The following is a 285,031-nucleotide window of genomic DNA, read 5'->3' on the forward strand; positions in this document are numbered from 1 at the left end:
TCTAATCAGTTTGGTCAGTTCCATTAAATGTGTAATAAAACATTTGATTTCCGGGTGGATCACCTAAATAATTGGTGGGTCTGTTTGTCAATCATTCTGACGAGCTGCTTTCGTAAGGCGGTTCTACGTGCTTGCGCCCAATCAGCTTCTCCCTTTTGCGCATGCGCATTCAGAGTGTTTATGTAGCCGGTGAGCTTCTGAGCTAGTACTGACCGATGGCGAGTCTGACATAAAGAAACTGTAACTGTTTCGGAAAAAAAAACTTTATTTATGAGTGAGGCAGATTGCAGAAACTGTAAACAGAGCTGAGCACGCCGGAGAAGAGGAGATCGCGAAGCAGGAGAGCCGGGCGGACGGTCTGGCGCATGCGCGTTGTTCAAAAAGTGAGTAACAGACGTGGGGCTTCGTCTTTTCGAGAAAATTGTGTATTAGACCTTTAATGTAGAGCTGAACATCAAGTATCTCCAGGCCATGTTTCACATGGAGCAGGTCTGCACCGTACTCTTCTTCAGTAATATATTACTTGAGAGTCAATGGTTGCACAACACTGGCCAGTGCAAGCAGTATTTTACTTTCCCAACACTGATCTGCATTATATTCAAAACAATAATATGATCCATCCTGTGATCAGTCCGACCTGCCCCCTCTGGACTGCTGCTTGAAGCTGGACCTTGTTCCTGAGGGCCTAAAAGCAAGGTTTTACAGTAATATAGCATCTCATCACACTATCATTTATTGGTAGTGCGCACTTTTAGCAGGTAACAGCCTGAGTGAGCCTGTCAGCCTGAGCTCAGGGCAACAATACCCTCTCTTCATGGATACTGGGGATGTCCCAATCAGGTTTTTTTTGCCACCGAGTCCAAGTCCTATCATTTTGAGTATCTGCCGATTCCGAGTCCCGATCCAATTCTTTTCTAATATAGTAAAATATGTACATTATCTATAAAAAAAACTAAAAAACTTATGAAAACTTCTCCTTTTATATTTTCTTTACGTCAATTCAAAACAACACTTAGAACAGTGCATTTCTGTGACTAAAAATAACAATCAGAAAATAAATAAATTTTCTCTGTAATTACATCTTTCCGTAGGACGGAAAACCTAAATACATCTCATTTAACCCATTGAAGCCGGGCACGCATTACCGCTTCAGTGTGCAGCAGTGGCCAGAAACGTTCAATACAAAGATACAAGGCAGTGCAGCAACACGATCTGTACCCGGAAACAGGATCAGTTATGCATTTAATTGCCCAAGAAACAGCTGATTAGCGCAAGGAAGAAGAAAAAAAGACTCGGCGTCAATGGTAGAACTGTGCAACAGCACTTCCGGGTTTAATGATAGAATCGTGCAACAACGCCACTACCGTAAATGCGTTCCGGCTTCCCGGCAGACAGACAACTCTAAATATGCACTGCCAAATAGTTTTGCGACAATAATACCCCCAAATAAAAAGCACTACAAGAGCGGTAAATCATAAATAATACTTTCACTGAATACTCAGCACACTGAGAACAAAAGATTCAGCAGAATTGACCACTTTTGAGGTTCTTACCTGACTCTGTGCCGTTTTTCGTTTCAGTCAATCTTGCCGATTGCGGGGGAGACTGAGAGGTGGACGATCCACCAAATGAAGCTTTTTGCTTCGTGTCACTTGTGTTTTCTCCTGAAACACAAATCATCATTTATCATCGGTACCAGAAAGGAGAGATCTCAGATTAAAAAAGTCACAGAAAGTGTTTTATTGTCCAAAGTGTTTGGACAGTCAACTGACTCATGTCACAAGGTTATTCGAAAGACCTTCTAAGTGTCTGAGATATCAATAAGCAGCATGTGTCCATTTATAATAGTATATATTCCTGATAATAACTCATCATCTGCATAAAGCACAGCGGCTCCAGGAATCAGTTTCCTGCATTCCAACTTATATAGCAGCACGGGCAACACCAAAGAGCTGTCAAAACATGTCAGACTGTGGATCTGCACATGGATGGAATGGGATACAGAACCATCAGCTGACGGCTTGGTAAAAAGGCGACTATTGGCAAAATTAGTCAAAAGTGGAAGACAGGGTGGCGCTTTTGACCAAGACATGGGATAAGATGTGCTTTCACGGGGCTCCTGCAGAGCTTTTGTTAAAACTACCCATAAACTATTTTTTATTAAAGAAAATAACGAGAACCCACCTCCCAAGGGTATAAGAAAAGCTACAGCACGAAAAACAAGTCTCTCCAGTCCGGATGGCAGTGAATCTCCGTAAATATAAGTACTCCGGGCCAACTGGAACCAGGCCGGAAGCCTCGGAGCAGAGTGGTAAGGCTAACCGAGCTACTTCTTCAACTCCTGAACGCACAACATCCGAGGCCAGAAACATGGACAACGACGCATTAAAAGTGGACATTATCTCCTCCCTGAGAGCGGACATCTCATTAGCGATAAAAGAAGAGTTAAAAGGGGCCCTGGCTGAAACTTTTGCGGTCATAAGAAGTGAGCCACAGGCGCTACGGGTGGATATTGCTAACAATGCTAATAATACCCGTGCGGAGATTGAGTCTATCAAACATTGCATTAAAGATGTGGAGGAGGGAGTTTCAACGTGGTCAGATGAAACGACAGCACTGCAAGCTACAGTGACTACTCTGACAAAACAGGTGGAACAACTACAAGACAAATGCAATGATATGGAAGGTCGGATGAGGAGAGGAAATATCCGGATTGTTGGAGTGCCTGAGCTTCCCGGGTTGTGTTCACCTGTGGAGGTATCCAAACTTCTTAAAGAATCACTGCAGCTGGATAAGGAGGTGAAAGTGGAGCGATCTCATAGCAGCATCGGGCCGAGAAAACCAGGAGACAGACCCAGAGTCATAATTGCAAAGCTCCACTACGAGGGGGACAGTGCAGAGATCCTGAGGAGAGCCAGAGAACATGCTCCACTTTCTTACAATGGGAACCGCATCGCCATCTTCCCCGATTACATCAGTAGTGTCGCCAGGGCCAGAGCAGCATTCACAGAGGTCAGGAAGATGCTACGGGGGAGGCAGGGCGTCCGCTACAGACTGATCTACTCGGCCAAATTTCGGATTTCATATGACGGAGAAGAGAAGGAGTTCCTGAGTGCACCTGAAGCGATGGACTATGTAAAGAAAAAATTTCCAGAGGAGATCTCGGTGGACTGTGGAATCACCCCACCGGAGTTGGAGAGAAGGGAGGCTGAGTGTTGAGTAATATTTTAAGATTCAAGTATGTAAGTGACAATACTGTAATGGGTTCTTCAATATTTTCTACAGATGTCATCATGGCTCTGCGGGAGCCAGTGTGGAGATACATCACATCTGCTCTTGTCTTTTTTTTTGAAGCATAAGTGTGTTCACTACTTATGCTATCAGAGACTAGGTCACGTAGAGACTTGGACTTTTCGGTGTGGAGAACGCCCGTTCTGAATGTTCATGGTTGCCCGGGAGTTATGTTAGGGCTTTTTATGTTCACTACATCATATGCCACAAATGTTATTTTGAGTATCCCCCACCCTTCCTTTTTTTTTTTTTTTTTTTCCTTCCCCCACCAACTCTTTCGGATTCAGCGAGATTCAATGTATACACCTAACATTAACTAATGGGATCAATAAAGGTTCTAAGTTATAATGTGAAAGGTCTTAACAATCCCATGAAGAAGAAAAGGATAATGAGACAGTTACAACAGGTCAAATGTGAAATAGCATTCTTGCAAGAAACACATTTGTCGGATTTAGAACATGATAAGCTACAGAAATCATGGGCTGATAAAGTCTACTATTCCTCTCACCCATCTGGAAAGAAAAAAGGAGTCGCAATTTTAATACACAGACATGTAAATTTCATTAAGACTGCAATTCATAAAGACACAGAGGGAAGATTTATTTTATTAAATGGTGAAATTGACGGCATAAAGGTCTCGCTTATGAATATATATGCCCCTAATGAGGATGAGCCTGGATTTATCAGAACAGTGTTTAATACGATGGTGCAAAATAGTGTAGGAATATTGCTTATGGGGGGGGGGGGGACTTTAACTGTATTATGTCTCAATATATTGACAGAAAACTACAATCCAACACCCCGCTGTCCCGGATGAGCAAAATGCTGAAATTCCAAATTACTGAACTGGGCTTAATAGATGTATGGTGGAGTAGATACCCAAATAGCAGGGACTTTACCTTTTATTCTCATAGGCATGCTTCGTATTCCAGGATAGACTAATTTTTTACCCCCAAAACTGAAGCACACAGAATAACGGATATAAAAATTTTATCAATGACATTTTCAGATCACTCACCTATTGAGTTGTTATGGGATATAGGGAATAAACCAACCTCTAAACAATGGCGATTGAATGCCTCGCTCTTAGATGACAAAGAATTTGTCTCGTTTATTATAACAGAATTAGAATTTTACTTAAAGACAAATGATACTGCAGAGATTTCACCACTTATACTGTGGGATTGTGCAAAGGCTTATCTTAGAGGGAGAATTATTGCCTACACAGCAAACAGAAAGAAAAAGAGGGAAACAAGACAAATGGAATTGGAACAAGCTATTCGGAATTTGGAATCACAGCATAAACAAAACCAAAATCCAAAAAGAAGCTGGAAGAGAATATAATAGCCTAATCAATGATAAAATTGAATATAATCTGAGATTTCTTAGACACAAATATTACGAATACGGGGATAGGGCAAGTAGACTTTTAGCAATAAGGCTAAGAAAACAGCGTGCCTCTAATACTGTCCTGAAAATAATACCTGATCATTCCAGATGAATACGAACTAAACCTGATGAAATAGCAGAGGCATTCGCTGAATTTTATAAAACTTTATACAAAAATTCCGATACCTGTATAAACGATACAGCCTTATCTACCTTTTTGAAAAATATAAAGCTGACTGAATTAACGGATTCAATGAGAAAGGAATTAGATGAACCAATTAGGCAACAGGAGATAATGGAAGCAATCAAACAGTTGAAGAATAATAAAAGTCCTGGCCCAGATGGCTACATCAATGAGTTCTATAAAAAACTAAAAGAAATTATTTCACCACTCCTTTTAAGGGCATATCATTACTCATTGGATTCTGGGGATATGGCACCATCTTGGAGAGAAGCTACTATAGTTGTACTGCATAAGGAAGGCAAAGACCCAGTAAAATGTCAATCTTACCGACCAGTCTCCCTACTGAACACAGACCTGCGTATACTTACAACCATACTCTCTAAAAGAGTAAACAAAATCATTAAACACGTAGTACACCCTGATCAAACAGGCTTCATAGCAAGGAGGTTCTATGGGGATAATCTCAGAAGGGCACTTAATATAATGAGTTATGTGAATCATAATAAGGAAAAGGCCATGCTATTATCACTGGATGCATATAAAGCGTTTGACCGTATCTCTTGGCAATATTTATTTCAGACATTGGAGCGGTTTAAGTTTGGCCCCGGGTTTATAAAGTGGTTGAGAATATTATATTCAGATCCACCTGCACACATAAGAGTTAATGGATTCAGATCACAAAACTTTATGCTGGAACGGGGGTGCCGTCAGGGATGCTCCCTATCACCATTATTGTTTGTGTTAAGTATTGAACCTCTTGCCCAGCTAATTAGAGACGATGGATTAGTTAAAGGTATTAAAATAGATACAGAGGAACATAAATTATCATTATACGCGGATGATGTGTTGATTTTTTTAGCAGAACCAGAAACAACAATTCCACACTGAAAAGATTGAATTCACGGTATTGCTTCATGCCAGGATACAAAGTTGATATTGAAAAAACTGAAGCTATGGACCTTAACGGCCAAATATCAGAACATGTTAAAAATAAAAGTGGATTTAAATGGAGGGGGAGTATGTTGTATCTAGGCATAAATCTACCATGTTCTCTAGAACAACTATATGACGCTAACTACCCTAAAATTATTAAAAGTATAAGTGAGGATCTGGATCGCTGGATAACACTACCACTGAACATGCTTGGTCGTGTTGAATCAGTACGAATGAACATTCTACCTAAATTGCTCTACCTGTTCAAAATGCTGCCAGTAGAGGTTCCCAAATCAACATTTAATAGATTGAATAAATTGATATCAAAATTCATATGGCAGGGGAAACGCCCTAGAATTCGATTTAGAATTATACAGTTACCCAAATCCCGGGGGGGTTTAGGACTCCCAAATTTACAACAATACTATTGGGCCGCTCAGGTAAGACCAGTGATCTCGTGGATGACAGATCAGGCTCATACCAGATGGACTAATATCGAAAAATGCTTGTGTTCAGCTCCAATAAAGACTGTTCCTTTTTCAGATATTCCTTTCAAGGACATCCAGATGGGTGAGTGGACAAAAATAAAATTAAAAATCTGGAGAAGCATACAGACTGTCTTTAATCTACCTAAGAAACTCTCTATCTTGTCGGAGATAGGAAACTTGAGGGATTTTACACCATCTCAAATTGATATTTGCACCAATTGTTTACTAAAGGGGGACCTTAAATCCTTTGAACAGCTCAAACACGATTTTAAACTTCCACAAACTGACTTTTATAGATACCTGCAACTGAGACATTTTCTGAGGACACATCAAGAATATGAGAGGGTTAGGAATCCCTCCGAGTTTGAGGTGTATCTCCAGGACTTGCAATCAAAGGGTAATATTAAACGTATGCTCTCTAAAGTATACACAATATTTTCGTCAATGGATCCAAATAATACCCTGCATGTTAAAGACAAATGGGAGACTGAATTTGGGACCAATATTTCGACTGAAACTTGGACACAGGGTTGTGAGGAAGCACATTTAGCAGAGGTGGGAGATTGAAGCCTGATCAAGTCATCTCCATGCCATGTTTTTGCTCTGACCATGCATCACACCAGGTGAATCTAATCAACCCTGCTCCTCAGCTTGTCTGTGGTACATGGTCAGAGGAAAAACATGGCATGGAGATGACTTGATCAGGCTTCAATCTCCCACCTCTGACATTTAGTAACAAGTTCTAATATTTGGAGAGAATTTAGGTGGAAAATTATAACAAGGTATTTTCGAACCCCGCAAATAACTGTTAAATGGAATCAAAGAGGGTCAGACAAATGTTGGAGGCTTTGTGGTCAGCACATAGGTAACCATACTCATATATTGTGGTCATGCCCAAAATTGGAGGATTATTGGAAGGAGATATTCGATGCTCTAAAGGAAATTTTTCATTGTGAAATAGCAAAGGAACCCATAGTGGTCCTTATTGGTGGAATACCGGAGGGGATCACAGGTCGAGATAATGCATATTTGTTACGAATCTTACTGGCTGCAGCAATGAAGTGTATTACATTTAGATGGTTGAAAACGGAATCCCCATCATATAATGATTGGATCCGAAAAGTATGGGAGATCTATGAAATGGAAAAAATTACATATGCTGTTAGATTGCAAAAAGAAATTTTTTTGAAGAGATGGAAGCCTGTGATACCTCTGATATTGCAATGATGTAGGATGAGCATCCCGAAGTCTTGACTTCTTGATACGCAAATGTGTGGGTCATTGAAGCTACATCTGATTGTTGGATCCTCTTTTATTTGTATTTATTGATGTGTTTATTTGTTTATTTATTTATTTATTTATTTTGATTGCTGTGAGGATGATATGCTTATCTATTTATTTTTCAGACTTTTTTTTTTTAATTTACTTTCCTACTTTTATTAAAAAAAGGGAAAAAAAAGAAAAATATATTTCAATGAAGGGATTGTTGAGAGTGAATATAATGATTGTGGCAAGTTGTTGATGTATGTACGTTGAATGTTCAAAATAAAAAATAAGTTAAAAAAAAAAAAAAGTGGAAGACAGAAAATGTCCAGCGACTGTCCTCGGTAGGGAGCTCCATGCAAGATGTCGCCTCATGGAGTGAGGAGGACGATGAGAAAAGAGAGAAAGCAGCCTGAAACTAAACGACAGGAGCTTGATCAAGATCTGAAGGAAATCAGGACCTCCGTCACAAAGAAATCAGTTGGTGACACACTGCGCTGTAATGGACTGAAATCCTGCAGAGCCTGTGAGCTTCTCATGAAAGACTGGTGAACAGGTCCGCCTTCAGGTTGACACTGAACCTCTAAATAACTCAGAGAAGGTTTGGGAGAAAGTGCTGTGATCCAACAGAATTTGATTTATTTGACATTAACTTGACCCGCCGTGTTTGGAGGAAGAAAAAGTACCACTATGATCCCAAGAACACCAGACTCACAGTCAAGCATGGAGGTGGAAACATCATGTTTTGGGGCTGTTTTTCTGCAAAGGGTTCAGGGCAACTTCATCACATTGAGGGGTCAATGAACGAAACCAAGTCTGGGATGAAAACCTGGACTCAGGAACAGGGCTGGAGTGGCTTTAATTTCCAGCCCTGGAGTTTCATACCTCAGACCGGCCCACTTTAGATCCATACTTATTGAACTCATGTAATTATATTGTTACATGTGAAACTTAACATAACAATGTTCTGTAAAGCCTTGTCATGCAGTCTATTTTTCTTCAACATTTCCAATTCATTGCATGTGAGGGTTGCTTCATCAAGGAAATTTATTTCAACACAAGTGCACCAACATATTATGATACACATCCTTTTTGTAATAATTTCAGAATCTATATTTCAAATGAATGTGATCAGATATCCAAACCTTAAAATTAAATAAAAACTTTAAATATTGGATTGAAAATTTAAAAAAAGTACTTTTTTACAACACTATCATCTGTTTTTCACAGAAGAATCGACACATATTGTTAGAAGGCTCAGCATCGCCTCACGATTTATACAAACTGCAGAATATTAATATGGACTCCCTGAGTGTGGTCAGGATTCCTTCCTGCACCAAAATGTCATGTTTGCTCAAAGATTCTGACCATCGCGTCACCTGATGGCTGCAGAAGGCGTGCACCATAAGCATGACGCAGTCAGCCTGAGTGAGCCTGTCAGCCTGAGCTCAGGGCACCAAGAACCTCTCTTTACAGATACTCATCTGTTTGATGGTAGAAGGATACTGTAAATATTGACATATTACCATTATGCTTATTCACTGTTTTTACTTTTACCGACCAATGTAACATCTTGAAGCCCTCTGAGGCAACTGTTGTTGTGATACTGGGCTATACAAAAATAAATTGATTGATTGATTGATTGATTGATTGATTGAAGGATAGCAAAAGCCACGTGTTAAAAAAAACTGCCAATTGTGAAACTGCTGGACTCTTAACTGATGAGTTGTCTGTATTTTCAAAAGTTGAAGCTAAATATGAATATTTTTCAACTTGAATATCTTTGTGCCCATTGACAACTCTTACTACACCTACAGAAATTTAAATGCAGAGCAGCAGAATTTTAACACATTTGAAAGCCTAATAACAGACAGACAACTTTTAAAGATTGACAAATTCTTTTACACATTGACAACTCTCACATTGGACAGACAGATTAAGATACAGACAGACAACTCTAAATATGCACTGCCAAACAGATTTGTAACAATAATACCCCCATAAAAAAATCATTACAAGAGAGATAAATCATAAATAATACTGTTACAGAATACTCAGTACACTGAGAAAAAAAGATTCAGCAGAATTTACCACTTGTGATGTTCTTACCTGATTCTGTGTCCTCATTCTTTTCGTGGTCAGGGTCACTTCTTTTTTCTCCTGAAACACGAATTATCATCTATCATCGGTACCAGAAAGGAGAGATCTCAGCTTAAAAAAGTCACAGAATAATAATAATAATGCATTGGTTTTCTAGCACTTTACATTGCATTATTCATTCTCTCCATACTGGGTGGTGGTAAGCTACTATTGTAGCCACAGCTGCCCTGGGGCAGACTGACGGAAGCGATGCTGCCAGTCTGTGCCATCGGCCCCTCCGACCATTCACTCTCACATCTTTCATACTTACGCAGGTGGGTGAAGTGTCTTCCCCAAGGACACAACGACAGTTTTACACCTGCGGGAGCAGGGATCAAACCGCCAACCTTCTGGTTATAAGACGACCTGCTCTACCAACTGAGCTGCTGTCGCTCCAAGCCCAACTTTGTCGCTCATACCTCAGACTGGCCCACTTTAGATCCATACTTACACTCTCAAAAGCACTGGGTAGTTTTCCACCCAAATTGGGTAGTTTCCTAACCCAACACTGGTTACATATTGGACCTGACAAATGCTGGGTTATTTTAACCCAACAAGTTGGGCTACTTCATTTCACCCAAAAATTGTTTGTAATGTAGAGCAGCGTTGAGCAGCGACTTGTCGGAAAGAAGACGAGGCGAGGATTGCTCTATTGCTCAACCAAGCTTTTATTGTGACAACAACTAAAGCAAGGGAACATTTCACACACCACACTGAAAGAAACATAATGGTGGCCCGTAGGCCCCATGTCGCTCCCCCAGCAACCCCCCTGACTCTCGGTCCGACACATGTGAAAATAAAAGTAAATGAAAGCACGGCCACGACACGACAACAATAAACACAACACAACCACAATAAAAGGAAACACAAATAAACCACACGGAACACATAAAATGGCCCGGAACGGCCCAAACAGTCCCGCCTCCCACAATCCCTTGCGGCGGAACTCTCAGTTCTGGGGCAGCGGCCCTCTAGCGACCCCTAGCGACCCCCGCGGTCGCTACAATAAGTACATAAGTAAAACTAAAGTTAACTGATTCAGTTACTTACAAAGCAAAAGTATCCACTATTAAAAGTAGTTTATGAGTAAGAGGTAAATGTTATTTCACAAATTCTCAAATGACAGGGCTAAATGAAGACTATGGACGAGGTCTAAATTGGGACTTAACTAAATCCATGGAAGCAGACTTGGAAAGGTCACTCAACCATCACATGACAATTCTGGCTCAAGGTGGTCATAACAAAGTAATTTTACTTTTACTGTACTTTTTTGAGCTAGATTTTACTTCAGCTAGATTTTTACTGCGCCAGTGTTGGGAAGTGAAGGGGCAAAGGAAAGAAGAAGAAAAAATACAGTGAATATAAATCTGACAGTAGTAGACTGCTGCGGGGTTACTGGACTGACATCCTGTGCTTTGGCATGGGGAGAAGCTCACAGCAGGACCTGTTGCTTGTTAGGGACAGTAACTGTAAAATGATCTGAGTTTTGCTGTCAGTCTCCAAACAGTAAAGAGAAAAAGTCGCTAGGTTTGTTGCTAGTCGTGTGTGACAAAAAAAGTCATTAGGATGCTTTGGAAGTCGTTGGATTTAGTGTGAAACTAAACAACACTGCGCATGCGCGAAGTTCAAATGTTACTTTGTTTGTTGGGTAGGCTGAGTTAACCCAACAAATTTCATAGGAAATTAAACCCAACACTTAATAACCCCAGTCCCAACGCAGCAACCTGAGAGTTGGGCTATCTAATAACCCATTTAAAGTAAAAATAGCCCAATTAAATCACCCAACTAGCAGTACCCAAGATTTAGGGGGATACAGTCAGGTCGGCACCAATCCAAGTCGGCCCTGGCCAACTCGGCACCGACCCCGGGATACAGTCAAGTCGGCATCAAAGCCAAGTCAGCCTGGCGGGGGGGGGGCTCTCAAGTGGCCGAGTTGGTCGCTGCCGACTTGACTGTAAGCTGCTTACCAACTCGGCCAAAAGCCTCTTTTTTTTTTGATCACGATGCGGCTGCGGCGCGTCGATTTTCAGTTTTTTGACGATGCACTTGGATGTAGGTTTTTTTGTTGTTTGTTTTTTGCCGCGGCGAGAGCGCAGATTTGCATTTGCACCAACCTAGTTGATGTAAACAACAGTGAAATATAATAAAATATTTAATAAAAATTTAAATAAAAAAAATTCGAGGAGTCTGTGCCTTCAGAGTGGGCAGAGTGGACGTATAATGAAACTTTTCGGTAACGCTTCCTTTTACAGTACGGTAATTACCATGTATTAACGTGGTAATTGCAAGGTAAGTACCATGTAATAAGGAGAAGTTACTGTAAAATTACCATGTAATTACAGGGTAACTATGTTGCTAATTACCTAGTACTTTTAGAGTAATTACCAAGCCAATTCCAGGCAAATACCAAGTAACTACCTGGTAGTAAGTATTAATTACTGGGTAATTATAATGTATATAGCAACTATGTCGTAATTGCCAAGTACTTACTAAGTAATTGCTAAGTAATTACCATGTAATCATTGGGAAATGTAGACTTTTTACTAGGTATTACTAGGTACTGCTAGGTGTTTTCGCTATGCATTTCCCGAGTAGTCAAGTGTTTTTTACTACTTACCTGGTAACTTCCCAGTAACTACAACATTTACCTGGTAATTACGGTTGAACTGTAGACTACTGCAAAAGGAAGTGAGGCCTGTTTCCACACTATTACCTGGTAACTACTTATTCGTTACCCAGGAACTGCAAAAATACCTACCTGGAAATTACATAGTTATTAAAGTGGATTTGTACTGTAAAAGGAAGTGAGGTCTGTTTCCATGTTATTACATGGTAATTGCTTATTTGTTACCTAGTAAATAGAAAAATATTTACCTGGAAATTACATAGTTATTAAAGTGGATTTGTACTGTAAAAGGAAGTGAGGTCTGTTTCCATGTTATTACATGGTAATTACTCATTTATTACCCAGTAAATAGAAAAATATTTACCTGGAAATTACATAGTTATTAAAGTGGATTTGTACTGTAAAAGGAAGTGAGGTCTGTTTCCATGTTATTACCTGGTAATTACTCAGTATTTAGCCTGTTACTCGGAAACTTTCACATACCCCACAAACTTGCACCAAAAATGCAGCAAACCCCATCAGTGTCTGTGATACAGTCTCTGAACAGCACACTGTATCTGTCAGGAGATCAGAGTTTCCATCAAAACCACCATCACCAGCCATCACATTACATTAAGATGAACGCATTATTATTACACTTCCTCACTCCAAACACCTCACTGTGACAGACATGCAAAAACAAGAGAGCTGCCAAAGATAAACATTTTAATCAAGTGGAGTTCAAGTTCTTATAATACAATTTACAAAACAGTGCACATTTTTAGCAGTCAGGCACCTTTTTTTTAAGAAACAGAACAGATTTCTTTTGCAAAAAACAAAATACAAAAAACATTGATAAACAATCACTATAAATCAACATTAATAAGCAAACTGCTCCAGTCTTGTGAATTCACATCATCATGTGTTTTCTGCAGACCCGTCTGGTCTACAGGAACCCTTGATCTCCATCATCTCGAATACCAAGGGCCGCCGTCGCCAGGTGTTGTCACGTTGTCCACGTCCAGACTTGTACCTCCCTCGGCGTGATGGCAACGAGGACAGCACAACCAGGGCCGGCTCTAGGCATAGGCGAACTAGGCGGCCGCCTAGGGCGCCACGTCCTGAGGGGGGCGGCGCGGTCGTACAAGGGGCGCCACGACGCTCTGTGTTCCGTGTGCCCCGCTGTGCAGCGGTCCGACTCACCGCGCTCCTCGTCCTCGGCGCTGCCCGGCACTGATCGGTATTGTTCGGCAGCGCGCATTCCCCCCCCCCCCTCCCCCCGCTCAACAAATGTCGGGACCGCTCGAAAAACACACTCCCAAGGGGCGCTCGTTTCGGGCTCGCCTAGGGCGCCTCTGAAGCCCGGGCCGGCCCTGAGCACAACAGTTCCTTCTTAATGCTCAGGGTTTATTCACTGTAACACCCAAACCCCAAACGTGAGAACTGAAAACATACAAATATACATATTAATAAACAGAAACTTACACAATAAACAAATATACACATTGCACAAAACACAAATATCTTTAAACCTTCAAATATACACATGAAACCGACATTACAACCGAAATATCCACCCAAGCCTGGACATGAGACCACAGCCACCCAGCACCAGCTGCAGAGCTCCACACTACCACCGCTAGAATGATCAATAAAACACCAAGAAAAACGAAAATATACACACCTCACTGGCTGCTTCACATTGTAAAGGAGGTAAGCCGTTTGTTTTTGCTCTTTTCGCGGAGTTTTTTGTTCTTATTTTCTCTCTCCGCGTTTATGTGTGCATCACTTAACGTGGTCCTACCCGGAACGTTCCGCCGTAAACACGCTTTCTCTCATTAGAGTAGGAACCGGAATTTAATTAAATATAAATATCACCATATCACCAAGTGTCTGCAGATGTTCTGCCATAAATAAGCTTTCTCTCAGTCGAGGTAGAACCGAAATTTAATTAAATATAAATATCACCGAGTGGCGGAACTAACCCTCTGCAGACGTTCCGGGTAGGACCACATTAAGTGGTGCACACAAACGTGGAGAGAGAAAAAAAACGCTCCAAAAAGTATGTAAAAAGAGCAAAAACAAACGGCTTACAATGTGATGCAGTCAGCGAGGTGTGTATATTTCCTTTTTCTTGGTGTTTCATTGATCATTCTAGCGGTGGTAGTGTGGTGGCTCTGCAGCTGGTGCTGGGTGGCTGTGGTCTTATGTCCAGGCTTGGGTGGATATTTCGGTTGTAATGTCGGTTTCATGTGTATATTTGAAGGTTTAAAGATATTTGTGTTTTGTGCAATGTGTATATTTGTTTATTGTGTAAGTTTCTGTTAAATTTCTCCAGCCAGTTTTTCCACTTCACTGGAACGTGTTTTACACCTTTGATTGTGCGTCCTTTTAAAATTTCCTTCACTTGATAGGGTTTATTTTTGCCAATGGTTATTTTCTGTAACTCGGCCTCATAAAAGGCTCCGTCGATGACCTCTCCGTCATAATCTTTCAGTTTGTACACGGGGGGGGGGGGGGGCAACGCGGAATGCAATCCGAGACCGTAAAAACTTCATCCATGAAACTTATTTCATATTTTTTGTCAAACAACCCTCTCAACTTGGATATTCTGACCAGATCTCCCTGTTTAAAATTCATTTTCAATTTACTCCTATGTCTAATGGGAAATGTACCATACAGGTTCTGAAAGACCTGAAAGACATTCTGTGAGGATACATGCGCAGGAGCCATTTTGATACTCTTGTGATAAGAGTGATTATAGCTTTTCACTAAATCTTGTAAGACGTCGAGGTAGCGCCGGGTGTTTTTAGCCGTAAAATATCTCCACATTCTGGTTTTTAGCGTACGGTTGAATCGCTCAACCACCAGGTCGCTGGTTGCGGCAAAATGTGTAACGCTGTATTTTTTCATCAAAGCTTCAAATCTTTTGTTGAAAAATTCTTTACCCGCATCCGTTTGTATTTTTTCAGGAATCTGACTCTCTTTAAAAACGGATTCAAAAGCTCTAACTACCTCCACTGCAGTTTTGTTCTTCAATGCTCTTACATAGGCTTCTTTGGAAAAAACATCAATGACCGTCAATAAATAACGAAAACCATCATTGTGTTGAGCCAGAGCTTGTATATCGCAAAGATCGGCTTTGAATTGGTTTAAAGGTCTGGGAACAAAGACCCTGTTTCTTTTAAAATGTGTTCTGGCTGGTTTATGCAGTGTATAAGTGTCTTGCTCCGATAAAAAACTTTTGACGTTGTCCAATTTGATTTTCTTGCCTGTTTCATTCTGTACACCCTGACGGAAACGATCTACTCCTCCAAAGCTACCTGGATGGGCGGGATTGTAGTATACTTTTTTCAACCACTGTTTCTCAGTCATGTTTTCAGAAACACTGAAAGAAAACCAACTGCACCCGCTTCTTTATTCTTTTCTTGTTTTTATTAAAAATTCACACACAAAAGATTATTAATATACAAGATTGGCTGTATGCAAAAAAAACACACAAAAAACACGCACGAAAGATTGGTAGTATACAAAACTAATTAAAGTGTCTTTAAAAAAAGATGCAACATGAAAATTAAGAAGAGTGTACAAAACTAAAAGTTTCTTTAAAATTACAAATAGCATGCGCAACTAAAAGATAATGATGAGTTACAACTACCTTATAAATGATGACATTCAAAACTAAAAAAGATTAGACGATAAAACTAAAAAATACTGAGCGCTTCAGGTCAGCTCCAGGCCTGCTTCAGTCGTCGTTCTCGTTCCAGCATTCTCTCGCAATTCGAAGTTCATCGATTTTCACAACATCCTCCCCAACCAGGTTGTCGTACACTTCCTCCACAGTTTCCACAATCTTTTCTTTGGATCTTATCTCTCTCAGCAAAGTCTCTGCCACAGTTTTGGCTCGCTCGTCGTCGGTGCGAATGTTTCGCATGAGTAACAAACGTTGAATAGCCGGGATCAAACGGTTGGTACACAGTTTTTTCATCAGACTGCGAAAGTGGGTTTGGTAAAAGTTTTCATCAACCAGCTGCAGACAATCATGCTGTTTTTGACTCGGATGTGTGATCTGACATCCGTAACAAATCTCTTCGTGGTACTTGTGAGTCACAGTGTTCAGCAGATGGATGACCACCGTTTTGACGGATTTGATGATGATCGAGGGCATCCACCCGTCCAGCTCATCATCGGATTCCGCAACGGACGCCTCATTCTCAGGAGTGTTTGGAGGCGTTGATGGTGGTTCCGGCTCCATCGAATGGCCAGAGTCAGGGAGTTGGGACTCCGTCTCATCCACTTGAAGATCGCCGTCGTCATCGCTCACCTCGCTGCTGTGATCCTCCTCCTCATCATCATCATCATCTGCCAGGGATCCAGGATCCGGCTCACGGGTCTCAGCAATGGTGTTCAGCGATCGGGAGGGTCCCGGTTCAGAGTCAGGGTCCGGGGACACGGGAGAGTTCAAATTCAACAATTCATCCGTAAACATGTTGATAGGATACTTCAGTCATAGGGTAGCACTCCACAATAGATCGATGAGGACGGGAGGTCTGATTCTACGGACACTTCCGATGTTCTCCATATCTTCTGGATGCAGAATGAGTAATCGCAATCTTTATAATGTGTACTATGGTGGGAGGCGCCAGGGGGAGGGGTTAAGGAAAAAACTGGGAGTGGCGGGGGCATGGTTAACTAAAAGTGGGAGGATCAGGGGTGTGGTTAACTAAAAGTGGGAGAATCGCAGGCGTGGTCTAAGGGAAAAGAGTTTTTTTCACTGCTATGAGGTCTTTCCAGTGGCAGCAGCTGTGAAAGAGTGATCCAATTTTATTCTCTGGTCCTCCAAACCTTTCCATCCATGCAACCAGCAGGACATTTAGCAATATCTGGAATACACCACAGCTGGTATTAAAGGCCTCCAAAACCGAATCCTCCGAGCCTTTTTTCCCGTTGCTGCCCCAAATGCCGGCGCAAAAGCACATAGAGCCTATAACACCCGCACACAACGCTGGAAAGCACTTTTTTAGAATAAAAAGAAGAAGAAGAAGGAGACTCCGTTTGTGTACCCTCTTCCACAGACTCACACTTCGGAGACCTGGTCGGTGCATCCTCCTCTTCCACCACCTCGCGCTTCACAACATCTTCAATAGCGTTAGCTCGGACGTATCGAACCAACATGTGATACAGCACACCCCAGTCATTGGAGCTCAGCATCGCTAGGGAGGGTACAGGTCCCTGCTTTTCACCCTCAATCCGCTGATATAGGCAAAGCTCCCTCGTAGCATACTTGAACGTATAGCCCCATGTACCAATCCGTCCGTACGGTTCAAGCGGCCATTCTTGCTCCAGTGATTCCGATGGATGGAGCTGGGTCCTAAGCAGATGCATCACATGCTTCTTTGGCGCGTTCGGGATCGTCGGCATGTTTTCGTACACCGCAATCGGTGTGTCGCAGATGATCGGTAGGTGAATCACTCTCTCCTGAGCCATTTTTTTTTCTCCAAAAAATCAGTAGTAGTAGCAGTGGTAGTAGTAGTAGTAGAAGTAGTAGTGCATTTTGTGACGGGTATAAATAGAGCCCTTTCTATAGGGAGGGTGAGAAGAGGGGCCTCAGGACTGCTGGAGGGAGGTTGAATGGACATCACGGGGGGAGGCGGGACTTAATTTTCCCCCCCACTTTCCCATGGGGTGGGGCAGGGTGGGGGAGGGGGTGGGGGCTAGGGGAGGAGGGTGGTCGCGGGGGGGGGGCATGGGCTGGGGGGGGGTCAGGGGGAGGGCAAGTTCATTCAGAGGTCAACCTGTCTGTTTGATTAAAGGGAGTGTGTCTTCTCTCTAGCCTGTTCTGAGGAGGACTCTTCAGAGTGACTTTTTACAATGCTGAAACTCCGAAAGAAGGATGAATTTGGGGCAAACAAACTGAAATACTATGTTTTTGGCCTTCAGAGATCTATATGACATGACTGAAAAATAGCATCATATGTCCCTTTTAATGACAGCTGCTGTCAGCCCAAAGACTGCACTGCGTGCCCAAAAATGGTCAGTTGTGGACTTCCTTTTGGATTTAGGTTATTGGTGTCAATGGGTGATTTTTAGATCTTGATGAGACGAATACGTGAGTAATTGGTTTAATCTCTCTACGACATTCCTACGGGCTGTAGCGACCATTTTTTCAAAAATGTGACTTTTATTTTGAAGGGTTGATAAAATCCACACTGTGTGACTTTTGACAAAGTTTGAAAGAACTTCTGTAGAGAAACTTCTCCTCTATCATGCCACATTAAGCTGAAGTCTCTATGACAAACGGTCTCAGGTGGTATAATGTTTAAATGAGGAGTGATTTTTACTTTGAAAGGGAAATAAATCAAATCAAATCAATCAAATTTTATTTGTATAGCCCTTTACACACAAAAAAGTGACCAAAGTGCTTTACAGTGAAATAAAAGCAATAAATTTATAACTAAAACAAATAAAATGGATGGTACAAATTAAAATTTTGTCCATGATCAATTAAAAGGAGCTATGAAAATAAAAAAAAAGATAATAAACAATTAAAACAAAGTGCCACTGTGCTACTGAGAGTTAAATGCCAGCCTGAATAGATGAGTTTTAAGCCTGGATTTAAAAAGGCCCAGGTCAATGATGGTTCGCATGTCGGGGGGCAGTTTGTTCCAGAGTCTGGGCCCAGCAACAGAAAACGCCCGATCTCCCCAATGTTTATATCGGACTTCCTGTTGGATTTAGGTTATTAGTGTCAATGAGAGATTTTTAGATCTCGATTAGACGAAGGCGTGAGCAATTAGTTTCATCTCTCTACGACATTCCTACAGGCCGTAGCGACCATTTCTTCAAAAATGTGACTTTTATTTTGAAGGGCTGATAAAATCCACACCATGTGACTTTTGAAAAAGTTGTGTAAATCGTTTGTATAGAAATTTCTCCTCTATCAGGCCGCACTACTCTTACGTCTCTACAACAAACAGTCTCGGACGAGATAATTTTTAAATGAGGAGTGATTTTTACTTTGCAAGGGAAATAGTGGACTTCCTGTTGGATTTAGGTATAGGTGTTTCTCTGGGTGAATTTTATATCTTGATGAGACAAACGCATCAGCGCCGATCTGGTCTCTCTACGACATTCCTAATGGTTGCTGTGGCTATTTTACTGTTTCTAGGTGGCGGTAGAGAGCAGATGGGGTTATAGGGTTAATTTTTCCACTTTATAAAATTTGATGATTGTATGGATGTGCCTGCTAATTTTGGTGAGATGTCGTGCATGTTTAGCAGGTCAAATTTGGCGTCGAATACAGCAACTTTTGGCTATTACGTTGATCGGGAAATACCGGACTTCCTGTTGAATGTTGGGTATTGTTGACGAATTGTTAATTTTAGATCTCGAGCACATGAACACATGAGCGGTACTTTGATCTGTCTATGACATTCACACGGGTTGTAGCTGAGATTTTAGTGTTTCGAGGTTGCGTTCGTTTCTAGGTGGCACTAGAGAGCAAATGGGGTAAAAAAAACTTTGATTTTATCAAATGTTTCGCCTATCCGGACGTGTGTGCCAAATTTGGTGAGTTTTCATGCATGTTTAGGGGATGAAATTTGGCATCGAAGTGGCGTTGGAATAATAATAATAAGAAGAAGAAAAAACGAACAAAAAACAATAGAGTCCTTGCCCTCGGGCAAGGTGGCCTCAGTTTTGAGGCCACCTTGCCCTCGGGCTCGGTCCCTAAAAAGTTGAAATTTGAATTGTATCAGGTTGTACATTCTCAAAATGACCACGAGAGGTCAGCAAAGACTATCAATATGCACATTTCATTCTGACCTCGTATCTACCTCAGAAAAGACTCAAACAAAACTAACAGAATTACAAGTACAGATTGTCGTTTATATTGTATTAATTTATAATTCCTCCAAATTTTATCACACCATAATCTGAAGAGATTTGTTGGTGATGCTGGTTCAGATGTTTCAACAAATATCATATGCGTCAATTTATTGTTGCAATAAATGAGTCGCCCTTATCATTGCATACAGTTTAAACAGATAATCAGATCACACTCTTTTGTTTCACTCATATTCAGCTCTTAGCTAATCTGCTCAGATTAACTTGAGTGCACGCCACTTTGAGATGTGCCACAGAATCACACTTCACTGGTTTTTGCAACAGCCTTTTCAAACATTCTCTGAGCATCATCAGCAACCAGGTCGAGCAAAAAATTCAGAATTCTGCAAGTGGAAACACCAGAGAGGATCATTGATACTGGAGTCCCAATAAAAACAAAGAATCTGGATATTTCCTCTGCAACTGTTAATGTTCCTTCCAGTGCAAGTTGGCTCAACAGCTTCTTGATGAGCTCTGGGGTGATTGTTGTTCCTCCCAGTTTTGAAGTCATGACAGAAAGAAAATCAGAGTATGGCACACCTGAGGAGTCAGAAAGCCTCTTCATTGACTTCTTATCAAGCCCGAACCCGTTCACGTATTGCGTGACAATGCCTTCGACCAAGACCAGATCTACAGCAGAGGAAAGTCCCGGGACCGGTACAGCTGCCACACGTGAAGACAACAAAGCGTGATACTTGATTTGTGCTTGGTAAGCATCCTTCTTCTTCTTGATGATCTCCTTGCTGATATTGGGCAGAGCGTAGAGAAAAGCGTTCCTCTTGGGTGCAGGAAGCTCTCTCTCTAATGTCTCCTCCAGCAAATGAAAATCAAACAGGTGGAGCTCAAAGCTGGAGACCAGGAAGACCTGTGGAGCCTCAATGCCTTGATCATGAAGACCTGTGTCAAAGAAACAGAAAATCATCTTGTTGGAAAGACTTGAACAGCAACAACAGTGAGACTCTAACCCAGTGATTCTTAAACTTTTTCTGATGGTCCCCCCTTTGCTCGAAAAGAAAATGTTTGCCCTTTGCAGGTGGAGACATTGGTATTAAAACTACTGACTGGTACAAAGTGACAAAACTACTGTTTTAATGTGTAACCCTGCTGAAATGTTAGTATATATTTAAAATGCATAGTTCGTGGTTGATTTAAAAACATAATAGTTTACCAAGCAGGGGCCAGTCTGGCCCAACCCCTCCCAGAACCCAGAGATGGGCCACAGTGGTCCAGTGCTTTTGAATACACCAGTCGTCGTCCTCCAGCCAGCCACCTTTCATTTGTAAATGCAGCCGCTACGCAATGCATCATGCAGGAATGTGGCCCAAACAGAGGGAGAAGTGTAGCGCACACACCAATGTTCAGCTGATGCTTCTAAAACTCTCTTCATGTGATAGTTTGTATCAGTTTGACACAAATGACCATTTTCAGAAGAGAAAACTTTGTTGTGGATGTAAAGTATCAGTTTGCACGAGAATTGGGGAGTTTGCACATTTTATTAGTGTCTGTATTTCATAGTTAGAAAAATAAGAGATATTTCTTACAGTGCATTTATGGGTCCTGTGTATGAAAACAATATTTGTTATAACATAGTATGTACAGTGCCTTGAAAAAGTCTTCACCTCCTTTGAATTCTTTGCCCTTTTTCTTAAATTTCCTACTTTAAACAAAGTTATAAAATTGGCATATTTTGTGAGGAACCAACATCAAATGGGACACAATTGTGCAGTGAAATGAAATTTGTACAACATTTAAACTTTTTTTTTAAGAAATAAAAACCTGAAAAGTGGGATGTGCAATATTATTCACCCCCTTTTCTCATAGTGGCTTCAGAAGTTGTCTGATTGTTTCCTTAATGATCAAATGTTGAGCTAATGACTAAACAGAGTCTGAGTGCAATCCAATCTTAGAACAGATGTGACAAACGCAAAACTACGCTCTTCTCTGTGCCACAAAAATCAGTCCTTCTGTTGATTGGAGGTTTGAGGTGGCCTTTTCATAAGGCTACCTCCTGCACTGAAGCGCCTTCCTCCCCCTCACACTCTGGCCCCCAAACCCCCACCACAAAAAAAAAAAAAAAATCCATTGTTTGGAGAAAGAATCTTCCTTCCTGGCTCTTCCCCCCTAATAGGTATGCATGAGCCAACAACCTGGCAGGTATCGGCTGCGTTTACAAAGGAAAAGCAGGCCAGTGAGTGGCCACTGAGCTGTGCACTGAAAATCAGGGGAAAAGGGGAAGAGTTTCATAGATAGGAGAGAAGAACCTGGTATTACAAAAAAAATCATTGAGTTTGGAAAGAATCTTCCTTCTTGGCCGATTTGCCAATTTTATATATTTATGTTTGAAAAATGAAATTTAACAAAAGGTAAAACAATTCAAGGAGGAAATATACTTTTGCAAGCCGCAGTATGTGCTTGTAGAAAATATAACACTGAATAAGCATCTAATGTAAAACTGAAGTAAGAGGTTGACACAGTTTATGTTTTTAATTTCTTCCTGTGATTTATTGATGATGCACAGAATTCAGTCTGCTTGGCTGATCCGGGCAGCTCCTGACGAATCTTATTCATTGTGCCAAGGATGGTGTTCTTCCATTGGAAGAGTTGTTTGGCGAGTGCCAGAGACGTGAAGAAATGTATCTGTTTTTACCGTTCTGCCTTTGTCCAGAAACGGCTCCATCTGCTTCATCACCACATCTTCTCCCACTCTCACCCCCTTGGCATGGCTGGGGTCTTTCCCAACACGGGGTCATGTTGCACACATATTTAGTCTTCAGGTCACATGCCACCCAGAACTTTATCCCAACCTTGGCTGGTTTTGTTGCAATGTATTGCAAGAAACAGCAGTGAGACTTTGTTGGGAACAGCTGTTTGTCTGTGGTGATGTCCTGCCTGGATTGTAGGACCAAATGCAGTTTGCAACAAAGAAACTCCAAACATTGGAGATTGTGGGAAACCTGTCAGTCTCAACTGGGTCCCAGTCAAACCTTGGGAGTTACATCACAATTTGTGATGGGTAAAAAAGTTCATTGTGTTTGGAAAGAATCTTCTCTGCCACACTCAGGAGGAAATCTCAAAGTAGTCCCTGGCTCTTTTCAAGCCTCCTCCTCCCCCTCAGAGGTATGCATGAACCAACAAGCTGGAAGGTATCGACTGCATTTACGAATGAAAGGTGGCTGGCTGTAGGAGAACGACTTGTGTATTCAAAAGCACTGGACCATCTTGGCCACTCTGGGTTTCCGAGGTAGGCCAGAAAATCCTGGTATTCCTAGTGTTAAGAGGCTGTTAAAAATCAGATGTTTTTATTATGCTTTAAAAATGGTTAAATTCATTTTAAATTGTGTTTGTAAAAGGGAATGTTTTATTGCATTATGTGAAAACAAAAAGGAGAAAGTATTATTTTAAAGTAAAATTGATTGTTTAAAAACCAGGTTGTTTTGGTCCTGTGAGCTGACGTGGAGGTGAGGTGCTGCGCACACAGGAAGAGAGGGGAGACGCATGCTCGAGGAAAGTGAATGAAAACAACTCATTTCTGTGGAGTGATTGGACCATTAAAGGATAAGTTCGCTTTAAACAGTTTTCACACTGTTTATAGAACGAAGTTGAACAATATACTCACCCAGAAGGGTTTTCTGATCCGATAAGTGGTTCGGGAGAAATTTAGATCGAAAGTCGAGCTGCAGACATCCGTATACTGTTAGCCAATGGGGCATGTATGGCGCTGGCTCCCAAAACGGCTTTAATCGTCCAAAAACTCATTAGTTTCACCAATGTTTTCTCATGGTCCACTCACGCCACACCACTCCTCCTCACGCCATTGGCTAACAGTATACGGATGTCTGCAGCTCGACTCTGGATCTAAATTTCTCCTAAACCACTTATCTTCTGGGTGAGTATATTGTTGTACTTCCTTCTATAAACAACGTGAAAACTGCTTAAACCAAACTTATCCTTTAAGTTTTAGGTTCCAACATTCTCAAGCCACAATTCAGGCCTTCAACTTTTTTTTTTTTAAAAGGGGGTGCCGACTTCATTTTGATAGTTTAAGGCTGTGAAACTGAGACACCGATTGTGTGAAACATTTGATGAAGAAAAACATTGGCTATTGGCCTGTTGTTCACATTTGTGCCAACTTTCTCACTGAAAGGGTACTGATATTTACTTTATTCAGTTTTTTTGTTCACCACTAATTGAAGTGTGAATTTGCTATTTTGATAAAAAGATTGCTGTTGTGTTTTGCAGAAAAGGTGCCATTTGCCCAAATAATTACAAGAAACCTAATAACTGTTTTGATCCCGGTTTTAAGTTAAAGGTGTTTTAGTGAACTAATTACTTAATCCTGAATATCGCACAGATATGCGAGAGTATAACTGAAATGAGCCTAGGGCCCGTTCTCAACAAGTAGGAAGGGCTAGAACTGTAAGGAAGCTTTCACATAAACTGTGTTTAGTTCAGTTTAGTTGGTTTTCAGTCCTAATGCAGTGCTGCTGTGTTGATGTTAAAAGCACAACTCAACTGTGGACTGAATGAAGTAAACCTCTCCAGGAATGACCTGAAGAGGTGAACTTGAAGCTCCTAAAGTCGACCTCGGGTGTGAGCTGAATTCAGTGTGAACATCGTTGTCTGCCACCAGTTTGAGCTGAGAAAGCTCCTGTGTTCTGTTGAGATAACTTTTTTAAAAACACTGAAAAATTAGTAGTTACTGGATGTAACTCCAGTTCTACGAGTAAGTGCGTGCCCGCCTACGGGCTTCGCTAGTGGCACACCTCCAATCTCTGTCCAATCCACTGAGACTATACAAAGCTCGACGCACCAATCCCCCGGACGCGATGGCGCAGCGCCACGCCCCACACCGAGGGTACATAACCTCGGATGGCGCTAAGTAAACCCTTCTTCTGACGTAGCAAAAACAAGGGAAGCAGACAGCTGGGCCAGCAGGTAGGCGGGCACGCACTTACTCGTAGAACTGGAGTTACATCCAGTAACTACTAATTCTACTTCGTAAGTGCTTAGCCCGCCTACGGGCTTCGCTAGTGGTACTCACCAAGGCGAAGGCCGTAGGTCGATGAATGTACTCCCAGCTGGCCTGCTGACGGGATTGGTGCGTAAGACGGAAGTAAACAAACCGTACGTCCAGAACGGCCGTAGAACTCCCGAAGGATGAGGCGGGCACCTCGCGACGTAGTGCGGCCCACGACGTACAAAGCATCGCCACAGCGACACACACACACGCCGGCCGGGAAACCACAGCGGCAGGCGGTGAAGGGGGGGACCCCTGGCCCGCGTTCCACGCTCGGGGAGCGGCAGCAAACCCAAAAACAGCAAGCGGCAGAACTCCTGCCCCTGCAACACCGTAAACAACATCCGCAGACCGCAGCAGAGCCGAGCGGCAGGCGGGGAACCCCTGGTCCGCGAGCCCACCCGGGACGCGGCAGCCAGGCCAGAAGGACCGAAACGGTTAGACGACCGAACTCCTGTTCTCGCCGAAAACCGACATGGCCACAGAGTCAGTGCACATATCCAACAGATACGAACGCACGAAGGTGGACGCAGAGGCCCAGGAGGCAGCCTGGCAGATGTCACTCACCGTGACCCCTCTGCACAGGGCCGCAGAGGCAGCCACACGTCGTGTGGAATGGGCACGAATCACTGCTGGTGGCGAGAGATTCTGTGCCTCGTAGGCAGCTGCAATAGCGTCCCCCACCCAGTGGGCGAGACGCTGAGAGGTCAGCGGGGAACCATGCCCCCGGGCTCCAAACCTCACAAACAGCTGGTCCGTGGTGCGAAAGCCAGCTGTGTGCTGGACATAAAGACGCAGAGCCCTGACCGGGCACAGTGACCGCAGCCGTGGGTCGTCCCCAGACGAACCAGGCATGGAGTCAAACGTCCTGATCCGGATCACTCGCGACCGTAAGTCCGAAGTGATCACCTTGGGATGAAAGGCCGGGTTAGGCCAGAGGTGCACGAGTCCCCCATCCTGGCTGAACACCATGCAGGATGGGTGGACTGACAATGCGCAGAGATCCCCAACTCTCTTGGCGGATGCTAGCGCCAACAAGATGGCGGCCTTAAAGGAGAGAAAGCGGTCCTCCGCCTGCTCCAAAGGCTCGAAAGGAGGTCCCTTAAGGCCCTCCAACACCACATGGAGGTCCCATGGAGAGACCACATGCCTGGGGGGCGGTCGCAACCGACACGCCCCGCGCAGAAACCGCTTCACAAGCGGGTGGCTGCGTGCAGAAAAGCGGCCGAAACCGCCGTGGCCCGCTGTGATGGCCGATGCAAACACCGCCAGGGTGGATGCAGCGCGACCGCTGTCCAGCAGGGCCTGGAGGAACTCCAAAACTCCACCAATGGTGCAGGAGACCGGGTCCAAGCCCCTCTCCGAGCACCACGACGTGAAGAGCTTCCACCGAGACCTGTAGGCCTTGACAGTAGAGGGGGCCCTGGCACTCTGGATTGTGCAACCTCACCCTGCGCAGCAGCGGGGTCAAGAGGTGGACTGGAGGGCACGCGTACAGGATGCCCGACGGCCAGCTCCTGTGTGCGAAGGCGTCTACCCCTAGAGGGGGGGCATCTGACAACCTGAGCGAGAACCAGAGTGGGCACTGTGCGTTCTCTGCACTGGCGAAAAGGTCTGCCACTGGGCATCCGAACCTGCGCCAGAGTCGGGCTGCGACCCACGGGGACAGGCCCCACTCGTCGTGGAGTGGGCCTCCCCGGGACATTCTGTCTGCACCGATGTTGAGGACTCCGGGCACGTGACGCGCTCTGAGAGACGCGAGGTGCCGGTCCGCCCACCGGAGGATCTCCGCCGCTATGCGATGACGAGGGGGAGACCGGGTCCCCCCCTGCCTGTTCAGGTACGCAACCACCGTAGTGTTGTCCGTCCTGATGAGCACATGGCTGTCCTTCAGCCTGGCTTGGAAATGGAGCAGGACCCTCTGCACCGCCGTCATTTCCAGCACATTGATGTGAGTGGGAGTCAAATCCCAAGCACCGCCCACCGCGTGGTGGTCTAGGGTGCCTCCCCATCCCGCGAGAGACGCATCGGTGAACACTTCGACTTGATGCGACACGCAGCCCAGGGGAACTCCTTGCATTAGGAGAGCAGGATCCATCCAATAAAGGAGATCCTGGCGTGCTTGGGGTGGGATCGGGAACCGTTTGCATCCGTCCCACTTCCCCACGCAGCGGAGGCGTGCAAACCACCGTTGCAGCCTGCGCATGTGTAGAAGGCCCAGCCGGACCACTGGGTGGGCCGCGGCCATTAAACCCAGGACGGTCCTGATCAGACGAACCCCGACCAGGGGTGTGGTCACTGCAGACCTCAGGGTCGAGAGAAGGGAGGTCCGTCTCTCCTCGGAGAGGCGGGCAGTCATAGAGAGCGAGTCCAGCTCCAACCCCAGATAAGCCATGCTCTGAGCTGGGGTGAGCGCGCTCTTGTGTCGGTTCACCATGAACCCCAGGAGCTCGATGTGGTGCAGGACCTGGGTCGTGTGCAGCACAGCCTCCTGATGAGAGGATGCCAGTATGAGCCAGTCGTCGATGTAAGTGAGGATCCTCAGACCATGACGACGGAGGGGCTCCAACGCTGCTTCGACACACTTGGTAAAGGTGCGAGTGGCGAGAGAGTAGCCGAAGGGGAGCCGGTTGTATTGAAAATACCTGGTCCCCACGGCAAAGCGGAGGAAGGCTCTGTGCCTTCTGAGAATGGGGATGTGGAAGTAGGCGTCCGTCAGGTCGATCGAAGTCATCCAGTCCCCAGGTCGAATGCTCTCCAGGAGGTGTTTGACCGTCAGCATGCGGAACCTCCTGGTGGCTATGTGAGTGTTGAGGAACCTCAGGTCCAGAATGGGTCTTACACCCCCGCTTTTCTTGGGGACCAAGAAGTAGGGGGAATAAAAACCCGAGTGCGCTTCTGTCGCGCTCAGCTCCGTGACCGCACCCCGGCGGAGGAGAGAGGCTACTTCTGCCTCGAGAGCGGCCATCCCCGCAGGGCATGCGAGCCGCGTACGAAGGATGCCGTTGAAGAGAGGCGGACGACAGGCGAACTGCAGGGCATAACCGTTTCTCAGTGTCCTGGACAGCCAGGGAGAAAGTGGTCCCAACATAACAGAGCAGAGGCAGCGCGATCCCGGAGTTTTCCGGGTCGCTGTCCTCGGTGCTGATGTCGGAGCCTTCCGGATCGCTGGCCGTGATGCTGAAGCCGGAGCCGGGACGCTCAATAGCGGGAGCCCGGGACGGCAGAGCTCCGCTGCTCCGAGGCTCCGCTGTGACAACACACGGGGAAGCCGAGGGAGCGCTGCCGGGAGCAACACCAATAAGGCCGGGATCGGGGCGCTTTACGGCGGACACCCGGGCCGGCGTGAGTCCGCCGCTCGGCGGAGAAACTCCGCTGGGAGCGGCATGAGTGGCGCCGGGGCTGGGGCACTGCATGTCGGCAGCCCAGGGCGTAACGGCACCGCCGCTCTGACGCCTCGTCATGCTAACACGAGCGGAGGTCGGCGGACAAACGCTGCTGAGAGCACTATGGGTGTGGCCGGGGCCGGGATACCCCACGGCGGGGATCCGGGCCGGGCCGGAGCCGTCGCTCTGACGCTTCGAAATGCTCACTCGAGCCGAAGCCGGTGGAGAGTGCAGCCTGAAGCGTTTGCGGGGCGCTGAAAAGACATCAGCAGCGCACCGCTTGCGTGACGCAGACAGCGGGAAAGCTAGCGGCTCCAGCGCGCTGCTATGCCCCGCGTCCGCAGCCGCATTGCGGCCAGAGCGCGAAGAAAGCGCCGGTGAAGAGGCGGTTCCGTGCGCATTCCGCTCACCATCCTCAGCCGCCTTATCGCGGAGCGGGAGGAGGGAGGGAGAAGGGCCCAGCCGGGTTTTGCACTTTTGGATCATGCTAACACGGGGGAGAGGAGGGACTGCTGCTCTTTGGAAGATGTAACGGGCCTGACGGCCTTTATTTGCATGTTTGCTGGCAGGTGCGGGTCGAGCGGACGGGGCGCTCCGTGTCTCGGGAGCGCGGGACCGTCTGGGCTGATCGGCGCCCCGGGAGGATCAGCGGAAAGGTCCGGTCTGTCCAGGTGCCGAGGTGCTCCAAGGAGCGGGACGCCGCTGGTCCGCGGGACGCCGCTGGTCCGCGGCGGCGGGGCTGGAGGTGCGGGGCGAGCTGCTGCGAGCCTCGTGCTGCTGCCTCCAGGCGCTCGATGATCACCTGTATATCGGGCCCAAAAAGAGAAGAGGTGGACAGGGGGAGTCCCAGGACGCCCCGCTGGTCCCGCTCAGATAAAGAAGACAGACCAAGCCACAGGTGCCTCATGGCGAGTTGTGCGTTGGCCATGACGTGGCCTCCACTGACGGCGATGGCTCTGCACATGCGCATCAGGACTTCGGCCGTATTTTGGACTTCCACGATGTCTTCGGGGGAAAGCTGGGACTTCTCGTGGCAGATCTTGTCCACAGAGCCCAGGAGGAAGGTCATGTTATTGGCTAGGGCGAACGTCAGGTTGCCGCTAGCGTAGCCACGATCCAGGAAGCTCGCCATGCGCCTGTCCCTTTCCGACGGCAGCACGGGCTTTCCGCCGGGCCAGGCGGAGGATCGGGGGAGGAGGCACAGCCGAACGGAGTGCTCAATGGCAGGCACTCCGGAGACCGGCGGCCAGCCCTCCACACAAGAATACTCTCGGTAGCCCTTCACCGTACCCTTAGCGGCAAGTGGCGTACCCCAGTCCCGCTGCACGTGAGCTTGAAACGACGGCACGGCGGGACATAGGACCGCAGTCCGGGACCGAGCCCGTGACCGGGTTGCCAGCCCGAGTGCAAAATCACGCTGCTCCGGCTCCGGAGGCTGCGGCGGCAGCGCGAGGCCGGTGCGCTCGGTGGCTGAAGTGAAGAGCCCCGCGAGGTGCTCCACAGGCTCACGGGGGAGACGGGATGCGGTGGAGGCGGAGTCGAACCGAGTCGAACTCCGTGACAGAGACACGCTGCTGCTGCTGCTGCTGCTGACGCTGCCGCGGATCTCGGCCCAGTCGTAGGCGGCGGCGGCGGTCTCCTCGGCGTCGTCCTCACTGGCAGGAGCCGGGGAGGTTGCGCCCATAAAGGCTGCTCGCCGCTGGCTCTCTTCGAGCGGCAGCGCGAGGCAGGCCGGGCAGGAGGTCCGCTGGCGGTGATGCTGCCAGCCAAGGCAGAGGAAGCAGAGCTCGTGACAGTCCTGCACGATGAGCGGAATGCCGCAAGAGCGGCAGAAGAACGGCCCGATGCCCGATGGCGACTGGTCCCGGGCCGGCGAATCCATCCTAGTCGAATCTTGATCCGGAGAATAGAGGCTTCTAAGTCTCATGGAGATGCTGAGAAAGAAGAAGGGTTTGCTTAGCGCCATCCGAGGTTATGTACCCTCGGTGTGGGGCGTGGCGCTGCGCCATCGCGTCCGGGGGATTGGTGCGTCGAGCTTTGTATAGTCTCAGTGGATTGGACAGAGATTGGAGGTGTGCCACTAGCGAAGCCCGTAGGCGGGCTAAGCACTTACGAAGTAGAACTGATTTGTTGCTTTGTTTAGTAAATGCCTAAAAGAAAAAGGGTTTCAGTATGGAGTCAGTCTGCACAGAAAGAAAAAGTGAGGGCTGGGAGTGAATGTAATCATGTTACCGTTAAGCTTTCTGTCCTTCTTCTGCTACATTTATCAGTGCCTGTTACAGTGGCAGCACCAGATATTTAGTGGGTGGAGGGGCTCCATGGAGAAGCTTCTCAATGTGCTGCAGCAGTTAAAGCTAGGGTCGACGATCTTGGAAGAGTAGCATGTGGCACGAATGTAGCATCTCCCCAAGGCTCCGCCCAGCTCCCATCCATTGGAGGAGCTCCCGTTGATTTTTCACGGGAGCCGCGAGCGCTGAGAGCGCGTTGGCAGCGCGCGCGCGCACTGAACCAGGGCCAGTGCACGCCATTGAAATGTACGCGCAGGGGGCTGGTAGAACGGCGAAGGGATTTGATTGGTTCCTGAAGAGCGGTCCGCGCCTTTCGATTGGTCGGAGTTTTTACACTCCTGTGGCTGCTACAATTGTCAGACTTTTTCCGCACCTTTTTCCGTACACATAATGAATTGACTTCTCCCAGGGGGCAAGGAGCATTTCACTCAGTATGACAAAAAGTGCTTTTGGACAACATCGTCTACCCTGGCTTTAAGGGGAGTTTCTAGTCTTGTTGTTGATATCATCTCTCTGGCATTTCCCCTTTCAGCCTCATGAGCTACTGCACATGCCCAGGACAGCAGATCAAATAGAGTCAGTGAAAACTTTCACAACTCCACAATGTACGCTGTATGTCTGTGCTTCGACAGTAAAGTTTTAATATGTCTGGTTATTTTATTGAATTCATAGTCTAACTAGTGTTACATTTCAGATGAATTAATTCCTTTCGGGAATTAAGGTGTGCCTCAATGTAAAGTTGAAATGTTGCTTCTCTAGTCCAATCCTCATCTGTTTGATTTAGTCACATTAAGTAAAGAAGCTGCAAAACATCTTCTTTGCTCTTTGATCTGTTTCACGAGTAGACAAAACTTCTCTGTTTTAAATTAAATGGCAGTTCAAAACAACAAGGAAAAAAAATCCTCAGTGTTGAACATGATAAATACTTAAAGCGAATTATAAAGTGTATTTACCTTTAATGCAGTTTTCTCTGATATCGTCGAGAGTCTTCTGTCTGTTGAAATTTTTCTTTCCTCTTTCCTCGTTGCTTATATCACTGTCAATCTTTGAACGAAGAAAGTAGAATTTTTTCCCCATCCTCTTGATCTCCAGAGCGAGTTTCACATAATTTTCTTTGAAGCGACAGGCTGCAATGATGATGAAGAAGTCAAACCTCTCAAATCCAACCTGCTCTAAGTACTTATCAGCTGGGAAGTTGGGGATTCCAACACCAGGGAGATCCCATAGTCTGACATTGGGGTGGTTCCGATGAGGATACGATTTGACCACTGCTGTGGTTTCTGCAACTCCAGTCGGGGCGGCTTCTTCATCGCTGTCCTTTATGCCTCTGAAAGCATTAATGAAGGTGGATTTTCCAGAGCCAGATTCTCCAGTGATGGCGATGTTTAGTGGAAGGTTCTTCTGCTTCTCCAAATACTCCTTTATCTTTGCAACTCCTTCAGCAGCACTTTTTTCCATTTCTCCTTGAATTTGTGTGACTGCATCACTTGTAAAGACATCCCATTGATCTTCCATGTCCATCTTGGGAACTGAGAAAAATAGGAGCAGTCATCATTTTCTTGTCATACATAGATTTCAAGGTACAAACAATCCTTGAAGTACAATACAATTTAAGACAATGCAATATACTTTATTGTCCCACTCGGTAAATTTTTCTTGGGTTCGGTCACTGTGCCATAAATGCTGAAAGTCACAGTGACAACGAACAAGTATATTCCATCACATTACACAGAACACATACATACACCACATGGTAAAATGTGTAAAACCACTATAAAAAGTGTTGCCAAATCTCTGGCCTCAAGCAGCATTGTTTACGAATTTGATGGAGGTTGGAACAAATGAATTGTTAAAACTCGATATCGTCTGCCCGAGGGTTGGAGCTCGTTTTCAGAGTAAAGGATAGGTGATGGTTTGGTCACTCTCCTCTGGGCTTGCCTCACAACACTTTGTTCATAAATCAACTTGGTAGTCGATTGGTAGGATTGTTAGTCAGTTTTTCCCATCACCATCATGGCCATGTGCACTGAATGAGCCAATCTGTTTTTCACCTTTCAGTATGGTGGCCATCCCATCCCATATCAGACCGAGCTCTCTAGTGCTGCCTGACAAAATCAGAATTTGATGCTTTTGTCCAAACAATGCAGCCCGAGTCTGCACAAAAAGTACAATCTTTGCTGTAAACGGGAACATACACTCTTCACATGGACGTTCCAACGAGAGGAGCAGTGTAAGTGAACTCCAGGATACTTACATGAACTGACCTGCTCAATGGGTGAGTCAAGTATGACAACAGGACTTTAGTCCCCACTGATCTTGGGTCTGAGAATATCTCGTTAGTTTTTTTTTTACTTTAAAGATGATATGATGGAACATCACACAATTCAACAACAACTATTTCACAAAAAAAGACATGTTTGGATCTTTGTGCAATCGGATGAGAATGGTGGAATCATCAGAAAGTTCAAAACCAATGTTCCCAGGGAGACTGTTTGTGTATTAATTTGCGTAAAAAGGACGGGGATCTGACACACTCTGCAAGGCACCCGTGCTAATGTGAAAATGCCTGTTCTTTCAAAACGGCCTGTGAGCTGGCTGCGCCTCCCATCCCTCTTCAAGGAGGAGAAAGACCAGGTGGAACTAATCACCTGGTTCATGTCCCCGGCCGGTGACGTGCCGAAAAGTAACTGCCTGCTGAAGAAATGACTGCCCCCGACGGGAACGCACATCGAAGTGTTTCTGCATGTCTCCACTGCTCGCATACACTGTGCGAATGTTTCATAAAGTATTCTTTCTGAATATTTCTAAGAGTATTTTTTACAAATTACACACGCAGTCACTTTAATGCAAGCAGCTCCTGAAAAGTGACTGCGCCTGTAACTGAGGGATGTCTGTTGTCGGGTTGTGTGTGTAATTTTTAAAAAGATACTCTTAGAAATATTCATAAACAATACTTCATGAAACATCCGCACAGCGTATGCGAGCAGTGGAGACATACAGAAACACGTCGATGTGCGTTCTCCTCGGGGGCAGTCACGTTTCGGCACGACACCAGCTTCAAACGCAAACTTTAAGTTTGATGTATGTTTGTTTGTTTTTTTCTCTCCATGGAAGCGCGAAGTTTGCATTGATTATTAAATGTATGCAAGAATGAATAATTATTTAAAATGTTGATAAACGTTCAGTCACAATTTTACTGAAAAGAACAAGTGCTGTTTTTCAAAAACACTTGATTTATTGCTGCATTTTTTTAACCTCTGTTTAAACAGTGTTAAATAAGTTAAATATTTGAAATCTACCTTTGTTAAGAATACTTGGTTCTTTATTGCCAAATCATAATTAATTTTATTTTGAATGCAACTTTTATGAAAGTTTTAAAACATGTTGTAGGAGTAATTTGGGTTGTGTTTTGTGTTTTCCTTGTAAAAGTTTTTCACCTAAAGAATCCTGGTGTTATCTACTAAAGAACCCAAGAACCCTGATAAAGAACCTAAATGCTGAAGAAACCTGGCACAACCTCCTCAAGAAACTTGGTAAAATCTGTTAGAGAACCTAAGGAAGCTGAAAGAAAACTAAAAGAAAACTAAAGAAACCGAAAAAAACTTTAAGATTCAAAGAATTGCTAAATAAAGTAAAGAAACACAAAGAAATCACGGAGAACTAAAGACACCTAAAGAACTGGAGAACAACAAAGCCAAAGAATATTATAGAATTCTAAGGAAACTTAAAAGGCTCAAGAAATCTAAACTGAACTGCTACTGAAACCTGATGTGATGCCAATATAAGATTGAAAGAAAACTTGGACTGGTTCTTTGAGTGAAATCCTGTGGAACATCCCGTCCGGAATGGCACAAAAATTCAGAACCCAGTCATATGAAATAAGTAGTACTGGTATTTTGATTCTGCAGGTAGGATTTGGGTTATTGAGGGTTAATGAGACTAGTCAATATAATAAATCACCCCAAATCCATCTAAATCCTACCAGCCCTCAGTCCTGCTTCTGGGCTACAACAGATGTCAGCTGACATGAAAACAGTCCTTTACAGGAAACACACACAAATTCAGGAAACTCACACAATTACAGGAAACACAACGGCAGACAGAAATGATCACTGGAAACATGTACACACGTACACACACGTACACACACACACACACACACACACACACACACACACACACACACACACACACACACACTCATAGAGATAAAGAAACTAGGATTATTGTATATTACCATTTCTTTGACTATATGTGCTTTTAGATTATTTTTCCTTTGTATTTTAGATTTATTTTCTGCCATTTGACATTGTGTTGTATAGAGTCTGGTGGACGGTGACCACATTTCAGTGCCATACCAGTATCTTCATGTTACAAGTCAAAAAACTTGATTTCACACATTCACCTCACCTCACCTCACACCGTTCAACCTCATAGGGTTTTCTTTAAGAAATCTGTTAGATTAGTTCGAAATGAGACAGGATGTAACTCATTCAGAATTCCTCCACAGACCGACAGACAGAGAAGCTGGAGCAGAAACACTGTCCTGGCTGTTTCTACAGTTCGATGGAGACCCAGAGGACAGTCTGTCAGTCAGTTATGGGATTTCAAAAGAAAATAGTTGGTGAACAGTTTGAAAAGTGGTCAGTTGACCATGTTCAAGTTCTCAAGGCGCTGAGAGGAGATGGATAGAACAAGTGGTGCCAAGAAGCTCTGGGCAGAAATCCAGAGAAGAATATAGTACTACTAACAAGAAACAAAAAAAAAGAAACCTCCTCTTCCTTTTGTGTAAATTATCCAGGGCTCGCAAAAAGCAGTATTTGTTTTTTATGTTGTTCTGTTCTTTACAGTAATATCTGATGAAAATTGTATATTTTCTGCAAATTTCAAAGAAAATTAAAACCGCAAGCGGCATTGGGTGGGACCGAGCCCCCACAATGGTCGGCGACTGAGGCCATCCTCGTACCTTGCCGACCAAAGTCCAGGTCATCGGGAACCTTGCTACTTCATAAACATCCATTTTCATCATGATTTGACCTCAAAGGGACATATTATGCTTTTTTCAATTTGTGAAGAGTTTCTTACAGTAGTATGTGTAGCCGTAGCCCCATTATGACGTTCAAATCTGAAAAGTGTTTCCTCCCTGTGTTGCTGCACCACATTTTGGAACAGGACTATTTAGATTAAAGGTGCATATACAGGATATATACATTTTTTTTTGTTTGTTTTTAAAAATGGTTAGTAATTTAGTGAGAAAAAATACCAGTGAATAACAAACTCTGAAGGTAAATGAAGACCTTGAGACGAGTAGAAGGGACACACAGAGCATCTCCAAAGTCTTCACTGTTCACAGTCTAATGCTGGCGGACACTGTGCGATTTTAGAAATCTGACTGTCGGAGAAATGCTCCCACTGCACGATTGGGTTCGTCACTCGTACTCTATCTGACCCGACGACATGTGCACTCATACTGTACGACTGCTGTCGGTCAAGATTATTGACAACCACGGCGTCAGTCGGCGTGTGACGACACGACGTGCTCGAGTGTAAACAACGAAAAACCAAGGTTCCGTAATCCTATGACCACCACAGCGTGCATGACAACAAGACGGCGAGCAGGCAGCAAGTTGTTGCAGTTGTGTGCGCTGTCGTCTGTGCTGAAACTGAAAAAAAAAAGAAAAGGATTTGGGTACGTGAATGGCTGAGGAGACGTGGTCGTTATGGGATGTCCATCCTTCATCAGGAGCTTGAGGTAACGTTAATGTAAACTATATATTGTTTTACTGTAGCTAGAGTTGCCAACCGTTCCTTGAAAAACGGAATCGTTCCGTATTTGGATGTAAAAGTGTGCGTTCCGTATTGAGCTGAAAAGGAACGCACTTTGTTCCATATTTTTGTGAGAGTCAAAACGTGAGCAATGAAACATGCGCTTTTTTTGAAAACTTACGGTAAATTGTTCACCGGCTCTCTGACGTTCTGTGACCAATGAGCTGACAGAGATGGCTCGACAACACAGAATCACTCTTATCTCATTGGTCAAAAAAAGACTGCTCCTCGGAGGCTACCATTGGCCAGTAGTCAGTCTCGTCAGAGAGCGCGTGGGAAGAAGTAAATCAAAACATTAAAGCAGCGCAGCATGGCTTCCATAGACATGTAAGTTTGTGCCGTTTCCATATCGGATATATCATGTTTAGTTCAGTGATTTGTGTCTGCTGCTGCAGACTGGTGTGTTTTCAGTTTAGAAACGAAACCTTGTTGGTTTTTTTGTTCAGAAGGTTTTTCAGTTTTGATTTTGCACTTTTTTAGTTGAAAATAAAAAAAGAACATGTTAAAATACAGAAGAGACAGCAGCTGTTTGTTATTTTGCACATTTAGCAATAAATATAGAATAGAATAGGAATAGAAGACTTTATTAATCTCACAGTGGAGAAATTTACAGGTGTATCGGCTCATAGAACCCACAGCGGGGTGCAAAAGTAATGAATGGTGCAATAATTAACAAGTTATAGTGCAAATCATACTAGGATGGACAATAGAAGCTAAAGACAATGAAGATTTAACTGTATGTACTACCTGAATCTTAAAAATGTAACAGGATATATATATATATATATATATATATATATATATATATATATATATATATATATATATATATATTCTGTGTGGAGTTTTCATGTTCTCCCCGTGTGTGCATGGGTTCCCTCCGGGTACTCCGGCTTCCTCCCACGGTCCAAAAACATGCATGGTAGGTTATTTGATCACCCTAAATTGCTAAATTGCCCCTAGGTATGAATGTGTGAGTGAATGGTTGTTTGTCTATATATGTCAGCCCTGCGACAGACTGGCGAACTGTCCAGGGTGTACCCCGCCTTCGCCCACAGCAGCTGGGATCGTCTCCAGCCACCCGCGACCCCGAAAGGGATAAAGCGGCAGAAAATGAATGAATATATATATATATATATATATATATATATATATATATATATATATATATATATATATATATATATATATATATATATGTGTATGTATGTATGTATGTATGTATATATATATATATATATATATATATATATATATATATATGTATATATATTATATACAATATATATAATATATACAATACAATACATGATGCAGTATGATATAATACGTATAATATGTTTTAGCAGAGTGAATGGATGATAAAGTGTCGCTGAATTTCTGAAAAGGCGGGTGCAGGATATTATAATGTCCAGGATTAGGTTATATTCTGCACAGTAGAATTGTACAGTCTGACAGCGGTGGGGATGAGAGATCTGTGGTAGCTCCTTCCTGCTCTGAGGGTCTCAGTCGCCACTGAAGGAGCTGCTGAGCTCCTCTACCGTCCGGTGCAGTGGCTGAGAGCTGCTGTCCATGATGATGATACTTGAATGATAACTGTCTCACTGTAGCCTCAAATACAAACAGATCAAGCTGATCATGAGTTATTGCAGTCTTGCTACTGTAGGTGTAATGCAGTAGCCTAATGTGTTTTATAGTCTGTAACAGGTATAACTGTGGCAAAATGCTGTTATATATGCGTTTTTCACCCCCCAAAAACCTTGTTTTTTTCAGCTGCCCGCGAGAGGCGTTCCTTATTTCAATCTCTGGGAGTTGGCAACCCTTACTGTAGCTATGATAGTTTCACGTTAGCATTAGCAATTAGCACTAGCGTTGAGCCGCACTGAGTCAGCCAATGTTGCTTTAAACACTATACTGCCTCGGCGAATTCCTCATCTGTAGCCGATAAACGTTATGATGAATATAGTTAGCTCCACCGGCGTCTTCTGCGCAGGTGCGAACGTAGAATCGTGACGTAACACCACTCACACTGTACGAGCTACAGCGAAAATTTCTGACATGCCAGAAGTTTGATCGGGAGGTCGCAGCATTATCGTTAGAACGTAGCAGCAATTAATCCTTCCTTGTGAGTGTTCTCACACTGTACGGCTCACGACCTCCCGAACGGAAGTCCCGACGCTACGATGTTTCCACGATGAAGCAGTGTGGTCTGCGACGGCAAAATCGTGGTGAAATCCCCTCGAAATCGCACAGTGTCCGCCTGGCATTACTCCAAAATGGATCATTTTACTTCTTCAAAATTCTGCATGCAAAACCCCATAATGACAACATGAAAGACGCTTTCTGAAAATATTGATGCATTTCGAACATATCACTGCTCACTCCTACGGTTCCAGTATAGAAAGTGGTATTATTGGAAATAATGCTGGCTTCATAGGCGTCAGTTTAGGGAGGGACAGGGGGGACGTGTCCCCCCCACTTTTTTCCAGGGGTATTTTTTCTCCACCTCATACAAATCCTTCACGTGTAGCCTTTGTAACCCCGGTTATTTTCAGTAGTAATTAACATTCCGATGCTCCTGAACGCACCATCTGCTGATCGCAGAGACACACACAGGCATTCATGCAAAACAACGTGCGGCTGCTCCCCCAAATTCAAAGCGCTAAGCAGCGGAGCATCAGGTCTTGTTCCTAGCAAGCTCTTTCTTCTGCAGCTCCTGTGGTGAGTTTGAAAACTTGGTTGTTCGTTTAACCCTGTGATTATCCCATGTTATAAACATGTGCAAGAGGCGGTAGTCTGTTTTGAAATGTGAATATGCCCTGAAGAACTTCACTGTCAACATGCTAACACCAACATTTTGAGGCTGTTTGACCTCATTCTAGTAGAACCTTGGCTTAACTTCATCATTAATATACTTATCATCCCTGGGGAACACCACATGTTGTTTTGATTAAGAGGAAATGTGATTTTTATTGAAAGATGTAAATAGGGATGAATTTAAAATTTTATATTTGAACTGTAATGACGAAGAATGCATCAAAGATGCTTTGATTCATTAACTAAGTAGACACAATTTATTTTAAGATTAGGTTTAAATGTCACACTTTAGTGCAGACTTTTTTTTATATATATATATTTAGAGATGACTGCCCCTTGGTTCACAGATCACTGGTCATTTAACACTGAACATAAAAAACTGAGCTAAACATACTCAGACACTGTCTTTTGTGTCCTACAGGTCCAGATTTGTAGGCTACAAGGTAACATCTTCATTTATAAAAGTGCCCAAAAACATTGTCCTGCCATTCTGAAGTGCTAATGAAGACATGACATCTGTCCTCCTTGTCCTCCTCCCAGCGGGTCTCTGTGGACATGGCAGACAGTCACGCTGCTGAGCCTCTCCTGGGACATCGTGGAGCAGAGCCTCGTTTTCAGACGCCGCAGAGCCTGAGGCGTCTCTCTGCTTCTCTAGACGACACTGGACCACCAGCTAGAGCCAGCACCAGAGTCTCCACTGGGACCACTAGCACCAGGGTCTCCGGATTATTTCTGTTGAACTCTGCTCCTGGACAAATAAAATAATGGAAAACCCTCCTGAGACTGATGGTTCTCTGTGTCTAACACACCTTGGATGTGCAGTAATGTTTGTTCTTGTGTCAATGGTGCAGTTAATAGTTTAATATATTTCTTTAATGGTGGCAGAGCATCTTTAACAGAGCAGAGACATGTCAGTGTGTGTATTTGGTACATTAGCTTGATCAGTCTCAAGTTATTTGAGGGAGTCTGATGGTGATTCTTTAACAGACTGCCTCCTCTGATGTCGGTTGCTTTTCTTTTTGACATGTTGATTTGTGATTAGGTCTTTCCTCAGATTTTATTAATGAGAAAAGGAAACAGAATGACTGGTCTTACACAGGTTGTACAGGAGGCAGTGAACGCAGCACAGCAGAATTAAAACTTCCATGAAACACCAGAGAGCAGGAGAGGAAGAGGCCATGTCAGAGTTTTGCTCCAATAATTAAAGCTAATAATGATAATAAATGTTTCCAGCCTCCCAACAGCAAAGGTAAGACAATAAGGCTTCATGTTGTTCTTCCTCTGCTGATTCACCAGGTTTTTGTGGCAACGTTGACAAAGAGTCATCAAACTGGTCATTGTGGTGTTTCTGTTGTGGGCTGCCTGACTGTGTTTTTGTCATTTTTCCATTTACTCCTTGAGGAATGGATGGTTAGGCTTGAAGTCAAGATTCTTCCAGTCAGATATTATATGTTCTGGTAACAGCCTGTGTTCTAATGTAACTCCAGCTATCCTCCAGTGACCTGAGGTTTATTCTTTTATTCTGGAAATGCTTTAACCTTATTCCTATTTGTGATGAATAGAGTTCAGTGGTTGTTTCTGAGCTGTAAATCCAGCTGACATGTAGCTGATGTATCTGACATGGAGCTGATTTCAACATGAAGTTCAACATTGTTGGGTTTGTAATTCATATCAAAGTTTCAGGCCAGAGGATTTTATTCAAAACATGACAATTGCCTACAATATGAAATAATTCTCAGCATCTTAAGGCAGCCACACCAAAAGTAAAATCAGTTATAGTCATCATCTCAAGCACCTCTCTAAAGCAGTGGTGACTGGTCATTAGGGGCAGGTGGAGCACAGCGCCACCAGGAGTCAACATAAAGGACTGCACGCAAGCTGTGAAATATTCTTTAAGATTATCTGAAATATCTGAGCTGCTTCAAAGAGACCGAGCAATTTTTTTGACAAGTGGGGCTCAGACTGCAGCGTCATCTCCAAACTGAGAGCTGATTGGCTGCCGCCGATGTAGACGGGTCCTGATTAGTGACTGACAGGGAGCGTGACAGTTCGGCACCGCTAAGGCTAAAGCTAAAGCTAGCAGTCGGAAATCAAAATGAATGAAAGTCACTGAAAAGTTTATCCAAAAGAAGAACCGCTGTGCGCCTTTCTTTTAAAGTGAGTCCTCAGCTTTGGTGAGTGAAAGCATATATTGTCAGTCTTTTCAGATGTGCCTGCACACGCACGCACGCTCACACACACACACATGCACACACAGCTGTAAAGTCACTTTTTGCCAGTAGTTGTCCCCCCCACTTTTCAAAACAAACTGACGCCCTTGGCTGGCTTTTCTCTCACTGTTCTGACAGCTCAGCTGTTCCTTCCTACTGATAGAATCAACCCCTCCATCACCACTGGCTCCTGCTCTGCTTCTGACACTAAATCACATAATGCTCTAAATTCTCAGCACAAATCTCCCCTTTTATAGAGCCTTGTAGCCGCATTATGTAATAACGCCGCATTATGTAATAATGTAATAAATTTTCACATCATTATGTAATAACGCCGCATTTTGTAATAACTTGCCGCATTTTGTAGTAAAATTCTTGAACGCAATATGTAATAAAGTTTGCCGCATTTTGTAATAAGTTGTTACATATTGCACCAGTTATTACAAAATGCGGGTGTTAAAATTTTTTTTGAAGAAAATGTAATAACTAAATGTAATAACTCCCCACTAATAGGGAACGACAACTGGGATTAGACCGTCGTGAGACAGGTCAATTTTACCCTGCTGATGATGCACTCTAAAAACTAATTCAGGTGACCTTTACTCATTACTCAAATAAACATGTTGTTGTGAAATCAAAAATCAAGTTCTGAGTTGCTGTTAGACTATTTACTTGCAAACGTTATTTTATTGAGCTTGGATGACACACAAATCATGCCTTTTGTTTCAATATGCTATCGTTGACTTGTCAGAGTGTAAAATTTTCAATCAGTCATGAAACGATTAGATTTTAAGTTCTGCTAATGTAAAATACATTTTGATGACGTGTCAATGGCGCAGTTTCCCTCCGCGTGCGGCCAGAGGGTGAGCACATGGTGGGCCCAGCCGAAGCTCATTGAAGCGCTGCAGTGAATGGTAAGTCATTTTATGCTTAATTATGCCAATTTTCATTTGCTCAGGATTGAGTTGATGAAACCGAATACTGAAATCTGGAAGTGGTGACTTTGAAATCTGAGCAGTGTTGGTAGTGCAGTCTGTGTGCAGAGGCAGAGTTAGCTAGCTGATGCCAGTCATTGACTAAGGCTTAAATGCAGGAGTAATGGTTTACTTTCCGTAGGTGATTAACAAAATCTAAATCATAGTCTTACTAGGGTTATTAATCACCCATTGAAAAACCGAATTGTCCCGTATTGGACGGTAAGGAATGGTCTTTGCGCTGTTTCACCATATTGGAGCAGCGCCGTCATTAACAGCAGGCAGCGCACACTTCAAAGTTATCGCGTTCATTTCCGCATTTCATTAACCGGGTAAACATGCCAGTACCCCATTTCCTCTCCGTTCAGAGTTTCTAAAGCCTTAGCTTGACAGCATAGAGCCGCACGCATGCGTTCTGTCGTTTCAGATTCCGTGCATCATGTCCCTGCACGCTGGGCTTACTGCATGCAGTGCGTGTCCTGTCCACTGTCCAGACAGCGTGTCCGGAGCTGTGCGCCGTTTTTGAACGGGCGACCACGAGTTTTTTTTGTTTGTTTTTTTTGTTTTTTTTCGCGCACGCAGAACCTTTACCCCCTCATTCCACATTTTCCGCATTCTGCTCCGCCCCGCACTCTGCAGCAAACAAGTTACTATTGCAATCAGTCGGTTGCAAAGAATCATATATCATTTGTACATGTAAATAAATTAATATTGACGTTAAAACAGCTAATGTGAGAATTAATTAAAAAAAAGGACTGTACATTTATGTTTGAGTTGAAGTGATAAGTACTCAGGCTATAAGAAAACTGGCATTTTGCATTGTATTAGAAAGAATAGTAATTAAGTAATTAAGTTCATTTAAATGTTTTGTAAGGTTTCTTATATGCATGTTTAAAACTGTGCTTTTACTTAATTTACTTATCCTTTATTTCCCTACTTAGGTCTTCAGCCACCTTCCTGTGGGCCTTGCGAGGACCAAAAAAACTGGCTTTGTCTTCACCTGGTATCCAGGTGTTGTGGATTTGGTCATTCTTCTGAAGTGAGTGTGAAGAAGTGTATAACTGTTTTTTTTAAACCATTATTTTTCCACTGCTGATTGATTCAATGATTCATGTTTGGTTCTCATCCTGGTGTGCCCTGTAGATATGTGAAGAGTTCAAGAAGATAACAACAATCAGCTGTGAATCGACCTTTCTGGCCAAGCTGGACCAGTGCACCCCAAAATTGATGGCCTTGACCCAATCAAGAGGAGGAGCTGCAGGCATGAATAAAAGACACATTAAGGACATGCTCCTTGAGGTATAATCAACTTTGTTACAAATAGACCTTTATTTTAGATATGTGTCTGCTCCCTGTTTCATGTTGTCATGATTTTGGGTGGGGCTTGCATCTTATTTTGTTTTTTTATCTATTCTATGAACCAGGACAACATGGTTGAAAAGTGGAGAGAAATTGCCATTCGCTGCCTCATAGTCGATCTTGGAGAGAAGGAAGAGGACCTTTTCAAACAGTACTGCGTAAGTACTTGATGACACTTGTTTTGAATCTTGGTTGAGTTGCTTGTGTAGCGGGTCCTGGTGGGTGTTCACTATCAGATATAGAGGTAATCCTTTGAAAGGAATGACCTGGAAACAGTGAAAATGTTAGAGAAATCAGCGACACAGGACAACAGTTGCTCATTCTCCATCCATCCGGATTATGAGCTCGCCTTCACCTGGGCATCACTAAACCTAAAAGATTAAAAGATCTAAACAGAAGCTGAAACATTAAAAAACAAAAAGGAATAAGTTAAAACCTGATTCTAACACCTTATTGCTTCTGCAAGGATGTGGAGGAGCTGGACGAAGACCTCTCCATGCATGTGATGAAGATTGCCATCATTGGTAATGGACATGCAACCATCGTCATTGAGGGAAACAAGATCCTGCAGGGGATTGATGTCGCCAGATCCTGTGCCTTGCTTATGGGAATAATCTATGCTCTTAATCTTCATCAAGACCAATCTTCAGAGCAGAGTTCATCAACCTTGCTTGAGTGAGATGCTTACATCACAAACACTCACACCTGCTTGTTTTTTATTTCTGCCTGTGTTCTGTGACGGTGTTAGTGTTTGCACTTGTAAGGATTTATTGCCACTAAGGATTTATTGATGTTAACTTTAATAAATGTTTCTTATAAATGTGATTATTTCTGTCTGATTTTTTCTTCATTTTGAGCAGCAGGAAAGAAATCCTTAGCTGCTGGCCAGTTGCCATGTTTTGACATCCCCTTCATGTTTGTAGATACGCCTAATACAACCGTTCAGAAGGTGTTTGTCATCTTCTTGCTGTCAGAGCTATTTTCCCTCACGCTTGCAGAGATCAACTGAATTAAGTTCAATGTACTAAGAAATGTGTTTTACTATGGCCAAAAAGCTTCTTCAACTAACTTAAAAGATTCTATTGGATCAACTTAAACACTTGCATCCATGTTGACAATTATTAAATTCAGTGTACAAGAAATATGTTTCATTGTGGCCTAAAAGCTTCTTCACCTTACTTAAAACATTCTATTGGTTCAACTTAAATAATTGCATCCATGTTTGTAATTATTAAGTTCAGTGTACTAAGAAATGTGTTTTAGTGCGCACTGAAAGGTAATTCAACGTACTCAAAAAATTGCTTTGAATTAATGTAATTCTGCCAGCAATTGGTTCAACTTAAAAATTCTAGTGGAAAACGTTAACACAACTTTTTGTGTTGGCACAGGGCTTTATTTATTAGAGTGTGTGTTGTTGCAGTAGTAATTCTGCTGACTAAAAACAGTCAAAACAATCTTTAAAATAACAATGAGATATTTCTAATCTGTTATTAAAATAAAAAAGAGGGCTATCCACAAATGCCTATTAACAAAAAGATTAGCAATATATCCAGTATCCAAGACATTTACGGTACTTAAGACTTGAAAAAAGACATTCCCAGTAGCAACAGTTGAAATACTTTTTCCTCCAACATAAATTTCTCTTAAAACAACCACCACTTAGTAAGATTAAAGATGACCAGTCAGAAAATGATTGATGCATTTAATGCAGTTTTTGTCTCTGAACTTTCAAACACATTCTCTATGATTACAGTGATATCTATCTATACAGTGACACTTATATGTAAATAAGTTTTGACTATTGAAACATCTTACTAGTTTGTAAAAGTAATTGTTAGTTATGAGTCATGCTGGAATGCTTAAAATCAATGATGTTCTGACGTTATCTGGTTTATTTTTTAAATTAAGACATACATTTTGGTGGTTTATTACATAATGCACCAAGTTATTACATTTTCTTCAAAAGAAATTTTAACACCCGCATTTTGTAATAACTGGTGCAATATGTAACAACTTATTACAAAATGCGGCAAACTTTATTACATATTGCGTTCAAGAATTTTATTACAAAATGCGGCAAGTTATTACAAAATGCGGCGTTATTACATAATGATGTGAAAATGTATTACATTATTACATAATGCGGCGTTATTACATAATGCGGCGCTACAAGCCTTCTAATCAGTTTGGTCAGTTCCATTAATGTAGAGCTGAACCATTAAGTATCCCCAGAGCATGTTTCACATGGAGCAGGTCTGCACCGTACTCTTCATCAGTAATATATTACTTGAAAGTCAATGGTTGCTCAATACTGAAACTCGAGGGAAAGAAAAATGTCATGAGGCACGTTTACATGGACCAGGTATAAGCTGATTATATGTGGAGCGGATTGTAAAATGTGTCATGTAAACGACCGAGTGGATCCGCTTCACTCGGAGCGGATTGTATTTTGGAGCCGATCGTAAGAGGTGGTCTATACCGATTGACAATCCGCTCCGTGTCCCTTATAAACGTGCCTGACAGCGGAGCGGATTAAACGGGGGGAGTATTTGTCCCGCGCATGAGTTCCCTCATACGTGGTGACGTGTGACGTGCCAGTAAACGGGAAGCATTGGAGAGGCGAGATGGAACCTAATCACGCAAGAGCAAGAGCTCCATAGCAGAATACAAGCGATCGCTGGCTGGTGTTATGGATTAACTGGTTCCCGTGTTAACGAATGACGGCGGAGGTCTGTGTAAACTCAGGCTCATTGCAGCAGTTGTTAAAGTAAGAATCACAAAAGACTTCAAACGTATACACTCACTGTAACTGTAGATAACCGGCGTTCACCAGAACGACCACAAGTTTCAGTCATGTATTGTTCGCAAGTTAACACGGGCACCAGTTAATTCGAAACATCGGCATGCGGCACAGAGTTCACACCGAGACGTGCCGCTCGGCGCAACGGTGTTGCAGCCAGGGGAGCAGCCGCTCCTTCAGATCATGGAGATTTTGGGACATTATTTGAGCAGATATCAGCAGTTAAAAAAACTCTGCTCGGCGCTGAGGCTGCTGCTGCGGAGCTAAAGACCTGAAAGTTCCTCATGAGACTTTGTGTGCATGTCACAGGACGCTGTATAATCCGCTTCACCCAGGGTCCTTGTAAACGAGGATTCATCGTGGATCCCTTTGTATGCCGTAACGTGAACACACTCACGTTGAATACGATTGTTGACAATCGGATTGAAAAAACACCCATGTAAACTGGGCCATGTATGCTCAAAGATTCTGACCATAGCGCCACCTGATGGCTGCAGAAGGCGTGCACCATGAGCATGACAAAGTCAGCCTGAGTGAGCCAGTTAACCTGAGCTGAGGGCACCAAGGAACCTCTCTTGACAGATACTAATCTGTTTGATGGTATCAGTGCAGAAAAAGCCACGTGTTAAGCGATACTTCAACATGTTGGCAAATTGGCCCATTTAGGGCAATTCCCTAGTCATTTAGAACAGCATACTTACTTTTTTTGTGAGGGCGAGCTGTTGTTTATTCAGCAGTGGGTCTGAGGAGAGCTTCACGGCGGACATAATGGAAGTGGATGGTACAGTTGCTTCCCTCGTCAAACTCATCAAATACACAATCCAACAACCCCAAAACACTTGGGTGGACACGTTATAATCCGCACATTATGTCCGCCGTGAAGCTCTCCTCAGACCCACCGCTGAATAAACAACAGCTCGCCCTCACAAAAAAAGTAAGTATGCTGTTCTAAATGACTAGGGAATTGCCCTAAATGGGCCAATTTGCCAAAATGTTAAAGTATCGCTTTAAAAGAAAAAACAGCCAATTGTGAAACTGCTGGACTCCTAACTGGTGAGTTGTCTGTATTTTCATGAATTGAAGCTGAATATGAACATTTTTCAACTTTGAATAGATCTCAGAACAGATCTCAATTTACAGTAAAAAGTCACAGAAATTGTTTTACACTTCTCGTCTGAGAAATGTTCTTTGAATGTAGATATTTTATCAGGTGAACTGAAACAAATATCTGATATTGATGACAAAATCAAACATCCACTGGTTAAAAAGTAATTTAGAGTACGTTGTCCTCTTCAGCATTTTTCTAACAGCAGTTCTTCTACCTTATAATTGAGAACAATGTACTCTTTCCACCTCTGTCTTTCACTGATTGACACAGTATTTTTCTGTTTTGCCTGGGATACAGTCAGGTTGGCACCAATCCAAGTCGGCCCTGGCCAACTTGGCATCGCCACCGGGATACAGTCAAGTCGGCATCAAGCCAAGTCGGCCTTGCGGGGTGGGCTCTCAAGTGGCCGAGTTGGTCGGTGCCGACTTGACTGTAAGCTGCTTACCAACTCGGCCAAAATCCTCTTTTTTTTAAATCACGATGCCGGCTGCAGCGCGACGATTTGCACAGTTTTTTGGCGATCTGTTTGAACTGAGTAGCTTAGCTACGAGCTGCGCAGCAACCTTAAAACTTAAAATACCAAGTCTTTACCAAGATTGCCAACCCCCCAACACACACACACACACACACACACACACACACACACACACACACACACACAAGCAAGAGCCGAGCAAATAAAAAACAAAGTTTGTTATGAGCACACACTTCGTCAAATTTCATTCTATTTCTGACCCTCAGACAGAAAAGGCAGGATAAATTCAATCAAGCCGAATTGTGCCTCATTAACCCAGATTGTGTGTTGAAGGGAAATTTACTTTATTTCGTGTGTTTTCAGTGCCTGAAGACTGCCCAGCGGGCCGAAAGGTCGTGCCGGCAAAAGACACGATTTAAGTTTCACCTTCGTTTTTGTCGTATATGCGCTCCTCATTTCAGTTTGTGCCTTAAACCAGCCTTTTCCTCATGATTTTTCTGATAATTCGGCTGAGTTCACTACAGAAAATAATGAGGAATTGACCGTGTTTCACCACAGAAAGCACCACAGCTTTGTGTGTTTTTTTGCCGCTCAGCTGCAGCAAATGTGTGTGTGTGTGTCTGTGTGTGTTTGGGGGGGGGGGGGGGGGGGGGGGGGGGGGGCGTTAACGCCTGATGAAAATATTTGTCGGCGTTAAGGAAGCAGTGCGTTAACGTGTCCAGCCCTACTTAGAACTGGAAGCTTCTTATAACTGCTTAGCTGAAATAACTCTCCATGACGGTCCACTCCACTCTGAGCTTCACTGTTCCCCTGTTCCCTTACCTATGATGTCACAAACTTATAACAGGACTATTTAGATTAAAGCAACACTAAGGAACTTTCAGTTTTCGTTGATTTTGGCAGCGCCAGTGGACAAAAGCGGTAGTGTTTTGCCTGAATGAATACTACCGTACATTTCCCATGAGGACTAGCGCATGGCGTTGTCTGAGATATTCATAGTAATGTGTTCATTTATAAGTTAGGAAAACACCACAATTTCCCAGTCAGAAATTAATAAAGTGATGCTTTTTTTGAACCTCTGATTCCTGGACTGAGGAAGTGTGTCTGTCTGTCTGTTGTCTCTGAACTGTGTGCTGCTTTTTCTTTCTGTTGTGTTCAGGACTCGGGGAGGCTGTGTGCTTAATAATACCGTCTGACTGGTTTTTCTCCTCCAAGCTTGACTCTCCAGCAGGGTTTTGTGGAAGTTCTTCACTGACTTGATCCAAGTTGTTCTCTTTGTTCTGTTCATCGATGCCACCCTCTTGAGATGTGACTGAAAAGTTCAATTTTGATGGAGGCAAAGCTTTAGCAAGACCAGGAGGTTTAGCAGGAGTGGAATTCTCATGCTCATCTGAAAGTGGGAAAAATATATGTATATCAGCATAAAAACTGCTTGTAACTGTCAACCGGTATATAGACGCTGTGAGTCTTTCCAAATCAAGTCCAACTGACTGAATTCTCCACAGCTGGACTCCAGTGAAGCTGGAGAAACTTCTCAAGGATGATCAGTGGAGACTGGAGGCACCTGAGCTCAAAGCTGTGAAAACTTTAGTACCTGTGATTTCCTAATTTTTGTTGCTTATCTAATACATTTGGAAAGAAAACTTCTTAATCTTGTCATCACATGTGTAAAATTTTGAGGAAAAAAGAATCAGATTCATTCTGAATTAAGGCTGTGATGTAAGAAAATGTAGAAAAAGACGAACACTGTGGATAGTTTTCAGACTCACTGCAGTCTGAGGAAAACAAGCAGAATCTACGAGCCTTTAGGATAGAAGATACACAATATTGGATTTTATACTGTTATAGATAGATTAGATTAGATAGATAAACAGATAGACAGCTACACACACATACACACTGTACATATGACACACACTGATTTATCTTTATTACCTGGTAATGTATAAAATTAAATAATTATTACCCATCATCTGTTGAAAATTTTGTGTTGTTTTCTTCACATCAACTGCAAGAAGACACAAAACAGTAAACAGAAGCTTCACAAATGATTATATTTAGTGAATCTTTGTTTTTTCAAAAGCTGGTTGTCCTGAATTTATATTACAGTCAATGAAAACAATCATTACAAAAAGAGGTACATCTTAAATAATATCTTCACAGAATGCTCAGTACACTGAGAAAAAAGATTCAGTTCTTACCATTTGCAAAGTTCCTACCTGACTCTGTGTCGTCGTTCTCTTCAGCAAAGCTTGCTGGTTGTGGAGGAGACTGAGAGGTGGGCTGTGTATTCATTAAAGGATTTTGTTCAGGGTCACTTCTGTTTCGCTCTGAAACACAAATCATCATCTGTGATCAGTATCAGAAAGGAGATCTCAACTTAAACAAGTCACAGAAATGGTTTTACTCTCTAAAGTGTTGGGATAGTCAACTGACTCATCTCATGAGTTTATTGACAGACCTTCGCCTTTAATAATTGTCTGAAATGTTTAAAAGTTACATGGAAAACACCAAGTGTTCAAACCCTTTGTGGGAACTGTTTTTGAAACAAGTTTGATGTGGCTGTCTGTCACAAAATCAGAAATGTTATTAAGTTTGTTTTTATTGACACCTCTGAGATCAATCCATAAATTGTCATCCTCTCCAATTTAAAACATCTTTGTAGCTGAATATGAACTTTTGACAACCTATGAACATAATAATTGTTGTCAAAGCACAGTTTAGTCATCATGGCGAAACTAAATCACTAAATAAAAATAAACTTTGACTATGTCTATCAGTCAGCTGTCTTCAGTTCCTGGACAATATCATATTTAAACCTGCTTCTCTGAGAGACATGTTTTACCTGGTTTACGTTGTCTTCCTTTCCAGAACAGCAGCAAAACCACCAGAGGAACAGCAATGACAGCAATGACAGCAATGACACACCCGACAATGATCCCAGTTAAATTTGTCTCTGCACAGAAACACAAAAATCAAAGTCATACACATCTCCATGCATTAAACCAACATTGGAGAAAAACTGTTGGAAAAAGAGACATTAATTTCATTATGATTACTGATTATACAGCAGAGATAAACTTTCTCTTTCCTTTCATCCACCACATTCAAAAAGATTTTTAATCCAGCTGTCAGTGTCACTGTGTGTTGCTGTAACTAATCTCTGCAAAAATCTCTGCAACTTGCTGTCTGGAAATATACTTTCTGGAATGATAAAACTACATAAGGAGTGAGAATAAGGAGTGGTTTTCAGAGTGAAGTCTTACCAGAGTAGCAGCTCCTTGCAGAGAAAGTCGTCGTCTCTCTGGACATCGGGTTGCTCACAGTACAACTGTACTCTTCCTCATCATTCTCATCCCCCAGAGGGATTGTTAAATTTGGGCCGGGCTGCATGCTGCCACGCCAGCTCCATTCAAACTTCATTAAGGACTCAGAACGGCTGGATTCTGCAGAGCATTTCAGTGAGGCCCGGTTTCCAGATTCATCAGAGCTGGTGTCTTCTATCTCACAGGATATGGAAGGTCTGGATACTTTACCTGTACAGGTGCAAGATTATATTAATTCAAAAAAAAAAAAAAACAGGAATAAGAAAGATGGTACATGCACTTCTCTGAGTTTTTCCTGTTGTCTGAGACACGTTTTGCTGCATTCACACACAAATATAACAGCCACCATGCAAAGGAGCTTAAGATTTAAGACATATGAACAAATCCAACAATCCACTTCACCACCAAGCCAAAAGCACTTTAAATGTTATAACAAGCAGCAACATTTACACATAAATGCTACAAGTTGTGTTTAAATTTTGTGGGTGGAGGAAACTAGTAAATCAGCAGGAAACAGAACTTTTAAAAGACATTAAAATTCTCCATCCAATGAAAATAAAAAAGAAATTCAATAAAATATACTATATCATTGAATGCAGTTTGCAAAAGATTCAATATTTCTAAATCTTGTTTCTAATTTAGAAACATATATATTCTTTTTAAATTTCAGGCCACTTTATTTTAGCAACATTTACATTACAAGTTTCATTGCCATGTAAGTGTTTCGGTAATAAATGCTCTATTGTTTCATCGAACAGGGCAGACACTCAATTCTGAAAACAAAGATTAAGCTATTCAATTAGATCTGGAGTTCTTATCAAACGTCCACTGTATACCTCACTGTAAAACAATAAATCACAACAGCTGTGAATTCCACTGAGAAGTCAGCTGTCTTATTCTTCTTTACTGTTTGTAGATTATTGTCGGCATCTACACACATGGACAAAATTGTTGGTACGCTTTGAAAGAAAAATTCACAGTGGTCAGAGAACTGACTTGAATCTGATGAAAGTAATAATAAAAAAATCTCCATCCAATGAAAATAAATAAGAAATTCAATGAAATACATTATATTATTGAATGTAGTTTGCAGAAGATGCAACATTTGTATTTTTTGTATTTGTATTTATTCATTCATTTCAAGCAATTAGTATACAATAATGCACAAGTAAAGGAAACAAATTCACAAAAGCAACAAACAATGTAACAAGTAACAAAATAAATGAATGTCGGTAACTGTGCAGTTTTCTGTGCAGTGTGAACAGTTATCGGATGATGAGAAGCCCATTTTTTTGCATTTTTTGTCCAGTCAGATGTGTTCTATGAATGATTTTGTATTGGATGAGTTGCAGGTTGGCATTTTTTGTCATGAAGAAAATGTTCTTGCAGATTTGGGGCCAGAAGTCGGCATCAGGAGCAATTGTGAGATCTGTTTGCCATTTTTCTGAAGGTATAGATGATATTGTATCGGTCTGTGAAATTAACTTGGATATTTTCGATGAGTTTTTTTGAAGAGGAGATATTAATGAGGGTAGAAGCTGAAGGGGGGAGGTCGAGGTTTATGTTTCTGTTTTTCATTGCTGATTGGATGGATGATGAACCTGTAGGTATTGTAAAAACTGTTGGCTCCTGATGCTGAACTTCTGGACCAGAAGCGGGAATGGGACCAGGGTGTTATTGTTGAAGATGTGTTTGAGGTGAGTGATCCCTTTATCTGCCCAGGAGCTTAAGTGTAACAGTTGTTTATTGCTGGTGAAGTCCGGGTTGTGCCAGATGGGGGTGAAGAGTGACGGTGCCAGAGTGGAGTCAGTGATGCTGTGAAATTTCCACCAGGCTGTCAGAGCCGATGATATTGTGGGGTTTTTGAAACAGGGGTGTTTTTTGATAGACTGAGTGAGAAATGGTAAATCTGCTAAATGTATTTCATTACTAACTGTCTTTTCTATGTCTAACCAAGTGTTGTCTGACTGAGTGGGATGGGTCCATTTGTGGGTATACTGAAGTTGATTTAATTGTGAATAGTGGTGAAAATTTGGTGCATTGAATCCGCCTAATGTTTTTGTTTTGTGAAGTGTGGTCAGTTTTATTATTGGGGGTTTATTTTTCCAATAGAATTTATTGATGGATGAATCAAGAGAGTTAAACCAGATGAGAGGTGGGCGAGTGGGGATCATTGAAAGGAGATACCATATTGGCCCGAATATAAGACGACTCCGATTATAACACGACCCCTATTTTTCAAAGACCATTTTTTAAAAAAAGAAAAAATGCTGAAGAAAATAAGTTCACTCATTAAACAACTTTTTATTATACAATTATTGTAAACTCAAAAACTCACAACTGAGATAACATTTCACGAGATATAAAATGAAAAAAATATTACTACAGTATTGAATAAAAAATATATTCTCTTTCTCAAAATAAACAACAAATAAGAAGCCTCAAGGGGTCAAAACTGCATAAATGATGTAGATAACTTTCCAGTGCCTTTAGCTGAATCAGGCTCTAGTGGTGGGCATTCCAGGTTTCCGTTTTTCAGTGACGTATTCTCTCACCCTTCTATCAATAGGTGCGTTCGACATGAGAAAGCCAGAGGCAGACCTTTAAGACTTTTGAGCCGCCCCGCCCAGATTTGGCCCGGCGTCACTGGCACGTAGGACCTACGTAGGGCATCGAAAACTCGCGAGACCCAAACGAGATCGGTCACAGAGGTAGCCGCGTGAGCTGCTGGAGAGCAACTCACCGTGGCTACCTGTCCCACCTCTCTGTTTCATTCAGGCAGGGGATTGGACCCCAGCCCACTCGTCATCAGTTTGATGACAACACGCTTTATTTGCATAAATAAACACCCAGTCCCGGCTCCAGCGCAGTGTAGAGGGGGGAGGGGGGGGCGGCTACAAACGGGGGGGGGGGGGGGGGGGGCGGCTACAAACGGGGGCGGGGGGCGCAAAGGTGGCGAAAAAGTAACGGAGCAACACAAACACAGAATCCACAGATCAGAGGCCTGTTGTACCACGTCCAACAACGCATGATCATCAACCACATTGCTAAAAAGCACAAATAGTAATAAAACAAATGATAAAATAACCAGCCCTCACCTTTAGCAGAGCTGGAGTATCCTCTTTTTTTTTTTTTTTTTTTTGTTGGAATTTTGAATAGCACAACACTTCATATTGATTTGACCAAGCCAGTGGAGTTTGCTGTTGTTTTTAAGCACAAAATAGACTGAAAACTTTATTTATTAATTTTTTGGACTGAGGGGGCGAGGCAGTCTGCCCCCCCCCCTTGACGTCTGGTCGCACTTGCAGCAGCAGGCACGCTTCACATGACTGAAGCCAAAACGTAACTTAAAATTATTCTGTTTTTAAATTGTATTCATTTCAGTTAACTGAATATGAATTAACACAATGTGACACACACAAGAAATTATGAATTCTTTTGTTTTTAATAAGAAAAACAAAATTACCCCTCTGACAGCCAGGGGGGTGCAAGGAGGCACAGGAGGGGGGCATTGCCCCCCTAATTGACCCCCTGACGACGGGCCTGTAAACACCCCCCACTGTGGGAGTCATGAGAAACACCAACATGGAGAACATAGGGCTGTCCGAGTTGGAGGCAGACTGATAACTCCGCCCCACGGCTGCGCCGTCTGCTTCGTCTAGCTCCGTCTACCTCTGGCTTTGCCATCATGAACGCACCTAATGTTGTATTCCACCTTTAACACAACTTTTGTTGGCACAGTGCTTTATTTATTAGAGTGCAGGGGATTGGACCCGACCCCACTCGTCATCAGTTTGATGACAACACGCTTTATTTGCATAAATAAACATCCCGTCCTGGCTCCAGCCCAGTGTGTGTGTGTGTGTGTGTGTGTGTGTGTGTGTGTGTGTGTGTGTGGGGGGGGGGCGACGCATAGGTGGCAAAAAAGTAACGGAGCAACATAAAAACAGCATCCACAGATCAGAGGCGCTGTTCTACCATGTCCAACAACGTATGATCATTAACCACATTGCTAAAAACCACAAATGGTAACAAAACAAATGATTAACCAGCTCTCACCTTCAGCAGAGATGCAGTCTCCTCTTTTTTTGAATTTTGAATAGCACAACACTTCATATTGATTTGACCCAGCCAGCCGAGTTCGCTGTTGTTTTTTAAGGACATAATAGACTGAAAACTTTTTTTTTTTTTTTAATGAAATACTATATTTTGACTGAGGGGGCGAGGCAGTCTGCCCCCCCCCCCCTTGATGCCTGGTCTGCACTTGCAGCAGCGCACCGTCACATGACAGAAGTCGAAACGTAACTTAAAATTATTTTGGGTTTTTTTACATTTTATTTATTTCAGTTAACTGAATATGAATTAACACAATGTGACACACGAAAGAAATTATGAATTCTTTTGTTTTTAATAAGAAAAAATAAATTACCCTCTGACAGCCAGGGGGGGCAAGGAGGCACAGGCTGGGGGGCATTGCCCCCCTAATTGACACCCCGGACACCCCCCACTGTGGGAGTCATGAGAAACACGAACATGGAGAACATAGCTTTGTCCGAGTTGGAGGCAGACTTATAACTCCGCCCCATGGCTGCGCCGTCTGCTTCCTCTAGCTCCGTCTACCTCTGGCTTTGCCATCATGAACGCACCTAGTCTCTCTGAAGCGTGGCTCTTGGGACCACGGAAAGCTTTTCTCGTAGCGTTAGCATCTGTAGGCGTTTTTTCTGTGCTCTCCAATAAGAACGAGGCTCTGCTCCACCAGATCTCCTGGCTGCTTGGCAGTAGTTTGATGACTCTGCTGTGTTGATCACCATCAGTTTAAAGTTGGTTTCATAACTTCGCCTCTGTTGTTTGCTCAGTTGTCCAGCGTTCAGCCCCTTTGTTCCAGATGATCCGCCATTTTTCATCAGATCATTTGATCTCATTTCATCGCTCCACTCGCTCTCTGGTCAGTGATACTTTGGCTTTATCTAGCGGCGCGGATGCGTATTGACCATCTACCGTAAGTCCGCGATTATAACACGACCCCACTTTTGAGGATGCAATTTCTGGAAAAAAAACATCGTCTTATATTCAGGCCAATACGGTAGTTAATTTTGGGGAGGATTGTCATCTTTATTGTTGCTATTCTGCCTAATAGTGATAGTGGTATGTTCATCCATCGTTGGAGATCATTGTTTATTGTTTTGAGTAATGGAATGAAATTTAAAGTAATCAAATCAGAACTTTTGAAAGACATTAAAATTCTCCATCCAATGAAAATACAAAAGAAATTAAATGAAATAAATTACATTATTCAATGCAGTTTGCAAAAGATTCAATATTTCTAAATCTTGTTTCTAATTTAGAAATATATATTCTTTTTAAATTTCAGGCCACTTTATTTTAGCAACAGTCACACTACAAGTTTCATTGCCATTTAAGTGTTTCGGTAATAAATACTCAACTGTTTCATATAACAGGGCACCTATTCTGAAAACAAAGATTAAGCTATTTCATTAGATCTGGAGTTCTTATCAAATATCCTCTGTATACCTCACTGTAAAACAATAAATCACAACAGCTGTAAATCCTACTGAGAAGTCAGCTGTCTTATTCTTCTTTGCTGTATGTAGATTATTGTTGGCATCGACACCTGGATAAAATTGTTGGTACCCTTTGAAAGAAAAATTCACAGTGGTCAGAGAAATAACTTGAATCTGACAAAAGTAATAATAAAACAATTCTATGAAATGTAACTAATGAAAGTAAGGAATTGCTTTTCAACCATGCTTCAACAGAATTATTTAAAAAAATAAACTCAAGAAACAGGCCTGGACAAAAATGATGGTACCCCTAGAAAAGACAGAAAATGATGTGACCAAAGAGACATGTCAGTCCAAGGTGTGTCCACTAATTAGAATCACAGGTGTCTCCAATCTGGTAATCAGTCAGTGGCTCATATGTAGGGCAACAGGGAGTCACATGAAGCCTTCCACACTCAACATGGACCAGAGGAAGCAAAGGAAAGAGTTGTCTCAGGAGATTAGAAATTAAATTATGGACAAGCATGTTAAAGGTGAAGGCTCTAAGACCATCTCCAAGCAGTTTGATGTTCCTGTGACTACAGTTGCACTTATTATTCAGAAATTCTGAAAACTGATGACAAATCAAAGCGACTGGTCATACGAATGTAACAAAAGAGCCCAGAAAAACTTCTGAAGAGATTAACGGTGAACTTCAAGCTCAAGGAACATCAGTGTCAGATCACAACATCCGTTGTTGTTTGAACCAAAGTGGACTTCATGGGAGACGACCAAGGAGGACACTAGGGCTGGGCGATTAATCGAAAATGGACCCTCGATCTCGATTTAGGCACTCATGCATCTCATTTTTAATGAGATCGAATTACGGCGATTCTATGATATCTGCCCGTCTCTTCCTCATGCCGCTGATATGTGCTACTCAGTATGGCAACCCGACACCGCACTCATTAACTGCACATGCGCGTGTGGCCAGTGCCACTGAGCAGTGTCGGGGTTAGCATTAGCACCAGGCTAGCGATGAACAACCACGGAGTAGCAGCCGAAAAACAAACGAGCGACAATTTTGAAAGGATGTTGAAAGTGAAGGAAGATGACCCTTCACTCGCACGTGACATCAAAACATCCATCCTGCAGTATCTTCAGGAGAAGTACCACGATCCAAAAACACAGGAGCTGCTCGACATCACTACAAGTCTGCACCCAAGGTACAAACTGGACTATATCAGTAACAAAGACACCAAAGCCACCATCAAGGCCAGACTGAAGGATGAGATAATTAGCATCATCACTATGGTAACTGTGTATCATAAATGGCTTAAAACAGCTGGGAAAAATTCATTTAGTTTATCTGAAGGTTAGTGTAAGATTGATCTACCGTATCGGCCTGAATATAGAACGACTCTGATTAAAAGACAACCCCTATTTTTCAAATATCATTTTGTGAAAATAAAAAATATCTTAAAGACAATAAGGTCACTCATAAAACAACTTTTTATTGTACAATTGTTGTAGGAAAACTCACAACAGAGATAACATTTCATGTGATTTAAGATCAGGAAATATTACTGCAGTATTAAATAAAAAACTAGTTTCTCTTTCTCAAAATCTGAGACGGTGACTCGGTGAATAAGCAAGAAATAAGTAGCCTCAAAGGTTCAATAACTCCATTAATGATGTAAAAAAACTTTATAACCATCAAATTCATCAGATCACAGATCACACACTTCGTTTGCTTTCTGGTCTCTGCTACTTTGGCTCCATCTAGCGGTGCAGATGTGTAACGACAATCTAGTCCACCATTACAGTATGACCACATTTTGGAGAATACAATTCCTGGAAAAAACATCGTCTTATATTCAGGTCATTTATATATATTTCAGTTTTGATTCTACTGTACTTCATGTCAAGCAAGCACTTTGTGTTAAAGAAAGGTTTACATTTATTTATTTTTTTTGTTATAGCAAAGCTGCAAGCTGTTGTTCAGCACTGAGTGTGACTGTGTTACTGTTAGTCTGTTTAGAAAGACTAAAAAAAAAAATTCATGGAAAAATGAAAATCGTGTGAGAATCGTAGATCTAGATTCTTATGGGGAAAAATCGAGATTCACATTTTAGCAAGAATCGCCCAGCCCTGGAGGACACCATTGCTAAAAACAAATAATAAAAAAAGCCAGACTGGAATTTTCCAAACTACATGATGACAAGCCAAAACCCAGCCTGCATGACAAAAAAAACCTTATTGTACACAGGATGTCACAGATCACATGGCCATATGTGTTATTCAAATTTCTGTATGCTACTTAGTAAAGAACACAGTAACAATCATTTCTATTCACTCCTTTCAAGACTTACTTGTCTTTTTTAATCAACACATCAACTCAAATAGAATTTTTTTAAGCTATGAATTGATGATGGGTTCAGTTTCTTTTAAACCATGAGTTATGATTACAAATTTTTACCATGAAATCCATTGTTTGTATTTCAAATCATGAACGAGAATATTTTTCTAGCACAACCTCTAACAAATTAACTTTTTATAGTTATTGCAACTTTTCTGCACACAAAAACATTATAAACCCATATTTTACAAACAAAACAGAAAAGGCAAGAGAATCCGGTCAATTTTCAAAATAAAAAAATTAAATGACGATTAGTTACGGTGTTGCTCATCCGTCTGTCACTGGGTCTAATCACAAGAGAGATGGACACACACACACAAACACAAACAGACATGCACGTGCGCACCCAATCACACACACACACACACACACACACACACACACAGCGACAGAGATTCGCGTGATTCAGTGTTCTGACATTATTTTGCACAAACAACTGGTTTGCACTGGTCCACTGAGGGACCTTCATTAGAAGCCTGAAGGCATCATTGTATGCCACATGCAACTTTTTAAATTTGGCTTTTGTGTAGCTACACCACAAGCATTGTTGTTAATAATATTAATTATTATTATTATTTTCTAACATTATTACAAGCCTAGTAGTGTATGCAATAAATGCTGTGCAAAAATAAAAACACTATTTAACGTAATTTATCTTTTATTACCCATTTATTAGCAAGGCTTTTATTTTGGTAGGGAGTCCATTTGACCCATGACGTCAGGGGTCACGTGCTTCTGTTTTTTCGTTTTGAGATCTGAAACGAAAAAACGAAAAATTGAAATCCAAAAAACAAAATTCGGCCGTAATTGGCTTGTGTTGGTTTTGTTTTTGGTTTTGAATTGAGAAAGAAAAAAACGTTTTTTCGTTTTTGGTTGAAAACGAAAAAAGGAAAATTGAGCCGTTTTTTTTCCTTTTTTCATTTGCTGGTTTGGTCAGAAAAACAGATTATACTTTTGGCCCCTGACCAGTTCGCCTCCTCCTGTGTCTCTCCTCTCTGCTCGTCTGGATCAACTGCGCTGCTACCAGACGGGGTGGGAACTAGCTTTCCATCCAACCAATAGAATTTCAGTATTTCTACATAGCAACCAATGAAATGAATGAAATCTCACAGACATCGTGAACAACCAATTCGTTTCTTTTTTTTTCTTCACAGTGTCTGAGAATAAATGAATAAAAATTAAAAACCACAATACAAACGAAAATAAATTAAAATACATTTATAAAATATACACACAGAATGAAGCTCAGCTCTACTGGGCAACACTGACCAACAGAGATCGTAAGCGTCTGAGAGATGAGTTCTGCAACCTTGAAACCAGACTTTTCACTCATGGTGGCTGTGACAGATCAGCATTGGTATGAAAATAATCACTTGTGAAAATGGCCGACATAACAGCAAATTTTGCTCTGGCTTTCTTCACTGCTGGGCATGATGGGTAATGTGGAGCCATCTGAGAATAGCGAGAGGGGTCCAGCTGCAGACCTCCACTCTCAGGACCCTGAGCTCCACTCTCAGGACCCTTCCCTGCAGACAGCTCACCTCCACTCTCAGGACCGGAAGTTGATGCGAAGCCTTTCAAAATAAAAGCGAGAATATCGGAATCGTGTATTCGTACTTCCCCATGAAAATACGGTTTATTTCTTGTGGTTTTATTTTTATGTTTGTAATGTAAATATGCTTTAAAAGCAAGTAAACTAACAGTCTGGTTGCAGACCTCCACTCTCAGGACCCTTCTCCGCAGACAGCTCACCTCCACTCTTAGGACCGGAAGTTGATAGAAAATCTTTCAAAAAAAAAGAAAAAAAAAAAGCGAGAATATCGGAATCGCGTATTTTTCATTCCCCATGAGATTATGGTTTATTTTTGGTGGCTTTAATTTTATGTATGTAATGTAAGTATGATTTAAAAAAGAATGTGCCAACACAGTCTGGTTGCAGACCTCCAGTCTCAGGACCCTTCCCTGCAAACATCTCACCTCCACTCTCAGGACCGGAAGTTAATAGAAATATGAAAAGGCATGACTATGATCATGAGTACTGTCATGATCCCCTTAAAACAGTATCGTTCTTTGCTGCATTAGTTTACTGCAGATAGTATTTTGATGTAATTGACTATATGGACAGCTGTTAGACTGCATTACATACTTTTTGAAACAATACATCTGTGTAAATGAAAAAAACTCTTCTACACTGAAACCTATTTGAGTTGTCTTTGCTTTAATAGCATTATTGTAAATGTACAGTTTCCTGCAGTGTTGCAGCTTTCAACATTTTAATTCAACTAATTTCATATAAGCATATGTTTATACGTGTATATATATTTTGTATAGCGTTTACAATTCTTATACCTCATAATTCATCTAATAAGTCCTCCATATTGTTTGTGCTGTTCTTACCTTGTGTTGTTGGACCACATGGATTTGCCACTGGAGGATGTGAGGACTGATTAAGTTGTGTATTCAATTCACTGGATTACTGAATATCTAGTTGCATGATCTAGATTGCCTATAATCCCTGTTCAGGAGAAAACAGACACAAAACAAACTTCCAAGTTGTTTTATTTTTCTTTGCGCTCGCAGTATGCTATGTACCCTCCTTTGTCCATGATCTCTTCACAAAAGACACACATATCTCCAATGTTGTATAACAAAAACTTAAAAAGCTCCAGAATCACTTCTCTTTCCTCTTCACCAAAATCCAGGGTGGCGTGAAAGAGGTTTTCCAGCTGTTGCACAGCCTCCTCAGTGCATGATGTGTCGTCCATGCTCAAACCGTCAGGCACCTCCACCCTGGCTGCTGACAGCTGTGGGTTCATCTCCACCCATTCTGCTGCTTTCTTGCAGTGCTCCACAACTCGGGCCACCACGCCGGTCTAAAGAAAATTAGAAGCGTCAAGTTTTTGTCAAGACATGAAAGGTCAACTCACAAAATGTAACAACATGGAAGTGGAGGTCAGGCCCACCTCTTCTTCAGCTGTCTCCATCCCCTGCACAACTGGAGCAGCTGTTTGTTGACAACTTTTCTTCCTCTCTTCAGCCTTAAAAGGCTGTACTGCATTGAATAAAAGCATAGCTCACAAAATCAGTTAATGAATCATGTCCAGGGATGGGAAACCTGACATAACATTGACTAAAAACAACAAATAAATATTGAGACAAAAGGAATGCAGACTGACCTCTGTCATGTCATCCAATTTTCCCTTCATGCGAAAAACTGGTGGCACCTCACCTGCCAGAAGGGATTTCAACTTGAATGTTAAATGAGCAAGCATCTTGCCATGGCTAAAACAGTAGGTAAAACAATTAAAATCACACGTGCTGCCCTGAAATTAGTCAATTCTGGCAATAAGTAAGAGAATGGGAAGACAGCAGGACAGATGACGACATTTCAATGTGCAAATCATCAATCATATCAGTTCAATCAAATTATGACATCCTACCTTCCAAGATCAAAGTGTTCCATGAGCATGACACACCACCATTTTCACAGGGTTCACTTGTTTGCCTACAAAAAAATTCAGACATATTATTCCATATAAATCAAACAATCAATTCGGTTACTTTTCTGAATAAGCAGGTGAACAGTGTGTACAAACACACTGAAAAATATAGTATGCTTACCTTTAAATGAAATGCCACCTTTTTTTATGTGATTCTATGTGGTTCTGCAACTTGAACACTTTCAGGTTTGAACTTGAGGCACAGTGGAGAGTGAAACTGCTTGCAGCAGGTCCTGCAGCGTTCGATTTCTGAGTCCACTCTGATAACTGAAATATGCATCTGTAAGAGAAATTATGTCGTGATCAGTAAAACAAAATTTAATAAAAATATATGGTGACTCAGTTTTCTTGGCTTTCTAGCAGGAAGACTGCATGATTAAGTGAGCACTACCACGTACACAAGACAACTTCGACATGTTATTAATATGCCCCGGACAGAATAATTTCTATCCAAATGCTATTTGCAAACGGCAGTGAAAGCCTTCTGATGTAAAGATAATCACATAGACAAATATAAATAATATACACAGTGCTTTTGTGCTTTCAGAGGCTAATAAAATTACCGTGGTCAGCGCTAGCCACCGTTAGCCTAACTACCATTACGCTACAAATCACGGTAAAGTGGAAACTCTATAAGTTCACGGGGCAATGTACAGTGTGCAACGTCACGTTCTACTGAATAAAGGCAATTTTTGTTTTTGTATAACGAAAAGGTGTCGCTTGATATTTACTCACCTTTCCGGCGTCTCCACACGATGAGAAATACGTGCTTCCGGTGTTCTCTTTTCCATTTTTTTAGTGCTTCGTATCAACTTCCGGTCCTGAGAGTGGAGGTGAGCTGTCTGCAAGGGAGGGTCCTGAGAGTGGAGGTGTGGGTCCTGAGAGTGGAGGTCTGCAGCCAGATTGTCGTGAGAATAGCTGCACTGTCAAAGCGACCGCGGCCATGAAGCTGCGATATTCTGCTGTGATGGAGATCCTCTCTCACCGTTTATAGTGGATAGCATGAGGACGTTGTCAGTTTTTTTTTCCCCTAAATTACATCCTATAGCCAGCAGGACCTGCTTCAGACACTTTCGGACGTTAATTCACCAAAGAGCCGAGGAGGGCTGACTGTTGCTGACTTTTTTTTTTGGGACGATCTTTGGACATAATTACTCACTCCAGTCACAGAATCTCCCTCAAGACAATAAGACAGTAAAACCACATTTAATAGCGTTGTGGAATAGAATGTGATAAAGAGATTATAAGGGGAAGTTTGTTGAATCAGGTCACATGATCACAGCAGGTAAACAGCAGACCTGCAGTTCTCACACCTGAGACACATGCGCTCTACCATGGGACAATTATGCACCAAACATCTCCTTCCTCTGCTTTGCTGAAGATGTCCAGTTATATCTCCCTATGAAGAACTCCTTTGCTACTACAACCCGTTCAGAGAGCTACAGTCAGCTGACCAACTGTGCTTGGTGGGGCCAAAGGCCAGGCAAAAGACCAGGGGAGACAGAGCCTTTGCGGTCGCAGCCCCCAAACTCTAGAACACACTCCCCCCTCACATCAGAGCAGCCGAGACCCTCGAGGTCCTTAAATCCCTCCTCAAGACCCACCTCTTCTCATTTGCTTTTAAATAAGTGTCCAGCCACCAGCCCAACCCCAAGACAATGAAAACAAACAGACTCAAAGAAAAAAGAAATACAAGGTGGGGTGAACATTCACACAAACACTTTTCCAATGGTAAAATATTATTATTTATACTGCTTACTATACATAAAGTCCCACTGTAGAAGATGACATGCTTGCCAAGGTTATTTTCCTATTACTTCATTTGAATCAATTACCAGCAGATGCTAACTCGAAATGCATAAAGACGGCATCCAACCTGCTGACAAGCCATAATTCACAGGTACAGGAAACTACGATCACAATCCAATTCTTTTTAAACAGATTTTATTGCAAAAACTTCACAGTACTCAAAATACCGGACCTGTGACGAATCTGCAGCTAACTCTTCCTCCGCATCCGCTGTGCCAGCATGCTATGGTGATGAAACACTGAAGACCGGAGTCACATCACCTCCTTATCATTGACCTGTGCATATTGTTGTTGTTGTTCCCGGTAAATAAAAGAAAGAACTGTAGAACTTTTACAAACATGTCATTTTTTAAACCTTCCTGATGGTTCCACTTATTTTTGCTTTTATTCTTGAAGGTTCTGTTGAAGTTTAATGCATTTTCCTTGAACTCCTGACTTCTTTTGTTAGACATCTGTTCATGATTAATATCTCTCTTTGCAACACATTGATGTTTTTACTGAAGAGAGAACTGAATGGTGATAATGATGTGTTTAACTATATAATGTATATTAGACTCATGTAAATCCATGCATCATGAAGACCGGAGCAGACGGAGGACAAAAGGCACACAGGGATGACAGGCAGTAAAACAAAGTGAAATAATTGTTTGTAGAAATGTCTGATCAGCTGCTTTTCTTCTGAGATCAGCTCCAAGTAGTTAAACACTAATTGAAAAGCTGTACAGGAGGGCAGGTAGGCTAGAAGTAAGAGTAGCTCTGTATTACACACAGCATTTATGAGACAGAATAGGTACAAGCAGTTTTGCCACATTTTTCTGTGTAGACCATCCTGTGTCGTCATTTTAACCTTTCTCCAATATTTAATGCAGCGACTTGCTATATAAAGTTGTTCCACACCAACTCCTCTCTTCCTCTAATACTTCCTGATCACTGGCCACTATAAACTCTCATCTTATGTTGCTCTTTGATCAATGTTTTAATGTATGAATGAATGAAAACTATCAGATACTGGCGTTGTAGACACACGATGAAGTCATCAAGTCCGCATGTTTCAATTGCACATTAACTTCGATGCGTTCTCGCCTCATTGAAAGTCTGGACTCGAAGTCTGACTAACAGGTGTGTACTCTCCAAGTCCACGAGTGCGCACTCGCAGACTAAGAATTGAGAAACGGCCTATGGCAGCCAATAAGTGAACACAGACACAGAACTTCCTGTCTGTCGCCCTTCAAAATAAAACAAAAATAAAATACATCGAAACCCATTTCATACATAATACGTCATTCCTCATCTCGTTCAGATGGTAAACATTTTTAATCAAGGAACATAAAGTTTCCCCGACATTCGAATATTCAACCGCATGTAGACGTCGACATTGGGTCCTAATTTAGACGTCCAGATCTCCAACGTCATCGAGATGTCGAAATTGGGTAATAATAAGACGTCCAAATACCTCACCTATTTTGGACGTCCAAAATAGGTCTATAATTGGTCTTGGACGGACGGACGCAATATGGACATGATCTGGACGTCCATACGACGTCCAATGTTTAAGGGGGGGCTTCTGGTCAGATCACAGATGTGAATTCTGGGCTGCAACTGTGATGTATTGTTCATTGTTTAACACAGATGTACAAATGGAGACCAAGTCTGAGGTCATTTGATGAAGTCAATTAACATTATTATATAAGATTATTTTACATAGAGCAAAAAGTTTAGTTTGAGACTTGTATAACATAGCCATTAAAGAACTGGCGGGGGGCAACAGGTCACTACTGCCAGCACAGCCCAGATTAATGGCTGTGCAAGAGAGAGAGAGGCCTTTTGTGCTCATAATTGCAAAACAAACCTGTTGTCACTGTTATTTTATTGGATGATTATGTAAATATGACATGACTGTAACCATTTACACATGGTTTGTGTATGTGCGTGTGTGTTTTTCAGAACTGAAACACCCTTCACAGACAGCTACAATTTCTTCTGAGACTCTCATCCGTCAAAGGATTATAGTTGACCAGGAAGTGCTGCGAATGGACAAGCTACGAATAACATCTGTGGACATAGTGAAGAATCAAGAGGGTCTTGATGCTTCAGAATACAGGTAACCCAAATATCATGTCTCTCTCTCACGGTTCTTGTAAACAAAAAAAGTAAATACTGCAAGATTAATTGTTATTGACTTATTCTCATTAAAAAAAGGATATGCATATATGCTTATGCATGTATGTGCTAAACACACATGCATGCACACACATACTCATCTCTCCCCATATGTTTGTGTTTCAGCCAGGATCTACTGAAGAGGCGGCTGACGCTGACTTCCCGCAGCTCACTTTCCACTGCCCTGCCATTTCAAGACTGGATTTGTTGGACAGACGCTCTGTGTTCTGTGTGCCAAGCTGTGCAGCGGTCTGACGCACCGCGCTCCTCGTCCTCGGCGCTGCCCGGCACTGATCGGTATTGTTCGGCATCGCTCCTCAGCGCCCCCCCCCCCCCCCCCGGGACTGCTCGAATAACACGCTCCCAAGGGGCGCTCGTCTCGGGCTCGCCTAGGGCGCCTCTGAAGCCCGGGCCGGCCCTGGGATGTGGAGTTGGCATTGACATGGAGGACTACAAATCCTGCTCCTGACAGTGTTTTGCAGGTAGTTCCACTGTAGTTGCAATACAACTAAATATGAAACTGAAAGATGTTCTTGTATGTCTGCAAGACTGTCTTGTACAGATTTATGCCAGTGCCAAGCATATGAGAATGTTTCGGAAGAAACAGAGGACAGAGCTGTATGGGATGATGGCTTTGATGAAAATGATATTGATGAGTAATATACACACCATGTCACCATGTACAGTTTTCTTTTTTCCTTCTTTTATTCTATATTTGTCTGTGTATTAATCTATATTTTCATATTCAGAGACACTGTTGTACTTGAATAATTGTTTTATACCATGCTTGTGAATGATTGTGACCTTTTGTGCATTTATTTTTTGTCTTATTCCATTTTTGCCATTATTCCGATTTAGGAGGGCGTGGTCGCAATTCGATTAATTTTCTGCCATTTATGGCCATGGTGTGCATTTTTTATTTTATATCTTTCATTACACAGTAGGTTGTGAAATTTCACAACGACAGTAGCTCAGTTGGTAGAGCAGGTTGTCTTATAACCGGAAGGTTGGCGGTTTGATCCCTGCTCCTGCAGGCGTAAAGCTGTCGTTGTGTCCTTGGGCAAGACACTTCACCCACCTTGCCTAGTATGAAAGTTGTGAGAGTGAATGGTTGGTGGTGGTTGGAGGGGCTGATTGGTGCAGACTGGCAGCCTCGCTTCCGTCAGTCTGCCCCAGGGCAGCTGTGGCTACAGTAGTAGCTTTCCACCACCCAGTATGGAGAGAATGAATAATGTAAAGCGTCTTTGAGTGTCCTGAAAAGCAATAAAACCAATGCATTATTATTTCTGACACATAATCTTTTAGCTATATTCACCATATTTCATTGCTGGGTGCAAATCACTTAAGTTGAAGTGTTTCCTTCAAGAAATTAGCTAAATTTCTCACTCTGAATTCACCTATGTGTACACTAAGGCACCAGTACTTGTTAAAAATGTTTGGTAGATGTGTTTATGACATTTGATAAAGATTTTATGTTGCCAGAATTAACACAGTACCTAAAACAAGCAAAAACAGCAGCACCAGATTTTCATTTTTCAGGTATTCTCATAAAGACATTCCTGGCTGGTGACAAAGTTTGGACAAATATTCTGAGTATAACTTTTAACCCAGAGTCGAGAAGGGTATTGTATTTGAAACTAGAAATTGGCACTCAGAGAGCGCAGACCTCCGCCACAGCTCAAATCAGTCACCAACAACCGTAAGAACAGCATATATAATCACACAACATTGTTTTTGGGGGGGGGGGTGATCGGAGCAGAGTGCTGCAGTGTGCGGTGCCTCTCTCTGTCGCCCTGTCGCCCTCTCTCCCTGTGTGTGTGTGTGTTTATCAGAAAAGGAACACCGAAAAGTGACATAATTTGTTATTTTACTTCATTTCAATTCGAAAATTGACTGGATTCTGTAGTATTTTCCGTTCCCGACCTCCTGTGTGGTGCGATCTGCTCTGTCCAGCTTTACAACTGGCGGTGCAAGGCGCGCAGCTCGTGGAGAAAATAGAGAGGAGCAGAGCGGCCACGGTCCACGGCGCGAGCCGCTACGTACGCTGCGGTCCCCCGCGTGTCCTGTATGAACTGTCAGATCGGTTAATAGTTGCGCCGATCTGACAGTCAGTGCGCGGCGCTTCCCACTTCCGCGTCGGAGACGGCGCGTCCTGTGTGAACCAGACGTTTGTCGCTGGATCCAGACGGTGATCCGGATCATCTCCAAAATTTAATCAGTTCTAAGTTAGCCCAAGACCCACCTTTCCACAAAGTTTCATTGCAATCCGTCAATTACTTTTTCCGGGATCCTGCTAACAAACCAACCAACAAACCAACAAACCGACATGATTACATAACCTCCTGGTGGAGGCAAAAATGCATTGAACACGTAGATCAGCGTAGTGGAGCGAAATTCACTTTCTAGGCACTTTTTCCATGGTCCTAATACAGCTTAAACAGGACAATGACCCAAAACACACAGCCAGAAACACCCAAGAATGGCCAAGAGGAAAACACTGGACTATTCTCAAGTGGCCGTCGATGAGCCCTGACCTAAATCCTATCCAACATCTTTGGAAGGAGCTGAAACATGCCGTCTGGAAAAGGTCCCCTTCCAACCTGAGGAACTGGAGCAGTTTGCTCGTGAGGAGTGGCTGAAACACCTGCTGAAAGGTGCAGAAGTCTCACTGACAGTTACAGGAATCGTTTGATTGCAGTGATCGCCTCAAAAGGCTGTGCAACTAAATATTAAGCTGAGGGTACCATCGTTTTTGTCCAGGCCTGACTCATGAGTTGTTTTTTTTTTATTAATTCTGTTGGAGCATGGTTGAAAAGCAAAACCTGACTTTGATTGATTAAATTTCATAGATTTTTTATTTATTACTACTTTTGTCATATTCAAGTTGTTTCTCTGACCACTGTGAATTTTTCTTTCATTAAACTAAGGGTACCAACAATTTTGTCCACGTGTGTATCAGCCTATAAATGAGGGAATGGGCATCTGTGGGGCTTGCTTTAGAAACACATACTGTAATTAAAAGTGTATTTAAAGTGTATTGTTAAAAAAAAGTGAAATAACAAAAAACAAAGGAAAAACACTTGACATCAGCCTATAAATGAGGGAATGGGCATTTGTGAAGTTTGCTTTAGAAACACTGTACCTAAAAGTCTATACTGCAGTAAAGAAAAAAAAAGATAAAGAAAAAAGGAAATAAGAAAACGGGAAAAACACTTACCAATGACCTTCAGTTTGAACGCAAAAGATCTGAATTCTTTGTTCATGAACATCTCCAGTTCATAGTCTCCACTGTCTTCATATCTGAGGTCGGTGATCTCCAGCTCTGCAGTGTGCCAGTCCAGTGTGATCCTATCTTTTAATGGTTCGTACTCAACCTGCTCGATTCCATTGAACTCCACCACTTTGTTCCCATTGTGTTTCCACAGGATGTTATTTGCAGCAGATGCCTTGATTTGTGGATTCAGAATGACCGTCTGACCCAGGAGGGCATATTTCACATTCTCTGCAGCAGCTGAACACAGGAAGAAGAGAAAAAAAACAAATAGCAAGATCAGATTTGGTCATGTCTTCAGTCCAGACCTCAGCAACAGGATTCCACTTTGGTAGAGATACTTGAGCCTAACCTTCGGTAAATCTGAAAGCCCAGATCCTGCTGAGCACTCGACAACAACGAAGTTTGTGGCTGAAATTCCCTTAGATTATTAGATGTCGGTTGTGTTTTCTCAGCCTCTGTAGCTGACTGCCGACATGTTGCTTTGGTTGTTGACAAAAACCTCTTTGGTGTACTACGGTCACGTGACGCACCGTGCAACCACTTCTGGGAGAACGTTATTCCGCTCAGAGAGAAGTTGTCTGTGATAGAGATTGTACGACCATAACCTGAAAACGGCTTCAACTTGTGCCTGTGGACTGCGTTATTTCCAACTGTGAAATCCTTGTGCACGTGTGCTCCACTGTACTGAAACAACGGCGGAAAAGTTGTTCGAAGAAGTGCTGTTTCAGGCATACAAAGGTGGGTGTCGAAGCAAATACTACAGAAAATTGTTTATTTTTGCAATGTTTGGTCCTTTTACCGTCATTCATTAATTTAGCATTTGCTTGCATGTTGTGTTTGTTGCTAGCAGGCGGGCTGCCGTGTTACAAGCTGGGCCCAACAGCATCGGCTAGTCAGTGATAACTTGTCCTTCAGTAATTAAGGGCCTGCTCTCTCTGTAGGAATTGAGGCTAAAAGCTTCTCTTTCGGCTATTTTCCAAACATTTTAGTGTTTAACTTCGAAGACGAGATATATTCAGATGCCAATACTTAACCATAATACACATAATACACCATAGTACATAATACAATAGGCAGCCACATTTGCAGTTTTTTCTTCATTTGTTCTATTGCTTTGTTTGCAGAAGCAATTCGGAAGAATTTTAAGGAGGCTACAGACGACCAAATCCGTTCGGCCATGGGACTCCATTTCAAACTGGCCCCAGCTCAGACTGGTGGAAGGGGGTACAGGAGACCCAGGACATCAGTGGTGTAGTTTTATTTTAAAGGTTTGATTTACAGCAATAAAACAAACAAACAAAAAAAAAAAAATGATGTTGTTGTTGTTGTTGTTGTTGTTATGGTTTTAACTTCGTATTTACAATTTGTTCTATTTTTTTCACTGCAATGTCTATGTAACCCACCTCCAGAAGGGTTAATAAATACAATCCATTAATTTGCAGTCATTATTTAATTATTTCTTTATGTTTATAAGTGTTTTGTTTTTCATTTCGAAAAACCTGAAGTTTATTTTGAAGACCGGAAGTAGTAGGCCGCGCTAGTGAAGTAGCTTAGCCTCACTAATGCACCGACGGAGCACGCATCTTCACTTCCGTGTGAGAGAGAAAAACAGGAAAAAGTATGAAAACTGTACAATTTCGCAGTCAAACTGAGAAATTAAGTAGTTGTTGATACCATGCTCCGAAAATTCCGTTTCAGAAAGAGGAAAAACCGTCGTTGAAGCACTTTCCGGCCGCGTTTCTCCTGAAAAAACCATTGGTAAGCTAGTTGCCAGGTGTTGCAATGTGTGTGTATGTGGAGATGTGAGGTGACCATGCTGTTTCAATTAAGGGTGTTTTGTACTTCTTAAGTTGTTTTTGATTCATGTTTCGCTCCGTTTGTTCAAAACCCACCCCGTCCGCTTTGCTCCGCTGCGTCTCTGTTCCGCCGGCCGGAGAAGCAGAGCAGCGCAGCGCTATTTAGCATCAACCTCCAAAAGCTGAGCAGTCTGGGCCACACTGGCATCTTTCTCTGTACATCCTGGTAGAAAGGATGACTGGGGTCATATAAAATGTTATGATTCTCCACTTCCAAAATCAGCGTCTCTTCATCCAGGTTGTTGTGCTTCAACACGCTGAATTTCGTGCAACAGGATGTTGACATTCGGGCCATTCAGAATAAAATGCATACATGGTCCTGAATAGGCTGTGTATTTTGTAGAAAACACGAAATTTATGGACAATAGCCTGCAAATGGGCCATATATGCAGCTGTGTAAACATTCAGAAACGTTCGACTATAGCTTGATTACAGGCAAAACAGAAGTTTGTCAAATAAAATTTGATAGTGTGTTTTAATTTTTGTTTGCCCGCTTTTTAAAGTGTATATTTTAATCAGTATGGTATGTCTATTCGTGATATATCCGACAATTAATGTGACGAAAAAAAAAACGTCTTTTAACAGTTTAAAGTTTTTAATAAAGACAAAAGGATTTTATTTTGTATAAAACCGGAGGTTGTTGGAGTTCTCTTTCCTGTTTGGTGCATCTGAACTGTGGAAATTTATGCGTACGGAGACCTGACGGACCGGACCGGAGAGAAAAATAGACCTTGGTTCTATTTTGGACTGACGGAGCGCAGCGGAGCAGAGCTGAGCGGAGCAGAACGGAGGCTGTGAAATCAGCTACAGTCATTAAAATAGCAACGTATTTGCTGCGGCGGTCGGACCGGAGCTGAGCGGAGCACAGACGGAGCGGACCGGAGGATGTGGACTTTAGGGGTAAGAGGAGAGTTTTACCGAAGTTTTTTTCTGCTGCATGCTGGAGCTGCATGTGTTGCCTCTGAACAGCTGCAGATGCATCTCTCTCTTCCTCTCTCCTTTTACCTGAAGATGTGTGTACATGAGACATGTAAGTAGTGGCTAATACTTGTTATATATGGTGTTAACAAGTCCTTAGAGTCTAATTGCTCCGTCCACATGTAAATAATACTGTGTTGTAATCGTCTGGTAGCTTAATTGATCGTTTACTTGTCCATCCTGGTTAAGCTAGCTATGTGGAAACCGGCATTTTTCCTGTTACTTTTAAACAAGCCCACGTCACCCCACTACTAAAAAAGCCTCATCTCAACCCAGCCCAGGTTGAAAACTACAGGCCAGTCTCACTTCTACCATTCCTGTCGAAAATACTGGAGCGCTCAGTATGTAACCAAGTCTCTGAACACATGCGGAACAACAACCTACTTGACCCTTTTCAGTCAGGCTTCAGATGCGACCACTCCACCGAGACTGCACTCCTTTCAGTCACAGAATCTCTGCGGCTGGCAAGAGCTGCTGGTCAGTCCTCTGTCCTCCTGCTGCTGGACTTGTCTGCTGCCTTTGACACCGTGAACCATCAAATCCTCCTCTCCTCACTCTCTGACCTTGGCATCTCAGGTTCCGTCCTGTTGTGGTTCAAGTCCTACCTCACAGGCAGATCTTTCAGAGTTTCATGGCGAGGGGAGGTGTCAAGGTCACATGGCCTATCGACAGGGGTCCCTCAGGGGTCGGTGCTTGGCCCCTTACTCTTCTCTCTGTACACCACTTCTCTTGGTGCAGTGATTCGCTCCCATGGCTTCTCCTACCACTGTTATGCTGACGACACTCAGCTCTTCCTCTCTTTTCCACCTGACGACACGACAGTCTCAGCTCGAATATCAGCATGTCTGGCTGATATCTCCACCTGGATGAAGGAACGCCACCTTCAGCTAAATCTGTCTAAGACTGAACTCATGGTCTTTCCAGCTTGTCCATCTGTCCAGCCTCAGATCAGTGTCCAACTTCACTCGAGCCTACTTGTGCCCACAAACTCAGCCAGAAACCTGGGTGTCATGATTGATGACCAGCTGACCTTTAAGGTTCACGTGGCCTCAGTTTCTCGGTCTTGTCGTTATGCCCTCTACAACATCAGACCCTTCCTGACCCAACAGGCCACACAGCTTCTGGTTCAGGCTCTCGTGATATCACGCATTGACTACTGCAACTCTCTTCTGGCGGGTCTCCATGCATGTACAGTCAAACCTCTACAGATGATCCAGAATGCAGCAGCACGTCTGGTCTTCAACCAGCCCAAAAGAGCTCATGTCACTCCTCTGTTCATCTCCCTTCATTGGCTTCCAGTTGCAGCCAGGATCAAATTCAAATCTCTCCTCCTGGCTTACAAAACGCTTACAAGAACGGCTCCGGCCTACCTGGACTCCCTGATCCAGGTCTACTCTCCTTCACGCCCTCTTCGCTCTGCATGTGAGAGACGTCTGGTGCTTCCAGCCCAGCACGGCTCTAAATCTCTTGCCAGACTCTTCTCCTCTGTTGTTCCCAAATGGTGGAACGAACTACCTAACTCGGTGCGTTCCGCCGAGTCTCCTTTTACTTTCAAGAGACAATTGAAGACTCAATTGTTCAGAGAACACCTAGGGTCTTAATCCGACCCCATGTTCGGGGAAGAATAGATCAGGTGTTCTAAAACCCAGCACTTATGTACCACTGACTAAGTTGACACAAACAAAAAAAAAAAAAAAAAAGGGGGGGGGGGGGGGGGGTAGTGGCTCCTCTTCTGCAACTTGATGGCAACTCCCTTGACCAATCGCACTTGCACACTTGAAGCAATTGAAGCATTTACTAATGGTTTCTTTCTTTCTTATGTCTATATTCTTGCTTGTGTTGTACGTCACTTTGGACAAAAGCGTCTGCAAGATGAAATTGTAGAATTGTAGAATTGTAGAATGTGATCTGCTGTGATCTGCTATGCATGCTGTTATTGAGCACTATGGAGACTTCTGTTCTGTATAGTGTGTTGTGTATTTCTTTCAGCTTATTGGATCAGCACATTATTTCCTATGATGATCATTCCTGTATATTCATACTCTAAGTAGTAATTGTATGTTGTACATCTTTATGACGGTTTGTTTATATTGTTATTCATGTAGATTGATATGTGTCTCAGTTCAATCACATACTGTATACTGTTGTATTTACAGAACCACGTTCTTCATCAGTAAAACGTCTATGTCTCCAGAAACTGCCTCCGTGACTCTCTAACCGGAGTCACTCCACCATAGCGTCGCCGGCTCTATTCAGCGCAATCTGGAGAGCACCCAATCTTCTCTTTCATAGGTTATGAGAACTGATGTATTTCAGTGAAAATCTCTTCTGATATTAAGAAAAACACATGAGGAAGCACATGTTATGCCTTCATGTAGAAGTAAGAATTCATTGGTTGAATGAAATCTTTAAAACATTATTCCTTTTGATTTGAATTGATTTAAATACATTTTGACATGATAAACTCTTAATTGTTAAGATTAATTATGGTTTTCAGCATGTAACCCATAGTATTTTGATTCCTGTTTGATAAAGATTATCAGTGTTGTACAACCACCTTGAATTGAACATTTAGGTGATCATTTGAAGAGGTTCTATGCATTGAATTGGATTGTAAACCTGTTTTCTAAATACAGGTCAGGTTCTATTGTGATGCTTGGAAAGAGTGAAGCTTCAGCTTTCATGTCTGACGACGCTGATGAACGATCCAACTGATGGCGAGCTCCCAGTCCACCTTCGGTGCTTCAAGCAGAACTTTTAATTCCGCCACACCACTTAGGCTGAATCCCATTTCACCACTTAGCCCTTCCCCTTAGCCCTCTCCCTATGAAACGGAGTGCTAAGGGGTAGGGGAGAAAGTCAACCCCTCCGAATTGGGGCACCCCTCCGACAATCGCGTACGTCATCAGTAGTCGCCGCTGCCGATGACGTAGGCAGATGCGACAATTTTTTGCCGAAGAAGAATATTTTTCTTACATTTTAAAACTTTATTAATTGAAAAAATACTGACATTTATGAACTTCTTTCGTTGCGGACGCCGCCATCTTGCCGATCTTGGAAGGCTTTCTGAGAAATCTGTTATCCAGTGGCGCCGGTGGCGAGGGGCGCTTGTTTTGTTCGCTTGGACCGTCAGTGGCGGGTGGGGTTAGTTCACTTCCGCATTGGCGGGGTCGCTCGTTTCCCACCCGTGCATTCCAGCGGGCGGTGTTGAAGAAACTAGTTTATTGAAAATAATCGTCTATCTGTTGTGTTTGGAATGCGCCTGGAATGCGCGGGTGTGGAAACGATCACTCCCGTCAATGCGGAAGTGAATTAACCCCGCCCGCCAGGCATGACCTAGGCTGAAAGAACAAGCGCCCCTCACCATCGGCCGATACCCCTCCGTTTGGAGTGTGCCTCTCGAGAATCTCCTTTTGGCCCTCTTTCTTGGCCCTACCCCTCCATCATAATGACAATTGGGACACTCCTACCACTCCATGTGAACGCACAAAACGAGGGGAAGGGCCAAGGGGAAGGGCTGAGGGGTGAAATGGGATTCAGCCTTAATGGATGAAGTGGTAGGATTTGTGTCAGTCCAACTGACCGGCACCAACGAAAGCCTTCCTTGGATATTCTTGAATCTTGAATTTTGACTTTGACTTTTGGATCCAAACCACCGAGGAACACTCCCATTTGGACATTTATTTATTTTATTTTATTTCTTAGTTTATGGGCCCAAGGTTGTAATGTTATTGTGTTTTGTATTGTTAAGATCTTTGTGGAACTAAAGAGTTTCAAATCATTCTGCCTCTGTGTCCAGTGGTTATTGTTTCACTCGGCTCCTACGAACCTAGTATGTGACGTGTACACACCCTGAAGTGGGTTACATTTAAAAAAAAAACAACAACTTTTTTTAAAATATTTTATGTAGATAGTTTGTATTAGAGTTTGCGCTTCTCTTTTCAAGTGGTGTAAAGAAATTAAAAATATTTTTTGGACATTCATATTTTTGAATTTTTAAAACGTATTGGTTTAGATTACAATACTAATGGTTTAAAAAAGGAGATAAGATTTTTAAAAAAATTTTGAATATCGGTTTGTGGTGAATGATTTCAAAAAATGCAATCGCTGCATTTTTATTTGAATATCCTAATATTACGTTCAGTAGACGTTGATAAGACGAGTGGTTTCCGTAAGGGTTTTAAATTTGGTACAAAAGTAAACGTCTAGCAAACGTCGAAATTTATACGTCTGTTAATAGACGTTCATTAGCGGTTTTTTAAACGTCTAAGATCAGAAGAAGCATATAAATTTGGTATATAAATGAACGTCTAATAAACGTCTAAGTTTAGACGTCTAAAATAGACATATATTAATGGTTATTTAAACGTCTCAGATGAGACGAGGCGTACAGACATAGACGGCTAATAGACAGCTAAAAGACGGCTAATGCTTGGACGTCTAAAAGACGTCTAGCTTAGACCGCTAAAAAACATTAAGTTTTAGACCACTGGTAGACCAATTTTAGACTAGACATCCAAGAAACATTAGACATCATTTAGACGTCATTTAGACCGAAAAATGCTCGGTGGGCTTCTAGTATAATCCAAATAAATCTGATCAGTGTTTTAATAGAGCAAATACAAAACATTTAAGCACCTTAATCAGGGATGATCACTGTGTAGCAATATGGTTTTTGATTAACGTTTCATCATCATAAAAGATAGTTCAAAGGTCATTTTTCATCCAGTCACTGCAACTTAATGAAATATTAACTAATGTGTAACAGGCCTGAACCTGCTCTTCATAGAACAACAATAATCCACGAACAAACTCACCTAAATGAAGTAAAGAGACGAAAACAGCCAGGAAATGTCCGTGAACCATTTTCCCAGAAGCAGGTGAATCTTCACAGTCTCTCCAGAGGAAGATAAATTACGACTTACTTTCACTTTCTGTCGCTTTAAACAACAAATAACTCGAACTGCGATCATTAGCTGCCGTCTGAACAAGTCCGGACTGGCAGCAAAACACTTCTGAGAGCAGCTAATGCTGCATAGTGGAGTAAAAACAATGAAAGAAAGAAAGAAACGAGAAGCTGCCAGACCTCCCCATGCAGTCACGTCCTTTCAGTCTGAACAGGTGAGACACCTGAGCTTCCGGTCTGGCACCGCTGAACTTTCAAAATAAGATCAAGAATTGCTTGGAAGTCGTGGACACAATCTGGAAACATAAAAGTTAGAGAACAGGCTCGCGGCTCTTAAAGGAGGAATGGAAGTAACATAAAAGCCAGATGTTAAAGGGTGAACAGAGGTGTTTAATAAATAAAAAGGAGTATGTCACAAACGAAGGGACATGGCAAGTCAAAATCAACACAAAACAAAGAAACACAAGACTACTCCAAAAGGCGATCCTTTACGAAAGACCAAACAACACAAAACCACAAACTGTCATATCATGCAGTACAAACACACAGATCAGTTGATCGCTACAGCCGAGCCAGATGAGTGAGGAGCGACAGTCACTGCAGACACAGCCGCTCCCAGAATCATCCTCCCACCAGGCTTTTCAATGGGAGGCTCCTCCCGTGGTTCCCCGATGGTCAGGTGCTTCAACCACTAATCACCTCCCTGGACAACCTGGAGGGGAGACAGAGAGAGCGACCCCAAACACACATGCACGTGCGCGCACACACCACAACAAACAATAAGGCAGCAGCCTTAACAACAAAGTGTCATTTATTTGTTCAAATCATTTATAATTTTTCTGTCTCAATTAATTCATAGACTCTCAAACATTACCCTGAACTTCAGGGAATAATTATAATAATAATAATAATGATAATAATAATAATAATAATAATAATAATAATAATAATAATAATAATAATAATAACAATAACAATATTTTTTTTATAATGTACTTTACATTTGACTCGAAATCCCAAAGTACTACAGATAAAATGAGGTGAACGGGGAGTCAGTGGAGGGTGTGGAGGATGTGATGTGCTTGTGTTTCCCCACCCTCATCAGGACTCTGGCAGCGCTGTTCTAAACATACAAATCCCTCCAGAACGTGCAGCTCCTCTAAAACTCTGCAGCTCACCTCATTACCCGGACTCCCGCCATTCACCACATCACCCCCATCTGACAACAACTCCACTGGCTTCCAATAAAACAGAGAATTAACTATAAGACACTTCTCATTACATTCAAAGCACTCCATAACCTGGCAACACCTTACATATCTGACCTTCTCCACATCGCCACTCCTGTCCGTTCACTCCGCTCTTCCTCCAGCCTCCAGCTTTCTGTTCCCCCTGCCCGCCTCATCTCCATGGGGCACAGAGCATTCAGTCGCTCTGCTCCCCAGCTCTGGAACGCTCTCCCTCCCGACCTCCGCACCATTGATTTCCTGCCACTGTTTAAAGCCAGACTCAAAACTCACCTGTTCAGACAGTCCTACTTCAATAATGGCTCATAGTCACACTCACCATTCAATGCTGTTGCTTTCGGTTTATGTTGTTAACACTGCTTTTAATTTTTTTGGTGCTTTAATGTTCAGCGTCCTTGGGTGCTGTGAAAGGCGCTTTTACATTGAATAAATTATTATTATTATTACTATCCCGTTGAGGAGTGAGTTACAGTAGTCCAGCCTGGAGGAGACAAAGGCGTGGACAAGCTTCTCTGCAGCAGGGAGGGAAAGTGAAGAACGGAGTTTAGAGATGTTACAGAGGTGGAAGAAGGAAGTTTTGCGGATGTGGTTGACATGACTGTCAAAAGAGAGATGGGGGTCAAATTTGACCCCAAGGTTTGTTACGGAGGGAGAGAGGGGAATGCTATGAAAAGAGAAATGGAGGTAATGGGAGAAGAGTGAAGCTGATGTAGGGTACCAGTTTGAATGGCTTCAGTTTTTGAGAAATTCAGCTGCAGGAAGTTTTCACTCATCCATGCCCCTATCAAAGTGATGAAGAAAGTCAGAAGTCACCTTTATTTATGAGGCATGTGTAAAACAACTCACACTGACCAAAGTGCTCTTCAAAGTAGGAATAAAGGCAAAAGATAGAAATAAATATTCAAACAAAAAGTCATAAGACTTGAACAAAAACTTAATTTAAAGGTATTGAAATAACCAAAATCTACTGTCTTTTCAAAAGCCTGAGTAAATCATATTTTAACATCTGATTGTAAAGAAACAGGTCAGTCAGAAATCCTCAAGTGATCAGGAAGTTTATTCCACAGTTGCAGAGTGAGGAACTAAAAGCTGCTTCCTTCAGATTCTGGGAACTCTGAGTAAAGTCTTCCTGAGGCCCTCAGAGGTCTGGAGGTTTCATAGTATTTCAGAACAGAGGTCATTCAAGGGATTCAAGTGTTTCTGAATCTCATTCGGTCACAAAGCAACTTTAGTTTTTTTGATAGCAAATTTCAGCAACAAGGTAATTAAAGTATTTCAGAGGGATACACATGAATAGCAACAAATGCAGAAAATAACTCATTGTAAGCAATTTAAAAAAAATAACACAAATTGGCTGAAACTTAAAAAAAAAGATTAAAAAGAATAAAAATAGCCTCAGTGTAAGATGCAGTGCAGAGCATATAATCAGTGATTACTCAACTGAAAGGTAGCAGCAAACAGACACATCTTCGGTTTTGTTTTAATGGAATTAGGTCCATTCAGCAGGATTCTTGAAGCTTATCCCAAAGATTTGATGATGAAAAAAATTTAATAAAAATGAAAATGCTTCATCTGCACGTTTGGATCTGAATCTGAGAACAGAAAGAAGGTTCAGGCACTTGCTTGGTTTGTCTTTACAGATGAGTGCAAATGAATCTAAAACAAACTAAACAATGATTTCCATGTTCAGTTAGTTCAATTCAATTAGTTCATATTTGATTCAAACAAGAAATGCAGTTAGTAAAACAGCTTTTTTCTAATAATTTATATCAACAACAGCTAAATCACATATGAACCAACATAAAATGCTCTCATTTTATTTCATTTTTTTTAATTCAGAGCAGTGTTCTGTCCTTTTATGTTAAGTAACAAAACTACCTGGATAAATCTTTCATTTTTGAGATACATTAAAAATTCAACCTTGTCACAGGCTGACAGTAAGTCAGTAGTTATTTATACTGTAGTGCATTTTCCATAGCTTAAGGTACAAAAAACCAAAAAAAAAAAAAACTATATATATATATATATATATATATGCCGCTTGTGGTCACCGGCAAGAATAGACCCCAGTGGCCCGGAATACACTGGCCATTTGGGAAACCTCCCGAACCTCCCGATGGCCACCCTGCCCCTGTCATCTGTCACAGTGTTCTGTTAGTAAAAGCAAAGATAAATTAGCTATTAAGACGCATTAGAAAAGAATGAAAAGAGTAAAAGTTAAATGGTGAAAAGACAGGAGGATCTCCTCTGTTCTCTGGAAGAAAACCCTGTGAGGCTGAGGAGAGCACAGAAGATGAAGGATGATATCTCTATAATGCTTGTTGAGATTTATCTATCATGTATAATAACTTCTTTTTGCTGAGATACTGATATGAGTGTTTCTAAAGATATACAGTATATCACATTAAAAAGGGAAACGAAGCAGTGAACCTCCCTCCTCTCTTCAGGCCACTGAGACACAGGTGATTGTTATCAGAGGCTCTTTATATCAACTTCAGCTATTTATTGCAGTCACTGAGCAAATGTTTAACTCCCTTTGGCTCCCTCTCTTCAACTGTCTTCTTCTTTGTGTTCATCTGTCTTCCACTGTGTTCCTGTCGGATGTTTTCTCTTTTCAATATGTCACATTTTGAGGGACTCCATTCACCAGCCTTGTTTTCTTTTCTCCTTCTTTGTCCTTTTGAAGCGTTCATTGTGAGTCTTTCCTCCTTCGGGACTGCATTGCACTTCAAGTGCACTTTTTACCAGCTGTTGCTATTAGTGACACTTTGGTAATCTTGTCCTTTTCTTCTGATCTGGGGCTCCATGTGAGAAATCAGGGCATTTTGGGAAGTGTCAGTGTCTCAGTTTTCTTGATTTGATTTGATACTCTCCACCAGTTCATTTTGGAAGTTCTCCACTGGCCTGATCCAAGTTGTTGTCTTCCTTGTGGTTATCGATGCCATCCTCACCCGGTATGCTTGAAGGGTCCATTGTCGGTGGAGACGGTGGTTCGGGAGAATAAGGAAGAGTAGAAAAGGTCTCCTCACCTGAAAGTGGGAAAAAAATAAGCATATTAGCATAAAGAATGCTTCTTACCACTGGTTAGCAGAAATAACTCTTCATGCTGGTCCATACTACTCTGAGCTTCACTGTTCCCCCATTCCCTTACCCATGTCACAAACTTATAACATGACGATTTAGATTAAAGGTGCATATTTAGACATATTTTTTCTTTGAAACTCTGAAGGTTTCATGAGAAGAGGTATGATTTCTTATATTTGCAATCAAATTCAAACCCTGTCTTTAAACTCTTCGAATACTGTGAAGACTGTTTGGGAGGAGGAACTGGGTGAAGGCATCTCAGATGAGCACTGGGGTGATATTCCAAAGCGAGTCCATACCTCATCTTTCTGTGCCAGACATGGCTTAATTCAATGCAAAGTGGTTCACCGCACCCATTGGACTAAAGCCAGACTCTCAAAAATTTTTGATACAGTTGATCCATTTTGTGAAAAATGTCACCAGACCCCTGCAAATCATGTCCACATGTTTTGGTCCTGTGTTTCTCTTTATAATTACTGGACGGCAATATTCAAAACTCTGTCAAAAGTAACTGGGATGCTTTTGAAACCTAATGCATTGACCGTCCTGTTTGGAATATCTTCGGTGCCTTTACCCAAATTGCAACTGGACACCATTGCCTTTACTACTTTATTGGCCCGACGTCTCATTCTTCTAAGGTGTAAGTCAACATCACCCCCTTCTCACACAATGTGGGTTAAAGAGATCCTTAATAACTTAAAAATGGAAAAAATTTGGTACACGTTAAAAGGATCCTTACATAAATTTAAAGAAGTGTGGGGCCCTTTTCTTGCTTATACAGGAAGGATTATTTTCCCAGTTGTCCCTGAGTAGGATCCCGCTTTGTCCAGATGTTATCCTCTGCTTATTAATTTCATTTCGCACCACTGCAATACTATTACAGTGTCACTTTATTTATCTACATATTTGTACATCTATTTATTTATTGTCCTCTCTCTCTTTATGGTGTTCTTTGTCTTCCCATCCCTACTCTGCTTTAAAGACTGAGACCATCATTATACATACGAGCATGACCTTGAACCACTGTACGACCACACCAACCACCCTGTTCAATTAATTTTATTTTATTTTTTATGTATTTTTCTCTTTTTCACTATTTTTTATTATTATTAATTTTCTTTTTGTGTCTGTTTTTTGTCTGTTTTTGTTTGTTTTTGTTGTTGTTTTGTTGGGAAAATTGTAACACCGTCAGTTACATATACTGTAAATCTTTGACTTCCTGTATTAAAAAGAATTAACAAAATTGTGAAAAAAACAGAAACTCTGAAGGTTTGAGAAAAAGTGCTGTGGTCCAAACTGAATTTTCAGCTATTTGGAAACAACTTCACCCGCTGTGTTTGCAGGATGAATAAATACCAGTATGATCCCAAGAACACCAGACTCGCAGTCAAGCATGGAGGTGGAAACATCATGTTTTGGGGTTGTTTTTCTGCAAAGGGTTCAGGGCAACTTCACCACATTGAGGGGTCAATGATCAAACCCATGTACGTACTGTAAAATCTGGGATGAAAACCTTTAGTCAGGAAAAACACTGAAGATGATGCGGATTTAGAGAAGGTCTGTATAGAGGAATGGGCCAAAATCCCTCCTGAGCTGTGTGCGAACCTGGAGACCAACTGGAACAAATGTCCTGTTGCTGTTCTTGTAAACAAAGGTTTTTCTTTTAACTGATATTGTCTGTTGCCATAGTCAGTAAACAACCAGACAAATGAGAGTCTATTCATTTGGAGAGGGTGATTTTCAGACGTTCCAACATCCTGATCTTAGTTTGCTCTATCCTCATGTTCAATGGCATCATCTTTTGGTCGGTTATTTTGTTAATTTAATTCATGTTTTTGGTCACAGACGAGCCAATACGTGTAAGTCTGTTAACAGTTAACAGATCTTTGTCCGGCGGTTGTTGCTTCCCTGAAGGAAAAACAGTTTTGACCGTCGAAGAGGTCACAGTGACATGTTTGTGTGAACTTCATTGTTTGAAGCAATAATTGGACATGTGATTTCAACTGCAAAGCAATCATCACGGACTCACTTCATGCAGGCTGCACAGGTTGTCAGACATTGAAATGCAGCAGAAGCAACTCATGGACTTCAAGCATAAGCTGAACCTCTACAGGTCAAAATTCCCTGCAGCATCTCACCTTTCAAACGTTGAGATGGTTCAAATCCCACATCTGTCTGTGTTTTTCAATCTGGCACTATATAAAATTCAAATGCATGCACTACTTAAAGCTCGTGTCCGGAGTTTTGAAAGAATGAGTTTTTCTTATCCAACGTGTCGAAGTTCCGCCCAACCTCTACTTTCTGAGCGACCAAACCACGCTCCTTTAATTGTGCATGCGCATTACCCGTGGGATGAAAATGAGTGCTTCCAAGTCCGCAAGCATCCTACATGTTTAGCTGTTTACGGTGGATGTTCAGCAGACAATGGATATATCCGAGGTAAGCGGGGCGGCTGCTGCGTAGCTAACTCACCTCTGCCTGGGCGAGTGCGTGTGCTCTCTGGCTGTGCGCACACATTGATTGACAGCATGACAAAGCGGAAGCTCGGAATCTATTGGCTGAAGCTGACCGGCGCTTTTTCAGATAACATGGGGGTCTATGAGACGAAGGCGGGGCTCATAAATAATTTTTTGTATTGCTTTATGTTAATATTATATTATAGTGTTGAACCAGACAGGGCTGGTTTTAGCTATGGGCAATGTGGGCGACCGCCCAGGGCGCAATCTGTGTGAAGGTGCACTGGCACCATGTGCACGAGAAAAAAAAAACAAAAAACGAGCGGCTGCAGAGGTTGGCAAGGGGGGTGGTGATGCACAGTGGCACAGGGAGGGAGAGGGGGTTGGGGGGCAGACTGATGCCAACATATACTTCATAATGTAAATGTCATAATTAATACAGACGTACGCGTAACTGACTGGATTATCTGAAAAAAAAATTGAAGGGGGGGGGGGGGGGGGGGGGGGTTTGGACGGTTCTTGCCCAGGGCGCAATTGTAGCCAGAACTGCCTCTGGAACCAGACTAACACATTTAAGCTCTGTTAAAGGGATACTTGGACATTTTGGCAAATTGGCCAATTTAGCACAATTCCTTAGTCATTTTAAACAGTATACTTACTTTTTTGTGATGGCAAGCTATTGTTTATTCAGAGGTGAGTCGGGGAAGGTTTTCAGGGCGGAAACAGTGGATGTGAATGTGCGGATTATAATGTGTCCACCAAAGTGTTTTGGCGTTGTTGGATTTTGTATTTGATGAGTTTGACGAGGGGAAGCAAAAATACCATTCACTTCCATTGTGTCCGTCCCAGGGTGGGAGCTGGGCGGGAGCTGGGTGGAGCTAGGTGGAGCCTTGGGAAGATGCTACATTCGAATACAAGCTAGTTTTCCAAGATTGCCAACCCGAGATTTAAGTTAAACGACAGAATAAATCAATTTGTGCATTAAATTGGAGTTCTCATTTATAGCATTCGTTTCGATGTCTCACAATGGGATGCGTCCCCAGCGTATGCCTCAGAAGCATTTATCTCATTCCGCCAATCCTGATTGGCTGGTGATTGCAACGTCCACAGAGGGTGGAGCCACCTACCCTTAAGTAGCCTGCGTCACTCAAACACCTCTTCTCGCTTCATGTAGCATATCTCTATCCTCAGTGACAGATGGAGCTATTTCTGCTCCATCGCCGAGCGCTAGCTGCCACACTTCGCGGCCCTCCAATCTTTACCATAGCCTGGAGAGTCCACTGCCTGACCACACCATGGAACGGTTGACGCGGTTTAGCACACCATCTAACACCGTCCTGCTGAATTAGCACGCGAACTAATTTTGTGGCGCCTCAGGTTAGCTCCCAGCTAACTACGATGGACGCCCACGCTTCTCACACCAGAGGAGATGGAGACTCTGGGGCCCGGCTTTGCGCCTACGGTGATAAGATATCGAGCCGCGACTCACACCAGGTCTGCTCGTTTTGCCTCGCGCTGCAACACACCCGGCAGGCTATCGAGGCCCCAGGCTTCTGCGAACATTGGGCCCGCTTCACCCTCAAGAGTCTTCGATGATGCCTTGCACGCCAAGCTAGCTTGTCCGGTCAGGACCCCTTCATTCCTGCGGGTGACACGCCTGTCACCAGCGGGGAGAAGGAAGGTGATGACGCGGTTGTTGGCCCATGCGCTATACCGGCAGCTGGGGCTCCCAGCTGGACCGAGCTGCTCCGACTCCACTCGTGGAAGACGTTTTGGAGTTGGATTATGAGGATGACGATGAGACAATCTCGGAGCTGCTCATATCCGAGGAGGAGAGTGAGGATGATGTCCTCATTCCCTCCGCTCAGCTTGCTGCTCAGCTCGCCACGCCAGGCGCTGAGGTTGTCCTCGGGGATGAGGAGGGAAGCGCGCCCACTCCCTCCGCTGTCAGCATGGACATGCAGGCCGTGTGCAAACGCGCTGCATCCCAGCTGAACATTCCCTGGCCTGAAGCAGTAAGACCACCAGGTCACATTATTAAGGGAACAAATTCCTACAAGCTGGGAGGACAGCTAAGCAGCTGCTCCCCGTCTTCCCCGAGCTGCTCGACGAGTTGTCCTCCACGTGGAAGGATCACCCGTTCATCGGCAGAAGTTCCATACGCGGCGCTTCCTCCCTGGATTGCGAGGGCATGGACAAGCTCGGTATTCTCCGTATGCCCCCCATGGAGTAGTTAGTCGCTGCAAATTTGCACCCACGTCCAGTCCGCCATGACGGAGCGGGCTCACAGGGCAGCAGCGCTTGCTGTCAGGACACTCAATGTCTCCTCCATGCTGTGTGAGGACATGGTGAGCAAACCTGACCCAGCGGTGTGGGACGAGATTACCGTGATAACGGACATCTGCCTCCACGTGCAGCGCTGTGCGGTCCAGGCCATGGGTAAATCTCTGGGGATGATGGTGTTACAGGAACCAGATGGCTCAACCTGTCTAACCTATCGGACAGAGAGAAGGAGGCCATGTTGGACATGCCGATCACACCAGACGGCATTTTTGGCTCCGCTCTCACCTCAATTCAGCAGCGTGCGAGGCTGTTGACGCCCCTATGGGACTTGGCGATGGTTTTAAATGGGCTCCATTTGAACCACTGGAGGATGTTAGCTTGAAGCATCTGTCTCTGAAGGCAGTGCTGCTTCTAGCTTTAGCCTCTGCCCAGCATGTCAGTGACATTTATGCACTCTTGGTGCACTCCTCGTGTACTCAGTTTGCCCCTGGGAATGCCAGGGTGTCACTGAAACTCCACCTTGCCTTCGTGCCCAAGATGGTGGGTTCTCTCTATTCTCTCCTATTGTTCTTACAGCATTTTCTCTACCGCCTTTTTCTTCTCCGGAAGAACAGCGTTGCACATGCTGTGTCCAGTCCGTGCCTTGTGGATTTATATGGACAGGACAATGGGGTTTCGGAAAGGTGACCAGCTCTTTGTGTCCTGGGCTCGCCCCTGCAGGGGCAGACCCATCACGAAGCAGCGGTTCTCCCACTGGATTGTGGGAGCGATTGCTCTGGCTTACACGTGTCAAGGTCTTCAGGCCCCTGCGTGCCTGCGGGCTCATTCTACACGTGGCCTGGCTGCATCCTGGGAATTGTATAAAGGGGTTTCAATTCAGGAGATTTGTGCAGCAGCGAGCTGGTCTTCACCTCTCACCTTCGTCCGCTTTGAAAAGCTGGAAATCCCTGCTCTGAGCCTTGCTCATGCAGTACTGACTGCAGGGCCCTCTTGGGGCAGGGAACCTTTCCTGAGAGCTAGTGGTCGATCGAGATAAGCATGTCTGGCAATACAGGAGTTTCCATATTCCATAGTGAGACATCGAAAAGAATGTTATTTTGATACACTCAAAATATGTGATTACATTTATGCAATTAAATTATAATTTTATTTTGTTTATATCAAATCAATGCATCATCAGTGCATTCATTGTAATTAATTTGAGATTTATTGTGATCTGGACTTAGTTTATGTGAAAGATGAAGGGCGGAACCAATGTGCGAAGGTGTTGTTCCAACCAGGTTCCTCTAGGTGCGGCCCCTCCCAAAGAAGAAACGCGAGCGGTTCGTGTCTTCACTTCTGTAAACACATTTTCCTGTTTTCCAGGTCAGTGCACTCTGAAAATCACGCAGAATCAAAACAGAAACGTAAGTCTCTTGTAGCGCGAGTCGGATGTGTTTTGCGCATGTTTTTTTCAAAGTTCATTGATTGAACGAAAGAATGAGACGGAGATGGCCTGCAGCTCAACAACGTGGGCGAATGTATGCACCACGCCATTTTCTAACATGAGGTGTCATGCTTTGACTTTATACTGCTGTGGCTCAGTGCACTTAAAGAAAACTCATTCTCTGTTACCTGTTACATTAAATTAGTATTTGTTATGCTGGGACCCTGATTACTTGACCACTGTGTAAATATGTTGTTTTTGTGCTATTGTAAATATATTGTTGTTGAGATTTATTGCAAAGATACCATGTGTTGAAAGATTTAATGTTATATTTTTGTGGAAAAGTAGTTAACTGATCTGTTAGGTTTGTTTGTGCCTCCTCTGTGCAGTGTATTCAATGTGAAGAGAGTCAAAATCTCAAACACAGAATATGTGTGTGAATTAACTGTGAGATTGCACTACATTTAATACCATTTTCTGGTAGTTATGGAACATGTGTGGATACTGGAAAATAACTGAACAAATACTGTTTGATGCTTGTGATGGGACTGGAAAGTGATTGTGAAAAGATTCATGTTTTTCTGGATGGACTAAACGCTGTGAATTAGTAACAAAAGGTAGGCCTGTGCGGTATACCGGTTTGTACCGAATACAGGTTTTTATTTTTGTTTTGATATGAATTTTTCATATACCGTAATACCGGTGAACAGCCCAAACAACGTCCGGAACGTGCGCGGCAGTAAAGTGTTTCAGCGGGGACCCATTTCACTGCTGCACGCTGCCGGCGAGAGCTCTCAACTTGAAGCACACGCTGTTTACCCAGAGGAACTAATACCAAGGAGAGGAGCCACGTCTGTGGTTTGGAAGTTCTTCGGCTTTAAAAGGTCGGACGTGGATTAAACAACTATCTTTTGCAAATGCTGTCGAGCAGAAGTGGTAGCCGGCAGCGGCAACACTAGCAATTATCTTCATCACCTTAGCCGAAAACACGTTTTAGAGTACCAGGAAAGTCATAAACTAAGATCCACACCCTGCACATCCACAGCTCAATCTGCAAGTAGCAGTCAGACGTCCATTCAAGATGCGTTCGCTAAAGGGACTGCATATGAGAAAAAAAAGCAAGCGGTGGGTCGAGATAATGATCGCAATCACGCAATCTGGACATGAAAAAAAAAAACATGATACAGTCCTTATGACAGTCAAATGGGCTATTTAAAGCCAATCAACTGCAGTAATTATTTTCTTATTAGAAGAAAATGTGTGTAGCAACACTCTTGCATGAAAACAAATACCGTCAAATACCGTGAAACCGGTGTGAATTTAAAAAAAACCGTGATATGAAATTGTTGCCACATCGCTCAGCCCTAACAAAAGGACACTGAAACAGACAAATGTTTTGATTTAGGTTAAGGATTTCATGATTGTGTTTAATAAATCAGAGGAGTTTTGGGAAGAAACGCAAGCGGTTCGTGTCTTCACTTCTGTAAACACATTTTCCTGTTTTCCAGACGAGAGACAAGGGACCACAATCTCTTTGCTACAGAGGTCACAATACTTTGGGACCCGTAACATTATGAATGAGAACTTTAGGTCACTTGAGGTAAACTCGGTTCTCAGAGTAGCATGAGTGAGATGTCTCACCAGACAGCCCTTCTTGCTGGGCGAAGCGAGAACAGGTGCTTACTTTGAGTGACGCTGCGTGGATGATAGGGCATTAAAGACTTTAGTTTTTGTCAAGTCAACTTATTCATCAATAAAGTTGAGTCAACAAGTTGTGATAACATCATCACATTGACAGGAGGAACAACACAGCTGTCCTCCAATGAGCAACTTGCATTAAAATTCACTGCAACGTAATCACTCGGGCGCCGCCCCTGCAATTCAGTACAGAAAAAAAGGCTCAACAAATTCTAATACTAAATGATATATTGACAGTGTATGTGTTTCATGTTTTATAAATGATCTGTAATAAAGGAGTAGATAAACAGTCTGGAGTGCCGGAAAACCTTCTCGAGGATGCGTGGATCAGGGCGCCTGCATGGAGCGCGCACAGCTGAGCCCAAAAAATGTAGTATGGGAGAAACCACCTGTGCATCGGTGGTGCGCCAACGCGAACACGACACAAGCATCAACAGTCCTTCTAACATTATAATCCCAAGAAAACAAAGGCTAACACCATAAGTTTCTTTTAAATTTAACTGCACAACACAAAGTGCAATTAAAGCTTAAAGGCGCAATAAGGAGTTTGCACATTTTATGCCAAACAGCGCCCCCTGCAGGTCTTGGGCGTAATGTAGCTTCGTGAAAAACTCGTGCATGTGGCTCGCGTGCACGGAAGAGGGGAACTCCTTCCTCGCTCTTTATGTAGCGCTCGAGTAAAATTTAAGTTTCTTTTACCTGGTGGAGTCTGTGCTGGAGCTGTGGCAGTGCTAGAAGCCAGTCTTTTTTTACTTTCTGGAAGATCCTGCTCAGTTGTTGCTCACTAAGCATCTGGTGGAGTAATGGCGGACAAAGCGAAACTTAACAAGCCAGAGCACGCATTATGTCATTCCTTTCAAATTCTCCCCAAAAAAATTGTGGTGCCGGACTGGCACTGCAACTTTCAAGTGACAATTTAGCGCTGTTAGAGGTACTTGTAATGAATATGTCAGGGCACATTGTACACATCACTAAAAATGTGTAACATATTTATGGTTGAAAACAAGTATTTTTAAGGTTGTAAAACTCCTTAATGCACCTTGAAAGCAGCGGCAGCAAAGACGCCACCATGTGTGTCCGCATTATATTTGTAAGAAAAAAAAAAAAAAAAAAGAGCACGGTGTTATGATGAAATTAAAAGCAAAATAATCAAAACCCAATGCTGTCAAAACTATAACTGGTCTTGCTTGTATGGTTCACAGAACATTACTTAGACAACAGTTTTCAACGTGAAATAAATGGAAATTAAAAACCAGAACCGCAAATAGGCACCAATCAGAAACCAACTTCAACTTGCAAAAAAAAAAAACAAACAACAAAAAAAAAAACTCAGAAGCCTCTAAAGATAAAGAGTAAAAAAAAAAAATCATTGCTGTAATATTCTTAGATTATGCTCAATTTAGTAATCCTACTCTGGGTTATCTTCCCTCACATTGTTGGGCTTGTGCTTCATGTTTTCATGGAGAAAGATGAGAGCATCGACATGCGCTGGATGAAGGCTGCACGCTGTCGGGTGATCGGGTGAGAGAAACAATCCCCTACGACTTGTCGACTCCTCCAAATTTACGTCGACTAGTGCGACGGGAGTCGAGTCGTCGACGTTTCTGTTGATGCCCAATTGGATGACGCAGGCTACTTAAGGGTAGGTGGCTCCACCCTCTGTGGACGTCGCGATCATCAGCCAATCAGGATTAGCGTACTGAGATGAATGCTTCTGAGGCACACGCTGGGGGCGTATCCCATAGTGAGACATCTCACTCATGCTACTCTGAGAACCGGGGTTACGTTAAGTAACCTAAAGATTTTGTGTGTTGATTACATGTTCACAAAGTATGCAATTAATCACGATTGCTTATGATCACATTTGTGTACAGAGGATTCCTCTTGATGATCTCGTAATGTTGATTGTTTCATGCAATTAAAAACATGTATTAGATTTTATCCTTTCAAAATTTTCTACTGTTTTCTTTACATTAAAGGTAAAAAGTGACAACACCGGAAATAAACTTTACACAGAATTACAATAATTAGAAATAATATTTCGTAAATCTATGGTGTTTCCAAATGCTGTTTGTTGTGAAAAATTATATCACATTCTGTCAAAAAAACCTTACAAGAGAGATAAATCGTAATTTTACTCACAGAATACACAGGACACTGACCAAAAACATTCAGCAGTCTTTACCTCTTGTAAAGTTCTTACCTGGCTCTGTGTTGTCATTCCGCTCAGCAAAGTCTGGAAAGTAGTCAAGAGACCGAGAGTTGAGCCGTCTACCAATCAAAGTTTCTTGCTCACGGTCACTTCTGTTTTCTCCTGAAACACAAATCATCATCTGTCATCGGTACCAGAAAGGAGAGACCTCAACTCCAAAAAGTCTCAGAAAGTGTTTTAATGTCCAAAGTGTTTGGAAAGTCAATTGATTTATCTCAGACGTTTATTGACAGACCTTCTGATTGTCTGAGATCTTAATAGTTATGTGATCATTAATAAGTTAGGAAAACACCAGAATTTCACAGTGTGGGAATAATAAAGTAACGCTGTACCCTATTACAACACCAAGTGTTCAAACCCCTTGTAGATGTGTGAACTGCTTCTAAAACTAGTTTGATGTGAAACTTCAGCTTTTTAAGGATTCTCATTTCTCAGATCAATCGATACATTATCGTCTTCTGTTACTTAAAACACATCTTTGGAGCTGAAGATGAACTTTTCACAACCTCTGAACATAATAATTGTTGTCAAAGCTGTCTTCAACAACTCAGCCAGAGTTTGGGCTTCCATTGATCTGCTGCTGCCCATGTGGCACACAGCTGTTCACATTCAACCAATGACCAATGTTCCTGATTACAACTCATCATCTGCTTAAAGCACAGCTACCCCAGGAATCAGTTTCCTGCATTCCAACTTCTATAGCAGCACGGGCAACACCAAAGAGCTGTCAGAACATGTCAGACTGTGGATCTATCTGCACATTAATGGAATGGGATACAGAACCATCAGCTTGGTAAAAAGGCGACTATTGGCATGAACTATTTAAAAGGTGAACAACAGAAAATGACCATCGACTGTCCTCGGTATGGAGCTCCATGCAAAATGGCGCCTCATGAAGTGAGGAGGAGGACGAGAAAAGATAGCAAGCAGCCTGAAATTACCTGGCAGGAGCTTGATCATGATCTGGAGGCAATCAGGACCTCCGTCACCAAGAAAGCAGTTGGTGACACACTGAGCTGAAATGGAATGAAATCCTACAGTGCCTGTGAGCTTCTCATGAAAGACTCAAGAACAAATCCGCCTTCTGGTTGACACTGGACATCTAAATGACTCAGAGAAGGTTTGGGAGAAAGTGCTGTGGTCCAAACCCAATTTGGGCTATTTGACATTAACTTGACCCGCCGTGTTTGGAGGAAGAATAAATACCAGTATGATTGAGTGATTGAGGGATCGCAGACAGAACATCAATCGCGCCTGATCCACTGATCGAATGCAGGGATACTCCACTTACCATTGCTCGTGGGCCACAAAGAAAAACATCTCTGTTTTTCATGGGCCGCAACCTAAGTTTGTGAATTTATATGACTGAATTATGTAAAAGACATTTAAATAACGTAAGTAATATTCAATAATGAAATTTTAAATGCACTACAATAGAAAGACAACTGCACTAGTCTTTTGTAAAAGTAAAATAAGACTTTGTTGAAAACACATTACACTTAGCCTTATAGATCGACTTGTGGCTGTTTTCTGCATTTCCAATAAAAAGCAAAAGGTGAAATGGCATGACATTTAAAAAAAGTCATATCAAATTAAAAAATGAGGCTTTATTCACAAAATATGAACATACTACGCATATTAGCACTTTTTGTGACAAAACATAAGTTTTTCAAATATTTTTCAAGCAATACTTTAGAGAAATTCACAACATTACAACAAAAAAGCAGGCCTTTATCCACAAAAAAAAGCAAATAAATTAAGATATTCTTTACAAAAAAAAATTTAAAAAAAATGGGCCCACACCTGCAAAAAATAAATGAAGGAAAAATTAAATCTTGTGCATCACAAAAAAGTTCACCGGTGGCAAAAAAAGACAATCATCGTAAAACATATAAACATAGCTCTGTAGGTGACCTATAGGTGACCTGTCGGTGACACGACGCATTGTCGCGATGCGTCAGACGCGTTTTCAGGGCGCCTTGGGGCGCTTACGCGACGCGCCACGATTTTGCGTCCGACGCTGAAGTTGGGAAATCTGAACTTTGACGCGTCGCGATTTTGCAGCAAACCAATCAGAGAGCGTCTTTATGGTGACATAGGTCAGGGAGTGGGGACCGGAGAAAGCGACACTTATCCTGGCGCAAATAGTGAAACTTGCCAAACTCCGAACGTCTGTGGATAATATCGAGCACCCAGGCACGGCGTACTGTCGACCGACGGCGTCGTTGTCTGGCTTTGTGAAGCAAATAAAACCAAGCCACCCTCTCAACAGGGTTGGCCATGATGCTAAGCTAACACAGGAAACACGGCCGGAGGCCCCGCCTTCCCACCACACACGACACGTTCGATGCGTTCGGTGTGAACGCAGCTTCACTCACTTGAAATCAGGACGATGTATCACATTTCTTAGCAAAGTCAAATTCAAGTAGGATTTATAATAAGAAAAACAAAACTTTCGGAAGTGTCTCAGTTACAGAATAGTGGCAGTGTTGTCACAGGTTGAGTGGTGCAGTCCTTGTGTTCGAAATTTGCGACAGCTGTCGTGGTAACGCTGAAGATTTGCTCGTTTAGGAATGGACGGTTTCTGGCAAAGAAGGCACACTGGCTTGTTATTTACCTCCACAAAAGCAAATTCTTCCTCCCATAACGGTTGAAATTTCCTGTGTTCATCACATAACTTTCGTTTAACTTTACCGGCGGCAGCCATGAACTCCACTTCGATCAGTGTTCTTTGAGTCTTTTGTTTTTGGCAGTGAGCAAACAGCCTATTGGCGCATTACCGCCACCAACTGGTACAGCCCCACAATTGCAGCACTTATCTGCCTGTTGTCAGTAGGACAAACATATTGCCCTCTGGTGTCCACATATCAGAAATGTTTTTTCCTCATTAAAAGTAGATTTTTTTTTTTTTTAACTGCTTACAATCAGCCATGGGCCACACCGTTACAGCATGCGGGCGCATGCGGCCCGCGGGATGTGTAGCGCAGATCTAATGAGACAACCTGGACTCAACTGGTGCAATCAATTCAAATTGGGCATCAATCAAAACAGCTGATCCCTTGATTATTTGAGATAACCCGGACCCAGTGGGTGTAAGCATTTACTTAACCCCGGGCTCCTACCATGTGGAACCCGCTCTCAGTTCTGTTCCTTTCTCTCGTTTTAATGTATTTTCATGATATTACTACATGTCATCGATGATTGTTCCTCTTGTTGCCTGTGTTTTCTTTGTTGATATATAAAATGTATGTAAATACAAGAAACTGCCTGTCCTGTCTCCTTCTCTTTCTGCCCTCTCACCCCAACCAGACTAGCAGAAAGCCGCCACCTCTGAGCCTGGTTCTGCAAAGGTTTCTTCCTGTTAAAAGGGAGTTTTTCCTTTCCACAGTTTTTCCTTTCCACAGTTGCTGTCGAGATAAGCATGTCTGGCAATACGGGAGTTTCCATATTCCATAGTGAGACATCGAAACGAATGTTATTGTGATGCACTCAAAATATGTGATTACATTTATGCAATTAAATTATAATTTTATTTTGTTTATATCAAATCACTGCATCATCAGTGCATTCACTGTAATTAATTTGAGATTTATTGTGATCTGGACTCAGTTTATGTGAAAGATGAAGGGTGGAACCAATGTGTGAAGGTGTTGTTCCAACCAGGTTCCTCTAGGTGCGGCCCCTGCCCGCCTCCTCAGAGGAGTTTTGGGAAGAAACGCAAGCGGTTCGTGTCTTCACTTCTGTAAACACATTTTCCTGTTTTCCAGGTCAGTGCACTGTGAAAATCACGCAGAATCAAAACAGAAACGTAAGTCTCTTGTAGCGCGAGTCGGATGTGTTTTGCGCATGTTTTTTTCAAAGTTCATTGATTGAACGAAAGAATGAGACGGAGATGGCCTGCAGCTCAACAACGTGGGCGAATGTATGCACCACGCCATTTTCTAACATGAGGTGTCATGCTTTGACTTTATACTGCTGTGGCTCGGTGCACTTAAAGAAAACTCATTCTCTGTTACCTGTTACATTAAATTAGTATTTGTTATGCTGGGACCCTGATTACTTGACCACTGTGTAAATATGTTGTTTTTGTGCTATTGTAAATATATTGTTGTTGAGATTTATTGCAAAGATACCGTGTGTTGAAAGATTTAATGTTATATTTTTGTGGAAAAGTAGTTAACTGATCTGTTAGGTTTGTTTGTGCCTCCTCTGTGCAGTGTATTCAATGTGAAGAGAGTCAATGTGAATGCTGTGAATTAGTAACAAAAGGTAGGTCTGTGCGGTATACCGGTTTGTACCGAATACAGGTTTTTGTTTTTGTTTTGATATGAATTTTTCATATACCGTAATACCGGTGAACAGCCCAAACAACGTCCGGAACGTGCGCGGCGGTAAAGTGTTTCAGCGGGGACCCATTTCACTGCTGCACGCTGCCGGCGAGAGCTCTCAACGTGAAGCACACGCTGTTTACCCAGAGGAACTAATACCAAAGAGAGGAGCCACGTCTGTGGTTTGGAAGTTTTTCGGCTTTAAAAGGTCGGACGTGGATCAAACAACTATCTTTTGCAAATGCTGTCGAGCAGAAGTGGTAGCCGGCAGCGGCAACACTAGCAATTATCTTCATCACCTTAGCCGAAAACACGTTTTAGAGTACCAGGAAAGTCATAAACTAAGATCCACACCCTGCACATCCACAGCTCAATCTTCAAGTAGCAGTCAGACGTCCATTCAAGATGCGTTCGCTAAAGGGACTGCATATGAGAAAAAAAAGCAAGCGGTGGGTCGAGATCATCAAGCACTGAATCTTAGACTGCAGAAGTTAGAGCCAGCTTTGGTGAGTTTGAATTGCTTATTGTGTTGTTGTTGCTGTGTTTGGGGGTGGTTAGGTGCTTGTGCTGCAGTTTCGGTTTCTGTCTGCCCAATAGAGAGGTCGTTGACGCGGGTCACACCTTCTATTGTGTGGCTCCAGTGACATCAGACAGGGGCGGGATCTCACTGATAGCCTTGCCTATAAAGACAGCGGAATCTGTGACTTCAGTAATCAAGCACTGAATCTTAGACTGCAGAAGTTAGAGCCAGCTTTGGTGAGTTTGAATTGCTTATTGTGTTGTTGTTGCTGTGTTTGGGGGTGGTGAGGTGCTTGTGCTGCAGTTTCGGTTTCTGTCTGCCCAATAGAGAGGTCGTTGACGCGGGTCACACCTTCTATTGTGTGGCTCCAGTGACATCAGACAGGGGTGGGTCAGCCGGGTGCAATCAGTCAAGTTGGACACAGCTGTGACTCAGTCAAGTACTTCACAGCACAGACTGCGCTTTGGCGTCAGCCACAGCGTCAGCCCACATAGTGTGAAGACCACAGAGGGTAAAGACCTGCGAGTATACCTGCGCGAGTCCACCGAGCTAGGACACCGGTGTCACTAAGGTCTGTCGGTCACAGTCTAACGCACAATGTGTTTCCTACGTATCCCAGTCATCGTCGGCAACCGGAAAAGACGCGTAGTCCTCCGCAAACGCAATCCACACAACCTGTCCGCTCTCTCTGGAAGTGGTCCCAGCCCACACTCAGTTACCTTCGGTCTCTGGAACTGTCAGTCCGCAGTTAATAAGACAGAATTCATCAGTTCTCTGATGAAACTCTCAGACATTCAGGTCCTAGCCCTGACTGAGACATGGATCCGCCCAGAAAACTCAGCTACACCAGCTGCACTCTCTGAGTCTGCTGCGCTAAGCCACACCCCTCGCTCTGGCCGAGGAGGCGGTGCTGGCATTCTCATTCCGGACAACTGGTCCTTCTCCTCACTGCGCCCGTCGAACAACAACACAACGTTTGAATATCATGCTTTAACGGTCACTACTCCCATCAAAGCATATATTCTGGTTGTGTACCGCCCACCAGGGGGTAATCTGGATGGCTTTGTCTCTGAAATGGACATGTTACTCTCTGACATCCCTGATGATGGCACACCACTGATTGTCATGGGAGACATGAACATTCACGTTGACAAACCCCAGGCACAGGACTTTTTGGCACTGATGGCTTCCTTAGCTCTTGTACTGGCTCCGTCTCCTCCCACCCACAAAGCTGGCAAAATCCTTGACTTGGTGCTGACTCGTAACTGCTCCATAGCAGAGGTGACAGTTACTCCACTACATCTATCTGACCATTTCTTGGTAAAATTTGCGGCTGCCTTTCCGCCATTGCAGACACCGACACAGATGGTCTCCTTCCGCAGAAACCTGAAGTCCCTCACAGCAGCTCAGCTGTCTGAGGAGGTGAGCTCTGTCCTGCCGGACTACTCTCACTTCTCATCGCTTCCTGTTAATGAGGCTACAGAAACACTCTGTTCCTCTCTGGCGTCCTCTTTGGACAAACTCTGCCCCCGGGTGTCGAAACCAGCCAAGACAAAACAACCAAGTCCATGGCTCTCAGAAGTCCTGAGAGAACAAAGAGCTGGACTCAGGGCAGCAGAAAGAAAGTGGCGTAAAATCCCACGAGCCCGCTGATTTGTCCTCATACAAACAGAAACTTGCTTCCTTTACCTCCCGCTTGCAGTCCGCAAAGAAAGCTTTTTATCAGAACAAGATCTGTGCAGCTTCTGATTCCAGAAAACTGTTTATGGCGTTCAACTCCCTGCTTTCTCCTCCAGCTGCTCAGCCGTCCACTGAGCTGACTCCTGATATGTTTGCCTCCTTTTTCACTGAAAAGGTGGCTGCAATCAGCAACCAGTTCTCTGAGCCTGACCAGCCCAGTCAGCTCAAACCCACGACTGCGCCTTCTCTCTGTTCGTTTGCTCCTCTGACTGAGGATGAGGTCTCCAGACTTCTTCTGAGCTCAAAACCGACAACATGTCCTCTCGATCCAATACCCACCAGCATTCTGCAGACCATCTTGCCCATAATCAAACCTGCAGTCACGCACATTGTCAATTCCTCCCTGGAAACCGGCATTTTTCCTGTTACTTTTAAACAAGCCCGCGTCACCCCACTACTAAAAAAGCCTCATCTCAACCCAGCCCAGGTTGAAAACTACAGGCCAGTCTCACTTCTACCATTCCTGTCGAAAATACTGGAGCGCTCAGTATGTAACCAAGTCTCTGAACACCTGCGGAACAACAACCTACTTGACCCATTTCAGTCAGGCTTCAGATGCGACCACTCCACCGAGACTGCACTCCTTTCAGTCACAGAATCTCTGCGGCTGGCAAGAGCTGCTGGTCAGTCCTCTGTCCTCCTGCTGCTGGACTTGTCTGCTGCCTTTGACACCGTGAACCATCAAATCCTCCTCTCCTCACTCTCTGACCTTGGCATCTCAGGTTCCGTCCTGTTGTGGTTCAAGTCCTACCTCACAGGCAGATCTTTCAGAGTTTCATGGCGAGGGGAGGTGTCAAGGTCACATGGCCTATCGACAGGGGTCCCTCAGGGGTCGGTGCTTGGCCCCTTACTCTTCTCTCTGTACACCACCTCACTTGGTGCAGTGATTCGCTCTCATGGCTTCCCCTACCACTGTTATGCTGACGACACTCAGCTCTTCCTCTCTTTCCCACCTGACAACACCACAGTCTCAGCTCGAATATCAGCATGTCTGGCTGATATCTCCACCTGGATGAAGGAACGCCACCTTCAGCTAAATCTGTCTAAGACTGAACTCATAGTCTTTCCAGCTTGTCCATCTGTCCAGCCTCAGATCAGTGTCCAACTTCACTCGAGCCTACTTGTGCCCACAAACTCAGCCAGAAACCTGGGTGTCATGATTGATGACCAGCTGACCTTTAAGGTTCACGTGGCCTCAGTTTCTCGGTCTTGTCGTTATGCCCTCTACAACATCAGGAAGATCAGACCCTTCCTGACCCAACAGGCCACACAGCTTCTGGTTCAGGCTCTTGTGATATCACGCATTGACTACAGCAACTCTCTTCTGGCGGGTCTCCCTGCGTGCACAGTCAAACCTCTACAGATGATCCAGAATGCAGCAGCACGTCTGGTCTTCAACCAGCCCAAAAGAGCTCATGTCACTCCTCTGTTCATCTCCCTTTATTGGCTTCCAGTTGCAGCCAGGATCAAATTCAAATCTCTCCTCCTGGCTTACAAAACGCTTATAAGAACGGCTACGGCCTACCTGGACTCCCTGATCCAGGTCTACTCTCCTTCACGCCCTCTTCGCTCTGCATGTGAGAGACGTCTGGTGCTTCCAGCCCAGCACGGCTCTAAATCTCTTGCCAGACTCTTCTCCTCTGTTGTTCCCAAATGGTGGAATGAACTACCTAACTCGGTGCGTTCCGCCGAGTCTCTTTTTACTTTCAAAAGACAATTGAAGACTCAATTGTTCAGAGAACACCTAGGGTCTTAATCCGACCCCATGTTCGGGGAAGAATAGATCAGGTGTTCTAAAACCCAGCACTTATGTAACACTGACTAAGTTGACACACACACACACAAAAAAAAAAAAAAAAAAAAAAAAAAAAGGGGGGGGGGTAGTGGCTCCTCTTCTGCAACTTGATGGCAACTCCCTTGACCAATCGCACTTGAAGCAATTGATGCATTTACTAATGGTTTCTTTCTTTCTTATGTCTATATTCTTGCTTGTGTTGTGCGTCGCTTTGGACAAAAGCGTCTGCTAAATGAAATTGTAGAATTGTAGAATTGTAGAGATAACGATCGCAATCACGCAATCTGGACATGAAAAAAAAAACATGATACAGTCCTTATGACAGTCAAATGGGCTATTTAAAGCCAATCAACTGCAGTAATTATTTTCTTATTAGAAGAAAATGTGTGTAGCAACACTCTTGCATGAAAACAAATACTGTCAAATACCGTGAAACCGGTGTGAATTTAAAAAAAACCGTGATATGAAATTGTTGCCATATCGCTCAGCCCTAACAAAAGGACACTGAAACAGACAAATGTTTTGATTTAGGTTAAGGATTTCATGATTGTGTTTAATAAATCAGAGGAGTTTTGGGAAGAAACGCAAGCGGTTCGTGTCTTCACTTCTGTAAACACATTTTCCTGTTTTCCAGACGAGAGACAAGGGACCACAATCTCTTTGCTACAGAGGTCACAATACTTTGGGACCCGTAACATTATGAATGAGAACTTTAGGTCACTTGAGGTAAACTCGGTTCTCAGAGTAGCATGAGTGAGATGTCTCACCAGACAGCCCTTCTTGCTGGGCGAAGCGAGAACAGGTGCTTACTTTGAGTGACGCTGCGTGGATGATAGGGCATTAAAGACTTTAGTTTTTGTCAAGTCAACTTATTCATCAATAAAGTTGAGTCAACAAGTTGTGATAACATCATCACATTGACAGGAGGAACAACACAGCTGTCCTCCAATGAGCAACTTGCATTAAAATTCACTGCAACGTAATCACTCGGGCGCCGCCCCTGCAATTCAGTACAGAAAAAAAGGCTCAACAAATTCTAATACTAAATGATATATTGACAGTGTATGTGTTTCATGTTTTATAAATGATCTGTAATAAAGGAGTAGATAAACAGTCTGGAGTGCCGGAAAACCTTCTCGAGGATGCGTGGATCAGGGCGCCTGCATGGAGCGCGCACAGCTGAGCCCAAAAAATGTAGTATGGGAGAAACCACCTGTGCATCGGTGGTGCGCCAACGCGAACACGACACAAGCATCAACAGTCCTTCTAACATTATAATCCCAAGAAAACAAAGGCTAACACCATAAGTTTCTTTTAAATTTAACTGCACAACACAAAGTGCAATTAAAGCTTAAAGGCGCAATAAGGAGTTTGCACATTTTATGCCAAACAGCGCCCCCTGCAGGCCTTGGGCGTAATGCAGCTTCGTGAAAACCCCTTGCATGTGGCTTGCGTGCACGGAAGAGGGGAACTCCTTCCTCGCTCTTTATGTAGCGCTCGAGTAAAATTTAAGTTTCTTTTACCTGGTGGAGTCTGTGCTGGAGCTGTGGCAGTGCTAGAAGCCAGTCTTTTCTTACTTTCTGGAAGATCCTGCTCAGTTGTTGCTCACTAAGCATCTGGCGGAGTAATGGCTGACAAGACGAAACTTAACAAGCCAGAGCACGCATTACGTCATTCCTTTCAAATTCTCCCCAAAAAAATTGTGGTGCCGGACTGGCACTGCAACTTTCAAGTGACAATTTAGCGCTGTTAGAGATACTTGTAATGAATATGTCAGGGCACATTGTACACATCACTAAAAATGTGTAACATATTTATGGTTGAAAACAAGTATTTTTAAGGTTGTAAAACTCCTTAATGCACCTTGAAAGCAGCGGCAGCAAAGACGCCACCATGTGTGTCCGCATTATTTTTGTAAAAGAAAAAAAAAAAAAAAAAAAAAAGAGCACGGTGTCATGATGAAATTAAAAGCAAAATAATCAAAACCCAATGCTGTCAAAACTATAACTGGTCTTGCTTGTATGGTTCACAGAACATTACTTAGACAACAGTTTTCAACGTGAAATAAATGGAAATTAAAAACCAGAACCGCAAATAGGCACCAATCAGAAACCAACTTCAACTTGCAAAAAAAAAAAAAAACAAACAACAAAAAAAACTCAGAAGCCTCTAAAGATAAAGAGTAAAAAAAAAAAAAAAAAAAAAAATCATTGCTGTAATATTCTTAGATTACGCTCAATTTAGTAATCCTACTCTGGGTTATCTTCCCTCACATTGTTGGGCTTGTGCTTCATGTTTTCATGGAGAAAGATGAGAGCATCGACATGCGCTGGATGACGGCTGCACGCTGTCGGGTGATCGGGTGAGAGAAACAATCCCCTACGACTTGTCGACTCGGTAACGCTTCCTTTTACAGTACGGTAATTACCATGTATTAACGTGGTAATTGCAAGGTAAGTACCATGTAATAAGGAGAAGTTACTGTAAAATTACCATGTAATTACAGGGTAACTATGTTGCTAATTACCTAGTATTTTTAGAGTAATTACCAAGCCAATTCCAGGCAAATACCAAGTAACTACCTGGTAGTAAGTATTAATTACTGGGTAATTATAATGTATATAGCAACTATGTCGGTAATTGCCAAGTACTTACTAAGTAATTGCTAAGTAATTACCATGTAATCATTGGGAAATGTAGACTTTTTACTACGTATTACTAGGTACTGCTAGGTGTGTATGCTATGTATTTCCCTATTAGTCAAGTGTTTTTTACTACTTACCTGGTAACTTCCCAGTAACTACAACATTTACCTGGTAATTACGGTTGAACTGTAGACTACTGCAAAAGGAAGTGAGGCCTGTTTCCACACTATTACCTGGTAACTACTTATTCGTTACCCAGGAACTGCAAAAATACCTACCTCGAAATTACATAGTTATTAAAGTGGATTTGTACTGTAAAAGGAAGTGAGATTCAGTTTCTTGCAAAGGTTATGGAAAAAATTGTTTTTATTCAGTTGCAATCATTTTTAGTGGAGCACAACATCACGGAAACTTTTCAGTCTGGTTTTAAGAGTCTCCACAGTACAGAATCTGCTCTGCTGCGAGTTTTTAATGATATTTTTATGTCTACTGATGCTGGGAATTCTGTTGTACTTGTGCTGCTTGATCTGACTGCTGCATTTGATACTGTGGACCACGAAATTCTTCTCTCTCGGTTGGAGCACTGGGTTGGAATTCGTGGTGCAGCCCTTTCATGGTTCAGGTCATATTTAGCTGATAGGACTTTTTGTGTTGGTTTTGGTGACTATGTCTCTTCCTCTGCACCCCTGTCATATGGGGTTCCCCAGGGATCAATTCTTGGGCCCCTGCTTTTTTCCCTGTATATGCTCCCTCTGGGCACCATCTTAAGGAAATATGACATTGCTTTTCATTGCTATGCTGATGACAGCCAGATCTACTTACCGTTAAATAAGCAGGATCCTAAGGCTATCAAACCTCTTTTAGACTGCATAAATGAAATCAAAGCATGGATGGCATTGAATTTTCTTCACCTCAATCAAAGTAAATGTGAGGTTATTGTTTTTGGTCCCAGTTCACCACACATGTCCTCCTCTATTGACCTTGGTTTTCTGGAGCCATTAGAGAAGCCCATTGTTTCCAACTTGGGGGTCAAAATGGACTCTGAGCTTAAACTGGATCAACAAATCAGTGCCGTTGTTAAGTCTAGCTTTTTCCAGCTAAGACAACTGGCCAAAACTAAACATTTTCTGTCGACCAAACAATTTGAAATGGTGATCCATGCATTCATTACAACCAGACTTGACTACTGTAATTCACTGTACTTTGGTGTGAGTCAGAATGTGCTTAGCCGCTTACAGAGAGTCCAAAACTCTGCGGCTCCACTCCTCACTGGAACACGCAAATATGACAGCATCTAACCTGTATTAGCATCACTCCACTGGCTTCCAGTGGCTTTTCGAGTTGATTTTAAAATCCTCTTATTTACTTTTAAATGTTTGCACGGTATGGCTCCTTCCTATCTCACTGACCTGGTTCACCTATATGTCCCGTCTCGATCTTTAAGATCAGAAGATCAGTTGCAGCTTGTGGTCCCCAAGACAAAACGCAAGCTTCGTGGGGACCGTGCATTTTCTGTCACTGCTCCACGGCTGTGGAACCAGTTGCCTTTGGAGATTAGACAGGCCGAGTCTTTGACTGCTTTTAAATCTCTTTTGAAAACACATCTTTTTTCACTGGCTTTTAATCAATGATGTTCTTATTGTTATGGATTGATCATTTGTTTTGTTTTTTTTGCACTGTCTGCTCTTATATTGTATTTTGTGATTTATATTTGTCTGTGTACAGCACTTTGGCCGGCTGTAAAGTTTTTAAAGTGCTTTATAAATAAAGCTGGTATGGTATGGTATGGTAGGTCTGTTTCCATGTTATTACATGGTAATTGCTTATTTGTTACCTCGTAAATAGAAAAATATTTACCTGGAAATTACATAGTTATTAAAGTGGAATTGTACTGTAAAAGGAAGTGAGATCTGTTTCACATTCACCCAAGCCTGTAGATGAGACCACAGCCACACCAGCACCAGCTGCAGAGCTCCACACTACCACCACGATAATGATCAATAAAACACCAAGAAAAACGAAAATATACACACCTCACTGGCTGCTTCACATTGTAAGCCGTTTGTTTTTGCTCTTTTTACATACTTTTTGGAGCGTTTTTTCTCTCTCCACGTTTGTGTGCACCACTTAATGTGGTCCTACCCGGAACGTCTGCAGAGGGTTAGTTCCGCCACTTGGTGATATTTATATTTAATTAAATTTCGCTGAGGAGCAATGCCGAACAATACCGATCAGTGCCGGGCAGCGCCGAGGATGAGGAGCGCAGTGCGTCGGACCGCTGCACAGCGGGGCACACGGAACACAGAGCGTCGTGGCGCCCCTTGTGCGACCGCGGCGCCCCCCTCGGGACGTGGCGCCCCAGGCGGCCGCCTAGTTCACCTATGCCTAGAGCCGGCCCTGATTACATGTTCACAAATTATGCAATTAATCACGATTGCTTATGATCAGATTAGTGTATAGAGGATTCATCTTTATAATCTTGTGATGTTGATTGTTTCATGCAATTAAAAACATGTATTAGATTTTGTCCTTTCAAAATTTTCTACTGTTTTCTTTACATTAAAGGTAAAAAGTGACAACACCGGAAATAAACTTTACACAGAATTACAATAATTAGAAATAATATTTCGTAAATCTATAGTATGTGTTTCCAAATGCTGTTTGTTGTGAAAAATCATATCACATTCTGTCAAAAAAACCTTACAAGAGAGATAAATCGTAATTTTACTCACAGAATACACAGGACACTGACCAAAAACATTCAGCAGTCTTTACCTCTTGTAAAGTTCTTACCTGGCTCTGTGTTGTCATTCCGCTCAGCAAAGTCTGGAAAGTCGTCAAGAGACCAAGAGTTGAGCCGTCCACCAATTAAAGTTTTTTGCTCACGGTCACTTCTGTTTTCTCCTGAAACACAAATCATCATCTGTCATCGGTACCAGAAAGGAGAGATCTCAACTCCAAAAAGTCTCAGAAAGTGTTTTAATGTCCAAAGTGTTTGGAAAGTCAATTGATTTATCTCAGACGTTTATTGACAGACCTTCTGATTGTCTGAGATCTTAATAGTTATGTGATCATTAATAAGTTAGGAAAACACCAGAATTTCACAGTGTGGGAATAATAAAGTAACGCTGTACCCTATTGCAACACCAAGTGTTCAAACCCCTTGTAGATGTGTGAACTGCTTCTAAAACTAGTTTGATGTGAAACTTCAGCTTTTTAAGGATTCTCATTTCTCAGATCAATCGATACATTATCGTCTTCTGTTACTTAAAACACATCTTTGGAGCTGAAGATGAACTTTTCACAACCTATGAACATAATAATTGTTGTCAAAGCTGTCTTTAACAACTCAGCCAGAGTTTGGGCTTCCATTGATCTGCTGCTGCCCATGTGGCACACAGCTGTTCACATTCAACCAATGACCAATGTTCCTGATTGTAACTCATCATCTGCTTAAAGCACAGCTACCCCAGGAATCAGTTTCCTGCATTCCAACTTCTATAGCAGCACGGGCAACACCAAAGAGCTGTCAGAACATGTCAGACCGTGGATCTATGTGCACATTAATGGAATGGGATACAGAACCATCAGCTAACAGCTTGGTAAAAAGGCGACTATTGGCATGAATTATTTAAAGCTGGACAACAGAAAATGACCATCGACTGTCCTCGGTAGGGAGCTCCATGCAAAATGGCGCCTCATGAATTGAGAAGGACAACGAGAAAAGAGAGAAAGCAGCCTGAAATTACCTGGCAGGAGCTTGATCATGATCTGGAGGCAATCAGGACCTCCGTCACCAAGAAAGCAGTTGGTGAGCTGAAATGGAATGAAATCCTACAGTGCCTGTGAGCTTCTCATGAAAGACTCAAGTACAAACCCGCCTTCTGGTTGACACTGGACATCTAAATGACTCAGAGAAGGTTTGGGAGAAAGTGCTGTGGTCCAAACCCAATTTGAGCTATTTGACATTAACTTGACCCGCCGTGTTTGGAGGATGAATAAATACCAGTGTGATTGAGTGATTGAGGGATCGCAGATAGAACATCAATGGTGGCTGATCCATTGATCTAATGAGACAACCTGGACTCAACTGGTGCAATCAATGCAAATTGGGAATCAACCAAAACAGCCGATCCATTGATTATTTGAGGTAACCCAGACCCAGTGGGTGTAAGCGTTTACTTAACCCAGGGCTCCTACCATGTGGAACCCGCTCTCAGTTCTGTTCCTTTCTCTCGTTTTAATGTATTTTCATGATATTACTGCATGTCATCGATGATTGTTCCTCTTGTTGCCTGTGTTTTCTTTGTTGATATATAAAATGTATGTAAATACAAGGGTTTCTCTTTTAACTGATATTGTCTGTTGCCATAGTCAGTAAACAACCAGACAAATGAGAGTCTGTTCATTTGGAGGGGGTGATTTTCAGACGTTCCAACATCCTGATCTTAGTTTTCTCTATCCTCATGTTCAATGGCATCATCTTTTGGTCGGTTATTTTGTTAATTTATTCATGTTTTGGTCACAGAAGAGCCAATACGTGTAAGTCTGTAAACAGTTAACAGATCTTTGTCCGGCAGTTGTTTCTTCCCTGAAGGAAAAACAGTTTTGACCATCGAAGAGGTCACAGTGACATGTTTGTGTGAACTGAAGTGTTTCATTGTTTGAGCAATAATTGGACATGTGATTTCAACTGCAAAGCGATCATCTCGGCCTCACTTCATGCAGGCTGTACAGGGTGTCAGACATTGAAATGCAGCAGAAGCAACTCATGGACTTCAAGCATAAGCTGAACCTCTACAGGTCAAAATTCCCTGCAGCATCTCAACTTTCAAACGTTGAGATGGTTCAAATCCCACATCTCTCAGAGTTTTTCAATCTGGCACTATGTAAAATTCAAATGCATGCACTACTTAAATTAAAAGACAGAATAAATCATTTTTGTGCATTAAATATGAGATTTTGTGTGTTGATTACATGTTCACAATTTATGTAATTAATCACGCTGACTTTTGATCAGATTCGTGTGTAGAGAATTTATCTTTATTATCTTGTGATGTTGATTGTTTCATGCAATTAAAAACATGTATTAGATTTTGTCCTTTCAAAATGTTCTACTGTTTTCTTTACATTAAAGGTAAAAAGTGACAACACAGGAAATAAACTTTACACAAAATTACAATAATTAGAAATAATATTTAGTAAATCTATAGTATGTGTTTCCAAATGCCCTTTGTTGTGAAATTATTAAGGGTGGGACTCGATTAAAAAAATTAATCTAATTAATTAGGGCCTTTGTAATTAATTAATCTCAATTAATCGCATATCGATATTTGACCCGAGATCAGTGAGAACCTTTCTTTTTCAAATGGATTTTGGTATAGTGAATCAATATAGTGATACATGAGCTTAAGCAACAAAACACTGTTCATTTTTTCAGCAAGGAAGGAGGAATTTAACCAAGACAAATAAACCAATACACACTGATTAGTGCAACTTTTGTTGGGCTGGGCGAGGGTCCTTGAAGTAGTCGGAGTGACGTCCTCTTCAACTCTAGCTGTATGCGAGGCTTGCGTGTTGGTCGCTGCTGCGACATGCTTAGCATTCAGATGATATAGCAGGCTCGATGTGCTGCGATGGTATGCAAATTCTTTGCTGCACAATGTGCATACAGCTTTGGTTTTATCCACGCTGCCATCCGCTGGCTTTTTAAATCTAAATTTTCTGTGCATGAGACCAAGTAGTGCGCTGTCGTCAGGAGCAGTGTTGCCAACTCCCCAGTAAGGAAAGTCACTATTGGCTGTCCTAAAAGTCGCCAGAAGTCGCTAGATGAGGTTCGTTACCTAATTTGCAATTTGCATGTAATTGTAATGGACGCTGTAGGAGAGAGGAATAACATCATGGGAGAAGCAAAATGTGAGTTTAAAAAAAACCCTAAATATGTTTAGAACTGCAAATTAATTTTCTTCTGTTTATTCTTGGTTTGTCAGCAAGTGAGCAGTGGCGTATTTGTGCACACGCGATTCATTTGAAGTGTGGAGGAGTGGTGTGGGTCTCCTCTCTGCTCTGCCTGCAGCAGGGAGCGCTGTGTGAGACTGGCCGCCTGTGAGAGCTTTGGGACGGGGGAGGGGCTCACGCAGCACCCGCAGCTCATTAAGGACAGCAGCTGCAGAACGAGACGTCCTGTCACGTCTCCAGAGCACCAGAAAAAGTCGCCAAATTTGTTGCTAGTCGCTTTTGACAAAAAAAGTCGCCAGGAGGCTTTGGAAAGTCGCCAGATTTAAGGAGAAACTCACCAAGTCGGGAGCTGTTCCGTTGTTGTGTCACAGCGAAATATGTCCGGGTGAAACTCGTCCGGTGACAAACGTTCCGCGACAATTTGCGATAATTTTTTTATCGCGTTAAAATTTCTGTAATTAATTAATCGTAACTAACGCGTTAAAGTCACAGCCTTAGAAATTATATCACATTCTGTCAAAAAAAAAAAAACCTTACAAGAGAGATAAATCGTGATTTTATTCTCACAGACTACACAGGACACTGACCAAAAACATTCAGCAGTCTTTACCTCTTGTAAAGTTCTTACCTGGCTCTGTGTTGTCATTCCGTTCAGCAAAGACAAGTAATTCTTCACGAGACTGAGAGGTGGACGGTCCACCAATTAAAGTTTTTTGCTCACGGTCACTTTTGTTTTCTCCTGAAACACAAATCATCATCGATCATCGGTACCAGAAAGGAGAGATCTCGACTTCAAAAAGTCCCAGAAAGTGTTTTAAAGCCCGTGTCCAGAGTTTCCGTTCGTTTCCAACGGATGTATCATTTTTCAACAGAGCTTAAATGTGTCAGTCTGGTTCGATACTACAATATAATATTAGCATAAAGCAATATAAACATTTATTTATGAGCCCCGCCTTCGTCTCATAGACCCCCATGTTATCCGAAAAAGCGCCGGTCAGCTTCAGCCAATAGACTTCGAGCTTCCGCCTTGTCGCACTGTCAATCAAAGTGTGGAGCAGCCAGAGAGCACACGCACTCGCCCAGGCAGAGGTGAGTTAGCTACGCAGCAGCCGCCGTGCTTACCTCAGATATATCCACTGTCTGCTGAACATCCACCGTAAACAGCTAAACATGTAGGATGCTGTAGGACTCGGAGGCACTCATTTTCACCCGACGGATAATTCGCGCGCACAATTAAAGGGGCGTGACTTGGTCGCTCATGAAAGCAGAGGGAGGGGGAACCTGAGACGTTGGATTAAAAAAAAAAAAACCTCTCTCTTTCAAAACTCCGGACACGAGCTTTAATGTCCAAAGTGTTTGGAAAGTCAATTGATTTATCTCAGATGTTTATTGACAGACCTTCTGATTGTCTGAGATCTTAATAGTTATGTGATCATTAATAAGTTAGGAAAACACCAGAATTTCACAGTGTGGGAATAATAAAGTAACGCTGTACCCTATTGCAACACCAAGTGTTCAAACCCCTTGTAGATGTGTGAACTGCTTCTAAAACTAGTTTGATGTGAAACTTCAGCTTTTTTAGGATTCCCATTTCTCAGATCAACCTATACATTATCATCTTCTGTTACTTAAAGGTATAATACAACATTTTCTCGAAAAGACGAAGCCCCACGTCTGTTACTCACTTTTTGAACAACGCGCATGCTCCAGACCATCCACCCGGCTCTCCTGCTTCTCCCAGAAAACGCGGAAGTGTACGAGCGCGATCTCCTCTTCTCCGGCGTGCACGGCTCTGTACAGTTTCTGCGATCCGCCTCGCTCATAAATAAAGCTTTTTTTTTTCCGAAACAGCTACAGTTTCATTATGTCAGACTCGCCATCGGTAAGTATTAGCTCAGAAGCTCACCGGCTACATAAACACTCTGAATGCGCATGCGCAAAAGGGAGAAGCTGATTGGGCGCAAGCACGGAGAACCGCTTTACGAAAGCAGCTCGTCAGAATGATTGACAAACAGACCCACCAATTATTTAGGTGATCCACCCGGAAAACAAAATGTTGTATTACACCTTTAAAACACATCTTTGGAGCTGAAGATGAACTTTTTACAACCTCAGAACATAATAATTGTTCTCAAAACTGTCTTCAACAACTCAGCCAGAGTTTGGGCTTCCATTGATCTGCTGCTGCCCATGTGGCACACAGCTGTTCACATTCAACCAATGACCAATGTTCCTGATTGTAACTCATCATCTGCTTAAAGCACAGCTGCCCCAGGAATCAGTTTCCTGCATTCCAACTTCTATAGCAGCACGGGCAACACCAAAGAGCTGTCAGAACATGTCAGACTGTGGATCTGCACATGGAAGGAATGGGATACAGAACCATCAGCTAACGGCTTGCTAAAAAGGCGACTATTGGCATGAGCTATTTAAAGGTGGACGACAGAAAAATGACCATCGACTGTCCTCGGTAGGGAGCTCCATGCAAAATGGCGCCTCATGAATTGAGAAGGACAACGAGAAAAGAGAGAAAGCAGCCTGAAATTACCTGGCAGGAGTTCGATCATGATCTGGAGGCAATCAGGTCCTCCGTCACCAAGAAAGCAGTTGGTGACACACTGAGCTGAAATGGAATGAAATCCTACAGTGCCTGTGAGCTTCTCATGAAAGACTCAAGTACAAACCCGCCTTCTGATTGACACTGGACATCTAAATGACTCAGAGAAGGTTTGGGAGAAAGTGTTGTGGTCCAAACCCAATTTGAGCTATTTGACATTAACTTGACCCGCCGTGTTTGGAGGAAGAATAAATACCAGTGTGATTGAGTGATTGAGGGATCGCAGGTAGAACATCAATGGTGGCTGATCCATTGATCTAATGAGACAACCTGGACTCAATGGGTGCAATCAATTCAAATTGGGAATCAACCAAAACAGCTGATCCCTTGATTATTTGAGGTAACCCGGACCCAGTGGGTGTAAGCGTTTACTTAACCCAGGGCTCCTACCATGTGGAACCCGCTCTCAGTTCTGTTCCTTTCTCTCGTTTTAATGTATTTTCATGATATTACTACATGTCATCGATGATTGTTCCTCTTGTTGCCTGTGTTTCCTTTGTTGATATATAAAATGTATGTAAATACAAGAAACTGCCTGTCCTGTCTCCTTCTCTTTCTGCCCCCTCACCCCAACCGGACTAACAGAAAGTCGCCACCTCTGAGCCTGGTTCTGCAAAGGTTTCTTCCTGTTAAAAGGGAGTTTTTCCTTTCCACAGTTGCTTTCCTGAGAGCTAGTGGTCGATCGAGATAAGCATGTCTGGCAATACGGGAGTTTCCATATTCCATAGTGAGACATCGAAACGAATGTTATTGTGATGCACTCAAAATATGTGATTACATTTATGCAATTAAATTCTAATTTTATTTTGTTTATTTCAAATCACTGCATCATCAGTGCATTGGAGGATTTATTTCTATTATCTTGTGATGTTGATTGTTTCATGCAATTAAAAACATGTTATAGATTTTGTCCTTTCAAAATTTTCTACTGTTTTCTTTACATTAAATGTAAGAAAGTGACAACAGAGGAAATAAACTTTCCATAGAATTACAAACATTATAAATAATATTTAATGAATCTATTGTATGTTTTTTCCAATGCTGTTTGTTGTGAAATTATATCACATTCTGTCAAAAAAAAAAAAAAAAAAAATTACAAGAGAGATAAATCGTAACTTTATTCTCACAGAATACACAGGACACTGACCAAAAACATTCAGCAGTCTTTACCTCTTGTAAAGTTCTTACCTGGCTCTGTGTTGTCATTCCGCTCAGCAAAGTCTGGCAATTTGTCAAAAGACCGAGAGGTGGACGGTCCACCAATTAAAGTGTTTTGCTCACGGTCACTTCTGTTTTCTCCTGAAACACAAACCATCATCTGTCATCGGTACCAGAAAGGAGAGATCTCAACTTCAAAAAGTAACAGAAAGTGTTTTATTGTCCAAAATGTTTGGAAAGTCAATTGATTTGTCTCAGACGTTTATTGACAGACCTTCTAATTGTCTGAGATCTTAATAGTTATGTCGCAGTCACAGTGTGATGTGTGAGTGTATGTGTGAGTTCAAGTTTCTTATTGTTTGAAGCAATAAATGGACATGTGTTTTAAACTGTAAGCGATCACCTCGGACTCACTTCATCCAGGCTGTACAGGTTGTCAGACATTGAAATCCAGCAGAAGCAACTCATGGACTTCAAGCATAAGCTGAACCTCTGCAGGTCAAAAGTCCCTGAAGCATCTCACCTTTGACCGTTGAAGCATCTCACCGTTGAGATGGTTCAAATTCCACGTCTGTGTTTTTTGATGTGACACTATAAACAATTCTGATGCATGCACTACTTAAGTTAAAAGACAGAATAAATCATTTTTGTGCATTAAATTGGAGATTTGTGTGTTGATTACATGTTCACAATTTATGCAATTAGTCACGATTAATTATGATCAGATTTGTGTACAGTGGCGGGGCAAGGGTCCTTGGAGGCTCCAAGCAAAAAATTCATTGGGCCCCCATCCCATCCATGCACACCGAAAAAAAAAAAATTTTGCACACAATTTTTGGGACATGTGATATGTATTAGAGCTGGGCAACGATTAAATTCCTTAAAGGTCTAATACAGGATTTTCTCAAAAAGACAAAGCCAAACGTCTGTTACTCACTTTTTGAACAACGCACATGCGCCAGACCATCCGCCCGGCTCTCCTGCTTCTCCCAGGAAACGCGGAAGCATGCGAGCGTGATCTCCTCTTCTTCAAGCGTGCACGGCTCTGTTTACAGTTTCTGCGATCGGCCTCGCTCATACATAAAGCATGTTTTCCGATACAGTTACAGTTTCATTATGTCAGACTCGCCATCGGTAAGTACTAGCTCAGAAGCTCACCGGCTACATAAACACTCTGAATGCGCGTGCGCAAAAGGGAGAAGCTTATTGGGCGCAAGCACGTGGAACCGCCTTACAAAAGCAGCTCGTCAGAATGATTGACAAGCGAACCCACCAATTATTTAGGTGATCCACCCGGAAATCAAAATCCTGTATTATACCTTTAATCACGAGTAATTGCACCCAAAATCCTGGAGTTAATCGCAATTAATCACGATTAAAATGGCTCATTTGAAGTCTGCCAAGGCCATTCAAAATGTGTGTGTGTTACATACATCAGAAATAAGTCCTCAAGAATGAGTTTCTGTTTATTCAATTAGACACGAATAATCAGCAGGCATCTCAGGTAACCAACAGGTAATTTGACACAATTCCGTGTTCATGTGTCATCAACCAAGTCACAACCAAGTCATAAACAGATGAAACATGGAATTTTCTTATGAGTGCACACTTCCTCAAAATTCATAATATTTCCGACTCTCAGACAGAAAAGACAGGATAAATTCAGTCATGCCGAATTGTGCCTCATCCTTGCCTTTATTAAGCCAGATTGTGTGTTGAAGGGAAATGTGCTTTGTTCTGCGTGTTTTCAGCGCCTGAAGAAAGCCCAGCGGGAGAAACGGTGCACCGGCAAAACACGTAATTTAAGTTTGATTTTCATTTTTTTCATATTTGTGCTCCTGATTTCAGTTTGTGCCTTATACCAGCCTTTTCCTCGTGATTTTTCTGATAATTCGGCCGAGTTCAATAGGAATGGACCGTGTTTCACCGTTAAAAGCGCGAGTGTTTGTGTTGACGGTCAGCAGGAGCGCGGTGTGACTCTCACGGCGCAGGACAGGTTCAGCTTGTTCACACCCCCCACAGCAATCAACAATCAGACCCCCTCGCCCAGGCGACCCAGCCGGGGTTGATCAGGCCCCAACTTGTGTCCAGGTAGCGCTACCCTACACGCCACGCCTCTTTCCTCCTGATCCACAGCCACCTCGACGCTACCTCTGCTGCGTCAGTGGCCGACTTGATGGCCCTTCACTTGCTGGCTCCTGTGATGCCTAACATCTTATATGCCTTGCAGAGGGATTGGCCCACAAATCCTTGACATCCCACTTCGATGGGTTCGCACCTTGCCCGCCAGCCGTTGTGTCGACATTGCTCCATTAGTTCGGAGTACTTTGCCAGCTTCCGCTCATGGGCCTCCTCAATTCGGTCCTCCCATGGCACGGTGAGCTCCAGGAGAATCACCTGCTTGGTTGCCACTGAGGTGAGGACGATGTCTGGCCTTAATGTTGTCCTGGCTACTTCTTCTGGGAACCTCAGTTGCCTCCCCAGATCAACGCGCAGCTCCCAGTCACACGCTGTGGCCAACAGGCCCAATGAGGTGTTTTGGGCAGCCCCTGAAAATTTTTCCCCAGGCTTGACAAATGTGATGGTGTTCTTTACTGGGCGAACACTCCTACTGTGACTGATCCCTCCACAGATTGAATCCGCTATGGATTTAAGGACCTGGTCATGCCGCCAGCGATAAAGCCCTTCGCCCAGGGCTTTCGGACAGCAGCTGAGCATATGTTCCAGAGTTCCTCTTCTTTCGCAGAGGGGGCAAGCTGGTGTCTCTGCCTTTCCCCAAGTAAAGAGGTTTGATGGGCTTGGCAAGACATCATAAACTGCTTTGATCAAGAATTTAATCCGATGGGGTTCAGCTGTCCAAAGCTCAGTCAATGTGACGTTTCGCTCCACAGCTTGCTCCCATCTTGTCCAGGCGCCTTGCTGCCGCAGCCCCACCATCTGGCTGGCCCGTTTCTCCTCTACTCCTGCTCGCACCTCCTCCAGGATTAGCGACCTCCTCTCCTTACCCTGAGCCTTCTCGTAGCGAGGTGTTTTGCTACTGCCAAGGCCGGCTCTTCCTTTGGCCACTGTGCCCACCAGCACCCTTTGCCGCAGCCTTGACTCTGCAATGTCCACAGCATCGGCAGCTCTCCACTTTCGTCCTGTGGTAACTTCAGTCCCTGCCTGTGCAACCTTCGGATCGCTGGATTCTTTGTATTGCAGCCACTCCCTGGAGCGCGATACCATAAACTCCTCGCTCAGGCTGCTGATGGGGAGCTTTAGCTTGTTGCTCTGACCATATAGAGCAATGCTGCTCAGACTTCGCGGGAGACCAAGCCACCTACGGAGATACTTTCTCACCCTCATCTCGAAGCCTTCCACTGTTGAAATGGGGACTTCGTAGACCAAGAGGGGCAATAGGATCCTGGGAAGAATCCCATGCTGGTACACCCAGGCCTTAAACTTACCTGGGAGGCCAGACTTGTCCACTGCGACTAGCCAAGTCTCCAGCTCTTGGTTGGTTGTCTGTATGGATGCCGCATCTCTCAGACTACAGTCAAATACCTTTCCCAGGCTCTTCACAGGTTGTTCGGTGAGTGACGGTATCTTTATGGTGCCAAGGGAGAAGCAGAACTTGTCAGTCACCTTCCCTTTCTTCAGCACAAGGGACCTGGACTTAGCTGGTTTGAAGCTCATGCGCGCCCATGAGATCAACTCTTCGAGGCCATCCAGAATCCACCTACAACCAGGGACAGATGTAGCTGTCACCGTCAGGTCATCCGTGAAGGCTCTGATAGGTGGCTGTCGGACTCCAGATTTGGTGAGGGGTCCTCTGCACTGGATTTCTGCCGAATTCACCAGCACATTCATGGCGAGTGCAAAGAGAATGATCAAGATGGTACAACTAGTGATGATCCCTTTCTCGAGCTTATGCCATTCTGAAGTTGATGTTCCCGAGGATACTCTCAGACTAAAGTTGGCATAGTAGTCCAAGATTAGGTCTCTGAACCTCTTTGGGATGTGATGTCAGTTCAGAGACTCTTCAACGAGCTTATGTGGGATGGACCCGTAGGCGTTCTCTAGGTCCAGAAAAATGATTCAGCAGTCTTTACAACTTTCAAAGTTCTTACCTGGCTTGGTGTTGTCATTCTGTTCAGCAAAGCGTGGCGATTGAGGAGGAGATTGAGAGGTGGACGATCTACCAACTAAAGTTTCTTGCTCATGGTCACTTCTGTTTTCTCCTGAAACACAAATCATCATCTGTCATCGGTACCAGAAAGGAGAAATCTCAACTTCAAAAAGTCCCAGAAAGTGTTTTATTGTCCAAAGTGTTTGGAAAGTCAATTGATTTATCTCAGACGTTTATTGACAGACTTTCTAATTGTCTGAGATCTTAATAGTTATGTGATCATTAATTAGTTAGGAAAACACCAGAGTTACACAGTGTGGGATTGATAAAGTAACGCTGTACCCTATTGCAACACCAAATGTTCAAACCCTTTGTAGATGTGTGAACTGCTTCTAAAACTAGTTTGATGTGAAACTTCTGCTTTTTTTTGGAATTCCCATTTCTCAGATCAATCTATACATTATCGTCTTCTGTTATTTAAAACACACCTTTGGAACTGAAGATGAACTTTTTACAACCTATGAACATAATAATTGTTCTCAAAACTGTCTTCAACAACTCAGCCAGAGTTTGAGCTTCCATTGATCTGGTGCTGTCCGTGTGGCACACAGATGTGCACATTCAACCAATGACCAATGTTCCTAGTTGTAACTCATTATCTGCATAAAAGATTTTTTCAATCGATTCAGAGACCACACACTGGAAGGAAGACAACAGAAGACAGATCGCACCCGATCTTCGTCTTCTGGTCATCTAGTGTGTGGTGTCACTCCAGAGCAGAAAACACACCAGAAGATTCTTCAGCTGAGAATCGACTCCTTCACGCTCAGTCTTCCAAATCTCACGTAGTCAGACGTGACTTTGTGCGGTTTCCCTTCATTCCTGTGTTCACATTCATCCCCACTATTAATAAGAAGCAAAGAGCTCATTCCCTCAGTTTATTCATTCATATCGGCATAGTTCTTTCAGTGCCCCTCCCCACCCCCACCCCACAGTACAAAAAAGGGGCACAGGGAAACATAGTTTGACATAATTTTCTTATAATTTACCCCGCATTTAATAATAATACATCTGATTCATGTGCATTTTTTTTTTTTATTTGATTTTATTTTTTTTTACTTTCGATTCCAGAGTGGAGCAGTAGAAATAAGTTATTAGGAGCAGTCTGTGACAAATACATACTTTTTTAAATCATAAAATATCTTAATTTTTTATTTTTTCCCCCAGATTGGATGGTTCAGACCAGCATAAAAACATGTTTAGGAAAAGTTTAATGATACTTCCGAGTCCTCGGAAAGTTTGTTTTTTCTCCCATTCTTCCTTGATGGTTAATAATGAAGATCAATTAAAACATTGGGATTATTGCAGGACTGGCGGAGATGTAGATGAATGTATTAGATCAGAGTTAGGGTCTGAATTGAGGAAATACAGTTCATCCAGGAGCACTCACTTTCTGCACGGCTGAGTTTAGGAGCTCTGGCTTTTCTGTTTCACTGTCGCACAGTGAATATATTTCACAGACACATATTCATGTCTCCGGCGCTGACAGATGAGAGGGGATTTTTTTTAAGCAGCGGCATTAACACCTTGGTGAGGCAGAGCTCTTCAGCCACTCAGGGAGCTTTATTCCGAGGGTGTGGACAGGTCTACTCGGAGCAGATCGGCTCCTCTCGGAGCGCACCACACACTACAGGATTTGCGATCGGAAATAGTAAACATGTTCATTATCTACAATCTGCCCTTCCAACGCCTCCCGAGCGGCTCCGACTGGAAAAAAATCTCTCTAAACACACCGCACACCACAGGAAGATCAGACCCGAAGTCATTTGCATACTCCCGACAATCGGACCTCGTCAGCTTTGATCGGGAGGTGAAGATTGGGGCAAGATTCGGCCCGATCATCCTGTAGTGTGTGCTGGCCTTAAAGCACAGCTGCTCTAGCAACCAGCAAGAGGGTGGAATGGAAATAAGAACCATCAGCTAACGGTTTGGTAAAAAGGCGACTATTGGCATGAATTATTCAAAAGTGGAAGATAGAAAATGTCCATCGACTGTCCTCGGTATGGAGCTCCATGCAAGATGGTGCCTCATGGAGTGAGGATGATGAGAAAAGAGAGAAAGCAGCCTGAAACTACCTGGCAGGAGCTTGATCATGATCTGGAGGCAATCAGGACCTCCGCCACCAAGAAACCAGTTGGTGACACACTGAGCTGAAATGGAATGAAATTCTCCAGTGCCTGTGAGGTTCTCATGAAAGACTCATGCACAGGTCCAGCTTCAGGTTGACACTGAACATCTAAATCAGTGATGGGCAATTTAAACAATGGAGAGGGCCATATTGCTGTTGATGCCCCCGGTGGCTGACCAAGCTCACAAGCAATTGTCGACCGGGGGGTGGGGGGTGGGCAGGTCGGCAGCGTGTCGAGCGCCCCTGAGTTGTGTGTGTGTGTGTGGGGGGGGGGGGCCGTCAGGTCAGCACCAATCCAAGTTGGCCCTGACCAACTCGGCACCGCCCCCGGGATACAGTGAAGTTGGCATCAAGCCAAGTTGGCATCTAGCCAAGTCGGCCTCGTGGGGTGGGGGGGGGGGGGGGGGGGGGGGGGGGGGGGGGGGGGGGGCTCTCAAGTGGCTGACTTAACTGTAAGTTGCTTACCAACTCGGCCAAAAGCCTCTTTTTTTTAATCACGATGCCGCCTGCAGCGTGATGATTTGCACAGTTTTTTTCATGCGCCGCTTCTCCTTACGTAACAGGTGGGAAACTGGAGGACAAACTGTGTGACTGACAGGTTAGAGGTGGATAATGTACCTGGAGCTTCATGTTTGACATTCTGTTTGAACCGAGTAGCTTAGCTATGAGCGCGCAGCGCGAGCAGCTGTCTGGTCATGTGACCAGATCATGTGACCAGGTGGCGTTTGATCAAGCCAGTCACCTGCATTATAATTATAACTGTGTGAATCCTGGAGCTGATGCCGGCTGCGGGGCGATGATTTGCACAGTTATAATTATAATGCAGCCCCCCCACCTTGGCTAGATGCCAACTTGACTGTATCCCGGGGCCGGTGCCGAGTTGGTCAGGGCCGACTTGGATTGGTGTTGACCTGACTGTAATCCGGGGGGGGGGGGGCGCACTGGTGGACATGGAGGGGTACCATCTGGTGGCCAAAGTATGTCATTGCAACTTAATCGGTGCAGCAAAAGACATTTTTTTCTTTTTTAAAAAATTAATTGGGGGGGCTTACGGAGGGAGGGTGCAGGCCGTATGCGGCCTGCAGTCCACCAGTTGCCCATCCCTGATCTAAATGAATCAGATGAGGTTTGGGAGAACGTGCTGTGGTCCAAACCGAATATGAGCTATTTGACATTTACTTGACCCGCCTGTTTGAGGGATGAATAAATACGAGTATGATCCCAAGAACACCAGACTCACAGTCAAGCATGGAGGTGGAAACATCATGTTTTGGGTCTGTTTTTCTGCAAAGGGTTCAGGGCAACTTCACCACATTGAGGAGTCAATGAACGAAACCAAGTCTGGGATGAAAACCTTTAGTCAGGAAAAACACTGAAGATGATGAGGATTTAGAGACTGTAAAGAGGAATGGGCCAAAATCCCTCCTGAGCTGTTTGCAAACCTGGAGACCAACTGGAATAAATGTCCCGTTGCTGTTCTTGGGAACAAGGGTTTCTCTACTAAGAACTAACTCATGCTTTGTCTGGGGATCGAATACTTATTTCACTCAATAAAACTTACATTATATAACTTTTCAGGACACTCAAAGACACTTCACATTGCATTATTCATCTCCATACTGGGTGGCAGTAAGCTACTACTGTAGCCACAGCTGCCCTGGGGCAGACTGACGGAAGCTAGGCTGCCAATCTGCACCATCGGCCCCTCCGACCACCACCAACCATTCATTCTCACAACTTTCAGACTAGGCAAGGTGGGTGAAGTGTCTTGCCCAAGGACACGACAGTTTTACGCCTGCGGGAGCGGGGATCGAACCGCCAACCTTCCGGTTATAAGACGACCCGCTCTACCAACTGAGCTACTGTCGCCCCATATCATGATTTTTTTTTTAAGTGATATTCTGTCTATTGTCATACTCAGTAAATAACCATAAAATAAGAGTCTGTTCATTTGAAGAGGGTAATTCTTTAGTTGAATCTTTTGACTCTTTTTTTTTTGTCTGTGCATGAATCAGACTGATCTGACTTTGCACGATTGCCATGCTCACTGATCTTTTGGTAAGTTACTTCAGTTGATTTAATAAATGTTTCTGGTCTTGAATGAGCCAGTGTGTGAAACTTTGTAAACAAGGAACAGATTTTTGTCTGGCAGTGTTTGTTTCCTGGAGGAAAAATGGTTTTGACCGTCGAAGAAGCCGGTCACAGCGACATGATTTTGTGAATTTACTTTTGTAATTGTTTGGAGCTATAATTGAACATGTGATTCCAACTGCCAGCAATCATCTCGGACTCCCTTCATCCAGGCTGTACAGGTTGTCAGACATTTAAATGCAGCAGAAGCAACTCATGGACTTCAAGCATAAGCTGAACCTCTACAGGTCAAAATTCCCTGCAGCATCTCACCTTTCAAGTGTTGGATGGTTCAATTTCCACATCTCTGTGTTTTTCAATGTGACACTATAAACAATTAAAATGCATGCACTACTTAAGTTAAAAGACAAAAAACTCACAGAAAGACGTCACAAATTTTGCAATTAATCACGATTAATTATGATCAGATGTGTGTACAAAGGATTTGTCTTTATTATCTTGTGATGTTGATTGTTTCGTGCAATTTAAAAAAGAAATATTACCTTTCGTCCTTTCAAAAATTTCTCCTGTTTTCTTTACATTAACTGTAAAAAGTGACACAACAGAGGAAAGAAACTTTACACAGAATTACAAAAATGACAAATATTTAGTCAATCTACAGTATGTTTTTTCAAATGCTGTTTGTTGTGAAATTACATCACATTCTGTTAAAAGAAGCATTACAAGGGAGATAAATCATAAATAATATTCACATAGAATACACAGTGCACTGAGATAAAAGATTCAGCAGACTTTACCACTTGTGAAGTTCTTACCTGGCTCTGTGTCGTCGTTCTGTTCAGCAAAGCCTGCTGATTGCGGAGGAGACTGAGAGGTGGACTGTCTACCAATTGAAGTTTCTTGTTCAGGGTCACTTTTGTTCTCTTCTGAAACACAAATCATCATCTATCATCGGTACCAGAAAGGAGAGATCTCAGTATAAAAAAGTCACAGAAATTGTTTTATTGTCCAAAGTGTTTGGATAGTCAATTGACTCATCTCATCAGTTTATTGACAGACCTTCACCTTTAATAATTGTCTGAGATATTAAGAGTTATGTGTTAATTGATAAGTTAGGAAAACACTCATTCCTGGACTGAGGAAGTGTGTCTGTCTGTCTGTTGGCTCTGAACTGTGCTGCTTTTTCTTTCTATTTGTGTTCAGGACTCGGGGAGGCTGTGTGCTTAATAATACCATCTGACTGGTTTTTCTCCTCCATGCTTGACTCTCCAGCAGGGTGTTGAAGAAGTTCTCCACTGACTTGATCCAAGTTGTTTTCTTTCTTGTGTTTATCGATGCCACCCTCTTGAGATGTGACTGAAAAGTGCAATTTCAATGGAGACAAAGGTTTGGCAAGACCAGGAGGTTTAGCAGGAGTGGAATTCTCATGCTCATCTGAAAGTAGGAAAAATATAACCATATCAGCATAAGAAGTGTGTGTAGCTGTCAACCAGCATACAGACGCTGTGAGTCTTTCCAAATCAAGTCCAACCGACTGAATTCACCACAGCTGGACTCCAGTGAAGCTGGAGAAACTTCTCAAGGATGATCAGTGGAAACTGGAGGCACCTGAACTCAAAGCTGTGAACTTTTGTACATTAGATTTCTGAATTGTTGTTGTTTATCTTGATACATTTGAAAAAGAAACTTCATTTTGTCATTACGTGTGTAAAATTTTGGGAAAAAAAAAAATCAAATCCATTCTGAACGAGAAATTGGCACTCAGAGAGCACAGACCTCCGCCACAGCTCAAATCAGTCACCAACAACCGTAAGAACACTATATATAATCGCACAACATTGTGATGGAGCGGGGGGGTGATCGGAGCAGAGCGCTGCAGCGTGCGGTGCCTCTCTCTGTTGCCCTGTCGCCCTCTCTCCCTGTGTGTGTGTGTGTGTGTTTATCTGAAAAGGAAAACCGAAAAGTGACATAATTTATGTTATTTTACTTCATTTTAATTCGAAAATTGACCAGATTCTGTCATATTTTCCATTCCAGACTTCCTGTGTGGTGCGATCTGCTCTGTCCAGCTTTACAACTGGCAGTGCATGGCGCGCAGCTCGTGGAGAAAATAGAGAGGAGCAGAGTGGCCGCGGTCCACGGCGCGATGCCGCTATGGACTCCGCAGTCCCCCCCGTTTCCTGTATGAACCGTCAGATAGGTTAACAGTTGCGCCGATCTGACAGTCGGTGCGCGGCGCTTCCCACTTCCGCGTCAGAGGCGGCGCATCCTGTGTGAATCAGGCGTTTGTCGCCCCCTGTTGGCGGGCCTGCCTAGCCATGCGAAAGACTCCCTATCTCTCAATGATAAAGAATCGTTTAAAAATTCCTGGATCCAGACAGTGATCCGGATCATCACCAAAATTTAATCAATTCTAAGTTAGCCCAAGACCCACCTTTCCACAAAGTTTTATTGCAATCCGTCAATTACTTTTTCCGGGATCTTGCTAACAAACCAACCAACCAACCAACAAACCAACCAACAAACCAACCAACCGACATGATTACATAACCTCCTGGCAGAGGTAATTAAGGCTGTGACTTAAGAAAATGCAGAAAAAGACGAACACTGTGGATAGTTTTCAGATGCACTGCAGTCTGAGGAAAACAAGCATAACCTATGAGTCTTTAGGAAAAAAGATACACAAATGGGATTTGATACTGTTATGGATAGATTAGAAGAAAAATACACACACATACTGTAAATATGTGTCACACACTGAGTATTTACCTTTATTATCTAGTAATGTCTAAAAATATATAATTACCTGTCATCTCTTGATAACATTTTACTTTTTTCTTTAAACCAACTGCAAGAAGAGACAAAACAGAAAAAAGAAGCTTCACACAGTGCAACAAAAATGAAAACATTAAGTGAATCTGTTTTTTCAAAAGCTGGTTGTCATGAAATTATATCACAGTCAGTGAAAGAAAAAGCATTACAAAACAGAAAAATCATAAATAATATCTTCACAAAATACTCAGTACACTGAGAAAAAAAAAGACTCGGCAGACTTTACCACTTGTAAAGTTCTTACCTGGCTCTGTGTTGTCGTTCTCTTCAGCAAAGCCTGCTGATTGCGTAGGAGACTGAAAGTTGGACTGCGTATTCATTAAAGGATTTTGCTCAGGGTCACTTCTGTTTTGTTCTGAAACACAAATCATCATCTGTCATCGGTACCAGAAAGCAGAGATCTCAACTTAAACAAGTCACAGAAATTGTTTTACTCTCTAAAGTGTTGGGATAGTCAACTGACTCATCTCATAAGTTTGACAGACCTTCACCTTTAATAATTGTCTGAGATATTTAATAGTTATGTGTTAATTTATAATTTAGGAAAACACCAAGTGTTCAAACCCTTTGTAAATGTGGGAACTGTTTCTGAAACAAGTTTGATGTGGCTGTCTGTCACAAAATCAGAAATACTTTTAAGTTTGTTTTTATTCCCAGGTCTGAAATCAATCCATCATGGTGAAACTAAATCACAACAATAAACTCTGACTATGTCTATCAGTCAACTGTCTTCAGTTTCTGGACAATATTTTCTTAAAACCTGCTTCTCTGAGCGACGTGTTTTACCTGGTGTACGTCGTCTTCGTTTCAGGAATAACAGCAGCCCCAAAATCACCAGAAGGACAGTAATGACAGCAACAACACAGCTGACAATGATTCCAGTTAAATTCGTCTCTGCACAGAAACACAAAAATATAAGTCATACACAACTCCATGCATTAAAGGGGAACGGTCGTTTTTACAATCTGGACCTTATTTCACATTCGTCACAACAACATTTACTCACCCGTTTGACTTTCGTGTGATTTGCAGTTGGTTCGGAGATAATTAGATGCTCCCATATCCATATAAGGGCAGCGGGCGGGGCACCGACATGCAGCCGTTACAGACGCTCTTTTCTCTTATGTTTGTTGTGGGGTGGTAGATACATGTAAATTTATTAAGTCAGCATCATTTAGCACTATTGGGAAGTCTGTAAACCTGCTCGATTGAGCAACTCTCCGGGGCGCTGAACCGATGATGTCATCACACTGCGCCGTGGCGCACATTCATTCTGTTTGTTTACATGGAAGTAGCGTCTCTGCTCTGCAGTCAAACCACGACATCTTGATCGGCTTTTTTAGGCAGTCAGAGTTTATTTTCAGCTGGTTCTAACTTTGGTATAATGGTTCGAGTGTGCATATATCCTGGCTGTGAAAGTAAAATGACTAGCTGGACGTCACTGAGCTTACAGGCTCCCACTTCGTGACCGGGATTTATTGAAGCTATATGACAGGTCGAGGTAACATAAAGCTATGCTATTCATTTTTTTCTTTACTACTGTCTAGAGGCTGGGATGTTTACTGTTTAGTTCATTTGAGCAACAACAAAGGATGATACAAGTATATCTGTCAATGACAAGAGTTGTACATAAACAGTAAAATATTCTGTACACTGTTGCTCAAAAGGAGTAGGAACAAGTTCATAACATTCCAGCCAACTCTCAACATTAGTAAAGGAAAAAATGAATAGCGTTAGCGTCTTGTTACCTCGACCTGTTCTCCTCCTGCAGCCGCTGGAATGGCATTCTTTTTGAGGTTCATTCTCTGGATCTTCTGGCCTTCATTTCTTTCCTGAACTGGGAAGAAGTCCTCCGATGTGAAGTGGGCACTACACACCCGATAATCCAAATGTGGTAAAGTTGGAACTTTGATGCTGGGGTCCGTGTTGAGCGCTATTAGCCATAGCTTCAATAAATCCCGGTCACGAAGTGGGAGCCTGTGAGCTCAGTGACGTCCAGCTGGTCATTTTACTTTCACAGCCAGGATATATGCACACTCGAACCATTGTACCAAAGTTAGAACCAGCTGAAAATAAACTCTGACTGACTAAAAAAGCCGATCGAGATGCCGTGGTCTGACTGCAGAGCAGAGACGCTACTTCCATGTAAACAAACAGAATGAATGTGCGCCACGGCGCAGTGTGATGACATCATCGCTTCAGAGTTCCCGGAGAGTTGCTCAATCTAGCCGGTTTACAGACTTCCCAATAGCGCTAAGTGATGCTGACTTAATAAATTTACATGTATCTACCACCCCACAACAAACATAAGAGAAAAGAGCGTCTGTAATGGCTGCATGTCGGTGCCCCGCCCGCTGCCGTTATATGGATACGGGAGTATCTAATTATCTCAGAACCAACTGCAAATCACACGAAAGTCAAACGGGTGAGTAAATGTTGTTGTGACGAATGTGAAATAAGGTCCAGATTGTAAAAACGACCGTTCCCCTTTAAACTAACATTGGAGAAAAATTGTTTGAAAAAGAGACATTTATTTCATTATGATAACTGATCATACAGCAGAGATAAACTTCCCATTTCCTTTTATACACCACATTAAAAAAGATTTTTAATCCAGCTGTCAGTGTCACCGTGTGTCCTCCTGTCACTAATCTCTGTAAAAATCTCTGCAAATTGCTGTCTGAAAATATATTGTCTGGAATGATAAAACTCTACATCCTATCGTATTATAAGGAGTGGTTTCAGAGTGAAGTCTTACCAGAGTAGCAGTTCCTTGCAGAGAAAGTCGTCGTCTCTCTGGACATCGGGTTGCTCACAGTACAATTGTACTCTTCCTCATCATTCTCATCCCCCAGAGGGATTGTTAAATTTGGGCCGGGCTGCATGCTGCCACGCCAGCTCCATTCTAACTTCATTAAGGACTCAGAACGGCTGGATTCTGCAGAGCATTTCAGTGAGGCCCGGTTTCCAGATTCATCAGAGCTGGTGTCTTCTATCTCACAGGATATGGAAGGTTTGGATACTTTACCTGTACAGGTGCAAGATTACAGTGAGGAAAAAAAAACAAGAATGAAAAAGATGGTAAATACCCTTCACAGAGTTTTTCCTGTTGTCTGAGACACGTTTTGCTGCATTCAACAGCCACCATGCAAAGGAGCTTAAGCTTTAAGACATATGAACAAGTCTAACAATCCACTTCACCACCAAGCCTAAAGCACTTTAAATGTTTTAACAAGCAGCAACATTTAAACATAAATGCTACAAGTTGTGTTTAAATTGGGTGGAGGAAACAAGTAAATCAGAACTTTTAAAAGACATTAAAATTCTCCATTCAATGAAAATTAAGATATTCAATGAAATATATCATATCATTTAATGCAGTTTTCAAAAGATTTAATATTTCTAAATCTTGTTTGTAATGTAGAAATGTTTTTTTTCTCCAGACCACTTCATTTTAGTTACATTCACACTACAAGTTTCGTTGCCATGTAAGTGTTTCAGTAATAAATACTGTTTCATCTAATAGAGGAAACACCCCATCCTGAAAACAAGGATTGAGATATTTCATTGGATGTGGAGTTCTTATCAAATATCCACTGTAATACCACATTATAAAGTAATAAACAGCAACAACTGTAAATCCTACAGACAATCAGCTGTCTTATTCTTCTTTGCTGTGTGTACAGACATGGACAAAATTGTTGGAACCCTTCATTTAATGAAAGACAAAAATACAGTGGTCAGAGAAACAACTTGAATCTGGCAAAAGTAGTAATAAATAAAAATTCTATGAAATTTAACCAATGAAAGTCAGGCATTGCTTTTCAGCCATGCTTCAACAGAATTATTTAAAAAAATAAACTCATGAAACAGGGCTGGACAAAAATGATGGTACCCTCAACTTAATATTTAGTTGCACAACCTTTTGAGGCGATCACTGCAATCAAACTATTCCTGTAACTGTCAGTGAGACTTCTGTACCTTTCAGCAGGTATTTTGGCTACTCCTTATGAGCAAACTGCTCCAGTTCCTCAGGTTGGAAGGGTGCCTTTTCCAGACGGCATGTTTCAGCTCCTTCCAAAGATGTTGGATAGGATTTAGGTCAGGGCTCATCGAAGGCCACTTGAGAATAGCCCAGTGTTTTCCTCTTGGCCATACTTGGGTGTTTTTAGCTGTGTGTTTTGGGTCATTGTCCTGTTGCAAGACTCATGACCTGCGACTGAGACCAAGCTTTCTGACACTGGCAGCACATCTCTCTCTAGAATCCCTTGATAGTCTTGAGATTTCATTGTACCCTGCACAGATTCCAGACACCCTGTGCCAGATGCAGCAAAACAGCCCCAGAACAAAACAGAGCCTCCTCCATTGTAAATGTATGTTATTTGATCATATTAGTTCCTTTTGTTTAGAGCTGTTGTTTTACTAGTCGTCCTCTGGAGGGCGCTCACACACAACTGATTGTTCTTCACGTGAGCGGAAGTGGACTGTTGTTTTGGTTTCGGTTTCCTTTTGTACATACGTTTGAGAGCTACAAGCAGCAATGGAGCCCACAGCCACGGACTTTGGTTAAAGAAGAATATTTTGCATCCCTGGGAAAGTGGAGTGAGGTCTGTGTTTGTGTGACACTGCAATTTAATCTGTAGTTTTATTTATGTGGTTCAAATGTATTTTGTTTTTGTTTGTTTATACACTTGTAGTTTTCACGGTGGTTTCAACTGAACCTTGCAGGACATGGCGGTGTACAATGACGGTACTTCATGTACAGTAAAGACCATCTTCCACCCGTTCGAAAATCTCCGTCATCTTTCTTCTGGGGACTGCTACAGTGAAAACTCGACCGTTGAAGACACACGACGGTTCATGTCCAGGCAAGATCCCTCAGCCGAGAGCATGGTCAGAAGAGAATGCACATGTCATCGTCATCTCATCGCCGGAGGACATTTCAAGTTCTGGTTTGACTACATTTAAAAACCAAGTGCAATGCTAAGAGACTGTTTCTAATAGCTTAAGTGGTTTTCATGCAAACTCTTAAAACTGTTTGGGTCAGTTTGTTAATATTACCTGTGTGAGTCTCTACAGCATATTAGCAGTGTTTAAGTTTATGACATATTGTCATGTGTGATTGCTTTACAAGGTTTTGAAAAAAGGTGTAAATGTCTGAGCTGAGCATTGTGTCCTACAAAAGGCAGAAAAAAGGCACATGGTTTATAAAAAGTAAAGCCAGACTTTATACTTAAGGCATCATACAAAATAAGATAACAAAATGTCAATTCCTGCTGAAGAAGTAGAACAAACACAGTAAGCGGAGCAGCCACAGGTTAGATATCCAGCAGCCGTGAAAGAGGCCTAACACAGAGAGGCAAAGAGATGCATGATCAAGAGATAAAGAAACACGAAAGGGCGTTCACTAAATCATATGAGTCTTGGAGAGAATCAGCAAGAGAAATCAGAACAGGGCTGAAACAGGTGCTCACATTTGAAGAGCTTAAAGAAGCTAGCCACAATATTTGGGCTAAATGTGATGTCGTCAAGTTAAACTATGAGCCCCTCTGACGCAACCAGGCTATGACACAGGAAATAAAAGGGGAACGGTCGTTTTTACAATCTGGACCTTATTTCACATTCGTCACAACAACATTTACGCACCCGTTTGACTTTCGTGTGATTTGCAGTTGGTTCTGAGATAATTAGATGCTCCCATATCCATATAACGGCAGCGGGCGGGGCACCGACATGCAGCCGTTACAGACGCTCTTTTCTCTTATGTTTGTTGTGGTGTGGTAGATACATGTAAATTTATTAAGTCAGCATCACTTAGCGCTATTGGGAAGTCTGTAAACCAGCTAGATTGAGAAACTCTCCGGGAACTCTGAAGCGATGATGTCATCACACTGCGCCGTGGCGCACTGTGTTTGTTTACATGGAAGTAGCGTCTCTGCTCTGCAGTCAGACCACGGCATCTCGATCGGCTTTTTTAGGCAGTCAGAGTTTATTTTCAGCTGGTTCTAACTTTGGTACAATGGTTCCAGTGTGCATATATCCTGGCTGTGAAAGTAAAATGACCAGCTGGACGTCACTGAGCTCACAGGCTCCCACTTCGTGACCGGGATTTATTGAAGCTATGGCTAATAGCGCTCAACACGGACCCCAGCATCAAAGTTCCAACTTTACCACATTTGGATTATCGGGTGTGTAGTGCCCACTTCACATCGGAGGACTTCTTCCCAGTTCAGGAAAGAAATGAAGGCCAGAAGATCCAGAGAATGAACCTCAAAAAGAATGCTATTCCAGCGGCTGCAGGAGGAGGACAGGTCGAGGTAACATGAAGCTATGCTATTCATTTTTTTCTTTACTAATGTCTAGAGGCTGGGATGTTTACTGTTTAGTTCATTTGAGCAACAACAAAGGATGATACAAGTATATCTGTCAATGACAAGAGTTGTACATAAACAGTAAAATATTCTGTACACTGTTGCTCAAAAGGAGTAGGAACAAGTTTATAACATTCTAGCCAACTCTAGACATTAGTAAAGGAAAAAATGAATATTATTAGCATCACGTTACCTCGACCTGTTCTCCTCCTGCAGCCGCTGGAATGGCATTCTTTTTGAGATTCATTCTCTGGATCTTATGGCCTTCATTTCATTCCTGAACTGGGAAGAAGTCCTCCGATGTGAAGTGGGCACTACTCGGCCTGCACAATATATCGTTTGAACATCGCCATCGCAATGTGCACATGTGCAATAGTCACATTGCATGATGTGCAATATTTTTTTTTTATTATTATTATTTTTAACTTTTGTTTTGCTTCGTAAAAGCAGCAAGCTGCTCCATGCTCTGCACAGCTGCACTCTCTTCCTCCCTCCTGCTCGGCACTCACCGCCCCCCTCCCTCCTCCACAGCAGAGAGGAGAGGGGAGGGGCCGCTCTCAGGTACACTCTGAACACAGGCGACATGCAGGAGGAAGCGACGAAGGATTTAGTCCTCAGAAGAAGGTCAACATCCAAAATTTGGATGTATTTCGACTGTAAAAAAAGATGATACAGAATAGGGCTGAACGATATATCGTTATCATATCGATATCGGGATATGAACATTCAGGACATCAGTTTCTCAAATTCGACGATATCAAGATTTCCCCTGCTTGCCCTGCATGTCAGCTTGCCCGTGCATAGGTCAGGCCAGCCAACCACAAACCTCGTTTACTGGTTGACAGCTGATGGCAGCCAATGAGAAACATCAGAGGGAGGGGCAGGAGGGAGACGGAGACGCACACTCACATGTGCTACACGCAGCGGAGAAAGCAAAACAACAACATGAGAGCTGAAGAGAGGGCGGCTGCAGAATCTGCACAAACGAATTTGGTGGTAGTGGCAGTGAGTTCTCATGTTTTAAAAAAAAAAAACTGCATTTTTTTTACATCCTTTTGTATTATCAGGGCGCGAAATTCCCTATAAAATGGCGGCGGGGACCAATTGAGATCGAATCTCTGCCGGTTTAGGTGCCATATAAGTAGATCCTTAACGCCTGTTGGCTTTTTTTATCATGAAATTGCGTTGCTTCTCTTTTAATGAATCAATCAGAACCAACACGCTTCGTAACTCTGGGATTCCATTTTTGCATTCTTCTTCTCTGTGCTTCACACTGCACTATGCATCTAACAATCACAATGCGCCCTCTGCTGGATTGAAGGAGGTACTGCTGTATTCAGGCGCTGCTGTGAACTCCAAACAACAAATACTTGAGAACACAATGACAGCAATGGGTATAAACAGTAGTACCTGTAAATATGCAAATCTGCCGAAACAGTTATTGATTTACTGCGATACTACAGTTCTCCACTCCTGAATGAGGCAATCACAGCTGCAGAACAACATCAATGAACATCAGTGAGAGAGGTCCTCCAGGGTCTGATACATACAGAGACAAAACCTGGTCAGATTAAGAACTGAATAGAATCAGAATCTACACTAACATTCACAGCCATCAGCAGGATCTCAGCTAAAATACTTTGTTTCAATTGGGTGCAAGTACATTATATGAAATGTGATTTGTGCTGGTATGGATTCTCGGGTTAATGTGCCACCACCACCAAAGGAACTTGTCAAAGCTGGGATGCTTCAATCAGCAATTAGCAACATGCATACCTGCAACAAAATAAATAAAAATCATTTTATAAATTTGCAACTTAGGGTGGGCCATATAGCATAAGAAGACATACCATCCCAGACACAGAACAGCAAATAGATATAAACAGAACTAAACAAGCACAACAAAATACAACAGTTAATTAAAAAATTATTGTTGGATCCTGTTTTTGATCAGCATTTTACAAAATTGAAAATTAAGGACCTGTTAAAACTTGTGAGGACCTGTTAAAATTTTCTGAGGACCTGCTGAAAAAATTTAGAGGGCCTGTTAAATTTTTGACGAATTTCATGCCCTGTATGTTTTTATTTTTCTGAAAAATGCTTAACTTTCACTGAATCCATTGTAATATATCATATCGATATCGAGATATCTGGCATGGATATCGAGATATGAAATTTTGCCCATATCGTTCAGCCCTAATACAGAACAAAAAAACGTTCTCTGCCGACAGTGCCTCGTCGTGGTTGCCTCAACACGAGGTAATACGTCAAACCTGTTGGACCATTTGAAACGCCATCACAAGCTCCTGTATTTCCAGGACAATTACAGAAGCCTTTGCCGGCATAACACCGTATGATAGGAACTCCAAACAGCATCGACAAATCACGGATGCAATAACTTTTTACCTAGCAAAAGACATGGTGTCATTGAACACAGTGGATTGTTAAAGAGGGATATAAAAAAATGATCCGCACGCTCGACAAGCGGTATGAAACACCACGTATTTCTCTCAAGTGGCCATCTCCCCAAATACAGCTATTCTGGTCATCTGGTGAAAATTCTTCTATTTTTAATATCGCAATATATATTGCAATATATTGCAAGCCCCCAAAAAATCGCAATGTCAGTTTTTTCCAATATCGTGCAGCCCTAGGCACTACACAACCGATAATCCAAATGTGGTAAAGTTGGAACTTTGATGCTGGGGTCCGTGTTGAGCGCTATTAGCCATAGCTTCAATAAATCCCGGTCACGAAGTGGGAGCCTGTGAGCTCAATGACGTCGAGCTTGTCATTTTACTTTCACAGCCAGGATATATGCACACTCAGACCATTGTACCAAAGTTACAACCAGCTGAAAATAAACTCTGACTGCCTAAAAAAGCCGATCGAGATGCCGTGGTCTGACTGCAGAGCAGAGACGCTACTTCCATGTAAACAAACACAGTGTGCCACGGCGCAGTGTGATGACATCATCGCTTCAGAGTTCCTGGAGATTTGCTCAATCTAGCCGGTTTACAGACTTCCCAATAGCGCTAAGTGATGCTGACTTAATAAATTTACATGTATCTACCACACCACAACAAACATAAGAGAAAAGAGCGTCTGTAACGGCTGCATGTCGGTAGGGCTGCACGATATTGGAAAAAACTGACATTGCGATTTTTTGGGGGCTTGCAATATATTGCAATATATATTGCGATATTAAAAATAGAAGAATTTTCACCAGATGACCAGAATAGCTGTATTTGGGGAGATGGCCACTTGAGAGAAATACGTGGTGTTTCATACCGCTTGTCGAGCGTGCGGATCATTTTTTTATATCCCTCTTTAACAATCCACTGTGTTCAATGACACCATGTCTTTTGCTAGGTAAAAAGTTATTGCATCCGTGATTTGTCGATGCTGTTTGGAGTTCCTATCATACGGTGTTATGCCGGCAAAGGCTTCTGTAATTGTCCTGGAAATACAGGAGCTTGTGATGGCGTTTCAAATGGTCCAACAGGTTTGACGTATTACCTCGTGTTGAGGCAACCACGACGAGGCACTGTCGGCAGAGAACGTTTTTTTGTTCTGTATTAGGGCTGAACGATATGGGCAAAATTTCATATCTCGATATCCATGCCAGATATCTCGATATCGATATGATATATTACAATGGATTCAGTGAAAGTTAAGCATTTTTCAGAAAAATAAAAACATACAGGGCATGAAATTCGTCAAAAATTTAACAGGCCCTCTAAATTTTTTCAGCAGGTCCTCAGAAAATTTTAACAGGTCCTCACAAGTTTTAACAGGTCCTTAATTTTCAATTTTGTAAAATGCTGATCAAAAACAGGATCCAACAATAATTTTTTAATTAACTGTTGTATTTTGTTGTGCTTGTTTAGTTCTGTTTATATCTATTTGCTGTTCTGTGTCTGGGATGGTATGTCTTCTTATGCTATATGGCCCACCCTAAGTTGCAAATTTATAAAATGATTTTTATTTATTTTGTTGCAGGTATGCATGTTGCTAATTGCTGATTGAAGCATCCCAGCTTTGACAAGTTCCTTTGGTGGTGGTGGCACATTAACCCGAGAATCCATACCAGCACAAATCACATTTCATATAATGTACTTGCACCCAATTGAAACAAAGTATTTTAGCTGAGATCCTGCTGATGGCTGTGAATGTTAGTGTAGATTCTGATTCTATTCAGTTCTTAATCTGACCAGGTTTTGTCTCTGTATGTATCAGACCCTGGAGGACCTCTCTCACTGATGTTCATTGATGTTGTTCTGCAGCTGTGATTGCCTCATTCAGGAGTGGAGAACTGTAGTATCGCAGTAAATCAATAACTGTTTCGGCAGATTTGCATATTTACAGGTACTACTGTTTATACCCATTGCTGTCATTGTGTTCTCAAGTATTTGTTGTTTGGAGTTCACAGCAGCGCCTGAATACAGCAGTACCTCCTTCAATCCAGCAGAGGGCGCATTGTGATTGTTAGATGCATAGTGCAGTGTGAAGCACAGAGAAGAAGAATGCAAAAATGGAATCCCAGAGTTACGAAGCGTGTTGGTTCTGATTGATTCATTAAAAGAGAAGCAACGCAATTTCATGATAAAAAAAGCCAACAGGCGTTAAGGATCTACTTATATGGCACCTAAACCGGCAGAGATTCGATCTCAATTGGTCCCCGCCGCCATTTTATAGGGAATTTCGCGCCCTGATAATACAAAAGGATGTAAAAAAAATGCAGTTTTTTTTTTTTTTAAAACATGAGAACTCACTGCCACTACCACCAAATTCGTTTGTGCAGATTCTGCAGCCGCCCTCTCTTCAGCTCTCATGTTGTTGTTTTGCTTTCTCCGCTGCGTGTAGCACGTGAGTGTGCGTCTCCGTCTCCCTCCTGCCCCTCCCTCTGATGTTTCTCATTGGCTGCCATCAGCTGTCAACCAGTAAACGAGGTTTGTGGTTGGCTGGCCTGACCTATGCACGGGCAAGCTGACATGCAGGGCAAGCAGGGGAAATCTTGATATCGTCGAATTTGAGAAACTGATGTCCTGAATGTTCATATCCCGATATCGATATGATAACGATATATCGTTCAGCCCTATTCTGTATCATCTTTTTTTACAGTCGAAATACATCCAAATTTTGGATGTTGACCTTCTTCTGAGGACTAAATCCTTCGTCGCTTCCTCCTGCATGTCGCCTGTGTTCAGAGTGTACCTGAGAGCGGCCCCTCCCCTCTCCTCTCTGCTGTGGAGGAGGGAGGGGGGCGGTGAGTGCCGAGCAGGAGGGAGGAAGAGAGTGCAGCTGTGCAGAGCATGGAGCAGCTTGCTGCTTTTACGAAGCAAAACAAAAGTTAAAAATAATAATAATAAAAAAAAAAATATTGCACATCATGCAATGTGACTATTGCACATGTGCACATTGCGATGGCGATGTTCAAACGATATATTGTGCAGGCCGACATGTCGGTGCCCCGCCCGCTGCCGTTATATGGATATGGGAGCATCTAATTATCTCCGAACCAACTGCAAATCACACGAAAGTCAAACGGGTGCGTAAATGTTGTTGTGACGAATGTGAAATAAGGTCCAGATTGTAAAAACGACCGTTCCCCTTTAAGAGAATGGACGCGTGCAATACCATTACAATCGAAATATGTGAGCTCATTCAAAAACAACATGACACTTTGGAGGAACCATTTAATGATCGTCTTGAGAAGGAAAGAGTTAGAATGGTGTTGAGTAAAAATGATTTTGGCTCAGTTTTTGGGAACACCATAAATGAGAAGGTCAGTTCAGTCAATCGTGCAGATGCAGAAGCTCAACTTGCTGTTGTAGTGGAGCAGGCTTGTGTCACAAAAGCAGACCTGCCAACCTGTACGCATTTTGCGTAGCAGGTACGCAATTTGACATCAAAATACGCAGGTACGCTCCACCTCATTAAACTACGCAAAAAGCTGCGAACATCTGTGAGCGCTGTTATAAATGTGGACCGTGGACGTGCTCATGTCTGACAACACGATGCAGCAGCAGGGCTCTGAAGTGTTATGCATTTCGGTGTGTTGTCACGCAGTCACGACACACATTGTATTTGTCACGCTGAAAAAAATACCGGTAAATTAGTCTGGTGCGCCGCAGCTCTGGAACCGGGAGGAAACACATGTGCTACCCTCATAGTGCTGTGACGTTGAATGAACGAGCCGTTCGTTTGAACGGCTCTTTTAAGTGAACGACGAGAGCCGGTTCACAGCTGTCTGAGAGCCGTTCCTTTGTGCAAATATTCCACGCTTCCTTCGCGTGTCTCCAGAGTCCCTCCTGAGTCCAGCTCTCACCGCTGCTTTCGCGTTAACGACCGAGTTTCACTTTTCCGCAGCTCGCTCCAGTCATCTGAACGCAGCAGCTAACTAGCGGAGGAGGAGTGTCGCGAAACCGGAGAGAAGCCGATGTTTTGAAATAACCGATTCCCTATTAGCTGGTGACTGGGTTTCTTTCACATCCCTTGTTGCTGATAGATATTAAAAACCAGACAATAAGCCGTGTTCGACCTTTTATGAGTCTGATTTAAACATCTGCGGCTACTAGCAGCAGCAGCAGGAAGTGCTAAAGGAAGTCAGTCACCAGTTGACAAGGAAACCAGTTAATTTGAAGCACTACATTGACCGCTTTATCGAAGGTTTTACCAATGAAACACACACACACACACACACACACACACACACACACACACACACACACATACACACACACACACACGAAGACACTATAAAATGGTCAGTTGAAGGACACGGAGCAGCATTTTGAAGCTCTTTTCTGGGTACAACGTGCAAGGTAAGCCACAATGTAATGTGTATCAGAAAAACATCTCTTAAATCTGTGTCAATAACCAAATTAAAGAATCACATGGAAACTTATAACTGACAGTGAACCCCCCTCCTCCATCGACAACCGTCCCGGCAAGTGGTACTCAAAAAAATTTCGCTAAGGTTGGCAGGTCTGCAAAAGAAATACTCCTCCAGGAAGCAAAAGTCAGTGAAATGGAGAGTGATTGGAAAATCAAGGAATCTGAAGTACTCGCCGTGTTCAAAAAAGAGGAGCTTGAAACAAAAGCAAAAATAGAGGAGAAAAACAAGTTACAACAACTGAAGGCAGACAGTGAAGTAAAAGTGGTAGCTGCTCGAGTTAAAGCTTACAGTGCCCAAGATGTGTCTGAAAGAATTTCACTGTCATCGCACCATTCAGATGAACCAGTAAATATTAACAATGGTGCTCTGTTCTCCCTGAATCCTCAGGCCCCCTCATTCCAACCTCTTCCACCCCAGCAAGAGCTCAGCATAGCTCAAGCCCTGGCAAGTTCTCTGACACTAAATTGCCTCCCACTACCTGAGCCTGCCATTTTTAGTGGCGATCCACTGAAGTTTATGGACTGGAAAGTGTCATTCATGGCATTAATCGGAAACAAACCACTACCTGTATGCGAGAAAATGTTGTACCTAAAATCTTATCTTGCAGGAGAGGCAAAGAAGGCAGTGGAGGGTTACTTCTATTGAAACACTGAGATGGCATATCAAGGTATTTGGAATGTGTTGGAGGAAAGATGCTGGTGGAAAATAAGTATTTTTAAGGTTGTAAAACTCCTTAATGCACCTTTAATGTTGAGTCAAAACCAGTGCAGTTAAAGTTGAGTACCATGACCTCTGTCAACACTGTTGTAGCGAGTAAACTTGCCTGTAACTTACAAGTACATGGGTTTGATTCTGACCCTCACATCCACATACATCAGTCCTACACTCAAGACTTTATTCCAGTTGACAAGTCCCCTATTCCCACTAAGGAAACTGCACTTCAGTGGCCCCACCTCAAACCACTTGCTAACAAAATGAAGCCACTTCAGGACTGTGATGTGGGATTATTAATCGGTTATGATTGCCCATCAGCCTTAGCTCCCCTAGAAGTAGTTACTGGAAATGTAAATGAGCCATTTGCTCAAAGAACTATACTGGGCTCAGCAAATTCCCATTTAGACAGAGAAGGCAATCAGATTTATGTGCATCGTATCACAGTAATAATAATAATAATAATAATAATGCATTGGTTTTATATAGCGCTTTTCAGGACACTCAAAGACGCTTTACATTGCATTGCATTATTCATTCACACCATACTGGGTGGTGGTAAGCTACTACTGTAGCCACAGCTGCCCTGGGGCAGACTGACGGAAGCGAGGCTGCCAATCTGCGCCATCGGCCCCTCTGACCAACACCAACCATTCACTCTCACAACTTTCATACTCGGCAAGGTGGGTGAAGTGTCTTGCCCAAGGACACAACGACAGTTTTACGCCTGCGGGAGCGGGGATCGAAGTACTCAAAGTCAAAGAGTGTGCTCAAAGTCATGGAGTCAGACTTTAATGAGAGGAACTATGAAGACAAGTGTGTCTCAAGATGATGTCCGCTTCATACAGCTTCTGAGTGACACAATCGTACAAAAGCCAGATGGGCACTACGAAATGCCCCTCCCTTTCAAAGACAATGTCCCACCAGACCTCCCAAACAACAAGAGGCTCGCCACTGTCCGTTTGCAGCACCTCCAAAAAAGGCTAAAGGCTGACAAACAATATCATGAACATTACACATCCTTCATGAGACATTGTTGAGAGTGGTGATGCGGAGTTAGCTCCCCCAGTATCTGACAGCGAAACTGTGTGGTACATCCCACACCATGGGGTGTACCACCCGAAGAAGCCCGCCAAGTTACGAGTTGTCTTCGATTGCTCTGCTAAGTTTCAAGGCATCTCACTGAACGATACACTCCTCACAGGTCCTGACATGACTAACTCATTGGTGGGAGTGCTCTGTTGCTTTAGAAGAGAAGCTGTAGCTGTGATTTGTGACATCCAGAAAATGTTTCATCAGTTCTTTGTCACACCTGAGATGCGTGACTACTTAAGATTCCAATGGTGGGAAAACGGTCAGCTCAACACTGAACCCAAGGAATACAGAATGGCTGTCCACTTGTTTGGTGCTGGCTCCTTGCCCAGTTGTGCGAATTTCGGTCTCAAGTATCTAGCCCAACAACACAGATCTGACTTCCCCAAAGCCGCAGCCTTTATCGAAAATGACTTCTACGTCGATGATGGACTAACAAGTGTCCCTTCTGTCTCCGAAGCCAAAGAGCTTATTACAGAAGCCCAAGAACGGTGTAAAGAAGCTAGGGGTGTCCTCAGATAGTCGACGATTCGATGATTCGTTCGAAGGGGCTATTCGACTGCCAATCACGCAGTCGAAGCATCGAAAAAATATGGTTATTAAACGAGGACCATTCCATTACAGCTGTATGGGGGTGCTGAATGACTGATTTTACATTGAATTTCTTGGGGGTTTTTTTCCAAATAAACATGATATAAAGCCTATTTGATATACATGTTAGCCTATCAAATACACTGTGGAAAAAATAAACTTGTAGTTTTATTCAATATTCTATTTAGTGTTTGTGAATGAACCACCATGGTGAGTGGCACAATCCGATTTTGCGCAGAGCTCCATCACAGAGCAGCATCTCGGTGGTGATTTGGCTTAACTTTAAAAGGCTCACAATGTTTGAAAAAAACAGAACTTCAGACAAGGCAAAGATGATCCAAAAAAAAGTCAAATGCAAGTTGTGTCCTTTCATATCACTTCACAACAACATGGCTTTCCACATTAAACGAGTAAGTAGCCAGATAATTGGGCTAATAAAAGACGGTTCTGTTACTCAATTCTCATTTTTAATTCTGACTTTTATTTCGTTTGATTGTAATATGTTAGGTTATTATTATATTATTATTTTTATTTATCTAAAAGGCTAATTCTATTTAATTTAGTGTTTGTTTTTGCATGGATGTTGCGCTGTGAAACGGACCGACACAGCTCTTTCATTTAATTTGAGCAGAAAATGTAAGAAATTGTTTAGCCAAAAAATGTGAGCTTATCTGCAGAGATTATAGATACAAATAAATTACATGCTATAGCCCGTTTGTTAGAAGTGGGTTTGGTTCTGGTCATTTGAACTAAACTTCATTTATTTGATGTTTAGAGTTACCGACACTTTGTTCTAGTCTGTGTTTCAGTGTGTAAGAAAAAAATAAGTGTTGTTTTATCTGCCTGCGCTGTTTTTTTTTTTTTTTTTAATTTTTATTTTTTATTATTATTAGTGCAATCAGGGCCGGCTGTAGGCATAGGCACCCCAACGCTCTGTGTGCCCTGTGAGCACCGCTCTGCGCTGTGCTGCGCTGCTCTGACCGCCCTGTGTAGGCACGCTCTGCAGCGCCCTCCCCCCGCTCCGCCCGCTCCCCCCACTCCGCCAAACAAGATGATAGATTCGACTATCAGTCGACTATTGGCAGGATCGGACGAATCAGATTCGACTATGGAAATTCTTAGTCAGGGACACCTCTAAAAGAAGCAGGCTTGCGAGTGCACAAGTTCAACTCAAACCACAGTGAAGCTCTGTCCCATCTTGAACCCTCAGAAAGAGCAGATACCCCAGAGTCTCTCAAACTCAAACCACATGTGACAACAGATGGCCATGTGCTTGGTATCCAGTGGTCTATTGAAAATGACACTTTCAGTTTCAATACCAGCACAAAAGAGCAAACCCTCACTCGCCAAAGCATACTATCTGTGATCTCCTCCCTGTTTGACCCATTTGGTTTTGTAGCTCCCTTTGTTCTGAGTGGTAAAGGCATTCTGCAGGAGCTATGTTGCAGAGGCATTGGCTGGGATGATCCTATTCCTGAGAGCTTGCTTTCACGGTGGGAGGAGTGGAAAGACGGTTTGCACATTCTAAAGACAATCACAGTGCCCAGATGTTATCACCCTCCTGATTTTGAAAACATTGTGAGAGTAGAACTACATCACTTTAGCGATGCTAGTAATGTAGGCTATGGTGCTTGTTCCTACCTTAGGTACAAAACCAACAAAGGTCAAGTGCACTGTAGTTTAGTGATTGCTAAAGCTAGGGTCGCACCCACAAAGATCACTAGCATTCCATGTTTGGAACTCTCAGCAGCTGTCACTTCAGCTAAGTTAAGTGTCATGCTCAAGACAGAACTTGAAATGCACATTGATGAAGAGCATTTTTGGACAGATTCCCAAGTGGTCCTTGCATATATTAGCAATGAAGCGCGAAGGTTCCATGTATTTGTCGCAAATCGTGTCCAATTGATCAGACAAACTACCGACACCAAACAGTGGCATTATGTGGATACAGCACAAAACCCTGCTGATCATGCCTCTCGAGGTCTCGGCGTATCAGAGCTGACAACCACTAACTGGTTAGCCGGTCCAAAGTTCCTGTGGGAGCCCAAAATCCCAGTTACAACTAATACCACAGCTGAACTATTAGTTGGAGATTCAGAGGTCAAAGCCGTCAAAGTGCTTAAAACACAGGTGATGACGCAAAACGATCTGTTAGATCGTTTCTCAAGGTTTTCAAGCTGGTCAATGCTTCTGAAAGTACTTGCGAGAATAAAGAGACTTGGATCAAGGCAAACTCAACACGCTGATCACGTTACAGTCAAAGAAAGAAAAGAAGCTGCTGACTCTGTAATAAGTCTGTTGCAGCAGCAAGCCTGCCCTCAAGAGTTAGAAAGATGGGAGAAAACCTTCCGAGTTCAAGCCCCCTGTTTTCACTAGATCCCGTGTTGGATCAGGGACTCATCCGTGTCGAAGGCAGGTTGAAGAAATCTACTCTTGGTCTAGAAGTCAAACATCCCATTGTGCTTCCCAAGGATCATCACATAACGAGATTAAAGCGACACTAAGGAACTTTTCAACCTTAATAAAACATTTTAATATCTTTTGTGATGATACATCAACTTAAAACTAGTTGAATGACCCCTCTGTCACAGGCTGAGGGCGTCAGTATTGCTTTCACTTGGACTGAGCAGCTGTGAGGAGGGTGGTAGGAACCCTGGACACTAAAAAACTACAAATGTGCGGACTGCTTTACGGCATGCGTCATATCATGATATAACATTGTTTAGCCACCATTAGATTCATTACCTCGTCGCTGTCCGTCCTTCACACAGCCACTGGAAACAAATGAAGGCGAGTTCAGTCCGACAGCATGCCATCGGGAGCAGCATTTTACGACACCGCGCGCTAGTCCTCATGGGAACTGTAGTTTTCTTTCAGGCAAAACACTACCGCTTTTGTCCACTGGCGCCGCCAAAATCAACGAAAACCGAAAGTTCCTTAGTGTTGCTTTAATCATCTTGCACTGCCACTCCAAAATCTGTCATCAAGGCAGAAGCCAAACATTGATGGAACTAAGAGCTAATGGATTTTGGGTGATTGGCGGAAGCAATGAAGTGTCAAAGTTAATAACCAAATGTGTCCAATGTCGAAAGCTAAGACGCCCCACTGGACAACAACGGATGGCAGAGCTTCCAAAAGAGAGAGTCAAAATCTCAGAGCCCTTTGTGTACTGTGGAATGGATTGCTTTGGGCCATTTATGACCAAGAAAGGCAGGAAAGAGCACAAAAGATATGGATTACTCTTCACTGGTCTGTCATCTCAAGCAGTCCACATAGAAATGCTGGAAGATTTGTCCACAGACTCATTCATCAACGCCTTGAGATGTTTTATCAGTCTAAGAGGAGCTGTAAGTAGACTTTACTGTGATCAAGGCACAAACTTTGTAGGGGCAAAAAACGAGCTAAGAGAGGCCTCCAACCAATGTGATGCAGGTGCTCTGCAATCGTTCTTAGCTGACAGACAATGTGAGTTTGTGTTCAATGCCCCATCTGCCAGTCATGCTGGAGGCGTTTGGGAGCGCCAGATCCGAACCATCCGCAATGTTCTCAACGCTGCCATCGTCCAGTGTTCAGGCAGATTGGATGATTCTTCTTTCAGGACGCTTTTCTATGAAGCAATGTCGATAATCAATGGGCGACCACTAGGGGTGTGAATCTTTGACCTAAAAAACGGTTCGATTCGATCTCGATTCACAGGCTACGATGCGATTCAGGGGCGATTCATAAAAAATACTCAGCGATTCGAGCAGATTCGATTCGATCCAATCCGATCCGATTCAGTTCGATTCGATTCATTTTGATTCAATACAAATTGACAATTTACTGTAACACTCAGGCACTCTGTAACTAAGAAAGAGAAAAACAGAAATTAAACTTCAAAACACATTTTGCTTATTTTTCTTGTATTCAAAGTAAACAAAACAACAACAACTACAGTAATTTCAACTTCAAACTCTGTACTTAAAATACAATACCAATAAAAAAAAAACAAAGCTATAAAAAAATAGATAAAAAGTACATTCAGAAATTAATAAAAATAAACAAATATATATAAATTGCTTGGGTTTTGTCGAGCTTTCCATCCTTCTTTAAGAAACCAAATGACTTCCAAGCCTTTGATTTGAGCTTCGGCGAACTGTAGGGGCTCTAACTTCGTAGACTGCGCCGAATCCGCCCGCTGTCAGCGGAGCGCAAAGTGCGCCGTCAGTGGGGCGTGTCCAGAAAATTGTCCTAATTTCGTGAACCAGGCGCAGTCACGCCTCCATCCCGCCCACTGGCGCAGGTGGCACAAGAGGGAGGAGAGAAAGTGGGTTTAACCCAGCTGAGAGTAATTTGACCAATCAAATGAACACCTCTCCTTTTTTTCAAATGCACTGCAGCAAAGGACACTGCTTCATTAACATGATGAAATACATTTTATTTCCTGGCCTCAATACTAAACCATAGTGAAGCAACAATGTGTATGAAGGTATTTTAAAATAAATAATCTCTTGAAGAGCTTGGGGAACCAGACAAATGAAATAACAATGCAGACACATTTACAGGCTAATACTTCTTTCAGAGCGCCGATCGGCTCCGCCGAGGTCTTTACATACAGTGCGCGCTTTTACGCACGCCACGATTTATTCACAAAGAAAGACAAGGCAAACTGACAGGTGCATGGCTGTAGCAAATGCATCGTGACAAGATGCAAGATCAATAAAACACACTAAGAGCCTGCCCAAGAGTGTCCGAACCGTGTTTTGATCCGATGGTGTGAAATAATTTGACATCGTGTGGGTTTCCTCCTCAAAATCACAGGTAGAAATGATGATTCACCTGCTTTTTACGCTGTTCAACGCATGCATATACAGCCGTGCGGGATCCACATAGTTTCCACACCTGCAATATGTTCATTTTATTTTTTTAATCAGATCAATCAACTGAATGAAGCCGCTGTCATTGCGTGGAGTGTGTTGGTCAGCTCTAGTGACAAACGGACTGGTTGTCCATATGAAGGATTTTCTTTAAGCCGGTTCAAAATGACCTGAGAGATCTTCCGAGCACAAAATAGAGGCTGTTCATGCATGAATGAGGCGACGCAAAGCGGAGAGTCCCTCATTTTCGACTCATTCATGATGACAGAGTTGGTGTCACAGCTCTGTAGAGACAACGTATCCTGCTCTGGGCCCGGCCGAATTGTACATTGACCCACTTGAAACCATTTTCGCGTGTGGTTTGTTTTTCTTTTGTCTTTTCTTTCTTTCTTTCTCTTTTTTTTGTGTGTTTTTTTTTTGTTGGTTCTTTGCCTGTGGAAGATCGACAGCGGTCGAAACCTAGCGCGAAAATAAGATAAATAAACAAAATATTAAGTCAAGAGGATCAGCAAACCTTTCAATGCCTCATGTCTGCTTTATCAATGCCTCAAATCAGGTTTCAAAATTTATTTAACTTTTTACAGTGCGCATTTGCGCAGCGTCACCTCTCACTGACACTCTGCGCACTTATGTCCCTGATAAACACGCACACACACACCAACACACATAAAAAAGTTGTATTATTAACCGTCAATAATAATCAAAAGCATATTAAAATTAGTAAAATAAGTCTCCCCGGCTGCGCACCAGGACGGACAACTTTCCACACGGTACCGTCCTCTGCTCATTTGATTCTGGGACTACAGGCTTGACAGGACAAAGGTTTTTATTTAGAAAATATGTTCGTTCTAAAATTAATTTTTGGAAACGAAAAATACATGGTTTGCTGTACTTTGATGGATAATATAATATTTTACCTGAATCTGTAATTGGCACCCCTGCAGTCGCTGGGCCAGTGCTCCTGCTGTCAACTACCGTGTTCACTGTTGTGTTAAATTTTAATACATTAGTTGTTTTTTTTTACACCATTTTATGTTATAATTATTTAGTTGTAAACTGACAGTAGCCTACAGTAATTCTCTACACCTGGAGGTGATGCGTGAGCGCTTCATGCGCCACTGCAGGTTCTGCGCTGGACTGTACAGCAGCTGGAAGTCGATCGGGTGTTTTTGGGGCAGCAGGATTAAATTTGTTTCACTGTTTGGCGCGTGCCTGTTCTGACTCTGATTCAGAACGTTCCTCCTCTTCACTCCAGTCAAGATCGCTGATATCCGACACGTCTCCGCCATCCGACTCCCCCTCACTGACCTCCTGCATCATTGCTAAAGCTTCTTCCACCTTATGTCTCTTATTTATGCCTGTTTTTATTGTCTTTCTTTTGGGATTTGCTTGATATTTTTGGCCGTCTGTCTGATTGTCTGCTGTCAGAGCTAGCTCCCTGTTCAGATGCGCGCATGAACCAAAACAAATCAATAGAAAAAAAAAGCCCCGTGAAGTGCCTCTTTTTTTATCAGCAGTCTGTGAGACCACTGTTGGCCTTTGGAGGTATAAATGCTTTGTAATATTATTTGTGTCATTGTTAGGACCTTATTTGCTTCAGAAAAACATACAAGACACATATTTAGGAAAAGTCAAAGAATTAGAGGACAGGGAAATTATTTTTCACAGATTTATTTGAATTCCAAAAACCCAAACGGTCTGTCAGACCATTTTGGATGTTCTCGTGCTAAAGACGATAATAAAAACAATTATGTGCTTCATGAGTGATTCTGTGTATCTTTCATGACACTGACAAGCTGTCAGTGTCATCAGATCCTCCGCTCCCCAGCCTGCTCACACCTTCTGTACTAAACTCTCACTGCGCCCAGCTGATTCTGTCGACCCCTCCCCCTGGTGCGCCGCCATGCCCATCTCGGCGCAAGTGCAGCAGACCGGCCAGAAACCCTCTTCTGCGCCTGTCGAAAACAGGAATGCGCTGCCTCCGCCGGTGATCATCGCCAAGTTGTGCCGTCAAATTAGAGCCTTAGATCTCACCTGCGTTAGCTGACATGTTGCTACCTGCAGCATTTAGCTGTAATGGTTTGGTTGAAAACCCGCACCAACGTCAACACTGGAGTCTCGCGAGAGTTCGCACACTGTAGAGCAGCGGTTGGCAACTTGCGGCCCACGGGCCACAGTAATATCTGGCCCGCAAGGTGATTTTATGAATCTGAGGAAGCTGCTTCACAGAGGCAGTAACGCCGTCGATTAACCTGTCAGTATCCAGCTCCTCTTATACAGCTTTCATTACCTGTGAAACACCTTGAAACCCTCTGATTTAGTGAACGCAGCACGGCACTGTGCTGCGTTCAGGGACACTTCATAAAAGCATCCTGCTGCTAGACGTCTCAGTCAGCTGTTAGATTAGCTGTTAGCCACCGACGAAATTGCTGGCTTTGAACAATTCCTTCATGCTTCAACATCGGTCACAACTTCTGAGATGGTGGACAGAAGATTTAAATGCTGAGAGGAGGGATCTGAGCGGAGTAGCGGCGGCTTGGAGAGAATGAGGGAAACATTGTTCTGGTAGGTTTAATTTCTGGGTTTAGCGTGGCTGTTTACTGTTCTGCTTGTTGTTTTATATTCACTTGTTCAGTGATCATCGTGTTGCTCTCAGGAGGTCAGGAGGCAGCATGTGACAGTCGCTCAGCTGTGAGGCGTTCAGGGTCCAAAGTCACAGACATATTTTAATAGAAAGCAGTAACATGGCGGCAATGTGAGACATAGTTTAGCACTGGAGGCAGCGTTTAGTTATGTATACATACTGGGCACAACATGTACTTGAATGTAAAAAACCGATGCGCGGGCATAAATCCGGGCCATCGGGCCATTCTTAATAGATCTGAACCGATCTCGGCGCCGTGATCCGATCCACTCGGACCTTTTATGTTACAAAAAGCTAACCGATCCAAAATCGGTTATCGTTACACCCCCAGCGACCACTAAGTGTCAATACAATCAATGATCCAAAGTCACTAGAACCACTCACTCCAAACCACCTCATACTCATGAAGTCAAAAGTCGCTTTACCCCCTCCAGGGACATTCGTAAAGGAGGACTTATATGCACGGAAAAGGTGGCGTAGAGTCCAATATCTCACGGAACAGTTCTGGAGCAGGTGGAGAAGAGAATACCTTTGAACATCTCCACAAGACAAAAATGGCATGTACCACGTCGAAACCTGAAAGTCAATGACATAGTCATACTCAAAGAAGAGATGCTTCCTCGAAGCCAGTGGCAACTAGGCAGAGTAACAGAAGCATCAGAAGATGATGATGGTTTAGTCCGCAGAGTTAAAGTTCTGTTAGGAGATCGGAGTGAACCAAAGAAACAAGGCATGCCACATAAAGCACATATAGTTGAGCGGCCAATCCAAAAATTAGTTGTGCTCCTCGAAGCTCACTAAACTCCAAGTCACAGTGCTGTCTGTGTGCTCAAGTCAGACATGTGTTTTAGTTTAGCATGTTTTGTTTACATACATTTGTGGCTGGAATCATGTATTTGTTTGTGTTATCATACATGATTGGTGGGAGTGTAAATGTATGTTATTTGATCATATTAGTTCCTTTTGTTTAGAGCTGTTGTTTTCCTAGTTGTCCTCTGGAGGGCGCTCGCACACAACTGATTGTTCTTCACGTGAGCGGAAGTGGACTGTTGTTTTGGTTTCGGTTTCCTTTTGTACATACATTTGAGAGCTACAAGCAGCAATGGAGCCCGCAGCCACAGACTTTGGTTAAAGAAGAAAATTTTGCAGCCCTGGGAAAGCAGAGCGAGGTCTGTGTTTGTGTGACACTGCAATTTAATCTGTAGTTTTATTTATGTGGTTCAAATGTATTTTGTTTTTGTTTGTTTATACACTTGTAGTTTTCACAGTGGCTTCAACTGAACCTTGCTGGACATGGCGGTGTACAATGACGGTACTTCATGTACAGTAAAGACTATCTTCTACCCGTTCGAAAATCTCCATCATCTTTCTTCTGGGGATTGCTACATCCATGTTTCACAGTGGGAACCGTGTTCTTTTCTTGATATGCTTCGTTTTTCCTTCTGTGAACATAGATCTGATATGCCTTGGCAAAAACTTCCATTTTTGTCTCATCTGTCCATAGGACATTCTCCTAAAGCTTTGTGGCTTGTCAACATGTAGTTTGGCAAATTCCAGTCTGGCTTTTCTCTGATTTGTTTTTAACAATGGTGTCCTCTTTGGTCGTCTCCCATGAAGTCCACTTTGGTTCAAACAACGACGGATGGTGCAACTTGACACTGATGTTCCTTGAGCTTGAAGTTCACTTTTAACCTGTTCAGAAGTTTTTCTGGGCTCTTATGTTACCATTCGTATTATCCGTCTCTTTGATTTGTCATCAATGTTCCTCCTGCAGCCACATCCAGCAAGTTTGGCTACAGTCCCATGATTCTTGAATTTTTGAATAATATATGCAACTGTAGTCACAGGAACATCAAACTGCTTGGAGATGGTCTTACAGCCTTTACCTTTAACATGCTTGTCTATAATTTTCTTTGTAATCTCCTGAGACAACTCTTTCCTTTGCGTCCATGTTGAATGTGGTTCACTTCATGTGACTACCTGTCGCCCTCTATATGAGCCACTGACTGATTACCAGATTGTAAACACCTATGATGCTAATTAGTGGACACACCTTGGACTGACTTTTCTGTCTTTTCTGGGGGTGCCATCATTTTTGTCCAGGCCTGTTTCCGCATTTTTTTTTTTTTTTTTTTTTAATAATTCTGTTGAAGCATATGGTTGAAAAGCAATGCCTGGCTTTCAATGGTTAAATTTCAGAGATTATTTATTTATTACTAGTTTTGTCAGATTCACGTTGTTTCTCTGACCACTGTGAATTTTTCTTTCATTAAACGAAGGGTGCCAACAATGTTGTCCACGTCTGTACATTATTGTTGCCATTTATCAACCTATAAATGAGGGAATGAGCATTTGTGAAGTTTGCTTTAGAAACATATACAGTTGCAGGTGGCGTGGTGGTTAGCGCTCTTGCCTCACAGCAAGAAGGTCCTGGGTTCAAATACCGGCCGGGGCTTAGGGCCTTTCTGTGTCGAGTTTGCATGTTCTCCCCGTGTGTGCGTGGGTTCTCTCCGGGTACTCCGGCTTCCTCCCACGGTCCAAAAACATGCATGGTAGGTTAATTGGTCACCCTAAAATTGCCCCTAGGTATGAATGCGTGAGTGAATGGTTGTCTGTCTCTACATGTCAGCCCTGCGACAGACTGGCGACCTGTCCAGGGTGTACCCCGCTGTCGCCCACAGCAGCTGGGATCGGCTCCAGCCACCCACGACCCCGAAAGGGACCAGCGGCAGAAAATGAATGAATGAACATATACAGTTATTGTACTTAAAAGTGTATAGGTAAAAAGACTGAAATAAATAGAAACAGAGGAAAAACACTTACCAATGACCTTCAGCTTGAAAGGGAAAGATATCAATTCTTTGTTCACCTCCAGTTCATAGTCTCCACTGTCTTCATATCTGAGGTTGGTGATCTCCAGCTCTGCAGTGTGCCAGTACAGTGTGATCCTATCTTCAAATGGTTTGTACTCATTCTGCTCATGTCCATTAAACTCCACCACTTTCTCCCTGTTGTGTTTCCACAGGATTTTATTTGCACCAGATGCCTTGATTTCTGGATTCAGAATGACCGTCTGACCCAGGAGGGCATATTTCACATTCTCTGCAGCAGCTGAACACAGGAAGCACAGAAAAAAAAAAAAACAAAAACAAATAGCAAGCTCAGATTTGGTCATTTCTTCAGTCCAGACCTCAGCAACAGGATTCCACTTTGCACTTTCCACTTTCCTTCTAGTATAATCCAAATAAATCTGATCAGTGTTTTAACAGAGCAAATGCAAAACATTTAAGCACCTTATCAGGGATGATCAAGTGTATAGCAATATGGTTTTTGATTAATGTTTTACCATCATAAAATATAGTTCAAAGGTCATTTTTCATCCAGTCACTGCAACTCAATGAAATATTAACTAATGTGTAACAGGCCTGAACCTGCTTTTCATAGAACAACAATAATCCACGAAAAAACTCACCTAAATGAAGTAAAGAGACGAAAACAGCCAGGAAATGTCGGCGAACCATTTTCCTAGAAGCAGGTGAATCTCCACAGTCTCTCCAGAGGAAGATAAATTACAACTGACTTTCACTTTCTGCCGCTTTAAATGACAAATAACTCGAACTGCGATCATTAGCTGCCGTCTGAACAAGTCCGGACTGGCAGCAAAACACTTCTGACAGCAACTCATGCTGCATAATGGAGCTAAAAAGAAAGAAAGAAAGAAAGAAAGAAAAGAGAGGCAGCCAGATCTTCCCACGCAGTCACGTCCTTTCAGTCTGAACAGGTGAGACACCTGAGCTTCCGGTCTGTGCATCTCTGGGCTTTCAAAATAAGATCAAGAACTGCTTGGAGCTCGTGGACACAATCTGGAAACATAAAGTTAGAGAACAACCTGCCCAACACCTTCACAGGAGTACAAAATGTGTCATTTATTTGTTCAAATTGTTGTAATTTTGCTTTCTTAATTAATGCATAGACTCCAACATTACCCCCAACTTTTCGTGTATTTCTGTAACACCGTTCAGACACAAAGAAATTAAAGAAATAAAGGAAATACATTAAAACAAACTGATTAAGAAATTCATAAGTCTCCTTTATGTGGCACATTGAAACAACCAACGCTCGCTGACCAAAGTGCTTTTCAAGGTAGATTTTAAGGCAAACGATACAAATAAATATTTTTAAAAAAAAAGTCTTAAGGCACATGGCCGTAGGAAGTAGGGGTGCGGAGGGTGCTGCAGCACCCCCTCAAGAATGTAGCAAAAACTTCCTTACTTGAAAGCTACATTGCCTACTTTTATTTTATAAATAATTAATTTAGCTATGTTTCCCCATTAAATGTAATTTGATGGCAGTTTTAAAATAGATTCAATTTAATAAAACTAATCTGCATTTTCACAAAGGTTGATGTTGCGCGCACCGCTCACACCAGCAGCTCTTGCAGTGATGGGAAGTGTAATGTAGGGACTATTTAAGGAATACTCCACCCAAAAAAAACGATTTGGCCTCATTTTCTACTCACCCTCATGCTGAGAAACACTCTGGAGCACTTTTTTGACGTTTCAAATGCAGTTGGAGATGTTTGGGGATTTTCGTTGTCAACAAACAGGGACCGACAGAGCCCGACAGAAAAAATGGTCCATAAAATCCACAAAACGTTCCCATTTTCCTTCATACTGCTCGTCCGCTGTAATCCAAGTGTCCTGAGCGCGTAACGTCCATAATTAATTCTTAACGAGGTCATTTAGTACATTTTAAGAGCCCAAACAGGGCGCTGTCATACAGCTCCATTGCATGTCTGCGCGCTTACCCTGAACTACGGAAGCCGCGGCAGACCAAGCCAGACGCTTGCGTGCTTTCAGCGACTACTTTTCTAAATTGCAAGCGTAGAAGAAGAAGTTCCGCTGTTTATATTCTGCTGTGAGTGACCGAGCTGTGGACAATCACAAAAGTGATTGGCTACTGTTTGAAAGCTTTGTATTCGGTGTCCTGCTGAAAGGGCACAAGCGTGTTGCTTGGTCTGCCGCGGCTTCCGTAGTTCAGGGTGCGCGCGCAGACATGCAATGGAGCTGTATGACAGCGCCCTGTTGGGCTCTTAAAATGTACTAAATGACCTCGTTAAGAATTAATTATGGACGTTACGCGCTCAGGACACTTGGATTACAGCGGACGAGCAGTATGAAGGAAAATGGGAACGTTTTGTGGATTTTATGGACCATTTTTTCTGTCGGGCTCTGTCGGTCCCTGTTTGTTGACCACGAAAATCCCCAAACATCTCCAACTGCATTTGAATCGTCAAAAAAGTGCTCCAGAGTGTTTCTCAGCATGAGGGTGAGTAGAAAATGAGGCCAAATCGTTTTTTGGGTGGAGTATTCCTTTAAGGCTGTGCAGTAATCTTGTATGAGAGCTGTACTACAGATATGCACATGGCGGAGCTCCGACATATGTCTGGACTTCATTTCATTGATTTATTGAAGTTCTTGGATTAAGACACATGGACGGATTCTTGAACATTACATGGTGTCAGAAGTTTACCATGGCAAAGTTCCCACCGCCAGACAACTTTGACTTCACCCACCTGGAGCAGTGGCCTGAATGGAAGCAGAGGTTCCACAGATACAGAAAAGCAACCAAGATTGACAAATGGTGCATTCCCACCAGATGCGTTGCAAGCTTCAGGTGGACGAGCTTCACCGGACCTAACGCGTATCAGGCACTTTTCGAGCGTCGCTTTCGAGCTTTTCGAGCATTGGCGACGCGCGTCACGCGTTGCAGGCGTCAACCTCTGAAGTTGGGAAAATTGAACTTTGGAAGCGTCAACGCCAAGCGTCATCCAATCACAGATGAGCACTCTGGGATAATGTCCCTCCTTGTGACATGCTGATGCGGGCCAGAAAGTCGTCAAACTGGACCCGGGAGAGGCGGAAGTACCGCTGAAAGCAAACCTCATCCTCATGCAGCTCCTGGAGCAAATGGTGAAATTCGCCAAATTGCGAACGCCACTGCAGGATGGGATGAATCCGTTTACTGGCTTTCTTTATTAAATAAAGCCAAGCCAGTGTCTCGCTGGGATCCGCCATTGTCAACATGAAGACAGGACACAGAAGCTCCTCCCATTCCCGCCAATTGGCGGTGCGTCGTGTGTAGATTTGAACACATGTCGAATTCCACACTTTACATGCATCAACTTTGAGGCGTCAGTGACGCCCATGACGCTTGTGTAGAGGGTCAAGAAGATAAAAGATAAAAAAAACAGACACCCCTATTTTATTTTTTTTTCATTTTGTTTCAAGATCAGTTATTTTTCATTCACAGTAATCTCAGTAAACACTGCAATCCCACATCCAGCCGCTAGGTGGCGCTTGGCGCTGATGGTATGGAGTAGAGCAGGCCGCAGAGGAAGAATAAACCTTCCTATATGGAGTTACATCAGCTCAATGTGCGTGTTCTGTCTTCTTCTCCGCCACAGGTTGGTATAAAGTTCATTGACATTAATATAAATGCAGATATCGATGGCTGAAAATGTTGTCTATTGAGGAGATCACATACGGTCGAAGTCGAGGTGATCTATAAAGAGATTTGTGAGGGAAAGCAGCAGAGAAGTGTCTGCTAATCTATGCTAATGCTAGCGGAGCTGGAAAACATGGCGGTTGCATGTGTAATCTGAAGAGAAACGGCTGAGATTATCAAATGTTATTTACTTCACATCTTTGGGAAACTGTTCTTACACTATGATATTGCTAATGTAAACTGTGTGGTGGATACCAGGTTAGAAATATCATATTGGAGATGAGAGTAAAGATGAGAGAGATTTTATGTTAAAAGCACTATTAGGGGAAATGCATTGTCTGGTCAGCTTGTATCAACTGTGTTGTATGTGATAATCAAAATGTATATATGAAATAAATAGTCAAAGTTCATTGTAGTTGATTTAAGTGAAATGATTTGTGTATATAAGAGAAACAAGTTCATGATCTTTGTTATATTGATAAAATGATTCTTCTTCAGATATGTTCAGTTATTGGAATGTGACAAATTCAGATTGTTAAGAAAAAGATGTGATGATTAGTATAAAAGAAATGGGATTTAAGATGATGTCTTAATTGATTCGACACCTGATTTCTGTGAAGAATAAACCTTCCTATATGGAGTTACATCAGCTCAACGTGCGTGTTCTGTCTTCTTCTCCGCCACAGCACGTTGGGACAACCATATATATACTGCTGCCTTCTGAACACATTATCAGACGGGCAACACTTGCAACGCGTCCGGTGTGAACGCACCATCACGGGTGTTGCTTTTACATTTAAAGTCTATGGTGGACGAGCTTTAACGGACCTAACGCGTGTCAGGGGCTTTTCGAGCATCGCTTTTCGAGTGTTGGCGACGCGCGTCACGCGTTGCAGGTGTCAGCGCCTGAAGTTGGGAAAATTGAACTTTGGAAGCGTCAATGCAGAGCGTCATCCAATCACAGACGAGCACTCTGGGGAAGACGTTCCTCCTTTTGACGCACTTAAACTCCTCCCACTAATAGTGATAGTGGTATGTTCATCCATCGTTGGAAATCATCGTTTATTGTTTTGAGTAATGGAGTGAAATTTAAAGTAATCAACTCTGACAGTCTGGGAGAAATATGGATTCCTAAGTAAGTGATGTGACTTGCGCAGAAGGGGATGGGTGTGGTGAGGGCTGCCACATCCAAACTGCTGGTGTTTAATGGTAGTATGGATGATTTGTTCCAATTTATGGAGTAGTCAGAGAGAGAGGAAAAAGAGTTGATAACTTTTATTACTTCTGATAGTGACGATTGTGGGTTCTGAATGAAGAGTAAAATATCATCTGCATAGAGGCTGATTTTATGGTGCATATTGGGCGCTTGGATTCCAGTAATGAGGGGGTTCTGACGGATGGCTGCTGCTAGGGGTTCAATGAAAATGGTAAACAGAGAGGAGGAGAGTGGACATCCTCGCCTGGTCCCCCTGTGAAGAGTGAATTTTTGTGAAGTTTGTCCGTTAGTAATGACTGTGGCTGTAGGTGAAGTGTATAGTGTTCTGACCCAGTTAATAAATGATTCCCCAAAGCCAAATCTGTTGAGGGTATGGATGAGGAATGACCAGTTTACTCTATCAAAGGCTTTTTCTGCATCTAAAGTGGTGGTGATGATTGGATGATTGTGTGTGGCCGAATGGTGCATGATATTGAACAGTCTGCGTGTGTTATTGGCTGAATGTCTTCCTTTAATGAATCCTGTTTGGTCTGGATGAATTATGGATGGGATTATTTTTTCTAATCTGTGGGAGAGTGCTTTAGTGATGATCTTTATGTCAACATTGAGGAGTGAAATGGGACGGTAACTTGAAGGCAGGGTGGGATCCTGATTTGGTTTGAGGAGGAGTGAGATGGAGGCTGGGTTCATGTTTGGAGGAAATCTAGAGTTCTGTTGTATTTCAGATAACATGTTCTGGAAAAGTGGGGCCAAGATGGACCAGAAGTGTTTGTAGAACTCAGCAGGGAAGCCATCAGGTCCAGGAGCTTTATTGTTGGGCATTTTATTGAGAGAAGAGTGTATTTCTTCATTTGTTAGGGGGGAGTCTAGTGTATTTTTTTGTTCAGGGGAAAGGTGGGGTAAGTTAACGCTGGTGAGAAACGATGTTATGTCCTCATCCTTTGAGTTATTGTCTGAGGAGTAAAGGTTTGCATAAAATTCTTTGAATACTTGATTGATTTCATCTGGTGAGTTAGTTGGCTTCCCTGCTGAGTTCTTGATAGTGGGGATGGTGGATTTTTCCTTATTTCTTTTGATTTGATTTGCGAGGTGTTTTCCTGATTTGTTATTGTAGTGGAAGTTTTCTTGCCGGAGTCTGTTGATTAAAAAGCTGATTTTCTTATTCAATATTTGGTTAATTTCTAATTTATACTGTTTTAATTTCTTCTCATTTTCTTCCGTTGGGTGAGTTGCATTGGTGATTTCAAGTTGCTTGATTTTTTTTCTTCTAACTCAGATTCTTGTTGTCTTTCTTTCTTTTTTTTAAAGGCAGAGTATGATATGATGATTCCTCTTAGGACAGCTTTACCTGTTTCCCATAAAAGTGTGGGTGATGGCTTTGAGGAATCATTTATTTCCAGGAAGGATGCCCACTCTTTTTTGATGAGGTTGTTAAATTCATCGTCTTTCAGGAGCGATGTGTTGAAGCGCCATCTGGGGGTTGGTTTGTGTGGTCTTGGGTGATTCCATTTGAATGATACTGGGGCATGGTCACTGATGATAATGGAGTGGATACAGTGTTCAGAAATGTTTGGAATCATTGAATTACTTGTGAAGAAGAAGTCAATACGTGAGTATGAATGATGTACTGGTGAGAAAAATGAGAATTCTTTTGCTGTTGGATGTTGAAGGCGCCAGCTGTCACCAAGACCAAAATCTCTCATGAACTGGATTATTGTTTCTGTAGATTGCCAGGTGCGTTTATGTCCGGATGTGTTGGATCGGTCTATTGATGGGTCTAAAACTGTGTTGAAGTCGCCACCGATTATTATTTGAGAGTCAGAAAAGCTGCACAAGGATGAAAAGAAATTATTGAAAAAAGATGTGTCGTCAGTGTTTGGGCCGTATAGATTACCTATTGTGAGGGAGCTATTGTTGATTGATATGTTAATGATTACGAATCTTCCTTCTGGGTCAGTGATGGTGGAGTTATGGATGAATGATATTGATTTGCTAATTAAAATACAAACTCCTCTTTGTTTTTATTGTAGTGAGATGAAAATGAATGGGTGAATTGGGATGATAGTAGTTTTTTGATTGATTGATTGATGATTTTATTTGTTTCATTCTTTTTAAAAGAAAGAAATGAAAAGGAACAGAAAGAAGTGAGACTTATGATGTCCTGCCCCTATTAACATAAAATAAATGACAATTTGTCAAGATTTAACATATCACAAAAAAAAAAAAAAAAAAAAAAAAAATGCAAAATTCAATACAAACAATTTCACTAATCAAATACAAATATGACCATTTCACAAATAATTGCAGATCAAATACACCATTTCCCAAGTGTAATACAAAAAAAAAAAAGTTTAGTGTTGTCTAGTTCTGAGAGGTGTGTTTCTTGTAACAAACAGATATCTGCCTGGAGTGAGGTGAGGTGATTGAATATTTTATTTATCTTTAACCGCGTGCCCATACCACGCACATTCCAGGTTACATATTTTACAGTTGACATGTAGGTGGGTTGCTTTCAAAGAGAAAAGGGGACATTATGTTGATTGGGTGTTCATGTGAGTGTGATTGTGGAGATATGTGGGTGTGTGTGTGTGAGTGCGTGTGTGTGAGAGTCTCTGTTCTAACAAACCAAAACAGGGAAAGAACAAACACAGAAATTACAAGCAAGACAAAAACATTGAACAACAAAAAACGGTGGCAGCGCTGCTTATCAAAGCACGTGGTGTGCGGAGCGAGATGTAGGTGCATACAGTAAATGTTTCTGAGAGTCCATGTGTGGAAACAGTGGCGGAGAGAGAGAAAGAGGGTCGGAGAGGAGGTCCATGTAGAGGGGAGAGAAAGTGTGGGGGGGGGGGCGGGGCTGTTATTTACATGAGAGAAGGGGGGCTAATATAACCAGGGGGTGATGTCCTTGCTGCAGTATAACTGTCCGTTGATGTAAAGTTTGTCCACAGAGATGAATGCCTTTTTTCCTTCAGATATCATTTGTTTACGGATGGGGAAGAGTTTTTTGCGTCTGTCCATGATTTCTTTCGGGTATTGATCGTTGAGTCCAAAGTCCGTTCCTTTTAGCTGTTTTCCTTGTTGTTTAACCAGTTCTTTCTGTTTAAAATGTTCAAATTTGGCGACAATTGGGCGGGGTTGGTTGTTGTTGGGGTTTTTCTGTCCTAAACGGTGAACGCGGTGGAAGGTTATGTTTTTGACTGTGTCCAGGGGGAGTTTGAGCTGGTGTTTAATGAAATCCAAAACTGATTTCTCTGGGTCTTCTGTGGTGTGTTCAGGGATGCCAGAAAACCAAATAGTCTCTCATACTGCGTGCTTGTAAGTCCAGTATTGTTTCTTTCATTGCTTTATTTTCGGCGGTGACGGAGGTGAGCTGGGTTGTGACAGAGGTGAGCTGGTTGGTGATGGTGTCATATAGGGATTATTTAGAAACACTGTTTATCAGTTCATATCACTTTAAATGATTTACGGTCTTTTGCCCAAAGAGGACTGTAGGGGGAGCTCTCACACAGGAAGAGTGATTTGTTGTGGAGTTAATGGAGTCTGACTGGAAAGTGCCTGTTCTTGGTTTTGTTTGAAAATAAAGACGTTTCTGGGAAAAGGATTACCACTCGTCATTCTACATGGTGTCAGAAGTCACCCGGACCGGATTATCGCTGTAGAAGAGCAAGGACATCGACTAGTAAGCGCCATGGCGAAGTTTAATCCTCCCGCGAATTTTTCCTTTGAAAAGCCGACTGATTGGCCAGACTGGAAACAGCGTTTTGAGCGGTACAGGATCGCCGCGAAACTCGATAAAGACGAGGGCGCAGTGCAGGTGAGCTGCCTTATATACGCTATGGGAGCGGAGGCCGAAAACATTTTCAAGTCTTTTGCCTTCGCAGAGGAAAAAGAAAAAGATGACATAAAGATTGTTTTGGCTAAGTTCGATGACTACTTTTTCCCGCGGAGGAACGTGATACACGAGCGGGCTTGTTTTCACCAGCGTGTCCAGCGGCCAGGGGAGAAAGCGGAGAGTTTTATCCGGGCTCTCTATGAACTGTCTGAACACTGTGATTTCGGAGCAGCCAGAGAGGAACACATCCAAGACCGGATCGTCGTCGGGATCCAGGACAAAGAGCTCTCACACACGCTGCAACTGATGTCGGACCTGGCATTGGCGCTCACGGTACAGACCGTGAGGCAATCTGAGGAGGTCGCGGCACAAGTCAGTCAGCAAGGAGACGCAGCAGCAGCGACGGTGCAAGAGGTGCGGCACAAAACCAAGAACACCAACTGGAAGCCACAACACAAACAAGGCAAGTCTAACACAAACAGAAAATGGGGAGAAACTGGAAAAAAATGTGGGAAATGTGGCAAATCACAGCACAGGGGAGATGAGAAATGCCCAGCTTCAAAGCTACCTGTCATAATTGTCATAAAATTGGGCACTGGGCCAGAGTATGCCGCAGTGGCAGGTTAGTTAATGAAGTCACAGAAACGGTGAACTGTGAGCAAACCTCCTACTTTCTGAGCTCAGTGTGCAATTCCCAAGACAAAAGTGAAACATGGACCGTGATGCTCCAGATTGATTCTGTCCCGGTCGAATTCAAACTGACACAGGAGCTGACGTCAATGTAATAAATGAAGAAACTTTCCACTCCCTCAGCCAAATGGTGTTACAACCATCTGACCTTCCTCTGGACAGCCCAGGAGGAGAACTGCTGTGCCTAGGTTGCCTAAACGTAATGGTAGGCTACAAAGGGAAAAACTACATGTCCAAAATGTACGTTGTGCGAGGTCAGAAGGTTAACAATCTGCTCAGTCGCTCACTTTCAGTTGAAATGAACCTTGTGAGAAGAGTAGATGAGATTTCAAACAGTGCAGGCAGACAGCATCAGCCATACGGGGAACATGGCACCTTGAGGACTGAAGCAGTAAAAATCGAACTAAGAGAAGATGCAGTGCCGTATGCTGTACACACTGCACGTCGGGTGCCCTTCCCCATGCTGCAAAAGGTGAAGGATGAGCTGGTCAGAATGGAGCAAAATGGGGTCATCGAGCGTGTGACACAACCAACTGAATGGTGTGCTCCCATGGTCCAGTGGAGAAGAAAACACAAACAGAGCCAGGATCTGTGTAGACTTGACAAAACTAAACAAATCTGTCAAAAGAGAGCGTTACATCCCACCAACCTCTGACGAGATAACCTCCAAACTGAGTGAAGCAATGGTGTTTTCATCCCTGGATGCTGCCAGCGGATTCTGGCAGATCCCTCTGCACCCAGACAGTTGTAAATTGACAACGTTCATCACACCGTTTGGCAGATACTGCTTTAAGAGATTACCCTTTGGCATCACAAGCGCACCTGAAATCTTCCAACGTAAAATGCTGGAAACTCTGGAAGGTTTAGAAGGCGTGGAGGTTTTCATGGACGATATCCTGGTGTATGGCTCCACCATGGAGGAACACGATGCTCGTTTGATCAAAGTGTTACATCGCATCGAGTCAGCTGGCCTCAAGCTCAACAAAGAAAAGTGCTCCTTGAGACAGAACCAACTGCAGTTCCTGGGTCACCTGATTGACCACTCCGGGGTTCGGCCAGACCCGGAGAAAGTTGAAGCAATCAGCCAGATGCCCCGCCACAAAATGTACAAGAACTGAGACGAGTGCTTGGGATGGTCAATTACCTCGGCAAGTACATCCCTGCTCTCGCCACCATTGGTCAACCCCTATATGAGCTACTGAAGATCAAAAACACCTGGACCTGGGGTCCGTCACAACAGTCAGCTTTCGAGAACATCAAAAGTATGCTAACAACAGCACCGGTTCTCGCCTTCTATGACATTGGAAAACCAACAGCCGTGTCAGCTGATGCTAGCAGCTACGGGTTAGGGGCTGTACTCCTCCAGCTCCACGGAGAAGAGTGGAAGCCAGTCGCATACTGCTCCTGACGTCTGTCAGAGGCCGAAAAACATTACGCCCAGATTGAGAAAGAATGTTTGGCCAGCGTGTGGGCGTTGTGAGAAGTTTGACAATATCTGTGCGGCTTGGATCAGTTCAGACTAGAGACTGACCACAGACCATTAGTACCTCTCGTGAACAGCCGAAGCTTGGACAACGTTCCTGTGAGATGCCAGCGTCTTCTGATGAGACTTATGAGGTACAAACCAGAAGCAGTTTATGTGCCAGGGAAAACACTCGTCGCAGATGCCCTGTCACGCAGCCCACAGCCACACACCAATGAGCAAACCGACACCCACAGCGATGTTGAGTGTTACATAGCCACAGTGGTCCAAGGCATCCCAGCTTCTCCGAGCCAACTCGAGAGCATCAAAACAGCTACGGCAGATGACAGCGAACTACAAATTGTCATCAGATTCATACAGCATGGCTGGCCTGAATACAAGAACAAAGTGCCACTGAATGTCCGAGCATACATGAAAGTGAAAAATGAACTGTCACAGACTAATGGCCTAGTCATACGCGGTTCAAGGATTGTCATCCCAAAGTCAAAAAGGGCTGAAATGCTAAAGAAAATTCATGCTGGACACCAAGGACTCACAAAATGCAGAGACAGAGCAAACTCCTCTGTTTGGTGGCCAGGACTCTCAGCTGAGCTCAAAGACACTGTCATGCGCTGCCAAACATGTCAGGAGCTGAAACGCACACAGCAGAAAGAGCCGCTCATCTCTACTCCACTCCCAGACCGCCCCTGGAAAAGAATTGGACTTGATCTTTGTGAGTACAACAAAAACAATTACCTGGTGGTTTCTGATTACTATTCACGTTTTTTGGAGATATTGCATCTGCCATCCACCTCAAGCTTTCAAGTTATTCAGAAACTGAAGGCTACATGTGCCCGATTTGGTATTCCTGAGGAGGTGGTGAGCGACAATGGACCTCAGTTTTCATGTGCTGAGTTCCGAGAGTTTGCCAGTGAAATGGACTTTAAACACATCACATCCAGCCCTCACCATCCTCAACGGCCTGGTCACAATCTTCCTGTGAAATGTATTGTGTGTGTTGTTATTGTCTTCTAATGTGGTGTAGGCTAGTGTTTGAATGCATTTGAGAGTGTGTTTGGACAGCCAATGGCTTACTGAAACAACAACATGCATTTATTTCTGCATGTTTCATTGATCATCTTCGCCAAGACGATTTGATATAAGGTTTTTTGTAGGAAAAAGGGCGTTATATCTGGTCAAAACAAGATTGTTTGAATTTTAGGTGTCACGTGTGCAGGGAGGGAGGACCCACGCGCAGGCAGTCAGAGAGAGTTGAGCTGGTTTATTGTCCAGGAAAGCAGGGTAACAGGAACGCAAACAAGCTGAGGTGCGGGCAGGGACACGGACAATACACACAACGGACCGGCAAGGACAAGTGAGGGCTACGGGCTTTAAATAAGGTGGACACAGGTGAGGCACATTAGGGCGCTAACGAGGAAGGAGACCAGGCAGGAGAACATGAGGAACAGACAAGCAGGAGAGACAGGGCATGTAAAAATGGGGAAACAAACCAAAACCAGTCCAGAGCGCCCCCACAAGGCTGGAGGGGCACGGGGCGTGACAGTACCCCCCCTCTCCATGTGCGCCTCCTGGCGCACAAGGCAGAGGAGGGCAGGACTGGAACGGGGACAAGACTCGGACCGGAACGGGGACAAGACTCGGACCGGAACGGGGACAAGACTCGGACCGGAACGGGGACAAGACTCGGACCGGAACGGGGACAAGACTCGGACCGGAACGGGGTGTGCTGCGCTCCTCGGCAGCCAGCACGGAACGGGGTGTGCTGCGCTCCTCGGCAGCCAGCACGGAACGGGGTGTGCTGCGCTCCTCGGCAGCCAGCACGGAACGGGGTGTGCTGCGCTCCTCGGCAGCCAGCACGGAACGGGGTGTGCTGCGCTCCTCGGCAGCCAGCACGGAACGGGGTGTGCTGCGCTCCTCGGCAGCCAGCACGGAACGGGGTGTGCTGCGCTCCTCGGCAGCCAGCACGGAACGGGGTGTGCTGCGCTCCTCGGCAGCCAGCACGGACAGGAACAGGACGGGTCGGGGCTGCACCTCGGCGGACAGGACGGACAGAACAGGACAGGGCTGCACCTCGGCAGACAGGACGGGACGGGACAGGAACCAGGGCTGCACCTCTTCAGCCAGGACGGGTCGCCGGCAGCAAACAGGAACGCCGGCAGCAAACAGGAACAGGAACGCCGGCAGCAAACAGGAACAGGAACGCCGGCAGCAAACAGGAACAGGACGGGTCGGGACTGCATGGCGGCACACGATGGGGGGGCGAGCTTCTTTCGCCAGCGGGGGGCCATAGGCACACGGTCCGGGGGCGAGCAGCCTCGCCGGCACACGCCCAGTGGGCGCGGGCTTCTATCACAGGGGCGAGCAGCCTTGCCGGCACACGCCCTGGAGGGGCGCGGGCTTCTATCGCCGGCGGGGGGCCATAGGCACATAGTCCGGGGGCAAGCAGCTTTGCTGGCAGCTGCCACAGGCAGACAATCCGGGGGCGCGAGCTGCGCCGGCGGCGGCCCGAGGCAGACAATCCGGGGGCGCGAGCTGCGCCGGCGGCGGCCCGAGGCAGACGGTCCCGGGGGCGCGAGCTGCGCCGGCGGCGGCCAGAGGCAGACGGTCCGGGGGCGCGAGCTGCGCTGGTGGCGGCCAGAGGCAGAGGATCCGTGGGGTAGGACTTACTGCCTGCTGGGTCCAGACGTGGCCGGTCCGTTCTGTCACGGGTGCGGGGTGGAAGGACCCAGGCGCAGGCAGTAGGCTGAAATTGTTGTTTAAATTATCTGGCAATTACCATTACCAAATTTACCAAATGAGAATTTTCCCGTAGCATTATGTGAGTTATTCAAAAAGAGGAATTTTGGAATTCAAAGTCCTTGCTTCGATTCTCTGCGTTAGTTTTCTGTGGGTAAAAGATGTACTTTTAGGCAAATATGTTGTCTTGAGAGTTGTAGATAAATACACCCCTTTCAACATGCTCACATGTTCCAATAATATCAAGAATTTCAACTTCTAAGTGGAATAACAAAATGCGAGGGTATGGACACTACGAGGGTGTACCCAAAAAAAAAAAACGGAATTTGAATATAACTTTTTATTTATGACATTTCAAAATAAAACACCACCGTCGCCTTCAAAATAATCCCCATCTGCATTCATGCAGTGCTCCAGCCGTGTCTCCCACTTCACGAATGCGTCGTCAGACCCGCGCGTAATTGTGCCATTTTTTGCCGGCTGCGATTTTTCTGTCACCTCCTCCACATCTGCAAACCGCTGTCCCTTCAGCTCCTTCTTCAACTGGGGAACAAGAAAAAGTCAATGGAGGCTACATCTGGCGAATAAGGCGGATGGGAGAGGAGATTCATCTCATTCTTCTCCAGAAACTGCGTGACGCGCAGCGCCGTGTCCGCTGGCGCTCTGTGGTGGTGGATCAACCGGGCTCCACTCCGCCACTACGCGGGCCACTTCCTCCTCACATCCTCACAGAGCCGTCTGAGGACTTCCATGCAGTAGTCCTGATTTACAGTCTGACCTGGAGGGACAAACTCGCTGTGGACGACACCCTGGACAGCGGAAAAGCAGCTCAGCATTGTTTTCACGGCTGAGCGCACCTGACGCGCGGACATCTGGCCAGAGAGATAGATAGGATATTATATGTCAAACGAAAGATTTATGGCCCCCAATAAACCCCTCCCCTTGCCATTTGTCCACCATTTGTCCAGCGTATGTCCAGTGCGCATTTGTCCCCCCCCCCCCCCCCCCCCCCCCAACTTCCTTCCGTCTGAGGTCTTTTGAAGTTTTTACGACGGGTTAGGTGTTGACACATCTGAAGGGATGAGAAGGAGTCAGACAGTCGGTTAGAGGGGGGTGAATTTATATTGTACCCGGAGATGGCGGAGAAACGTGTTATGAAGAGGTTATATTACAAGCCGAGTCATCCTGGTAGTTTCGGCGGGGTAGAGCGGCTTCATAAAGCGGTTCAAGATGAGACGGGAAAGAAAGTCAGGGTGGAAGATGTGAAAGACTTTTTATCATCTCAAGACACCTATACTCTGCATAAACCGGCTAGGATACATTTTCCAAGAAACAGAGTTTTTGTTACAAGACCTCTCAAACAATTTCAGGCAGACCTTTGCGATATGCGAGCATTAGCCGATGAAATGATGGGTATAGTTATTTACTCACGGTCATCGATGTGTTTTCCAAATTAGCGTACGTGCGAGCTTTGAGAAAGAAGACCGCGGCTGAGGTGGTGTCTGCCTTTGAATCCGTCTTTCGCGAGAGCCAGACGCCTGGAAAACTACAGACTGATGCAGGAAGAGAATTTTCAACAAAAGTTTCAAGATTCTAATGAGGAAACACAACATCATACATTTTGCCACAGCCAGTGATCTAAAAGCCTCCGTGGTTGAAAGATTTAACCGAACGTTAAAGACCAGAATGTGGAGATATTTTACTGCTAAGAACACTAGACGGTGCGTGGAAGTCCTACCAGACTTAGTAAAAAGCTATAACAACACTCACCACAGCAGTATAAAAATGCGCCCGGCTGATGTGACTAAGGGCCTTCAAGTGTTTCACAATTTGTACGGTACGCCTACACCACGAGACAAGAGAAAAAAATAAATAAAGACAGGATTTAAGGTTGGCGATGTTGTCAGAATATCCAAGTTGCGAGGGGTCTTCGATAAAAAAAATACGAACAGAGTTTCACGGATGAAGTATTTACGGTGTCAGAATGCATTCTGCGTACTCCGCGTGTATAAGATTATGACGGCGAAGTGATCGAAGGTTCATTCTGTGAGCCAGAGCTGCAGAAAGGGAAAAATAGACTCATTAACATTTAACTCATTAACATTTCTCAATCATACAATTTTCAAACAGTCTGTTAGATATTACATTTTACTACAAACAGATATGTCCGGGTGTCTGTAGCACTTTAGGTGGTTATATGACCTTTTTAAAGCTCTCCAGAGGTGAACCTAAAAATTATGATCTAAACAAGAAACTCAGGTTTCATCGTAACATGTAAAGCAAATAATCAAAAGTGTTACTATTTGTGACCTGAAGATAACCAAATCTGCTCCTAACTTGAAATTTTAAGTTACTGCTCTCAAAACTCTGAAACATGTCGTGTCCTTTGTGATAAGCATCGTGAAATTCTCTGATATTTCCCAGTTAACGTGATTAGTGGAAAACCTTCACATCCACCCAAGTTCTAATATATAGATCTGAAAATACAACTCAAAAGGAGGTAAGGTTTTTAAAAAAGTGTATAAAATACAAGAAAAGGTATAAATGAATAGTAAAATCATTCAAAGACAGAGTCTCATTCTAAATATTCAAAATAAAGCCACACAAACTTAATCAGGAAGCGTAGACACGCGCTTGAATAAAAACAGAATAACTGGTTGATAATTTTCTCAAACTCAAATTCAATTTTCTGTATAAGAGACAATAATGATGATGTTGTCGATGTACGCCAAACAAAACCGAGTCAGCAAGTCATGTCAGCTTTGAAAGCTGCTGTCTCACAGCTGCAGCGTAGACGGTTGGACTGTCCAAAAAAAAAAAACAACGTTAAACTTGTAAAGCGATATTGTTGGTCACAGAAGGTGAAACTAAACAAATCCTATGTATTCCTGTGTACAGCAGAATACAAATACACAACTGTGTACCATTTCGCTCTGGCTGCTACTGATACTAAGATAGCATTAACATCTGGTACAACCGGAGTTAAAGGAATGACGCTGAAATTTATTTATTTTTCCTGTGCAAATCTGTACTTCTTTGTTCCTGGTTTCAAAAATGGGGTTTATCGGTGTGGTGTTTGGAGACAGACATGACACTCTTCGGTTCAGCAATGATTGAACCACTGGTCTGATCCCCAGGTCTTTTTCCTTTGATAAGAGATACTGTTTAACACAAACAGGAAATTTCACATAGTTAATTGTTGCTTGATAAGGTTCCACAGCCAGCAATCCTACATGATTTGCAAATACAGATTTTCTTCTCCTTTCTAACAAATCCACAGAAACATTACCAAAGAACAAAATATGACAACCCCTTGTAAGGGCAGCATTTCTATCAGAACAAAGAAAGAACAAAATAAAGTGCTTAGTTTAAGAAACAAATATAAACATCAGCTTTACATACCTTTTCCTGTAGCAATTTCTTTTCTGATCAGTCTCAACCAGCTGCACAAGAAACAGAATATCAGCTCAATTTACATTTTCTCACTCTTTTTCTACTCTGACAGACAGTAATGCACGCAGTTTCACACAATCTGTGCTGCAGTTTGCGCCACTGTTTTACATGATTTGCAAATACAGATTTTCTTCCCCTTTCTAACAAGTCCACAGAAACATTACAAAAGAACAAAATATGACAACCCCTTGTAAGAACAGCATTTATATCAGAACAAAGAAAGAACAAAATAAAGTGCTTAGTTTAAGAAACAAATACAACCATCAGCTTTACATACCTTCTCCTGTAGCAATTTCTTTTCTGAACAGTCTCAACCAGCTGCACAAGAAACAGAATTTCAACTCAATATACATTTTCTCACTCTTTTTCTACTCTGACAGACAGTAATCACTCCGTACTGCAGTTTGCTCCGCTGTTTTAGGTGGCGTAAAGATTAGTTGTGCGTCAACTCTTGCCTGTATCTGGTTTATAGCACTCCCTACATGTAACGTGACTCTGTTGCTCGTCTGATACTTTAAAACTGAACCATCTCTGAATTACTGAGCCACTGTTTTTTGTTTTTTTTTTTTCTTTTACTGAATGGGGTTTTTATTGGGGTGGTGTTTGGAGACACACAATGACTCCTCGTGTCAGCAGTGATTGAACCACTGGTCTGACCCCATTTCTTTTTCCTCTGATCAGGGATACTGTTTTAACAAACAGGATATTTTGCATAGTTAATTGTTGCTTGATAAGGTTCCATATCCAGCAGTCCTACATGATCTGCGTGCTGCGTCCATAATTTAGATGGAACAGACGCTCAAACTGACGGAGGTTGTAACAACACATCCAGCTGAATGAACCTCTGCTTTCATTGTATTTTGCAGGATTTTAATGAACAAAAATGCAAAGTGTCCTCATCATACGACCAAACAATAATATTTTAGTTGCTATCTTCATCATCTGGTTGTCTATGGAGAAACTGGTAACAAATGTCAAGCATTTTAGTCCCAGTGATCACTTGTAACTGCACTTTGAAGTTTTTACGATGGGTTAGGTGTTGAGGAGATGAGTAGGAGCAAGACAGACGGATAGAGGGAGGTGAATTTATATTGTACTGAGAAAAGCGTGCCATGAAGAAAGTTAGGGTGGAAGATGTGAAAGATTTTTTTATCATCTCAAGACACCTGTACTCTGCATAAACCAACCAGGGTACATTTTCCAAGGAACAGAGTTTTTGTTACAAGACCTCTCAAACAGTTTCAGGCAGACCTTTGCGATAGGAAGACGGGCTCACCTTTCCTCCTCTCCTCTCTTTCATCCTCTGGTTGTCTATGAAGAAACTGGTAACAAATGTCAAGCATTTTAGCTACTGTCCCAATGATCATTTGTAACTGCACAGATGAATGGTTCAATGTTTCCGTGCACATCTTTTAATAATAACATCAGTCCCTCTGGAGAGACAAACAGTATTTGTGGACTTTCTACTCTGTCTGAGAATGGTTTATCTACTGGTCTGCTTGATAGAATGCTAATGTTCTGATTCCCTCTATTGTGAACAGTCAAGTCACCACATCAACATTTAGCAAAACAGAGGCTGCTTTCTGCCAAACAGTGAAATACTGTCCTACCGTCTGATGCATGTTTGGAATGTTTTACTGTTACTCACTCTGGAGCACAAATTCTATATAATCTTAATTTTGATAGCATATCTTTTTCCTAAAAATGAAAACATTTCTAAATCACAAACACATGTTGAAATTTCCAGCCATCTCTCTCAACCGGTAACAGTTCTGACAGCGGTTCTCTTGGAGGGACTCCAGAAATGCTGACAGTTTGAACAGTGTCATTACTTCATGGACAGTATATCTCCTGCTGACGAATACAAGAGAGAAATGCACCTACATTTCCGAGAAACTTTTTTGGTTTCCCTTTAATGTTTAAACAAATCTTTGGTATTTTCTACCGGTGTATTTGAAACTTGTGCCTGAATAACCATCATTATTATTATTATTTGATCACCGTCAGCGTCCCAGTTCTGTCGGCCTCTTCATTGTGTAGAAGTTTTTCTCTCCACAGAAAGGAAACTGCTCTCTGTTCTGGTGTAATGTTTGTCTTTGGTACTTGTTGAGTTTTGGCCTTGATTCAACACTTGTGGCACTCTGGTGGGTCTAGCTACTTTAGCTTCATCTCTTTATTTCTTTTCCTTTGCTCACAGTCTCTGATCATTGAGGTTTCTTCACCCTTGCCAGTGTTTGGTCATTAGTATTACGTATTATAATAACGTCAGCCCCTAAATCGTCGTTGATTTGGTCTCATCCTGTCTCGTCCTCATCCGCTGAAGCCTGGTTGTGTTGATACAAACGGTCTATACTCTCCCAGAGTTGTGTATTGTACAGCATGAATGTTAGATTTTTTTTTTTTTTGCAAACAATCCAGTTGCATCTAATTCTCTAGTCCTTTTTTTTTAGTAATTCCACAGGACTCAATGAAAACACGTCTGGGGCTGCTAATTCTTTAAAGTATCAGCATCCTGTGTTCCCAGTCCATTAACGATCATTGACACAGAGAAAGGTTCAGCTTTATGCGACACTTTTAATTTTACCATTTCTTTCCAACATTGAAGAAATCTTTCTGCATATTCAGACACCTGTTCATCAGTCCGTTTCTTACAGTGAAGTACCCGTGTTATCACATCTGCTAAAGTAAGAAGCTTTTCCTTAACTTTGTCATGTATCGTTCACCATAAAGTCCACTCATTTGAGAACAGGAATTCCAGAGCAGTTTCTCAGCATGATCTATTTGCACAGGGGGGTTACTGACTCCATCGTAAGAATAAAGATGGCTTCACTAAGGAGCAGGAAATGGTTGTAGTACAGGCCTGCAAGAATGCCCCGGAATACAACTGGCCCCCAAAAACAGCAAAACGGGTCGATACTCAGATGCTTTAAAGAACATTCTATGAGAAGACACGGAACGAGGGAATCTAATCGAACTTATTTCTTTCATCCGTTTGTCAACTTCTCTGATTGACCTGACCAGACTAAATACACATTGGGAAAAAACTCTGTGGAAAACCACAAAAGCGTCAACTGACGCAAACAAATGGCTTTAGCACCTCTGCATGGTGAGGCTGTAAGGCCTTATTTGTACTCACTTCCAGAATCAGCACCTGTAGCGAGCTTCAAACACTCACAGCCAGACCGAGCGTCTCTACAGGCCTGATGTGCTTCTCACCTCCAGAGAATCATCGTCAGCATCCAAGTTCCTTCAACTTCCTTAAATCAGACACAAAATACGCGTCTCTCTGCTTTTCTTCACCTAGACAGGACGCCACACTGTCAAATGACTTCCTCAGGTCAGAACACACACACACACACACACACACACACACACACACACACACACACACACACACACACACACACACACACACATGCACACACCCTCCCCCCATGCTGACTCAGTGGAGGTGGGGGAAAGGAGGAAAAAATAAAAACGCTGAAGTCCTGTGGGCCCTCCTCTCGCCCTCCCTATAGAAGGGGCTCCCTATAGAAGGGGCTCTATTTATACGCGTCGTTAAATACATCAAGCCCGTGTTGGATCACTCCAATTAAAAAATACAGAGTTCGGAAGAAAAAAAATGGCTCAGGAAAGAATTCACATACCGATCATCCGGGACACACCAATCATGGTGTACGAAGAGACGCCGATCATCCCGAATGCGCCCAAGAAGCATGTGATGCACCTGCTTCGGACCCAGCTCCGTCCATTGGAATCGTTGAAGGAAGAATGGCCGCTGAAACCGTACGGGCGGCGTGGTGCATGGGGCTACGTGTTCAAATATACGACGGGGGAGCTTTGCCTCTATCAGCGAGGCGAGGGTGAAAAGCAGGGAGCTGTACCTTCTATAGCGATGCTGAACTCCAACGACTGGGGTGTACTGTATCACATGATTGTTCGACATTTTCGGGCAAACCCTGATGAAGGTGGCGCCAAGCCCGTCGATCCAACGCTGACACCAGGTCGGCCTCTGAAGCGTGAGTCCGTGGAGGGTGATGCACAAACAGGGTCTCCTTCTTGGAAAAAAAAAGTGCTTTATAGCATTGCGTGGCAGTCCAGAGCGGGTGTTTCAGGCACTATGTGCTTTCGCGCCTGCATTTGTTGCTACGAAGGGAAAAAAGGCTCGGAGGAGTTTTTTTTGGAGACCTTTAATACCAGCTGCGGCGTATTCCATACATTGCTAAATGTCCCGCTGGTCGCATGGAAGGAAAGGTTTGGAGGACCGGACGATAAAATCGGCTCACTTTTTCGCAGCTGCTGCTACTGGAAAGACCTTCTAGCGGTTAAAAAAAACCTGTTTCCTTCGGCCTCCATTCAATCCTCCAGCTTTTAGTTCACCACGTCCACGATCCTACCAGTTTTTCTGCTTAACCCCGCCCCACGGACCTTCCTGCCACCCGTACACATTATAAAGACTACGATCGATCATTCCACATCAAGAAGATATGGAGAACATCAGGAGTATCCGTAGAACCAGCTCTCGCGTCCTCATCGATCCGCTGTGGAGCAGAACTCCGTTGGTGGAGTACCCGATCAACATGTTTGCGGATGAATCGTCGAATTTGATCTCCCCGGACCCTGACTCTCAGCCGGGTCCCTCTCGATCGCTGTTCACCATTCCCGAGACCTGCGACCCGGATCCAGGGTCCCTGGGAGATGATGAGGATCGAAGCAGGGAGGTGAGCGCTGACGACGGAGACCTTCAAGTGGATGAATCCCAAATCCCCGACTCTGAGGATTTTGTGGAGCCGGAACCAGCATCTTCGCCTCCTGACACTCCAGAGGTTGAGGAATCCGAGGATGAGCTGGACGGCTGGATGCCCTCGGCCATCATCAAAACCGTCAAAACAGCGGTCATCCATCTGCTGGACATTGTGACTCACAAGTACCGGGAAGAGCTTTGCTACGGATGTCAGATCAGACATCCGAATGAGAAACAGCATCCTTGTTTACAGCAGGTGGACGAATATTTCTATCAAACTCACTTTTGCCGTCTGATGGAAAAACTGTGTACCGACCGTTTCATTCCTGCTATTCAATGTTTGTTATTCATGCGCAACATTAAAATCGACGATGTGCGAGTCAAAACTGTGGCAGAGACTTTGCTGAGAGAGATGAGGTCCAAAGAAAAGTTTGTGGAAACTTTTGCAGATGTGTACGACAATCTGATCGGGCTGGATGTTGTGAAAATTGGTGAGCTTGGAATTGTGAAAGAATGCTGGAATGAGAACTGAGGCAGGCCTGGAGCTGTCCTGATGTGTTCAGTATTGTTTTTTCCATCTAATCTTATTTTTAGTTTTGCATGTCATCATTTCTTTGTAGCTGGGCATACTATTCTTAATTTTAAAGAAACTTTAATTTGTGTGTTCCTTTTCAGTTTCATGTCCGTCATGAGACAGGTTAGTTTTACCCTACTGATGATGTGTTGTTGCAATAATAATCCTTCTTCCCTCCTGCTTGGTAGAAAAATTGCTTTATGTGTGTGTGTTTTTTAAATAAAACAACAAAAAAAAAAAGAATCTGGCTTTCTTTCAGTGTTTCTGTAAAAACATGACTGACAAACGGTGGTTGAAAAAAGCATTCTACCCCCCTTCATCGGCCTGCCCTCATCTGACGAACCATTTACGAGCCAACCGTAAGTGTGTGTGTGTGTGTGTTCTGATCTGAGGAAGTCATTTGACAGTCTGGCGTCCTGTCTAGGTGAAGAAAAGCAGAGAGACGCGTATTTTGTGTCTGATTTAAGGAAGTTGAAGGAACTTGGATGCTGACGATGATTCTCTGGAGGTGAGAAGCACATCAGGCCTGTAGAGACGCTCAGTCTGGCTGTGAGTGTTTGAAGCTCGCTGCAGGTGCTGATTCTGGAAGTGAGTACAAATAAGGCCTTACAGCCTCACCATGCAGAGGTGCTAAAGCCATTTGTTTGCGTCAGTTGACGCTTTTGTGGTTTTCCACAGAGTTTTTTCCCAATGTGTATTTAGTACGGTCAGGTCAATCAGAGAAGTTGACAAACGGATGAAAGAAATAAGTTAGATTAGATTCCCTCGTTCCGTGTCTTCTCACAGAATGTTCTTTAAAGCATCTGAGTATCGACCCGTTTTGCTGTTTTTTGGGGACCAGTTGTATTCCGGGGCATTCTTGCAGGCCTGTACTACAGCCATTTCCTGCTCCTTAGTGAACCCATCTTTATTCTTACGATGGAGTCAGTAACCCCCCTGTGCAAATAGATCATGCTGAGAAACTGCTCTGGAATTCCTGTTCTCTAATGAGTGGACTTTATGGTGAACGATACATGACAAAGTTAAGGAAAAGCTTCTTACTTTAGCAGATGTGATAACACGGGTACTTCACTGTAAGAAACGGACTGATGAACAGGTGTCTGAATATGCAGAAAGATTTCTTCAATGTTGGAAAGAAATGGTAAAATTAAAAGTGTCGCATAAAGCTGAACCTTTCTCTGTGTCAATGATCGTTAATGGACTGGGAACACAGGATGCTGATACTTTAAAGAATTAGCAGCCCCAGACGTGTTTTCATTGAGTCCTGTGGAATTACTAAAAAAAAAAGGACTAGAGAATTAGATGCAACTGGATTGTTTGCAAAAAAAAAAAAAATCTAACATTCATGCTGTACAATACACAACTCTGGGAGAGTATAGACCGTTTGTATCAACACAACCAGGCTTCAGCGGATGAGGACGAGACAGGATGAGACCAAATCAACGACGATTTAGGGGCTGACGTTATTATAATACGTAATACTAATGACCAAACACTGGCAAGGGTGAAGAAACCTCAATGATCAGAGACTGTGAGCAAAGGAAAAGAAATAAAGAGATGAAGCTAAAGTAGCTAGACCCACCAGAGTGCCACAAGTGTTGAATCAAGGCCAAAACTCAACAAGTACCAAAGACAAACATTACACCAGAACAGAGAGCAGTTTCCTTTCTGTGGAGAGAAAAACTTCTACACAATGAAGAGGCCGACAGAACTGGGACGCTGACGGTGATCAAATAATAATAATAATGATGGTTATTCAGGCACAAGTTTCAAATACACCGGTAGAAAATACCAAAGATTTGTTTAAACATTAAAGGGAAACCAAAAAAGTTTCTCGGAAATGTAGGTGCATTTCTCTCTTGTATTCGTCAGCAGGAGATATACTGTCCATGAAGTAATGACACTGTTCAAACTGTCAGCATTTCTGGAGTCCCTCCAAGAGAACCGCTGTCAGAACTGTTACCGGTTGAGAGAGATGGCTGGAAATTTCAACATGTGTTTGTGATTTAGAAATGTTTTCATTTTTAGGAAAAAGATATGCTATCAAAATTAAGATTATATAGAATTTGTGCTCCAGAGTGAGTAACAGTAAAACATTCCAAACATGCATCAGACGGTAGGACAGTATTTCACTGTTTGGCAGAAAGCAGCCTCTGTTTTGCTAAATGTTGATGTGGTGACTTGACTGTTCACAATAGAGGGAATCAGAACATTAGCATTCTATCAAGCAGACCAGTAGATAAACCATTCTCAGACAGAGTAGAAAGTCCACAAATACTGTTTGTCTCTCCAGAGGGACTGATGTTATTATTAAAAGATGTGCACGGAAACATTGAACCATTCATCTGTGCAGTTACAAATGATCATTGGGACAGTAGCTAAAATGCTTGACATTTGTTACCAGTTTCTTCATAGACAACCAGAGGATGAAAGAGAGGAGAGGAGGAAAGGTGAGCCCGTCTTCCTATCGCAAAGGTCTGCCTGAAACTGTTTGAGAGGTCTTGTAACAAAAACTCTGTTCCTTGGAAAATGTACCCTGGTTGGTTTATGCAGAGTACAGGTGTCTTGAGATGATAAAAAAATCTTTCACATCTTCCACCCTAACTTTCTTCATGGCACGCTTTTCTCAGTACAATATAAATTCACCCCCCTCTATCCGTCTGTCTTGCTCCTACTCATCTCCTCAACACCTAACCCATCGTAAAAACTTCAAAGTGCAGTTACAAGTGATCACTGGGACTAAAATGCTTGACATTTGTTACCAGTTTCTCCATAGACAACCAGATGATGAAGATAGCAACTAAAATATTATTGTTTGGTCGTATGATGAGGACACTTTGCATTTTTGTTCATTAAAATCCTGCAAAATACAATGAAAGCAGAGGTTCATTCAGCTGGATGTGTTGTTACAACCTCCGTCAGTTTGAGCGTCTGTTCCATCTAAATTATGGACGCAGCACGCAGATCATGTAGGACTGCTGGATATGGAACCTTATCAAGCAACAATTAACTATGCAAAATATCCTGTTTGTTAAAACAGTATCCCTGATCAGAGGAAAAAGAAATGGGGTCAGACCAGTGGTTCAATCACTGCTGACACGAGGAGTCATTGTGTGTCTCCAAACACCACCCCAATAAAAACCCCATTCAGTAAAAGAAAAAAAAAAACAAAAAACAGTGGCTCAGTAATTCAGAGATGGTTCAGTTTTAAAGTATCAGACGAGCAACAGAGTCACGTTACATGTAGGGAGTGCTATAAACCAGATACAGGCAAGAGTTGACGCACAACTAATCTTTACGCCACCTAAAACAGCGGAGCAAACTGCAGTACGGAGTGATTACTGTCTGTCAGAGTAGAAAAAGAGTGAGAAAATGTATATTGAGTTGAAATTCTGTTTCTTGTGCAGCTGGTTGAGACTGTTCAGAAAAGAAATTGCTACAGGAGAAGGTATGTAAAGCTGATGGTTGTATTTGTTTCTTAAACTAAGCACTTTATTTTGTTCTTTCTTTGTTCTGATATAAATGCTGTTCTTACAAGGGGTTGTCATATTTTGTTCTTTTGTAATGTTTCTGTGGACTTGTTAGAAAGGGGAAGAAAATCTGTATTTGCAAATCATGTAAAACAGTGGCGCAAACTGCAGCACAGATTGTGTGAAACTGCGTGCATTACTGTCTGTCAGAGTAGAAAAAGAGTGAGAAAATGTAAATTGAGCTGATATTCTGTTTTCTTGTGCAGCTGGTTGAGACTGATCAGAAAAGAAATTGCTACAGGAAAAGGTATGTAAAGCTGATGTTTATATTTGTTTCTTAAACTAAGCACTTTATTTTGTTCTTTCTTTGTTCTGATAGAAATGCTGCCCTTACAAGGGGTTGTCATATTTTGTTCTTTGGTAATGTTTCTGTGGATTTGTTAGAAAGGAGAAGAAAATCTGTATTTGCAAATCATGTAGGATTGCTGGCTGTGGAACCTTATCAAGCAACAATTAACTATGTGAAATTTCCTGTTTGTGTTAAACAGTATCTCTTATCAAAGGAAAAAGACCTGGGGATCAGACCAGTGGTTCAATCATTGCTGAACCGAAGAGTGTCATGTCTGTCTCCAAACACCACACCGATAAACCCCATTTTTGAAACCAGGAACAAAGAAGTACAGATTTGCACAGGAAAAATAAATAAATTTCAGCGTCATTCCTTTAACTCCGGTTGTACCAGATGTTAATGCTATCTTAGTATCAGTAGCAGCCAGAGCGAAATGGTACACAGTTGTGTATTTGTATTCTGCTGTACACAGGAATACATAGGATTTGTTTAGTTTCACCTTCTGTGACCAACAATATCGCTTTACAAGTTTAACGTTGTTTTTTTTTTTTTGGACAGTCCAACCGTCTACGCTGCAGCTGTGAGACAGCAGCTTTCAAAGCTGACATGACTTGCTGACTCGGTTTTGTTTGGCGTACATCGACAACATCATCATTATTGTCTCTTATACAGAAAATTGAATTTGAGTTTGAGAAAATTATCAACCAGTTATTCTGTTTTTATTCAAGCGCGTGTCTACGCTTCCTGATTAAGTTTGTGTGGCTTTATTTTGAATATTTAGAATGAGACTCTGTCTTTGAATGATTTTACTATTCATTTATACCTTTTCTTGTATTTTATACACTTTTTTAAAAACCTTACCTCCTTTTGAGTTGTATTTTCAGATCTATATATTAGAACTTGGGTGGATGTGAAGGTTTTCCACTAATCACGTTAACTGGGAAATATCAGAGAATTTCACGATGCTTATCACAAAGGACACGACATGTTTCAGAGTTTTGAGAGCAGTAACTTAAAATTTCAAGTTAGGAGCAGATTTGGTTATCTTCAGGTCACAAATAGTAACACTTTTGATTATTTGCTTTACATGTTACGATGAAACCTGAGTTTCTTGTTTAGATCATAATTTTTAGGTTCACCTCTGGAGAGCTTTAAAAAGGTCATATAACCACCTAAAGTGCTACAGACACCCGGACATATCTGTTTGTAGTAAAATGTAATATCTAACAGACTGTTTGAAAATTGTATGATTGAGAAATGTTAATGAGTTAAATGTTAATGAGTCTATTTTTCCCTTTCTGCAGCTCTGGCTCACAGAATGAACCTTCGATCACTTCGCCGTCATAATCTTATACACGCGGAGTACGCAGAATGCATTCTGACACCGTAAATACTTCATCCGTGAAACTCTGTTCGTATTTTTTTTTATCGAAGACCCCTCGCAACTTGGATATTCTGACAACATCGCCAACCTTAAATCCTGTCTTTATTTATTTTTTTCTCTTGTCTCGTGGTGTAGGCGTACCGTACAAATTGTGAAACACTTGAAGGCCCTTAGTCACATCAGCCGGGCGCATTTTTATACTGCTGTGGTGAGTGTTGTTATAGCTTTTTACTAAGTCTGGTAGGACTTCCACGCACCGTCTAGTGTTCTTAGCAGTAAAATATCTCCACATTCTGGTCTTTAACGTTCGGTTAAATCTTTCAACCACGGAGGCTTTTAGATCACTGGCTGTGGCAAAATGTATGATGTTGTGTTTCCTCATTAGAATCTTGAAACTTTTGTTGAAAAATTCTCTTCCTGCATCAGTCTGTAGTTTTCCAGGCGTCTGGCTCTCGCGAAAGACGGATTCAAAGGCAGACACCACCTCAGCCGCAGTCTTCTTTCTCAAAGCTCGCACGTACGCTAATTTGGAAAACACATCGATGACCGTGAGTAAATAACTATACCCATCATTTTCATCGGCTAATGCTCGCATATCGCAAAGGTCTGCCTGAAATTGTTTGAGAGGTCTTGTAACAAAACTCTGTTTCTTGGAAAATGTATCCTAGCCGGTTTATGCAGAGTATAGGTGTCTTGAGATGATAAAAAGTCTTTCACATCTTCCACCCTGACTTTCTTTCCCGTCTCATCTTGAACCGCTTTATGAAGCCGCTCTACCCCGCCGAAACTACCAGGATGACTCGGCTTGTAATATAACCTCTTCATAACACGTTTCTCCGCCATCTCCGGGTACAATATAAATTCACCCCCCTCTAACCGACTGTCTGACTCCTTCTCATCCCTTCAGATGTGTCAACACCTAACCCGTCGTAAAAACTTCAAAAGACCTCAGACGGAAGGAAGTTGGGGGGGGGGGGGGGGGGGGGGGACAAATGCGCACTGGACATACGCTGGACAAATGGTGGACAAATGGCAAGGGGAGGGGTTTATTGGGGGCCATAAATCTTTCGTTTGACATATAATATCCTATCTATCTCTCTGGCCAGATGTCCGCGCGTCAGGTGCGCTCAGCCGTGAAAACAATGCTGAGCTGCTTTTCCGCTGTCCAGGGTGTCGTCCACAGCGAGTTTGTCCCTCCAGGTCAGACTGTAAATCAGGACTACTGCATGGAAGTCCTCAGACGGCTCTGTGAGGATGTGAGGAGGAAGCGGCCCGCGTAGTGGCGGAGTGGAGCCCGGTTGATCCACCACCACAGAGCGCCAGCGGACACGGCGCTGCGCGTCACGCAGTTTCTGGAGAAGAATGAGATGAATCTCCTCTCCCATCCGCCTTATTCGCCAGATGTAGCCTCCATTGACTTTTTCTTGTTCCCCAAGTTGAAGAAGGAGCTGAAGGGACAGCGGTTTGCAGATGTGGAGGAGGTGACAGAAAAATCGCAGCCGGCAAAAAATGGCACAATTACGCGCGGGTCTGACGACGCATTCGTGAAGTGGGAGACACGGCTGGAGCACTGCATGAATGCAGATGGGGATTATTTTGAAGGCGACGGTGGTGTTTTATTTTGAAATGTCATAAATAAAAAGTTATATTCAAATTCCGTTTTTTTTTTTGGGTACACCCTCGTAGTGTCCATACCCTCGCATTTTGTTATTCCACTTAGAAGTTGAAATTCTTGATATTATTGGAACATGTGAGCATGTTGAAAAGGGGTGTATTTATCTACAACTCTCAAGACAACATATTTGCCTAAAAGTACATCTTTTACCCACAGAAAACTAACGCAGAGAATCGAAGCAAGGACTTTGAATTCCAAAATTCCTCTTTTTGAATAACTCACATAATGCTACGGGAAAATTCTCATTTGGTAAATTTGGTAATGGTAATTGCCAGATAATTTAAACAACAATTTCAGTGACTTTATGTTATTTCACTGCACTACCAGTTAGAGGTCGACCGATTCATCGGATTGGCCGATTCATCGGCCCGATAGGACGTTTTACAAACTTCTGAGTGTCAAGATTTCAGAAATAATGCAGTTGTTGTTGTTCATTTGATACAAATCAGTTAAGAAACACAAATTACAGCAATCCAGCAATGTGCAAATTGTATGTGCAGACATTTATATTAAGTTTGCAGAAAAGATCATTTATTTTCCACATATTTCATCACATTTGCACGTTATAGAGTCTTTTGTGGTCATTTGATGGGCAATAAAGCAGAGTTCTGTTCATATATTTTACTAAATTAAACAAACAACTGAGTTTCTTAAGTTGTAGTGATGCTCTTCATCTGTTTTAAGTCTTGTTATGCTATCCAAGTCATGCTAATGTAGAGTCCATACCCCATTTTACCTCGACATCTTTAACTGATCACCATTTTACTACCAAATAAGATTACTGGATGAATTTTTTTGCATGTGATTGCTCGAAAACTGTAGTATAGTGAAAATAAAAATTGGCACAGTTTGTTGAGGCTGAATTTTTTAGTCTGCTGTCCACCTGGCGTCAATGTTGATTGTGACCAGGCCGTCAAGGAAATGGCCACGCAGAGAGAGCAGTGCAAACTGCAAAGAAAATCCTCAAGCAGGAGGAACCGCTCATAGCTCTCATGTGCTATAGATCAACACCCTGCACCACTACTGGTGTCAGTCCAGCTGAACTTCTAATGAGTAGAAAGATTCGCACAACTCGGCCCACCTTGGAGAAGAATCTTCAACCAAAGTGGCCCAACAAACACATCATAATGCAAAAGGACGCCGTAGAGAAGGCAAAGCAAGCTTTCTACTACAACCGTTGTCATGGAGCGAGACCCCTTCCTCCTCTGCGTCCTGGGGACACGGTCTTCACCAAGCTGGACCAGGAATAGACCTGGAAGACGTCTGCAGTTGTTTCCAAGGAGTGTGCCACTCCACGCTCCTACCTTCTGCATACACCACAGGGAGCAGTGTTGCGCCGCAACCGGCGTCATCTTCGCCAGCAGATGGAAGAGCATCCACAATCAGGGACTGTTCTCCTATCTCCGACAGCTGAGAGTGCTTTGGTGGAGCCTCCTCCATCTACGGACTCAGCTACTTCAGAGACTGCTTCCTCTGTCGTTACCCAGGCTACCAGTGACTCGCACACACCCAATGATTCCTCAATGACTGTCCGTACCAGATCTGGACGCAGAGAGCTCGTATTACAGCAAAGATTTATGTACCTGTTTACATTGAATGTTTACATTTGAAAAAGGGATTTGGTGCTATTGATCTAAAGTCAGTTTCGAGTTTGAATTATACAGTAGTTGCTCAGACTGAATAGTTTAAGTTGTTTTTGTTGATATGTTAAACCAATATAAATTGTGATTGCTAATTAAATGTTCATTGCACTTCAAGGGGTTAAAATTGGATTAATTTGAAAGGGGAGATGTCATATAGGGATTATTTAGAAACACTGTTTATCAGTTCATATCACTTTAAATGCTTTACGGTCTATTGCCCAAAGAGGACTGTAGGGGGAGCTCTCACGCAGGAAGAGTGATTTGTTGTGGAGTTAATAGAGTCTGACTGGAAAGTGCCTGTTCTTGGTTTTGTTTGAAAATAAAGACGTTTCTGGGAAAAGGATTACCACTCGTCATTCTACAGATGGTATTGACGGATTTGTGGAGAGTTTTGTTTTCTTTAGTGAGGATTTCGATCTGTTCGTGGATGAATTCTAGGCTTTGACGGAGTGACTGAAACTCTTTATGAAGTACTTCGATGAGAGCAATTCTGGCGTCGAGTCCGGAGAGTTTTTGGTTTATTGAAATGAGAATGTCGCTTACCTCCGGATGGCGGAGTGACTTTGGGGATGAAGATGGAGATGAGCCTGTGCTGGGTAGAGAGTTTGAGCGGGGTCTTTTGCAGGCTGGAGAGAAGCTGGATTTTCCGGAGGTAGGTGAAGTGGCCATGTTTACTGTGCAGTATGATGCAAAAAAGTGGTCAATGTATTCCTCTAAGTCGTCCAGGTTGATAAATTAGTAAGATAATCCGTGAAAAAAGAAAGAGGGGGCCGAAGAAAAACCCAAAAACGAAAAAGCAGAAGCGGATGGAAAGTCGGGAAAGAAAAGTTGTTGGATCTAGCAGCTGGGCGCCGCCATCTTGCGTCCTGCACCGTCACGTGAGTGGTGCGTTCAGGGTCGCATGGGAGCAGTCCCAACGTCCGGGCAGAATAGCAACAATAAAGATGACAGTCCTCCCCAAAATTAACTATCTCCTTTCAATGATTCCCTCTCACCCACCTCTCATCTGGTTTAACTCTCTTGATTCATCCATCAATAAATTCTATTGGAAAAATAAACCCCCAAGAATAAAACTGACCACACTTCAGAAAACAAAAACATTAGGCGGACTCAATGCACCAAATTTTCACCACTATTCACTAGCAAATCAACTTAAGTATATCTACAAATGGACCCACCCCACTCAGTCAGACAACACTTGGTTAGACATAGAACAGACTGTTAGTAATGAAATACATTTAGCAGATTTACCATTTCTCACTCAGTCTATCAAAAAACACCCCTGTTTCAAAAACCCCACAATATCATCGGCTCTGACAGCCTGGTGGAAATTTCACAGTATCACTGACTCCACTCTGGCACCCTCACTCTTCACCCCCATCTGGCACAACCCGGACTTCACCAGCAATAAACAACCACTACACTTAAGCTCCTGGGCAGATAAAGGGATCACTCACCTCAAACACATCTTCAACAATAACACCCTGGTCCCATTCCCGCTTCTGGTCCAGAAGTTCGGCATCAGGAGTGTGGTGGAAATTTCTATTGAGTGCATGCTTAACTGTTTTGCAGTGCTTAGATTTATTTGTTATAAATACCCGTAGCTCTCACACACTCAGATGTGTGGGGAACCGCGAATGCTTTGTCTAGAATTTACTTTTCCTGATAATCTTAGCGTAGCAGCTGCGGGCACTCGTGGGAGTCTTCCTGTGTCCAGCCTATGGCTGGGTGCAGTCAAGGCCCCTGGGAGTGAACGTAGCAGATAGTTATTAGAGGCTTGCACGCCCCTGCGAGGGCAGAACTCACTCTGTTACTCTGTTGACTGCGTGACTTCTCCTGCTGTACAGCATAATAAAAGATACCAAAACGAACTCACCGGTGGAAGCCCTTTATTAAATAAAATTGCCATAACAGTTGGCGTCACGAACAGGATCCTACGAGTGGAATCCGGCGGAGGACAGAGACCTGGTGATTGGCCATCCTGCGGACAAACTGCTGCAGCCCCGCCGCCATTGACGGACTCTATGGGGATTGGGTCTGAGCCTACCGTCCGGACCACCGCGAGGATCCACGAACTGGTTTCCCTCCTTTTCGGGGAAACTCCTACAAGCACCCGGTGAGTTCTTTCCATATTGGACTGGTTGGAGGGTGAGTGACTGGGTCACTATAATACACAGCATAAAACTTCAATCCTCCCAGAGTGTTAGTGTTTGGAGTGGGAGAGAGATTGGAGAGGGTTTTTTTAGCACTTTTGCACCCTCGGGTCTGGGCTGGGACCGTAGAGGCGAAAAGGCCGTTGGAGACGTCCAATTGAAAATAGATAACAGATCTGTTGACCACTAGGAGACCGGAAAGGGGTCATTTGTCCCCTGTACCGGTGTCGGACGGGAGAGGAGTCATTTGGCCCAGGCTCATCTGTTTGTCAGAGTACATCTGATAGACAGGTTGGAGGGACCTGGTCTCCTAGTGGAGAGTCCTCCAGACACCCCAATATGTAATGACATGTCAGGAAAGTATGGGCCCGAGTGTGTGGGACGTGTGAGAGAATTGAGTGAATGGTTTGGGTTCCCCAAAGGGGGGAAGTTTGAGCATGAGACAGTGACTGGTTCTGCTAAAATGTTCACTGGGAAACAGGAAAACCGGGGATAAGAAGAAGATTGAGAAGTCACTTTGGATGAGTGAAGCTGGAAGCAGAGATAGAAAGCAGAGGGACATCCGCTTAGGGAGAGAACAGGGAGAGAAAACATCATGAGGGACATGAAAGGGTTTTACTACAGATACATGTGTCTCCGTGCCATCTGCTCTCTTTCGAGGTTGATTCGTACTGGACGTCGGATGTGTGAGGAAAGTGACTGGACTCCTCCCCTTCAAACATCCATCCAACCACCGTGGCCTCTGCTCTACTCTACTCCCACCCTCTCTGACGTGTCGAACTCCACCTCTGCATCGGCTTCCTGCTGAAGGAGTGGTCTAGTCTGTCAGACACTCCCAACACATCGGCGCTGGCAAGCACCACCTCCTGGATGAATGATGGAAGTGAAAACCGAGCCAACAGCACAACATCATTCATGGTTCTTCCGAAGCAATTCTCCTCAGGGCTCAAGCTACATGAACCACCCTGACGGGGACGGAGGACGCCAGGGTGAAGCTGGTGGACAGACTGGACACTGGGTCCGTGACTGCCCACATAAGAACTGTGGACATGGACGATGGTGTGGAGAACCAGGCAGAGGAGCACAAGAAGGGGGGACACCGGGTCACGCTGAATTCTCATCCGACTGACGGAGGAAATTCTGACTGAGAAGATGAAATCACCACTGATGGCATGGGTGACGTACGCAAAACAACACACAACCTGCTAACCGCAATGAAGAAGCGCTTTGCACTGATACACAGCTGCACAGGGTCAGTATAGAGTAGCAGAACTTGAAAAGAATACAAAAAACAACACACTGATTAATTGTATTTCATGCACAATTATTGATGTACATCACGCTCAAGATAACACGGAAACCTGTGGGATTTTTATTTTAGTTTATTTTTATAAACTTGGTTGATTCTGGGACGGTGAATTGGATGTTGACTCCTGGTAATAGAAGAAAGCTTTCCATGTCCACTGAGATGCGACATGTTCTTATTGTCTAAACTTTGCCCGATGACTCTGATTGACTGACAGTCGATGATCAAACTGGAGATGGTGCTCACATCAACCGCAAATTTATAACTGCAGACAAACCCCAGTGCATATTATATGCACTGTGCATACAGAACGTGATGTTGACTATGAACAATGTTTTTTTTTCCAGGACTTTGACAGTGATTTGACTATATCAACATTTTTTTGACAGGACTCAGTGCGCAGCGTCTGTATGTCTGTCTATTGTCCAGATGTCTTTGTTTAATGTTTCAGGTTCTCACAAATATTTCCAAAGTTCCCTTGCCAAATCCCGCGATGGGCAATGGAATGATTTGGGACGGTTCGTGCGACAACGCGTGTTTTCAGTCGACTGCTGATCCAACCCTCCAATATTCGCCATCTCTCTCAGCATATCGTAAGACCTCCGCTGAAGTACATGTTCTGCAATTTGTACTATTGACATGATATGCCAATGAGCATGCTCGAATAACCACGTATGCAATTGTGTTTTCAAGAACAAACGGAACGAAAGTTCACTTTGTTAGGATCAGAATGTAAAACCTTATTAATTTAATCTTGAGAGGGTTTTTTTTTTTATTTCAGACCCTCCAAAGTGAACTGTAAAACAAACAGTTCATTCAGTAGCTGCATCTTTGTCAGCTGAGGAGCTGAGGACAGCTGAACAAGAAACAGCTGCAGAGGCCTGAGAAACACACACACAGCCTAGTGAGCTGATGATGTGGGGTTGAAGATGCACCGATCAGACAGTTTAGTACAAAATAATATACTAATGTGTTTTTGTTTTGTTTTTTGTCTGGGAAGCATTTGTTTGTTTTGTTAGAAAATTCCTGCAGGTACCCCCATCGCTCCGATCCACAATCCCGATCCTCCATTGCCAGCCACACCGCACCGACCTGAGGAGAGCAGCTTCACAGCAGCGGGAAGTACAGACACACACACACACAACTAGAGGGACTCAGATTGACACAGATTTAGGGAGAAATTGTTTTTTTCTGAGCCTGTGAGGACATGTGCGGTGATTCTGTTCTTCTCTTTCTGCTGAGACTTTTTTTTTAATGCAGGAGAGAAGGAGGAACTGTTGTGGCTGTGGAAGCAGTGGACACATTAGTGGAGGGAGCTGCTCCAGAGGCTGGAGGCTGGCGGCTGGCGGTTGAGGAGGTTGTGGAGGCGATGGGGTTTTGACTACGAACGTGGAAACTTCCGACGTGATGACGACATGTTGACTGCTGGCTGATCGCCGAGGTCAGAGCATGAACACACACACACACACACACACACACACACACACACACACACACACACACACACACACACACACACACACACGGACACTTACAAAACCACACAGACAGAGAAAAATCGTGTATTAGACCTTTAAGTGAAGGTTTGTTTATGATTGGCTACAAGAACCCTCAATCAAATGTCAGTTTCAAGATCCACTGACACAGATGGAACTTCCACCTCCATCTGTTTTAGCTGGAATATTTGTGAACTGAACAAAGATTATGTAGCTTAATAAGCTCAGCTAAACCTTGCTGAGTAACACTGAGGCCAAGTGTCACATTAACACGTCCTGGATGATGACAGTGGTTACAGGTATTGGATGTGTTATGGCGTGAATAACTGCTGAAGGTGTTTAGTTGAGACGGACGGTCCATATGATACACCTGATTTCACACCAAAACCGCTCACCAGGAAGCAGGTTGTCTCTTTCCTGGGAATGTATTCCTGCTGTCGACAGTTTATTCCAAATGATTTTGATTTTATTGCTCCCATTAGGTCTCTGACTGCATGTTTGCAGGTTTCCTGGACTCCAGATGCACTGGAAGCGTCCTGGGCCCTGCAGTCTTTCTTCACTTTTCTGTCTCGACCTGTCATTTCGTTGTTTCTGATATTGAACAAACTGTGATGTTATGGTTCTGATAGTTCTGGTAAAATGATCATGTTCCTTCTCTATTAGCAGCTTGCTTCACGATGCGCTGTTTTGACCGCCAGGCTCAGGTTGTTTGGGATCCACGCCGGAGGAATGGACTGCGTTGAAGGACATGCTGATAACATGCAGCTTGTGTTTGAGGTTGTTTTCATTGAGCTGTCTCTTCAGACTGCTCAGCCCCTCCTTTACACTCTCACCAACTTTCTGGGGAATGAGGACAGTTTTTTTTCTCGCTCGGAGCTTCGATTAACAAACTAACCCATTCTGATGTGATATATTCTTGGTGTACATGGTGGTTCTGAGGGGGGAATGGTACATCAGGTCTTATCATTCCCACCAGGTTGCATCATTGTGGTTTTCTGGGAAGTTCTCAGTGGTGGCAGAACAGCACTGTAGAGTGTTTGGTGTGTGCAGCTCACAAGGCAAGGCGAGGAGAACGCTGTGGGGAATGCTGCTCACCCGCCTGTGACCACCTGATGGTGGACTTCGTGGAGCTGCTCTGTTTCAGATCAGACAGACCGTCACATGGGGCCCTTCCCCTCCTGAAGGGCCTCTCCACTCTTCGCTGGCTGAACCCAGGTGACTGGGTCCAGGTGAAGGACTTCTGCAGGAAACACTGGAAGGCCAGGCAGTGACCAGGTCCAGGTCCTGCTGGACTCATGCTGCCTTTAAGGTAGCAAAGCGAGCTACCTGGAGCCAGGCGAGTCACTGTAAGCCTTTCCCAGCACCACCCTGACTCCAGCAGCTGATCTCCCAGCCACAGGGCAGAATAATCCCTGAGATCAGCTCCTGTGTGAGGTAGTCCACCCTCCACCAGGCAACGGTGAAGATGTTCCTGCTCCTGAGGGGGCTGCTGCCCAAACCGCAGTGGCCCCCCTGCTTCGTTGCAGACGTATGGTGGACCTCACAGGACTCCAGGACAGCCTGTGGTGGAGAGCTGCCCCTGCGGTAGCTCGAGAGTCACATGATGCCAACTGTACTGTTTGTGCTTTAAGCCTTATGCTGCCTCCGCTAACACTTTACCATTCCTTGTTCCTTGTTCCTGTTCCTCTCCAGGATTCTCTCTACACATTTCTGCATGCAGGCAGAAATAGCACTGGCACAGAGCTGCAACATCCTTGGCTCTCATTCTAACCCTTACCCTTAGCCTTAGCCTTAGTCTTACCCTTTCCCTTTCCCTCTCCTTTTCAGCAGCATTCTAAGGAGGTGTCTTCCCTTAGCATGGCACCATTCATAACCAGCATGAGAGCCTCACTAGTCTTGTTACTGATGGATTTGACCTCCTCATGGAGGAGCAGAAGGCTGTGTGTCCTGGGCCTGCTGAACAGAGTGGCCCTGGACCTCCTTCTTGAAAAGAAAGGGGGGTTTGCCCTCTCATAGGTGATCAGCACTGCTCCTGGGTTCCTGACATCTCAGATAACATGACTAACGTAGACACTCAGCTGTCTTCCCTGCTTGCTGAATTGCACTCTCAGGACACGGGCGTCCCCTTGTCCGGATGGGACTTCTGGGGATGTCTGGCGAGCTTGGCTTACTGAGATTGCTGGCATGCTCGCTTTTTCCTTATCTGTGTTGTCTTCATTTTCCTGCAGCATTATTCTCATGATTCATTGTTTGATATGGCTCACATGGCTACTTTGGCTCAGTATTCTTCGTTTCCTTCTGTTGAACCTTCTGATTCCTTTTTCACACACATCTCCACTGATCCTGATGGCTTGATGATTTGAAGTTGAGTGATCAGGTGATCAGGTGAAATTTCCCATAAGGTTGATTAAAACGTGATTGATTTAATCAAAAGGGGGGAATATGTGTTTTGAATTTGTATTGAATATAATAAAAGATACCAAAACGAACTCACCGGCGGAAGCCCTTTATTAAATAAAATTGCCATAACAGGAGCCAACAGTTTCTACAATACTTACAGGTTTCATCATCCATCCAATCAGCAATGAAAAACAGAAACATAAACCTCGACCTCCCCCCTTCAGCTTCTACCCTCATTAAGATCTCCTCTTCAAAAAAACTCTTATCTAAAATATCCAAGTTAATTTCACAGACCGATACAATATCATCTATACCTTCAAAAAATAGCAAACAGATCTCACAATTGCTCCTGATGCCGACTTCTGGCCCCAAATCTGCAAGAACATTTTCTTCATGACAACAAATGCCAACCTACAACTCATCCAATACAAAATCATTCATAGAACACATCTGACTGGACAAAAAATGCAAAAAATGGGCTTCTCATCATCCGATAACTGTTCACACTGCACAGAAAACTGCACAGATACCTACATTCATGCAACCTGGCACTGCACACCTGTCCACCACTTCTGGAAAAACATTACAGACATCCTGTTACAAATCATGGGCTGCCACATCCCGCTTTCCCCCACCCTCTGTTTATTAGGAGACCTATCCACATCAAAACTTGATCATACACAAAACCGTTTACTTCTCGTGGCGCTAGCTGTTGCCAAGAAAACTATCCTCATGAACTGGAAATCACGGAACTCCATACATATTACACACTGGAAAAACCTCCTCATCGACTACATCTCTCTAGAAAATACAAACTCCTCTGATACCCCCCACAACCCCATCTGGCAAACATTCATTAACTTTCTGCAATCATGACCCACAGCAAACCACTCTCACATAGCATACTTGTTGTTGTTTTTGTTATTGCTATTATTGTTTTTGTTGTTGTTGTTGTCATCATTATTATTGGGGGTGGCAGAGGGTGCAGTGGTGTCGGTGTTGTGGTAGCAGTGATGGTGATTGATTGTTGTTGTCATTATTGTTGTTATTGTTATTGTTGTTCCTATTGTTGTTATCATTGTTGTTATTGTTGTGATTGTTGTTATTATATTGAGGTTTATTTATTTATTTATTTATTTATTATTTTTTTTTATTTTTTTTGTTGCAGCTGTCACTGATGGTCATGATGCTTGAGTTTATTGCCTCCACCGCCACTGTTGATATCCTTGCGTTTGCTATTCATTTGTTTTTGCTTTGTATAATTTACTTGTTGATTTACTTTTTGTATTGTTATTATTTATTTATTATTTTTTTTGTTTTTGTTTGTTGGTTTCCTTGGTGGCAGAGTTCTGTTGCTGTTATTATTGTTTTGATTATTTGGCTGTTGTCTTCCTTACAATTATTTGTATATGTATGTATTGTGCACATGTGTGAATGTATGTATGTATGCGGGTATGAATGTGTATGTATATCTTTATGTATATTTATATGTGAAAAAAAAGGGGTGGACCGTACATTTTTCAGGTTATGCACACACACACACACACACACACACACACACACACACACACACACACACACACACACACATATCATACACACCAAATAGCTTTCTCATTAGTTGTTTAGTTTCTTTTTGTTTGTTTTTTTTTTTGTTTTTTTGTTTTGTTTTTTTTTTTGCCTTTTTGTTTTGTTTTGTTTTGCTTCCTCTGTTTTCTGTTGTGTGGCTTGTCATGTTGCATGTCTCTGTCTGTCTGTATTGTTTGTTTGTGTTTGCAATAAAAAAAAAAAAAATGAAGTCCCGGACGTTCAAACAGACCTAAGAACACTATTGAACAACTATTGAACACATTTCCTCTTCCAGACCTTTTTGTCTATATTTACCCACAGTTCAAGCGACTTTGAGTATCTTGTAAAAGTGCCATTATGAATTCTGAATATGATGTTATTCCAAGTCAAACATCCTGTAACAAACCTAAACATGTCATAATGTGTCTGTTCAGAAGCTCAGAGGTTCAATTGTTATTTTCTTCAAAACTTTGAAAAGTGTTGATTTTTGTTGATCTTCTCAAACAGCACGACTGAATCTGATCTGTTTGTTTGTGAGAAATGCAACACGGACAAACTGCGAGTCGATCCGATATGACCATGAACATACAGTATGAAAAAAAAAAAAAAAAAAAACTCCCTCTCCCTCCAATGAGCTGCCGCGTGTCGCGAGCGTTGCAAGCGTCATGTGTAGATTTGAACACGTGTCGAATTCCACACTTTACACGCGTCAACTTTGAGGCGTCAGAGACACCCGTGAAGCTTGCAACACGTCCGGTGGGAACGCACCAAAAGAGGAAGAAGACGTGCAGGTCTCTACTCTGTTGTATTCCCTTGGGAGTGAAGTTGAACAAATAGTTAAGACTTTTGTGTACGATAATGCTGCAGATGCGGAAAAGTTTGACGCCGTGATGGAGACATTAGACCGCTATTTTGTGCCGAAACTAAAAGTGATCCATGACAGAGCAAGATTTCACCAGCAGGCACAGAAACATGGAGAAAGTGTGGAGGAATACATCCGCAGTCTGCACGAACTGGCCGAGAAATGTGATTTCAGGGTCGTAAAAAACGAGAAAATAAGGGACAGACTCGTGATTGGCATCCTGGATAAAGACTTGTCCCAGAGGCTACAAATGATGTCGGATTTAACCCTGGATAAAGCATGCAGACAAGCGAGGCAGTCAAAACAGATCAAAGGACAGATCTGGGAGCAGAGCGGAGCCGCGACGTTGTGTGAGGTGACGCGCACACATAAAAGGGACGACGCGGTACGGCCAAAAGGCGCATTCAAGCCTGAGAAAAGGGATCGCCAAGGACACCACCGATCTCCCAGGCAGCAACCCTCAGGTGCAGGCAGTACAGTCCCGGGAAAGTGCTGGGGATGCAGCAAACAGCACGGCAGATACGAAGCCTGTGCGGCAAGACGCGCGGCCTGCCATAAGGGCAGTAAGAGAGGCCACTATGATTGAGGGGAAAAAATGTCCCCACAACCATAGGAAAACAAGGCACAATGTCATTTGTGGGGACATTTTTTGGGTCCCCATGAGGGGAAACAGTGTTTTCGTGGCCATGTTGTTCTTACTGAAAAAAGTAAAAGTGCAAAAACATTTCTTTAGGGTTAGTCATTGTTTTGGTCTGGGTTAGGGTTAGGGGTTAGATATGAATGGGAGTCAATGGAAGGTCCCCACAACAATAGCCATACCCAACCTGTGTGTGTGTGTGTGTGTGTGTGTGTGTGTGTGTGTGTGTGTGTGTGCGTTCTTGTATTTCTATCCTTGTCGGGGCCAAATGTCCCCACAAGGATAGCAAAACGTGGAACGACGTGCCTTGTGGGGACCTTTTTCCGGTCCTAAGTAGGAGAAACAGTGTTTTGTTGACCATGTTGTTGTTACTGAAAAAAGAAAAAGTGCAAAAACATTTCTTTAGGGTTAGGCTTTGTTGTGGTGTGGGTTAGGGTTAGGGTAAGGGTCAGGGTTAGGGGCTAGACATGAATGGGAGTCAATGGACGGTCCCCACAAGGATAGAAATACAAGACTGTGTGTGTGTGTGTGTGTGTGTGTGTGTGTGTGTGTGCGCGCGCGTGTGTGCATGAGGTATTGAAATAAGCAAAATCTATTATCTTTTAGAAAGCCCGAGTAAATCATATTTTAAGTTCTGATTGTAAAGACACAGGTCAGTCAGAAATCCTCAAGTGATCAGGGGTCTATTTCACCAAGCAGGTTGAAAAAAACTCTGAGATTAATCCTGAACTCTGTGTTGATCTACTCTGAAAGGGAAAACGCTGGGTTTTTGGTTACACGACAGCTGATTTGAGTTGTATTACTCAACCTCAAGTAGTTCCACCTGGAGTTAAGCACGTGCACGACAACTATAAAAAGCCAGCATCAATGGAGCGCCGATTCGACGAGTCACCATGGCAACAGAGAAGCGGAGAGCGACAAATAGAAGCTGGAACACATTTTTCGAAAAAAATGCAACACGCTGCGGCAGCAAAAGAGAGGGAGATGCCATGGCAGAAAATTGCTGCCCGTGTCAATGAGTAAGTTTAAATGTAGTGCTTTATATCGGAATATTTTTGAATGTCAAATATTATTACAGGGAAATTGTTTGAATGGTCACCAGTTAAGGTATTTCATTTATTTGTAATCCCGCGGGGAAGACGCGCACATGGCAGCAGCTAAAGATGAAATATAAAAACATTGTTCCAAAGACCTCGGCATAATCTCATTGAGGCACATCTTGTTTAACATTGTAAAGTAGCATAAATACTAAGTGGCTGATGGACTGTGCAGTTGTTTTATGTCACACATCCATATCATGTTATGTTAAATAATTAATCCTATTTAATCTAATATTATTATCTATTATTTGAATATAATATTTAAAAAATATTATTGATACAAATATTTATTTTGTCTTTCATGTTCTTTTCTTCTTTTGGCCACATAGATTGTGAAGGTTCTATCTGCCTGCTGGAGCTCCGTGCTACAACCAACCTTGAAACTGTCAGCAGGAAATACTCAGAATATTTTTGCCAAATGTTAGTTTGGAAAAATATACGCAAATATACTGAAAGATGTTATTTATCCAGGATGAGGAGGATGAAACCGTGTCTGCGTGCCCTCACAGAGGATCTTTTTAACAGATTATTGCTGGTCAGCAGCAGGATGGTCCCTCAACTTCCACATCACAGATCAACACTGTGACATGGATGTTCAGTAAACAACAGAGGTGCATTTCATTCAATTCATGTGCAGCTGGATAATTTAATGTCCTCTATGTATTCCCAGTTACCAGTCAAATAAATTTACAAAATCCACTTAACAACATAGAGAAATCCCTTAAAGAACAGCAGGATCTGGACCTCCAGATGAAGAAGACGAAATTGGAAATTGAGATACTGCAGCAGAAGTTGCAGGTGGGTTCATGGTCACAGTTGAATTATGTTCACTATTGGAACATGAAGTAAACCCTTTTTTTATTATTATTATTATTATTATTATTATTGTAGGAAATAAAGAAGACAAAATGGAATGTGTGTCATGTCTTTTATTTGCTGTGGTGGTAATGATGGTGGTGATTTAAACTCCTCAGTGCTCTTCATCTCCAGTGTTATATAAAAAACTCCCATTTGCAAAGAACCGCAGCGCAACACACAATATCTGCTGGGATGTGAGTGCGCGACTATGTTTGGTTATGTTGCAAAATATGGACGGAAAAGATTGTGAATGTAGCGGATTGAGACGTGAAGCGGTACCGTTCATAAAGATAACTGTCCGGAAACACCAAAACATCTCTGCGCGGTCTGTAAATAATCTCCCGACCAATATTGAAATCACGCTACAGTAATGCTACTCCTTCATCGGCAGGATTGCTGATAAAAGGACATGACATTTTGACAGCTACACTTGCAAAACTCGCCAGCTGACTGAAAGAATGAGGAAATGGAACAGCGCGTGTGGCTGAAAGGGGGCGGAGCCAGAGACAAACTTCAGGGTTGACTCAGAAAAACCTGCTCCCGACCAAGTGTGTTACTGCGGTAACTGACCCGACAGTTTAAGTTACCTCTCCTAGTGGAACAGGCTGGAGTTACTCCTCTGTCTCTGGTTTAAGTTATCTCCCTTTGTGTAATTGAAATCTCAGAGTTTCCCTCATTTCCGGGTTATTCAACACAGAATTTTCTTAAAACTTGCTTGGTGAAATAGACCCCAGGAAGTTTATTCCACAGTTGAAGAGTGAGGAACTAAAAGCTGCTTCACCTTCCTTCTGATTCTGGGAACTCTGAGTAACGTCTTCCTAAGGCCCTCAGAGGTCTGGAGGTTTCATAGTATTTCAGAACAGAGGTCATTCAAGGGATTCAAGTGTTTCTGAATCTTATTCGGTCACAAAGCAACTTTAGTTTTTTTGATAGCAAATTTCAGCAACAAGGTAATCAAAGTATTTTAGTGGGACAAACATGAATACCAACAAATGCAGAAAAAATACTCCTTGTAAGCAGTTGAAAAATCAACACAAAATGGCCAGAACCTAAAAAAAAGGAAGATTAAAAGGAATAAAAATAGCCTCAGTTTAAGATGCAGTGCAGAGCATATAATTTGTGATTGCTTAACTGAAAGGTAGCAGCAAAAACACCTGTCTTCAGTTTTGTTTATCCATTCAGCAGGATTCTAAAAGCTTGTCCCAAATATTTGATGATAAAAAAAATAGATAAATAAAAATGAAAATGCTTCTTCTGCACGTTTGGATCTGAGTCTGAGAACAGAAAGAAGGTTTAGGTACTTGCTGGGTTTGTCTACAGATCAGTGCAAATGAATCTTAAACAAACTAAATGATGATTTCAATATTCAGTTAGTTCAATTATAATTTTCTACATTAAAACATTTTGGTTACAAATGAACTGGCATATTTGATTCAAACAAGAAATGCAGTTAGTAAAACAGCTTTTTTCTAATCATTTATATAAACAACAACAGCTAAATCACATATGAACCAACATAAAATGCTCTCATTTCATTTTATTTTTTTCAAATTCAGAGAAGTCAGTGTTCTTTTTTTATGTTAATCTAAATAAAACCACCTGGATAAATCTTTCATTTTTGAGATACATTAAAAATTCAACCTTGTTACAGGCTCATAGTAAGTCAGTAGTTATTTATACTGTAGTGCATTTTCTATAGCTTGAAGGGATACTTCAACATTTTGGCAAATTGGCCCATTTAGCGCAATTCCTTAGTCATTTCGAACAGCATACTTACTCTTTTTGTGAGGGCGAGCTGTTGTTTATTCAGAGGTGAGTCGGGGAAGGTTCTCGGGACGGACACAATGGAAGTGGATGGTATTTTGGTTCCCCTTCGTCAAACTCATCAAATACAAAATCCAACAACCCCAAAACACTTTGGTGGACACGTTATAATCCGCACATTCACTACACTGTGGAACACCAACAAATAATATTGTAGCGTTACGACACTGAAGCAAATACTGGGAACTACTTTTTCTTTTGAAATCACTACGCCCAGACGCCATGTTTAGTAAGTAGTTCCGTCTTAGCAATCTTCGCATAAACAACTCAATCTGGTAATTTTGCTTTAATATTTCACAGTGTAGTGAATATGCGGATTATAACGTGTCCACCAAAGTAAGTAAACAAATAAGTAAACAAATGCAGTGTATTTGATGACTGTGCTTAAAACATTGATAACACAAACAAATAAATTTTGAGTTTGATGAACATGAAATGATGTGGTTTTGTTCTTATTTTTCTGAGTTCTGTGAACTTAATCCAGTTTTTGGAGAACTTTAAACTTGAAGTCAAAATAACTGACAAGAATTGAGTTACCAATTGAGTTACCATTGAGTTACGCAAAAATGTGAGTCCTGCTAACTGCAAGTCTTTGAGTTGAGCTGAATGTTTTGTTTGATTTAACTGTTATCAAACAGTACAAGCACAAGTCATTGTGCCTTTTAAGTTAAGAGAAATTTTGACTTTTAAGTAAATCAACTCAAAAAATTGTGGTAATTGATTCCCTCAATTTTTTTGAGTTCTGGAAACTGATTCGGGTTTACAGTGCAAGCTTGACTCTCCAGCAGGGTTTTGAGAAGGTTCTCTCGTGGCTGGAGGAGGAGAGTCGATGACTTTATCTGAAACTGAGGTGGGAAAAATTGAATCATATTAGCTTAAACATTGCTTCTAACTGGAAGCTTCTTATAACTGGTTAGCAGAAATAACTCTTCATGCCGGTCTGCGTTCTGACCTGAGTTTGCACTATCAACATGTTCACTGGCACCAACGTCTCTTTGTTCATCTTGTCTTTCACCTTCATCTCCTCCAGTCTCTTTGGAGTTATTCTCAGACTGACTGCTGCGCCTGGAACTGACTTTGTCTTGTTTGTCAGTTTCATCAGTAGAGATACCAGCTGATTTTAAAGAGTCATGGCTTCCTTGTCTTGAGCTTCGTTGACTCCCAGGCTGCTGATTTTCTTCTTGATCATCTTCAATACTTTTTTTCTCTTCTTGTTTGCTGTTCTCTGGGTCGGGTTCATTTTCTGCCTTTCCTGAAGTTTGGGTCTCTGCTGGAGAGTCTCCAACTCCATCAGTGGGCAGACTCTTCTCTGAGTCTTTGGCGTCTCCAGGTGTTGGATTTACAGTGACCTGGTCCTCTTGTTGACCAGCAGGTTCCTCTTTTGCGTCACTTGCCTCGTTGTCACCGGTTGACTGACTGTTAGACACAGTGTTGTCCTTTTCTGCCTGATTAACAGCTGCTGTATCTGCAACAATTGGAAACTGAATTATATGAGGGATTTCATGTTTTGACCCTTGGAGAACCTCCGTCTGATGTTTTCCTTCCTCCAAGCTTGAGTCTCCACCAGTGCTTTGTGGAAGTTCTGCACCGACTTGATCCAAGTTGTTGTCTTCCTTGTGTTTATTGATGCTACCCTCATCAGTTATGTTTGAAGGGTCCAGGGCCAGTAGAGACGGTGGTGTGGGAGTACGAGGAGGAGAAGAATTGATCTCTTTATCTGAAACGGTGGTGGGAAAAATATTATGCTACTCTGAACTGTTTTCAAATGTTGCCAAATGCAAGTTGTGTCAGCAGCTCCTTTCTTATCATTCCACAACAACTACATGGCTTTCCACCTTAAACGGGTCAGTAGCCAGATAATTGGGTGTATGTTTCTGTCACACACTTCTCAATTTTAATGCTGATTGTTGTTTTGTTTAATTGTAATATTGTAGGTTATTGTATTATTTTTGTTTTATTTATCAAAAAGGCTTATTCTATTTGATTTAGTGTTTGTTTTTGCATGGATGTCGCGCTGCGAAACGGACCAGACACAGCGCAATTAAGCCTATTTCATTTAATTTGAGCAGATAATGTGAGAAATTGTTAAGCCAAAAAAATTTGAGCTTATCTGCAGAGTTTATAGATATAAATAAATGACATGCTTAAGCCCGTTTGTTAGAAGAGGTTTTGGTTCTGGTCATTTGAACTACGGTACTTCATTTGTTTGATGTTTAAAGTTACCGACACTTTGTTCCAGTCTGTGTTTCAGTGTGTAGGAAAAAAATAGAAGTGTTGTTTTACCTGCCTGCGCAGTTTTGTTTTTTTTATTACTGCAACATCCTGCTGTAGCTTATATGCAAATGATTCTAAAAAGAAAAAAAAAAGATTTGACTATCAGTCGACAATCAGCAGGATCAGACGAATCAGATTCGACTATGTATATTCTCAGTCAGGGACACCTCTAATAATAATAATAATAATAATAATAATAATAGATTTTATCTGTGTTATGACCCGGGGAGTCAAACATATTCTTTAAGGACACAGGCCAAAACATCGATAAGGGTTCAAGTATTTATTTAATGTTCTCCACCGAGACGGCGTCTTCATGCGATGAGTTGACGGAGCTCTGGAAGAGAAACAAAACCTTTTCACCCGTGCCCGAAAAGTTACATCAAAATGAAACAAAGTATCAAACGAAAGGAGGCCCAGATGCGCCAGCCAAACTTAAGAAAAAGACGAGGTCACAGCCCAGCTGCTATGCAGGCGTCGAAGCTGATCCCTCGTCCAAACTAAAGACAAAACCCTAATTAAACCCGATCAAAAGAAAGGCGAAAACGGGACGGCTGGTCACACCTGAACGGAAAAAGACAGCGATCAAAAAAAGGAAAAAAAGGAAACGGAAAAAACACGAAGCCGGCTAGCTGGCGAGCATGCCCTGGCCAGCAACATGCTTGCCTGTCGGAGCCGGAGTCCAAGGTGCGCCGGCAAGCGCACCTGGCGTGGCAGGTGTAACGAGATGAGTGAGCAAGAGAGAGAGAGACAGACCCGATGACCCGACCAAGAGCGCCGCCTCCATGCTGCTATTTATAGTGCGGCGGCGCGACTCGCTCTAATCAAAACCGAAAAAAAGAAAAAAGAAAATTACTTCAAAAAAGTAACAAAACACAAAACAGGATCAATATTCACTAAATACCTGAACGGAAAAAAACCCCCAGAAATTGTAACGTAAAAAAAAACACAATGTGCCCGCAGCACATCACAATCTGCTCGTCTCCGTGGTGCCCATCACAACCGTTGAGGCCATGGAGAGGAAGATCAGCAGCTTCCTGCGAAGATGGCTTGGCCTACCTCGCAGTCTGAGCAGTTCTGCCCTGTATGGCAGCAGCAACATCTTACAGCTCCCGTTCAGAGGACTCACTGAAGAGTTCAAGGTTTCCAGAATACGGGAAATCCTGCAGTACAGGGATTCCAGGAATGAGAAAGTGGCATTAGCTGGTATCTAGGTACGAACGGGTAGGAAATGGAGGGCAGACAAAGCACTGGAGGTGGCGGAGTCACGGCTGAGGCAGAAAGCTCTGGTGGGGCCCATAGCTTCAGGCCGCGCAGGTGTGGGCTACTTCCCGGCAACCAGGGCAGATAAGGCCCAGGGGAATGAGTGACAACGCCTCATTCAGGAGGAGGTGCGGGCAGGTGCGGAGGAAGAACAAACCAGCAGGATGGTGGGAATGGGGCAACAAGGAGCGTGGGCTAGGTGGGAGAACGTTCTGCAACGGAAGGTCACCTGGTCCAACCTCTGGAGAGCAGACGTTCATAACATCCGATTCTTAGTCCAGGCTGTGTATGATGTCCTGCCGAGCCCAAGCAACCTCTATGTCTGGGGAAAAACAGAAACACCATCCTGTCCTCAGTGTCCTGGACGGGGATCCCTGGAACACCTCCTCAGCAGCTGCCCAAAAGCGCTAGGGGAAGGACGCTACCGCTGGCGCCACGACCAGGTCCTTAAAGCAGTTGCTGACAGCAGAGCCACAGCCATCAGCACCACTAAGAGCCACAGCAGGGTACAGACCATCAAGTTCCACAGAGCTGGAGAGAAGCCAGAAAAACAACCAAGGGTGAGATCAGGCCTCCTCACCACCGCGGCTGACTGGCAACTACAAGTAGACCTAGGCAAACAGCGAAAGTTCCCAGCCAGGATAACATCTACGCGGCTCAGACCAGACATGATCCTCCTGTCAAAATCCACCAAGCAATTGGTCATGCTCGAACTCACAGTTCCCTGGGAAGAGCGCATGGACGAGGCCAACGAAAGGAAACACGCCAAGTACCAGGAACTGGTAGACGAGTGCAGGAGGCAGGGCTGGAAAACCTCTTGTGAACCTCTGGAGGTAGGCTGCCGACGATTTGCAGGGCGATCCCTCTGCAAAGTTCTCTCACTGCTGGGCCTCACAGGGGAGGCGAAGCGGAAGGCCATCAGAGCCATGACTGAAGCCGCAGAGAAAGCCACAAGCTGGCTGTGGATTAAGAGGGCAGACCCGTGGGTGAGCGCTGCTGGGACACAGGCCGGAGTCTGATCACCTCTGGTCGGGTCGCCTGGGCGAGGGTGTCTGATGGTGAAAGACCCGAAACATCCAATGACCCCAGGTCACTGATGATGTGTCCCAGCGCATCCGTGAGATGTATCTTTCAACTATCTATAAGGCACTTTACATTTGACTCCAAATCCCAAAGTGCTACAGAAAAAATAACAAGATACAATACATCATTTAAAACTATAAAGATAAAAATTATTGCTCAGCAGTAAGCTTTTCTAAAAAGATGAGTTTTCAGTCCTTTCATCAAAGCTTCACCGTCTGTGGGGTCTGAGGTGGTCTGGAAGAGCGTTCCACAGATGGGGAGCAGCGGCCTCTCAAGCTCGGTCCCTCATGGCCTTGAGCCGAGTCCTGGGGGGAGCAGACGGTGCTGCTGGCCTGACCGGGTCCTGGTGGAGGTGTACGGTGTGAGCAGGTCTGTGAGATAAGTGGGGGCGTCACCGTGGAGACAGTGGAGGGTGTGCAGGAGGATTTTGTATTCAACACAGAGGTGAACGGGGAGCCAGTGGAGGGTGTGGGGGATGGGGGTGATGTGCTCGTCATTCCTCACCCTCATCAGGACCCTGGCAGCGCCGTTCTGAACATACTGGAGCTTTTGGAGACTCCTGCCAGGGATCCTGATGAGGAGTGAGTTACAGTAGTCGACCCTGGAGGAGACAAAGATGTGGACAAGCTTCTCTGCAGCAGGGAGGGAAAGAGAAGAACGGAGTTTAGAGATGTTACGGAGGTGGAAGAAGGAAGTTTTGCGGATGTGGTTGACATGATTGTCAAAAGAGAGATGGGGGTCAAATTTGACCCCAAGGTTTGTTACGGAGGGAGAGAGGGGAGTGCTATGACCGAAAAGAGAAATGGAGGTGATGGGAGAAGAGTGAAGCTGATGAGGGGTACCGGTTTGAATGGCTTCTGTTTTTGAGACATTCAGCTGCTGGAAGTTTTCACTCATCCATGACCCTATCAGAGTGATGAAGAAAGTCAGAAGTCACCTTTATTCATGTGGTGCATTTAAAACTGCTAACACTGGCCAAAGTGCTTTTCAAAGTAGGTATAAAGTTAAAATATAGAAATAAATATTAAAAAAAAAAAGTCATAAGGCATAAACAAAAACTTAATTTCGAGGTACTGAAAGAACCAAAATCTATTATCTTTTAGAAAGCCTGAGTAAATCATATTTTAAGGTCTGATTATAAAGAAACAGGTCAGTCAGAAATCCTCAAGTGATCAGGAAGTTTATTCCACAGTTGCAGAGTGAGGAACTAAAAGCTGCTTCACCTTCCTTCTGATTCTGGGAACTCTGAGTAAAATCTTCCTGAGGCCCTCAGAGGTCTGGAGGTTTCATAGTATTTCAGAACAGAGGTCATTCAAGGGATTCAAGTGTTTCTGAATCTTACTCGGTCACAAAGCAACTTAAGTTTTTTTGATAGCAAATTTCAGCAACAAGGTAATTAAAGAATTTCAGAGGGATAAATATGAATAGCAACAAATGCAGAAAAATACTCATTGTCAGCAGTTTAAAACACAACACACAATGGCTAAAACTTAAAAAAAAAGATTAAAAAGAATAAAAATAGCCTCAGTTTAAGATGCAGTGCAGAGCATATAATTTGTGATTGCTTAACTGAAAGGTAGCAGCAAAAACACCTGTCTTCAGTTTTGTTTATCCATTCAGTAGAATTCTAGAAGCTTGTCCCAAAGATTTGATGATAAAAAAAACACTAATAAAAATGAAAATGCTTCTTCTGCACGTTTGGATCTGAATCTGAGAACAGAAAGAAGGTTTCGGCACTTGCTTGGTTTGTCTTTACAGATCAGTGCAAATGAATCTAATACAAACTAAACAATGATTTCCATATTCAGTTAGTTCAATTCAATTAGTTCATATTTGATTCAAAGAAGAAATGCAGTGAGTAAAACAGCTTTTTTCAAATCATTCACATCGACAACAACAACTAAATCACATATGAATTAACATAAAATGCTCTCATTTCATTTCAGTTTTGTTTTAAATTCAGAGCAGTCAATGTTCTGTCCTTTGTATATTAATCTAAATAACAAAACTACCTGGATAAATCTTTCACTTTTGAGATACATTAAAAATTCAACCTTGTTCCAGGCTCACAGTAACTTATCGATACCGTAGTGCATTTTCCATAGCTTAAAAGTGCATAAAGGAGTTTGCGCGTTTTATGCGAAACAGCGCCCCCTGCAGGCCTTGGGTGTAATGCAGCTTAGTGAAAAACTCGTGCCTGTGGCTTGCGTGCATGGAAGAGAGGAACATCTTCCTCACTCTTTTAGTAACGCTCGAGTAAAATGTAAGTTTCTTTTAACCTGGTGGAGTCTGTGCTGAAGCTGTGGCAGTGCTAGAAGCCAGTCTTTTCTCACTTTCTGGAAGATCCTGCTCAGTTGTTGCTCACGAAGCATCTGGCGGAGTAATGGCGGACAAAACGTAACCTAAGCAGCCGGAGCGCGCATTACGTCATTCCTTTCAAATTCTCCCTAAAAAAAGTCTGGTGCCGGACCGGCACTGCAACTTTCAAGGGACAATTTAGCGCCGTTAGAGGTACTTGTAATGAATATGTCAGGGCACATTGTACACATCATTTTTAAAGTTGAAAAACTCCAAAATGCACCTTTAAGGTAAAAAAAACCAAACTTTAAATATAAACATTCTCATCATCAATCATGCAGTATTGTGTCAGTAAAAGCAAAGACAAATTAGCTAATAAGACACATTAGAAAAGAATGAAAAGAGTAAAAGTTAAATGGTGAAAAGACAGGAGGATCTCCTCTGTTCTCTGGAAGAAAACCCTGTCAGGCTGAGGAGGGCACAGAAGATGAAGGATATCTCGAAAATGCTTACTAAGATTTACCTATCATGTATAATAACTTCGTTTTGCTGAGACACTGATATGAGTGTTTCTGAAGATATAAATCACATTAAAAAGGGAAACGCAGCAGTGAACCACCCTCCTCTCTTCAGGCCACTGCAACACAGGTGATTATGTTGTCAGAGGCTCTTTATATCAACTTCAGCTATTTACTGCAGTCAGTGAGCAAATATTGGACTCCCTTTGGCTCCCTCTCTTCAACTATCTTCTTTGTGTTCATCTGTCTTGTGAGGGACTCCATTCACAAGTCTTAGTGTGTTTTTTCCTTCTTTGTCCTTTTGAAGCTTTAATGTGTCTTTCCTCCTTCGGGTCTGCATTACCAGCTGTGGCTGTAAGTGACACTTTGGTAATCTTGTGTATCCCCATGTTCACTGGCATCAACGTCTCTTTGTTGATTTTGTCTTTCATCTTCATCTCCTCCAGCCTCTTCAGAGTTCATCTCAAACTGACTGCTGCGACTGGAACTGACTGTCTTGTTAGTCAGCCTCATCAGTCGTGGAACTAGCTGATGTGAAAGAGTCATGGCTTCTGTCGTGGAATTTTATTTTAAAAAGTATCCTAGGCCAGTCACGGTGCAAAAAACCCCACAAACATATATTCCAGAAAAAACGTAAAATCCTCAAGTATATCCACTCTTGGTTCTTGAAGTCTTCCATCGTAGTTCTCCTCAGAAAAATCAGGCAGAGTCAGAGTCAGAATGCAAAAGGAGGACTTTATTCCCAAAAACACCTCCTGGCAGTCAGGCCGACCAAAAGAACTGACGCGTCGATCGCTCTCCGCTCCATCTATTTATACTATTTCTTGGGAGTTTGTTGCTTCTCAATTGATTCTTCGTCAAAACACAATTGCTCAAAACCATTCGTTGAGTCTTAGTTGAGTCTTCGTCAAGACACAATCACTCAAAACCATTCGTTGCTTCTCAGTTGACTCTTCCCCCCTCCCCACAAATGTCAATGTCCGTGACCCCTTGGGAGGCCCTCTCAGCCTCCATCAAGTCTCCATCAAGTCTTTCCAAATGCCAGGTGTTGTGCAACAAATCATAGTGTTACATTTCTTGTCCAATGAGCCTCATTTGCACCAGAGGGAGACAGAGAGAGAATTGACCTGTAGTCTTAACTTTAAAAAAACAAACTGTCCAGCTACCAAGAGGCTGCCGTAAAAATGAAACATGACAGGCTGGCGAACAGAAAAAGGATACATGTCTTTTCTACACCTGCGTCTACTAGCATACTATAACTCACAGAGACATGCATTACATGAACAACAGTAAATAACATAATATAATAAGCATGATGTAAAGAATATTATAAAATTATTCTACACTTCCTTGTGTTGAGCTTGTTGGACTCCCAAGCTACTGATTGCGACAGAGCGTCAGACCGTTCAGCTGCGTCGGACGGGGGGGTGGGGCGTCGGACCGCGGGGCCACATGTTCGCGACTGACATGTGTCATCGGACCGGAAGTGGGCGGCACCGTGCGGGCTTCCGCTAATGGCGGCATAGATGAACTGGATAAAGCATACATCATGGAGGGGCGGACTACAGGACGCGCGGCGGGGTCCAGCGGCTCCCCCTGGTAACGCCCCTGGTTTGAAGGGTCCGGTGCAGGTGGAGATGGTGGTTTGGGAGTATGAGGTGGTTTACCAGGAGGAGAATTGATCTCTTTTTCTGAAACAGTGGTGGGAAAAATATAAGCATATTAGCATAAACATTGCTTATAACTATAAGCTTCTTATAACTGGTTAGCAGAAATAACTCTTCATGACGGTCTGTGCTCCTCTGAGCTTCACTGTTCCCCCGTTACCTTGCCCATAATGTCACAAACTTGTAACAGGACTATTTAGATTAAAGGTGCATATACAGGATATATACACTTTTTTGTTTGTTTTTAAAAATGGTGAGTAATTTAGTGAGGAAAATACCAGTGAATAACAAACTCTGAAGGTAAATGAAGACCTTGAGACGAGGAGAAGGGACACAGAGCATCTCTAAAGTCTTCACTGATCACAGCCTTATTCCAAAATGGATCATTTTACTTCCTCAAAATTCTGCATGCAAAACCCCATAATGACAACATGAAAGACGCTTTCTGAAAATATTGACACATTTCTAACATATCACTGCTCACTCCTACGGTTCCAGTATAGAAAGTGGTATTATTGGAAATAATGCTGGCTTGTTCTCACACTGTTCTGACAGCTCAGCTGTTCCTTCCTACTGACAGGATCAACCCTCCATCACCACTGGCTCCTGCTCTGCTTCTGACATTAAATCACATAATGATCTAAATTCTCAGCGCAAATCTCCCCTTTTTATAGAGTCTTCTAATCAGTTTGGTCAGTTCCATTAATGTAGAGCTGAACATCAAGTATCTCCAGGCCATGTTTCACATGGAGCAGGGCTGCACTGTACTCTTCATCAGTAATATATTACTTGAAAGTCAATGGCTGCGCAACACTGGCCAGTGCAAGTGATATTTTACTTTCCCAACACTGATCTTCATTATAGTCAAAACAATAATATGATCGATCCTGTGATCAGTCCTACCTGCCCCCTCTGGACTGCTGCTTGGTGCTGGTCCTTCTTTCCCAGGCTCTGAACTGTGAGCTGCTTTTTTTTTTTGTTTGTGTTCAGGACTCGGGGAGTCTGTGTGCTTAATAATACCATCTGACTGTTTTTTGTCCCCCAAGCTTGACTCTCCAGCAGTGTTTTGTGAAGGTTCTTCACTGTCTGGAGGAGGAGAATCGATGCCTTTATCTGAAACAGTGGTGGGAAAAACAGAAGCATATTAGCTTAAACATTGCGCATAACTATCAGCTTCTTATAACTGGTTAGCAGAAATAACTCTTCATGCCGGTCTGCGTTCTGACCTGAGTTTGCACTATCAACCTGTTCACTGTCATCAACATATCTTTGTTCATCTTGTCTTTCATCTTCATTTCCTCCAGCCTCTTCAGAGTTATTCCCAAACTGACTGCTGCTCCTGGAACTGACTTTGTCTTTTTTGTCAGCTGCATCCATCGTGGAATCAATTGATGTGAAGGAGTCATGGCTTCCTTGTCTTGAGCTTAGTCGACTCCCAGGCCCTTCTTGATCGTCTTCAGTATTTTTTTTCTCTTCTTGTTTGCTGTTCTCTGGGTAGGATTCTTTTTCTGTCTGTCCTGAAGTTTGCATCTCTGTTGGAGAGTCTCCGACTCCATCAGCAGCCAGACTCTTCTCTGAGTCTTTGGCGTCTCCAGGTGTTGGATTTACAGGGACCTGGTCCTCTTGTTGACCAGCAGGTTTCTCTTTTGTGTCACTTGCCTCGTTGTCGCTGGTTGACTGACTGTTAGACACAGTGTTGTCCTTTTCTGCCTGATTAGCAGCTGCTGCATCTGCAACATTTGGGAACTGAAATATATGAGGGCTTTCAGGTTTTGACCCTTGGAGAACCTCCCTCTGCTGTTTTCCTTCCTCCAAGCTCGACTCTCCACCAGTGCTTTGTGGAACTTCTGCACTGACTTGATCCAAGTTGTTGTCTTTATCAATGCCATCCTCATCATGTATGTTTGAAGGGTCCGGTGCAGGTAGAGACGGTGGTTTGGGAGTACGAGGTGGTTTACCAGAAGGGGAATTGATCTCTTTATCTGAAACGGTGGTGGGAAAAATAGAAGCATATTAGCATAAACATTGTGTATAACTATAAGCTTCTTATAACTGGTTAGCAGAAATAACTCTTCATGACGGTCTGTGCTACTCTGAGCTTCACTGTTCCCCCGTTCCCTTACCCATAATGTCACAAACTTGTAACAGGACGATTTAGAGTAAAGGTGCATATTTAGACATGTCTTTTTATTCTGTTGCTTTTGAGAATGGTTAGTAATTTAATTAGAAAAATAACAGTGAATAACAAACTCTGAAGGTAAATGAAGACCTTGAGATGAGGAGAAGGGACACAGAGCATCTCTAAAGTCTTCACTGTTCACAACCTTATTCTAAAATGGATCATTTTACATCCTCAAAATTCTGCATACAACACCCCATAATGACAACGCGAAAGACATTTTCCCAAAATATTAACAAATTGCTCAAAGATAAAAACCTAAGAACTCCTTGGTCTTCATGACTGCTTCATGCTCTGGCTGCACTGTCAGCAGAGGGACCTTAGAGAGCTGAATTCTCCACAGCTGGACTCCAGTGAAGCTGGAGAAACTTCTCAGTGGAAACTGGAGGCACCTGAGCTCAAAACTGTGAAAACTTTTGTATTTCTTCATTGTTGTTGCTTATCTTAATACATTTGGGGAAAAAAAACTTAATTTTATCATCACGTGTGTAAAATTGTCAGGATAAAAAGAATCACATCCATTCTGAATTAACGCTGTGAAGCAAGAAAATGTAGAAAAAGACGAACACTGTGGATAGTTTTCAGACGCACTGCAGTCTGAGGAAAACAAGCAGAATCTATGAGCCTTTAGGATACACAATGTTGGATTTTATACTGTTATAGACAGATTAGATTAGATAGTCAGATAAAAAGATAGACAGACACACACACACTGTACATATACGTCAAACACTGAGGATTTACCTTTATTATCTGGTAATGTCTAAAAATAAATAATTATTACCTATCTTCTGTTGAAAGATTTGCATAGTTTTCTTCACATCAACTGTAAGAAGAGACAAAACAGAAAAAAGAAGCTTCACACAGTGCAACAAAAATGATTATATTTAGTGAATCTATGTTTTTTTCAAAAGCTGGTTGTTGTGAAATTATGTCACAGTCAGTGAAAAAAAACCCATTCCAAAACAGAAAAATCAAAAATAATATATTCACAGAATACTCAGTACACTGAGGAAGAAAAGATTCAGTTCTTACCACTTGCAAAGTTCTTACCTGACTCTGTGTCGTCGTTCTCTTCAGCAAAGCCTGCTGATTGCGTAGGAGACTGAAAGTTGGACTGCGTATTCAGTAAAGGATTTTGTTCAGGGTCACTTCTGTTTTGTTCTGAAACACAAATCATCATCTGAGCAGAAAGGAGAGATCTCAACTTAAACAAGTCACACAAATTGTTTTACTCTAAAGTGTTGGGATAGTCAACTGACTCATCTCATCAGTTTATTGACAGACCTTCACCTTAAATAATTGTCTGAGATGTTTAATAGTTACTTGTTAATTTATAAGTTAGGAAAACACCAAAGGCTCTAATTTGACGGCGCAACTTGGCGATGATCACCGGCGGAGGCAGCGCATTCCTATTTTCGACAGGCGCAGAAGATTGTGTCTGGCCGGTCCGCTGCACTTGCGCCGAGATGGGCGTGGCGGCGCACCAGGGGGAGGGGTCGACAGAATCAGCTGGGCTCAGTGAGAGTTTAGTGCAGAAGGTGTGATGCCTGGTTCACACAGGACGCGGAGGCGGCGCGCACGGACGCGCCGTGCACCGAGTTTCGGATCGGCGCCCCTGTTAACCGATCTGACGGTTCACACAGGACGCGCGGCGACGCGCCGTGGAGCGCGGCCGCGTCGCTCCTCTCTATTTTCTCCGCGAGCGCCGTAAAGTAAAGTTGGACAGAGCAGATCGCACCACACAGGACGTCGGGAACGGAAAATACGAGAGAATCTGGTCAATTTTCAAATTAAAATAAAGTAAAATAACAAATTATGTTGCTTTTCGGTTTTCCTTTTCAGATAAACACACACACACACACACACACACACACACACACACACACACACACACACACACACACACAGGGAGAGAGGGCAAGAGAGAGAGAGAGCGAGGCAGAGATTCACGTGATGTAAATGAGACACAGGAGGGGGGGGGGCAGAGCTCTCCACAGGTTACCAAAAGTCACAATCACATCAGGTAGACAGAGATAAAGCGCTCGTAAATGTGGAAAACTGAAAGAAGGCAGAAACAACCGATCACTGCCGGGCTCAGTCGATGTCTGACCGGCGCGCGGAGCGCAGCAGAAGTCGCATCCTGTGTGAACAGCCAAGCGCCTGCGCGCTGCCGCTGCGCTCGCGGCGCAGTGCCTCCGCGTCCTGTGTGAATCAGGCGTGAGCAGGCTGGGGAGCGGAGGATCTGATGACACTGACAGCTTGTCAGTGTCGTGAAAGATATTCACAGAATCACTCATGAAGCACATAATTGTTTTTATTATCTTCTTTAGCACTAGAACAGCCAAAATGGTCTGACAGACTGTTTGGGTTTTTGGAATTCAAATAAATCTGTTAAAATAATTCCCCTATCCTCTAATTCTTTGACTTTTCCTAAATATGTGTCTTGTATGTTTTTCTGAAGCAAATAAGGTCCTAACAATGACACAAATAATATTACAAAGCATTTATACCTCCAAAGGCCAACAGCGTCTCACAGACTGCTGATAAAAAAAAGACGCACTTCACGGGGCTTTTTTTTTCTGCTATTGATTTGTTTTGGTTCATGCGCGCATCTGAACAGGGAGCTAGCTCTGACAGCAGACAATCAGACAGATGACCAAAAATATCAAGCAAATCCCAAAAGAAAGACAATAAAAACAGGAATAAATAAGAGATATAAGGTGGAAGAAGCTTTAGCAAGGATACAGGAGGTCAGTGAGGGGGAATCGGATGGCGGAGACGTGTCGGACATCAGCGATCTTGACTGGAGTGAAGAGGAGGAACGTTCTGAATCAGAGTCAGAACAGGCACGCGCCAAACAGCGAAACAAATGTAATCCTGCCCCAAAAATGCCTGACAGACCTCCAGCTGCTGTACAGTCCAGCGTAGAACCTGCAGTGGCGCATGAAGCGCTCACGCGTCACTTCCAGGTCGAGAATTACTGTAGGCTGCTGTCAATTTACAACTAAATAATAATAACATAAAATGCTGTAAAAAAAAAAAATAAACTAATGTAATAAAATTAAACACAACAGTGAACATGGTAGTTGACAGCAGAAGCACTGGCCCAGCGACTCCAGAGGTGCCAATTACAGATTCAGGTAAAATATTATATCCTCCATCCAAGTACAACAAACCATGTATTTTTCGTTTCCAAAAATTAATTTTAGAACGAACATATTTTCTGAATAAATACCTTTGTCCTGTGGAGCCTGCAGTCCCAGAATCAAATGAGCAGAGTCAGGATGGGACCGTGTGGGAAGGTGTCCGTCCTGGTGCGCAGCCGGGGAGACTTATTTTACTAATTTCAATATGCTTTTGATTATTATTGACGGTTAATAATACAACTTTTTTATGTGTGTTGGAGTGTGTGTGCATGTTTATCAGGGACACGAGTGCGCAGAGTGTCAGTGAGAGGTAACGCTGCGCAAATGCGCACTGTAAAAAGTTAAATAAAATTTGAAACTTGATTTGAGGCATTGATAAAGCAGACATGAGGCATTAAAAGGTTTGCTGATCCTCTTGGCTTAATATTTTGTTTATTTATCTTATTTTCGCGCTAGGTTTCGACTGCTGTCGATCTTCCTCAGGCAAAGAACCAACAAAAAAAAAACACAAAAAAAAAGAGAAAGAAAGAAAGAAAAGAAAAGAAAAAGAAACCACACGCGAAAATGGTTTCAAGTGGGTCAGTGTACAATTCGGCCGGGCCCAGAGCAGGATACGTTGTCTCTACAGAGCTGTGACACCAACTCTGTCATCATGAATGAGTCGAAAATGAGGGACTCTCTGCTTTGCGTCGCCTCATTCATGCATGAACAGTCTCTATTTTGTGCTCGGAAGATCTCTCAGGTCATTTTGAACCGGCTTAAAGAAAATCCTTCATATGGACAACCAGTCCGTTTGTCACTAGAGCTGACCAACACACTCCACGCAATGACAGCGGCTTCATTCAGTTGACTGATCTGATTAAAAAAATAAAATGAACATATTGCAGGCGCGGAACTATGTGGATCCCGCACGGCTGAATATGCATGCGTTGAACAGCGTAAAAAACAGGTGAATCATCATTTCTACCTGTGATTTTGAAGAGGAAACCCGCACGGTGTCAGAAGTTGTTTCACACCATCGGACCAAAACATGGTTCGGACAGTCTTGGGCAGGCTCTTAGTGTGTTTTATTGATCTTGCATCTTGTCACGACGCATTTGCTACAGTCATGCACCTGTCAGTTTGCCTCGTCTTTCTTTGTGAATGAATAGTGCCGTGTGTAAAAGCGCGCACTGTATGTAAAGACCTCGGCGGAGCCGATCGGCGCTCTGAAAGAAGTATTAGCCTGTAAATGTGTCTGCATTGTTATTTCATTTGTCTGGTTCCCCAAGCTCTTCAAGAGATTATTTATTTCAAAATACCTTCATATACATTGTTGCTTCACTATGGTTTAGTATTGAGGCCAGGAAATAAAATGTATTTCATCATGTTAATATAGCAGTGTCCTTTGCTGCAGTGCATTTGAAAAAAGGAGAGGTGTTCATTTGATTGGTCAAATTACTCTCAGCTGGGTTAAACCCACTTTCTCTCCTCCCTCTTGCGCCACCTGCGCCAGTGGGCGGGATGGAGGCGGGACTGCGCCTGGTTCACGAAATTAGGACAATTTTCTGGACACGCCCCATTGACTTTATCCGCCGACGGCGAACTTTGCGCTCCGCTGACAGCGGGCGGACTCGGCGCAGTCTACGAAGCCAGAGCCCCAAGTGTTCAAACCCTTTGGAAATGTGGGAACTGTTTCTGAAACAAGTGTGATGTGGCTGTCTGTCACAAAATCAGAAATCCCTTTAAATTTGTTATTATTCCCAGTTCTGAAATCAGTCCATACATTGTCATCCTCTCCAATTAAAAGCATCTTTGTAGCTGAATATGAACTTTTGACAACCTGAACATTATAATTGTTGTCAAAGCACAGTTTGGTCATCATGGCGAAACTAAATAACAATAAACTCTGACTATGTCTATCGGTCAGCTGTCTTCAGTTCCTGGACAATATCATATTTAAACCTGCTTCTCTGAGCATCATGTTTTACCTGGTTTATGTTGTCTTTGTTTCAGGAATAGCAGCAGCCCCAAAACCACCAGAAGGACAGCAATGACAGCAACAAAACAGCCGACAATGATCCCAGTTAAATTAGTCTCTGCACAGAAACACAAAAATCAAAGTCATACACATCTCCATGCATTAAACTAACATTGGCGAAACACTGAAAAAGAGACATTTATTTCATTATGATTAGTGATCATACAGCAGAGATAAACATTTCATTTCCTTTTATACACCACATTAAAAAAGATTTTTGTTACAGCTGTCAGTGTCACCGTGTGTCCTGTAACTAATCTCTGCAAAAATCTCTGCAAATTACTGTCTGAAAACATATTTACTGGAATGATAAAACTCTACATCCGATATATCACCCAGGTGGGGCGACAGTAGCTCATTTGGTAGAGCAGGTCATCTTATAACCGGAAGGTTGGCGGCTCGATCCTTGCTCTTGCAGGTGTAAAACTGTCGTTGTGTCCTTGGGCAAGACACTTCACCCACGTTGCCTCGTGTGAGAGTGAGTGGTTGGTGGTGGTCGGAGGGGCCAATGGCGCAGATTGGCAGCCTCGCTTCCGTCAGTCTGCCCCAGGGCAGCTGTGGCTACAGTAGTAGCTTACCACCACCCAGTATGGTGTGAATGAATAATGCAATGTAAAGCGTCTTTGAGTGTCCTGAAAAGCGCTATATAAAACCAATGTGTTATTATTATTATTACATTATAAGGAGTGGTTTTCAGAGTGAAGTCTTACCAGAGTAGCAGCTCCTTGCAGAGAAAGTCGTCGTCTCTCTGGACATCGGGTTGCTCACAGTACAACTGTACTCTTCCTCATCATTCTCATCCCCCAGAGGGATTGTTAAATTTGGGCCGGGCTGCATGCTGCCACGCCAGCTCCATTCAAACTTCATTAAGGACTCAGAACGGCTGGATTCTGCAGAGCATTTCAGTGAGGCCCGGTTTCCAGATTCATCTGAGCTGGTGTCTTCTATCTCACAGGATATGGAAGGTTTGGATACTTTACCTATACAGGTGCAAGATTGTATTAATTTAAAAAAGGAACAAAAAAGATGGTGAATGCACTTCACTGAGTTTAACTTGTTTTCTGAGACACGTTTTGCTGCATTCACACACAAATATAACAGCCGCCATGCAAAGGAGCTTAAGCTTTAAGACATAACAACAATCCACTTCACCACCAAGCCAACAGCACTTTAAATGTTATAACAAGCAGCAACATTCACACATAAATGCTACAAGTTGTGTTTAAATTGTGTGGGTGGAGGAAAGAAGTAAATCAGAACTTTTAAAAGACATTAAAATTCTCCATTCAATGAAAATAAAAAAGAAATTCAATGAAATCCATTATATTATTGAATGCAGTTTGCAGAAGATTCAACATTTCTAAATCTTGTTTTTTCGTAATGTAGAATTTTGTTTTTATTTCAGACCACTTTATTTTAGTTACATTCACACTACAAGTTTTGTTGCCGTGTCAGTGTTTCAGTAATAAATCCTGGTTTCATCTAATAGAGGAAACACCCTATCCTGAAAACAAAGATTATGATATTTCATTAGATCTGGAGTTCTTATCAAATATCCACTGTAGTACCTCACTGTAAAACAATAAATCACAACAGCTGTAAATCCTATGAGAAGTCAGCTGTCTTATTCTTCTTTGCTGTATGTAGATTAATGTTGGCATCTATCAGCCTATAAATGGGGGAATGGGCATTTGTGAAGTTTAGAAACACATAGTTACTGTACTTAAAAGTATATATTAAAAAAAAAAAAACAGGAAATTAAAAAAACAGGAAAAACACTTACCAATGACCTTCAGTTTAAAAGGGAAAGATCTGAATTCTTTCTTCACAAACACCCCCAGTTCAAAGTCTCCACTGTCTTCATATCTGAGGTCGGTGATCTCCAGCTCTGCAGTGTGCCAGTCCAGTGTGATCCTATCTTTAAACGGTGGGTACTCAAGCTGCTCGTTTCTATTAAACTCCACCACTTTGTCCCTGTTGCGTTTCCACAGGATGTTATTTGCACCAGATGCCTTGATTTGTGGATTCAGAATGACCGTCTGACCCAGGAGGGCATATTTCACATTCTCTGCAGCAGCTGAACACAGGAAGAACAGAAAAATAAAAGAACAAATATCAAGATCAGATTTGGTCATGTCTTCAGTCCAGACCTCAGCAACAGGATTCCACTTTGGTAGAGATACTTGTGCCTTCTAATATAATCCAAATAAATCTGATCAGTGTTTTAACAGAACAAATACAAAACATTTAAGCACCTTGCCAGGGATGATCACTGTGCAGCAATGTGGTTTTTGATTAACGTTTTATCATCATAAAAGATAGGTCAAAGGTCATTTTTTATCCAGTCACTGCAACTCAATGAAATATTAACTAATGTGTAACAGGCCTGAACCTGCTTTTCATAGAACAACAATAATCCACGGACAAACTCACCTAAATGAAGTAAAGAGATGAAAACAGCCAGGAAATGTCCGCGAACCATTTTCCCAGAAGCAGGTGAATCTCCACAGTCTCTCCAGAGGAAGATAAATTACGACTTAATTTCACTTTCTGTCACTTTAAACGACAAATAACTCGAACTACGATCATTAACTGCCGTCTGAACAAGTCCGGACTGCCAGCAAAACACTTCTGAGAGCAGCTAATGCTGCATAATGGAGCTAAAAAGAACGAAAGAAAGAAAGAAACAAGAAGCTGCCAGACCTCCTCACGCAGTCACGTCCTTTCAGTCTGAACAGGTGAGACACCTGAGCTTCCGGTCTGGCACCGCTGAACTTTCAAAATAAGATCAAGAACTGCTTGGAAGTCGTGGACACAATCTGGAAACATAAAGTTAGAGCACAGGCTCGCGGCTCTTAAAGGAGGAATGGAAGTAACATAAAACCCAGATGTTAAAGGGTGAACAGAGGTGTTTAATAAATAAAAAGGATTACGTTACAAACGAAGGGACACAATAAGTCAAAATCAACACAAAATGAAAAAACACAAGACTACTCCAAAAAGCGATCCTTAACTCATCACCAAACAACACAAAACCACTAACTATCATCCTTTAACACAGTGCAAACACACAGATCAATTGATCACTACAGCCGAGCCAGATGAGTGAGGAGCAACAGTCACTGTAGACACAGCTGCTCCCAGAATCTTCTTCTTCTTGTTCTTTGTTGTTTAACGGTGGATGGCACCATTTCAGCAGGCGCATTACCGCCTCCTAACGCTATAGAATGGGATCAAAGAACAATCTAAATTCTATTTATCAACCCCGTTGAAACAAGGTATGAGATTCAAGCTGCGTTCACACCGCCAAGTGCTTTCCGTGATTTTGCGTCAAAAGACAATTGAAAACAAATGGGAACACGCGTTCTGGCCACGATGAGACGTGATGCGTCGGACGCAGCGCGTTGTCGCCACACGTCAGATGCGTTTTCGCGGCCTGTTGGGGCGTTGACGCGACGTGCCGCGAAAACGCGTCCGACGCTTATGTTGGGAAATCTGAACTTTGACGCGTCACGATTTTGCAGCAATCCAATCAGAGAGCGTCTCCATGGTGACGTAGGTCAGGGAGCGGGGACCGGTGAAAGCGACACTCATCCTGGCGCAGCTCCTGGAGCAAATCGTGAAACTCGCCAAACTCTGATCGTCTGTGGATAATATCGTGCACCCAGGCACGGCGTACTATCCGCTGACGGCGTCGTTGTCTGGCTTTATTAAGCAAATAAAGCCAAGTCACCCTGCTCAACAGGGTTAGCCATGATGCTAAGCTAACACAGGTAATACGGCCGGAAGCCCCGCCTTCCCACCAGACGCGACGCGTTTGACGCATTTGGTGTGAATGCAGCTTTTGGCCCCACATTGTTTAGCGTCGGACCTCAGAACTGACACACGTTCAGCTTCTCACGTTGACGCGATTTTTGACGCAAAATCGCGTTTGGTGTGAACGCAGCATAATGCATTCCGACTATATACCACACTATTCAGGGAAAACTGATGAATTCCTTCTCTACTTACAGTTTTTTTATGATTGCATAAACACTAAAAACAAAAGAATCACATACCTATCAATACCTTACACTCAAGGAGAAAAACACAGGACTAGATTTTCACCACTTTAAACACAAAGTCAGCCTCACACTTTTTGCAGAACAATATACACAGTAATTTGCAAAACACTAAACACACTTGTATACATTAGACACAGACGTATATAAAGATGCCACTTCCTTGCTATTCCACAGCACTGATGGACAAATCACCACACCCATGAGCCCACATCAGGTGTATAAACACAGGATTGTTTTATTGGGGACACACCAATCGGGTTGGAGCACTATGAAAATGCAACAGGTGTGCTGTCCTCGCGACACGTGTCTCTATGTTGCTAGACAGCCAGCGAACCAATAATGAAGGCTTCGTACACAAGGCTTGCTTTTCTTGCTTTATGAAGCTTCATGTAAAAATGTACACACGCAGGTGTATAAAAATGTGGTAACTGAAACATAAAACAGAAAATGAAATACAATTAATAACCCATACCTAGGTAGCTACACATCATACAGCAGTAACTGCCAAAACTAACGGCACAGAACTACAATTTTATACAAACAGAAAAAGAATCATGGGAACATCATGGGATTATATAAGACCTTATACACATAAATACTTAAAAAGACGATCGCTTTCCCAAGATACAAGTGCATTAGAGCAACTTTAAAATGAGAACTTTCCTGCTTCGGTTTCAGCCGTTTTTTTGCGACAAAGATTGTCTATATAGAGGAGCACTCACTCTGCAGCAGAAACACAAACGCGATCCTGTATGGTGAAGATGTCTCACTCTGTACACTTTTACCATAGCTACTTAACACATAACACAAATTCTGGTACACTTATGCACTAACAAAAAACATACTTAAAACTTTTGACTAAATCAATAAAGCTTGTAAATTTATCAATGTATTTGATCCAAAGACATGACAACAGGTGAGAAACATCATTGGTCACAGGGCTATAATTACAGTAATGTCCCAGGGCAACGTGGGGTGACATCACCTTTTGCACAGCCATTTCCCGGAATGGGGTCCTCCACCGTCATGCCAATATGGCCCCCCAGAACACAGATCACATGATCAGATTTTTGGACAGATAGCACAGCCTAATCCAGTAAATAACCAAATGCACCAGATCCACTACATGGTCCTCTGGGACAATGTGTCATTCCACCACTCTGCTCTGGTCCACAACTGGTTTCAGCACCATCCACTGTTTACTGTCCTAAACCTTCCACAATACACTCCATTTCTAAACCCCATCCAAGAATCTTTCTCGGCATGGCGGTGGAGAGTTTATAATCTCCGGCCCCAGACTAAGATGCCCCTCATTCAGGCCATGGAAGTGTTTTGTGACCAAACTGACACTGCAGCTCGGCAAGGATGGATCCGTCATTCTAGATGGTTTTTGTGATGTAGATGAAATTCTCTGGCCAGATCCAGCTAGGCCAAGAGATGTTTAGTATTTAATTTATTTTAGTCATATTTCTTTTTGTTTTCTTTATTTTCTTTACATATTTTTTAACCTGTAGCCTACTGGTAGTACAATATTTTTGTCTATTTTGTGGGTTTATAGTGTTGGGATATGTTTTCTTGTGATTGTCTATGTTGACTGAATGTGGTTATATGAAAAAAATTAAATCATATTTTCTAAAGTCTGTAGCATTGAACTCGTGATGTGTTTGAATTTACTATGTTGTGTATTTGCACTTTCTCTGAGTTCTTCACTACAGTAATCTATTCACTGAGAGGTCCAGAGGTGGAACTGCCAAAAGTGTTTTAAGTTAAACACTGCAGTGTGTAACTGCTTCAAACAGATCTAAGCCTTATGAAATGTGTTTCATATGGTAACGTAGTATGGTTTTTATAAATGTGTGTATAGTTTTTACAATAGTGTTTCATTTTGCACGGGATGTGAAGTGTTTTCCATATTGTGTGTGTGGTTGTGCTAATTGTGTGTAGTGTTTTGAAATTCCGAGCTCTGTTTTCAAAATCATGTTTAAGCAGTTGTAAAAAACTGTACTTCCTCTTTAAAAATGGACCTTTCACTATCGTAATGAGAGCAATCAAACAAAACATGCAAAACAGTTTCTGGAGTATTATTATTCCATTTCGCACAATACCCAGTCATGTGCTTTCCGATTAGATGCAGAGAACTATTGGGGTTGTTACGGGCTACCTACCCTTAACATCAGGCTCCGTCCACTTGTTGGGGCACCAGAGCCACCCTAAGCTGGCTACGAAAAGTGCAAAGAGGTCAATACCCCCAGAGTCTGCGAGAACGGGGGCACAAGAAGACTCCCTGGCTGATCTCCTGGTAACGAACTTTAGGACGGATGCAACGACAATGTGTAAGAGTCATTATGATCGTGGAAAGCCAAAAGCTGAGCAATCACTTCAAACCTGTGCATGTAGCTGGTCTAAAGTAACATCAACTCAAGGGCTCAGAATCCATCAAGGGCTGAAGAAATGCTTGAAAAATCCAATGTCTACACCAGAGTCTAGCACGAGGAAGGTCAAATCAGTTGGATGAAACTCAGTGGCCGGAAGAAAGCCATAGTTCACAGAGTATCAGTCCCCAAGGAGAGGATGACGGAAGCTCAGGCCATGACCTCCAAGCCTGCAAAGCACAGTATAAAGTTGAAAGCATGGTTGCACAGAGGCTAAAGGTAAAATGGCCTAAGTCTACCAGCCAGGAATGGAAAACCATCAATGCAGACATAAGCCTGATCTTAAATTCCATCAAGGGATCAGTGGAAAAGAAACTGGAGAAGATGGGAGATCTGATTTATGACTATGGGAAAGAACATTATGGAGTGAAGGAACAAAGCACAGGGAAAAGCAAGTCCCCCGCTCATGTGTCTTGACAAGTACACGAAATTCAACGGCTTATCAAAGAACAAAGGCAGTTATGAAAATTGTGGAAGAAAGCTAAAGAGCAAGAAAAAGAGGGCATTAACCATTTGCAAAATGACCTAAAATATAAATTAAGAAAACTGCGTAAATCAGAAAGCATGAGAATACGACGGAAAAAGAAAGAAAAGGCCAGAACAACCTTTTTCAAGGACCAATTCAAGTTTCTGAGAGGTGTATTTGAAAAAGAGAAAACTGGAACACTAAAAGCGACCAAAGATGAGATGGATGAACACCTTAAAGAAATGTATTCAGACAAATTGCGAGAAAAACTGTTGGAGGTTCCAACTGACATTCCACCAATCTTGCCACCTCAGCAAGCTTTTTGTAGCACTCTTATGGATGAGTATAAAAGTAGAGCTACTGGACCAGATCTAGGCTCTAAGAGTGGGATAACAGTGCAGAAAGAGACCAAAGACCAGACACTTTCAGGTCAAGAAATCTCAATTTATCAAACAGTTTGAACATGAAAACACAACAATTGCAATGAAATAATAAACAATTACCCTGCAGGGATTTAAAGAAAATGAATGAATGAAAATTGATTTTTGAGAAAATGAAATCTACTCTCTCAGTTTCGTTTTTTCAGCTTAAATGTATTTAATCTTCTAGTTTGATTTGACCGGTCAAACTAAGATTTAATTCAGGTAAATAGGTTTCTCCTATTTTAGTTTCTTTATCTCTGAGTTAACTCTTTTTTTCTTCAACAGGTGAAATACCTTCTTAGATCAACCATGAATTATATTGCAACACTTCACAAACATGACAATTATGAAAAAGTTCAACATAAAACATCAATCAAAATCAAATGAAAGTCTTTCAAATTCAGTTCAAATTACTTCCAGATCAAATCAAGGATTTCCAGTCCAAAAAGGGAGAAGAAGAAACAGTTCGTTCGATCCAATGTGAAACCAAAACTCCAGTTCTAGTCCTCAAATTGCTTTGAAAAAAAAGAAAGAGGAGATCGGATGAAGAGGTTTTGATACTCCTACCACTCTGGCAGCAGTTTACCCCAGTCTGTCCACTGGTGTGTAGTGATGGTTTCACCAGCACAACGCAGGTTCTCCAATCTAGTGGTTCTTGGGTGGCTCGCCTACTCTGTTGTCCAGTGTGCTCACTCCCCACACATCATGGGCAAGATCCTTTCCTTAGTTTGGCTTGCATGAAGCCATGTGGGCAAAGGGGAAAGGTGGGGGGAGGGGGAAAAAAAACCTGACCTGTATAACAGGCCATGAACAAAATAAATCAGTCTCACATTAAACATTTCTGCTACACAATCAGATCCATCACATGCTCAAAATAGTAACATAACATCTCTTTTTGCATCTTCCATATCAATTAAAGAAAATAAAACAACTCTTAACAAGGTGAGGAAAAAAGAGGGGCTCAGCTGCCGCCATGCTTCGCTCTGCAGCGTGGCCGTCACAACGGTGAATAAAACCAGAAAAACCGAAGTTTTAACTCACCAAAGCCGCTGAAGTTCACAATCCTAGGCTCTCAAGAATCACAGACCCTGTGAATATCCCTTCACTAGTCTTTTTTTCATTTGTTTGTCCTCCTTTTGTTAACTAGCTGCTCTCGCGTCTTCTCCAGCTTTCGGCTCCGTGCACTGAGCTTCCTGCTTCGGAAGAGCGCACCGCAACTCTTAAAGGGGCAGCGTCACATTTTATTTTTTGTCTGACAACTCCAAATTAATACACATAAGGGAGGCTACAACAATTTTTAAACATCCAAAATAATCATATACACACATTTTTAAACCTCACATGAATTTATACATTTTTAAATTACATTTTTAATCAACTATTTACACCATGATGTCATTTTTTAATGTGGGTTACATTTTGACATAAGCCCCCCAAAGCTGAGTGAGGTAAGGAACATCGTGAAAAAGGCTAGATCAGCCTCATCACCAGGACCCAATGGGATTTCGTATCAAATTTACAAAAATGCTCCAGATGTGCTGAAATTCTTATGGAAAAATATGAAAGTCGTGTGGGAAAAACAAATCATTCCTAAAGCCTGGAGAAGAGCAGGTGGAATATTTATTCCTAAAGAAAAGAATTCAGCCACAATCGAACAATTTCGCCAAATTAATCTTCTCAATGTAGAAGGAAGAATCTTCTTTAGTGTAGTGGCACAAAGATTAACAAATTATTTGAAAGAAAATCAGTTAATAAACACTTCAGTTCAAAAAGCTGGTATTTCAGGCTTTTCTGGGTGTCTCGAGCATACCAGTGTCATATGGCAACAAATTCAATCGGCTAAAGAAGAACGGAAAGATGTTCATGTCCTTTTTCTTGACCTGGCAAATGTGTATGTATAAGACGGTAGACGAGCTGACTTTTTGATAACACTGGCGATGGATGAAGAAATACAGCCGAAATGAGCGACTTTGCAGAGATTATGTCCCGCGCTAACGCTCCATTGCTGTGGCACCCCCGCTAGTGCGGCTACATGGGTTGGATCTAAATAACTTCTGAAGGACTCCGAGCTGCACGATGTTTGTCTGAGTGAGTATATGAGCATGCACACACCTATAAATAAGGTCCAGGTGTCAAAAAACCGGAGTTGCCCTTTAATGACTTTTGTCACAGCTGGGTCAGACCCAAAACACCACAGCATTTCAAAGGACACAAGCATTTTGCAAATCGCAAGGGATTGGAAGTTAGAAGTGGACCTTGACAAAAGGCTTGTGTTCCCTCCAGAGATCGTGGTCACAACACTCCGACCAGATATGGTGCTGTGGTCAATGTCTACAAGACGGGCATTTGTGGTTGAACTAACTGTCCCATGGGAAGATGGTGTGGAAGAAGCTTATGAACGAAAGAAAACAGAATACGCAGAAGTAGCTTCACAAGCAGCACAGAATGGATGGAAAGTGAATGTCTTTCCTGTTGAAATGGGTTGCAGGGGGTTTGTGTCAAAATCTATGACCTACCTTTTGAAGAAATTTGACATCAAAGGGTCATCTCTCCAACAAGCCATCAAATCCTTGTCTGCTGCTGCAGAAAAAAAGCAGCAATTGACTTTCGATAAGAAGGAAAGATAACACCTGGGCTGCTATATGAAACTGATGGGACAGAAGTGGAGGGGAGTGTACCTGGGATGCCAGGTATCACTGTTGAGCCCTCTGGAGATGTCGTGGGCTCATCAACGAAACATCAAGGAAGGAGGGTGCCCCCAGTGATGCATTTACCCATCAGAACATCTAATTCTAGGCCACAACCACGAGTAGTGACTCTACCTTGGGATTGAAAAATCAAGTCCTATTAGCTCTACTAAATAGGTGTGACCCAACATTATTCGATTGACTACTGTTTGCTCTTTTCTTGTTTTCCCTAGCTGATTTTAACACACCGTTGATAATAGGGCCTGGGATCGTGACGTCATCACTCGGAGTCGCGGCCATATTGGCCGCTCTCTCCCGTTGTTTACTTGGACCGCGAACGCACTGTGTACAGACGTGCTGTCCTCGCTCGTGCGGACACATTCACTGTTTGTTTTTTTTTCAATCTACAATTCCAACCATGCCCAGACATTGTTGTGTTGTCGGTTGTGATAGCAGAACACAAGAGCGCCAGGTTAAAAAGATCCAAAACTGACTTTATTTTTTAAAATCATTTTCCTGCTTGGAAGCGCCATCAAGGAGAACAAGTTTCTGCACTGACAAAATCTCGCCGTCTCGCTTGGATTGCGGCTGTAAGACGACCAAACTTAACCTTTCATTGCATTCTAATGTGGGACTTATATGCGCGGAGGTAAACATTCTTGTCTTCACAAAATTCCGCTGTCAGCTGGATGCAAGAGATGTGGAGAGCACCAGAAAAATTGCCCTCATTCATGTCGAAAGGGTAATCGGAATCGTCCGCAACAAATACACTGTTATCTGTGAAAGCAACAATTCACATGGTTTTGCCCTGCAAGGATGAGGATCTGACTTTCCTTAATAAGACAATTACTGTATGTTGCGCACTGACAAGCATGAGCCCAAGCTGCTGAAATGAATGCCTGTTAAAGGTTGTATAGAGGATTTTCCACGGAGGGAGAAATCCAGTGACAGTTAGTCCTTTTTGAAATGCTGCGCATGCGTGACCTACACCCCCTCCTCCCCTGCTCTCTCTGGAGGACCGCCTCCTCCTTACGAAGAAAGTAGCAAGTAGCATGTAGCAACTTAGCATCACAGCGCTAACACATAGCTACCAACGTGTCCTTTTGAACAACACAAAACACAGCGAATATGAGTAAAATCCTGTACTTGTGCCAAATCCTGTCCCTGACCTGTCCCTGCTCTCGGGTGGATCAGAGGAGGACGGGGAGGTTTGTGTGGAGCTGCAGGACTGGAGCAGACTCACGCTCGGAGCTCACAGCTGGTCTGTGTGCGCTGCAGCCTGCAGACGTGAACAAACCTCCCCTCCTCCTCTCACTCTCCAGACTTTTTTCATACAAGTCTTGTTTTAAGATTAAACATACATTTTCGCCAAATGGCAGCACGTTGTAGCTATGATTAAGAAAAATTGTCTATAGCTATAAATGTCTGTGGTATCCTTACCCACTATTTTTTTAAATAAACACACTGAAATGTATTTCAGATTTTTTTTTTTTTTTTTTGGTGTTTATTGATATGAAGTGTCTCGTAACAAATGCAAGCGCTGCAGCCAAATATATTCTGTCAAAATGAACAAAATGACCGCAGTGCAAACAAAATATAAACAATAATATTAAGAGGAGAGAATAAAGTTAATAATATAGAATAAATAGTAGTTTTTCAAAACTACATTAAAGGGTGTGTGTAAAACTTGCAAAATGTTTGACATGAAAAAAATGTGCATATTAACACAACGTTATTTGTAAAAATACTCTCAAAATGAACACAAATAACAGTAGTGCAAACAGAAAAACAGAATAAAAGGAGGAAATACACATATAAAAGGAGAACATTTCCAAATATATCCAATAAACACAGCAAACAACACAAACGAAGAAAATACAGTAAGTTGATAGCCGTTCAAACCGTTAATAACTGCGAATTTTTTTTTTTCAAGATAACGGCTCCTGGCTTCCTTATTAAGCGTGAGTTGATACATATCGACTCTTTTTGGCATTTCAGCATTTTTTCTTGCTTTCTGCAGCTCTAATCATACGTCTTCTCCTGCTCCTGTCTGGTTTTGTTACATGTTTGTTTACACTCGTGAGCGGTCAACATGTCCGCCACTCCCCACAATGCAAAACGGGATCCCAAGCCCTATAGTGAATAGAAGTCTTCCCCAAGTTTCTGTGCTCCATCTACTTTGCCATTGTTCTATAACCTTGGACCATATCAGTGATTTCCCCTCATTCTTAGACAGAGATAAATTTGCATCAATGCTATTCCTTAAAAGAGCGCCCTTTGCCACCCTATCTGCAGATTCATTTCCAATGAAGCCCATATGACCTGGGACCCACATGAATGTCACAGTCATCCCTCGCTGAACAAGAAAAGTATATAACTGTAGAGCTTTAAACAAAACATCTTCCCTTGCAGATTTATAAGAACTCAGGCTTTTTAAGACTGACACAGAGTCTGAACATATTAAAAACGCAGTTTGTCTGGCTTTGCTAGCCCATTTTAAAGCTTTCAGAATAGCGAATAACTCTACTGTATATACGGACAAATAGTCTGTAGCTCTGAAACCCTCTGAATACTTAAACTCTGGAACAACTACAGCGAGACTAGATCTCTGCTTATCAGGGTCTTTGGATCCATCAATAAAGATGTGCACACACTCAGAATACATTATCTCAACCCTTGAAGAAAAAACAGTCAATAAATCTGCTTTCCCCTTGTCTTTAAGCTTTAAATGTAATAAATAGAGATCCACCAAAGGAGATTTTATTGCCCATGGCGGCATTTCTGGTATTGTTACAGTAGGACAAAAACTTGTCAGACTAATACCCAAATTCCGCGCATATTCTGTACTATAAGCCCCAAATCTGTTAACTTGTCGCGCATCCTCCCAACATGGCTAAAGTACAGATTTTGTTGGATGTTGCTCACTGTGACCCTTTAAATTTATCCAATAATTAGCCACAAGCTGCATTCTTCTCAGGTCAAGGGGCAATTCTTTGGCCAAAACCAGGAGAGCTGGAATAGGGGTAGACTTAACAGCGCTGTAACACAGCCTCAATGCCAAGGCCTGTACTCGATCCAGTCTTTCAAGCTGGGTTCTGGAAGCGGAAACAAAAACCACACAACCACAATCAAGCACTGAACGAATCATTGCTGTGTACACTGTTTTCAAGGATGACTGACCAGCTCCCCACTTGACTCCACATAGACACCTCATAATATTAATGACCTTTTGGCACTTAGTCACAATTCTGCTAATATGGTCACTCCAGGTCAATTTTGAGTTGAACATCACACCCAAAAACTTGAACACATTTACTTTTTCTAGATTTCTTCCATATAATTGAAGAGTAGCATCAGGTATCCTTCTTTTGTTTGTGAACACCATTTTGTTTGTCTTCTCAACAGAAAACTTGAAACCCCAGCAATAGCCCCACTGCTCGACTTCAAAAACGGCTTCCTGCATCCTTCGGTTAACATGATCCAAACTTCTTTCTCTCTTCCATAAAGCCCCAATATCTGCGAAGAGGGATCTTCTGATATCTGGACGAAATTTAGAAAAGACATTGTTGATCATTAAAGAAAAGAACAAAGGACTTATCACGCTTCCATTTTCCACCTCAAAACAGTTTGATAATGTATTACCTATTCTTACTTGAATAGTTCTACCAGTTATGAAACTTCTGATCCATCTAAAAAGCTTGCCACCCACACTCATTTGTCTCAATTGTATCAGAAGCCCCTCCCTCCACATCATGTCGTAGACTTTTTCTACATCAAAAAATAATGCAACTACAGCTTCTTTATTTTTAAGAGCTTTTTTAATTTCATTTTCCAAACAGATGACCGAATCCATTGCTCCTCTGCCTTTCCTAAAGCCTCTTTGATATTTTGAAATATAACCATTCTTTTCAACAAAATATGTCAACCGTTCAGTAACCATCCTTTCCATAACTTTACAGATATTTGAGGTCAGCGCTATTGGCCTGTTCCCTGGATTAGATGGATCTTTACCTGGTTTCGTGATTGGTACAATCACTGCCTCTTTCCATGCATTAGGAAACTGTCTTGTCTCCCACACTTGATTATACAGTCCAAGAAGGGACCTCAATCCTTGCTCTCCCAAATGCCTCAACACAGCACACCTCTTTCCCAGGAGAAGTGTTACCTGACTTGCTAATTGCTCTATTCAACTCTTCTACAGTAAATGAGTGATTAATGGGATGGATTTCCATATCATCTACCTCATCCAACAGGTGTGCGTGACGTAAATGTTTGGTCTCTTTGCCTTTTACTCTCATCAGACAGATTTCCAGACCCATGGACTTTCACAAACGATTTGACCAACATTTCTGCCTTTTCCACATTTGTAACTGCCCGAATTCCATCCACCTCAAGCGCTGGGTACCCCCACTCTCTCCTATTTCCCCCCATTCTTTTAATCATGCCCCATACACTACTGACAGGGGTTGTTCTTCCAATTTGCTCACAGAAAGACCGCCACCCAGCTCGCTTTGCTTGTCTAATAGTCCTCCTGACAATTGCCTGTGCTTTCTGATATGCAATCATATTATCAAAATGATGTGTTCTTTTAAGAACTTTAAGTGCTTTATTCCTCACCTTAATAACATTTGTACATTCTGCTGTCCACCATGGCACTGCTGCTCTCTTCATATTACCTTTACTTCTGGGGATTGCAGCCGCTGCAGCTTGAAGGATACTATCACAAAACATCTGATGATTACCTCCGCCAGGAGGTTATGTAATCACGTCCGTCTGTTGGTTGGTTTGTTGGTCTGTTAGCAAGATTGCGGAAAAAGTAATGGACGGATTGCAATGAAACTTTGTGGAAAGGTGGGTCTTGGGCTAACTTAAAATCCATTAAATTTTGGTGATGATCCGGATCACTGTCTGGATCCAGGAATTTTTTTAAAGGATTCTTTATCATTGACAGATAGGGAGTCTTTCACATAGTTGGGCAGGCCCGCTGACTGTGGGGGACAAACGCCTGGTTCACACAGGACGCGCACCCCACGCAAGATCTGTGCACCCCACCAAGAGATTTCCATCCTGCAATACTTTGGCAAATTCAATATGACCAATCACCTCAATTAAACATTTAGTTAACTTCAAAGGATTGATTTTACTCACTCCTCCAGTCCTCTCACCAACCAGTATGACACATTTAATACATTCCTTCTCTTGGCGATCAACATCCTCAGACCGACTTCCCTTCCTCTTCTTCTTGACAGTCTGTCACTGCCCCCCCCCCCCCCGAACCCCTCCGCTCCACGTCACTATCATTTTCCATTCCCCAGTCAAGAAGAAGTAGATTGCTCTCTGATTCACTCACGGAGCAATGAGAGCTCCTGAGATCTAAACTGCCTCCAGCGGAGGATGCTGCCATCAATCACTTGTTCACCATATTTGGTTTAGAACCACGTCTTCTCCTTTCACTTCCCCGCTCCCAGAATCTTCCTCCCGCCAGGCTTTTCAAGGGGAGGCTCCTCCCACTTGTGAGGCTTCTCAAGCTCGGTCCCTCATGGTCTTGAGCCGAGTCCTGGAGGGAGCAGACGGTGCTGCTGGCCTGACCGGGTCCTGGTGGAGGTGTACGGTGTGAGCAGGTCTGTGAGATTAGTGGGGGCGTCACCGTGGAGACAGTGGTGGGTGTGCAGGAGGATGCTGTATTCAATACGGAGGTGAATGGGGAGCCAGTGGAGGGTGTGGAGGATGGGGGTGATGTGCTCGTGTTTCCTCACCCTCATCAGGACCCTGGCAGCGCCGTTCTGAACATACTGGAGCTTTTGGAGGCTCCTGCCAGGGATCCTGATGAGGAGTGAGTTACAGTAGTCCAACCTGGAGGAGACAAAGACGTGGACAAGCTTCTCTGCAGCAGGGAGGGAAAGAGAAGAACGGAGTTTAGAGATGCTACGGAGGTGGAAGAAGGAAGTTTTGCGGATGTGGTTGACATGATTGTCAAAAGAGAGATGGGGGTCAAATTTGACTCCAAGGTTTGTTACGGAGGGAGAGAGGGCAATGCTATGACCGAACAGAGAAATGGAGGTGATGGGAGAAGAGTGAAGCTGATGAGGGGTACCGGTTTGAATGGCTTGTTTTTGAGACATTCAGCTGCTGGAAGTTTCCACTCATCCATGACCCTATCAAAGTGATGAAGAAAGTCAGAAGTCACCTTTATGTGGAACGTTGAAAACAACTAACACTGACCAAAGTGCTTTTCAAAGTAGGTATAAAGTTAAAATTTAGAAATAAATATTTAAAGAAAAAGTCATAAGGCATGAACAAAAACTTAATTTCGAGGTACTGAAAGAACCAAAAACTATTATCTTTTAGAAAGCCTGAGTAAATCATATTTGAAGGTCTGATTGCAAAGACACAGGTCAGTCAGAAATCCTCAAGTGATCAGGAAGTTTATTCCACAGTTGAAGAGTGAGGAACTAAAAGCTGCTTCACCTTCCTTCTGATTCTGGGAATTCTGAGTAAAGTCTTCCTGAGGCCCTCAGAGGTCTGGAGGTTTCATAGTATTTCAGAACAGAGGTCATTCAAGGGATTCAAGTGTTTCTGAATCTTATTCGGTCACAAAGCAACTTTAGTGTTTTTGATAGCAAATTTCAGCAACAAGGTAATGCAAAGTATTTCAGAGGGACAAACATGAATAGCAACAAATGCAGAAAAATACTCATTGTCAGCAGTTTAAAACACAACACACAATGGCTAAAACTTAAAAATAAAAAAGATAAAAAAGAATAAAAATAGCCTCAGTGTAAGTTGCAGTGCAGAGCATATAATCAGTGATTGCTCAATTGAAAGTTAGCAGCAAACAGACACATCTTCAGTTTTGTTTTAATGGGGTTCGATACATTCAGTAGAATTCTAGAAGCTTATCCCAAAGATTTGATGATTAAAAAAATTAATAAAAATGAAAATGCTTCTTCTGCACGTTTGGATCTGAATCTGAGAACAGAAAGAAGGTTTCGGCACTTGCTTGGTTTGTCTTTATAGATCAGTGCAAATGAATCTAAAACAAACTCAATGATTTCCATATTCAGTTAGTTCAATTCAATTAGTTCATATTTGATTCAGACAAGAAATGCAGTGAGTAAAACAGCTTTTTTCAAATCATTCACATCGACAACAACAACTAAATCACATATGAATTAACATAAAATGCTCTCATTTCATTTCAGTTTTGTTTTAAATTCAGAGCAGTCAATGTTCTGTCCTTTTTATATTAATCTAAATAACAAAACTACCTGGATAAATCTTTCACTTTTGAGATACATTAAAAATTCAACCTTGTTCTAGGCTCACAGTAACTTATCAATACCATATTGCATTTTCCATAGCTTAAAAGTGCATAAAGGAGTTTGCATGTTTTATTCGAAACAGCGCCCCCTGCAGGCCTTGGGTGTAATGCAGCTTAGTGAAAAACTCGTGCCTGTGGCTTGCGTGCATGGAAGAGAGGAACTTCTTCCTCACTCTTTTAGTAGCGCTCGAGTAAAATTTAAGTTTCTTTTACCTGGTGGAGTCTGTGCTGGAGCTGTGGCAGTGCAAGAAGCCAGTCTTTTCTCACTTTCTGGAAGATCTGCTCAGTTGTTGCTCACTAAGCATCTGGCGGAGTAATGGCGGACAAAACGTAACCTAAGCAGCCGGAGCGCGCATTACGTCATTCCTTTCAAATTCTCCCCAAAAAAATTCTGGTGCCGGACCGGCACTGCAACTTTCAAGGGACAATTTAGCGCTGTTAGAGGTACTTGTAATGAATATGTCAGGGCACATTGTACACATCATTTTTAAAGTTGAAAAACTCCTTAATGCACCTTTAAGGTAAAAAAAACCACTTTAAATATAAACATTCTCATCATCAATCATGCAGTATTGTGTCAGTAAAAGCAAAGACAAATTAGCTAATAAGACACATTAGAAAAGAATGAAAAGAGTAAAAGTTAAATGGTGAAAAGACAGGAGGATCTCCTCTGTTCTCTGGAAGAAAACCCTGTGAGGCTGAGGAGAGCACAGAAGATCTATGATATCTCAAAAATGCTTACTAAGATTTACCTATCATGTATAATAACTTCTTTTTGCTGAGACACTGATATGAGTGTTTCTGAAGATATAAATCACATTAAAAAGGGAAACGCAGCAGTGAACCTCCCTCCTCTCTTCAGGCCACTGAGACACAGATGATTATGTTATCAGAGGCTCTTTATATCAACTTCAGCTATTTACTGCAGTCACTGAGCAAATATTGGACTCCCTTTGGCTCCCTCTCTTCAACTGTCTTCTTCTTTGTGTTCATCTGTCTTGTGAGGGACTCCATGCACAAGTCTTGGTGTGTTTTTTCCTTCTTTGTCCTTTTGAAGCTTTAATGTGTGTCTTTCCTCCTTCGGGTCTGCATTACCAGCAGTGGCTGTAAGTGACACTTTGGTAATCTTGTGTATCCCCATGTTCACTGGCATCAACGCCTCTTTGTTGATTTTGTCTTTCATCTTCATTTCCTCCAGCCTCTTCAGAGATAATCTCAAACTGACTGCTGCGACTGGAACTGACTGTCTTGTTAGTCAGCCTCATCAGTCGTGGAACTAGCTGATGTGAAAGAGTCATGACTTCCTTGTGTTGAGCTTGTTGGACTCCCAATCTGCTGATTGTGACAGAGCGTCTGACCGTTCAGCGGCGTCGGACCGCGGGGCCACATGTTCGCGACTGACATGTGTCATCGGACCAGAAGTGGGCGGCACGGTGCGGGCTTCCGCTAATGGCAGCATAGATGAACTGGATAAAGCATACATCATGGAGGGGCGGACCACAGCACGCGCGGCGGGGTCCAGCGGCTCCACCTGGTAACGCCCCTGGTTTGAAGGGTCCGGTGCAGGTGGAGATGGTGGTTTGGGAGTATGAGGTGGTTCACCAGGAGGAGAATTGATGTCTTTATCTGAAACAGTGGTGGGAAAAATAGAAACATATTAGCATAAACATTGCTTATAACTATAAGCTTCTTATAACTGGTTAGCAGAAATAACTCTTCATGATGGTCTGTGCTACTCTGAGCTTCACTGTTCCCCCGTTACCTTGCCCATAATGTCACAAACTTGTAACAGGACTATTTAAATTAAAGGTGCATATACAGGATATATACACTTTTTTGTTTGTTTTTAAAAATGGTGAGTAATTTAGTGAGAAAAATACCAGTGAATAACAAACTCTGAAGGTAAATGAAGACCTTGAGACGAAGAGAAGGGACACACAGCATCTCTAAAGTCTTCACTGTTCACAGTCTTACTCCAAAATGGATCATTTTACTTCCTCAAAATTCTGCATGCAAAACCCCATAATGACAACATGAAAGGCGCTTTCTGATAATATTGACACATTTCTAGCATATCACTGCTCACTCCTACGGTTCCTTTATAGAAAGTGGTATTATTGGAAACAATGCTGGCTTGTTCTCACACTGTTCTGACAGCTCAGCTGCTCCTTCCTACTGACAGGATCAACCCCTCCATCACCACTGGCTCCTGCTCTGCTTCTGACACTAAATCACATAATGCTCCAAATTCTCAGCACAAATCTCCCCTTTTCATAGAGCCTTCTAATCAGTTTGGTCAGTTCCATTAATGTAGAGCTGAACATCAAGTATCTCCAGGCCATGTTTCACATGGAGCAGGTCTGCACCGTACTCTTCATCAGTAATATATTACTTGAAAGTCAATGGTTGCTCAACACTGGCCGGTGCAAGTAATGTTTTACTTTCCCAAAACTGATCTTCATTATGTTCAAAACAATAACATGATCGATCCTGCGAACAGTCCTACCTGGCCCATCTGAACTGTTGCTTGGTGCTGAATCTTATTTCCCAGACTCTGAAAAACAAGGTTTTCCAGTTATGCAGCATCTCATCTCACTATTGTTTATCATTAACATAATGTTTTAAAATATATTCTGGTTATAAGTATGTCATGAAAAAACATGATATCACTGCACAGCGACCCATACATAAAACACACCTGTGATAATATATTGCTAGAAGGCTCAGCTTCACCTCACGATTTATACAAACTGCAGAATATCAATATGGACTCCCTGAGTGTGGTCAGGATTCCTTCCTGCACCAAAATGTCATGTTTGCTCAAAGATTCTGACCATAGCGCCACCTGATGGCTGCAGAAGGCGTGAACCATAAGCATGACGCAGTCAGCCTGAGTGAGCCTGTCAGCCTGAGCTCAGGGCACCAAAACCCTCTCTTTACAGATACTCATCTGTTTGATGGTAGAAGGATAGCAAAAGCCACATGTAAAAAACCAAAAAACAAAAACAAAACAAAAAAAACAGCAAATTGGTAAACTGCTGGACTCCTAACTGGTGAGTTGTCTGTATTTTCAGAACTTCAAGTCAAATAAGAACATTTTTCAACTTGAATATCTTTGTGCCCATTGACAACTCTTATTACACATACACAAATTTAAATGCAGAGCAGCAGAATTTGTTCATATTTGAAAGCCTAATTACAGACAGACAACTTCTAAAGATTGACAAATTCTTTTACACATTGACAACTCTCACATTGGACAGACAGATTGAGATACAGACAGACAACTCTAAATATGCACTGCCAAATAGTTTTACAACAATAATGCCCCCCCAAAAAAGCATTACAAGAGAAGTAAACCATAAACAATACTGTCACAGAATACTCAGTACACTGAGAAAAAAGATTCGGCAGACTTTACCACTTGTAAAGTTCTTACCTGACTCTTTGTTGTTCACCTTTCCTTTATCAGAGTCACCTTTGTTTCCTTCTGAAACACAAATCATCATCTATCATCGGTACCAGAAAGGAGAGATCTCAACTTAAAAAAGTCACAGAAGGTGTTTTATTGTCCAAAGTGTTTGGATAGTCAATTGACTCGTCTCATAAAGTTATTCAACAGACCATCTAATTGTCTGAGATATCAATAGTTATGTGTTCATTTATACATTAGGAAAGCACCAGAATTTGGGATTAATAAAGGAACACTTTACTCTACTCTAACACCAAGTGTTCAAACCCTTTGTAAATGTGTAAATTCCTTCTAAAACTGGTTTGATGAGAAACTTCAGCTGTTTGAGGATTCCCATTTCTCAAATCAATCCATACTTTATCATCTTCTGTTACTTAAAACACACCTTCGGAGCTGAAGATGAACTTTTCACAACCTCTGAACATAACAGTTGTTGTCAAAGCTGTCTTCAGCAACTCAGCCAGAGTTTGGGCTTCCATTGATCTGCTGCTGCCCGTGTGGCACACAGCTGTGCACATTCAACCAATGACCAATGTTCCTGATAATAACTCATCATCTGCATAAAGCACAGCTGCTCCAAGAATCAGTTTCCTGCATTCCAACTTCTAGAGCAGCATGGGCAACACCAAAGAGCTGTCAAAACATGTCAGACTGTGGATCTGCACATGGATGGAATGGGATACAGAACCATCGGCTAACGGCTTGGTAAAAAGGTGACTACTGGCAACATTAGTCAAAAGTGGAAGACAGAAAATGTCCATCGACTGTCCTCGGTAGGGAGCTCCATGCAAGATGGCGCCTCATGGAGTGAGGAGGACGATGAGAAAAGAGAGAAAGCAGCCTGAAACTAAACGGCAGGAGCTTGATCAAGATCTGGAGGCAATCAGGACCTCCGTCACCAAGAAACCAGTTGGTGACACACTGAGCTGTAATGGACTGAAATCCTGCAGAGCCTGTGAGGTTCACATGAAAGACTGGTGAACAGGTCCGCCATCAGGTTGACACTGAAGGCTCTAAATAACTCAGAGAAGGTTTGGGAGAAAGTGCTGTGATCCAAACCAAATTTGACTGATTTGACATGAACTTGACCTGCCGTGTTTGGAGCATGAATAAATACCAGTATGATCCCAACAACACCAGACTCACAGTCAAGCATGGAGGTGGAAACATCATGTTTTGGGGCTGTTTTTCTGCAAAGGGTTCAGGGCAACTTCACCACATTGAGGGGTCAATGAACCAAACCAAGTCTGGGATGAAAACCTGGACTCAGGAACAGGGCTGGAGTGGCTCTAATTTCCAGCCCTGGAGTTTCATACCTCAGACTGGCCCACTTTAGATCCACACTTATTGAACTCATGTAATTATATTCTTTCATGTGAAACCTACAACAAGGATGTTCTGGAAAGCCTTGTCATGCAGTGCATTTTTCTAAAACATTTCCAATTCATTGCAAGTGAGGGTTGCTTCATAATGGATATTTATTTCAACACAAGTGCACCAAAATTTTATGATACACATCCTTTTTGTAATAAATTCAGAATCTGTATTTCAAATGAACGCGATCAGATATCCAAACCTTAAAAATGAAATAAAACCATTAAACACTATATTGAAATTTGGTGAAAAAAAAGTACTCTCTTATAACACTATCATCTGTTTTTCACAGAAGAATGATCAACCCTAAAACATTAATCATCCCCTGAGCAGTGCTCTGGTCTCTGACACTTTGTGACAATATCATCGTCCAAAGACAAAGGATTTCTTTCTCAGTGAACATGAACATAAATTCCTCAAGGTTCTTCTGGGTCAAAATGCTCCTGAGTCTGGTTTTCATGAATTTTACTGTTTAGAAACTTTTCTCCCAGGATACTGGTGTGATGGACAGTGGTAACAGTAACCTGTAGGCCAGTCCAGTCACATGGGAGACATCAGTGAGCAGATTATACTGAGAGAGAATGAGGGGAACACAAATGACACAACTATCATCATATTCCATCTTCAACAGAGGACTTTGTGTATTTACTCTCTTACCTTCATTAATTAAAAAACACATCACTGCTCACTCCTACGGTTCCAGTATAGAAAGTGGTATTATTGGAAACAATGCTGGCTTGTTCTCACACTGTTCTGACAGCTCAGCTGTTCCTTCCTACTGACAGGATCAACCCCTCCATCACCACTGGCTCCTGCTCTGCTTCTGACACTAAATCACATAATGCTCCAAATTCTCAGCACAAATCTCCCCTTTTCATAGAGCCTTCTAATCAGTTTGGTCAGTTCCATTAATGTAGAGCTGAACATCAAGTATCTCCAGGCCATGTTTCACATGGAGCAGGTCTGCACCGTACTCTTCATCAGTAATATATTACTTGAAAGTCAAAGGTTGCACAACACTGGCGGGTGCAAGTGATATTTTACTTTCCAACACTGATCTTCATCATAGTCAAAACAATAACATGATCGATCCTGTGATCAGTCCTACCTGCCCCATCTGGACCGCTGCTTGATGCTGCACCTTCTTTCCCAGGGCCTAAAAAACAAGGTTTTCCAGTTATGTAGCATCTCATCACACTATTGTTTATCATTAACATAATGTTTTAAAATATATTCTGGTTATAAATATGTCTTGAAAAAACATGATATCACTGCACAGCGACCCATACGTAACACACACCTGTGATAATATATTGCTAGAAGGCTCAGCTTCACCTCACGATTTATACAAACTGCAGAATATTAATATGGACTCCCTGAGTGTGGTCAGGATTCCTTCCTGCACCAAAATGTCATGTTTGCTCAAAGATTCTGACCATAGCGCCACCTGATGGCTGCAGAAGGCGTGCACCATAAGCATGACGCAATCAGCCTGAGTGAGCCTGTCAGCCTGAGCTCAGGGCACCAAGAACCTCTCTTTACAGATACTCGTCTGTTTCATGGTAGAAGTGTAGCAAAAGACACGTGTTAAAAAAACAGCCAATAGTGAAACTGCTGGACTCCTAACTAGTGAATTTTCTGTATTTTCAGAACTTGAAGCTGAATATGAACATTTTTCAACCTGAATATCTTGGTGCGCATTGATAACTTTTATTACATGAACAAATTTAAATGCAGAGCAGCAGAATTTTTACACATTTGAAAGCCGAAATACAGACAGCTTTTGAAGATTGTGGTTCCCATCAACAAATTCTTTTACAAATTGACAACTCTCACTTTCTCTCTCACAGGTTGAGATGCAGACAGACAACTCTAAACACACTCTGATAAATGGTTTTGCAACAATAATATCCCCATATAATAAGCATTACGAGAGAGGTCAACCATAAACAACACTGTCACAGAATACTCAGTACACCGAGAAAAACATTCAGCAGAATTTACCACTTGTAATGTTCTTACCTGGCTCTGTGCTGGCATTACTTTTGTGCTCAGGGTCACTTGTCTTTCCTCCTGAAACACAAATCATCATCTGTCATCGGAACCAGAAAGGAGAGATCTCAGCTTAAAAAAGTCACAGAAAGTGTTTTATTGTCCAAAGTGTTTGGATAGCCAATTTATTTATCTCATAAGTTTATTGACAGACCTTCACCTTCAATAATTGTCTGAGAAATTTAGTCGTTACGTGTTTATATGTGATTATAGTTATGTGATTATATTTCAGTCATGGCTCACCTAATAGCTCACCTTTGGAGCTGAAGATGAACTTTTCACAACCTCTGAACATAACCTTGTCAAATCACAGTCTTTGTCATCATTCCAAATGTAAATCTGCCAATAACAAACTTTATCAGTCAGTTTTCTTAATTTCCACAAAATATTGAACTGAGAACCTGTTTCTCTGAGTCTTGTGGAGTGAACTCATTGTTCTCATGTGTGTGCCATGTCTTTACACCCTGACCTCTTAATAGTCACATCACTGCAGTCCTGGTTACTAAATGAAGTTTGTTTCTCACGATGTTTGAAGCCATGTATTAATGATGATATTTCAGTCATGGCTCTCCTGATAGCCTGTCAGTTATTGATGCTCTGTCCTTCATAATAAAGAATCCCTTTTCAGAATTAGCTCATTTAAGTTTGTGTTCAGGAATATTCATTGAAATTTAAATAAAGGTTTGTTTCCAACTTGCAACTGCAGCCATCAGAAAGCATCTTGAAATGACGGAGCGTGAGAGTGAGGATCAGTAAAGAGAAGAAGCTCTCTCAAGCTGAACACTCCTCTGAACCAGGTTTTAGCTGTGCTGGTCTCGCCCTCACAGCCAAACGGAGCTGGATAGTCTGTTAACTGAGAAACCAGCTCCTGCTGAAACTCAACAAAAGCTTCAGAATATGTCTGTTGTTCTCAGCGTATTGGGAGAAGTTGAAGCTGTTCTATGCAGATTCAAAAATGTTTGAAATTCTTTTAACAAAATAAAATCCTGTTTTACATCTACATTTGGTTATAATACAAATTGTCTCAGTGTAACTTTTTCTAAATTGTGTTTGTCTGAGAAATGTTCTTTGAATGTAGATATTTTATCAGGGGAATTGAATCAAATATCTGCTATTGGAGACACAATAAAACATCCACTGGTTAAAAAGTAATTTAGAGTACTTTGTCCTCTTAAGTATTTTTCTAACAGCAGTTCTTCTGCCTTATAATTGAGAACAATTTACTCTTTCCACCTCTGTCTTTGACTGACTGATACACAGTATTGTCCTTTTCTGCCTGATCAACAGCTGCTGTGTCTGCAACATTTAGAGAGTGAGTAAGCTCATGAGGGAGTGAGTTTTCATGTTTTCACCCTTTGGGAACGGCGCTCTGCTGAGAGGTGTTTTCTTGATGATCTGAAACCTCTGATTCCTGGACTGAGGAAGTGTGTCTGTCTGACTGTTGGCTCTGAACTGTGTGCTGCTTTTTCTTTCTGTTTGTGTTCAGGACTCAGGGAGGCTGTGTGCTTCATAATACCGTCTGACTGGTTTTTGTCCTCCAAGCTTGACTCTCCAGCAGTGTTTTGAGAAGGTTCTCTAGTGGCTGGAGCCGGAGAATCGATCACTTTATCTGAAACTGAGGTGGGAAAAATGGAATCATATTAGCTTAAACATTGCTTCTAACTGGAAGCTTCTTATAACTGGTTAGCAGAAATAACTCTTCATGCCGGTCTGCGTTCTGACCTGAGTTTGCACTATCAACATGTTCACTGGCATCAACGTCTCTTTGTTCATCTTGTCTTTCACCTTCATCTCCTCCAGTCTCTTTGGAGTTATTCTCAGACTGACTTCTGCGCCTGGAACCGACTTCGTCTTGTTCGTCAGTTTCATCAGTAGACATACCAGCTGATTTTAAAGAGTCATGGCTTCCTTGTCTTGAGCTTCGTTGACTCTCAGGCTGCCGATTTTCTTCTTGATCGTCTTTAGTATTTTTTGTCTCTTCTTGTTTGCTGTTCTCTGGGTCGGGTTCATTTTCTATCTGTCCTGAAGTTTGCGTCTCTGTTGAAGAGTCTCCGACTCCATCAACAGCCAGACTCTTCTCTGAGTCTTTGGCGTCTCCAGGTGTTGGATTTACAGGGACCTGGTCCTCTTGTTGACCAGCAGGTTCCTCTTTTGTGTCACTTGCCTCGTTGTCGCTGGTTGACTGACTGTTAGACACAGTGTTGTCCTTTTCTGCCTGATTAGCAGCTGCTGTATCTGCAACATTTGGGATATCAATACCTATATGAGGGATTTCAGGTTTTGACCCTTGGAGAACCTCCGTCTGCTGTTTTCCTTCCTCCAAGCTCGACTCTCCAGCGGTGTCTTGTGGAAGTTTTCCAGTGATTTGATCCGAGTTGTTGTCTTCCTTGTGTTTATCAATGCCACCCTCATCAGGTGTGTTTGAAGAGACCGGTGCAGGTGGAGACGGTGGTGTGGGAGTATGAGGTGGTTTACCAGGAGAATTGATGCCTTTATCTGAAATGGTGGTGGGAAAAATAGAAGCATATCAGCATAAACATTGCTTATCACTCTCAGCTTCTTATAACTGCTTAGCAGAAATAACTCTTCATGACGGTCTGCGCTACTCTGAGCTTCACTCTTCCCGCTCTTCCCCCGTTCCCTTACACCTAATGTCACAAACTTAACAGGACTATTTAGATTAAAGGTGCATATTTAGACATATTTTTTCAGTAACACTTTATTTGAAGCCCCCCTGTATAACACATTATAAGTACATTTATAAAGCATTATAATGCCATTATAACACGTGTAGCTATAAACATTCATAGATGATCACAATGCCAGAACCTAACTCTAACCCTAATCCTATGCTGTATAGTGAGTTGTAAAGCATTGTGATCATGTCGGAGTGTTTATAACAACTTTTCATGTGTTCTACCGGGTGCTTAAAGTGAAGTGTTACCATTTTTTCTTTTGTTGTTTTTGAGAATGGTTAGTAATTTAATGATAAAAATATCAGTGAATAACAAACTCTGAAGGTAAATGAAGACTTTGAGACGAGGAGAAGGGACACAGAGCATCTCTGAAGTCTTCACTGTTCACAACCTTATTCTTAAATGGATCATTTTACATCTTCAAAATTCTCCACACAAAACCCCACAATGACAACATGAAAGACATTTTCTCAAAATATTGAGAAATGTATAAAAAATAAAAACCTAAGAACTCCTTTGTCTTCATGACTGCTTCGTGCTCTGGCTGCACTGTCAGCAGAGGGACCTTATAGAGACGCTGTGAGTCTTTCCAAATCAAGTCCAACCAGCTGAATTCTCCACAGCTGGACTCCAGTGAAGCTGGAGAAACTTCTCAAGGATCACAGGATGTCTCCTTCAGACACAGAGGATGAGGCAGAATCCCCTCTGGACCGCTTCAGACCACAATCCAGAGTTGATATGGATGAAAGTCCATTACTCTGTACAGTGTAAATATCAGAGTCAGCGGGTCCACCACTGGACTGTTTCCACTGTGTTTCCTCATCATTCAGAAAAAGAGAGCAGCTCTGCTCAACAGTGTGGACAGACTGATGTGTCTCAGCAGCAGTGTTGGGAATAACGGCGTTAGAATAAACGGCGTTAGCAACGGCGTTATTTTTTTCAGTAACGAATAATCTAATTAGTTACTTTTCCCATCGTTGCAACGCCGTTACCGTTACTAAGAATATGAAGTGGCGCGTTACTACAATTAGACTGAATGAAGCGCGAGTGTCCGCTTCTGCCGCACACATCAGCTGCAGGAGAGAGCAGGGAGGAGGGGGGAGAGGGGGGTGATGAAGACGCGATGATGATTGGCTGGTGGGCGGGCATGCCCTGCTCACGTGTCTCACTCGCTGCACGCTCTGACCGGTAAACACAACAAGACAGAGACAATGGCGTGAAGCTCGATCCCAGGACATAGAAAGGTAGCGTTCTGAAACTGGAAGTGTCACTGGAAGACTTTATCCACGTCTGCCACATGCCAGCATGACACTTGTTGCTGCTGCTGCTGCTGCTGCTGCTAACCCGACCCCGAGCCCAAATGCAGCCAGGAGGGAGAGGGGCCGCTCAGTTAAAACAAGCAACCAGCAGGCGACCAGAGCCGAGCTGAACACTGACTGCAGTACTCTGGCACACAGTAGGCTTAATGTACAGTTACAGAGATTTGCACTACTTAATGGCCAGAAGTTTACGTTTGTGTTTTCTTAACAGGCTGCAGTTTAGTTCAAATAAATACTGAATGTTCTAAAATACTGTATAAAGTATTTTTATTCTTCAATCAGTTGATATAAACATCTTTGATGTTCCAGATGTTATAGAATGTGGTAATGTGTAGAACATGAAAAATAACGTCAGTTACTTTGCTGAGTAACTAATTACTTTTTCAATGAGGTAACTGATTTACTAACTCAATTACTTTTTGGGAGAAGTAATTTGTAATTCTAACTAATTACTTTTTTAAAGTAACTTGCCCAACACTGCTCAGCAGCTGGATGAATGGAAAGGAGGAATATTGATTTGTGTCTCAGCAGATTGGAATGTTGCTGAAGGTTCAAATATTAACATCTCAGTGGAATACGGTGATTTTTATGATATAGGATGAATGCGTTAGTGTTGCACTTTTGTTTCTCTCCAGATAATTCAATAATTTAATTGAATTATTGTTTTTGGTCATGACAGACAGATAGGCTGGCCTTTCTCTGACCAAATTCCACACTTGTGAGTTATTTTCCATGTTTAACTGTCTACAATTAAAACTCATGCTCGACTTTAATTTAAAGATTCAGAATAAACCATTTCTGTGCATTGAATTGGTGTTTAGTTATGTTGATTACAAGTTCACAAAGTACAGATTTAATCACAAATAGATCAGATATGTGAGTAATGTGACACACACACACACACACACACACACACACACACACACACACACGTTGAAACATTGCAGATTTAACTTAATTATCTGGTGATGTCAACTGTTTTATTACTTCATGGAAGGAAAAAAACTGGGCTTAAAAAATTGGGCTTAAATAGACCGGCCTTCCCTGCAGCATCACATCTTTCAAACATTGGATGGTTCAAATTCTGCATCTCTCAGTGTTTTTCAATATGACACTATAAACAATGAAAATGCAGGCAGTACCAAAGTTAAAAGACAGAATAAATCATTTTGTGCAGTAAACTGTAAATTTTGTGGGTTGATTACATGTTCACAAATTATACAATTAATCACGATTAATTATGGTCAGATTTGTGTATAGAGGATTTATATTTATCTTGTGATGTCGATTGTTTCATGCAAAAAAGAAAATGTATTATTATCTTTTGTCCTTTCAAAATTTTTTGTTTTTTTCACATTGGCTATAAAAAGTGACACAACAGAAAAAGTTTAGTACACAGAATTATGAAAAATATAAATTATATTTAGTGAATATTTAGTGAATTATATTTAGCTCCTGGTGTGATGGACAGTGGTAACAGTAACCTGTAGGCCAGTCCAGTCACATGGGAGACATCAGTGAGCAGATTATAGTGAGAGAGAATGAGGGGAACACAAATGACACAACTATCATCCTATTCCATCTTCAATAGAGGACTTTGTGTATTTACTCTCTTACTTTTAACAATTAAAAAACATATCACTGCTCACTCCTGCAGTTCGAGAGAATAGAAAGTGGTATTATTGGAAACTTGAAATTGGCACTCAGAGAGCGCAGACCTCCGCCACAGCTCAAATCAGTCACCAACAACCATAAGAACACCATATATAATCACACAACATTGTGATGGGGGTGTGATCGGAGCCAAGCGCTGCAGCGTGCGGTGCCTCTCTCTGTCGCCCTGTCGCCCTCTCTCCCTGTGTGTGTGTGTGTGTGTGTGTGTGTGTGTGTGTGTGTGTGTGTGTGTGTGTGTGTGTGTGTGTGTGTGTGTGTGTGTTCATCTGAAAAGGAAAACCGAAAAGCAACATAAATTATGTTATTTTACTTCATTTTAATTTGAAAATTTACCGGATTCTCTCATATTTTCCGTTCCCGACCTCCTGTGAGGTGCGATCTGCTCTGTCCAGCTTTACAACTGGCAGTGCACGGCGCGCGAGGCTCGCGGAGAAAATAGAGAGCAGCAGAGCGGCTGCGGTCCACGGCGCGGGCCGCTACGCACGCGGCGGTCCCCCGCGCCTCCTGTAACCGTCAGATAGGTTAACAGGGGCGCCGATCTGACAGTCGGTGCGCGGCGCTTCCCACTTCCGCGTCGGAGGCGGCGCGTCCTGTGTGAACCAGGCGTTTGTCACCCCCTGTCGGCGGGCCTGCCCGACCATGTGAAAGACTCCCTATCTCTCAATGATAAAGAATCCTTTAAAAAATTCCTGGATCCAGACAGTGATCTGGATCATAACCAAAATGTAATCAATTCTAAGTTAGCCCAAGACCCACCTTTCCACAAAGTTTCATTGCAATCCGCCCATTATTTTTTCCGGGATCTTGCGAATAAACCAACCAACAAACCGACGTGATTACATAACCTCCCGGCAGAGGTAATAATGCTGGCTTGTTCTCACACTGTTCTGACAGCTCAGCTGTTCCTTCCTACTGACAGGATCAACCCCTCCATCACCACTGGCTCCTGCTCTGCTTCTGACACTAAATCACATAATGCTCCAAATTCTCAGCACAAATCTCCCCTTTTTATAGAGCCTTCTAATCAGTTTGGTCAGTTCCATTAATGTAGAGCTGAACATCAAGTATCTCCAGGCCATGTTTCACATGGAGCAGGTCTGCACCGTACTCTTCATCAGTAATATATTACTTGAAAGTCAAAGGTTGCACAACACTGGCGAGTGCAAGTGATATTTTACTTTCCAACACTGATCTTCATCATATTCAAAACAATAATATGATCGATCCTGTGATCAGTCCTACCTGCCCCCTCTGGACCGCTGCTTGATGCTGCACCTTCTTTCCCAGGGCCTAAAAAACAAGGTTTTCCAGTTATGCAGCATCTCATCACACTATTGTTTATCATTAACATAATGTTTTAAAATATATTCTGGTTATAAATATGTCTTGAAAAAACATGATATCATTGCACAGTGACCCATACATAACACACACCTGTGATAATATATTGCTAGAAGGCTCAGCTTCACCTCACGATTTATACAAAGAGCAGCAGAATATTAATATGGACTCCCTGAGTGTGGTCAGGATTCCTTCCTGCACCAAAATGTCATGTTTGCTCAAAGATTCTGACCATAGCGCCACCTGATGGCTGCAGAAGGTGTGCAAAATAAGCATGACGCAGTCAGCCTGAGTGAGCCTGTCAGCCTGAGCTCAGGGCACCAAGAACCTCTCTTTACAGATACTCGTCTGTTTCATGGTAGAAGTGTAGCAAAAGACACGTGTTAAAAAAACAGCCAATAGTGAAACTGCTGGACTCCTAACTAGTGAATTTTCTGTATTTTCAGAACTTGAAGCTGAATATGAACATTTTTCAACCTGAATATCTTGGTGCGCATTGATAACTTTTATTACATGAACAAATTTAAATGCAGAGCAGCAGGATTTTTACACATTTGAAAGCCGAAATACAGACAGCTTTTGAAGATTGTGGTTCCCATCAACAAATTCATTTACAAATTGACAACTCTCACTTTCTCTCTCACAGGTTGAGATGCAGACAGACAACTCTAAACACACTCTGATAAATGGTTTTGCAACAATAATATCCCAATATAATAAGCATTACGAGAGAGGTAAACCATAAACAACACTGTCACAGAATACTCAGTACACCGAGAAAAACATTCAGCAGAATTTACCACTTGTAATGTTCTTACCTGGCTCTGTGCTGGCATTACTTTTGTGCTCAGGGTCACTTGTCTTTCCTCCTGAAACACAAATCATCATCTGTCATCGGAACCAGAAAGGAGAGATCTCAGCTTAAAAAAATCACAGAAAGTGTTTTATTGTCCAAAGTGTTTGGATCGCCAATTTATTTATCTCATGAGTTTATTGACAGACCTTCACCTTCAATAATTGTCTGAGAAATTTAGTCGTTACGTGTTTATATGTGATTATAATTATGTGATTATATTTCAGTCATGGCTCACCTAATAGCTCACCTTTGGAGCTGAAGATGAACTTTTCACAACCTCTGAACATAACCTTGTCAAATCACAGTCTTTGTCATCATTCCAAATGTAAATCTGCCAAGAACAAACTTTATTGGTCAGTTTTCTTAATTTCCTCAAAATATTGAACTGAGAACCTGTTTCTCTGAGTCTTGTGGAGTCAGTGAACCCATTGTTCTCATGTGTGTGCCATGTGTTTACACCCTGACCTCTTAATAGTCACATCACTGCAGTCCTGGTTACTAAATGAAGTTTGTTTCTCACGATGTTTGAAGCCATGTATTAATGATGATATTTCAGTCATGGCTCTCCTGATAGCCTGTCAGTTATTGATGCTCTGTCCTTCATAATAAAGAATCCTTTTTCAGAATTAACTCATTTAAGTTTGTGTTCAGGAATATTCATTGAAATTTAAATAAAGGTTTGTTTCCAACTTGCAACTGCAGCCATCAGAAAGCATCTTGAAATGACGGAGCGTGAGAGTGAGGATCAGTAAAGAGAAGAAGCTCTCTCAAGCTGAACACTCCTCTGAACCAGGTTTTAGCTGTGCTGGTCTCGCCCTCACAGCCAAACGGAGCTGGATAGTCTGTTAACTGAGAAACCAGCTCCTGCTGAAACTCAACAAAAGCTTCAGAATATGTCTGTTGTTCTCAGCGTATTGGGAGAAGTTGAAGCTGTTCTATGTAGATTCAAAAATGTTTGAAATTCTTTTAACAAAATAAAATCCTGTTTTACATCTACATTTGGTTATAATACAAATTGTCTCAGTGTAACTTTTTCTAAATTGTGTTTGTCTGAGAAATGTTCTTTGAATGTAGATATTTTATCAGGGGAATTGAATCAAATATCTGCTATTGGAGACACAATAAAACATCCACTGGTTAAAAAGTAATTTAGAGTACTTTGTCCTCTGAAGTATTTTTCTAACAGCAGTTCTTCTGCCTTATAATTGAGAACAATTTACTCTTTCCACCTCTGTCTTTGACTGACTGATACACAGTATTGTCCTTTTCTGCCTGATCAACAGCTGCTGTGTCTGCAACATTTAGAGAGTGAGTAAGCTCATGAGGGAGTGAGTTTTCATGTTTTCACCCTTTGGGAACTGCTGAGAGGTGTTTTCTTGATGATCTGAAACCTCTGATTCCTGGACTGAGGAAGTGTGACTGTCTGACTGTTGGCTCTGAACTGTGTGCTGCTTTTTCTTTCTGTTTGTGTTCAGGACTCAGGGAGGCTGTGTGCTTCATAATACCGTCTGACTGGTTTTTGTCCTCCAAGCTTGACTCTCCAGCAGGGTTTTGAGAAGGTTCTCTAGTGGCTGGAGCAGGAGGATCGATCACTTTATCTGAAACTGAGGTGGGAAAAACTGAATCATATTAGCTTAAACATTGCTTCTAACTGGAAGCTTCTTATAACTGGTTAGCAGAAATAACTCTTCATGCCGGTCTGCGTTCTGACCTGAGTTTGCACTATCAACATGTTCACTGGCATCAACGTCTCTTTGTTCATCTTGTCTTTCACCTTCATCTCCTCCAGTCTCTTTGGAGTTATTCTCAGACTGACTGCTGCGCCTGGAACTGACTTTGTCTTGTTTGTCAGTTTCATCAGTAGAGATACCAGCTGATTTTAAAGAGTCATGAATTCCTTGTCTTGAGCTTCGTTGACTCTCAGGCTGCTGATTTTCTTCTTGATCGTCTTTAGTATTTTTTTTCTCTTCTTGTTTGCTGTTCTCTGGGTCGGGTTCATTTTCTATCTGTCCTGAAGTTTGCGTCTCTGTTGGAGAGTCTCCGACTCCATCAGCAGCCAGACTCATCTCTGAGTCTTTGGCGTCTTCAGGTGTTGGATTTACAGGGACCTGGTCCTCTTGTTGACCAGCAGGTTCCTCTTTTGTGTCACTTGCCTCATTGTCGCTGGTTGACTGACTGTTAGACACAGTGTTGTCCTTTTCTGCCTGATTAGCAGCTGCTGTATCTGCAACATTTGGGATATCAATACCTATATGAGGGACTTCAGGTTTTGACCCTTGGAGAACCTCCGTCTGCTGTTTTCCTTCCTCCAAGCTCGACTCTCCAGCGGTGTCTTGTGGAAGTTTTCGATTGATTTGATCCGAGTTGTTGTCTTCCTTGTGTTTATCGATGCCACCCTCATCAGGTGTGTTTGAAGGGTCCGGTGCAGGTGGAGACGGTGGTGTGGGAGAACGAGGTGGTTTACCAGGAGGAGAATTGATGCCTTTATCTGAAACAGTGGTGGGAAAAATAGAAGCATATTAGCATAAACATTAGCATAAACATTGCTTATCACTCTGAGCTTCTTATAACTGGTTAGACGAAATAACTCTTCATGACGGTCTGTGCTCCTCTGAGCTTCACTCTTCCCGCTCTTCCCCCGTTCCCTTACACCTAATGTCACAAACTTAACAGACTATTTAGATTAAAGGTGCATATTTAGACATATTTTTTCAGTAACACTTTATTTGAAGCCCCCCTGTATAACACATTATAAGTACATTTATAAAGCATTATAATGCCATTATAACACGTGTAGCTGTAGTTATAAACATTCATAGATGATCACAATGCCAGAACCTAACCCTAACCCTAATCCTATGCTGTATAGTGAGTTGTAAAGCATTGTGATCATGTAGGAGTGTGTTATAACTACATATAATGTGTTCTACCCGGTGCTTAAAGTGAAGTGTTACCATTTTTTCTTTTGTTGTTTTTGAGAATGGTTCGTAATTTAATGATAAAAATAACAGTGAATAACAAACTCTGAAGGTAAATGAAGACCTTGAGACGAGGAGAAGGGACACAGAGCATCTCTAAAGTCTTCACTGTTCACAACCTTATTCTTAAATGGATCATTTTACATCTTCAAAATTCTGCATACAAAACCCCATAATGACAACATGAAAGACATTTTCTCAAAATATTGACACATTTCTATAAAATAAAAACCTAAGAACTCCTTTGTCTTCATGACTGCTTCGTGCTCTGGCTGCACTGTCAGCAGAGGGACCTTATAGAGACGCTGTGAGTCTTTCCAAATCAAGTCCAACCAGCTGAATTCTCCACAGCTGGACTCCAGTGAAGCTGGAGAAACTTCTCAAGGATCACAGGATGTCTCCTTCAGACACAGAGGATGAGGCAGAATCCCCTCTGGACCGCTTCAGACCACAATCCAGAGTTGATATGGATGAAAGTCCATTACTCTGTACAGTGTAAATATCAGAGTCAGCGGCTCCACCACTGGACTGTTTCCACTGTGTTTCCTCATCATTCAGAAAAAGAGAGCAGCTCTGCTCAACAGTGTGGACAGACTGATGTGTCTCAGCAGCTGGATGAATGGAAAGGAGGAATATTGATCTGTGTCTCAGCAGATTGGAATGTTGTTGAAGGTTCAAATATTAACATCTCAGAGGAATACGGTGATTTTTCTGATATAAGATGAATGCCTTGCTGTTGCACTTTTGTTTCTCTCCAGATCATTAAGTAATTTAATCATTGTTTTTGGTCATAACAGACAGATAGGCTGGCCTTTCTCTGAGCAAATTCCACATTTGTGAGTTATTTTCCATGTTTAACTGTCTACAATTAAAACTAATGCTCCACTTTAATTCAAAGATTCAGAATAAACTGTTTCTGTGCATTGAATTGGTGTTTAGTTATGTTGATTACAAGTTCACAAAGTACAGATTTAATCACAAATAGATCAGATATGTGAGTAATGTGACACACACACACACACACACACACACACACACACACACACACACACACACACACACACACACACACACACACACACACACACACACACACACACACACACACACACACACACACACACACACACACACACACACACACACACACACACACACACACACACACACGTTGAAACGTTGCAGATTTAATTTAATTATCTGGTGATATCAACTGTTTTATTACTTCATGGAAGGAAAAAAACTGGGCTTAAAAAATTGGGCTTAAATAGACCGTCCTTCCCTGCAGCATCACATCTTTCAAACAATGGATGGTTCAAATCCCACATCTCTCAGTGTTTTTCAATATGACACTATAAACAATGAAAATGCATGCAGTACCAAAGTTAAAAGACAGAATAAATCGTTTTGTGCAGTAAACTGTACATTTTGTGCGTTGATTACATGTTCACAAATTATACAATTAATCACGATTAATTATGGTCAGATTTGTGTATAGAGGATTTATCTTTATCTTGTGATGTTTCATGCAAAAAAAATGTATTGTTATCTTTTGTCCTTTCAAAATTTTCTACTGTTTTCTTCACATTATCTGTAAAAAGTGACACAACAGAAAAACTTTTGTACACAGAATGATAAAAAATATAAATTATATTTAGTGAATCTGCAGTTTGTTTTTCCAAATGCTGTTTGTTATAAAATTATTTCACATTCTGCTAAAAAAAAAAAAGTATTACAAAAGAGATAAATCATAAAGAATTCTTTCACGGAACACAGTGCACTGACAAAAAAGGTTCAGCAAACTTTACCACTTGTGACGTTCTTACCTGGCTCTGTGTCGTCATCCTCTTGAGCACAGTCTGGGGATTGCAGAGGAGACTGAGAGGTGGAAAGTCCACCATTTAAAGTTCTTTGCTCAGGGTCACTTCTGTTTTCCTCTGAAACACAAATCATCATCTATCATCGGTACCAGAAAGGAGAGATCTCAACCTAAAAAAGTCACAGAAATTGTTTGATTGTCCAAATTGTTTGGAAAGTCAATTGATTTATCTCACCAGTTTATTGACAGACCTTCTAATTGTCTGAGATATTAATAGTTATGTGTTCATTTATAAGTTAGGAAAACACCACAATTTCCCAGTCAGAAATTAATAAAGTGATACTTTTGTTGAACTGCAACCTCTGATTCCTGGACTGAGGAAGTGTGTCTGTCTGTTGTCTCTGAACTGTGTGCTGCTTTTTCTTTCTGTTTGTGTTCAGGACTCGTGGAGGCTGTGTGCTTAATAATACCATCTGACTGGTTTTTCTCCTCCAAGCTTGACTCTCCAGCAGGGTTTTGTGGAAGTTCTCCACTGACTTGATCCAAGTTGTTCTCTTTTTTCTGTTCATCGATGCCACCCTCTTGAGATGTGACTGAAAAATTCAATTTCAATGGAGACAAAGGTTTGCCAGGACCAGGAGGTTTAGCAGGAGTGGAATTCTGATGCTCATCTGAAAGTGGGAAAAATATATGTATATCAGCATAAAAACTGCTTGTAACTGTCAACCAGTTTATAGACGCTGTGAGTCTTTCCAAATCAAGTCCAACTGACTGAATTCACCACAGCTGGACTCCAGTGAAGCTGGAGGAACTTCTCAAGGATGATCAGTGGAAACTGGAGGCACCTGAGCTCAAAGCTGTGAAAACTTTAGTACCTGTGATTTCCTAATTTTTGTTGCTTATCGAATACATTTGGAAAGAAAACTTCTTAATCTTGTCATCACATGTGGAAAATTTTGAGGAAAAAAGAATCAGATCCATTCTGAATTAAGGCTGTGACGTAAGAAAATGTAGAAAAAGACGAACACTGTGGATAGTTTTCAGACTCACTGCAGTCTGAGGAAAACAAGCAGAATCTACGAGCCTTTAGGATAAAAGATACACAATGTTGGATTTTATACTGTTATAGATAGATTAGATAGACAGAAAAACAGATAGACAGACACACACATACATACTGTACATATAACACACACTGATTTATCTTTATTACCTGGTAATGTCTAAAATTAAATAATTATTACCGATCATCTCTTGAAAATTTTGTGTCGTTTTCTTCACATCAACTGCAAGAAGACACAAAACAGTAAACAGAAGCTTCACACAGTGCAACAAAAATGATTGTATTTAGTGAATCTATGATTTTTTTCAAAAGCTGGTTGTCCTGAATTTATATTACAGTCAATGAAAAAAATCATTACAAAAAGAAGTAAATCTTAAATAATATCTTCACAGAATACTCAGTACACTGAGAAAAAAGATTCAGACTTTACCACTTGCAAAGTTCTTACCCGACTCTGTGTCGTCGTTCTCTTCAGCAAAGCCTGCTGGTTGTGGAGGAGACTGAGAGGTGGGCTGTGTATTCAGTAAAGGATTTTGTTCAGGGTCACTTCTGTTTTGTTCTGAAACACAAATCATCATCTGTCATCAGTATCAGAAAGGAGATCTCAACTTAAACAAGTCACAGAAATTATTTTACTCTCTAAAGTGTTGGGATAGTCAACTGACTCATCTCATCAGTTTATTGACAGACCTTCACCTTTAATAATTGTCTGAAATGTTTATTTATTTATTTTTTTTTCCCTTTTCCTGTTCGGCAGCTGGGGCGTGCAATATTGTATGATTGTAGCCTTTTACTATCCGAACAGATTTTAATGTTAGCAGCAGGACGAGACTGAGTCTCCTCCTGCTGCTGCCTTTATTTAAAGCTGGCATCCGGCATGGCTGCCGGACAGGACCGGGACGGAAACGCTCAGAGAGCAGGGACAGAAAGAGAGAAAGATAAAGAGAGGGAGAACGGGGGGGGGGGGGGGGCACAACCTATGTACAAAGTCACAATACAAAACAGTGTTGTCGACGCACCACACGCAACCTAGAACAATCCCAAACCCCCAATCTGGACAACACCAAAACAGAGCCGACAACCAACACAGAAAATTACAGAACCATACATACATTTTTTTTTTTTCTTTTTTTCCGAACCATATTAGTGAACAGACCAGGCCCCAAAAATAAAAGGAGGTGTAGGGGAGGAAGGAAAAGCAAGGACACCACAAACCCTTTTTTTTTTTTTTTTTGAATATAGCTAGTCACAACTAGTAGTAAACTCGGGGCGTGCATCAAGAGAGGTCAGCTACAGATCACCATTATTCTAACCACCACCAGAAGACAAGGTAACCGAGTATGTGAAGAGTGATTAAAGATCAACATGATCATGTGAATATGATGGTGACAGTGATGGTGATAGTGATCATGCATATATGACCTCTGACCTCTGAGAAGGCCAGAAGCAGGCCAGAGAGGCCCCTCAGAGCCCAGACAGCCGGCGGACATCACAGAGCCCGGATCCAAGCCGCCCCCCCAGGCAGACGCCCACGCTCCGGTCCAGAAACGGGGCAGAGGAAAGCCCCGGCCGGGGACCCCGGCAGTCCCGGGGCCCGGGCCCCGCGGAGCCACGACCGGCAGGAGCCGGTCCACCCCGGGCGCCGGACGCCCGGGGCGGGCAGGGCCGAGAGCCCGAGGCCCAAGAGCCCAGGAGCCAACCCCCCCACCCAGGCGGGGGGCCATGACCCCCCCGGGAGAACCAGCCCACAAGGGCGGCTACCCACCCCAGGCCAGTACACCCCCCAGCGCTCCGGCCATGCACCCTGAAATGTTTAAAAGTTACATGTTAATTTATAAGTTCGGAAAACACCAAGTGTTCAAACCCTTTGTGGGAACTGTTTCTGAAACAAGTTTGATGTGGCTGTCTGTCACAAAATCAGAAATGCTTTTGAGTTTGTTATCATTAACACCTCTGAAATCAATCCATACATTGTCATCCTCTCCCATTTAAAACATCTTTGTAGCTGAATATGAACTTTTGACAACCTATGAACATAATAATTTTTGTCAAAGCACAGTTTGGTCATCATGGCGAAATGAAATCACTAAATAACAAATTCTGACTATATCTATCGGTCAGTTGTCTTCAGTTCCTGGACAATATTATCTTTAAACCTGCTTCTCTGAGCGACATGTTTTACCTGGTTTACGTCGTCTTCGTTTCAGGAATAGCAGCAAAACCACCAGAAGGACAGCAATGACACACCCGACAATGATCCCAGTTAAATTCGTCTCTGCACAGAAACACAAAAATCAAAGTCATACACATCTCCATGCATTAAACCAACATTGGAGAAAAACTGTTTGAAAAAGAGACATTAATTTCATTAAAATTACTGATTATACAGCAGAGATGAACTTTCAATTTCCTTTTATACACCACATTCAAAAAGATTTTTAATCCAGCTGTCAGTGTCACCGTGTGTTGCTGTAACTAATCTCTGCAAAATATCTCTGCAAATTGCTGTCTGGAAATATACTTTCTGGAATGATAAAACTACATAAGGAGTGAGAATAAGGAGTGGTTTTCAGAGTGAAGTCTTACCAGAGTAGCAGCTCCTTGCAGAGAAAGTCGTCGTCTCTCTGGACATCGGGTTGCTCACAGTACAACTGTACTCTTCCTCATCATTCTCATCCCCCAGAGGGATTGTTAAATTTGGGCCGGGCTGCATGCTGCCACGCCAGCTCCATTCAAACTTCATTAAGGACTCAGAACGGCTGGATTCTGCAGAGCATTTCAGTGAGGCCCGGTTTCCAGATTCATCAGAGCTGGTGTCTTCTATCTCACAGGATATGGAAGGTTTGGATACTTTACCTATACAGGTGCAAGATTATATTAAGAAGAAAAACAAGAACAAAAAAGATGGTAAATGCACTTCACAGAGTTTTTCCTGTTTTCTGAGACACTTTTCACTGCATTCACACACAAATATAACAGCCGCCATGCAAAGGAGCTTAAGCTTTAAGACTTATGAACAAGTCCAACAATCCACTTCACCACCAAGCCAAAAGCACTTTAAATGTTATAACAAGCAGCAACATTTACACATAAATGCTACAAGTTGTGTTTAAATTGTGTGGGTGGAGGAAACTAGTAAATCAGCAGGAAACAGATCTTTTAAAAGACATTAAAATTCTCCATTCAATGAAAATAAAAAAGAAATTCAATTAAATAGATTATATTATTCAATGCTGTTTGCAAAAGATTCAATATTTCTGAATCTTGTTTCTAATTTAGAAATATATATTCTTTTTAAATTTCAGGCCACTTTATTTTAGCAACATTCACACTACAAGTTTCATTGCCATGTTAGTGTTTCGGTAATAAATGCTCTACTGTTTCATCTGACAGGGCGGACACCCAGTTCTGAAAACAAAGATTAAGCTATTCAATTAGATCTGGAGTTCTAGTCAAACATCCACTGTATACCTCACTGTAAAACAATAAATCACAACAGCTGTAAATCCCACTGAGAAGTCAGCTGTCTTATTCTTCTTTACTGTTTGTAGATTATTGTTGGCATCTACACCTGGATAAAATTGTTGGTACTCTTTGAAAGAAAAATTCATAGTGGTCAGACTTGAATCTGACGAAAGTAATAATAATAAAAAATCTCCATCCAATGAAAATAAATAAGAAATTCAATGAAATACATTATATTATTGAATGTAGTTTGCAGAAGATTCAACATTTTTATTTTTTGTATTTGTATTTATTTGTTCATTTCAGGCAATTAGTCCACAATAATGCACAAGTAAAGGAAACAAATTCACAAGAGCAACAAACAATGTAACAAGTAACCAAATAACAGAAGATTTCATTATGCCTGAAAGGGAGTGGGCAGAAGAAAACTTATTTAATCCCACCCCCAATTATCCTTATTATAATCTGAAAAAAAATCTCATTTCCATAGTTGCATACACACTCTTAGAGATTAATTACCGTATTGGTCCGAATATAAGACAATGTTTTTTCCAGAAATTGCATCCTCAAAAGTGGGGTCGTGTTATAATCGCGGACTTACGGTAGATGGTCAATACCCATCTGCGCCGCTAGATAGAGCCAAAGTATCACTGACCAGAGAGCGAGTGGAGCGATGAAATGAGATCAGATGATCTGATGAAAAATGGCGGATCATCTGGAACAAAGGGGCTCGAACGCTGGACAACTGAGCAACAACAGAGGAGAAGTTATGATACCAACTTTAAACTGATGGTGATCAACGCAGCAGAATCATCAAACTACTGCCAAGCCGCCAGGAGATCTGGTGGAGCAGAGAGCCTCGTTCTTATTGGAGAGCACAGAAAAAAAAACGTCTACAGATGCTAACACTATGAGAAAAGCTTTCCGTGGTCCTGAGAGCGATGCTTCAGAGAGACTGACAGAAGGGTGAGTGAAGACGTCTCTGAAAAAAACAGAAAGACGGAATGTCCACCACCAGAGCCTGATTCAGCTGAAGGCACTGGGAAGTTATCTACATCATTTATGCAGTTTGGACCCCTTGAGGCTCCTTATTTGTTGCTTATTGTTTCTTATTTTGAGAAAGAGAATAGATTTATTCAATACTGTAGTAATATTGTTTCATTTTATATCTCGTGAAATGTTATCTCAGTTGTGAGTTTTTGAGTTTATAATAATTGTATAACAAAAAGTTGTTTTATGAGTGACCTTACTGTCTTCAGCATATTTTTTTTGTTTTCACAAAATGATCTTTGAAAAATAGGGGTCGTGTTATAATCGGAGTCGTCTTATATTCGGGCCAATACGGTATTCATTGATTTGAATCTACATAACCAAAACTTTGAAACAAGGTAGCGTTACCATTGGTAACAGATAACATATATATATATATATACTTGAATACAGTACACACTTGTATACCAACAATGGTAATGAACATTATACCAGGAATGGTAAAAAAAGAGCTTAAACACTCAGTAATGCTGATGTGAATTCAAGACCCACATTCTATATACTGTGACCAAACTGTACGTTTATATTGGAGTTTAAATCAATGAACATTTTGGCATTGCTTGTGTTGAGTGTCCAGGTTGTTCCACAACTTAACCCCACATACAGATACACAAAAATGTTTACGGGTAGATTTTGTTTCTGGTATTTTAAAATTTCCATACCCTCCTTAAATTATGGACTGTCTCTTTTAATTTGAAAAAATGTTGTATATTATTTGGCAATGTTTTTTTAAATGCTTTGTACAGAATAAATGATGTGTTATATTTCACAAGATCATTGAATTTTAATAACTTAGACTGAATAAAAAGATTATGAGTATGTTCTGGAAATCTAGCCTTGTGTATGATCCGTACAGCTCGTTTCTGCATTATGACGAGGGGATATATTGTGCACTGGTAAGTATTCCCCCACACCTCCACACAATATGTGAGGTATGGGAGTACCAGAGTACAATACAGAGTATGGAGGGCATGTGCATCAAGGCATTGTTTTACTTTGTTTATAATATAGAGGCTTTTGGATATTTTTGTTTTTATGTTTGATATGTGCTTTCCAAGACAATTTATTATCAATTATGATACCTAAAAATTTATTCTCACAAACATTTTCAATTTCAGTACCTTCAATATCTATTTGCAGAAATGACTTTGTTGTAAAATAACCAAACATCATTGCTTTAGTTTTACTTACGGTATATTTAGAGACAGTTTATTTATATCCATCCAGTTTTTTTATTTTATTGAGTTCCATGTTCACAGTTTGAACAAGCTCGTTATAATCATTACTACGATAGAATATGTTTGTGCCATCTGCAAAAACAATGGGTTTTAGGGATTGAGATACATTACAAATATCATTGATATACACATTAAATAGTTTTGGCCCTAACACGGACCCCTCACTCTCAAAAGAAATGTCTAGACTCAACAAAAAAAATCAACGCAACAGTTTGCATTAGTCTTTTTAAGTTATGGCAACCTCAGAAATTACATTGAATCAACAAACTATATTACTTTGAGTGAATTCATTTTTTGTCATCAGTCAAAGATCATTTTAAGTACCGCTTACTTAATAAATGCAAGATTTTTAAATTGATAACTCAAATAAATTGGCTGCCCACTTTTAAGTTGTTGAAAGTTGTTAAGCCCAGTTTCTGTTGAACCTTAATGTTGTGAGTATTTGGGAATACGATACTGTCATGGGCACTGTGGACTGATTCTGCACAGGCAGTATCAGGCTATTAATTAACCCAGAGGCAACTGGGAACTGCTCAGTTGAACTCTATGAGCTTTGGAGTAGTAGCAGGAGCAGATTAAATGCTCAGTACTTCTCATTCCAGGTTTGACACAAAAAGTAACTAAACTATTTATATTAACTGAACAAGAACACAACCAAACACAGCCACCAATAACACTATTAACATCAGAACATCGAAATAAATTATGAAATCAATGTTTAAATCTTGAATATCTCATCCCAAACTCCCATGATGCATTGCGGCACTACCATCATCATTGTTAAATTCTTCAAAGAGCCTGTTTCCTTTATGCTGTGACCAACACTCACCATGTCGATGTGGTGTCCTTACAAAAAATGAATTTTAATCACAACGAAATGTTGCCTGTATCAAGGGTTTTCATCCTGCTAACCCACTGTCCAACTTGTCCAGGCATGTTGTGTGGCGAGAGGGAACTTAAAATTGTGAAGTCAACGTTGACAAAATCAAATTATCCAGCCAAGTTTGTTAAGTTATAACATAACGACTTGAATTTTGTTTTAAACCCATCAACAATGAATTTTGAGTTCAAACTGCAAGCAAAATTAAGTTGATGTAATGTAGTTTATCAAAATCAACTAATTACAATTTTTTACTTGGATCCATGTATTACATCAAGTGGTGTTAAAAGCTCCTCTGAGTTACTTTTTAGAGTGCTGGGGGACACCACTAACAATGCCAAATTGCTCGGATATATGCTTCTCCATTTTTACAAACTGTACCTTTCCTGTCAAATAGCTTTTAATCCCGTCCCCAGCGACACCTCTAATCCCATATTTTTCCAGTTTATTTACTAAGATGAAGTGATTGATTGTGTCAAATGGCTTTTTGAGATCAATGAAAACACCAACTGCAATTTTTTTCTGATCCAGTGCGTAGTTAGCTTGGCTCAAAAACAATACTGACCATCATTTATTATGTGATGTTTCTCCAGGAACTCATCAAGTCGAGAGTCAAAGAGTTTTTCAAGAATTTTTGAAAATTGTGGCAATAGTGAAATCGGTCTATAATTTGTGAAACAGTGTTTGTTCCCATTTTTGAGACCGGAATTACTTGTGCGATTTTCATTTTGTTTGGGAAACGGCCAGACTGAAATGATAAATTACAAATATATGTGAACGGTTTTGCAATATTAAAAATTACGTTTTTAAGAACATGTCAATATTGTGATAGTCGGTGGAGAACTTATTTTTACATTTCAGTACTGTATTTATAACCTCCTGCTCATCTGTTGCCGAGAGAAACAGTGACATTGGGTTGTTCTTAATAAGGTTTAGTTCATTCGTTCCATGATTTGAAATTGAGGCAGCCAACTCAGGGCCGACATTTACAAAAAAATTATTAAAGCCGTTTACAATATTAATCATGTTGTGATTTCCACCATTTTTGTCAGTGAAGCAATCCGGATATGTTGACTTAGAGGAACCACTTTTGATTAAACTATTAAGAACATTCCAAGTTTTTTTTATATTGCTTTTGCTTTTGTTTAATTTTCTTCTGTAGCTGTTTGCTTGTTCTTATGACGTCTGTTAGTTTGTTTCTGTACAACTTATATTTTTGTTCCGCTTCTTTGGTTTTGTTTCCGCTTCTTTACAAACAACAAGATTTCTAAATCTTGTTGTTTGTCATGTAGAATTTTTTTTTTTTTTTTTTATTTTAGACCACTTCATTTTAGTTACATTCACACTACAAGTTCCATTGCCGTGTAAGTGTTTCAGTAATAAATCCTGGTTTCATCTAATAGAGGAAATACCCTATCCAGAAAAAAAAGATTAATATGTTTCATTAGATCTGGAGTTCTTACTAAATATCTACTGTAGTACCTCACTGTTAGGGATGTGCCAATTTACGATATAATCGCGATTTACGATATTGGACAGCCGAGATTATCATATCACGTCATTTACAAGATATCGTCTGTTTCATCTGGAGACGAGCCCGTTACCGAAACAGCTATTGATCTAACCCAAGGTCTCAAAGCCTCTGCAGCAAAATGTACTACAAACCACCACAAAAGTCCCACATCCATAGAAAACCCCTAAAGTAAGTAATTTTATGCCAGGATTATTAAAATGAGGCATTAACGTGTTCGGCCCGAAGAACACTGTACCGCCCCCCTCAGCGCACCTCCCGACACAAAACGCAACAGAACCAGAGATCCGTCTGCTCCACCCCAACATATTGGGCCTCGTGTGAAACTAGAAAAACCTGCTCTTTAAAGGGACTTAAGGCAACTTTACAAAATTTACCTCAGTGCTGCCGCGATAGGCGCTGCGGGGAACTGCAGCCACCAGCCAAGGCGGCACGGGAGCGCGCACAAACATTTTACAGAATGTCCGGCTTCACAGCGCTGCACCAGGGATGCTCTGCTGTTTACTACGTCGCAGATTACTGCAGGACCACAGCGCATATTATGTGATTTTTGTAAGCATCCATTTTCACTCCCAAATGCAGCTGAAGTTCCCTCCATGAATCAAACGCATATCCAGTATTTATTCGGGTGCCAGCCCGGCTTCGGTCATATTTGTATTTTATTTTTTTTGACTCACGAGATAACGCTGATAATAGGGCTGAGTTAAACGATTATTTTTGTAATCGATAAATCTAGGAAATAGTTCTTCGATGCATTGATTAATCTAACGATTCATTTTTAAACCCGTCGCGGAGCTCCTCTCCGCCCCCGTGTTTATGCGGCGGGTCCCTGCGCGCTCCGCGGCCAGCACGGAGCGCGTCTCCGCCCGGTAGCAGAGATCCGGAGCTCTCCCGTCAGCCTCCGTGGGGCAGCTCCACTCGGCCCGTGGAAGCCGCGGCCTGCTTCACGCGCCTCCGTGGAGCAAGCCGCGGCGTGGCAGCTCCGGATCTCCGCTCGCGGGCGGAGACGCGCTCTGTGCCGGCCGCGGAGCGCGCAGGGACCCGCCGCATAACCACGGAGGCGCGTGAAGCAGGCCGCGGCTGCTGGAGCTCTCCCGTCGCTGCAGTGGAGCAGCTCCGCACCGTTTACCCAATCGGCCCCAACTCGGCCCCTGGAAGTCAGACACCCAGGCGCCGTGACAGTCGAGGCTGACTCAAAGTGACGTGTGGAGGAGTGGTGTGGGTCTCTTCTCTGCTCTGACTGCAGCAGGGAGCGCTGCATGACACTGGCCGCCTGTGAGTGCTTTGGGACGGGGGAGAGGCTCACGCAGTACCGCTGCTTGCTGAGAACAGTGGAGACGTCCTGTCACGTCTCCAGAGCACCAGAAAAAGCCGCTAAATTTGTCGCTAGTTACTTTTGACAAAAAAAGTCGAAAAGAGGCTTTGGAAAGTCGCCAGATTTAGCGAGAAAGTCACCAAGTTGGCTACACTGCCCGCCCCTGATCCCAGCAGTGTTTGAGTCCGTGTCCACGGCGGCCATGTTCTTCCTGTTCGGCAACGCGCAAACAGCGTCAATTTACGTCACATCCCCACGACTGCGCGGGAAATTCGGACCCCGAACAGCACGTCATGCGCCTGAATGTTATTGTCGCCATCTTGTGGGCTTGTCGTTAATCTTGGGAGTTTAAATAAAGTTTGTTGACATTCGTTCGCGTCTGGTGAGCTTTCATACGATATGATACACGTGACTGAGGCATCATCCAGCTGGGAGACATCTTTTAGCGTAACCGTACGTGCGCCGCCGCCATCTTGGTTCTGAAAGACGCAGCAGTGCGCACTGCAGAGCGAGACACACGCAAATGGCAATCAGTGATTGTTTCTGTGATATTTGGCAATTTTTTATTCTGAAACGTACACATTTATCTTCATTGTGCGTTTCTACAGCTTATTGCACATTGTCTTTGTTTTTTTTCTTGATGTGTTCACATGTTGCAAAGGGGATTTTTTGTTTTGTTTTCCCTGTCATATAATTGGCTATTTTTGTATTGATTTTATGATAAATATATTTCAGTTGGAAACTAAATGCTATAGCTCAGTCATTTATTAAAAAAAGTATTTTATACTGTGCACAATATTGTGCAAAATTATAAGTTTCTGCACAAAAACTGTGCAGAAATGTATGATATAGTGGCTAAATATCAGAGCCAAAGGCTGCATTGCATACAGATTCCTGTAGTGAAAATTAAAAGTATTTTAAAGTCAGATTCCTTTCAAATAAGTTATAAACCTACTTATTATAGTTTGGTATAGGCTGGTCTCCAAATGGCCAAATGAAGGGTTCTCCTGGTTCTATCCAAACTAAACACTATAAAATATGTGTGCTTTATGCTGATCTCATAAAAACCTGGCCCAGTTGTAGTCCAGGAGTTGCTGAATGTAGTCAGTGGCTGCTTCATTGTTATCATGGTGTTTTTCAATATGGAATCTGGAAAAAAAAATAGGCGAGGGTAAAAGTTTCTTTTTTTCCCTCTACTTTATCAAAATGTGCTCTGGCATGTTAAAATGCACAGTGTTGTTGACAGATGTTGATGGATTTCACAGTGTTTTTGAGCATTTTCAATAGTATTAAAAGCAACGTGCCAAATATCGTGATAATATCGTGAATCGTGATATTTTGGGCCACCAATATCGTGATATCAAATTTTCATATCGGCACATGCCTACTCACTGTAAAACAATAAATCATAACAGCTGTAAATCCTACTGAGAAGTCTTATTCTTCTATGTGCATTTATCAGCCTATAAATGAGGGAATGGGCATTTGTGATGTTTGCTTTAGAAACACATACAGTTACTGTACTTACAAGTATATAGTTAAAAAAAGGAAATAAAAAAAACAGGAAAAACACTTACCAATGACCTTTAGTTTGAAAGGGAAAGATGTGAATTCTTTCTTCACAAACACCCCCAGTTCATAGTCTCCACTGTCTTCGTATCTGAGGTCGGTGATCTCCAGCGCTGCAGTGTGCCAGTCCAATGTGATCCTATCTTTAAACGGTGGGTACTCAAGCTGCTCGTTTCTATTAAACTCCACCACTTTGTCCCTGTTGTGTTTCCACAGGAAGTTATTTGCACCAGATGCCTTGATTTGTGGATTCAGAATGACTGTCTGACCCAGGAGGGCATATTTCACATTCTCTGCAGCAACTGAACACAGAAAGAACAGAAAAAAACAAATAGCAGGATCAGATTTGTTCATGTCTTCAGTCCAGACCTCAGCAACAGGATTCCACTTTGGCAGAGATACTTGTGCCTTCTGACATAATCCAAATAAATCTGGTCAGTGTTTTAACAGAGCAAATACAAAACATTTAATGGCCTTATCAGGGATGATCAGTGTGCAGCAATACGGTTTTTGATTAACGTTTTATCATCATAAAAGATAGTTCAAAGGTCATTTTTCATCCAGTCACTGCAACTCAATGAAATATTAACTAATTTTTAACAGGCCTGAACCTGCTTTTCATAGAACAACAATAATCCCAGAACAAACTCACCTAAATGAAGTAAAGAGACGAAAACAGCCAGGAAATGTCCGTGAACCATTTTCCCAGAAGCAGGTGAATCTCCACAGTCTCTTCAGGGGAAGATAAATTTCGACTTACTTTCACTTTCTGTCGCTTTAAACAACAAATAACTTGATCTGCGATCATGAGCTGCCGTCTGAACAAGTCCGGACTGGCAGCAAAACCCTTCTGACAGCAGCTAATGCTGCATAGTGGAATAAAAAGAATGAAAGAAAGAAAGAAACGAGAAGCTGCCAGACCTCCCCACGCAGTCACGTCCTTTCAGTCTGAACAGGTGAGACACCTGAGCTTCCGGTCTGGCACCGCTAGACTTTCAAAATAAGATCAAGAACTGCTTGGAGGTCGTGGACACAATCTGGAAACATAAAGTTAGAGCACAGGCTCGCGGCTCTTAAAGGAGGAATGGAAGTAACATAAAACCCAGATGTTAAAGGGTGAACAGAGGTGTCTAATAAATAAAAAGGATTACGTTACAAACGAAGGGACTCCGCAAGTCAAAATCAACACAAAATGAATAAACACAAGACAACTCCAAAAGGCAATCCTTAACTAATGACCAAATCACACAAAACCACAAACTATCATCCTATAACGCAGTACAAACACACAGATCAATTCATCACTCCAGCCGAGCCAGATGAGTGAGGAGCAATAGTCACTGTAGACACAGCCGCTCCCAGAATCTTCTTCTTCTTCTTCTTCTTCTTCTTTGTTGTTGAAGGGTGGATGGCACCATTTCAACAGGTGCATTACCGCCTCCTATCGCTATAGAGTGGAATCAAAGAACAATCTAAATTCTATTTATTAACCCCGTTGAAACAAGGTATGAGATCAATGCATTCCGACTATATACCACACTATTCAGGGAAAACTGATGAATTCCTACTCTACTTAATTCCTCTTTAAAAATTGACCTTTCACTATCATAATGAGAGCAATCAACCAAAACATGCAAAACAGTTTCTGGAGAATTATTACATTTCTCACAGTACCCAGTCATGTGCTTTCCGATTAGATGCAGAGAACTATTTAAATAGGTGTGACCCAACATTATTCGATTGACTACTGTTTGCTCTTTTCTTGTTTTCCCTATGCTCGGAGCTGATTTTAACACACCGTTGATAATAGTGAATCGAAATCTTCCCTGAGTTTCTGTGCTCCATCTCCTTTGCCATTGTTCCATAACCTTGGACCATATCAGTGATTTCCCCTCATTCTTAGACAGAGATAAATTTACATCAATGTTATTCCTAAAAAGAGCGCCCTTTGCCACCCTATCAGATTAATTTCCGATGAAGCCCATATGACCTGGAACCCACATGAATGTCACAGTCATCCCTCGCTGGACAAGAAAAGTATATAACTGTAGAGCTTTAAACAAAAAATCTTGCCTTGCAGATTTATAAGAACTCAGGCTTTTTAAGACTGACACAGAGTCTGAACATATTAAAAACGCAGTTTGTCTGGCTTTGCTAGCCCATTTTAAAGCTTTCAGAATAGCTCATAACTCTACTGTATATACGGACAAATAGTCTGCAGCTCTGAAACCCTCTGAATATTTAAACTCTGGAACAACTACAGCGAGACTAGATCTCTGCTTATCAGGGTCTTTGGATCCATCAGTAAAGATTTGCACACAGTCGGAATACATTATCTCAACCCTTGAAGAAAAAGCAGTCAATAAATCTGCTTTCCCCTTGTCTTTAAGCTTTAAATGTAATAAATAGAGATCCACCAAAGGAGATTTTATTGCCCATGGCGGCATTTCTGGTATTGTTACAGTAGGACAAAAACTTGTAAGACTGGTATCACCAGTGTATTTTTCACCCTTCAATACCCAAATTCCATGCATATTCTGTACTATAAGCCCCAAATCTGTTAACTTGTCGCGCATCCTCCCAACATGGCTGAAGTACAGATTTTGTTGGATGTTGCTCACTGTGACCCTTTAAATTTATCCAATAATTAGCCACAAGCTGCATTCTTCTCAGGTCAAAGGGCAATTCTTTGGCCAAAACCAGGAGAGCTGGAATAGAGGTAGACTTAACAGCGCCGTAACACAGCCTCAATGCCAAGGCCTGTACTCGATTCAGTCTTTCAAGCTGGGTACTATAAGCGGAAACAAAAACCACACAACCATAATCAAGCACTGAACGAATCATTGCTGTGTACACCGTTTTCAAGGATGACTGACCAGCTCCCCACTTGACTCCACATAGACACCTCATAATATTAATGACCTTTTGGCACTTAGTCACAATTCTGCTAATATGGTCACTCCAGGTCAATTTTGAGTCGAACATCACACCCAAAAACTTGAACACATTTACTTTTTCTAGATTTCTTCCATATAATTGAAGAGTAGCATCAGGTAGCCTGTCCTTCTTTTGTTTGTGAACACCATTGTGTTTGTCTTCTCAACAGAAAACTTGAAACCCCAGCTATAGCCCCACTGCTCTACTTCAAAAATGGCTTCCTGCATCCTTTGGTTAAAGGTGCATTAAGGAGTTTGCACATTTTATGCAAAACAGCGCCCCCTGCAGGGCTTGGGCGTAATGCAGCTTAGTGAAAAACTTGTGCCTGTGGCTCGCATGCACGGAAGAGGGGAACTCCATCCTCGCTCTTTTAGTAGCGCTCGAGTAAAATTTAAGTTTCTTTTACCTGGTGGAGTCTGTGCTGGAGTTGTGGCAGTGCTCGAAGCCAGTCTTTTCTTACTTTCTGGAAGCTCCTGCTCAGTTGTTGATCACTAAGCATCTGGCGGAGTAATGGCCGACAAAACAAAACCTAATCAGCCGGAGCATGCATTACGTCATTCCTTTCAAATTCTCCCCAAAAGAATTCTGGTGCCGGACCGGCACTGTGACTTTCAAGTGACAATTTAGCGCTGTTAGAGGTACTTGCAATGTCAGGGCACATTCTGCACATCATTAAAAATGTGTAACATATTTATGGTGGAAAATAATTATTTTTAAAGTTGAAAAACTCTTTAATGTACCTTTAACATGATGAAACTTCTTCCTCTCTTCCATAAAGCCCCATCATCTGCGAAGAGGGATCTTCCGATGTCTGGACGAACATTGGAAAAGACATTGTTGATCATTAACGAAAAGAACAAAGGACTTATCACGCTTCCTTGTGGCATACCATTTTCCACCTCAAAACAGTTTGATAATGTATGACCCACTCTTACTTGAATGGGATGGATTTCCATATCATCTACCTCGTCCAACAGGTGTGCATGACGTAAATGTTTGGTCTCTTTGCCTTTTACTCTCATCAGACAGATTTCCAGACCCATGGACTTTCACAAACGATTTGACCAACATTTCTGCCTTTTCCACATTTGTAACTGCCCGAATTCCATCCACCTCAAGCGCTGGGTACCCCCATTCTCTCCTATTTCCCCCCATTCTTTTAATCCTGCCCCATACACTACTGACAGGGGTTGTTCTTCCAATTTGCTCACAGAAAGACCGCCACCCAGCTCGCTTTGCTTGTCTAATAGTCCTCCTGACAATTGCCTGTGCTTTCTGATATGCAATCATATTGTTAAAATGATGTGTTCTTTTAAGAACTTTAAGTGCTTTATTCCTCACCTTAATAACATTTGTACATTCTGCTGTCCACCATGGCACTGCTGCTCTCTTCATATTACCTTTACTTCTGGGGATTGCAGCCGCTGCAGCTTGAAGGATACTATCACAAAACATCTGATTATTCACATTAGCATCCTGTCCCTGACTGTTCACATCAATTAGCTGTTCACTTACTTGAGTAAATTTACTCCAGTCTGCTCTTTCGAGAACCCACCTCCTCCACCTCCACTCATCTGCTCCTTTCCAAGCTGTAATGAAGTCACAACTGGACAGTGATAACTGCCCAGAGGATTGTCTTCCAAGACACGCCAATTACATTTATTTGCTAGGGTATTACAGACTAACGTGAGATCCAACCTAGATTCATTCCCAGTGCGCACATCAAATCTCGTACCATGGCCGTCATTTAAACTGTTACCCCCCCCCCCCCCCTTTAAGATGTTACAAGCGGCTAAGCTGGGAGCAGGGGGGGAAACGCAACACTTCTGCGCAGGCCTACTGGGCAGGTGGAAACTAGGCTTTCAGGTGGTGCACGGGCAACACAAGGTACAACACAACCAAGGAACTCAAGTGGCCTTTTCCATAGGAAAAGGGGATTTTATGGAACAAACGATAAATCAAGAGTAACAGGGTTATAAACAAATGTACACATTTCAACAAAAATGCCAGAATGCAGCCAGCAGGCTTTAAACAAAAAGCTGGCAAAAAGCAAAAATGGGGAGAGCTAACAGAGGGCAGGAGGACGTAGGAGACGGGCCCTGTGGGCGGTGGCACTAAACACAAAACCCTAATCTTCCCCAACACCTCAACCCTGTGACCCGAACTACCTTAACCAGTGACTAGCCCTAACTAACTAAGCTTGAACCTTACCTGTCTGCTACAGAAGATCGTGGCAGCCGCCCACGCTTACCTAGTGTGTATAGACAGGATTTTTCCTACGTGCAGAAATGTAGACCCCGGGGTGTCTTACCTGGAGCCCTTCTCCAAGGAAGAAGACAATACAAAAAGATGGGGGGAGTCTACAAAAACACACGAGGTGGGGACAGGTAGGTTTTAACAAAAATAGGCAATCAAACAATAGTTTGATTAAGGAGGGCAAAAACGAAAAGTCACAAAACTTCAACGTGTCAAAATGCTCTCCAAAAGGTCAAGTGCTCTCTCCCTCAAACACAGACAGACAGACCTAAACAAACTGGGTGCAAAGCAATATATAGGGGCAGGACTGGAGGATGATTGGTTGCTCAGCTGATGGGATGATTGGAGACAGGTGTCCTGGATGATTGCTGGCCGGACAGGTGAGGTCATGTGTAAAAAAGGCCCCCTTGTGGCGGCAATGAAGTGGATCTGGACTATCTCCCTCCCTACTCGCTTCATCTGGACTCTCGTCCAATCCGAAGACAGTAAGCCCACAGCACGTCAGTTCATCGGAGCGTGCGCACTAAGCAGCAGGCTGTAAGAACCTCGGGACTCGTATGTGGCAGCTGTCCGTGCCTATTGGTGTGCGTCCTTTCAAGTAAGAGCTTATTTCGCCTTTATATTGGCTGTTGCTGATGTTAGATGGTGTTGTTTGCTGTTCTGTACTGTTGAAGTTACCTCTGTCACGGAACTGTGCTTAAACATGTACATGTCGCCATTTAAGGGCTGTTTAGTACTTTATATCATGTCTAATGCTATAATAGCACCCCTTCGGCTCTTTGTAGAGGTGTTATGTTCGTAATATATGCTTAATTGGTGCTAGGCCGCAACCCTGCGCGCACACTTGAGGTCACGTGACTCTGAGCCTGACGTGCAGCGCGCATCTTGATGCTATTATTCGTGTGACCAGCAGATGGCAGTGTCGGATAAGAAATAACTTAACTTTCTCCAACCTGTTGATGCAGTTTGTTTAGACACTCAGGACACGCTATAATTAGGATTTCAATACAGTTTGTATTATGTATATTCACAAAGATCATTTATTATGACTTAAGGAATGTATTGCTTTACTGTAGGCTATACTGTGAATCTAATTGCTGTTTGTTTGCACTGTGGCCTTATTGCATTTGTGTTTGTGGTTTTCTGTGTGTCACCTGAACCACACCTGTACCTTTGTTTATCCATCTGATCTATGCAGCTGCTGCATAATAAATATTCAACCACAGAACATGTCAGTCTGACTCTGACCGATCAGCCTACTGTGAGCTCTAAACCAGCAATCCAACAACATGTCATCTTGGAAGCCAGTTCCTGCCTCACATCATGGGTGAAGAGCTGAAAAAAAAGGAAAAACGCCAAGACTGGACACCTGGGGGAGACAAACAGGATCGAACCCAAGACACACAAAGGCAGCAGCCGTAACATAAACACACCAAACTTCCCTCCTCTGGAAGATCTTCCACCACCTGCCCATTTGCATCCACATTAACCCCACCCCATAAAGTGCTGTGTGCATTAAAATCCCCTCACCACACAGTGTCACACCTGCTTTGTCCTTGTATTTGCCTTAACTTATTAACTCCAATCTTTGACATGGATTATAAAAATTAATGATAACCAGCTCCTTAATCCTGATCCACATCTCAACTGTTAAAAACTCAAGCTCCCCATCCTTCTCTACAACTCCATAAGGGAACCCATTTTTAACAAGTGTCGCACACCCACCACCATTCCCATCTTCCCTATACTGTCTTGTAATGGAATACCCATGCACCACAAAGTCCAGAGGAGGTTTCAGAAAAGTTTCCTGTATAGATATAACATCTGGATTCTCTGTCAAGCCATCCAAAAAAATGCTTAAATTCCTGTCCATTAGCAATAAGTGACCGTGCATTCTATTGTAAGATTAAAAACATAAGAATTAAGTCTCATCATGATGCATGTAGCCCTAATGCATGGAGCTCATCCATGACATCCTCCCATCTGTAATCAGTCAGCCCAAGATGATGCATAGGCGCCTTAACGATTATCTTACTTAGTAGTCTTGGAATCCACGCCAGCCGTGCCATTAATAACATGAACAATAAAAGTGACCAACTTCTTCTTTTCTACTGTAAGCTCCTCCTTTGATACTGCATTCATTCTCACAGCCTGTGTCACAGGGCTCGGCTGTCTTTCTCCTCTCACTTGCTTTACAGCTTCAACATAAGTTAGCTTCTTTTCCACTCTTCTCTCTGGATTTCACTTTCTTGTTTCAGCACCTGACACCCCCTGTGAGCAGCACTATGAGCTTCTCCACAATTGCATCACTTTGGTTGGACTCCGGCTTCACATTTGCCATATTCATGCTCTCCACAGCAGCAAGCACATCTCTGTTTCTGGGTACATGACGCTGCAACAGGCCCAAACTTTAGACATTTAAAGCACCTTACCGGTCGAGGCACAAATTCCCTCACTATGTAGCTCATAACTCCAAGCATAACTCTCCCTGGCATTGCCTCACCTTGAAACTCAAGCACCACAGTTTCTGTGTCCTGTCGGACCCCATCCACCCACGATTTTATGCGGTAAGCATCCATAACTCTTCCACCTTTCACATTTTCCTTTATATCTTCAATTCCAATATCCATAGGTACCCGTGCAATAACACCTTTTCGTCCCCTGGTTTTATTTCCTCCAACTCTGTTTGCACTCACAACCTTGACTCCACAAACACCTTTCAGCTTTAAAGCCTTACCTACCTGCTCAAGATCTGTGTACCCCACCAAGAGATTTCCATCCTGCAATACTTTGGCAAATTCAATACGACCGATCACCTCATTTAAACATTTAGTTAACTTCAAAGGATTGATTTTACTCACTCCTCCAGTCCTCTCACCAAACCGCATGACACATTTAATACATTCCCTCTCTTGGCGATCAACATCCTCAGACCTACTTCCCTTCCTCTTCTTCTTGACAGTCTGCCACTGCCCCTCCCCCCCAACACCTCCGCTCTGCGTCACTATCATTTTCCATTCCCCAGTCAAGAAGAAGGAGATTGCTCTCTGATCCACTCACGGAGCAACTAGAGCTCCTGAGATCTAAACTGCCTCCAGCGGAGGATGCTGCCATCAATCACTTGTTCACCGTATTTGGTTTAGAATCACGTCTTCTCCATTCACTTCCCCGCTCCCAGAATCATCTTCACGCCAGGCTTTTCAAGGGGAGGCTCCTCCCACTTGTGAGGCTGCCGTGCCCTCCCCGATGGTCAGGTGCTTCAACCACTAATCACCTCCCTGGACAACCTGGAGGAGAGACAGAGAGAGCGACCCCAACCACACGTGCACGCACGCGCACACACACCACATTAAACAATCAGGCAGCAACCTTAACAACAATGTGTCATTTATTTGTTCAAATCATTTATAATTTTTCTGTCTCAATTAATTCATAGACTCTCAAACATTACCCTGAACTTCAGGTAATAATAATAATAATAATAATAATAGATTTTATTTATAATGCACTTTACATTTGACTTCAAATTCCAAAGTGCTACAGAAAAAATAACAAGATACATCATTTAAAAATATAAAGGTAAAAATTATTGTTTAGCAGTAAGATTTTCTAAAAACTTGAGTTTTCAGTCCTTTCATCAAAGCTTCACCGTCTGTGGGGCCCTGATGGTCTGGAAGAGCGTTCCACAGACGGGGAGCAGCGGCCTCTCAAGCTCGGTCCCTCATGGTCTTGAGCCGAGTCCTGGGGGGAGCAGACGGTGCTGCTGGCCTGACCGGGTCCTGGTGGAGGTGTACGGTGTGAGCAGGTCTGTGAGATAAGTGGGGGCGTCACCGTGGAGACAGTGAAGGGTGTGCAGGAGGATGTTGTATTCAATACAGAGGTGAACGGGGAGCCAGTGGAGGGTGTGGAGGATGGAGGTGATGTGCTCGTGTTTCCTCACCCTCATCAGGACCCTGGCAGCGCCGTTCTGAACATACTGGAGCTTTTGGAGGCTCCTGCCAGGGATCCTGATGAGGAGTGAGTTACAGTAGTCCAACCTGGAGGAGACAAAGGCGTGGACAAGCTTCTCTGCAGCAGGGAGGGAAAGAGAAGAACGGAGTTCAGAGATGTTACGGAGGTGGAAGAAGGAAGTTTTGCGGATGTGGTTGACATGATTGTCAAAAGAGAGATGGGGGTCAAATTTGACCCCAAGGTTTGTTACGGAGGGAGAGAGGGGAATGCGATGACAGAACAGAGAAATGGAGGTGATGGGAGAAGAGTGAAGCTGATGAGGGGTACCGGTTTGAATGGCTTGTTTTTGAGTCATTCAGCTGCAGGAAGTTTTCACTCATCCAGGCCCCTATCAGAGTGATGAAGAAAGTCAGAAGTCACCTTTATGTATGAGGCATGTGTAAAACAACTCACACTGACCAAAGTGCTCTTCAAAGTAGGAATAAAGGCTTTCTTTTAGAAAGCCTGAGTAAATACTATTTTAAGGTCTGATTGTAAAGAAACAGGTCAGTCAGAAATCCTCAAGTGATCAGGAAGTTTATTCCACAGTTGCAGAGTGAGGAACTAAAAGCTGCTTCACCTTCCTTCTGATTCTGGGATCTCTGAGTAAAGTCTTCCTGAGGCCCTCAGAGGTCTGGAGGTTTCATAGTATTTCAGAACAGAGGTCATTCAAGGGATTCAAGTGTTTCTGAATCTTATTCGGTCACAAAGCAACTTTAGTTTTTTTGATAGCAAATTTCAGCAACAAGGTAATTAAAGTATTTCAGAGGGACAAACATGAATAGCAACAAATGCAGAAAAAAATACTTATTATAAGCAGTTTAAAAAACACACAATGGCTAAAACTTAAAAAAAGAAAGAAAAAAAGAATAAAAATAGCCTGAGTTTAAGATGCAGAGCAGAGCATATAATCAGTGATTGCTCAACTGAAAGGGAGCAGCAAACAGACACATCTTCAGTTTTGTTTTAATGGAGTTAGATCCATTCAGCAGGATTCCAGAAGCTTGTCCCAAATATTTGATGATCAAAAAAATAAAAATAAAATTGCAGCTGCTGCATGTTTGGATCTGAATCTGAGAACAGAAAGAAGGTTCAGGCACTTGCTTGGTTTGTCTTTACAGATCAGTGCAAATGAATCTAAAACACACTCAATGATTTCCATATTCAGTTAGTTCAATTCAATTAGTTCATATTTGATTCAAACAAGAAATGCAGTAAAACAGCTTTTTTCAAATCATTCATATCAACAACAACAGATAAATCACACATGAATTAACATAAAATGCTCTCCTTTCATTTCAGTTTTGTTTTAAATTCAGAGCAGTCAATGCTCTGTCCTTTTTATATTAATCTAAATAACAAAACTACCTGGATAATTCTTTCATTTTTGAGATACATTAAAAATTCAACCTTGTTCTAGGCTCACAGTAACTTATCTATAACGTAGTGCATTTTCCATAGCTTAAGGTAAAAAAGAACTATAAATATAAACATTCTCATCGTCAATCACACAGTATTGTGTCAGTAAAAGCAAAGATAAATTAGCTATTAAGACGCATTAGAAAAGAATGAAAAGAGTAAAAGTTAAATGGTGAAAAGACAGAAGGATCTCCTGTTCTCTGGAAGAAAACCCTGTGAGGCTGAGGAAGGCACAGAAGATCTATGATATCTCTATAATGCTTATTAAGATTTACCTATCATGTATAATAACTTCTTTTTGCTGAGACACTGATATGAGTGTTTCTAAAGATATATATCACATTAAAAAAAGAAACGCAGCAGTGAACCACCCTCCTCTCTTCAGGCCACTGAGACACAGGTGATTATGTTATCAGAGGCTCTTTATATCAACTTCAGCTATTTACTGCAGTCACTGAGCAAATATTGGACTCCCTTTGGCTCCCTCTCTTCAACTGTCTTCTTCTTTGTGTTCGTCTGTCTCCGAACTCCACTCGTCTGTCTGTGTTCCTGTCGGATGTTTTCTCTTTTCAGTTTGTCAGTTTGTAAGGGACTCCATTCACAAGTCTTCTCCTTCTTTGTCCTTTTGAAGCTTTCGTTGTCTGTCTTTCCTCCTTCAGGACTGCAGTGCACTTCAATTTTTACATTTTACCAGCTGTGGCTGGAAGTGACACTTTGGTAATCTTGTCCTTTTCTTCTGATCTGGGGCTTCATGTGAGACATCAGGGCATTGTGGGAGGTGTCAGTGTCTCGGTTCTCTTGATTTGATCTCATGGGACTCTCTGACTCTGGACTCTTTAGTGCTTTCTTTTGATTTTCAAACCTCCACACCTTGTCTTTCACACTCATCCACTTGTTTCTCCCTCATGCTGATTCACTTATTCTCCTTCTGCTGGTTCTTCAGCTGTGTGTTGAGGAGTGTGTGACTTAGTTGAATCAGGAGACTCCATTGTTTTGTCTGTGCCTGAGTCAGATGTTTCAGCGTTCTGATCTGAGTTTGCACTATCCTCATGTTCACAGGCATCAACTTCTCTCTGTTGATTTTGTCTTTCACCTTCATCTCCTCCAGTCTCTTCGGAGTTATTCTTGGACTGACTGTTACTCCTGGAACTGACTTTGTCTTGTTCGTCAGCTTCATCAGTCGAGGAACGAGTGCTCTCAGGCTGCTGACTGTGACGGAGCATCGGACCGTTCAGCTGCGTCGGACTCGGGGGGGCTGACATGTATCATTGGACCAGAAGTGGGCGGCACCGTGAGGGCTTCCGCTAATCGCGGCACAGATGAACTGGATAAAGCATACATCACGGAGGGGCGGACCACAGGACGCACGGCGGGGTCCAGTAGATCCCCCTGGTAACGCCACTGGTTTGGATGGTCTGGTGCAGGTGGAGATGGTGGTTTGGGAGTATGAGGTGGTTCACCAGGAGGAGAATTGATGTCTTTATCTGAAACAGTGGTGGGAAAAATATAACCATATTAGCATAAACATTGCTTATAACTGCAAGCTTCTTATAACTGGTTAGCAGAAATAACACTTCATGACGGTCTGTGCTACTCTGAGCTTCACTGTTCCCCCGTTACCTTACCCATTATGTCACAAACTTGTAACAGGACTATTTAGATTAAAGGTGCATATGCAGGATAGATACTTTTTTTTGTTTGTTTTTAAAAATTGTTCGTAATTTAGTGAGAAAAATACCAGTGAATAACAAACTCTGAAGGCAAATGAAGATTTTGAGACGAGGAGAAGGGACACACAGAGCATCTCTAAAGTCTTCACTGTGCACAACCTTATTAAAAAAATGGATCATTTTACTTCCTCAAAATTCTACATGCAAAACCCCATAATGACAACATGAAAGACGTTTTCTCAAAATAATGACACATTTCTAACATATCACTGCTCACTCCTACGGTTCCAGTATTTGAAGTGGTATTATTGGAAACAATACTAGCTTGTTCTCACACTGTTCTGACAGCTCAGCTGTTCCTTCCTACTGACAGGATCAACCCCTCCATCACCACTGGCTCCTGCTCTGCTTCTGACTCTAAATCACATCATGCTACAAATTCTCAGCACAAATCTCCCCTTTTTATAGAGCCTTCTAATCACTTTGGTCAGTTCCATTAAATGTGTAATAAAACATTTGATTTCCGGGTGGATCACCTAAATAATTGGTGGGTCTGTTTGTCAATCATTCTGACGAGCTGCTTTCGTAAGGCGGTTCTACGTGCTTGCGCCCAATCAGCTTCTCCCTTTTGCGCATGCGCATTCAGAGTGTTTATGTAGCCGGTGAGCTTCTGAGCTAGTACTGACCGATGGCGAGTCTGACATAATGAAACTGTAACTGTTTCGGAAAAAAAAAACTTTATTTATGAGCGAGGCAGATTGCAGAAACTGTAAACAGAGCCGAGCACGCCGGAGAAGAGGAGATCGCGAAGCAGGAGAGCCGGGCGGACGATATGGCGCATGCGCGTTGTTCAAAAAGTGAGTAACAGACGTGGGGCTTCGTCTTTTCGAGAAAATCTTGTATTAGACCTTTAATGTAGAGCTGAACATCAAGTATCTCCAGGCCATGTTTCACATGGAGCAGGTCTGCACCGTACTCTTCTTCAGTAATATATTACTTGAGAGTCAATGGTTGCACAACACTGGCCAGTGCAAGCAGTATTTTACTTTCCCAACACTGATCTGCATCATTTTCAAAACAATAATATGATCCATCCTGTGATCAGTCCGACCTGCCCCCTCTGGACTGTTGCTTGAAGCTGGACCTTGTTCCTGAGGGCCTAAAAGCAAGGTTTTACAGTAATATAGCATCTCATCACACTATCATTTATTGGTAGTGCGCACTTTTAGCAGGTCACAGCCTGAGTGAGCCTGTCAGCCTGAGCTCAGGGCAACAATACCCTGTCTTCATGGATACTGGGGAGGTCCCAATCAGGTTTTTTTTGCCACCGAGTCCTATCATTTTGAGTATCTGCCGATTCCGAGTCCCGATCCAATTCTTTTCTAATATAGTAAAATATGTACATTATCTATAAAAAAAACTAAAAAACTTATGAAAACTTCTCCTTTTATATTTTCTTAACGTCAATTCAAAACAACACTGAGAACAGTGCATTTCTGTGACTAAAAATAACAATCAGAAAATAAATAAATTTTCTCTGTAATTACATCTTTCCGTAGGACAGAAAACCTAAATACATCTCATTTAACCCATTGAAGCCGGGCACGCATTACCGCTTCAGTGTGCAGCAGTGGCCAGAAACGTTCAATACAAAGATACAAGGCAGTGCAGCAACACGATCTGTACCCGGAAACAGGATCAGTTATGCATATGCGCGAGTTTGACGCATTTCATTGCCCAAGAAACAGCTGATTAGCGCAAGGAAGAAGAAAAAAAGACTCGGCGTCAATGTTAGAACTGTGCAACAGCGCTTCCGGGTTTAATGATAGAATCGTGCAACAACGCCACTACCGTAAATGCGTCCCGGCTTCCCGGCAGACAGACAACTCTAAATATGCACTGCCAAATAGTTTTGCGACAATAATACCCCCAAATAAAAAGCACTACACGAGCGGTAAATCATAAATAATACTTTCACTGGATACTCAGCACACTGAGAACAAAAGATTCAGCAGAATTTACCACTTTTGAGGATCTTACCTGACTCTGTGCCGTTCTTCGTTTCAGTCAATCTGGCCGATTGCGGGGGAGACTGAGAGGTGGACGATCCACCAAATGAAGCTTTTTGCTTCGTGTCACTTGTGTTTTCTCCTGAAACACAAATCATCATTTATCATCGGTACCAGAAAGGAGAGATCTCAGCTTAAAAAAGTCACAGAAAGTGTTTTCTTGTCCAAAGTGTTTGGACAGTCAACTGACTCATGTCACAAGGTTATTCGAAAGACCTTCTAAGTGTCTGAGATATCAATAAGCAGCATGTGTTCATTTATAATAATATATATTCCTGATAATAACTCATCATCTGCATAAAGCACAGCGGCTCCAGGAATCAGTTTCCTGCATTCCAACTTCTATAGCAGCTCGGGCAACACCAAAGAGCTGTCAGAACATGTCAGACTGTGGATCTGCACATGGATGGAATGGAAAATGACCAGCGACTGTCCTCGGTAGGGAGCTCCATGCAAGATGTCGCCTCATGGAGTGAGGAGGACAATGAAAAAAGAGAGAAAGCAGTCTGAAACTAAACGGCAGGAGCTTGATCAAGATCTGGAGGCAATCAGGACCTCCGTCACCAAGAAACCAGTTGGTGATACACTGAGCTGTAATGGACTGAAATCCTGCAAAGCCTGTGGGGTTCACATGAAAGACTGGTGAACAGGTCCGCCTTCAGGTTAACACTGAACCTCTAAATAACTCAGAGAAGGTTTGGGAGAAAGTGCTGTGATCCAACAGAATTTGATTTATTTGACATGAACTTGACCCGCCGTGTTTGGAGGAAGAAAAAGTACCAGTATGATCCCAAGAACACCAGACTCACAGTCAAGCATGGAGGTGGAAACATCATGTTTTGGGGTTGTTTTTCTGCAAAGGCTTCAGGGCTACTTCACCACATTGAGGGGTCAATGAACCAAACCAAGTCTGGGATGAAAACCTGGACTCAGGAACAGGGCTGGAGTGGCTCTAATTTCCAGCCCTGGAGTTTCATACCTCAGACCGGCCCACTTTAGATCCATACTTATTGAACTCACGTCATTATATTCTTACATGTGAAACTTAACATAACAATGTTCTGTAAAGCCTTGTCATGCAGTCTATTTGTCTTCAACATTTCCAATTCATTGCATGTGAGGGTTGCTTCATCAAAGAAATGTATTTCAACACAAGTGCACCAACATATTATGATACACATCCTTTTTGTAATAATTTCAGAATCTATATTTCAAATGAATGTGATCAGATATCCAAACCTTAGAATTAAATAAAAACTTTAAATATTAGATTGAAAAAAAGTACTAGTGTTGTAAGAAAGTACTTTCTTACAACACTATCATCTGTTTTTCACAGAAGAATCGACACATATTGTTAGAAGGCTCAGCTTCACCTCACGATTTATACAAACTGCAGAATATTAATATGGACTCCCTGAGTGTGGTCAGGATTCCTTCCTGCACCAAAATATCATGTTTGCTCAAAGATTCTGACCATAGCGTCACCTGATGGCTGCAGAAGGCCTGCACCATAAGCATGACGCAGTCAGCCTGAGTGAGCCTGTCGGCCTGAGCTCAGGGCACCAAGAACCTCTCTTTACAGATACTCATCTGTTTCATGGTAGAAGGATAGCAAAAGCCACGTGTTAAAAAAACAGCCAATTGTGAAACTGCTGGACTCTTAACTGATGAGTTGTCTGTATTTTCAAAAGTTGAAGCTGAATATGAATATTTTTCAACTTGAATATCTTTGTGCCCATTGACAACTCTTACCACACCGACACAAATTTAAATGCAGAGCAGCAGACTTTTGACACATTTGAAAGCCTAATTACAGACAGACAACTTTTAAAGATTGACAAATTCTTTTACACATTGACAACTCTCACACTGGACAGGCAGATTAAGATACAGACAGACAACTCTAAATATGCACTGCCAAACAGATTTGTAACAATAATACCCCCATAAAAAAATCATTACAAGAGAGATAAATCATAAATAATACTGTTACAGAATACTCAGTACACTGAGAAAAAAAGATTCATCAGAATTTACCACTTGTGATGTTCTGACCTGATTCTGTGTCCTCATTCTTTTCGTAGTCAGGGTCACTTCTGTTTTCTCCTGAAACACAAATTATCATCTATCATCGGTACCAGAAAGGAGAGATCTCAGCTTAAAAAAGTCACAGAATAATAATGCATTGGTTTATATAGCACTTTTCTAGACACTTAAAGACGCTTTACATTGCATTATTGATTCACACCATACCAGGTGGTGGTAAGCTACTATTGAAGCCACAGCTGCCCTGGGGCAGACTGACAGAAGCGAGGCTGCCAATCTGCGCCATCGGCTCCTCCGACCACCACCAACCATTCACTCTCACAACTTTCATACTTAGGCAGGTGGGTGAAGTGTCTTGCCCAAGGACACAACAACAGTTTTACGTCTGCGGGAGCAGGGATCGAACCGCCAAACTTCTGGTTATAAGACGACCTGCTCTACCAACTGAGCTGCTATCGCCCCAAGTCCAGCAGTTTCATACCTCAGACTGGCCCACTTTAGATCCATACTTACACTCTCAAAAGCACTGGGTAGTTTCCCAACCCAACACTGGTTACATATTGGACCTGACACGTGCTGGGTTATTTTAACCCAATAAGTTGGGCGAGTTCATTTCACCCAAAAATTGTTTGTAATGTAGAGCAGCGTTGAGCAGCGACTTGTAGGCAAGAAGACGAGGCGAGGATTGCTCTATTGCTCAACCAAGCTTTTATTGTGACAACAACGAAAGCAAGGGAACATTTCACACACCACACTGAAACAAACATAATGGTGGCCCGTAGGCCCCATGTCACTCCCCCAGCAACCCCCCTGACCTTTCGGTCCGACACATGTGAAAATAAAAGTAAATGAAAACACGGCCACGACACGACAACAATAAACACAACACAACCACAAGAAAAGGAAACACAAATAAACCACACGGAACACATAAAATGGCCCGGAACGGCCCAAATAGTCCCGCCTCCCACAATCCCTTGCGGCGGAACTCTCAGTTCTGGGGCAGCGGCCCTCTAGCGACCCCTAGCGACCCCCGCGGTCGCTACAATAAGTACATAAGTAAAACGAAAGTTAACTGATTCAGTTACTTACAAAGCAAAAGTATCCACGATTAAAAGTAGTTTATGAGTAAGAGGTCAATGTTATTTCACAAATTCTCAAATGACAGGGCTAAATGAAGACTATGGACGAGGTCTAAATTGGGACTTAACTAAATCCATGGAAGCAGACTTGGAAAGGTCACTCAACCATCACATGACAATTCTGGCTCAAGGTGGTCATAACAAAGTTATTTTACTTTTACTGTACTTTTTTGAGCTCGATTTTACTTCAGCTAGATTTTTACTGCGCCAGTGTTGGGAAGTGAAGGGGCAAAGGAAAGAAGAAGAAAAAATACAGTGAATATAAATCTGACAGTAGTAGACTGCTGCGGGGTTACTGGACTGACATCCTGTGCTTTGGGATGGGGAGAAGCTCACAGCAGGACCTGTTGCTTGTTAGGGACAGTAACTGTAAAATGATCTGAGTTTTCCTGTCAGAGTCTCCAAACAGTAAAGAGAAAAAGTCGCTAGGTTTGTCGCTAGTCGTGTGTGACAAAAAAAGTCATTAGGATGCTTTGGAAGTCGTTGGATTTAGTGTGAAACTAAACAACACTGCGCATGCGCGAAGTTCAAATGTTACTTTGTTTGTTGGGTAGGCTGAGTTAACCCAACAAATTTCATAGGAAATTAAACCCAACACTTAATAACCCCAGTCCCAACGCAGCAACCTGAGAGTTGGGCTATCTAATAACCCATTTAAAGTAAAAATAGCCCAATTAAATCACCCAACTAGCAGTACCCAAGATTTAGGGGGATACAGTCAGGTCGGCACCAATCCAAGTCGGCCCTGGCCAACTCGGCACCGACCCCAGGATACAGTCAAGTCGGCATCAAAGCCAAGTCGGCCTGGCGGGGGGGGGGCTCTCAAGTGGCCGAGGTTGGTCGGTGCCGACTTGACTGTAAGCTGCTTACCAACTCGGCCAAAAGCCTCTTTTTTTTTTAATCACAATGCGGCTGCGGCGCGTCGATTTTCAGTTTTTTGACGATGCACTCGGATGTAGGTTTTTTTGTTGTTAGTTTTTTGCCGCGGCGAGAGCGCAGATTTGCATTTGCACCAACCTAGTTGATGTAAACAACAGTGAAATATAATAAAATATTTAATAAAAATTTAAATAAAAAAAATTCGAGGAGTCTGTGCCTTCAGAGTGGGCAGAGCGGACGTATAATGAAACTTTTCGGTAACGCTTCCTTTTACAGTACGGTAATTACCATGTATTAATGTGGTAATTGCAAGGTAAGTACCATGTAATAAGGAGAAGTTACTGTAAAATTACCATGTAATTACAGGGTAACTATGTTGCTAATTACCTAGTACTTTTAGAGTAATTACCAAGCCAATTCCAGGCAAATACCAAGTAACTACCTGGTAGTAAGTATTAATTACTGGGTAATTATAATGTATATAGCAACTATGTCGGTAATTGCCAAGTACTTACTAAGTAATTGCTAAGTAATTACCATGTAATCATTGGGAAATGTAGACTTTTTACTAGGTATTACTAGGTACTGCTAGGTGTGTTCGCTATGCATTTCCCTAGTTGTCAAGTGTTTTTTACTACTTACCTGGTAACTTCCCAGTAACTACAACATTTACCTGGTAATTACGGTTGAACTGTAGACTACTGCAAAAGGAAGTGAGGCCTGTTTCCACACTATTACCTGGTAACTACTTATTCGTTACCCAGGAACTGCAAAAATACCTACCTGGAAATTACATAGTTATTAAAGTGGATTTGTACTGTAAAAGGAAGTGAGGTCTGTTTCCATGTTATTACATGGTAATTACTTATTTATTACCCAGTAAATAGAAAAATATTTACCTGGAAATTACATAGTTATTAAAGTGGATTTGTACTGTAAAAGGAAGTGAGGTCTGTTTCCATGTTATTACATGGTAATTACTCATTTATTACCTAGTAAATAGAAAAATATTTACCTGGAAATTACATAGTTATTAAAGTGGATTTGTACTGTAAAAGGAAGTGAGGTCTGTTTCCATGTTATTACATGGTAATTACTCATTTATTACCCAGTAAATAGAAAAATATTTACCTGGAAATTACATAGTTATTAAAGTGGATTTGTACTGTAAAAGGAAGTGAGGTCTGTTTCCATGTTATTACCTGGTAATTACTCAGTATTTAGCCTGTTACTCGGAAACTTTCACATACCCCACAAACTTGCACCAAAAAAGCAGCAAACCCCATCAGTGTCTGTGATACAGTCTCTGAACAGCACACTGTATCTGTCAGGAGATCAGAGTTTCCATCAAAACCACCATCACCAGCCGTCAGATTACATGAAGATGAACGCATTATTATTACACTTCCTCACTCCAAACACCTCACTGTGACAGACATGCAAAAACAAGAGAGCTGCCAAAGATAAACATTTTAATCAAATGGAGTTCAAGTTCTTATAAAACAATTTACAAAACAGTGCACATTTTTAGCAATCAGGCACCTTTTTTTTTTAAGAAACAGAACAGATTTCTTTTGCATAAAACAAAATACAAAAAACATTGATAAACAATCACTATAAATCAACATTAATAAGCAAACTGCTCCAGTCTTGTGAATTCACATCATCATGTGTTTTCTGCAGACCCGTCTGGTCTACAGGAACCCTTGATCTCCATCATCTCGAATACCAAGGTGCCAGGTGTTGTCACGTTGTCCACGTCCAGACTTGTACCTCCCTTGGCGTGATGGAAACGAGGACAGCACAACAGTTCCTTCTTAATGCTCAGGGTTTATTCACTGTAACACCCAAACCCCAAACGTGAGAACTGAAAACATACAAATATACATATTAATAAACAGAAACTTACACAATAAACAAATATACACATTGCACAAAACACAAATATCTTTAAACCTTCAAATATACACATGAAACCGACATTACAACCGAAATATCCACCCAAGCCTGAACCACAGCCACCCAGCACCAGCTGCAGAGCTCCACACTACCACCGCTAGAATGATCAATAAAACACCAAGAAAAACGAAAATATACACACCTCACTGGCTGCTTCACATTGTAAAGGAGGTAAGCCGTTTTGTTTTTGCTCTTTTTACGGAGTTTTTGTTCTTATTTTCTCTCTCCGCGTTTATGTGTGCATCACTTAACGTGGTCCTACCCGGAACGTTCCGCCGTAGACACGCTTTCTCTCATTAGAGTAGGAACCGGAATTTAATTAAATATAAATATCACCATATCACCAAGTGTCTGCAGACGTTCTGCCATAAATAAGCTTTCTCTCAGTCGAGGTAGAACCGAAATTTAATTAAATATAAATATCACCGAGTGGCGGAACTAACCCTCTGCAGACGTTCCGGGTAGGACCACATTAAGTGGTGCACACAAACGTGGAGAGAGAAAAAACGCTCCAAAAAGTATGTAAAAAGAGCAAAACAAACGGCTTACAATGTGATGCAGTCAGTGAGGTGTGTATATTTCCTTTTTCTTGGTGTTTCATTGATCATTCTAGCGGTGGTAGTATGGTGGCTCTGCAGCTGGTGCTGGGTGGCTGTGGTCTTATGTCCAGGCTTGGGTGGATATTTCGGTTGTAATGTCGGTTTCATGTGTATATTTGAAGGTTTAAAGATATTTGTGTTTTGTGCAATGTGTATATTTGTTTATTGTGTAAGTTTCTGTTAAATTTCTCCAGCCAGTTTTTCCACTTCACTAGAACGTGTTTTACACCTTTGATTGTGCGTCGTTTTAAAATTTCCTTCACTTGATAGGGTTTATTTTTGCCGATGGTTATTTTCTGTAACTTGGCCTCATAAAAGGCTCCGTCGATGACCTCTCCGTCATAATCTTTCAGTTTGTACACGGGGGGGGGGAACGCGGAATGCAATCCGAGACCGTAAAAACTTCATCCATGAAACTTATTTCATATTTTTTGTCACACAACCCTCTCAATTTGGATATTCTGACCAGATCTCCCTGTTTAAAATTCATTTTCAATTTACTCCTATGTCTGATGGGAAATGTACAGGTTCTGAAAGACCTGAAAGACATTCTGTGAGGATACATGCGCAGGAGCCATTTTGATACTCTTGTGATAAGAGTGATTATAGCTTTTCACTAAATCTTGTAAGACGTCGAGGTAGCGCCGGGTGTTTTTAGCCGTAAAATATCTCCACATTCTGGTTTTTAGCGTACGGTTGAATCGCTCAACCACCAGGTCGCTGGTTGTGGCAAAATGTGTAACGCTGTATTTTTTCATCAAAGCTTCAAATCTTTTGTTGAAAAATTCTTTACCCGCATCCGTTTGTATTTTTTCAGGAATCTGACTCTCTTTAAAAACGGATTCAAAAGCTCTAACTACCTCCACTGCAGTTTTGTTCTTCAATGCTCTTACATAGGCTTTTTTGGAAAAAACATCAATGACCGTCAATAAATAACGAAAACCATCATTGTGTTGAGCCAGAGCTTGTATATCGCAAAGATCGGCTTTGAATTGGTTTAAAGGTCTGGGAACAAAGACCCTGATTCTTTTAAAATGTGTTCTGGCTGGTTTATGCAGTGTATAAGTGTCTTGCTCCGATAAAAAACTTTTGACGTTGTCCAATTTGATTTTCTTGCCCGTTTCATTCTGTACACCCTGACGGAAACGATCTACTCCTCCAAAGCTACCTGGATGGGCGGGATTGTAGTATACTTTTTTCAACCACTGTTTCTCAGTCATGTTTTCAGAAACACTGAAAGAAAACCAACTGCACCCGCTTCTTTATTCTTTTCTTGTTTTTATTAAAAAAGCACACACAAAAGATTATTAATATACAAGATTGGCTGTATGCAAAAAAAACACACAAAAAAAACACGCATGAAAGATTGGTAGTATACAAAACTAATTAAAGTGTCTTTAAAAAAAGATGCAACATGAAAATTAAGAAGAGTGTACAAAACTAAAAGTTTCTTTAAAATTACAAATAGCATGCGCAACTAAAAGATAATGATGAGTTACAACTACCTTATAAATGATGACATTCAAAACTAAAAAAGATTAGACGATAAAACTAAAAAATACTGAGCGCTTCAGGTCAGCTCCAGGCCTGCTTCAGTCGACGTTCTCGTTCCAGCATTCTCTCGCAATTCGAAGTTCATCGATTTTCACAACATCCTCCCCAACCAGGTTGTCGTACACGTCCTCCACAGTTTCCACAATCTTTTCTTTGGATCTTATCTCTCTCAGCAAAGTCTCTGCCACAGTTTTGACTCGCTCGTCGTCGGTGCGAATGTTTCGCATGAGTAACAAACGTTGAATAGCCGGGATGAAACGGTTGGTACACAGTTTTTTCATCAGACTGCGAAAGTGGGTTTGGTAAAAGTTTTCATCAACCAGCTGAAGACAATCATGCTGTTTTTGACTCGGATGTGTGATCTGACACCCGTAACAAATCTCTTCGTGGTACTTGTGAGTCACAGTGTTCAGCAGATGGATGACCACCGTTTTGACGGATTTGATGATGATCGAGGGCATCCACCCGTCCAGCTCATCATCGGATTCCGCAACGGACGCCTCATTCTCAGGAGTGTTTGGAGGCGTTGATGGTGGTTCCGGCTCCATCGAATCGCCAGAGTCAGGGAGTTGGGACTCCGTCTCATCCACTTGAAGATCGCCGTCGTCATCGCTCACCTCGCCGCTGTGATCCTCCTCCTCCTCATCATCATCATCTGCCAGGGATCCAGGATCCGGCTCACGGGTCTCAGCAATGGTGTTCAGCGATCGGGAGGGTCCCGGTTCAGAGTCAGGGTCCGGGGACACGGGAGAGATCAAATTCAACAATTCATCCGTAAACATGTTGATAGGATACTTCAGTCATAGGGTAGCACTCCACAACGGATCGATGAGGACGGGAGGTCTGATTCTACGGACACTTCCGATGTTCTCCATATCTTCTGGATGCAGAATGAGTAATCGCAGTCTTTATAATGTGTACTATGGTGGGAGGCGCCAGGGGGAGGGGTTAAGGAAAAAACTGGGAGTGGCGGGGGCATGGTTAACTAAAAGTGGGAGGATCAGGGGTGTGGTTAACTAAAAGTGGAAGGATCGCAGGCGTGGTCTAAGGGAAAAGAGTTTTTTTCACTGCTATGAGGTCTTTCCAGTGGCAGCAGCTGTGAAAGAGTGATCCAATTGTATTATCTGGTCCTCCAAACCTTTCCATCCATGCGACCAGCAGGACATTTAGCAATATCTGGAATACACCATAGCAGGTATTAAAGGCCTCCAAAACCGAATCCTCCGAACCTTTTTTCCCGTTGCTGCCCCAAATGCCGGCGCAAAAGCACATAGAGCCTATAACACCCGCACACA

At 42.5% G+C, this 285,031-nt stretch overlaps 4 protein-coding genes and 1 long non-coding RNA gene across 10 annotated transcripts; 1 reads left to right on the top strand and 4 right to left on the bottom strand.

The window, feature by feature from the left end:
- Positions 1-18,787: 18,787 nt before the first annotated feature.
- On the bottom strand, positions 18,788-78,245 carry LOC115403800 (uncharacterized). 2 transcript variants are annotated; one of them, XR_003933242.1, is made up of 10 exons: positions 78,077-78,245; positions 70,369-70,662; positions 51,703-51,972; positions 51,282-51,392; positions 50,656-50,766; positions 50,403-50,444; positions 49,626-49,826; positions 31,821-32,396; positions 20,001-21,073; positions 18,788-19,962 (listed from the first exon to the last, which is right to left on the bottom strand). XR_003933242.1 is itself a non-coding variant. In XM_030112809.1 (9 exons), exons 1-9 carry the CDS (start codon positions 78,123-78,125, stop codon positions 20,436-20,438), a joined length of 2,292 nt encoding a protein of 763 aa, XP_029968669.1. In that variant the 5' UTR covers positions 78,126-78,245; the 3' UTR covers positions 18,788-20,435. The 2 variants fall into 2 exon arrangements, 1 of the variants encoding a protein (XP_029968669.1); XM_030112809.1 differs by having other exon boundaries at positions 18,788-21,073.
- Positions 34,136-47,938, top strand: LOC115403801 (uncharacterized). The gene is made up of 3 exons (XR_003933243.1): positions 34,136-34,146; positions 45,658-45,662; positions 47,868-47,938. It is a non-coding gene; the product is annotated as an uncharacterized LOC115403801 (long non-coding RNA).
- Positions 78,246-81,388: 3,143 nt separating the features above from the next.
- On the bottom strand, positions 81,389-151,453 carry LOC115403786 (uncharacterized). 4 transcript variants are annotated; one of them, XM_030112788.1, is made up of 15 exons: positions 151,190-151,453; positions 150,541-150,828; positions 127,310-127,579; positions 125,338-125,445; positions 124,796-124,906; positions 124,526-124,567; positions 122,953-123,153; positions 122,535-122,645; positions 122,262-122,303; positions 117,442-117,552; positions 113,363-113,473; positions 110,186-110,296; positions 106,393-106,503; positions 92,563-92,673; positions 81,389-82,441 (listed from the first exon to the last, which is right to left on the bottom strand). In XM_030112788.1, the coding sequence occupies exons 1-15, from the start codon at positions 151,236-151,238 to the stop codon at positions 82,293-82,295; spliced, it is 1,926 nt and encodes a 641-aa protein (XP_029968648.1). In that variant the 5' UTR covers positions 151,239-151,453; the 3' UTR covers positions 81,389-82,292. The 4 variants fall into 4 exon arrangements, with proteins under 4 accessions (XP_029968648.1, XP_029968650.1, XP_029968649.1 ...); XM_030112790.1 differs by lacking the exon at positions 106,393-106,503; XM_030112789.1 differs by lacking the exon at positions 110,186-110,296 and having other exon boundaries at positions 81,390-82,441.
- A 52,921-nt stretch (positions 151,454-204,374) lies between these two features.
- Positions 204,375-214,745, bottom strand: LOC115402706 (uncharacterized protein DDB_G0284459-like). The gene is made up of 9 exons (XM_030111231.1): positions 214,566-214,745; positions 213,916-214,209; positions 212,843-213,112; positions 212,083-212,190; positions 208,017-208,127; positions 207,748-207,789; positions 206,011-206,766; positions 205,688-205,897; positions 204,375-204,808 (listed from the first exon to the last, which is right to left on the bottom strand). Exons 1-9 carry the CDS (start codon positions 214,612-214,614, stop codon positions 204,495-204,497), a joined length of 2,154 nt encoding a protein of 717 aa, XP_029967091.1. The 5' UTR covers positions 214,615-214,745; the 3' UTR covers positions 204,375-204,494.
- A 15,198-nt stretch (positions 214,746-229,943) lies between these two features.
- LOC115403816 (uncharacterized protein DDB_G0290685-like) lies at positions 229,944-262,128 on the bottom strand. Of its 2 annotated transcripts, none has more exons than XM_030112825.1 (19): positions 261,869-262,128; positions 261,225-261,518; positions 252,755-253,024; positions 252,351-252,443; positions 250,617-250,727; positions 250,350-250,391; positions 249,576-249,776; positions 249,113-249,223; positions 246,020-246,796; positions 245,814-245,912; positions 244,271-244,321; positions 243,354-243,401; positions 238,145-238,918; positions 237,939-238,037; positions 236,393-236,443; positions 235,479-235,526; positions 232,964-233,011; positions 232,031-232,078; positions 229,944-231,150 (listed from the first exon to the last, which is right to left on the bottom strand). In XM_030112825.1, exons 1-18 carry the CDS (start codon positions 261,915-261,917, stop codon positions 232,065-232,067), a joined length of 3,180 nt encoding a protein of 1,059 aa, XP_029968685.1. In that variant the 5' UTR covers positions 261,918-262,128; the 3' UTR covers positions 229,944-231,150; positions 232,031-232,064. The 2 variants fall into 2 exon arrangements, with proteins under 2 accessions (XP_029968685.1, XP_029968684.1); XM_030112824.1 differs by having other exon boundaries at positions 232,964-233,014.
- Positions 262,129-285,031: the final 22,903 nt, after the last annotated feature.

Source organism: Salarias fasciatus, chromosome 16 (assembly GCF_902148845.1).
Source record: "Salarias fasciatus chromosome 16, fSalaFa1.1, whole genome shotgun sequence".
NCBI classification, from domain to species: Eukaryota; Metazoa; Chordata; class Actinopteri; order Blenniiformes; family Blenniidae; genus Salarias; species Salarias fasciatus.

Bases quoted from the DNA above. Each gene is read 5' to 3' on its own strand.
- LOC115403800 (XM_030112809.1), bottom strand. From the start codon at position 78,125: ATGGTTCACGGACATTTCCTGGCTGTTTTCGTCTCTTTACTTCATTTA. The intron at 51,393-51,702 runs GTAAGACTTCAC...GTTTCTGTGCAG, and splicing joins TGCAAGGAGCTGCTACTCTG to AGACAAATTTAACTGGGATC. The intron at 50,445-50,655 runs GTAGGAACTTTG...GTCTTCTTGCAG, and splicing joins GAACGACGACACAGAGTCAG to TTGATGTGAAGAAAACAACA.
- LOC115403786 (XM_030112788.1), bottom strand. From the start codon at position 151,238: ATGGTTCGCCGACATTTCCTGGCTGTTTTCGTCTCTTTACTTCATTTA. The intron at 125,446-127,309 runs GTAAGACTTCAC...GTTTCTGTGCAG, and splicing joins TGCAAGGAACTGCTACTCTG to AGACGAATTTAACTGGAATC. The intron at 123,154-124,525 runs GTAATTATATAT...TCCTACTTTCAG, and splicing joins ATGTTATCAAGAGATGACAG to ATGAGCATGAGAATTCCACT.
- LOC115402706 (XM_030111231.1), bottom strand. From the start codon at position 214,614: ATGGTTCGCGGACATTTCCTGGCTGTTTTCATCTCTTTACTTCATTTA. The intron at 214,210-214,565 runs GTGAGTTTGTCC...TCCTGTGTTCAG, and splicing joins CATCTCTTTACTTCATTTAG to CTGCTGCAGAGAATGTGAAA. The intron at 206,767-207,747 runs GTAATAATTATT...CCACCGTTTCAG, and splicing joins AATCTTTCAACAGAAGATAG to ATAAAGAGATCAATTCCCCT.
- LOC115403816 (XM_030112824.1), bottom strand. From the start codon at position 261,917: ATGGTTCACGGACATTTCCTGGCTGTTTTCGTCTCTTTACTTCATTTA. The intron at 249,224-249,575 runs GTATTATTAAGC...TTTGTGTTTCAG, and splicing joins GGAGAAAAACCAGTCAGATG to AGGAAAACAGAAGTGACCCT. The intron at 238,919-243,353 runs GTAGGACTGATC...CCACCATTTCAG, and splicing joins CAGCGGTCCAGAGGGGGCAG to ATAAAGGCATCAATTCTCCT.